This window comes from Macaca thibetana, chromosome 10 (genome assembly GCF_024542745.1).
Source record: "Macaca thibetana thibetana isolate TM-01 chromosome 10, ASM2454274v1, whole genome shotgun sequence".
In the NCBI taxonomy this organism is placed as follows: domain Eukaryota; kingdom Metazoa; phylum Chordata; class Mammalia; order Primates; family Cercopithecidae; genus Macaca; species Macaca thibetana.
Window position 1 is genome coordinate 79,045,013 of NC_065587.1, and position 288,358 is coordinate 79,333,370.

Sequence of the window (288,358 nt, forward strand, 5' to 3'; positions counted from 1 at the left end):
CATTGGGTTTAGGTGCATCTAAATTCAAAATCTGTAGATGATTGGCAAAAATTTCCATTATGGGATACCATAGTTACTAAATGGAAGCACTTAGCTACATGAAAAAAATTATAAAGATATCAGGTATTCAAAATTGACTTTTGCTTCAGATTAAGAGATAGCTTTATTTAGACAGCTGAAATGGGGCCTTGTAGGAGATGTTTAGTCTCTTTGACTATTCCCCAAAGATTATCAGGAAGGAATAACCTAACTAATCCTATGTTTTGTCAAGGCCTGCATTGATTTTTGTATATGATAATTTAAAATAACCTGCATAATGTATGTGACTGTAAACAACATTATTTTATTTTAAAGTTATCCAAAGAACTGCTCAACAATATGAACAACAATATGAAAATACGGAATGCAATGGCTGATTTATGGGTACTTAAAATCCCTCGTCTACCATGTAAATGCCTAAGTAGCTTTGATAATACAAACTAAATGAGTTCAAGGATACCTATGATAAAAGATATTAATGTGATATAGTTTAAATATCTTGTGTAAAATACTTCACTTATATAAAGTGCTTCAGTCTAACAGTTGATTTACAATGTCTAACATGTAAAAACTCTCTAATATTGTACAAATAAATGGAGGAATTAAAGAGTAGGATAGCTATAAGACCAAATAAGTATTTGATTAAAAATTTCCTTTAATTTGCTTTAGCTCTCCACTTTTTTCCTTGCTGCTAAAATCCTAACGTCTTTTGATTAATGAGATGACAATCCTGTTGGACTCCTATGGTTCAATAATGTTTAATGCTACATGTCCTGAGAGTCCCACGAAAGTATTGAGCAACTGTCACTGACTTCATTCTCTTCAGCATACTCTCCCTTTCCTTTTCCACAGCTATCAGGGTTTCCCATTCTCTCTCCTGAGGTACTTCATAATGCAATATTCAGACCTCAATCTTACTTCAAGTCACAAAACACTGCCTCAGGCTTACCTTAGTTGCTATTTTTACTTATCATTTATTTCTGCCAAAAGGAACTCCTCTGAAATTATTTTCATCAACAATTTTCATTTCACGTTTTATCATCTAAGTTTGAATGCTAATTTTCTTGAATTATAGAGGAAGTTTTTTTTTTTTTTTTTTTCTATTTTCGGTGTTTTCTGCTAAGGATTATTACAACTTTAGGAAACACAGAGGCATTTATAAATATATTTTAACTAATTTGTGATGTATTCAAAATAAGAGCATTAATGTTTCGCCAAGGAATGTAATCAAATTTTATGGTAAAGCTAAAAATGATAGAATTTAAAAAATGGCTATCATGGAAAGTGGAAACCCCTAATCTATAAGATCAATTGGAGAGGTTCACTGTGTCACCCCTTCTTGGAGGAACTTGAAAAAAATGCAGGATAAGGCCAAGGAGAATCAGGACAATTCCCAATTCCTATGTGACACACCTTCTTCAGTGACCATTGTAAACACATGTGATGAAGAACCCTTCTTTTAGGTTGGGATGATAATAAAAATGTAAAGGCATGGCATCAAGAATGCTTTTTTCCATTTATGTGACCAAGTTTTCAGTAAGTAATTTATTACAAATAAGCTTTCCTCCTGCCTTTATTAGATAGCTATTGCTGTATAAGAAAGTACACCCCAAATTTGACTTAAACAACATTTATTATCTCACAGATTTTGTGGGTCAGGAACCAACCTGGAAATAGCTTAGCTGGCTTTTTTTTGCTTCAGGGTCTCTCGTGTGGCAGGGCTATACTCATCTCAAGGTTCCATTGGGGAGAACCTGCTTCCAAATTCACTCTTGTGGTTTTTGGTACAATTCAGTTCCTTTTGAGGAGTTGGCTAGAAGCCTCCCTCAACCCTTGCTATGTGGGCCTCTCCAAGGGACAGTTCCCAACATGACAGCTGGCTTTCATTGAGAGAGAAGGCATCAAGAGATACACTCATCTTTTTACCACCAAATATCAGAAGTGACATCCTGTCCCTTCTGCTGTATTCTATTCATTAGAAGTTAGTCACTAGGTCCCACCTACACCCAGAGAGTGAACTGACAGGAAATGAGATTATTGGGAACCATCTTAGAGGCTGCCTACCACATATAAAATACATCCCCCCTACTCATCAGATCCTCAAAAGTTTCACTTTTGCATTACATCAGCTCAAAGTTCAGAATCTCATAATTGGAATCAAGTCAGGGTGATCTCATAATTGGAATCACCCCAGGTTTCCTCAGGGCGTAGTTCTTTAAGTACGGTTCCTGGAATATAGTTGCTTTCCATCTGTAGACCCATGAAACTAGAGAAAATTGATCTACCTTCTACTCACAGCATAAAATTATGCATAAGGCATAACCATGACCATCACTGTAACATTCTGTCCACAAAGCTGGGAAATGAGAGACATAAAGGAGTCACGAAGTCTAGCCTACACTCAAGGGGAGGAAATTATGCAAGGTCTGAAACCAGGAGGTGAGGATCACTGGGGGCCACCTTAGAGGCTGCCTATCACACTGCCCTTCTATTTGATTCTAATAATAAAAGAAGTAAAACTTATGATAAATATTTTATGAGACTTCAGGTGGGGCTGATATTTAATATATATGGATGGCATTGCTGTTTGTATTGCTAGCTTTTTCCTTTGGCTCAGAGGAAACATTCTTTTTGATTACAAGAATATTGGAGGAAATGGTTGAACAATTCTATTTCTCTTTATCATGGCTATAGATCTGATCATTGACTATTAGGTTGGTTCGTTTCCCCAAAATTTCCAAAATGTTTTCGTAAAGTTTCATATAACATTTGTTATAGCTCCATGCTTATTCATGTGGCTGCCTTCTATATTTCTGCTTCAATTTATCAATACATCTTATATTTGCATAAAATTCAAGTTCCATCCCTTGGGGAAACATAGTGTCTCTATTTTGAACACGGGAGCTTTTCTAGTTTCTTTTTCATACTATTGACTAGAGAAATAACGTCCCCTTCCTTCATGCTGCTTTCTGAAGTCCTGGTAGAATACTCCTCATTTTCCTTCCTTTTTCTATCAGTCTATAGTTCTCAACCAACAATTTTGCTCTCCTGGGAACATTTGGCAACATCTGGAGACGTTTTTGGTTGTCACAACAGGAGTGTGCTACTGGCATCTAGTGTGTAGAAGCCAGGGATGCTGCTAAATAAGCTGTAATGCACAGGGCAGCCTCCGCACAACAAAGAATTATGGGGTCCAGAACATCAATAATGTCAAGGTTGAGAAATCCCAGTGTAAAACAAACCAGTTCTTCCTCTCACTTTAAAAATGAAGACATTACAACGTTACTTTAGCCTTGGTTACTATATAAATCTTTTTTTTCCCCCAAAAGCAAAGATTTCCCCCAAATAACAAAAATGTGGAGTTGAGATATAAACTACAAATTGCAGCAAACCAGGTTCTACTCAATTATCTAACCACTGAAGAATATAGCCTGAGATAAAGGGCACGGAGAAAAGTGAAATTTTACTCAATGTGCAGTTTGAATAGTTCTTTTGATTGAGCAATATATGCTGAAAGTTTTGTGACACTGTGAGATCTAGTTTACTTTAAGCATATGTAATTACTACTAACTAGAAAATATCTAAAACATGTATATCCAAACTAGAGCATGGATTAGGAGTCTTTTTATTTGTTTGCTCTCAAAATGATGCCAAAATAACAATAAAAATTTAGAACAATGTACAGCAGTCACTATAGAATCCCTAAGATAACTATAATATTTTAAAATAAATAATGCTTCATATTTTTATTATTTCATGGCATTTCTATTCACGAATCACCTTTTTTCCTAAATAAGTGTATCTATAATTTTATGAGTCATTTGTCCAAATATGTAGAACAGGTCTTTGGGAGAGAACAAATACACTCACAATTTTTCTTAATTGCCACCAGACTAGTTTATTTGTTTCTTTCATAATACAAACATGCTATTCTCTTAGTTTTTATCTTCAATAACATATGAGAGATCCAAAATCAAATTGGCTGTCTCTACAGCCACCTGTAGGCCACTAAGCTTTGCAGTCAAACAGTCCAAGGTCAGGTTGCTGGCTGAGCCCACAGCTTCAAGTGGAAGGCAGGTTTGTGGCACAAAAGGATGACGTGTGCTTCTTAAGAAAGACCAGCTGAGTTCTTCCTGGCTATTGTATAATCCACAGCCACAATGTGAAAGCAAATCTGGCCAGTTAGCAACACAGGGAGAATCTGCCTGAACTGACCAAAGGTGTCCATACTTCATGTCAGTGAGAATTTCACCTCCATCATGTTCTAAAGAGCCAACAACAGATTCTAGGGCACTGCAAAATGCTTCAGCAATTAGTTGAAGTTCTGTTTGAGTACATTCATCATCTTTGAGAATGCTTTTGGGGTCGTTGTGAGTCTAAAGAGTAATAAAAACATTGAGAACACATACAAAGCAATTAATATAAACTGTTTAAGAAAAATAAGATACTGAATCAAAATCTTATTCCTAAAGTTACTACTTACTTTCATTTAATTTGGGGTTTGGTACAATGCTAATGGGCTTGTATGGGTCAGTCGGCCAGGCTGCAAACCCTTAACTAGGTTGGTTATAGTAAAAATGTATATACTACCAGTCATGTTACCAGAATGGGTGACTCAGGATGACCCCATCATCAGCTTATTCTGAATGAGGCGTGGTAGTGCCTCTTTAATACATGAAGAACAAGGCATAATGCATGTATTACAGGTTTCTCTGCACACAGGAGGAAGTTCCTGAAGACTGATGTCTCAAATGATGTACTTATTTATCTCTGCAAAATGTTTGAGATTTGTTTAAAATGAGAATGCACATATTTTTATTTGGAAATCATGATGTAAATTTTCACATCAATGTTTTAAAAAGGAATATTCTTCTCTTTAAATTAATGAAAAGGTAGTAAGACCATAAACTGTCTTCTGGTTTCACTATTTAAACAAGTTTATCCTAGAAATTCCAAGATAAAAAGAAAAATTAATATTTAGCCATGTACCACATACCAACGCTTCAGTCAATGACAGACTGCATATACAACAGTGGTCCCATAAGATTAGAAGGCCATATTTTTACTAACCTTTTCTATGTTTTGATATGTTTAGATACACAAATATCATTGTGCTACAATTACCTACAGTATTCAGCACAGTAACCTGCCGTAAGGGTTTGTAGCCTAGGAGCAATAGGCTAAACCACATAGCTTAGGAGTGTAGTAGGCTCTACCATGTAGGTTTGTGTAAGTACACTCTATACTGTTTGCACAACAATATTGCCTAATGATGCATTTCTCAGAATATATCCTTGTTGTTAAGCAACATGTCTGTATTAGCAAACTAACAACTGAATGATGGTTTAAAAAATCCATATCTTAACTGCTTAAAAACAGTGACTACTTTCCGACTCAAGACACCTTCTTCCTGCAAAAAACTTTCTCTAGTTTACTCAATTCCATTTCAGAACACATTATTGTCCATTCAGCACCAATAGATTGGCACGAATTTTGTTTTCCATAATGTATATTCTGATAACTTTTCATGAAAGTGCTTTATCTTCAAACAGATTCTAAGTTACTTGGGGAGGGACAGGGCATGTTTACCCAATGAATCGACTGCTAACATCTGGAAAACACCTATACCATTTTGTATCCATTTTCAAATAAAGTAGGCCAGTACTTATGACATAATCAGAACTACAATGCACTAAACTTATCTGAGAGCTGTCAGGAAATGGAGTTTCCCAGACTAATCAAAAAATTCTATTTAGTAGAATTAATAAATAACATACATAAATACCAATCTTAAAATTAGAATCTAATATGTGAACTGCTTAAATAAATGAAACTGTTTTCTTGACGCTCTAGAAGATACTTAAGTATTCTGTAGAAACTTGGCCCTTTTGTTTGTGAACATCAATTATTACTGTATTGCAGCAGTTGAGATCTCTAAGAGAACTCCCAATAACAGGATGCTAGCTTCAACATGCAGTACATGTAGACAATACTCAAAGAACGTGATCATTTGCTAAAATATTATTTTTATAATAAACCATTGTAATAAAGATATTACCTTATATTTACCTTGTTATTTCCCTCAAGTGTTTTGGATTATGTATTTTATTTAGACTACTGAAAAATTCAGTGTTAAAGGCTACAATTTTACCTATATAACAAACCTATACATGCACCCCTTAACCTAAAATAAAAGTTAAAACTAACAAACAAAAAGGCTACAGGATATTATGATTTTGGATTATTATCTCATAAAACAAAAGTTGCTGAGAATTCAGGTAATCCGAAGAGGATTATCTTATGTACCTTGTGTCTGATATATGCAGCCAGATGAGTTTCAGTACAGCCACCTCCCAACAAAGCCCACGGTTCCTTGAGTGTTAACTGCAGGACATGCAGTGCCGTCTGACACGTGAGCTAAGAAAAACCCCAAATCATCAGAATCAGACATTCACATCATATACATACACAAAAAGTCATGCTCTCAAAGCATCACAGTGAATACAAAGAGTATGATTTTAATTGCAAAAGAACAAAACTTGTGCTGTGCCAAGGTTGTCATGTGATTAAAACATTCTGAATAATAAGGTTTAGAGATTAAAGGAAGATACTTTAGTCAGAAGTTTGTTTCATGGAGCCAGATTAGTATTTTCTTTCGTATACACTTAGCTCTTCAAATTGAGACTGACAAATATATGGCCTCAAAATATCTGGGTCAACAAGGTTTGCTGGCACATCCACTAAAAAAAATTATTTCAGTCTAAATAATAAATTTATTTTGAATTGTTTTGGAAATAATACAGTTACATCCCAGCAATAATAAAAAAAAAACCACACAGACCTTTAACATTTACTAAGGATATATCCTTGAGCATACATGAATCTTTAAAACTTGTGACCAATCCCACAGATGTTCATTTCCCTTGTATAAAAGTTGAATGTATTATTGCTGGCAGAGAACAGGAAACTCTGCTAAGCAGTGGATGATGGGTATTGACTGCTGAACTCATTTTCCAAGTGAATTATTCATACACATTAGCATCAAAGACTACACAATTCAAGTTAATTTCTTAGAAAAGTTCACATGTCAACGGCCTTTTAGGTTTCTTGTCAATAGTAGAAATAATAAATGGCAACACATGCCAAAATTATTATAATGCCACAGGCATTTAAATTAGCTTACTTGTGACTCTGCATCAGTCATTTTAATTTTTGCTTTCTATACTACCTAGGGAAGCTACGAAAAAAAAATTCATAATAACTGTTGAGTGACTAATTCCTCCCTCAGCCCCTGCATATAGAATTCAAAATTCATTACCTACCTTCAGCTCATCCCAGGCAGTGTCATTTCTGTTGCAGAGAAGCAAGCTGCAGATTGTTGCTTCATTAGGGATAAGATGAAAAAAATGTTTGGAGCCAAATTTTGCAGTGCACACATCTTTCACACTTCCATAACTATTAGGAGATATTGAGCCTAGGGATCCAATAGGCTGTGTTCCTATTTTTTAAAGATTAGAAAATACAAGATGTATAAGCAAAAGTGGAGCAAACAACCATTTAAAAGTATACTTATTCCTAGCCAACATAAAAGCCCCATAAGCATATAATTTAAAATATGAAATATAGGATAAATAAGATGAATCTCCCTAAATTGCTAAGTTATATTCTGCTACTAAAATGATATACAAATAAAGTAAAGCAGAAGTTATTTTGGTTTACAGAGCTCTTTGAAAATCTGTTAGAAGTCATTTTGTACTCTCTTCCCAGAAAAGGGGGCATACCATTTTGCATACATTTTCAGGGAGTTCAGAAACCCTCAAAGCCCACTCAGGGATTAGAGACCCCAAATTAAGAACTTCACTAATTTGGATTAAGGGTGATGTGAGGTGAGAAGCTATTTTTAAAAGGAATTATTATTTTCAATTTAAAATAAATGCAGCTATTCAAATGCTTGTGTAGTTGAATTCCTTCGGGGCTCTACATAGTGAATACGTAAGAACTAGTTTTTTGTCTAGCAACGATTTATAAAATAGCTAACTGAATTATACCAAAATAAAGTGACATGCTTATTTCACTGTTATTATTTGAAATATTAAGTATTTTGTCCTCCTACCCGCACATGTAAAATAGTAAAGTTTTATAAGCCACAAGTAAAAATACGAATAAAGAAGTTAGGGTGACTTGAATTTTCCAAATCTCCAAATGTAATGGAAGTTATTTAAGAAAAGAAACCTACACCAAACTCCTACAAGACACAATACTAATTTAAAGTCTAAAGCTATAATTCTGAGCCATTCACCACTTTGAGCTAGTTTCCTTTTCTTTCAGACTCACCTATAAAAGATGGTTTCTTTCAAACTAATGGGGTTTAGTTTGAAAGTCTAAAATCTTGGCCGGGTGTAATTACATGCCTGTAATCCCAGCACTTTAGGAGGCTGAGGCGGGCATCACCTGAGGTCAGGAGTTCGAGACCAGCCTGGACAACATGGTGAAACCTGGCTAAAAATACAAAAAGTAGCCAGGCGTGGTGGCAGGTGCTTGTAATCCCAGCTGCTCGGGAGGTTGAGGCAGGAGAATCGCTTGAACTCCGGGGACGGAGGTTGCAGTGAGCAGTGAGCCGAGATCGTGCCACTGCACTCCAGCCTGGGCAACAGAGCGAGACTCCATCTTAAAAAAAAAAAAAAGTCTAAAATGCTATAAACACTTCCAGCTCAAAAAATTTATAGAATATAATCACTAAACAATTTCACTTATTTGAATATTGTTTACTTCTGAAGTCTTCAAAATAACGAATACTTTAAAAAAGTGATCTAAGTAAAAAAAGCCAAAATCTTAAATAGTGTAATTTCTTTCACATGGTGGGAACAACAGATTCTAGTGAGAAGACTGGCTCTACTGCTTGAGTCACTGGATGCTGTCACTCATGTCATTTAACTTTCTGCCTCTGTCACATGAGAGGCAAGTGGGGATAATAATGCATACTTCACAAATAAATCAAATGTTAAAAATGCTCCAGGCCGGGCACAGTGGCTCACGCCTATAATCCCAGTACTTTTGGAGGCCGAGGGGGTAGATCACCTGAGGTCAGGAGTTCAGGACCAGCCTGACCAATATGGTGAAACCCTGTCTCTACTAAAAATAGGAAAAATTAGCCGGGCGTGGTGGTGTGCACCTGTAGTCCCAGCTACTAGGGAGGCTGAGACAGAATTGCTTGAACCCGGGAGGTGGAGGTTGCAGTGAGCTAAGATTGCGCCACCCCACTCCAGCCTGGGCGACAGAGTGAGGCTCCATCTTAAACAAACAAACAAACAAACAAAAAAAACAAAAAAACCTCCGTAAGCTGCAATACGTTTCACATGTGGCACCCATCCACAGTATCACCCATTACGCAACCTATATCATTAATAAATAGGAATTTTGTTTGAAGGCCTGAAATGAGGTAATGTTAACTTAGATACACCAGGGGAGATAGGTAAGGCCAAAATCATACTTCATCTACCTAAAAGTTTACTTGTGCCACGTACCTGGTACAGTTTTCCGCCTCTTCTTTTTCTCAAAAGGTCTTTGCTCCCAAGACCCAGGACTAAAACTATGGCTGTTAATGCCATGTTTAGGTATATATTGTGGGCTAGTGTGGAAACCCAGCCTCCAGTTACAATATGGTTTCTATGGGAAAATGTTTTTTTTTTTTTTTTTTTTTGATAGGGAGTCTTGCTCTGTCACCAGGCTGGAGGGCAGTGGTGTAATCTCGGCTCACTGCAACCTCTACCTCCCGGGTTCAAGTAATTCTCCTGCCTCAGCCTCCCAAGTAACTGGGATTACAAGTGCGGCCACCACGCCCAGCTAATTTTTTTGTATTTTTAGTAGAGACGGGGTTTCATGATGTTGGCCAGGATGGTCTCGATCTCCTGACCTTGTGATCCACCCACCTTGGCCTCTCAAAGTGCTGGGATCACAGGTGTGAGCCACCGCCCGACCCTTTTTTTTTTTTTTTTTTTTTTAAGATGTGGTCCCGCTTTGTTGCCCAGGCTGGACTTGAACTCCTCGGCTCAAGCAATCCTCCTGCCTCAACTTCCCAAGTAGCTGGGACTACAGGCATGTACCACACCTGGCTAAAGTGTCCCATATTTTAAAAATCAATCTGGAAGACCCAGTATTTACAAGCTGGAAATTGCCAGATTCATGCAAAGCTAGTAGATATTTAAGGATATCAGTCTGACTTACCATACCAACAATGAGTTCTAAGGAATTATTTCCATTATTAAGAAACTTCTACTTTGACAGTCATTTGAGTCTTAACAAAGGTAGGACAGTAACCCAGAGATACTATGTATTCAACACTGGGCATACATAAGGCTCCTTTTTGATAATTTATACTAAGACTTTTATTAATGAACTTTAATAATGGTTTAAGTCTAATAACTTAAAAATTGGAAACAATGCAGACTAAATGATCATCTTTCTGAGAGATTGTCAAAGCAATTAAAGGAACACTGAAAAGTAGCTCAAATTAGGAACTCTTCAGCTTGTCATTTTTCTTTGGCTCTAACAGGTCTTATATTTGCTTTTAATTTGCTGTGTTTGTAAAATACAGTGAATTTTTTTGCCTATTGTAGTTCTGTATATTAACAACTATATTTCAGTCAATTCAACAAACACTTTAGAACACCTACTGTGGGTCAGGCCTGTAATAGGTGTTGAAAGTAAAAGATGATCTTGGTTCTCAAGGTCAGCTGGAAACAGTTTTGATATAGGTAAAACAGTGGTGCATGTACATCCCCCTCCCATTAGAAACAAGTACTTAAGCAGAAGTACAGAAGTTTGTTGCAATTATGATAAAGTGAAGAAAAAGGGGCATTCTAGTTACAAAATCATTTTCTAAATATAACATGATTTAAGAGTTTTGTGAATTGAGGCTGAAGAATTTTGTGCAAAGTATGAAAGACCTTACGATTATGAGGATGTTAGACTTTTCAATAACCTGTAAAATATTGGGGGGTCAGATTATGATATGAAAATGGCTATAATCAACTGCATTTTTAGTATGTGAACAATACAGGATCTTTTTCAGAAACCTCTGATGCCAGAAATGATACTGACACATGCTGTGTCAATTTTTCAAGATGTTAACAGTGACACAAACCAAAAATATCTCTGCTCAAAAAAGTGTGATTTATTAACTGTAAGGGGCAAAACCAAGAGTGAGTTTTACCTGTCATTTTAGTCAGGGGTTCCATCAGAGTCACTCCAATTCTGTCTACGGCAATAACACGATGCATATTGAGAAACTGCTTCAAAGATGGATGTATAACTTTTTGGCACAGGACAAGATCTACATGGTCACTGACTAGCTGCCTTCCTAGGTTAAGCAGCTGGTCCAGGACTGCATTTTCAAGAGAAACCCCATAACTGACCACCACAGTTCCTTCTCCAGTGTCAGAAATGTCTCCGGATAAAGTTGTACAAAAGAGTGCCACCTTGAGGGCAGTTGATTTTTTGATAGGTAATAGCCTCATTAATTGAACTTCTGACATTTCAATGAGTATCCCAGGTAATACAGTGGAATCTATAACTCTTTGATCTTTTAAAGGTACAATTAAACTCTTTCCTAAAATGATGTGGCCTTCAGCATTTTCTGGAATTGTTAGCAAAAAGGCTCTCAGAATCAAAGCACTGACATGCTCTGTTTCCTTTCTGGTGAGCATACAGGCAGGTTTACTTGTTAATATACTGCGAACCAAACAAAGGAGGATCTGAGTACTACTAAAGTCGACTGGGATTCGACAACCACAGGTCTCGGACTTGAGATAACTGATGCAAAGACTCAAAAGATGTTTATTTAATCTAATGACAGTGGTGGGTGTCAAGCCTAATCTCTGAACATTTTCAATCAGGTTGCAGCAAAGAATGGCTGTGAATAAGCCACAATCACTGAAGCTTGACACATGATTCTGCACGGAGGTTGTCAGGATCTTTAAAATGGGATGTGTGACCAAAAGGTGACTGAGCAGGGCTGAGGACTGTGAGGTTGTGCACACGTAACCTCCAAAGCCATTGTGCAGCTGCTTCAGCCTACCTGAAGGGCCATAGCATGATGTTACGATCCTTTTCAAGACAGAAAGTGTGGTCCTGACTCTCTCAGATGTCAGTGGTTCACTCTTACACAATGATGGCTTCTTAGCTTCCAAACGAGACATCTTACTTCAGGTGGTAACTAGTGAAGACCGTTTTTATTTTGTAAACCACATTTTTCTATTTATTCCAATATCACGTTTTAACATTAAAAATTATTCTTTAGGAATTAAAGTATGAATATGCAGCATTGTGGCTATAAAATCAAAGAGTTCAATGTTTATGAAGCTAATCAGCATATAATGGTTTCACGACAAATTAGTAATTCCAAATATTTATTTTACTTCACTCTTCAATACTCTTTTGTTTGCTTTGAGACTGAGATTTTACAGACTGCTTTGCAGACCTCTGTAAAAAGTATGTTCCAACATGGACACCTATGAAAGATATCCCAGCTACAAGAAGCCAGTTCTTTCTAATCCAACTGGTATTTTTCATCTCTTCTTTTGACATGAAGCTCAGATTCAAAGCCGCTTCTTTATCTAAGAAATAAAAATAAAACATTTTAGAGAAATACTTCCCAAGCATTTTGTAGACTGCAGTTTAATAATTTTTTCTAATGCTCTGCTGGCTTTTTAGAAAAAGAAACTACTAACTGGCATAAACCTCCCGAAAATGAGAAAAGTAAACCAACTTTGACTTAAAATTCCTTTATTCTTCAATAAGTCCTGCTACAAGAAAAAGTGCTTGTATTTCAGTGATTTTGTAAGGCACAACAACATGGCTAGAAAGCTTACAGCAGTTATTTGAATATGGCATGCTTCTAGGAGAGAAATGCTACAATATAAAACACAGAATTAGGTCTCTGAGCCTTTTTTTTTTTTTTTTTTTTTTTTGAGATGGAGTTTCGCTCTTGTTGCCCAGGCTGGAGTGCAATGGCGCAATCTCGGCTCACCACAACCTCCGCCACCTGGGTTCAAGCAATTCTCCTGCCTCAGCCTCCCCAGTGGCAGGGATCACAGGCATGTGCCACCATGCTCAGCTAATTTTGTATTTTTAGTAGAGACAGAGTTTCTCCATGTTTGTCAGGTTGGTCTCGAACTACCGACCTCAGGTGATCCGCCCGCCTCTGCCTCCCAAAGTGCTGGGATTACAGGCATGAGCCACTGCGCCCGGCAATCTCTGAGTCTTAAAAGAGGTCCCAAATATTTTTATTCTCCGACATCAAGATTTAATATTATGTTTTTATCTATAATTGTGGTTTGCTTGGAAACTTTAGGTTTGAACAGAAGTGCATTTACATCAAGTCCTGTTTATAAATAATTATAAAAACAAGATAGCTGTTGGCATGTCTATTGCAGAAACTCACTAATGTATAGTCTATATTTAGCTGAATAAATCTGCACAACACATTGTACCAGAAAACAAACCATGTTTTAAACACCTGGCTAATGTCAGAGCTAATTTTCTATCATTTTACTTTATTAATCAATGATTTTCAGTTTTGGAAGTCCTAGTCAACTAATCCTCCCCAAAGCACTGGTTAATGACAGGACCAAAATGCAAAAACCAAGGGATATGCTGGATAACACCAACAACAAAAACAGGATCTGAGTTGCAATTCAATTTCAAAGTCTAAATATCATAAAATGTTATCATCATATATCAAATGGACACATAGAAATACAATTCTAGTTTCCTTAACAAGGTAGTGTCCTTGTTAAAAAAAAAAGTGTGCCTTGAGGCATAAATTCTTGACACATTAATAATAATGTGTGAAAAGAACAAAAATGTTAGCTCACAGATCTTATCTGTTGAAGCCTGGTGTTTTAAAGGTACAATTATTAGTTAGTATTTCCAAGAATATGCTGAGTATGGTAGGGTCTGGGAGAGCATTTAGCATAAATGAAACAAATCTGTTTAGCCTAAGGTACTTCCTAAAAGTAGGCTACAGCATAGTATGGTGATCAGACCCAAATCCTGATTTGAAGATGTGCAAAGAGGTGGGCAGAACAAGGGAATGTTATGCAAAATGTTATTTTGGTTACTGCTCCCAATTTAAAGGGCTGTAACCATGGCAACTGGGCCCAAATAAAGTAAGGGCAATAATGGTCAGCTTTCTTCCTGTGGTGATAAAGCTATTGTCAACTTTTGTGTGGCATGAGGAGGGAAAGAAAAATCTGTTTATCTATGCCAGGAACAGCCAAGGTACTTAAATATTTCAATGGTTATTTCAGATTCAGCAAAATCTGAGAAATACATTTAAATGAAACCTCATAGTGACTTCTATATGGTAATTTGCATGTTAAAACTTACACACACACACACACACACACACCCACCCCCCACAATAAAAACTATGATTAAGAAAATGGTTTTTCTAGTTAGAACATTTTCAATACTTAATAGTGACATGTAACTTTTCAAAAACAGAATGCTATGTTGGCACCTCTGTCAGTCTTACAGTAGTGAGACCAGTATACACATCTTTTGGCTAGTATTTCATTAAAATGACAAAGAAATCACTGAAAGTGTTAACGACTCCCAAATCATTTTAAAGATGCCAAAACCTGTTGACCTGTGGTCACAGGTCTAGACTTGAACAAAAGAAGGTACAAAAAAGAGAAAAAAATCCAAACCACTGGAGCTAGTTTATAGAACATGTTTGGAAGTATCAGTTCAGCTCTATTAAAACTCTTTCTTCCTAAACAAGGAGCTCCATAATTCCAAGAGTTACCATCAGATGAATGGTCCTGACTATTCCTGAATGCATAGGCTTAGGAGATGGGTCTTCGTTGTTGTTGCAGTGATGGATAACTTAATTAAAATAACAGTAAAACTTGCATGACTGTCTTCTAAAGTAAGAGGTGCACTATAAAATATGATTTAAAGAAAATATAAACAGGTAAAAGTTTTTCCTAAAAGCAAATGGAGTTCTTTGGCAAAAAGACTGATTATAGGTATGAGGTAAGAAATACACAAGGTAAGCTGGGGTCCTTTTCTGCCAAAAAGTAAGCATATATTAAAGACTACCTGGGTCATATCACAAGGACAAAGGAAAAACAACAGGAGTCAACATGGAGAGGATCCAAAATGGGACAACTTTAGCATAAAAAAAAAAAAAGATGACTGCAATAGATTAAGATAACTGAAATATATGCAAACCCACAGGTTCATACTAACACCAAAAACAAAAACCCTAAGCGGTTTGAGCACTCATTATTATAAAAAGCAATAAAGGGAATTACAGAGATAAAACATTTATCTTGCTTTCCTTGTATAAATGCATTTTGGGGTAACTGAATGGTTGACGATGGAAAGTTGTTCCAGCTAATAAATGGAGAAGGAATGATAGAATTTGAGCAGCATCATTTGGCAGCCCCTAATGAAATAGTGTATTAGACCACATACAGTGGTTGGTAAATTAAGCCTAGGGACCACATCCAGCCTGCTGCCTGTTTTCGTAAACGAAGTTTTATTGGAAAGCAGCCATGCTCATTAATTTGTGTACTGTGTATGAGTGCTTTTACACTACAACAGAAAGCTGAAGGGTTGGTACAGACACTATGTGATCTGCAAAGCCTAAAATATTTACTATCTGGTCTTTTATAGAAAAAAGTTTGCCAATTTCTAGGTTACAGCAATGATAATGAATAGTCGCTGATAATTTATTAAGTAAAAGATCACCTGGCCAACATGGTGAAATCCTGTCTCTACTAAACAAATACAAAAATCTAGCCAGGTGTGGTGGCAGGTGCCTGTAATCCTAGCTACTCCGGAGGTTGAGGCAGGAGAATCACTTCAACCCAGGAGGCAGAGGTTGCAGTGAGCTGACATTGCCTTACTGCATCTTTAAAAAAAAAAAAAAGAAAAAAGGGGGGAACTTTACAATGGAAAGAAACACTGCTAACTTGCCTGTTAGTCTTAGCAACACTGGCTAGACGTAGTGGCTCTTGCCTGTAATCCCATCACTTTGGGAGGCCAAGGCAGGAGGGTTGCTTGAGGCCAGAAATTTGAGACCAGCCTGGGCAACACAGCAAGACCCTGGTTCTAAAAAAATTTTAGAACTTAGCCAGGTATGGTGGTGGATGCCTGTAGTCACAGCTACTTGGGATGCTAAGGTTGGAGGATGGCCTGTGCCCAAGAGTTTGAGGCTGCAGTGAGCTATGATACGCTACTATACTGTAGCCTGGGTGACAAATCAAGGCCCTTCTCTCTCTTAAAAAAAAAACTAACACCACCACCATCAAAAGTGGATCGGACATTATATGTGAAACAACATGATTACCTAGGATCTATTCCACAGTACCATCTATGAAGTATTCTTGTTCAAAAAATAAATTAAAAAAACAAATGAAAGTAGTCTCTTAACATAAGTACAAGATTACAGGAAATAGGGGAGAGAGGAAAATTGTTAAAAGACAAGATGAGGAAGCAATCAGCCAAACTGAGAATGTGGGAATTTTTTTTTAAAGGCAGATTTAGGAGGGGAATTGAAAAGAGACATTGTCTATCAAATGCAATATGTAGACCTTGTTTGGATCCTGATTCCAACAAACCACCTGTAACGATTTTTTAAGACAAATTCAGAAATATAAACATGGCCTTGGGTATCAAACTGTAGGTAAAGAGTCACTGTTAAGTTTTTCTGGGTGATAATGCAAATATGTTTGTGTATGTGTGTTTAGTCTTACTGTTAAAGACACGTACTAAAGGACTACATAGTTGAGCTTAAGATTTGATTTAAAATATTCTAGCAGTTCAAAAAACAGAGGAAAAGATGGATAAAAGAAGACTGGCAAAATGCTATCAACTATCAAAGCTAGTTGTGGCAAAATGCCGCTAACTATTAAAGCCAGCTGATGGATACTTGAGGGCTCAATACACCATCCTCTCTCTACTTTGTGGCACGTATGTAATTTTCCATAATGAAACTAAGAATAGAAAATAAGAGACAAATACAATGCATTTTTTGATGTACTTCAACTATTTGGAATTGGTGTTTAACTTACTCTAAATCCGGCTCTAACTTTTGCTTACTAAATGCCGGTTTAAATATCTGCTTCTGCTTGCTTGACAGGAAATGTTAGCCTCTAAAACTTTTTTTTTTTTTTTTTTTGAGACGGAGTCTCGCGCTGTCGCCCAGGCTGGAGTGCAGTGGCCGGATTTTCCTGCCTCAGCCTCCCGAGTAGCTGGGACTACAGGCGCCCTCCACCTCGCCCGGCTAGTTTTTTGTATTTTTTAGCAGAGACGGGGTTTCACCGTGTTAGCCAGGATGGTCTCGATCTCCTGACCTCGTGATCCGCCCGTCTCGGCCTCCCAAAGTGCTGGGATTACAGGCGTGAGCCACCGCGCCCGGCCCCTCTAAAACTTTTAACCATTGCTTCATTGGCATCTAAAACCTGTTACTACATTCACCTAATATTTTGGAGGAGATTCTTTTCTCAGCTCTATTTTCCCCCCAAGAGTATTTCTTTTTGCACGACAAGAAACTACTTAATATTCTTCCTCCAAAGTTTGGCCATACCTGGCCTGCAAACTGTTACGACATCTTTTTGTTCTTTACTTCTTGTCATAATTACAATATACATACATAATATAATGGTCTTACTACAGTCTGGAAGACTATATATATAAAAATCCAGCATCTAATAAATTCTGTGACTCCCTGCTCATATATATTAAAACTCTTCCTATAAATACAAATTTTATGTCCTAAAGTTACTCTTTTAAGTTGTTATGCTTCTATGTTACTATGTGGCTTTTTATATATAATAATTGTCTAATATATTAAGCCATGCTCTTCCACTTCTGCTTATGAACATTTAAAAATAAAATACTGATTTAAAATATTGCTGAAACCAGTAATTATATCATAAATCAAAATCTCAGACCAAGGCTTATAAATAAGGAAAATCTTACTGAGGTTCTTCTATAAAGAGCAGAACCTTACACTCATCTACCTTATGCCAAAACTTAGAGCATATTATTCACGTCAAGGTTAAAAAGTAAATTACAATAGAAAATGCTTTACAATTATAAGGCCACAGTTCTTTATCTGAAACTCCTTGGGCTAGATGAGTTTCATAATTCAGAATTTCTTAGATTTTATAAATACAATATAGTGTATATAACATTCATAATCAATATAATCATAATATAGTATAACGCCATATTATAGTAAATCAAATGCAACAAATGCCAATAAAATTTCTGCAGTGAAACTCAATTTTCATATTAAGTGGAATTAAAAACAGTAACCTCCCCCATTTATCTATGAGGCATATATTCCAAGACCACCTAGTGGATGCCTGAAACTGCATATAGCACTAAACCCTATATATACTATGTTTTCATCTTGTACATACATACCTATGATAAAGTTCAATTTATAAATTAGGCGCAATACTCTTGTGCTTTGGGTACATTGTGAAGTAAAGTAAGGGTTACCTGAATGTAAGCGCAGAGATACCACCACAGTTGATCTACCCCAGAGTGCTACTAAGTGACTAACGAGCAGGTAGACAGACAAGGGAATGACTCACATCCTGGGTGGATGAAGTAGAATAGCCCAGGATTTCATCATGCTATTCAGAAAGGTGCATAATTTAAACTTTATGAATTGCTTATTTCTGGAATTTTCTATTTAATATTTTCAGACTAGGGTTGACTGCAGGTAACTGAAACTGAAGAAAGCCAAACTACGGATAAAGGGAGACAACTGCACTGCAAATTGTCTCATGTCAGTTAAGATCAAGTTTTGCTGCCAAAGGAGTTAGGATAAAATGTTTTGGTTTTGAGAACTTTTTGAATTTTGGAATTATGGATAAGGGACTACAGACCTGAATTATATAACTCCATCCTCTTTATTTCAGTGACTGTCAAAAGTAACAAATTATGGTCAAGCTAAAATAGTTGATGTTAACACATGAATACAATTAGTTTCGTATTATAAAAAAAAAAAAGAACACTAATAGAAGAAAAGAATCTTGTACAAATTCAGACTTTTGTGGTATGTAATGGTAAGGAGTCAGGGGCTCCTTTGTACATGTTCATGATCCTGGTGATGCTGCTAGCAAAACTGCCCTTTCCCTTTGCATTCAATTGACTGCCAGGCAAGGGTCAAATGTCTCTGCACAACAAACTTTTCTAGAAACAACTGCAGGATAGTACAGTGGGTCATAATAAAAATAACAGGTAACTTGCCAATTTAGGCTTTTCCTTGCCAGAGATCTAACAGATCGAGTTTCCCATTGTTGGAATGCACCATATGATTAACCAACCAGATGAAATGGAACTTACCTAAAGATCGCAAGCCTGCTACTTCCCTTGGATTTGGCTCTTCTGAAGATTTGAAAGTTCCATACTATCTTCCTCAGGAATGTCGTTGTTTTTAGGTATTTGGAAAACAGGGCTGCTTTTGATTCTGTACCACCCCAAATGTATGAGCCCAACTAAAGGGACCATAACAATCAAAACTTTGTAGTCTCTCCACAAGTTCTGAAGGCTCATAGTACTTCAGTATCGGTGTACCTAAGAAAAGCTTACAGTTAGAGGAAAAAACCCACTAAAACCCATAACCTCCCTTTAATTACATTTCTAAATCACTACAGCCAGCATGCTGTACTCTAACAAACGCTGACTGTTAAAGATTTTTAATTATAATACATTGCAATGTTAATAAACAAAAAGAGACATGTCGTTGACCCAAAGGGAGCAGGCAGTCAGCCTTGGGGAACTTACAGAGCAATACTGACTTTTCGGCAACAATTGTAAAGGAGCAACATTACCTGCTGGAAAAGCTATATGAATCTTTGAAAACGCACATGCATGGAGCGTTCTTCAAATATATTAATGTTCTCTGAGCCACAATAGAGTAAGAGCCTTTTTTTTAAGTTATATTTTTAAAAAATTTTAATTACAGGCTAAGTGTGGTGGCTCACGCCTGTAATCCCAGCACTTTGGGAGGCTGAGACGGGCAGATCAACTGAGGTCAGGAGTTCAAGACCAGCCTGGGCAACATAGTGAAACATCATTTCTACTAAAAGTACAACTATTAGTTGGATATCGTGGTGAATGCCTGTAATCCTAGCTACTTGGGAGGCTGAGTCAGGAGACTCGCTTGAACCTGGGAGGTGGAGGTTGCAGTGAGCCAAGATCGTGCCACTGCACTGGGCAACAGAAGGAGACTCCATCACAAAAAAAAAAAAAAAAAAAAAATTACAATCACATTTAGTCACAATTTTAACAGAAGAATCAAATGGTAATCCACAAATATGCAGTAAGAATTTAGGTTCTGGCCAGGTGCGGTGGCTCACGCCTGTAATCCCAGCACTCTGGGAGGCCGAGGCAGGCGGACCATGAGGTCAGGAGATCGAGACCATCCTGGCTAACACTGTGAAACCCTGTCTCTACTAAAAATATAAAAAAATTAGGCGGGAGTGGTGGCGGGGGCCTGTAGTCCCAGCTACTTGGGAGAAAAAAGAATTTAGGTTCTATATTCTGACAGGATGCAGTGACAGTGTTTCAACTGCAATTACAACAGCTAAGCATGGATTCCAATTGCAGTAAAAAACTTCTGGCTCGGATGCTATGAATTAGAATGAATTTAATGCCATTTCCACATTTATGTGCAAAACTACTGCATTTTAGAGTGTTTGCCCTGAATCACTAGAAACCCTACTTTAGAGGGTTATTATCAACCTAGTTTAGATAAAGAAACTGGGACTAGACAGTTGTCTAGAGTTACAAAGCTAGTTAGCTTTTAAAATAGACTTTTAAAAAAATTTTTGGAAAGGATACAAGTAGGGCCCAGAAAGGCGCTATGTTTGATGATCTGTTGGGTTTGGGAACTTGAGTCTGGACAACCTCTAAAGACTCCTTATACTCTTCCTTATCCTCTTAATAAGGACTGCTCCACCATCTATGAGACATGCTATGAACCTGGCTCAATTGCATCTCTGAGTTTTAGTACCATGAAATCTCCTAAATTATTTTTGTCTAAATGCCATTAGAAAAAGGTCCGAAAAGAATTTCTACTTACTCCCCCTTTTAAGACTAAAATACAATAGTACTGAGTTAAATAGACTGAACCATCTCTGTGTTCTGTGTATACATATTAAAAATAATAAATAATAAAAGATGTTATCTTATAGCTATGAACATGTTATTCTTAGCATTATAAATAATTTCTCCCAGAGGTCTAAATTCATATTTTATAAGAACTTTGTTGCAAAATTACTAGAGAAAACATGACCTACTTTGTAAATGAAAGTATTTTATGGCCTTTTCCTTTTCTAACGTACTGTGGCATACTATATACTCTTTGTAACCTTTAGAGAATACACCTTTTATTGACATGCTTATGTTCCATTTTTAGAGGAAATCAATTACAAATAACTGTATCATAATTAAATTTCATTGTGAAGTCCGAAGGCAAAAGCCTTTGGGGATTTGAGGGCACAATAAAATAATTGGGGAGGAACTAGGTGATTTAGAGTAACGAGGGAAGAATTCTAGTAAGGGCTACTTTTTATAGGAGGGACAGAGGCTGCACCAAAGTCAACTGGCCTGTGTTGACTCACATATGGCATTTTTGTTTGCAAAACACCTTAAACTAAAGGTCTAGAAGATATTGCTATTCATATCCAGTCTCAATACGTAAGGTGACTTTGGCACCTCTGTTACTCTCAACATGAGGTTATCAAGTCACATTACTTTTAACAGCCATCTCTGTCATTCCCCATTTACTTCTCCATGATCATCAACATGTCACCCTTTTCCTGAACTATAAACTCAAGAAAAAAAAACCCTAGCTTATATAAAAAGAGATTAGGGCCAGGTGCAGGGGCTCACAAGTGTAATCCTAGCACTTTGGGAGCCTGAGGTGGGCAGATCACTTGAGCCTAGGCAGCGTGGCAAAACCCATTTCTACAAAAAAAACAAAAATTAGCCGGGCATGTTGGCGCATGCCTGTAGTTCCAGCTGTGTGGGGGGACTGAGGTAGGAGGATCACTTGGACCTTGGGAGGTTGAGGCTGCAGTAAGCTGAGATAACACCATTGCACTCCAGCAGAGGTGACGAAATGAGACTGTTTCAAAAAACCAAACAAACAGCAAAAGAGACTGAATAGGATAAAAAGATGTAATAATAAAATGGAGATTTGTAACTCAAGAGCTAAAATTAGAAACAAATTAAATGATAATCTGTAACATCAATGTTTGGGAAAGTGTTGTAATATTCTCTCCAGTACAGTGGTTAACAGCATGTAATGACACAGTTATGAACCCTCCTTGAGAAGAGTGAAAATTATATAGGGTTAGCTCCCTATAATACTTAGTGAATCTTTGGGTCATCTCCCAGTTAAAGATAAAAGAAATGCACAATTATATGTTTACTGTGCTTAACAGTCTATTATTCTTCCCATTAGGATAACTTAAGGATCGATGAATCTTTTTCTAGATTTAGGTTTAGTTAAACCTGGAAATTAGTATCTATTTTAACTGAAAACTCTTTATTTGCTAAACATCACTGAGACTCAGTACAGTATTTCCTGGTTAGTAATGACATAGACTGATTTAATGATTAATTGCTTTAATGTTTACTGAACATCTACATGTCCCCATTTCCTCAAATTCTCCATATCTCATATATTGATTTGGCTAATGGGGGTGAGAGAGAGCAAGTAACTATTTTCTGACAGATAATTCTGTCGTCCTTTGAAAGGCTTGGGAAATGATTAGGATCAGTATAAAAGGGCTTTTTACTTTACAAACTATTTTTAGAGTTTTCATTTAATTCACATAAAAACAGTAAGTATCACACTGTACATACAATAGTCTACTTTCACTGAGCAAGATGGAATTCAGCACTTTAAAATGACACTGGCATATAGTGAGACCTCATCTCTATTTTAAAAGAAAAAAAATACTAAATAAAAAGAAAAAAAAGGCCAGGCACAGTGGCTCACACCTGTTACCCCAGCACTCTAGGAGGCTGAGGCAGGGGGACTGCTTGAGCCCATGAGTTCGAGACTGCCTGGGCAATATAAGTGAGACTTCATCTCTATTTTAAAAGAAAAATCATATATTTAAAAAAAGTGACATTGGCATATAACTTTCAACTACTTCATTTCTTTCACTTAATAGTGAACAATTTCCAGTACACTGCATGTATTCTACTATCTGCATAACATCTTGTCAGGGCAAGACACATTAGACCTTACTAGACATTACTAGCAAAGTTCATTGCTAGTTTTACAAAAAAAAAATAGTTTTCAAATTTTATATTTGATATGGTAGTTAGCGAGGTAATGTGTTATTTACTTTGTTTATAAACTTTTGCAGAGCTTTTACTTACAATCAAACATATTTTGGGGATACAATTTTAATTTAGCACTTTTTTTCGTCTTAGTTTCTCTGTGGTTTTTTACAAAATGAAAATTAGGGCTGGGCACAGTGGCTCATGCCTGTAATCCCAGCACTTTGGGAGGCAGAGGCAGGTGGATCACCTGAGGTCAGGAGTTCAAGATTAGCCTGGCCAACATGGTGAAATTCTGTCTCTACTAAAAATACAAACAATTAGGCTGGTGTGGTGATAGGCGCCTGTAATCCCAGCTACTCAGGAGGCTGAGGCAGGAGAATCACTTGAACCTGGGAAGCGGAGGTTGCAGTGAGCTGAGATCACGCCATTGCACTCTAGCCTGGGCAACAAGAGCTAAACTCCTTCTCAAAAAAAATAGCATACTGTCCTTTTCTAATAAATATAGTATAACCTTACTTTTTAAAGTTAGCAAATATAGAAATAAGGAAAAGAGAGCTAAAATCTTTTGGGTGTAACAAAAATGTGATCATGATACACAAGCTGTTTTGTAATATCTCTTCCAAAGAATATAACATTATCATTTTTAAGAGCTATATAGCATTTGATTGTAAAGGAGATATCCTAATTTGACCAATCTGTGATTGAAAGAAATTTGAGATTTTTCAATGCTTTATTGCAAAATATGCTATGGCAATATTTATGTAAATACTCCAAAGTCCATGCTCAAAGCCTCTATGTGCTGCTTTTCAGAATTAACACATTTCTTAAAAATTAACTCATTTTTTAAAATGAACTTGACAACAAAGTTTGTAAAACCTTGAGTTTTAGAAAGGTTCATGATACTGAGAAGCAGGCAGACCGGGAGATCCAATTTGTCAAACAAACTTAAGCTGTTTACAGTTTGCCTTGAGATGGTCCTTCCCTCAAAACACTTGGCAAGTCATTCCAAGTGGCATGGAACTATCTTGTGGATACCAGAGATTCTGAGTCTAAAACAAAGATTTCTCAAGAATAAGCTCAAAATGATCAGATTCGATGAGCAGTAACTGGTTAATCCCTAAAATAAGTTAGTGTTTGATGTTCATTTATTGAACTTTTCAAGTTTGGAGCAAAGCAACAAGAGAAATGACACATCTTTTTTCCCTTCCTTACCCGCTAATGTACTTGCCACTGCCCTTTCTTATCTTTCTTTCCTGAATCTTCTTTAAACATATTTCTAAAAAAAAAAAACTCCTTTAGGATAGAGAAATCGAGACATGAAATGAGATTAGTAAAGTTTAGATCAAGTAAAATAGAGAGTTGATATTTATAGTTTCATTCACTAAAATGTCTTTTGTTAAGTTTAGAAAAAGTTTAGAGGCAATCTTAATGTGGATTATACTTTTTCATATTCTTCTCTCAAAAATACGATCTTAAATTACTCAAAAGTTTCATATTTTTCATTTTGTTTTGCTTTCATAGCAAGTATATGAGCACATTTCATAAATGAAGAAACACTAAATGTTTGATTCTAAGATTACTGTCAGTTAACCGTGGCAGTCAATTTACATTGGGAAGTCTTGGCTAGCATTCTACTAAGCAATTTTTCAAGTCAAGAATTAGTGCCCCAGCTTGGGCAGTACTGTCAATCAGAATTTCCAGTGTGTGATCATGGATGGGGGGAACATTTGGAGGGCGTGATGCACACTCTTGAGGATTACTGAGGTCAACTAGCTTGGGGCATCATGCCTGGCATGTTCGTTTTTTGAGACAGAGTCTCACTCTGTTGCCCAAGCTGGAGTGTAGTGGTGTGATCTTGGCTCACCTCCACATGCCAGATTTAAGGGATTCTCGTACCTCAGCCTCCCAAGTAGCTGAGATTACAGGAGCACACCACCATGACTGAATACTTTTTGTACTTTTAGTAGAGACAGGGTTTCACCATGTTGCCCAGGCTGGTCTCAACTCCTGGTCTCAAGTGATCTGCCTGCCTCAGTCTCCCAAAATCCTGGGATTACAGGCATGAGCCATGCGTGCCCCCTGGCATGTCCTTGGCTAATTTTCATGTCAGGTATATATAAAAGGTTAACAGCTGTCATTTCACATGTCCGAAATTAGAGGGCATCTTACAGTTCTGGAGGTAAGAAAAATAAAAAAAAATTAGAGGGCAAAAGAGTCTATACCCTCCAAAAACACATCCATGACCTACTAACAGTTGAGATTAGCTGGGCTAGTTAAGTTTTCTTTAATTTAGTTCTCAGTATAGAATGACAGCAAGAGATTAATGAACACAAGAGGGAGAAGCTTGCTATACTTCTACCTCATACAAATACTGTAATCTTTTAGAGTAGCTTAAAGGCCAAGTAAACACTGACACACACACACACACACACACACAACCACATAGTAAGGTTAAGGGCAAAAAGGCAAGCAAGCTTCCTAGAACTTCCCAAAGGCCAAGTAAACACTGACACACACACACACACACACACACACACACACACACACACACACACACACACACAGTAAGGTTAAGGGCAAAAAGGCAAGCAAGCTTCCTAGAACTTCCCAAAGGCCAAGTAAACACTGACACACACACACACACACACACACACACACACACACACACACACACAGAGTAAGGTTAAGGGCAAAAAGGAAAGCAAGCTTCCTAGAACTTCCCAAACAGCTGGATCTAGCTATCAGATTATTCTATCTAGCACAGTATTGGTTAAAGCCATCAAGTTTTTGTATTGCTTCCTGCAAAATGAGGCCTAAAACAACCTGGATGCTGGGAATGCTACATCAAAGGTTCTCATTTTGCCTATCGGGCTTGCTGGGCGCCATCTGCTGGTCTTCTGGACACAGTGTAAAATGTATTCTTTTTGGTCTTAATTGCTGTTCTGATTAAAGTATTTGAAAAAATTGTAATTTTTAAAAACTTCCACTGAATGTAACTGAATCATGAGGAGAACATTAGATAGAATATTAAAGACCAATTAACCCAGCTCTTGTGATTATGAAACTTTATGAAGTTTACTGGAATTGTACTATGCTTTTTCTTTTACAATGACAATGTTGGCTTTAGGTATTTGTGAATTCTTCATTTCTGAATTCTCATCACCAACATTAAAAAGTTATTTTTATCCTCAATTTTTAATACAGCAGTTTGAATTGTGGCATTTTTTGGGTGTACACAATACAAAAGACTGCACGTGGTCTTCAACTGTGCCTATGCAATGAACTGACATGGTAAACAGAACAATCGTTTTCGTTTTTCTTTTCCAACTATATCACCTAAAATAATACTCATTTTGCTGGACTTCTCCAGTCTTGTAAAAACACACACCCCAAAAACAATACTGTCAATTCTTAATGAACCCATGGATCATAACTGAATTCCAAAGTTTCCATTTTGCAAATCCTACCACCTTCCCCACCAAACCATTCAAGGTCAGCTTGACCTATATCCAAGAGCCAGGCACAGCCAGAATATGCAGTCAGAAGGCTGAAACAGGTATGCATAAGTATCTTATGTCTTTTGCTATTTCCCCCTGTCCATTGCTGTGAATTTAGTGTATTTGTAAATAAAAAATATACTGAAAGCATAAGTCTCATATGGGGGCTTCACTAATTGTAGGCAGCCTCAAATACTAAGGAAGTGATTAACAACTAATGAGAAGTGAAAACTAGCTTACCGGCAAGCTGTGGTTTATCAGAATGGTTGTAGTAGTTTATAAGAGTTGTCTGAGAATCCTATCCCCTTTCACTGTTTTTATACCCTGGCAGCCATTTGATGCTGGTGATTGACTGGTGGAGGAGAGGGGAGTAGGTATCATGCAGATAGCCAGATTGTTCCAGATCAAATACCTAGATGATCGGGCCCTTAGTGCTACAGCAAACACTTTATGTGTTCCTGGTATGTTCTGAATCCCTAAAGAGCCCATTTCTACCCTTCATCATTTTCAAGATTTTAATTGTATGCTCCACCTTCATTTCTGCAGATAATCTATTGGCCAGAGGACATTATGGCTATTTAGGTATGAACACCTCTAACTTGCTGTCCCCATATATAAAAACCTATGCACCTTAGCTCTCAAATAAATCTCTTTCCAGCTGGGCGCGGTGGCTCATGCCTCTAATTCCAGCACTTGGGGAGGCTGAGGAAGGTGGGTCACTTGAGGTCAGAATTTTGAGACCACTTTGGCCAAGACTGTGAAACCCCATTTCTACTAAAAATATGAAAAATTAGCTGGATGTGGTGGCGTGCACCTGTAATCCCAGTTACTTGGGAGGCTGACACAGGAGAATCGCTTGAACCCAGGAGGCAGAGGTTACAGTGAGTTGAGATCGTGCCATTACACTCCAGCCCAGGTGACAGAGCAAGACTCTGTCTGAATGAATAAATAAATAAATAAATCTTCTTGCCTGCTGTCAGAAGAACTGGTATTTCTACTATCTATCTTCCAGTCCCACTTTCTGCTGTGTCTTCAGGGTTCTAACTTCATTATCCCCTCTCGTCTACCTCCAACCTTCCACTCTTAAGGGCCTTTCTCCTTTGCATAACTATGACTATTTTTCTCCACTGAAAAGAGTCAAAAACAAATTCCCTAAGGCGACTGCCCTTTACCAGTTTTCCTTCCCAGTACTATACAATCTCTTTCCTTTCAAATAATGCATCTTTTCCTAGAGTCACTTCCCATTCCATCTTCAAACCCAAGCAATCTGCTTTTGTTTCATTCTCCACGGAAAGTGGTCTGACCATAAAGATCACCAATCCTTCCCCTTACATAATCTCTCTGTAGCCTTTTGATGTGTTGTTGAGACTCCTAAGTACTCAGGACTCTATACTGCTCCTTCTTAGTATCCTTTAATAGCCTGCTGGTTTCCATCCACCTATTCATCCTTATCAAAGATCTGTCTTTGGTAGTCTTTGTTTCCTGGGCGGTCTCATTCAATCCCCAAACTTCTGTGATCATGCATCCACTCTGGCTCTCACACGTTCATCTCCAGCTTAGACCCACATAATAAACTGCTACTGTTCACCTTTGAACTAACCGTCCCCACAAATAGTCTCAATTCATCTCATATAAAAACAAGTCCTCTTTCCCTCCCAAACCGCTGTTCCACCTGGATTTCCTGTTTCGTTAACAAAAAGCATTATCTACTAAGCCATTCAATTCAGAAATCTGGATATAGTGGACTCTGCCCTTTTCCTCATGCTCCTCCTCAACTCACTCAGCACATCCTGCCATTTGATATGAGTGTTTCTTTACATAATCTCTCCTCCCTAGGGTCACAGTCCAGACCCTTATGCCCTCTCACATGCCCTCCTTGCTTGGATTCCAGTGGTTCTCAAAGTGTGGTCCTCTCAACAGTGCCATTCGCATCACCTGGGAATGTATTAGAAATGCAAATTACCAAGCTGCCCGTGACCTACTGAGTCAGAAACTCTAGGGTGGGGTCCAGTAATCTGTGTTTTAATTAATTCTTTAGGTAATTCTGAAGCTAAAGTTTGAGACCCACTGTTCCAATCTACCTCCACTAATCCATTCTCTACACTTTTAATATAGCCATCTTGCAAAAAAAAAAAAAAAAAAACAAAAACCAAAAAAACCAAATCTGGTTGTATTCTTGCTTTGCTTAGAAGCCTTTAGTGACATTTTTGACTAGAGTGAAATCTAAATTTCTTAGTACAGCAGAAAGAAAAATCCACTAGGATCTAGATTCTGCCTACAAGTTTTCAGAAAGTCAAGCACTTTAAATCATTTTTAAGAATGCATTGTCATGTAGTGACTAAGGGATGAGCTGGGACTCATACTACCTGGCTTTCCTGGCTTTGAATCTTTACTTACCACTTTACAACTGGCTGTGTGGCCTTGGATGAGTCACTTAATCTCACTATGCTTCAGTTCCATCATGTGTACAATGTGAATAAAATCGTCCATATCACAAGCTTGCTGTGCAGTTATCACAATACTTGGCACTTAGTCTGGGCTCAGTAATTGTTAGATATTATTATTTTGATTATGTCAAAACGAAAAAAACATTACTGGAATTAACCTGTAGTATAGCAAGAACGGGAGAGGATTAGAATTAATGCCCAAACTAAGAGAAGCAGTCCCCATAAAGCAAGGCCTGCTTCTTTGGGCAGTTTCAGTTCATTAGTTATGAATAAAAATACCCAGAGTCTCAAGAGAGGTTCTGAGGTCTTTGGGGTTTGACTAGGGTAGAGTGAATCTGGTAATCAGATTCTAGCATATTACAGGACAGATAATAGTCAAGCTTCTAAAGTCAGAGCCAGGAAAGCTATGAAGAAAGTCAGAAAACTGATACAGAGCAAAGCAGCAAAGACAGGGTGAATAATTTCAGGTTTATTTCTCTAATAACAGTTAATAGGGCAGCTAAGTGATCAAATGTGAGAATCTTATGATGACTGAAACTTGGTCTACGTTTTCAGACATGTTGTTGGTCACTTAACAGCTAAAGCATTGAGTAATGGTGAGAATCAAATTCTAACTCCCATCACAAATTAGTTATGGTCTTGGACAAATTACTTCTCTCCTGCCTCAATATCATGATCTGAAACACGGGGCCACATTATGAAGACAACGAGATACATTCATAGCTTAGTGCAGTGCCTAGCATGTGGGAAGTGCTCAGTACACGGCAGCCATTACTTTTATCGGGAGTATATTATCTTATACAAATCATATATAAAAATAGGCACCCCTGGAGGTTCCTGCTTGATCGAAGCAATTACATATTATCATCGAATATTTTGACTAAAATTGGGTTCTAACTTATAAGGCGAGGAAATATTGTAAAGACAAATCCAAACACAGTCATGTATCCCACGTTCACATCATTTAGGGATTAGCAATTTTCACTTCAAATATGTATGAGATTAATTCTATCCAAATGCTCACGTAGTGTCTATTATGCTAGCAAGACTATTAGGCTCAGGGGGGAACTACCGAGAAGAGTAAGGCATGATTCTTGTCCTCAAGGAGAACACAGGTTTGAGAAGAAAATGGGACAATCTTAATAAAACATAGTTCAATGCTGTATAGGATCAAAAAACCAAACCAAACTCCCCCCCAAAAACTGTATAGATCAAGTCTTTACCAAGTTGACTCATTTTTCAAAATTGTAGTTCTCATTTTTTCCTCTATCCTCCTCTGAATTAGTCTCAATCCATTTTTACTTACTCCATCTTTAGTTACTGCAGGGAGTCAAGATCTAGAAAAACTAGTCACTGCCACCCACTATAACAGAAGGTAGCAGCCACTTGTCTTCTCTGCTATATTCCTAGTGCACAGCAGAAAAGTAGAGAATCTTGCTCCCTTTGTTCCACAGAGGATGGCTTATTCTGCTTCAGCTTAGTTCAGATGTCACCTACTCTGAGCACTCAACCTAAGTGTTTTCCCTCTCCCTCCCCATTATTCTCTAGCACATGTGTTTCCTTCGAAGCCCTACCTTTGTGGTGAATGCTGTGATGTGCCACCCTGACCCCTCTAAGGAATGAAAGGCTTATTTCCCCAGATTCTGGAAGTGCTGAGACAGACCTCAAGGGCCAGCCTCCGTCCATGATTGACTTGGCTGAAGAGAGTTGAAGTTAGGCCCTTTCCAGGGCAACAGACATCCAACGACAGATCAGTCAAGGGGTATAAAGGCCTGGCCCTTCCCTTTAACTGTGAAGGCCCAGCCCAGCACTAGAGTTCCTGTGGGATGGGTGGAGAACATCCTTGAGACTTCACTGCAGCCTAACTTTTTCTATCTGCCCAATCCTGCTTCCTTTCTTCCTTGGTAATCATCCAAAAAGTCTTCTCTAGTAAATGTCCTGCCTCCAAATCTCCTCAGAGTCTGATTCTCAGGAAACCCAACCTAGGACAATCTAGAAACATCTTGTTCAATATCAACGTACAATCACCTCTCAGCATCTGGGGGACTGCATCCAGGACCCATGATGGATACCCAAATCCAGATGCTTAGGTCCCTGATTTAAAAATTGTTTATTAGGCCAGATGTCATGGGTCACGCCTGTAATCCTAGCACTTTGGGAGGCCGAGGCAGGTGGATCACCTAGGGTCAGGAGTTCAAGACGAGTCTGGCCAACATGGCGAAACGCCATCTCTGCTAAAAAATACAAAAATTAGCCAGGTGCGGTGGCGGGTGCCTGTAATCCCAAACTACTCGGGAGGCTGAGGAAGGGAGAATTGCTTGAACTTGGTGGGGGGCAGAGGTTGCAGAGTGAGCGGAGATCGGAGATCGAGCCACCGCACTCCAGCCTGGGCAACAGGGCGAGACTCTTTGTCAAAAAAAAAAAAAAAAGTGTAGTATTTGTATACAACTTACCAAATCCTTCCATGTACCTTGAATCATCTCTAGAGTACTTAATAATACCTAATACAATGTTAAATGTTATTTATGTAGTTGTTACACTGCAGTGTTTAGGGAATGACAAGAAAAAAGTTCTGCACGTGTTCAGTACAGATGTAACCATCATTTTTTCCCACAGAATATTTTTATTTTTTAAAATAGTCTCTGTCGCCCAATCTGGAGTGCAGTGGCACGATCTTGGCTCACTGCAATCTCCGCCTCCAGGGCTCAAGCAATTCTCCTGCCTCAGCCTCCCAAGTAGCTGGGATTACAGGCACGCTCCTCTGCGCCCGGTTCATTTTTCTATACTTTTAGTAGAGACCGGGTTTCGCCCACGTTGGCCTGGCTGGCCTCAAACTCCTGACTCTAGTGATCCGCCCGCCTCGGGCTCCTAAAGTGCTGGGATTACAGGCGTGAGTCACCAAACCCCGCCGACCAGAATATTTTCTATCCGCAGTTCGTTGAATTCACAGATGGCGGAACTCATGGATAGGGAGAGTATTGTTTATCCCCCATAACTAGAACAAGGAGTCAGGACCCTGCACGTCCATCTTGGTCATTGCTGTATCTACTAACTCGGCAGTGCTGTAGACACGTGTATATCTGTTCATGGATAAATTGACGATGTTAATGAATGAATGAAACCGTGATATTGAGAGTCTCTGAAACAGGATTTGAGTATCATCTGGGAGGAAGATGAGCATGACCTTAGAGGGTCATCCCTACAAGATCCACAGCCCTGCAAGCCCCGCGGCTGCTTTCACGCAGCTGGCAGGGCCATGCTGCACAACGGCTCTGACGCCGTCGGAACGCCGCCCCCACCTCCCGACAGCCTGGGGTACACCGTGCACCCTCCAGACAGTCACGGGGGGGCACACGGGGCTCCTCCCAGCGAGAGACGGGACGGGAAGTCACAGGTCCGGTGTAGAAGACCTCCTCGCCGCCCGCATCCGTGCCTACCGCAACATTTACCATCGGCAGCTATTTCAGAGGTCGGTCTTTCGCCTTCTACAGAGAGCCAGCCTCCTCCTTGTCCCCGCCCTCAAATATCCTTCAGTGAGGACACCGGCGACCTTTGGGGGTGGAGAGGGAGGCGCCTACAAGCCCCTTCCCCTCTCTTCGGCCGGTCAGAAAGCGGGCTTTTCCACCTAAAGTTCCAGCGCTCTCACCTGCCCACCTGCCGCCGCGCCGCCCCAGGCCGCCGCCAGCAGGCCCCAGAGACAGATCTCAAGTCGCTGCTACTGCCCCGGATCCCGGCAACCTTCGCGTAGCGCGGGGGCACGGAGCACGCGCAGCTCTGCGGTCAGTGCCGGGCCGCCGGCACTCCGCTTCTCCGGGTTTTCCATGAAGCTCCAGTCAACTGCGGCCGTCACCGGAAAAAAACGGGGAGCGAAGTTTATTCAGTGTATTTTCGAGCAAATTGTTGAAAATGAAATTTTAAAAGAACGCATACAATTTAAATAACATATCAAAACGGTACAGCTTCTGCCTTCTGGTGAGCGCTTAGCAATGATTTACTGAATGAATGAAAGAAGTAGTCCACTGCCCTCTGCTCTCTGGCCTGACATGACCAATCACAAAATGCTTGAATTTTTGGCTCAGCGCCAGTTTCCCGCCTCTCTGTGCGGTTGTCTCGAAAATCAGGAGTTACCCTCCAGTAACTTCCGGGATCGGGTTTGGAGAATGGACATGCGCCGTGAGAGCTAGTTGCCTTCTACTAAAGCATCCGCCCTCAGTTCTTCTTGAGGGCTGACCCGGAAGCGAGGACTTTTACAGCTCGGTACTCTTCATAGATTAGATAATTCATGCGTTATTTCCCCATCCTGCTTCTGGGTTCCAGGACAAACCTTTTATTCTCTTTTAACATTAAAAAAAAAATCGAGGAAGTTATGTTCAAACATGGCTATTTTCATTAAAGTTTATCCGGCACTGTGAAAGCTATCTTTCTTTTCCCATAATCTTTCGCACCGAATATATGTTTCATTCTTGAACTAGTCATTTTCCAATGTTAAGAAGACATACCACAGAAAAGCGGTTTTTTTCTCTCGATCAGTTCAACTGCTAGCACTGTGAGTTACCGTGATTCGTTACTTGCTAATCATAGTCATTGGGTTCCCAGCCTTTAAATAGCCTGCGTCCGGCGCCATTTTTGTTTTGGGCCCAGTTTGAAAGCCGCGATATTCTGAACAGAGGCCATTTTTCTTTTGGGCAGATTCCGCGGGCCATCGAAGTGTTTCGCTGCCATCTTAAATCCTGGCGGTGGCCTCAATCCAACAGCGAAGCTGCCCAGATCATCTTGTGTTTGGGCGGCGGCTGAGTTCTCAAAAGCGCGCGGAGACCCTGGGAAGTAGGAAGTAGGCGCGAAAGTGCTTCCTCTAAGCTTCTGAAGGTTGGCTGCAGCGCCGGCTGCCTGTGTAGTCCGAGTTCCCACAGCCAGGTACTACTCCACCAGTGACCCTGGACAGTAACAAAACATATAAAAGCCCGAGCCCAAACCCCGCCACCATCATAGGTAAGCACATGGACCTCTGACAACCTCAGATGTTCCTTCAAGTGAACTGAACTGTTTGCCCATCTCTTCCCTTCTGGTTTTTTGCTTTGAGTTTTTGAGACTTTTCCGAATCCTTCTCCCTCTACTTCCACCTTTCTTCATTGTTTTCAAAAAGCCAAAAAGTTGCTAAACATCAGGGTGCCATGAGCATGGGCTTTAAGGTGGAAATACTATTCAGGAAAGTTAACTTTATCTTCGGAGAAAGAGAATGCAGTAGATGGGCCAGGTATTTGTATCAAATCATGGCTACCTGCATCCAGAAGTACAAATACCTCCCCCTTCCCAGACATTTTTGGGGATGTGACGTAAATACAGATTGCGTTTGTATATACTTCCCATTCATTCATTTATTCAGTGCATTTCTTGAGTACCTAGTTTGTGCTAGGCCATAAGGATTCAGCAGTTAACTAAAAAAATCCATTAACTCATGGAGCCTACACTTTATCACCTTGACATCTACTAGGTTGAGACAAATAACAGTATTTTATGGTTCTTAGCACTGCTAGACAAGTATTTGCTTTCTCCTTCCCCTGAACCCTGTTTTTTAGTTTTAGTTTTTAATTTTTTTTGGCCAGGAGTAGGAATTAATGGTATTGACACTTACTTCTTGGATCCTAGACATAACGATATTTGTAAGCCAGTTAGCTAGTGTTACAACCAATATTCCAGTTACTTAGGGCCTTGTTGTTTAAAGTTTGGTCCACCTACCAGCAGCATCAGCATCCTCTGGGAGCTTGTTAGAATTACACTTCATGCCTCACTCCAGAGCTGCTGAATCAGAATCTTCCTCAAGAAGGGCACCTTAAAGTTCAAGGAACATTGATTCAGGGCATGGGCTAAAGATACAGCCCTTTCTTTCTTTTTGTTTTCTTTTTGTTTGTTTGTTTGTTTCCCTTAGATGGAATCTCGTTCTGTTGCCCGGGTTGGAGTGCAGTGGCGCGATCTTGGCTCACTGCCATCTCTCCCCCTCCTCTGGCCAGGTTCAAGCAATTCTCCTGCCTCAGCATCCCCAGTAGCTGGGATTACAGGCGCGCGCCGCCATCACCCCCGGCTAATTTTTGTAATTTTAGTAGAGACGAAGTTTCGCTATGTTGGCCTGGCTGGTCTCGAACTCCTGACCTCAGGTGATCCACCCGCCTCGGCCTCCAAAGTCCTGGGATTACAGGCGTGAGATACTGCGCCCGGCCTGGCCCATGCTTTCTTCAACCCGTGCTTCTTAACTAGATTCATAGTGTATTATCAATTTATTCCATGTTCTAAATGCAGTGGATATTTGACAGGTTTTTCTGTGCTTTTACTTCATTGACTTGATGTTTGAGCATCAATTTAGCATTCCAAAAAGTTGAAAAGAGATTCTGTCATCCCAATATACTTTTATGTAACTTCTGTTATGACATAACATCCCAAATGTAGGGTTTTCTCTGTAAGTCTTAACATCCAATTTACCACTGGCTTGCGTTTTTTTAAAAAAGTTGTTTACTGTGCTTCTTGCTTTCTCATATCTTGTATACATATGTGCTTTTAATTTATTGAAAGTTGAACTCAAAGTTTGCATGTGGACAGCAGTTCAATACTGACTTGGAAAACACTGGGCCTTGGTTTACCAAAGCTTTTTGTGGCACCTTGCTTTCTTCTGTCTTCCCATTTTGTTTTATTTCATATATGTTTTTATTTTTTGAGACAGGGTATAACCCTGTTGCCCAGGCTGAAGTGCAGTGGCGGGATCATAGCTCACTGTAACCTCCAACTCCTGGGCTCAAGTGATCCTTCCGCCTCCGCCTGTCAAAGTGGAGGATAGCGGGTATTAGAGACCGCACCCAGCTGCCTTCTGGCTTTCTGTAATGAGAAATCTAAATCAAGAGTTCTCGACCTTGGCTGCACATAACATTCACCTGGGAGCTTTAAAAACAGACTTCAGACCTGTATCTGCAGAGACTGAGACCCTCTGGATGAAATTGAGTCAGTAAAGAGTATGAGAAAACAGAAACAACTTTTACGTTTTTTGTTGTTATGTTCGATTTTCTCTCCCTTCTGATGTTACTTAAAATAATCGGGATTTTGAAAACCATGAAAAGAATTGGATTAAGAATGTAAGGAACCAGCTTCCCAGTAACTGGTCAACCTGCCAATTATTTGCTTTGTGTCCTAAGAAAGTTGTCCAGCCTTTCTGCTTCTCCCTCCATCTATTAATTGGGAAAAGAAAATAAGGCCACTGTTGTTTTTTATTTAGTTTCATGTGGTGTTGCCAATTATAGTGAATATGTATATTCTGTGAGTGTGAGAAAGAAAAGTATTTTACAAGTGCAATATTCGTTGCTTCTAGTGTTAACATCCCTTATATTGTGTGTGGCAGTAGAGCGTGATGGGTTAGGAAATTAACTCTAGGGCTAGACTCCCTGGGTTCAAATTCTAGCTCCTCTGCTTATCAGCTTTGTGACCTTGATCAGATAACTTATCCCTTCATTACCTCAGTTTCCTCATCTGTAAAATAGGGTTGATGTGAGCGTTAGATAAATTAATATAAGAAAAATGCTTGTAACAGTGTCTAGCACATAGTTCAGCCATGTAAATATTAATTAACTATTGTTAAATTTTATTATAATTAAATTTCTGGGTTTTAAGGTTTTGTTTATGCATGCAAATCACCAGGGGAAAGGTATTACAGTTCTGTGACTTTTCAGGATATGAGCTTGTTTGGAAAAGAGGGTGATCTAAACACAATATACCAGGCCAGGAAGAGGATTTTTTTTTTCTGTATTTTTTAAACAGCTTTATTGAGGTATAATTGTTATACAGTTAATGCACATATTGAAGTGTACAATTTGATATGTTTATGCCAGTGAAACCATCACCTCAACAAGATAATGAAGGTATCCATCACCCCTAAAAGTTTCCTCTTGCCCCTTTGTCATCCCTCCAGCCACTCCTCTTCCAGGAAACCTCTGATCTATCACTGTAGATAAGTTTGCATTGCATTTCCTAGGTGCTTTTTTTTTTTTTTTTTTTTTTTGAGACGAAGTCTCCCTCTGTCACCCAGGCTAGAACGCAATGGTGCGATCTTGGCTCACTGCAACCTCCGCCTCCTGAGTTCAAGCTATTCTCCTGCCTCAGCCTCCCAAGTAACTGGGATTACAGGCACCCTCCACCACGCCCGGCTAATTTTTCTTTGTATTTTTAGTAGAGATGGGGTTTCACCATGTTGGTCAGGCTGGTCTCGAACTCCTGACCTCAAATGATCTGCCTACCTTGGCCTCCCAAAGTGCTGGGATTACAGGAGTGAGCCACCATGCCCGACCGCATTTCCTAGGTTTTTATCTAACTGCAGTCTTGGAGTGTGTGCTTTTTAGGGGGTAGGGGTTAGTCTGACTTTTTTCATCATCATCATCATCATCATTTTTTTTTTTTTTAATTTTTATTTTGTTTTAGAGAGGATCTTGCTGTGTTATACAGGCTGCTCTTGAACTCCTGGTCTCAAGCGATCCTCCTGTCTCAGCCTCCCAAAGCGCTGGTATTACAGGCATGAGCCACACCATGCCTGGCCATCATAATTATTTTGAGAATCATCTTTGTTGTTGGGAGTTTCGATAGTTTATTCCTTTTTAATTACTGAGCGGTATTCCATTGTGTAGATATATAATAATTTGTTTACACATTCACCAATTGATGGACATTTGGTTTGTTCTTATTTTTATAATACTCATTCTCACATTGCTTTGTTCTTCTCTAGCTTATTTTAATTAAAAAAATTTTTTTTCTTTTTTCACTTTTTTGAGACTGGGTCCCACTCTCAGGCTGGAGGGCAGTGGTGTGATCTCAGCTCTCTGCAGCCTCCACCTCCTAGGTTCAGCTGATTCTCGTGCCTCAGCCTCCTGAGTTCAGGTGATTCTCGTGCCTCGGCCTCCTGAGTAGCTGGGACTACAAGTGTGCCTCACTGTGCCTGGCTAATTTTTTGTATCTTTACTAGAGATGAGTTTTCGCCATGTTACCCAGACCTGCCTCAAACTCCTGGACTGAGGCAATCCTCCCACCTTGGCCTCTGAAAGTGCTGGGATTACAAGTATGAGCCAGGGGCCTGGCCTGACAATTTTTTTAGAAGTTTAATTATTTGGTAATGAAGCCTTCTGTGTACAGTGAAACCAAGAGGTGATAGTTGTAAAGCATGTTTGTATTAAAACTTCACTTTTGCTGTTATGTAGTTTATGAATTAATGTTTTGTGAATGAAACACGGCTTTTTAAAAATGCAAAATGTGGGCCGGGCGCGGTGGCAAGCCTGTTCCCAGACTTTTTAAGTGTAACACATAGTCTCTACTAAAAATACAAAAACTTAGTTCTTGACATCGGGAGGTGAGGCAGGAGAATGTCTGAAATCAGCTTTAAAGCTGTAGCCTGGGTTAAACCTCAAGTCTACTTTTTAGAGATTGAGGACAATAATTCATGCACATGAAGAAACCTACTTATTAGGTAGCAAAGTAGAGAGCTATAAAGCCAACCCTATAATGTTATAAAACTCTCCTTTGTCAGGGAAACGGGGAGTACCACTTACATTTTGAGTGATGTAAGTGTATTTCTAAAGTCTTTTTGCTTCTATTATGTAAAAGCGGTTACTTGTATTTATTTTAGTATTGACATTTTGTGCTTGAATTAATCAGAGGTGGTTTAAAATTGGATTTGACTGATGTTAACTATAGGATAATATATACAATATGGCTGTTACAATATCTTGGACATAGAAATTCATTTGTGTCACTGTTGATTTATTGTCTACTTAGAAAAGATTGGATTTTTTTTTTTTTGCATTTAAAAATTATTCTGGGCCCAGTGCGGTGGCTCACGCCTGTAATTCTAGCACTTTGGGAGGCTGAGGCGGGCAGATCACTTGCGGTCAGGAGTTTGAGACCAGCCTGGCCAGCATGGTGAAACCGTCTCTACTAAAAATACAAAAATTAGCTGGGCATGGTGGCGCACACCTGTAATCCCAGCTACTTGGGAGGCTGAGGTGGGAGAGTCGCTTGAACCCACGAGGCAGAGGTTGCAGTGAGCCAAGATAGTGCAACTGCACTTCAGCCTGGGCGACAGAGCAAGACTTTGTCTCAAGAAAAACCTAGAAACTAAAAAATAAATACAAATTATTTTTAATTTATGTAAAATAAAATTATTCTTGGGTATGTAGTTTTCAGAGTTTTAATCAGTGCATTGAGTTTTGTAACCACTATCGAAATCAGCACATGGGACAGTTCCATCGGCTCCTTCCTCCCCAACTTCCCTTCTGCCACCCCGTTGTAGTGCTCCTTACCCCTTCACCTTTGGCAACCAGTGATCTGTTCTCCATCATAACAGTTTTTGCTTTGAAGTGATTAGATTGTAAAACTATTTCATTAATGATTATCAGAACTTTTTTTTCTATGTAAAGGTGACTGGAAAACATTAGTTTTCAGAGTTCTTGGGTTACAAAGTGGATTGATCATGTGCTGTTTGCTTGTACTCTTGTTAAAATGATTCTGTTTAACAGACTGAGCACCCACTGTGTATCAGGCACTAGGCTCCATAATTATATATCTGATCTCATGTAATCCTTACAGGAGCCATGAAATAGAAACTGTTGTTATTATCCCATTTCAGAGGTAAGAAAACCAGAGAATTAAAGGAGTTGAATAGCCTGCTTCAGGTCATACAAAGTCAGAGTTTGAAGGGATGAGTTTTACAAGAACCTAAGGACATGTACCACGTGTGGGTGCCTATGTCTGTTTCTGACTAGGTATTAAATAAAAACTAGATTCAGGCTGGACACAGCGGGGTCACACCTGTAATCCTAGCACTTTGAGAGTCTGAGGCGAGTGGAGTGCTTGAGCTCAAGACTTAGAGAACAGCCTGGGCAATATGGCAAAACCTCATCTCTACAAAAAATACAAAAATTAACCGGGCATGGTGGCTTACACCTGTAGTCCCAGCTACTCGGGAGGCTGAGGCAGGAGGATGATTTGAGCCTGGGTAGGTTGAGGTTTCAGTGAACTGTGATCACGCCACTGCACTTCAGCCTGGGCGACAGACCAAGACCCTGTCTCAAAACAACACAACAACAACAACAATGAAAACCTACTAGATTTTGCCTATTAGTAAAGCATCCCATGTGGTGGCTCAGGTGGGTATTTTCTGTGGGCACAGCAGGAAGGGGAGGCTCAGGTCATGGGTCAGCTGACTAGGTTGAGAGTATAGAGTAACTAAAAGGACTCTTCCATGGAATTATTCTTGGTAGAGTATCAATGTTTGACTTACATTTAGTGACAAAGGATTTTTAAGTTCTAATTTTTTTGTTACTTGCATTATCCTCTTTCCATTGTTGAAGCTGAAGTGTTTTGTTTTTTTTTTTAAAATAAGTAAACTGGCATTCAGAATTACCATCTGAATAATAACAAAAGCTGATTCTTTTTGGCACTGAAGTTGCCTTTCAGACTTTATCTGAGTGGTCACCAGTGAAGCCTTCGCTCATTTGTTGTTTTTCCTCCGTCTTTTGTTAAGTTTGTGATTCATTCCTTGATACTGGTTGTTTTGGTGATAAGATTGGTGCATGTGTTGGGAGAGGACAACAGTGAAATGATTTCTCATTCTTGAATTATAGCTGCAACTTCAGAAGTTCTAGGGCCTTTGCTGTTTTCTGTTTCTGTTCCCATAACTAATGAAAGTTCTTTAAGATGATAGAAAGAAACATAGTAATTTCCTAGATAAAATTTGAAATCTGGAGATTAGAAGCCTAAAGTTAATTTCTGGTCTATTTAATGAGAGCAGTTGCTTGTGACATAGGCCAGCAATCACTAGAAAGAAGACAAATGTGAATTTCAGAGTGCCTTAGATTTTCCCACAGAATAATCTAGAAGGTCATTGACTTTCTTTATTAGAGTTTATCTCTGCTTTGTATTTAAATGACAGGACAATCTTGTGATACTGTTTAATCTACTTCCATTCCCTCCCCAAATTAATTTTTTAAGACTCTTAGGATCTTTCTCGCTCCACTAAAAACACACATGTAATCATATTTTTGGTGGGGTCATACCCTATCAAAGTCTCCTCATTGTGAAAGAATGCTTGTTTTCAGGCCTCAGAGGGTGGACTCAAGAATGCACAACAGAAGATGAGGCATCATTTTTAAGTTATCATATACTCTAACTTCTCAGCATACTTACGTAAATTATATACTTTCAGATATTTGGAAAATCGATCTTTTTGGGTTGTCCTACACTTCTTAAAAACAGGCAACAAAATAAAACTGCCACTGAATTTAGACTTGAATTTCCAGCTCTGGTAGCAAAGGCTTTTTAACATTTATTCTGTAAACCTGGGCACTGAGCTTGCTGCATCCTCCTGAAAACAACTTTGAGGGCCTAGGAAAATAATCATTTAAGATGCATTGTTGCTTTTTGTGTGTGTGTGCACATTTGCTTTTTAATGATCAGTTAAAAAAAATTTAGAAAAGCCTCAGGATGTTCCTTGATTTAAAACTTAATTAACATAGAAGCTAATAATATATTTTTCATTTAAATGAACGTTAAAATGCCAGTATTTTAAAGACAAAGAATTTTATGCACCGAAAACATCATCTTTGTGGTATAAACTTCAACCATACCTCTAATCTGTTGCCCATTATTTTCAGTATGAAACACTAAGATCTTCTGGGTATGTGTTTATATGAATTACAGCTCTCAGCTTTGGCTGTATGATATATATAACTGAAGTGTTATTTATTTGGTGAAATAGGTCCAGAGTGCTTGACCTCTTTTTTGGAATGCTTACTGTGGAATTTGGAATTTGGGGACAGTAAAGATACATTGGATAAATAGGTATAAATCTAAAACAAAAACAAAAAAACCCCACAGTCTGATTTAGTAACATCAGTGGACCCAAGTCAGCAAAGTTTTAATGTATAACTGTACCACACCCCAAGTATTAAAGAGGAGATGAATGGACCCTGTCCTTGGGAATCTTATAGTCAGGGAGAGGACCAGATTTAGGTGTAATTCAGTGGGCTAGGCATGAGAGTAGAGGTGGTTCAAATGTGTCCCAGAGAAGGAGCAATTCACTTGGCTCATAGAAGGCTCCAAGGTGGCATCCGAGTTGGGTCTCAGAGGATAACTCAACTTGCCTTAGGAGAGGACATTCCAAGTGCAGCATGCATGGGTGAAGGCAGAGAGAAATGGAGTTGCCTGTTCAAGGACACGTGCCAGGAGTTGGTTGTGTGGTGGCATTACAGGTGTGAAGTTGCCTGTGCCATAAGATGGAGGTTTGGACAGGGACACTGATATGGTTTGGATTTGTGTTCCTGACCAAATCTCATGTTGAACTGTAACCGCCAGTGTTGGAGGAGGGGCCTGGTTGAAGGTGATTGTATCATGGGGGCAGATTTCCCACTTGCTGTTCTCAGGATAGTGAGTTCTCTTGAGCTCTGGTTGTTTAAAAGTGTGTAGTACCTCTCTCTTTGCTCTCTTCATCCTGCTCCAGTCATGTAGGACATGCCTGCCTCCTTTTGCCTTCCACCATGATTGTAAGTCTCCTGAGGCCTTCCCAGCCATGCTTCCTGTAGGGTCTGCAGAACTGCAAGCCAATTAAACTTCTTTTCTTTATAAATTACCCAGTCTCAGGTAGTTCTTTATAGCATTGCAAGAACAGACTAACACAAGCACCGATAAAAGGACTTGTGATGCTGTGGGAAATCCCAGTGAAGAGTTTTGAATAGGGGACTCAGGCTCAGACAACTCTAATGTTGGGTTTGGGGTTGGGGAAGTACAAGGATAGAGATTAGAGGTACTTTAAGAGGCCATAGTTGTCGGGGGTGTCCTCAGGATAACCCTTTCTTTGGCGTCTGGACCTCCTGGCATCACCATGTGTTTTAGTCTGCCTGTGCTGCTGTGACAAAATACCTTAGACTGAGTAATGTATAAACAATAGGAATTTATTGCTCACAGTTCTGGAGAATGGGACGTTCAAGATCCCAGCAGATTCACTGTCTGGTGAGGGCTTTCTTTCTTTCTTTCTTTCTTTTTGAGATGGAGTCTCGCTCTGTCACCCATGCTGGATTGCAATGGCGTGATCTTGGCTCACTGCAACCTCCGCCTCCCAGGTTCAAGCGATTCTTCTGCCTCAGCCTCCTGAGTAGCTGGGATTACAGCTACTTTTTGTATTTTTAGTAGAGATGGGGTTTCACCATGTTGGTCAGGCTGGTCTCGAACCCTTGACTTCATGATCCGCCCACCTTGGCCTCCCGAAGTGTTGGGATTACAGGTGTGAGCCACCGCGCCCGGCCTGGGCTTGCTTTCTACTTCAAAGATGACACCTACTTGCTGTACACTCACATAAGGTAGGGAGGCTGGGGAGCTTGTTTGAGCCTTTTTTTAAATAAGGGCACTGGTCCCATTCGTGAGGATGGAGCCCTCATTACTTACCACTTTCCAAAGTCCCCACCGTTAATACTATTACATTGGGCACTGGGTTCCAACATGTGAATTTGGGGGGATACCAACATGTAGACCATAGCACCGTGTTGTGATTTGATTTTTCCTTCTCATGGGAGGCGGACGGGCCCATCCATGACTGTCATCTGTTCCATCCCAGGTAAGAGGCTGTGTGCATGTAGTAAGGGAAGAGAACGTGTGTTCGCCACAGATTCTCGGGCAATTGGTTCTTCTGTGATAAGATATCACAACTAATTGGGTTTTGTAAAAGAATAGTGAGGGACATGCCCCTCAGCTCCCAGAGGATATGAAAGTCTCATGGTTGGATGTTGCACAGTGGTTGTCAAGGCCTGAATAACGGAAGGGATGAGAAGATTTTCCTTCCACCCCCTACTGCCTTGCCAGACGTGCGGAGACTTCGTTGGGAGGCAGGGGCACCTTACTCTGGGCATCACCTCTGCCCATTTTTCTGTTGGATTGTTTTTTCTTTTTCCTTTTTTTTCTAAGATGGAGTTTCGTGCTTGTGGCCCAGGCTGGAGTACAATGGCGCGATCCTGGCTCACCTCAACCTCCACCTCCTGGGTTCAAGCGATTCTCCTGTCTCAGCCTCCCGAGTAGCTGGGATTACAGGCAAGTGCCACCACGCCCGGCTAATTTTTTTGTGTTTTTAGTAGAGACAGGGTTTCTCCATGTTAGTCAGGCTGGTCTCGAACTCCCGACCTCAGGTGATCCACCCACCTCAGCCTCCCAGAGTGTTGGGATTACAGGCGTGAGCCACTGCGCCCAACCTGGATTGCTTTTTCTTGCATACTTATGTTTTGCTGGTTACATGTCTTACAAATATTTTCTCCCAGTTTATGATGCCTCTCCCCCCATTTCTTTATGGTATGTTTTGATGAAGAGATGTTTTAATTTTTTTAAGCTTTTATTTTGAAATAATTATAGATTCATAGGCAGTTACAAAAAAAGGTCCAGGGAGGTCCTGAAAACTGTCATTCAGTTTCCCCCAGTGGTAACATATTGCATAACTGTAGTACAAATATGAAAACTAGAAAATTGACACTGGTTTAATCACTGTAATTTATTAGAGTTAAGCAGTTACACATGCATTTCTTTGGATTTGTACAATTTTATTACATGTGTATGTTCATGTCACCAATTTCACAATCGAGATAGAGAAATGTTCCATGGTTCCATTGCCACAGGTTCCCTCCTACTACCTCTTTGTAGCTACACACTCCTCTCCGATCCATAACCCTCTGGCAACCACTCATCTCTTCCCCACTTCTATAATTTTATCTCATAAATATTATGTAAATGGAATCATACAATATGCAACCTTTTGAGATTGCCTTTTTTTTTTTTTTCCAAGACAGAGTCTTGCTCTGTTGCCCAGGCTGGAGTGCAATGGCGCGATCTTGGCTGACTGCAAACTCTGCCTCCTGGGTTCAAGCAATTCTCCTGCCTCAGCCTCCCAAGTAGCTGGCATTATAAGTGTGCGCTAAGATGCCTGGCTAATTTTATTTTTAGTAGAGATGGGGTTTCACCATGTTGGCCATGCTGGTCTAAAACTCCTGACCTCGTGATCCACCCACCTCGGCTTCCCAAAGTGCTGGGATTACAGGTGTGAGCCACCATGCCTGGCCGACGAGACTGCCCTTTTTTTTTGAGACAGAGTCTTACTCTGTCACCCAGGCTGGAGTGCAGTGGCGTGATCTCAGCTCACTGCAACCTCTGCCTCCCGAGTTCAAGCAGTTCTCTTGCCTCAGCCTCTCGAGTAGCTGGGACTACAGGCATGTGCCACCACGCCCAGCTAATTTTTTGTATTTTTAGTAGAAACAGATTTCACTGTGTTAGCCAGGCTGGTCTTGAACTCCTGACCTCAGGTGATCTGCCCGCCTCGGCTTCCCAAAGTGCTGGGATTACAGGCATGAGCCACCAGGCCTGGCTGAGATTGCCTTTTTTTTTTTTTTTTTTTTTTTTTTTAACTCAGCCTGTTTCCTTAAAATCCATCCAAGTTGCATGTATCAGTAGTTTATTCCCTCTGCCTGAGTAATATGCCAGGGGATAAATGTACTGTAGTTTAACTGTTCACACATTGAAGGATGTCAGGGTTGTTTCCAGTTTGTGGCTGTTAAGAATAAAGTTACCATGATGGCTGGGTGTAGTGGCTCACGTCTGTAATCCCAACACTTTGGGAGGCCGAGGTGGGTGGATCGCGAGGTCAGGAGTTCAAGCCCAGCCTGGCCAAGATGGTGAAACTCTATGAAAAATACAAAAATTAGCCACGCGCAGTGGCAGGCGCCTGTAATCCCAGCTACTCGGGAGACTGAGGCAAGAGAATCGCTTGAACTTGGGAGGGCGGAGGTTGCAGTGAGCAGAGATCAGGCCACTGCACTCCAGCCTGGGCAGCAGAGTGAGACTCTGTCTCAAAAAATAAAAAAAATAAAAAATAAAGTTACTGTGAACATTTCTCTGCACCCTCACCAGCATTTGGTGTTATTATTTTTTATTTGCCTTTCTGGTAGGTGTGTAGTGATATCTTGTTGTGGTTTTATTTTGCATTTTCCCATGGCTAATGTTGTTGAATATATTTTCATATGCTTTTTTACCATCTGTATATCCTTCTTGGTGAGATATCTGTCATTTGCCCATTTTCTGATTGGACTGTTGCTTTTTACTATTGAATTTTGAGACTTCTTTACATATTCTAGATAGAAATCCTTTGTTGGATATGGATTGCAAATATTTTCTCCCAGTTTTAGAAAAGTTTTAATTTTAATATGGCCAAAGCTGTCATTCTTTTTCTTTATGGTTTATATTTTCTCTGTCTAGTTAAAAAACTCCTTTATGATTTTGAGTTCATAAAAATATCCTCTGAAAGGTTTTAGTTTCGCACATTAACCCATCTGTAATTGATTTTTGAGTCTTGTATGAGATAGGGTTCAATTTAATTTTTTCTCAAATAGATATGAGCAATTGTTTGACCACAGTTTATTGAATGAGTCATCTCTTCATTTCCCACTAATTCACAGTGCTGCTGCCAGCATGCATCAGTTTCATAAATGCATGCATTGGTTTCTGGTGTGTGGAGTCTGCCCCTTCTGCCTGTTTGTCTGCCCGTTTGCCAGTACATTAGTTTTTATACCTTGCATTGTAGTAGTTTTGGTAAGACAAACCCCATCTTTTGTTTTTGTTTTTATTTATTTTCTAGAAGTGCCTTGATCTTTTTTACTCTTTCTCAGTTTCCCCGTTCAAGTTTGTAGTTGGAGTTGCATTAAATTAGTAGATCAGTTTGAGGATGTCTTGAATATATATTTTCATTTTATTCCTAGATACTTTTTATTTGTGGATGCTAGTTTAAGTGATATTTTAAATTCTACATTTTTTACTTTTTTCAAAGAAGTTGTTTCTACTGATTCATCATTAAGCATTTTGTTACATTTTTGTAGGTGCTTTTTCTAGATTAAGAAAGTCCTTTGTATTCATAGATTTCTAATGTTATCTTTTTATTTTTTTTCTGCTTCTACTGAAATGATTATGTGCCTTTTTTCTTCTTCAGTTTTTGTTTTTTGAGACAGGGTCTCTCTCTGTCACCCAGGCTGGAGTGCAGTGGCATAAACATGGCTCACTGCAGCCTTGAACTCCTGGGCTTAAGTGATCCTCCTGCCTCAGTCTCCCATGTAGCTGGAACCACAGGCTAATTTTTTGATTTTTTTGTAGAGACAAGGTCTCGCTTTGTTGCCTAGGCTGGTCTCAAACTCCTGGGCTCAAGCAGTCCTCCTGCCTTGGCTTCCCAAAGTCCTGGGATTATAGGTGTGAGCCACTGAACCCGGCCTCTACTTCAGTTTTTTAATGTGATGATTTCTCTGGTGTTTAGCAAACCTTGCACTCCTCAGATATCTCACTTGGTTCTGATGTTTGTTTGTTTTCAAGTAGGTTTGCTAGATTAAAATTGCTTTTAGATTATTGCTTCTATGTTCACCCATAGAATTGTCTGATTTTTCATTCTTTTACTGCTCTTGTCTGGTTTTGCTATCAGCGCTCCATAAAATGAGTGGTGGGATGATTTCCTTCTTACTGTTTTCTCTGGAAGAGTTTGTATACTGGCATTATTTGTACCCTGAACTGTTGATTTTTGGATTCTAGAGGTTTAAAAATGGAATAGACTATAGAGGTCAACCTTTCCAACTCCACTGTTTTTTTCTGAGGTGGGAAGAATTAAATGCTGAGGCATAAATCCAAGGGACACTTTGCACTGTACCATGACCCAGTGAGTTCATCATTATAGAAACCCTAATCCTGAAGTAGAGGTAATAGTCATTTTATTATGTAAAACAGATGGCTCAAAGCCTTCGCACCAAAGTTCATGCAAATCCATGTAAGAGTGGCTTGAAAAACATCACATTAGCCTCAGTCTCATAGTTTTCTAGGCCCATCTGATTAAGATTAAGAATGGAGTTAAGAAGGTCGGGCGTGGTGGCTCAGGCCTGTAACCCCAGGACTTTGGGAGGCCGAGACGGGTGGATCACGAGGTCAGGAGATCGAGACCATGCCGGTTAACACGGTGAAACCCCGTCTCTACTAAAAATATAAAAAAATTAGCCAGGCATGGTGTTGGGCGCCTGTAGTCCCAGCTACTCGGGAGGCTGAGGCAGGAGAATGGCGTGAACCCGGGAGGCGGAGCTTGCAGTGAGCCGACATCCGGCCACTGCACTCCAGCCTGGGCGAAACAGCGAGACTCTGTCTGAAAAAAAAAAAAAAAAAAAAGAATGGAGTTAAGAAAGGGACTCAGGCCGGGTGCGGTGGCTCAAGCCTATAATCCCAGCACTTTGGGAGGCCGAGACGGGCGGATCAGGAGACGGGCGGATCACGAGGTCAGGAGATCGAGACCATCCTGGCTAACACGATGAAACCCCGTCTCTACTAACAAATACAAAAATCTAGCCGGGTGAGGTGGCGGGCGCCTGTAGTCCCAGCTACTCGGGAGGCTGAGGCAGGAGAATGGCGCAAACCCGGGAGGCGGAGCTTGCAGTGAGCCGACATCTGGCCACTGCACTCCAGCCTGGGCGACAGAGCGACATTCCGTCTCAAAAAAAAAAAAAAAGAAAGGGACTCAGGCACTCTTACAGCTTTGGGATCACCTGCGAGAGCAGGCAGACAACCCTGCTGGCCTACTATTGCTTTGTGTAGGAGCTGGCAGCTCACAGGGCAGTGATAGGTTTATTGCCCAGTGTGATTATAATTTTGATTGGAAATATCAAATATTCAATATATGGTATTTTTATGAACATTAATAAAGATTCAGTATATTTCTGGAAAATTTCCCTAAAAACAGAAAAAAAAAATAAAAAGGTAAAAAGGTTATATGTATAAGTGACTCAGCTCCAATTATCTGGAACATTTTTTTCACCCGGCAGGCTTTTCGTGAGTACCCTCTAGTGCTAGGCATTGCTCTGAGGGCTGCTCACATATGAGAGTGTACTCCTGCCACCATGGATAAGTATGATTTTACCATATTTGGGACTTTAGCAGATTGGCTTAGTTTGTTTCAGATTTCACCATTTAATTCATCCCCAGCACAAGCCTAGTGCTGTCATAAACCAAAGAAAAGAGGATTTCTTGATTTGAAATGACTTTAGCAAATATGCAAGCTCAAGGTCTATGCACCTGACTGTCCAGATGTGTTATGGGCTTTATCCTGGCAGAATTCATTTATTTATATTTTGTGTATGAAGGGTGCCATCTTATGTAGCATAGTGATAAACGAGTTCAAACTACATTTTCTTTAACAATAGAGTTTCTTTCTTTCTTTGGTTAACAAGAGAGAACCACTACACATGTAGGTTTATTTGAGGTCATACTCTGTGTTGGGAACTTGGACCTTGGTGTGAGGCAGAGGGAGGAAGGTCACACCTACCCTGACAGCCCAATGAGTCACTGACCTTGGCAATTCTACAGGTGACAGATGGTGCTAGTTTGCTCTCAGTGGACCTTACAAGACTCTATCTAGTGCCTGGTTAGGCCATCAGCTGTGAGATCCAGGCCTGGTCCCATAAGTTCTCATTAGGGGAATAGATGGTAAGGCTGGAAGTAGAGGGTCTGTAAGATCTGTTTTAGCCCTAAAATTGTGATTTTTTGAATTTCCAAACATTGTGGAAACAAGTGAAAAAGTCACATACCTTGAGGCAGAGTGTGTTATGATACTAAAAACAGACTAAAATATTCAGAATATAGATTTCATTTTCCCAGGTATCCTGTTTTATATTGTCAGACCATATTATTTTATATAAAAAAACATGCTTTTCAGTTCCAGATCCCTAGAGATCATTTTTTTGATATTGGACTTTGATGATACTCTTTGAAAAATTCAGCATCTATAACACAAATGTAGCTGTTCTTGTTTTATTGATAAATGTAAAAAAAAAAAAAACCCACAAAACAAAAACCTTATTGTGAGTTGCAAATGTGAAAATGTAACTGTATTAGTCATTTTAGCCATTACAGTAACCTCACTGTAATATGGCTCATTCATGATCTATCCAATAGCAGATATGATGTGAAAGCCTTGCCTTGGCCTTCCACTTGGTTTGTCTGTCCTTCAGGAAAAGAAGTATGTATGGGAAAATCAGTGTGTAAAAAATAATTGGATCACACATGTTTTACCTGTGGTGGTTACGTATTGACAAAACTGTCCCCCTTTTCCTGGTTCCATGTCTAGCTGATCCACTTGAGTATTCTTTTTAAGTACTCTCATCTAGGGACTTCCTTAATTCTTAGCAAGGTTATGCAAGCCTGATTTAATGTATTTAAGGTGACTGATTTTATGTTTATTAGACAAAAATAATATAATTTTAAAAATCCATGTAAAGTTTTCAGGATAACCTTTATATATATTGTTTTTAAACATGTGCCTGATTTCCCAGGAACTTACTTTTTTTCCACTTACACTGTGTCTAAATGGGCTTGCTAAGATAAACATCATTAAATATTTTTCTAAGTCATGTGCATTATGTTATTTAGAGAATGAAAATGAATACTTAAAATGACTTACGGTTTGGATAAAGATATTTTTTGTCCATTTAAAAAATTAGGATCTCATCACATAGGAGACAAAAATTAAAAAAATAAAAATTAAAATCAAAGGGTACCAAATTTTTTTAAAAAAATCACCATTGACTAAGTAATAATAATTATGAATACCCATCGAAGGAAGGCCTAGTGGTTTTTTTTTTGTTTTTTTTTGTTGTTGTTTTTTTTCCTGGGATTACAGGCATGAGCCATCACGCCCGGCCGGCCTAGTGTTTTTATGTGTCATTTTATTTAGTCTTTTCAATAATTTTGAGTTAGGTATTATTACTCTTATTTCAGAGATAAAAATCCCAACACTTTGGGAGGCCGAGACAGGCGGATCACGGGGTCAGCAGATCGGGACCATCCTGGCTAACACGGTGAAATCCCGTCTGTACTAAAAATACAAAAGAAATTAGCTGGGTGTGGTGGCGGGCGCCTGTAATCCCGGCTACTCGGGAGGCTGAGGCAGGAGAATGGGGTGAACCCGAGAGGCAGAGCTTGCAGTGAGCCGAGATCGCGCCGCTGCACTCCAGCCTGGCCAACAGAGCAATACTCCGTCTCAAATAAATAAATAAATAAATAAATAAATAAATAAATAAAGCCTGGGCGGCAGAGCAATACTCCGTCTCAAATAAATAAATAAATAGATAGATGAATAAAAAATTCAGGATACAGAAATAAGTGCCCTTCTTATTTATTTATTTATTTATTTATTTTTTGAGACGGAGTATTACTCTGTCACCCAGGCTGGAGTGCAGTGGCACAATCTTGGCTCACTGCAACTTCCGCCTCCCGGGTCCAAGCGATTCTCCTGCCTCAGCCTTCCGAGTAGCTGGGACTACAGGCGCACACCACCATGCCTGCCTAACTTTTGCATTTTTAGTAGAGACGGGGTTTCACCATTTTGGCCAGGCTGGTCTCCAACTCTGACCTCCAGTGATCCACCTGCCTTGGCCTCCCAAAGTGTTGGGATTACAGGTGTGAACCACACTGTGCCCGGCCGTGTTTTTCTTGTTTTAAAAAAGGCTCTCGAACTGTGCTGTCCATAATGGTGGCTCCCTACGAGTGTCTATTGAGCACCTGACACATGACCAGTCCAAATTGAGATGTCCTAGAAATATAACCAATTTCAAAGTCTTGGTTAAAACAACAAGCATGTAAACATTTTTGTATAGCTCACATGTTGAAATGCTAACATGTTGACTATATTGGGTTAAACAAAATAGATTGGCCGGGCACGGTGACTCACGACTGTAATCCCAGCACTTTGGGAGGCTGAGGTGGGCGAATCATGAGGTCAGGAGTTCGAGACCAGCCTGGCCAACATGGTGAAACCCCGTCTCTACTAAAAATACAAAAAATTAGTTGGGCTTAGTGACGGGCGCCTGTAATCCCAGCTACTCGGGAGGCTGAGGCAGGGGAATCGCTTGAACCCAGGAGGTGGAGGTTGCAGTGAGCCAAGATTGCACCTCTCACTCCATTCCTGGTGACAGAGTGAGATTCCGTCTCAAAAACATAAAATAAAATAAAATGAAATAGATTATTCAAATTAACTTCACCTGTTTCTGTTTACTTTTTAAAAATGCAACTAATAGAAAACTTAAGATTACATTTGTGGCTTGCATTATATTTCTATTGGAAGAGCTGCTGTAACAATTTCAACGGGCAAATAGTTCCATGCTCAAGGCTTGTGAATGATGGTGTCCTCCTCAACCCCTTTCCTCCATCCTTGTGGGCTCTCTTCACCTCGTTCTTCAGTTTGGGGCAGAGTTTAGTACTTAAGAATCGGATACAGGCAGGGCGTGGTGGCTCCCACGTATAATCCCAGCACTTTGGGAGGCTGAGGCTGTTGGATTGCTTGAGCTCAGGAGATGAAAACCAGCCTGGGCAAGATGGTGAAGCCCCATCTCTATAAAAAATATAAAAATAGGCCAGGTGCGGTGGCTCACGCCTGTAATCCCAGCACTGTGGGAGGCCAAAGTGGGCGGATCACCAGAGGTCAGGAATTCAAGACCAGCCTGACCAATATGATGAAACTCTGTCTCTACTAAAAATACAAAAATTAGCTGGGCGTGGTGGCATGCGCCTGTAATCCCAGCTACTGGGGAAGCTGAGACAGGAGAATTGCTTAACCCAGGAGACAGAGGTTGCAGTGAGCCGAGATCGCGCCATTGCACTCCAGCCTGGGCAACAAGAGCGAAACTCTGTCTCAAAACAAAAAAATAAATAAATATGTATGTATATGTAAATTAGCTGGGTTTGGTGGCATGAACCTGTGATCCCAGCTACTTAGGAGGCTGAGGCAGGAGGATCGCTTGAGTCCACCAGGCGGAGGTTGCTGTGAGCCTCGATTGAGCCACTGCACTTCAGCCTGGTTGACAAAGTGAGACTCTATCTCAGAAATAAAAAATAAATAAATAAACTTTAAAAAAGTTTATTAAAAAACAAAGAATTGGATCCAGATCACTAAATTACTGTCTGTATTTTTGCTTTAATATAGCCATTGTGGTTATTATTATTTTCACTGGTCTGCTTTGTTTCTGAAACACTCCATCACCATTAGAGATCTTTTGCTCTGTTTAACCTCTGTACCCTCACCATATTTATGCACACACATTCCCTATTTTTCTAATATCATCATAAGCATAACATTGTTTAGCTCAACATTCAATGTTTGCTATTATGACTATAAATGCTAGTCATAACTCAGCTGTGTATTAAACACTCTTTATTTACTGCAGTTTTTGTTTATGGTGGAATCAGTAATTGCCTTGTTATTCTTCTGCTGTTTAGCTTTCCATGTACCTGCCCTAATTCAATCTCATATTCTTCACCAGTTGTCTAAAACTCATCCGTGTGTGCGTGTGTCCGCAGATCTTCCTGGACGTGCCTCTCCCCTGCAGCCTGCTCTGGTCCGCACCTGCGCTTCCCCTGTGGTCTACCCACGGCTCTCATGGAGGCCTCCTTTCACCAGATCCTCAGCTTTCCTCTGCCTTTCTCCTGTCTCACCCTTCCTGTTTCCTCTTTCTTGCTTAATTTCCTCATTTTGGTGAAGCACATCTTTAGTAGCTTCCTGAGAAAAAATACATGAAACAGTTTTATAAGAACTTGCATATCTAATAATTTTTTTTCTCCCCTGAAGTTTAAATCCAGTTTGAGGTTGGAAACAATTTTCTTCAGAATTTTGAAGATATTTCTCTATATCTTTGGGCAGTTTGGAACCAATTCTGACTCCTGATCCTTTGTGTTCTCCACCTCCTACTACCCCCCACACACACTTAAAAGAAAATTTTTTTATTCCCAATACCTAAAATTTCGCTGTGATAGATGCTCTAATATGGGTCAGTCTCCATAATCATTTTCATGTGTTTGACCTCCTATATTGGTCTTTTAATTTTAATTTATTTTCTCTTTCCTTTTTTTTTTTTATTTTTGGCTGAAGTTTCTGAGAGATTTCATCATGTTATCTTTCAACCATTCTATTAAGTTTTAAAAATTCAACTATCATTGTTTTAGTTTGTTGTCTTCTGATAGTCTCTTTTTTTGTTGTTATTTTTTTTTTTTTTTTGCTTTATGGCTGCAGTATCTGCAACCTCCCTAATGATAATTTTTAAAAAATGTTTTCTTCTCTCTCCATACTTTGTTTCAGCCAAGTAGGTTTTTTTTCTCTGTTTGTTTTTCTTTCATAATATAATCTTGCTTTAGGTGGCAGGTGGTTCCTGCTTGTTGACTTATATTTGAGAGTGGGACATTAAAAGAGAACTAGAATCTCTGCATATGGGTGTGGGGCTTATGGATCTGGACTTCACTTAAGAGCCATCTGTTTAGGCTGTTTCCTTGGGGAACCCCTATGTCAGTATTTTTAGACGCTGTCTTTTAGGTTAGTCCAATTCTCTGAATAGGGAGGTTTTAGTCTGCCCTCTGGAGAGTGTGGGCAGGGTAGAGAGGCATGCAGGCAGAGGAAGGTCTCCATTTGTATTCCCTAATTTCTCTTTGTTCAGAAGATTCCACCTTCTACTGTGCCTAGTGTTTTCCAGACTAGAGATCCTCTGTCTTACCCTCTCCAGAAAATACTCCGGTTTTGTGCCAGGGTGAGAAAAAGTGGTTGCCTGGCTGAGCACAGTAAAGGGGAATATTTACCTTTTTATTGCCAAATAATATTCTATTGTATGATATATCACATTTTGTTTATCTGTTCATTAGTGGATGGACATTTGGGTTGTTTCCATTTTTCGACAATTATTAGTAGTGCTTCTGTGAGCATTCCTGTATAATTATTTTGTATGGAGTTGTTGTTTTTTTTCTTGGTTATATCCCTAGGAATGGAAATGCTGGGTCATGTGGCAACTCTTTAAATTTTGAAACGCTATCAAACTATTGTGCAAAGTGGCTACAGTTTACATTCCTATCATCAATGTGTGAGAGTTCCAGTTTATTCACATCCTTGCCAACATCTGTTATTATTTGTCATTTTGATTTTAGCTATTTATCTTAATGGGTATAAAGTAATATCTCATTGTGGTTTTGATTTGCATTTATTTGATGGCTAATGATGTTAAGCATCTTTTCATGTGCTTAATGGGTCATTTGTAGATCTTCTTTGAAGGAATTCAAATTCTTTGCTTATTTTTAAATTGAGTTATTTTTCCTCTTATTGAGTTGAGTTCTTTATATATTCTGGACATGAGTCCTTCATCAGATGTTTGCAGACTTTTTTTCTGTTCTGTGTATTATCTTTTTACTTTCTTGGTTTGAAGTATAAAAGTTTTTAATTTTGATAAAATCTAACTTACTAATTGCTTTTGTCACTTCTGTTTTGGTATCATATCTAAGAAACTGTTGCCCAATGAAAGGTCACCAAAATTTATGCCTATGTTTTTTTCCTAAGATTTTTATAGTTTTAGCTCTTATATTTAGGTCTTTGATCCATTTTGAATTAACTTTTTGTACATAGTGTGATGTAGCAGTTCAACTTTATTATTTGGCATATGGATACCCAGTTGTCCTGGAACCATTTGTTGAAACAAGTTATCTCATTACCCTTGTTGAAAATCAATTGAACATGAATTAAGGCTCTATTTCTATCAGTTTTATTCCAATTGACCTGTATGTCTTTTATTTATTTTTTTGAGACAGAGTCTCAATCTGTCCCCCAGGCTGGAGTGCAGTGGCATGATCTTGCCACACTGCAACCTCTGCCTCCTGCTTTCAACTGATTCTCGTGCTTCAGCCTCCCAAGTAGTTGGAATTACAGGTGTGCACCACCATGCCTGGCTGATTTTTTGTATTTTTAGTAGAGACAGGGTTTCACCATGTTGGTCAGGGTTGTCTCGAACTCCTGGCCTTGAATGATCTGCTCGCCTTAGCCTCCCAAAGTGCTGGGATTACAGGTGTGAGCCACCGTGCCTGGCCTATATGTCTGTTCTTGTGCTAGTGTAGGTTGAGCATCCCTAATATGAAAATCCAAAATATGAAATCCTGGAAAGTCTGAAACTCTCTGAATGCCAACATGATGCCACAAGTACAAAATTCCACACCTGACTTCACATGACAGTCTGTAGTCAAAATGCAGTCAAAACTTTGTTTCATGCACAAAATCATAAAAATATATAAAATTCAGGCTATCTGTATAAGGTATATATGAAACATAAGTGAATTTTGTATTTAGATTTGTATCTCATCCCCAGGATATCTCATCATGTATATGTAAATATTCCAAATCTAAAAAAAATCCTGTGTCTGAAACACTTCTGGTCCTAAGCATTTCTGTAAGGGATGTTCAGCCTGTACCATACTGTTCTGATTGTTGTGATGTTGTAGTAAGCTTTTATTTATTTATTTTTTCAGACGGAGTCTTGCTCTGTCACCCAACCTGGAGTGCAGTGGCATGATTTTGGCTCATTACAACCTTCACCTCTCGGGTTCAAGTGATTCTCCTGCCTCAGCCTCTCAAGTAACTGGGATTACAGGCACATGCCACCACACCCAGCTAATTTTTGTATTTTTAGTAGAGATGGGGTTTCCCCATGTTGGCTAGGCTGATCTCGAACTCCTGACCTCGTGATCTGCCTTCCTCGGCCTCCCAAAGTGCTGGGATTAACAGGCATGAGCCACTGCGTCCAACCATAGTAAGCTTTTAAATTGAGAAGCCTGAGTTCTCCAATTTCATTCTTCTTTTTCAGTATTGTTTTTGTTACTCCAGAGCTCTTGCAATTTTATATACATTTTGGAATAAACTTGTTAATTTCTGTAAAGAAGTCAGCTAGGATTTTGATAGGGATTGCATTGAATCTGAGAACATTTTGGGAATATTGCTATATTAACAGCATTAAGTCTTACAATTCATGAACATGGGTTATCTTTCCACTTAAGTCTTTAATTTCTTTCAATTATATTTTATTACTTCTGGTGTACAAATCTTGTACTTTTGTTATACTTATTCTTAAGTATTCTTTTTCATGTTATTATGAATGGAATTTTTCTTTAAATTTTATTTTAGGACTATCTATTGTTGGTATGTAGAAATATAGTAGATTTAAAATATTTATCATATATCCTACAACCTTGCTGAACTTATTAATTCTAGTAGTTTTTTGATGATTTCTTAGGGTTTTCTATATATGAGAACATGTTGTTCATGAATAGACAGTTTATCTCTTTCTTCCTAATCTGGATGCTTTTTATTTCTTTTTGTTGCCTAATTGCCTTAGTTAGAACCTTTAGTACAATGATGAAAAGAAGTGGCAAGAGCAGACATTTCTTGTAAAGATGTGTCTCTTATCTTAAGGGAGAAAACATTTAGTCTTCATCATTAAGTATGATTTTAGCACTTGGTTTTTCATAAATATCTTTTATCAGGTTGAGATAGTCCCTTCTATTCCTATTGTGTTGGCCTTTTTTTTTTTTTTTTTAAATTAAAAAAGCGTTTTGGATTTTTTGTTTTTTTGTTTTTTGTATTTGGGATGATTATGTGCATTTTTTTTCTGTTATTAATAGAGTGTCTTATATTGATTAATTTTCAGATCTTAAACTATCCTTGCATTCTTGGAATACATCCAACTTGATCATGGTGTATAATCTTTTTTACATGTTGCTGTGTTTGATTTTCTAGTATTTTGTTGAGAATTTTTGGGTCTTTCTTCATAAGGGACATTGATGTGTGGTTTTCTTGTGATGTCTCTCTCTGGTATTGGTATCAGGATGACACTGGCTTCAGAATTATTTGAGAAATTTTCTTATGCTACTGTGTTTTTAAAAAGAGTTTATGAGGGATTGGTTTAAATTATTCTTTACAGATTTGGTAGAATATAGCAGGGAAGCCATCTGAGCCTGTGCTTTTCTCCCTTTTTTTTTTTTTTTTTTTTAATTTTTGTAGAGATAAGGTCTTGCTGTGTTGCCTAGTTTGGTCTCCAACTCTTGAGCTCAAGTGATCCTCCCACTTTGGCCTCCTGAAATGCTGGGATTATAGGTGTGAGCCACCATGCCTGGCCAGGGCCTGTCCTTTTCTTTGCAAGCAGTGCTTAAATTACTAATTTAATATAGTATTTTGGTTAAGGGAATTATAAGTGAACATTCATCTCAAAATAACCCATTGATATTTTACTATTTAGCCAATCTTTTTCCTGTATAATATCCAAATAAAAAGAAATTTTAATATATCTAATTATAACTTTTTTTTTTTCTTAAAGGTTTGTAGTTACTGTGGAGTCAGTAAGCCATGGCATCTAAGAAATTTGCTGTTAAAGTAAGTAATGTTTAATAGCTTTTTAAAAAGTGTCTAATCACTGTCTAATATAACTGAGTTCTATGTTAATTGAAAATTGAAGTTCCTAACTTTCTACTTTTTACACTTGGGACTCTGCAAAAAAGTTTTTCAACTTTTAAGTTCTGGGGCACATGTGCAGGATGTGCAGGTTTGTTACATAGGTAAACATGTGCCACAGTGGTTTGTTGCACAGATCATCCCATGACTTAGGTATTAAACCCAGTGGCCATTAGCTATTCTTCCTGATGTTCTCCCTCCCCCTGCCCCACCAACAAGTCCCAGTGTGTACTATTTCCCCCCATGTGTCTATGTGTACTCATTCAGCTCCCACTTATAAGTGAGACTGTGAGGTATTTGGTTTTCTGTTCTTGCATTAGTTTGTTGAGGATAATGCCTTCCAGCTCCATTCACGTCCCTGCAAAGGACATCATTTTGTTCCTTTTTATGGCTGCATAGTATTCCATGGTGTATATGTACCACATTTTCTTTATCTGTTTTTTCACTGATGGGCATTTAGGTTGATTCCCTGTCTTTGCTATTGTGAATAGTGTTGCAATGAACATATGCATGCATGTTTCTTTATAATAGAATGATTTATATCTTGGGGGGTATATACCTGGCAATGGGATTGTTGGGTCAAATGGCATTTCTGCCTTTAGATATTTGGGGAATTGCCTCACTGTCTTCCATAATAGTTTAACTAATTTACACTCCCACCAACAGTGTAAAAATATTCCTTTTTCTCCACAGCCTCATCAGGATCTGTTGTTTCCTGACTTTTTAATAATCGCCATTCTGACTGGCGTGAGATGGTATTGTGTTGTTTTTGATTTGCATTTCTTTAATGATCAGTGATATTGAGCTTTTTTTTCATATATTTGCTGGCTACATGAATGTCCTCTTTTCAGAAGAGTCTGTTTACATCCTTTGCCCACTTTTTAATGGGGTCGTTTGTTTTTTTTCTTGTAAGTTTGTTTAAGTTCCTCTGGATATTAGACCTTTGTCAAATGGATAGCTTGCAAGTATTTTCTCCCATTCTGTAGGTTGTCTGTTCACTCTGATGATAGTTTATTTTGCTGTACAGAAGCTCTTTAGTTTAATTTGATCCTATTTGTCAATTTTTGCTTTTGTTGCAGTTGCTTTTGGTGTTTTGGGGACTCTAGGCAGATTGAAAATTTATATTTTGAGAACGAGATGGGGGAGAAAATGTTCATATGGTTATGAGGCGTTCCTTGCTTCGTCTTTTAAAGATGCTTTTTGGTCATCCCTTGGTCTTTACTGTTAAAAATTATTATTCATATTCCAGGTCCATGGCATGATTTCTCATTATGTCAAAGCAGATAAAAGGTAATCAAAAGAAGGAATCAGCAAATTCTCTACCTGGGTCAATGCCAGGAGAGTTCTCTTACTTGGTTGCCCTCTTTCATTTTCCTCTTATAAATGTCCCTTCTTTGTTCCTTGATGGCTGGGGTTGAGACCTTCTCAGGTGTGGATAGATGGGAGGCTGCTGTGTGAGGGATAGTGGGAAGGGAGAAGAGAAGAACTAATAGTGAGTACAAGATCTTGCAGATGCTTTCATATATGTTGTTGTTTCTTTAGGACATTTTCTGTATGCTAGTGTTACCATAAGTGCAAGTTCAAAACATCAGAATATAAATTACAATAGCTAGTTGGCCAGATTAGATACTATTTAATGTTATAGCTCTGTCTTATTTTTAACCAAGTCAGTGCTTATTTAGATTTGCTAACATATTTATAAATTTCATTGCTTTCAGTTATTTCTTGTATCCATATATATTCTTAGTATTTCTTCCTGTGAAGGCATGTAAGTGATGAACTTTAACTATTTGTGTGTCTAAAAATATATTTTGGTCTTACCTTAGAAAGATATTTAGTTGGTTTTAGTTGGGCGCGGTGGCTCAAGCCTGTAATCCCAGCACTTTGGGAGGCCGAGACGGGTGGATCGCGAGGTCAGGAGATCGAGACCGTCCTGGCTAACACGGTGAAACCCTGTCTCTACTAAAAAATACAAAAAAACTAGCCGGGCGTGGTGGCGGGTGCCTGTAGTCCCAGCTACTCGGGAGGCTTTGGCAGGAGAATGACGTAAACCCCGGAGGCGGAGCTTGCAGTGAGCTGAGATCAGGCCACTGCGCTCCAGCCTGGGCGCAGAGCGAGACTCCGTCTCAAAAAAAAAGAAGGAAAGGAAAGAAAGATATTTAGTTGGTTTTCGAATGCTAGGTTGAGCATTATTTTCCAACAACACTTTAAAGATACTTTTTAATTGTCTTCTGGCATCTTTTATTACTACTGAGAAATGTTTTCATTATCTATTGATGCTTAAAATCTACCTTAAAACTTATTGGCTTGAAACACCAACCATTTTATGATCTCTCCTGATTCTGTAGGTTGCTTAGCAACAATTGAGTAATTTTTCCTTTTGACGTTGGTTGGGGCTGCAGTTCTACTTAGGGCCTCACTTAGGTGGAACATGGAAGATGGCATACTCAGTGGCAGTTAATGCTGGCTTTGGTTGGAATCTCTGCTGGATCTATTAATTGTTGTTCTTCAGTTCTCATCCATGTGCCTATTCTGTGTGGCTTGGGCATCTAACCCGGTGACTGAGTTTTGAGGGGTGGCATCTTAGGACAAGACTTGCACAATGAAAGAAGTATGATTTGTCAGTGCTTTGAAGGCCTAGATGCAGACATCTCAGATGCCACTTCTGTGGCCTTCTGTTGATCAGAGCATTCACAGGGCCAGCCTAGAGTCAGGGGAACCTGCACTCTTAACTTGAGAAGCAGCATTTTCTCACAGGGATCAGGAGAATTGTTGGGGTGTGTCTATGGAGACTACTCACCTCAGAAGTTCACTGTTTGGCCTGATTTGATTCCTTTCTTGGTTATCTGTCATTCTTCTCTGGTTGCTCTTAAGATTTATTTTTGTCTTTGCTCTTCTATAGTTTCACTATGAAATCTCTAGTTATAGTTTTGCTTTTATTAATCTGGCTTGGGATGCAATGTATGTCTTCAATTTGAAGACTCAAGTCATCAGTTTTGGAAAATTCTTGACCATTTTCTCTGCCTCTCCTAATTCTCTCTGTTCTCTTCTTATAGAGAACTTTTATTTGAAGTTTGTTGGATAGTCTCATATGACTGTTCATTATATGCTGGAGGAGTGAGATTAATTTTATCCAGGACTGAGCCCCAGTAGTCTGTCTGCTCAGAAAAGGGCTGGGCCTCTTGCAAAGCTCTGTTGAAACTGGCTATGGCCAAGTAGGGCAGACCATCCTGGTCAACCATGAAGCTTGGACCTGAGGCGCCTAATTATGCCAGAGATGGGTCAGTTCCATACACATGGAAGTGGCATATTCTGCTACCATATTATCCCATCTTATAGTGATACCTGTAAGGCTTGGAACAAAGCTTCCAGATCATGGTAGGCAGAGGAGTTGCCTCAACAGTGAGTGTCAGGCTGGCAGAATAGGGATAGGGACAGGGTTCTGACACATCATATTGAGGGTTCTGTACATCACTTTGTAGTTGTATTTCTGCCTCTGACAGTCTAGGGACCGGTGCTTCTCCATGTACCTTACTTAAAAGCTCCATGACTCAAGCATGGGGATCCCTTTTTAAATATCTGACAGCGAGTTTTGCCAGATTTCTGTGCTCTGCTCCAGGGTATCATGGGCAGCAGGAGACCTGCACACCTGCTACTGATATTTTCAGACATGCTTTCTCCCCAGAGAACACTGCTCCTGAAGTCTTGTGTGAGTGCTGTGTGGCCAGTGGCCAATTGCCCTTCCCTGTTTTTCTTTTCCTTATTGCATTGAGAGTGCTTTTTTCCCCCCCTCTGAAACAGGATCTCACTCAGTTACCCAGGCTGGAGTGCAGTGGTGTGAATATGGCTCACTTCAGCCTTGACCTCCTGGGCTTAAGCAGTCCTCCTGCCTCAGCCTCCTGAGTCGCTGGGACCACAGGCATGTACTACCACTCCCAGCTAATTTTTTTTATTTTTAAGTTTTTGTAGAGATGGAGTCTTGCTATGTTGCCCAGCCTGATCTCAAACTCCTGGGCTCAAGTGATCCTTCTGCCTTGACCTCCCAAAATGTTGAGATTACAGGCATGAGCCGCTGTGCCTGGTCCAGAGTGCTTTTTGATCAGACCTCTTTCACTTCACTAAAATCTGCTTATCTGTATTTAATCTTCTCTTTAACTTGTTCACTTTTAGTGACTGTATTTTTTTATTTAAGAAGTTATATTTGTTTATATTTTAAAAATTCAAATTCTACCAGCACTTATTCTATATACTTTCCCTAGTTTTAAAAATTTATTTCAATTTTCTCCTTTTATCTTAATAATTTTAAAATAACTTATAGTCTCTTAGATTAGAACAATCTAATAAAATAAATAAAATCTAATAAATCTATTTCACTATTATTTATTAAGTGTGGAATAAATTGGTTGTTGAGATTGCTGGATTGTTAATGTGTGTAAGTTTTGATTGTGCTTCATTTTCAGTGACATCCTACACACACACACACACGTGGAAAGACTTATGAATCCTGCAGAGTACTTGAACAGTTTTAAGTTTACTTCTGCTAGAGCCATTAACATTTCAGTCATTTTGGACCAGATTTTATACTAATTTCATGGCTCGAGATTCTACCACCTTGTTGGTAGTATAACTTTAGAACTTACAACAGAGTCTGGCACAAGCTTGATGTTTTTTTGTAATTTGCAAACAGTTTCTCACTTCCTTGCTGTTCTCCATTCCCCTCCTGGCATTCCAAGGTCCTGAGTGAATAGCAAGTTTCCATGTTGCTTTCCTTGGTCAATAAGGAGAGATTTTTTTAGTTGAATTTTCATGAAAGTCATAATTTCTCAAGGGAATTAAGTAAAAACCTCTATTGAATAGCTCCTTCTCCAAAAATTTATAGTTTTAGTTATGGACAAACTAGCCCATATAAACCAGAAAGTATTATATGAGGATATATACATTGCATGTTTATATATGTGTCAAATATTGTATTATATGCTAATGGGATACAGAAGTATAAATTGAAATTCCTCACAACTTGTGGCTTAACTAACTGTAATGAGTTCATTCTCCACTCTCCTTTATCTTTTATACCTCTAGGGCATTATGATACCAGCAGCTCTCAGCCTTCCTGGCTCTTATATCCTGCTTCCAAATATTCTGACAGCCAGGCTTGAACCTTCCAAAGGGATGATTATTGATTAGTACTGTTAGGGGCTTACTAATTTTATTAGTCTTCTCAGAGAACCCAGTTCTGGCTTTGAATTCTTTTATCCTGTAGTATGTTTGGTATTTTATTTTATTATTTCCTTACTTCTTTCTTTATTATTTCCTTCTAATTTCTTTGGGTAAATTTACTCTTTTCTAGCTTCTTAAGGTGGAAGGTTAAATTTTTGGTGTAGAGCCTTCTTTTCTGATACATGTACTTAAAGTTATAAATTTCTCTTTAAGCATTTCCTACTTTAATTGTATCCTTCATGTTTTGATAGGGATGCAGTTAAAGTAGGGATTTTGTTATAACTCAAGTCAAATAATTTCCAGTGTTCATTGTGATTTTGTTTTTGATCCATTGGCTATTTAAATGCATATTGTTTAGTTTCTAAGTATTTGCAAATTTTCTAATAATCATTTTGTTATTAATGTTTAGCACAGCACCTCTGTCTGTTCTGGTAAATGTTACATAAGCACTTGGAAATGTGATGGTTGTCATGTGCAGTGAACTAAGTATAGTCACTTGGGTCTGGTTTGTTAATTGTATGTATTTACTAATATTTTTGTTAACTTGTTTTATCTGTTGAGAGAGGTGCATTAAAACCTTCAACTGTGATTTTAAATTTATATATTTCTCCTTTTAGTTTTGATTTTTGCTTTGTATATTTTGAGACTATGTTAGCAGGTGTGTGTGGATTTATAACTGTTATATCTATTGAAGTAAGTCCTTAATCACTGTGAAATGTCTCTTTTTATCTCTAGTCATACTTCTTAACCTAAAGCCTGCTTATGTGATGAATAGCATAGCCTATATTTGGTATCCCCCAACCAAACAGATGGGTTCCTACTGGATTCCCAAAGCCCATCAGTCAATAAGGGAAATAAAAATTTCCAATAACCATTCATTTTCTTTTTAAATTATGAATGGACAGAAGAGCATTCGTGCAGATTTAAGAAGAACACAGAGTATGAGAATTAGAAAATATAGTGAATGAACAAACTCTAAAGAGCAGAGAGGTGCTAGGGAGCCAGAGAAAACTTTAACTGCACTATAATTTGCTTCCTTAGAGCGAAGAAGGAAGCTATTACATATAACCACAAAACAAGGTTAGGATGTTACAAACTAGGGAAATTCCCAAGAACAAGAAACAGCTCTTATAAATTAAAAGCATAATATAAATAAAAATATGATAAAGTATGGGGCAAACACCAAGGAACACTGCCCAGAAAGTAGAACAAGAAAATAATAGATTAAAAAAAAAATTGAAGAGAAAACCACAAGAAAATTAGAGTTTCAGTCTTGATATGAAAAATTGGAATTCTAAAAGAAAAACAAATGGTTGAGAAAAAATTATGAAAGAAACAATACAATACAATTTACTGGAAGTGGAGGATACAAAGTTCCTGTTTGAAAGAGCTGTGAGCGAATACACAATAAAGTCAGTGAAAAAGAGTTGTGCTAAGGCATATCATCCTAAAATTTCAGAACACTGGGAATTTAGAGAAGAACTTAAGAAACAAACAGATCACATACAGAGGATCAAGAATCAGAGCACCCTTCTCAATAGCAATAACTAGGAGACAGTAGAACAATATGTTTAATATTTTAGGAAAAATGGTTTCCAACCAAGAATTCCCTTTACAGCCCAACGTTCAGTCACATGGTGGAATAGAGACATTTTTAGGATGCAGAGTATAGAAAACACTTCCCTTCTGATGTGCACACTGTTTTAGAAAGGATGTCATCTTCCAAAATAGGGGAATAAACAGAGAAAGAATCAGATATAGGATCCAGGAAATAGGGAACCAGACAGGTGAGGGCCTAACCAAATTCCTTGATGATTACTGTGTATTTTGCCTAGAAAATGTAAGGGTGGAAGGGGCGTGATCCTTTCCTCCCCATCATGAAGGGTCACAGCCAGCACTCCTGTAACAAAAGACTAAGTTAACTAAGGAAAGCATAACAAATTTATTATGTTCACGCAAGTGCATGGAAGTCATACAAAATATAAACACTCAAAAGCTGGACGTGATGGCATATGCCTGTAGTCCCAGCCATTTGGGGAGGCTGAGGCAGAAGATTTGCTTGAGCACAGGAGTTTGAGTTCAGCCTGGGCAACATAGAGAGACCCTGGCTTTAAAAACAACAACAGCAGCAAGAAACGAAAACCCAAAGGGCCAGATGGTTGACCTCTCACTGGGGAGAGGGAACTGGGAGATATAGGGGTAACTGATTTTTAGGGGAAATGAATGGACCTGAGAAACAGAAATTAACTTGTAGATGATTTTCTTTAGAATTTGAATGAGCCAAGAAGCAGATAATATCTAGTTGAAATGCCTGTCCACTGTGTGTTTGTATTCTTTAGTCTTCTTTTCTGCTATAGATAATTTCAGGGAAGATATGGAAGGCAATTGTGTTCCTCTTTGGGTATCCAGTTTCTAGGAAGATAATGGAGCTTCAGCGAACAGCCTCATCTTGTGCTTTGGGAGAGACAATGGATTGAGGGGAGGAGGGGAGGAGGTCAGAGAGACCTTGCTGCTACTTTTTTAGTTTAGCATGTCAAAGAGTTATATTTCTGAGTATTGGTTTCTGAACTGCAACCAGTCCTATTGGAAGAAGACAGAGGGTTCCATGAAAGATGTCTCCAATAAAAAATGAAATGAATAAAATACTTCATGTATTTAAATGCATTGAGAAGAAATTTTTTTAGGCCTATCAGGTAGCATGGGAATGATTTAGTCATAAGAATATAGAAAACTAAACAAAAGAAAAATGATGCAACCCTCAGCTCTCAGTAAACAAAAGATTGTGCAAGATAGGAAATTAAGCATAGTATACTACATGGCTCAGCTTTTTGTTCTTCTTGTTGTAGAGATGGGGTCTTGCCCTGTTGCTCAGGCTGGAATGCAGTGGCACAGTCATAACTCACTGCAGCGTTGAACTCCCAGGCTCAAGTGACCCTCCTGCATGGTTCAGCTTTGAACAGAGGTTACATTTCATAATATTGTGAACTCCAAGTTTTGGAAGGCCGGGGAAGGAAACATGTGGAAGGGCAGTTATAAGGATTAAGTCCTCATTTCACACATAAAGTATATAAAACTGAAGTAATAAGACATTCGTAGGATAAACATAGTGTTTAGAAATATGTTGGCAAATTACCAGATCAAAAAGCTAAGTTTCAGTGTGGTTGCCCTTGGTGAGCGAGAGTTGGAGTGAGAGAGGGAGCTGGATGAGGCAGAAGAGGCCATTTTGTTTGTTTGTTTGTTTGTTTGAAAGATGGGGTCTACTTATGCTGCCCAGTCTGATCTTGAACTACTGGGCTCAAGCAGTCCTCCTGCCTCAGCCTCCTGAGTAGCTGGGACTACAGATGTGCACCACAACACCCAGCTTGAGACCTCACTTTGATATATCATTTTAATATGTGTCTATGGATTAATATAAAAATTAAGTGCATAAATAAAATGTAGGCTGGGTACAGTGGTTCACATCTGTAATCCCTGCATTTTGGAAGGCCCAGGTGGGAGGATCACTTGAGGCCAGGAGTTAGAGACCAGCAGCCTGAGCAACATAGCAAGACCCCATCTCTAAGTTTGAAAAAAAAAATTAATAAAATTTAAAAGGAATTAAATAACTTATGCAAATTTTTCACATAGATGCAGTCACTTTTGACTGGGTTGAAAAGTACTTGCATAGAGCAGGGTTTCAAAGTAACAGAAAAACTGATGAACACCAAGTAGTTTGCCACTTGATCTCGGTTGTTTATTCTAAGACTGCCCTTGGAATGGCATTAATTATTCTTGCAAATGATTTACTCTTCTTCAAGCGAAGAAAGATCTTCTGACCTTCCTGCATATGAATACTTTTGTTTTTTCTTTTTAATTGCTGTGGTTCTGGTCTTGAATTCTTTTTTTTATCACTATTTTTTAGAGACAGGATCTCGTTATATTGCCCAGGCTGAACATGAACTACTGGGCTCAAGCTATCCTCCCGATCCAGCCTCCTAAGTAGCTGGGACTACAGGCGGCACTACCACTGCGCAGCTGGCTCTTGAATTCTTTCAAGAGTTGAAGACTTTTCTGAGGCCAGACTTCCAGGAAATGGCAGTAGTGCATGAGATGTGGGAATCCTTGGAAGTATAACTTTCAGGGTCTGTAGACTTCTGGGCTACTGCAGCTTGTAGCAGGGAGGTATGTCCTGTACTTCAGTGAGTGACTCTTATTTTAACTGAAAGAAGTGGTAACAGCAGGCACGTCTCCCCAAGGCTTCATAGCAATCTTACCCGAGCTTTGCACCCACCCCAGCATTTTAAAATTTCCAAAATAATAGACTCTTTAGGGTAGGGAAAAGATCTAGACCAGAGATCTGCAAATTACAGCCCACATGCCAGCTGCTTGTTTTTGTAAATAATGTTTTACGGGAATCCAGCCACTCCCACTTGTTTACATATCATCCCTGGCTGCTTTTATGCTACAGTAGAGTGGAGTGTTGAGTAGTTGAAATAAAGACCTTTTTGCCTGCAAAGTCTGGAATAAACACACTCACACACACTGATTTATATATGGAATATGTATACAGATATATCTTTTATTTATTTATTTTTTTTGAGACGGAGTCTCACTCTGTTGCTCTGTCATCCAGGTTGGAGTGCAGTGGCAAGATCTCGGCTCACTGCAACTTCTGCCTCCCAGGTTCAAGTGATTCTCTTGTCTCAACCTCCCAAGTAGCTGGGGTTACAGGTACACGCCATCATGCCCAGCTAATTTTTGTATTTTTAGTAGAGACGAGGTTTCGCCATGTTGGGCAGGCTGGTCTCCGATGCCTGACCTCAAGTGATCCGCCTGCCTCTGCCTTCCAAAGTGGTGGGATTACAGGCATGAGCCACTGCGTCCAGCCTACATCTCAATTCCTAGTAGCCGCATTTCAAATGCTCAGTAGGCACCAGTGGCTAGTATCAGCTGTATTGGCTAACACAGATCTAAATCGCTGTATCCTTGGTACTCCTACCTCCTTGTACCTTATCAGAATAAGCCTTCAATGAAGTTACCTTGGGTTAAACCGGCTGCAGGTGTGGGGTAAGTTAGCAAAGCCAAGGTAAAGCCATTTCCTTTGCAAGAAATAGACATGGACACATAATGTAATAATTATGAATGTTTATCCATTAAAACAAAACTTTAGCAAAATAAAAAAGAAATCCAAATATCAAATTATTGTTAAAAGGGTCAAGTGATACACATGGTATCTACCTTAGGAAAGTTTGTGTCCACCCCCTGCCTTAGAGGCATTTGAAAAAGTATAGGATGTTGCCAGACTCGCTTTCAATAATAATTATATCTTATGATTTTGAATTTAAATTCTGGGTCCCAGCGGAGCAGTGCTGTGAAAGTTTCCTAGCTCATTGTGTGTCTCTGTAGATCATTTCCTCTGCTTCCTGCATCTGTTTTCTTGGATTAGTTAGGTATTATACTAAAGTCTAGAATTCTTTTGGCTGCAGAGCTTTCTCTGCTGCTTCCCTTTCCCCCAACCTACTTTATTGTGGGTGGGAAAATTTTTGTTGGGAGGACTTGATTAATTAGAAGGGATTCCTGGCTTCCCTAGCGGTGGCAGCCTGGGAAGATTACAGAGCCTGGCTTAGTGACAGGCCAGTCTGTATTTAAGGAAAAACTCGGACCCGCCAGATTTCTCTGGAATGTGCATCTGGCTTTGTCTTCTACAGGGAATGTGTAATGATCCCCTCCTCTTTCTTCCCACCCATTCCTGGAGACTAAAAGCTTTTTTACTTTTGCTCGTGATGGGGTTGTCTACTTTTTATTCTGGGAGAGGGGAGGGCTGGAATTTAGGGGTAGGAAGCATGAGTCATTTTCTAAATCTAAAGTAAAAGATTTAAGGTTTTATTAATATTTAGGAGGAAAGGAGAGATTTTATTAAAAAAAAAAAAAAAAAGAACTCCTTGCATCTTTACTATCAATGTTTTTCTTTCCACTCTTTCAGAGCAATTATAGGTTTATGCTCTTCTGTGAATTTCAGTTAACCTTAGTCTTCACATTCCTTAGAACACCACAAAAAGAGAAACAAGCCTAAGATTTGACAATGGTTTCCCCTTATAGAGCAGCTCTTTAAACTTCCAGAGAAAGAGACAGTTGAATAGTAAATGGATAATCACTAGGCTTTTGTCTTGCTAGTTTGCTTCAAGGAATCACTTAAATCCTGTGTCCTAGGTTTTTTGTCTACTTAAATGGGAACGTGGTACTGACTTTATTATTAGTGCTCATTTGAAAATGGCTGCGTTGATTTTGTGTATCACATTGAAAAGATTTATGCAATTATTTTCATATCAATTGAGTTCTAGGTACTGATTTTTCTACACATTTTAAGAAAGAATAAAACTGAAGTGCCTAAACAGAATAAATCACAAACATTTTAAATGGTTATATTCTTCACTGGAAATAACTTTGGAGTGTGCAACCTTTGTCCCGAAGAATGTTTTTACAGAGATTTCTGTCTGTGAACCTTTTAAAGTGAAAGAAGTATCTCTGTATTTCTTCTCCTGATACTTAAAGTCTGGATCTTCCAGTTCCTCCCTAATTTCATGTATTCCTTGTAAGAGCTTTATGTTTTAAAGACATACAGGGTCAATGAGAGTTTGCAGAGTGGTTGATGATATGCCCAAACTAACATAGGACGCTGTTTTCCCATTCGGTATCATTGTTCTATTGCTTTGCTCATGCTGGAAGCTGTATTCAAGTAAGTATGTGCTGATTTCGTGAATGAATTGAAATAAAATTAGTAAAAGTTTTCACACGAGCAGTCACCCAGTGAGTTTTATCTCAGGCTTAAAGCTTTTAAGTATCTTCTCACTCTGTAGGGCATCTGCTCTGAGTGTTGATGACTTTGAAACAAAGTTCTTGGACTTGAAATTAATTTTTTTTTTTTCTAAGTGTTCTCTCTGCCTTTCTGGCCAGACACCCAGTTTTCTAGGCTTCATTTTCCCAGTCCTTTGCTCATGTGATAATAGATAAACTAGTCTGTTCTTTTTTTGGATGACTAAAAAATGTGTAAATACAACTCTGGCTTCTCATCCTCCTTTTTAGTCTCAACTTTCCACCTGCCTCCAAGAAGTTTCTGCCTACATTGATCACTAAAACTTCAAACAAACAACTGAGTTTATCATAGCTTTCATCTAAGCTGATTTTTGCTTTGAAAGCCTCTGATGCTACCTTCACACACCCTGGGCTTGCCAAATGATGTCTTCTTGTCCTTCATTCTTTAGTCACTTACTAAATGCATTCCTGCTCTGCAGAGCATCTTGAATTTAGTCCTTCTCTTACAAATTCAAGCCTTTATTGTCTTTGTTTTTATGTCCATTTAATCTCTGAGGACCTCTGTGCCTCTCTTCTCTTACCATTTCAGTTCATCTAGACAAGTGCCAGGGTAATGTTTTCTTAACATCATATTCATCATGTTACTTCCTTGCTTAGGTGATCAGGGTAATTCCTTTTGTTTAAACGGATCTAATCTCAACTCTCCAGCTAGACTTAAGGTATTCTGATAATTACTCTCCCCTTCCTTTTTGACTTGGACCCATGTTTGTTTTCATCTCGGAACTGGGGAAGGTGGCCCACCTATTCCTGTGAAACAAATGCATTTGCATTTCCTGCAGTCATTTGGCTTTTCTGTGGTTTTCTCTCTACTTGCTATCTCTCACCTTTTCTTCCTTGGTCCACACCCATCAGCTTTTTCCAAGTTTGACCAGTGAATGACTCTCTTTTTCTTTGTTACACCTCTAAACTTTTCCCATGTTGATTTCTCTATTGCTATGTGTTTCTTTGTTATGTGCAGTTTATGTTATGTTTCGTATATATTTCCAATTTCTTTTTTTTCCTAAGAACATCATCTTGCGGTGATATCCATATGCTTTTCTATACATTATGCCTAGCCACATTCCTGGGAAGGAAGACCTGTCCTATGCTTCTTTTGTATCTGCACAGGCCTTGAATAGTCTAAAGCAGGGGTGTCCAATCTTTTGGCTTCCCTGTGCCTCACTGGAAGAAGAATTGTCTTGGGCCACACATAAAATACACTTATACTAACAATAGCTGATGAGCTTTAAAAAAATCACAAAAGAAAAATCTCATAATGTTTTAAGAAAGTTTACACGTTTGTGTTGGGCTGCATTCAAAGCCATCCTGGGCAGCGAGTTGGACAAGTGTGGTCTAAAGCATTTCTGAAGTGCCCAGTACCCCCCACTTTCCTTGTCCCAAAGATGATAAGTTTCTTTCGTCTTGGTTCGTAGAGAACAGGGAAGTCACTCCAGCTTTGAATTATTTCTTACTGGTCTTTTTTTCAGTTCCAGTCAGGGAATGTTGTAATCTTCAATTTGTGGTATATTTGGTTTTTTTTAAAAAAAAATTCATCTCAACCTATTTCTCCTTTTAGGAGTCCACAGTTCCATTTTGAAAATATTTTTAATAATTCTTTTGAAAACAGTCTCTATTAATAATGAAGATGGCAATCGATAGAATTTGTTTCTGTATGCTTCAGAAAAGTAAAATGTTTCAGTATAATGGTTTTGATTATCTAGACATTATATTTTATTTTAATTAATTTCTTAGTGTTAGACCTTGATATTTTTCATTTTTTCCAACATGTGTACAAAGCATGTGCTTTTATTATTTATTCTAGTGTAAAAATTAATTCTTACCAGAGAAGTAAACTCAGGATCTCTGACCAAATAGATGAACTCAGTAAGCACCTTGTATTCCCTCTGAGGGCTGTAGGGGGCATCATTGTTCCACGTTTTATAAAGTATCTTCCTGCTGTGATCTAAAGAAACACAGCAACTAAAGCGCTTTTACAGTCGTTGTCTCGTGCCTAAATTACTATGACATCCTAAACGCCTGTTTGTTTGCCTGGTGGTTGTATGTGCACACTTGCATCCCTAGCCTTTTATGAATGTATATATTTAGATTGCTTCTGCCATAGAGCCCTCCTCACTAGGATGTACCACCACCAAACACCGAGGGAAAACAGTCCCAACAACGAAAACTATCTAAAGTGGCCCCAGGGAAAGCATTCTCAGAGTGACGCAAGACTGCCTTTTCAGTACTTCCTTTCCAGATTCAGGAACCTGGAGATGATGGTCAGAGAGTAAGGATCCTCTTTGTCCTTTGAAAACTTTGGGACCCCAGTTCAGCCCTGGTCCCAGCAGTAAAGGCTGGAGGGGGCCATTCAGGTCTGGGAAGAAATCCTTGAAGTTTTATTACCATTACTGCTCATCCGACTCACCTTTCCTTTTTCTTATTATTACTGTCAGTTTGAGGGTGGGGATTGAGAGTGTCCTTGCAGTTTACAGTCCCAGAGAATTCCATGGAAATTACATTCCATTGAAATGGCTAAAATGTACAGCAGTGTAGTCGTCATTAGCCAAATAGTGTTTGGCGAACGATGCACAGTGTTTGCTTATTGTCCTTTGAGATACTTCTCTAGTAGTAGACTCTTGGAATATCCATGATTAAGTAATACAGGAAGCTAGGCCTCTGTATGTGTCACTTTGTCCCATGTGAGTGTCATGTGACAAAAACACTGGTTTTCAGACTGTTGGAAATAATCAGGTTATGAATAGTTACCCTACACCCTCACATACACACATGCACACACTTGTGCTGTATTTTGCGAGTTTAATATGACGTGAAAAAAAGAATGTTATGCTGTTTGTTCCACAGTGGAATAGCATTATATAGATTCTGGTAAGGTATGTACCAGGTCTAGCATCCAGATCCTTATTACCTGAAAAATTCACCATATGTTACCGATTAGAATTGAGATCATGTCTGGTTCTAAATTTTTATGGTTCTCCATATTCATTTTACTCTAGGTTCTTTGATAGTACTTCTTGAAATTTAGATTATCAAGTCTTTGAGGAAAGGATTCTAGAAAATTAAAATATCAGACTTTTAATCAGGATTCCTGAATTCATGTTGTGGTTTCACTTATGAAAACTGGATGACTTTGGGTGGATTTTATTACCCCTCTGAGCATCTTATTTCTTCAGCTATAAGATAGGAGTAACAGCAGTGTCTGTTTTACAGGGTTTCTTTTGGATATCAAATTAATAACAAAAGACATAATGCTGTGAAAGTGGGAAAATAACATTTTATGCATGTCTTGGGCTGTCAGTAATTATTTTATTATCTTACAGTGACATGCTGTATAGTATTTGAGGGACTTGGCCTTGACTTATTTGTTCTTGGTCTCATAATTCTTGGGAGTGAGGAGTAGTCTAATTCTTTTCATATGTGAGGGCTCAATTAGCAATCTTTATTTATCCTCATCATGCAAGGCCCTGGGTTAGGCACTATAGACACAGATGAGGCTGATGATTGCCCATCCCTAACCTCAGGGAGTTTGCAGTGAGAAATTAATGTGTCAAACTAACATCATTAAATAAAGGTTAGTGAAACAGAGATACCAGAGCATCCAGCATAGCTGGGTTATGACCAGATGAGCCCGGTCATTTTTTTCAGACATGTTTCTGAATGGGATGTTATGGCAAAGCCATAGGGCAGCCAATCTGTTGGGTGCCCTATTTATTAATCAGTTTATACTTTGGGCTACAGTGGCAGGTGGTCAGGATTAGAAGTTAGGGTTGTTAGATTTTAGTCCTTGCTATTGATTCTTGTCTAGGGACAAGTCAGCTAACCTCTTTTGTTTCTGTTATCTGTATCTGTGTGACAAAGAAGCCCTACTATTCTCACATTTCAGTGGGTCAGAAAATCCACCTGGGCAGTTTTTCTGCTTTATTTGTCTTTGGCTGGGGTCAATTACTCAGATGCATTTGGTTACTGACCAGGCTACAAAGCTCTAGAAGACTTCACTCACATGTTTAGTTCTTCTCAATGATACCATCTCTCTTCACAAGGTGTCTCATCACTCAGTAATCTGGCTTGAGCTCCCTTACAACATGGCGTCTGGCTTCCCCAGAGCACATGAAAGTGGAAGCTGCCAGCTTCCTAAGGACTACCTCTGGAACTGGCATACTGTTATTTCCACTGTATTCTACTGGGCAGCAAATCACAAGGTCAAGAGGAGAAGAAACAGCTCTGCCTCTTGATGGAAGGAGCAGTGTACCTCCAGAGGAGGAAAGGGATTGTTGGTGGCCATCTTTGGGAATTGTTTATTATAGTTTTCTTACTTGTTTATTATAGTTTTCTTATCTATTAAATGAGATGTTGAATTAGGGAGTTTCTAGGGGCCTGTCAAGCTCTACATTTCCATAATACTATATGTTTTTATTTAAGGAATTTTTGTGTGCATGGCATAATGGAAATAATTTGGCCTTTGGAGGCAGAAAGGCCTCGGTTTGAAGCAGGGCCTTAAGATTGACCAACACCTTGGGAAGTGACTTGAGTCTTTCTGAGCTTTTGTACACATCTGTTAAATAATAGGGTTAATTAAATAGGATTAATGTTAACTCACTTCTATAATTATTATCCATCTTAGTACAGGGTCACGACCCAGAAGGTGTTAGCACCCATTCCTTTTCCCTTCTTTGTTACCTGATACAGGCCTTTTTAAAGCCAACAATAGTTAAAGACATTTATTGAGGTTTTGTTTTGTTTTATTTTGTTTCATTCAAATATAAAAATGTTTAGGTATTTAATTGTGTTTTGCAGATGCTGGCATATTTTTCTAAGACCAGGAGTTCAAACAAAACTGTTAAGTTTGTTTGTTTATCTGTTTTGGTATTATAAATTGTCCTTAGAACATTGTTGCTATTAAGAAAGCAGGCTTAAAAATAACTTAATTTGAAAAATGCATTTTGGTCTGTGAACAGCTGAGTTATTTGGCATTGCTAGTAACTTTTGTCTGGAAGAAAGAAATAGCTGTGGGGCATGGCCAGCATTCGGTCTGGCTGTTATACACTGTAGTGGTACTTTGCTTGTGAACTAGGCCTGATAGGTGAGACTGGGCATGCACTTCTACTCACAGGCTAAAGGTTGAAAGCTCAGCAACTAAGGGCACTAGGAGAAAAGAAAGGTTCTGTTGTCTCTGAAGCATTGGTTCTGCAAGCGTATTCCCTGGAGCAGCAGCATTAGTATCTCCCACAGTCATTGCAGTGATTTTATTATACTGGTTATTGAGAGGGTTAAATGAAATGATGCATATAAAGTGTTTAGCACAGTACCAGGTAACCATTTTAGTAGGTGTTAGGCATTATTAATAATATCCATCTTCATTGTCATAAATATTGCTAATCATTGTGGTTAATATTTTTCTGCCAGAGCGTGTCTTGAAGCAGCTTATTCTGCAATTCTTCTTAAAGCTGCCAGAGTTCTGTATCTTTCTTTCTTTTTCTTTTTCTTTTTTTTTTTCCTAGACAGAGTCTCGCTCTGTCGCCCAGGCTGGAATGCAGTGGTATAATCACGGCTCACTGCAACCTTCACCTCCCAGGTTCAAACAATTCTCCTGCCTCAGCCTCCCAAGTAGCTGGGATTACAGGCGCCTGCCACCACGCCTGACTAATTTTAAAGAAATGTTTAGTAGAGACGGAGTTTCACTATGTTGGCCAGCCTGGTTGGTCTTTTTTTTTTTTAAATGGAGTCTTGCTCTGTCACCCAGGGTAGAGTGCGGTGGCGTGATCTTGGCTCACTGCAACCTCCCACCTTGTGGGTTCAGGTGATTCTCCTGCTTCAGCCTCCCAAGTAGCTGGGATTACAGACACATGCCACCATGCCTGCCTAAGTTTTGTAATTTTAGTAAGAGATGGGATTTCACCACATTGGCCAGACTGGTCTCAATCTCCTGATCTCAGATGACCTACCTGCCTCAGCCTTCCAAAGTGCTGGGAGCCACCACATTCGGCCTCAGGCTGGTCTTGAACTCCTGACCTCAGGTGACCCATCCGCCTTGGCCTCCCAAAGTGCTGGGTTTACAGGTATGAACCACCATTCCTGGCCAAAGCTGCCTGAGTTCTGATTAGATCTTTTTAAAAGCTTATGAATGGTGTACTGGTCTAACAAAATTTCAAGTTGTCAAGTAAGAAGGAGCTTCTTCAAAAGCCCATCATTCTGAACAAGATATTCTTCAGTCCAAAATAATACTGAGAGATCACATAACATAGCTATGCAGATATATTCAAAGCTCTTACTTCGTGGGAGTCATTAATGCCATTTAATGAGTCCCCATACAATGAGCTCTGTAGTTTGCTTTGAAGAGCCTTTCTCTTCCTAGACCCCCTTCCCTTCTTTATTTTATGTATTGATGTCCTCTGTTTACGTCTCTGTGGAGTTTTTCCTTTTTCTTTCCCCCCCCCCCATTTGTGGTCAAATAAGGATCATGGTTAACCCCAGAAGGAAGGCCAGATGGGCCTTGGGGGCCTGGGCTGGGGCTGGAGCCTCTCCACCTCTGCCGGCTGCCTTGTTCACTTCCTTTTTTTCCCTCCCTTGCCACTATGTTGAAGCCAAACTTCCAAAGTGAAAAGCAGTTTATTCCATCTAATCGGGGCTGCTGAATCAGAGGTGGTGGGGGGGTGTTCCCTGGGATGACGCTGCCCTTTGGCCACTGATCTCTCTATCATAACTTACCTCGGCCTCCCTCTGGCGCCACCATCCAGGACTGGAAGCGTTTGCTTTCCCCCAGGGAGCCATCGGTTCAGGCCATGGGCAGTGAGAGTTTCATCTTCTCCAGCTTCCTGGTCCTCAGACTTCAGTAACACTCCTTATCCCCTATCTGTTGCCTTCTTTGGGCAAGCACGTGGAGCTACTCAAGTAAAGCTGCTCTTCAGTGGGAATATTATCTGCCAAGGCTAAGCCAGGGTCCCTAGAGAGCATCCAAGTCAGGGCTTTCAGCAGAGTTCCCTGGAAGCATTGCATTCTGTGGAGTGCCAGAGCCAGATCCCTGTCTCTGCTCCAGCCTCCAGCTCGGCCACCATCAGTTTGGTGTATTGAGGTAATGCATAGAATTTAACATTGAAAAGCATCGTTGTTAGTCCAGCTTCTTCAGTGATGAGATGAGAATCCCTGGGGAGAGGAAAGTGAGGATCTCAGAAGTTGCCCAAGGAAACTTAGTGTCTTATTTAGAGTCATAATAACTAGCTTAGACTAGTGTAACTGCTAGTCAAGGCTCTTTGGAAGGAAGTAACACCCACGCAAACTACTAGAACTTGAAATGGGCAGTTTGTGATAAGGGAGTGTGAGTGTCTCAGCATCCTGGCATCAGTGTGCTATTGAGCTGGTGAGAGCCTGGAGGTAGCTTCAGGTTGCCCATGGCCCTGAGGCAGCTCCACCGTGGGCCGCTCTTTGAGAAGTGGGATTCTGGTCTTTGCATCTTCCTTGTTATTCTCCCTCTGCTGGCCTCTCTGTGCTCCTTTGTTCATGTTGCAGAAGATAGAGGCTCCTCACCTCCCAAGTGATATATCCTACAAAACTGCTGCACTTTCTGCCCCAATACAAACTTCTGGAGGTGAGTATGTGCAGATGTCCACTTTTGCTTCATCGACTGTGGCACAGAGGCAGTGTCACGTAGTAAATACATGGCTGCCTATGCCCACCCTTGGACATGACAGCTGTCAGAAAAAGGGGCATAGAGTCCCCCAGAAGTTACACGATAGTACTTTGCAATTTAGAGACTTTGCTGGCAAGTTTCTTTTTAGCAATCTAATAGTCCTTTTTAGAGAACATAATAATGAGCACTTACAGTTTGTAGAGAGGCCTAGGGGGCATCCAAGAGGTCGCTGGAATAATCTGACCCTTGAGAGGCTTCTCTTGGTTCCTGGGGATGACGATCGTCATAATGACTGCTTCACTTACAATTGGCAATGTGTTTTATTATCGCTGTGCATTTTGAGGTGTTTTAAGGTTGTTCACATCCCTCACTGTGTGTGTATGTGTATATATGTTATGATAATTAAACCAAAATATTGTAAAAGTCAAGAAAAGTGTCAAAGAGGATGTCATTCTACTAAAATTTTTGAATGGCTACTCTTTGATGATCTTGTGAGTCGGGAGAGGACCCAACCTTCAGTAGCATGAATCTGGTCTTAAATCTTAAATTCTGAAGCACTGAATGCATTCCAAAGTGTCCCATAGTCATCTATGAGTGTGCATATTTACTTTTGACTCAGCATTCCATTTGTATTTCCTCCACAACAAAAAATGCACTGAAGCTTTAGTATTTTTAATTGTCACCAAGTAGTACTGCAAGCCATTGTGCAAAGTCTGCCAACAGCTGATGAAATGATTACTTTTTTAAAGATCGCTGGATGGAATCAGATGTTGCTGTATCAGTTCCTATGCCGCGTGCGTCTGTTTCACTTCCCATAATGACTGATTCTCCACCTGCCATGACAGTGCATTCTTGATCTGCTGCGCCCTCCTTGGATTGGTGACTGGAATGTTTATTTTTAGGAAAAGTTAAAATTATCCAGAGAAGGGTGCTTTCTGTAAAATTTACATGAATCAGCCTCTTATTGCAGAGATCATGGGAGATGTGTGTGTGTGTGTGTGTAGATTAAAAAAAAAAACTCAATGGAAAAATGTAAAACTATTAAAGGGAAGGAATATAATGAACATTGTTTTACCCATCACTCATCTTTAACATTGTGGGCAATTTTCAATTAACTGGTATTCAAACTAAATGTGGGTTTAATAAAAGTGAATGGTACCACATAACACTAATGCTTTTGCAGTTAAGCTAGATTTTCCAAATTTCAGCATTGTTAGTAATTTTCTGCAAAACCAAAAGAGTCTTAGCTCCTTCCTTGAGTCTTCAGTTTAAATTCTAAGAAATATTATTCGAAGTTTAAGAGGTCTTATTAGGGCATTAATGTGGGTTTTCCCATGTCAAGAGCAGACACAGATTTTGGGTGTCTCAGGTTCCAAAGATACCAGTGTTCCTTAGATTTCTGACCTGACTGTGAAGGGAATTCTTTTTTTTTTTTTTTGAGATGGAGTTTCGCTCTTGTTGCCCAAGCTGGAGTGCAATGGTGTGATTTCGGCTCACTGCAACCTCCGCCTCCCGGGTTAAAGCGATTCTCCTGCCTCAGCTTCCTGAGTAGCTGGATTACAAGCATGTACTACCATGCCTGGCTAATTTTTGTATTTTTAGTAGAGACGGGATTTCACCATGTTGGTGAGGCTGGTCTCAAACTCTTGATCTCGTGATCTGCCCGCCTCGGCCTCCCAAAGTGCTGGGATTACAGGCGTGAGCTAATTTTTTGTATTTTCAGTAGAAAGGGGTTTCACCATGTTAGCCAGGCTGGTCTTGAACTCCTGACCTCAGGTGATCTGCCTGCCTCGGCCTCGCAAAGTGTTGGGATTACAGGCATGAGCCACCGTGCCTGGCTGAAGGGAATTCTTGTTAGGCTATTGCACAGTTATCGGATGGACCTGACTGCTTCTCATCTCTAGGATCTTGGTTCCTTCTCTCCAATATGGGGATAATAAGTGTCAATCTTCATGGGGTTGTTACATAAAAGGTTTCTAACACAATGCCTGGCAATTAGTAAGCATTTACTAAATAAATAAGCCTTAACTTAATTAGTAATCAAAGAATACCAGCTGGGAAACAAATCTATTTTAAGATTATATAGGCTCCTTCTCATCCTCTTCGGGCATTTTATTTTAGCTGTTTAAGATGTGAAATCTGTGTATTGTGGTATTCCTTGTTACAAGCTCTCTGTCTTTTTTTTTTTTTTTTGAAACGGAGCCTTGCTCTATCACCCATGTTGGAGTGGAGTGGTGTGGTGCCATCTTGGCTCACTGCAGCCTCTGCTTCCCAGGTTCAAGCAATTCTCCTGCCTCAGCCTCCTGAGTAGCCCGGACTATGGGCGCATGCCACCACGCCTGGCTAATTTTTTGTATTTTAGTGGAGATGGGGTTTCACTGTGTTGCCCAGGCTAGTCTCGAACTCCTGAGCTCAGGCAATCCGCCCGCCTCGGCCTCCCAAAGTGCTAGGATTACAGGTGTGAGCCACTGTGCCTGGCCAAGCTCTCTTTTAAAAGTTTTTTTGTGACAGCAGAAGGAAGGGAGCTAAAACTGACTACCTAATAAAGTAGGTGTTTTTCACATTTTAGTGTGTTTCCTATTTAGTTCAGTAGGTGTTTTTCCTATTTAGTTCTCACAACACTGTAAAGTACATCTTACTGTTGACATGTCACAGATGTGACAGGCAGTGAGGTTGAGTAATTTGCTCAGTTGGGAGGTAAAGAATATGAAAAATGGGTTTCAAGCCTGGTGTCTGTGACTCAAAGGCATATGCTTTGATGAAGATTGAAACTCTAGCTACAAGCTTGTGAAGGTATTAATTTAGAATCATCCTTGTCCAGTAATGACACAACTACTTATACTGATTTGTAATTTTAAACATTTTATTAATATTAACTATATTACATTTACTAACCATATTAAAATATGTTCTCTTGGGAAGTAGGCAGCATAGGTATCATTGTTAAAGAAGGGACCCTAGAGCCCCTGATTCTTGTTCTTTATTGTCCTTGCCCCTGAGTAAAATATCCTTTAGGAAAGCAGATGCATTGATGACTGTGCTGGTCAAAGGTCAGTTTTGGACCCCAGACTCCTTTGTAAAAGCTTAATGAATCAGACCACCTCTTCCAAGCTCTTCTAGAGGTAGATGCCACTTCCAAGGGAGAGATTTCTTGAGCTCCTTTGGCGTACCAAGTGGGATGGGGTGAGACAGTGTGCAAAGAGGGAAGGTGAAAGAAAGAAGGGGATTAGGTCACTCTTGGAGAAAAAGGCATATTACCTCTATTCAGGTAGAAGCAAGGGAAAACTGCCTAAAGCTGGGATTCCAGGGATGAGCTTGCCAATCCTCCTCATCCTCAGGCCTCTGCCCAGATTCTAGACTAGCACTGGAGAAGAAGTTAGGGAGAGCTTGGGAAGTGGGTAGGACAGTGGACTCCACCTAGAGGCAAGTGGTGACTCTGATTCCCTCCCAAATGACAAACCAGCCTTCTAGGAAAGGTGAGGACAGTCTGGGTAAGTCATCTGCGGATGCAAAATGAAAATTCATATATAACTTCTATAGTCTTAGTATACTTCTTTTTTTGTTTGTTAAATTAAAAACTGAAATGCATAAAGAAGAAAAATTTCTATATTCTCATTGCTCAAATTCCATATTTCTTTTTTTTTTTTTTTTTTTTTTTTTGAGATGAAGTCTCACTCTGTCACCCAGGCTGGAGTACAATGGCACAATCTTGGCTCACTGCAACTTCCGCCTCCTGGGTTCAAGCCATTCTTCTGCCTCAGCCTCCTGAGTAACTGGGACTATAGGCATGCGCCACCACGCCCTGCTAATTTTTTGTATTTTTAGTAGAGATGGGATTTCACCATGTTGGCCAGGCTGGTCTTGAACTCCTGACCTCGTGATCTGCCTGCCTCGGCCTCCCAGAGTGCTGGGATTACAGGCGTGAGCCACCGTGCCCGGCCTCGAATTGCATATTTCTATTACTGTTAACATGTTACAGTATTATCATCCAGGCTCTTATTTAAAAACAGGCAAACAGAGGCCAGGTGCGGTGGCTCACACCTGTAATCCCAGCACTTTGGGAGGCTGAGGTGGGTGGATTACGAGGTCAGGAGATTGAGACCATCCTGGCCAATGCGGTGAAACCCCATCTGTACTAAAAATACAAAAATTAGCTGGACATGGTGGTGGGTGCCTGTAATCCCAGCCACTCAGGAGGCTGAGGCAGGAGAATCCCTTGAACCAGGGCGTCAGAGGTTGCAGTGAGCCAAGATGGTGCCATTGCACTCCAGCCTGGCGACAGAGCGAGACTCCATCTAAAACAAGCAAACAAAGCAGGCAAACAGATGAACAAAACTTGTTTTATAGAAAATGACCTACTTATTTTTATTATGAAGAATTCAAAGAAGAAAAACGGTCACTCGGTTGGGTGTGGTGGCTCATGCCTGTAATCCCAGTATTTGGGGGGCTGAGGTGGGCAGAATGCTTGAACCCAGGAGTTTGAGACCAGCCTGGGCAACATGGTGAAATCCTGTCTCTACAAAAAATATAAAATATTAGCCAGGCGTGGTGGCATGCGCCTGTGGTCCCAGCTACTGGTGGGTTGGGGCCGAGATGGGAGGATCACTTGAGCCTGGGAGGTTGAGGCTGCAGTGAGGTGTGATCGAGCCACTACACTCTAGCTTAGGTGACAGAGCAGGATCCTGTTTCGAAAAAAAAAAAAAGGAAAATCAGTTCAAATAACTTGATAGTGTTAAATGAACATCATTCCGGATGTATACTATAGATTATATCATATGTACAGATGGAATGATTACAATTAAAGATAGAAATACTTTTGTTAAATATGGCATATTATAGCTGTTGTTTTAATTAAAAACATAAAATGCGATTTTACTTTAATAATAGATAAAAGATGAATTGAAATATAAGGAATTGCTGAACCTCAAATTTCTTTTTCTCATGTAGATTTTCCTATAAGATTTCTTTGAAATTAAAATAGCTTATGAAATAAATAAAGTTGAAATCATTTTTAAAAAATTAAATTTCAGTTTTAGATACTAGTGATTGAGCTCTACATTGTAAGTATTGCATTTCCCGAATTGTTTCATGCTTGAGAATGTGTCCTCTTTATATTTGAATGACACTTTAGCTGGGTGTAGTAGTCTTGGCTCTTACTTTCTTTCTCTCAGAGCTTTGTAACAACATTTTTACCACTATTGTCTGATATTGAATATTGCTCTGGGGAAATGCAAAGCCAACTTAATATCTCCCTATTATATAGGTGACTTGTTTTTTTGTTTTGGATATCTGGAAGACTTTTTTTTTGTCCTTGAAGTATAAAAGCTTAACTATAACATCTCTCAGTGTGGAATATTCTTACAACTTTTTTTTTTAATTGTGATATCTGTACTTGTTTTGGTTCGTTCATTCTTCACTCCAGAGAGAGTCTTTTTTGAAAAAGGTTTGTATAAATTTAGGGGGTTCAAGTGCAGTCTTGTTACCTGGATATATTGTATAGTGGTGATGTCTAAGTTTTATTATAAAGGAAAATAAATCACCAAATTGAAAAGATGCCTGCACTTGTATGTTTATAGCATCACTGTTCACAGCAGGAAAGATATGGAGTCATCGTAAGTGTCCAGAGAGATTCTTACATTGTCTTATATCTTGGGATCCATTGTCTGTTCCATTTCTTAAGTTATCTTCTTCAGGGATCTGTTCTCCTGTTAGATTATTTTTATCTGCCTTTCATTTTTATTAGCTTTTCTCTAATTGCTTCAATTTCCTTATTTATTTTATTATTTTGAAATTTGAATTCGCCATGATTATGCAAACTTTTTCACTGTCAGTAAATTAGTTTTCGGGGATGGCAGCATCTTGTTTGTCTTTTTTTCACTTTTTTATTAATTCTGTAGTAATGCTGACTTTGATTCTCAATTTGTTTCTTTATTTTCCCTATGTTGGTTACCTATTTCTTGTCACCAAAGTATCCCAGAATTTAGCAGCTTCAAGCCATAAACTTTATTGACTCACAATTTTTATGGCTTAGGAATACAGGCATAGCTTAGCTGAGAGCCCCTTGCTCAGGGTTTCTCACAAGCCTTCAACCAGAACGTCAGCCAGGGCAGCATTGTTCTCAAGGCTCAGTTGTGGGGAGGATCTATTTCTAAGTTCACTCTTGGGTGCTCCCCAGCTGTTGACTGGAGACATCAGTTTCTCAACAAGTGGTCCTCTCCATAAGGCAGCTCACAACATGCAGCTGGCTTTCCTCAGAGCAATCAAGAGAGGGTTCCCAAGATGGAAGCCACAGTCTTTTTGAAATCGAATCCCAAAGTGATATCCCATAATCATCTCTGTCACATTCTGTTTGCTAGAAGCAAAACACTCAAGAGGAGCAGATTATATAAGGGTGTGAAAACCAGGATGCAGGGATCAGTGGGGGCCATCTGAGAAGCTGCCTTCCAAACTCCCTTTTTCATTTTACTTTGTTTGGTCATGAGACTTTGGGTTCTCGATTGATTGATTTTTTCCTGCTTTTCCTAAGATGCTGTAGTGCCTAAAGCAATTGGTTTCTCATATTATGTTTCCTTTTGGGTTGGACATGTGCCTTTTTACTGCTTTTGATAGAAACACAATGAAAACCATGCCATTTGATTTAATCGTGGTCTTATGTGGCTCTTTCATGCATTCTATTTGTTTTGGCATCATGTGGGTGACTTTACAGTCTTCCCTCTTTATCTGAGGCCAGTTTGATTTTTCTTCAAGCTAAGTTTGAGGGCTGGGTATTTTTGGCCTCAAGTAATCCACCTACCTAGGCCTCCGAAAGTGCTGGGATTACATGCATGAGGCACCGTGCCTGTCCAAGAAAGATAATTTTGTAATTAGTATGGAATGAGTTAGTTTGTTCTTTTTAGTTTTACTAGCAAACAAAACAAACTTTCCTGAGCCTGAAAAGAATGGTCCCTGGAGGAAGCAAACACAGTTGAGGTAAGGTGGTTATACCCTCGATGCCTGGATCCTACTCTCTTCTGAGGTTGCACTAGAGGTCCTGTGTCAGGGTTTGCTCCTTGTTGGGGACGGTGGGGCAGGGTGAGATCCTCTGCCATGGGAACATCCTCCCAGTTGTTAACTCTGCTTCCCAAATAGCCATTCCCTATACTTCATAGAAGGAAATCATATTTGCAGAAGTGGGCAAATGGGCTAAGAGACCTTTTAGAAGTGTTCTAAAACTAGATTATGGTGACAGTTGCACAACTGTATACATTTACTAAAACTCATCAGACTGGAAACTTAAAACAGGTGAATTTTATGACATACAAATTATACCTTAATAAACCTGTTTTTAGAAGCCACATCTGTTTAGTGTGCATTTTTCCTGAGTTAGAGGCATTAAGAATTTTCAGAATGGCGATGATGCACCAGTCCCAGCCATTAACTGTTCATGTTTATTCATTTTTTAGAACATACACTGTTCATGTTTATTCATTTATTGTCTATAGTGATACATTATCTATGTATCACCACTGGTAAAATTAACACCAGAAAGATAAGTTTTTTGTTTGTTTGTTTTGAGACAGTCTCGCTCTGTTGCCCAGGCTGGAGTAAAGTGGCATGATCTCAGCTAACTGCATCCTCAGCCCCCTGGGTTCAAACGATTCTCGTGCCTTAGCCTCACGAGTAGGTGGGATTACAGGAGAGTGCTGCCATGCCTGGCTAGTTCTTTAGTATTTTTAGTAGATGTGGGGTTTCGCTATGTTGGCCATGCTGGTTTTGAATGCCTGGCCTAAGTAATCCGCCCACCTAGGCCTCCCAAAGTGCTGGGATTACATGCATGAGCTACTGCGCCTGTCCAAGAAAGATAATTTTGTAATTAGTATGGAATGAGTTACTTTGTTCTCTTTAGTTTTACTAGTAAACAAAATGATTATTAAGAAAGTTCTATAGTATTGATTGGGTAATACATAAATGAAGAATTCCTCATGAGTGTTGCAAAAATGCAAATTAATTTTAATTACATATTACAATTTAATTTTAAATTTTTAAATGTTTAATTATGTATTAAAATCCTGACTATAAAGAAACTAGTAGCAAAAAGGGAACCATTTTAAAATAATGCTTTCCCAAAAGGAATCTGTGATAATGATGGAGTACAGTCCATGCGTCCCCAAAGTATGGCACATGTGAAAACAGCAGAAGCATTAGTTCATTTTCCCCTCCCCTCACCCTTCTCTTCTAAAGGAGGTCATAAAACCTAGGAGGGAGTTTCTGACCTTCCTCTAAAGCAAACTGTAAGACCTTATTTGAGAAGTGACCTCTCTATACCCAGAGGAAAGGAACATCCTTATCTCTGAATACAAAGGGTCACAGAGAAAAGTCTGAACAAACATACTTTGCTATGTTTCCTCCAGTTTATTACCATTAGATCATACTTTTAAATCTAATCTTACTTATCCACAGCTATCCACTTATTCATCAAACCTAGCATAAAAATATACACATTTACTCATATGTTCAGGTCTTCATTTCCTTAGGAAGGCTCCCATGTCATACTTATATTAAGTAAATTTATGTGCTTTTCTCTCGTTAATTTGTCTTTTGTTTTAGGGGCCTCAGTCATGAACCTAGGATAAGTGAGGGGAAGATATTTTTCCTTCTCTACAATGAGATAGCCTTTTATTTATTCATTCTGAGAGCAAAATATAGCATCTAGTAGAGTCAAATCTTGATGGTCTTTAGGTTATAGATACAGTGTCACGAAAGAATTCGTGTATAGTGTCACTGAAGAAATAGCCTTCACTTCTTCCTTTAGCTAGGAGCTTCATTCACTTATCTAAGAAGTATCTTGAGGGGAGCTCATTGCTCTGGTGATCAATTAGTAGTATGCAAAGAAGAAATATGGCCACCTTCTCAATGGTCAGCTTTTCAGTAAATAGATGGGTGAAGACTTCTGTCTGCTTGTCACTGTGTGAGGCACTGCTGGAGATACCAAAATTGTGAGGCTGTTGAGGGAAAGTCTGTGTCTGATGAATTCATTTCACACCTCCATTTTTAATATAGGTGCTCCATAAATATTTAATGCCTAAGTGAATGAAAGAATAAGTAAGACATAATCCTCGCCCTCGAGAAAAGATAGAGTATGCTTTTATAATCCTCAAGAACAGTATATGCTAGTTAGACAACTAAGTCATACGCATATGAAAAAGATAGTAACACAGGGCCTCATATAACCCCAAGTGTTCAAATTGTCCATATAGTGCCTGAAGAAGATGACAGTGGCTTGGACTGCTCAAAAAAGCCTGTGGAGTTGGTGGTACCCATGTGGGTATACCTGAATTCCTAAGAACAGAGAATGCACCCAGGGAGAGTGCACTCAGAAATGAAGGTAGAAATGAAGATGGCTTGAATGAGGGACCTCGAAGAGATAGGGCTCACTGAAGCCAAGGGGAGAACTGGGAAACAGAGTTGGATGGAAAGAGTGGCTGAAGATTGTAGGGGGGCTTTAAAGCCCAACATATGAGATTGGCCTTATATTTTTAGGCATTGGGAATCAGTGGGTTCTTGAGCCAAGAAAGGATTAGATTAAAATTTACAAACTTGTTGAAGTTATTGACTGACCACATGGATAATTTGGCTGTTTTTTTGTTATCTCTTATGTGCAAGATGCTTATACAGTTGACCCTTGAATAATGTGGGGATTAGGGCTACTGACTCTCTCTATGCAGTTCAAAATCCACATACAACTTTTGGTTGGGCATGATGGCTCATGCCTGTAAACCCAGCACTTTGGGAGGCTGAGGCTGGCAGATCACTTGAGGTGAGGAGTTCACGACCAGCTGGCCGAGGTGGTGAAACCCTTTCTCTAGTACCCTGTCTCTACTAAAACAAAACATTAGCTGGGCATGGTAGTGCACATCTGTAATCCCAGCTACTCAGAAGGCTGAGGCAGGAGAATCACTTGAACCCAGGAGGTGGAGTTTGCATTGAGTTTGCATCGTACCACTACACTTAATTCAGCCTGGGTGACAGAGGAGACTGTCTAAAAAAAAAAAATCACTTAAAATTTTTGACTCCCCCAAAACTTAACTATTAATAGCTTAGTGTTGACCAGAAGCCTTACTGATAACCTAAATAGTCCATTAACACATATTTTTATGTTATATGTACTATATACTGTATGCTTCTTATATAGTAAGCTAGAGAACATATACTGTACGCTTATGATATAGTAAGCTAGAGAAAAAAGGTTTAGAAAATCATAAGGAAGAGATAATATAGTTGCTGTTTGTTAAGTGGAAGTAGATCGTCATGAAGATCTTCATCCTTGTTACCTTTGTGTTGAGTCGGTGGAAGAAGAGGAGGGGTTGGTCTTGCTGTCTCAGGGGTGGTGGAGGCAGAAGAAGTAGAGGAGGTAGAAGGATAGGCAGGAGAGGCAGACACCCTTGATATAATATTATTGGAAAAATCCAGGTACAAGTGGACCCATGAAGTTCAAACTCATGTTGTTCAAGGGTTAACTGTATATTCAAGAGGGTTTGTATATTTAGTTCTTAGTTTTCTTTTTGTTTGGCATCTTAACTAAAATAATTATCAACTCCTTGTTTAATTTTTTTTTTAACTACATAGGAATTCTAACACAGTCTTGCAAAAAATTGTTTTATTTGAAACATTCAGGCTGAAATTAATTGAGGGCATGTTATATGCAGGACATCACATGACGTGCTGTGAAGGAGTTTAGAGATGAAGACATTACCATGTACAGAGTGGTTAGACTATTAGAATGGTAGTGATGAAATGCTGCTGGAGTTGAGAGGAAGAGAAGGAGCTCTTTCTACCTGAAGAATCAAGAACTGAAAGAGATGGAACTGGTGTGCTAGGCTCTTTCCTATATATTTTCCTTAAGCCATCACAACACCCTGGTAAAATTTTTAATTCCTGCATACATACAGAGGAGAAATGAGGTTTAGGGGGCTCATAGGTTTAGACAAATTTGCAAATAGAGGAAATATAGACAGCAAAGGCCATCAGTTCATATAAAATAGCTTGTTATTGCTTATATCTTCTCTGGGATAAATGATCATGCAGAGTATATAGCCAGGATAGCCCAATGTCCCTGTTTACAAAATTTTAAATTCTAAGATAGTTAATAGCCGTTCAAATATTACTTGAAATCAACTTACACTAAGCGTTTAACCCTAGCAAAGTTTTCTTAGAACATTTAAAAATTGCTCTTTTGAAAGGATTGTAGCCCAAAAGAAAATTCTGTTAGAACAAAGTAATTCCTGAATCTCTACATTCAAACTTGCTCTGTTTTTTTTTTTTTTTTTTTTTTTTTTTTGAATAGTCACATGAGGGTACAGTTAAGTGTTGATTGTTCATTTGATCAATTGATTCTGATTCACTTCAGTTTTTTGGGCCTTCACATCTCACTCAGTAGACAGAGGTTTGAATTAGAGCAGCCTGCACGCTTTTCTAACTCTGAGTGCCTCTGTTCTCTGTAGAAAACTATTCCTTAAAGCAGTAGCTCTTTAAGAGTTAAAAACAAAAACAACAACAGAATCAACATCCAGTCTAATCCTGCTCAGCTCTTATTTATTCACTTTTAGAACTGTGATACTTGTTAGATCTTGTGCAGTAAAACATAACTCCCAATTTTCCAAGGCCAGCTGTAGATCAGGATTCTAAAGACCTTAATGGAAAAGGGTGGGTCATGTGTTTGTCAAGAGGCCACTTAGAGAAATCATTTCCATGTAATTTTTAATATAGTTGTATTTGAATAGACTTTTTAACGACTCAATATTATAGATGTCATTAATTTATAATGGAAAATAGTGAGACAGTGTGACAATTATCTTCAGACTCAGGCATACTTAGGCAGCAGGGTGAGTGATGATTGAACTGTTGTTCTAACAGTTAGGCTGCTGCAAATTGCCACTGCTGGGATGAAGCACTAAGCCGAAGCACTGATGTCGCAGACCAGCCATGGGCCTGGGTGCCTTGATTAGTCAGCCACTTGATGTGTAACTTGGGCAGCAGAAGGAAACTGAGACCTGTTGGGAATCTGAGGCCCTCGAGGTTTTTTCTTGCACACATGTGTTTCCTTTTCCAGGCATGCTGAGATGCTTGAGAGGGCGGTCTTGGGCAAAATAGAAGAGTAGATTTAAGTTGTTTTTCTTCCAGTCGTATTTCTTGCATGTTCGCTGAACAGTAGGTATTTTAGACATGAGGGCAAGCGTATTGCAGAAATATTTCAGGCATTTTTGTGAGGGAGGAAGTTAGGATACATTGGTGAACATTAGTGACCAAATGGAATGATGATTTCCTTTTCCTGGCATTTGAATGTTTCATTGTCCTTTGTGAGATACCAGTTTTTTGTGGGCAGAAGTCATGTCTGACTTTGTAAGTAGGACCTGTCAGCTGTGGACCCCACAATAGGTGCCAGTAGCAGAGAAATCTTATGAATAAGAAAGGCCACTGTCATGCATTGGGAGACCTGGGTTCTGCCCACATCCCAACAGAGTTCTGCTCATAGTCCTTATTATGGGTTGAAATATGTCTTCCCAAAAATGTATGTTGACATTCTAACCCTCAGGACCTCAGAATGTGACCTTATTTGGAAACAGAGTCTGTAAAGAGGTAAATGAGGTCACTAGGGTGAACCCTAAACCAGTATGACTGGTGTCCCTATAGAAAGGGCACATTTGGGCACAGAGGCAGCACACACAGAGGGAAGATGATATGAAGACACAAGGATAATGCCACCACCAAGCCGAGGAACACCTGAGGCTACCAGGAGCCAGGAGAAGAGGCATGGAACAGATTCTCCCTCATATCCGTATGCAGAAGGAACCAACCCTGCCGACACCTTAATTTCGATTTCTGGCCTCCAGAACTGTGAGAGAGTACATTTCTCTTAGTTTAAGCCATCCAGTTTTTTGGTACTTTATATGGTAGCCTTAGGAAGCAAATACAGCCCCGATTCCTTCAAAGTTATAAAATGTTGAGCAAGCCTCTCAGTCTCCTGGTCTTCTGCTTCCTTAATTTGTAAAATAACAGTATTGGGGTAGATGACCTTCCTGCTCTGACAGCTGATGATTAACTCTTCAAAGAAGGCATTTCACTTCCAGAGAAGTAATTGTTACATTTCTTAATATAGCTAAAATAAGCAAAGAATATGTTTTTTTCAGTTCCCAATTTTTTTCTTTTCATTCAAGAGTCATTGGTGATAGATACTTCCCTTAAGATGAAATATTGGGCAAGGCTGTCCATTTCAAGTTGACACACTAAACAGATGACAGCATGTCTAGTCTGTACATGAGTATAATATATAACGAAAGAACATACCACTTAAAAGCATATAGCTGTTTTCTCTTGCTTTGGGGTTAGCATAGTTTGGATGTCATTTCATGACCTTTCCTTCCCTAGATTTGTAGAATGATTTCTTTTAGATGTTCACAGGCTTGTTCTAGTTTTCCCAAGGGAAGCTGCCCATAGAAACAAGCCACTCAGGTATTTGCTAGATGCCTTGCCTCCCTAAACAGTAGTGCAGCAGCAGCCTGGAATCGTGAAGTGTAGTTCATGCCACACTTTCACCTAAGTCGAAGAGTTCTGTCTGGGGTCGGTCTTCTTACTTGACTTGTCAGTAGGTTATAGTTGGGTCCACTAATGCAGCCAAATCAAGACATTGTACTTGGTGCTGTCCCAGAGGAATGCAGTGAGGGAACCACCACCCCACTCTTCACCAGTTATCTTTCCCTACAAAATGGGCAGCCAAAACCCGCAAGATAACGTTGTAAATAATACCACCTAAGGCCTTCTGTTTACATTTTATTTTTCTCTTTTTTCCTTTAGTTCCTAAGTTATAGTGGATATTTTTTTTTTTTTTTTTAATGGGCCTTAAACTTGCCATTTGACTGAAAGTACAGAGAGGAAATCTTTAAAACAAGATATGTGAAATGTTTGATACCATTTGCCCTTCTGTCTGAGGCTCTCTTCCTAATTTCCCCAGAACCCTTTTATACCTTCTTGCTCTATAAAAATATTCCCTCTCCTCAACGTGCTAGCACAAGACTAAGGGGTCAGGTTAGGCTTAGGGATAGAATTTAAAAGGGGAGTGGGATTACCCATGGTGACGTGTGTCTGGATGGGCCTCAATGGCTTCTGTTTCCTTTGTACTCTTTAGTGAGAGGGAAAAGGAAATGGTTAACATGAGGACAGTTTCACTGAATTCAGCTAAGTTAAAGATAGTGGTATTATTCACATGTTTAATGAAGCTTACTTGGTTCTTTAAGAATTACTGTGTTATCTTCTGAAGGTGTTTTAACACATGCAACTGTTTAAATCTGGCCTCTGATTTAAATTTTCTTCTGCACTTAACTCTACCCCACCCATCCATCTTTCATAGGTAAAAACAGGGAAGGGCCAAAAAAGCCCTTAGTGCTAATATCTAATTCTAAGGAGGCCGCGATGAATCACCTGTATGGATTATGAATGACACACCTTGGAAAAACACTATCACCATGAAAGGCTTAAAAAAGAATCCCTGTCATGCAAACCTAAAGAACATGTTTCGAAAGGAGATATTTTTAGTATTTAAAGTAGTGGAAATTTCTTTTTTTTTTTTTTAGACTAAAACTTTCTTTGGATAAGTCCATGTATAAAATTCTTTATTAGTATTTATAATATTTTGTTCCTGAATAAAATGTAACAATTAAAATATTCCATTTCTGGGTCTGTCCCAGAATCCTCCTTCATGCTGGTTCTGTCTCCTCGGTGGCTTAGAGCAGTGGTAACAAAGATGTTCAGCTTAATTTGGGTCCGTGTGTCTTCCTGTAACATCTTTTTATAGTGTGAAATATGGATTAAAAATAAATCATCCCCTCCCACCCCCTGCTTTACATTGAGATTCACAGTCTCATAGAATCTTCTGACCTCACGTTGGGACTGGTCACTCAGTTGGTTTGTGAGTTTTCCCGACTCTACTTCCTGCTCCTTTTTTGGGTAACTTATTGTTATGGCATTTTATTTCTTTGTGCCTTTTCCAGAGGATCCAGAAAGAATGGAGAGACTTGAAACCCAACCCATCTGTGTTGCTGTTAGTTAATAGAGATTGAAAAGATTTGGTAGGTCTGCAATTTGAAATTATTGGCCATGTAGTGACTTACAGTGTTTTTTTCATCATTGTTTGGTGGTTTATTTGAGAGTCTCTGTCCGTTCTCCTTCTCCCTGTGAACATGGCTTCTGGTGGTGAGAGCCAGTTTGCATTCATTCTTTGATGTGAATGCTCTGATTCAGTGGCTCTCAACTTGTTTTCTGCTACAACACAGATGGCTTTCACATGCCTTACACCCTCACAGGGGGGTGTCCAGGGTTATGGAAAATTGAAGCAAGCTACTTGTAATTCCACCCCTCTCTTCCCCATTCAGGATAGTCCAGTAGAAAGCAAACAAGAGAGTGGTTTTGTCACGTTGCTGTCAGTAGGCTCCACTTTAAAAAAAGACACAGGTTGTTACACACTTTAGTGCTTGCCTCTTGTCTGTCTTTGTCACTTGTAGATGTAATTCTTTAATATAATTTGTGTTTTAAATACTTAATAAAATGGCTAATCATGTAAGGAACACCCTTGTACTTATTTCGCAGTTTAAACATTTCATGACATTTTGCCAAACATAATACCAATCAACTCTTCTTTTTTTTTTTTTTTGGAGAGGGAGTCTTGCTCCGTGGCCCAGGCTGGAGTTCTATTGCGCCATCTCGGCTCACTGCAAGCTCAGCCTCTCGAGTAGCTGGGACTACAGGCACCGCCACCACGCCCGGCTAATTTTCTTGTATTTTTAATAGAGACTGGGTTTCGCCGTGTTAGCCAGGATCATCTCGATCTCCTGACTTCGTGATCTGCCTGCCTCAGCCTCCCAAAGTGCTGGGATTACAGGTGTGAGCCACTGTGCCTGGCCCCATCAACTCTTCTTAAAGGAAATGAAGAAATTAATGCCTTTCTATTTTTTCCTGTTTCTCCCTCAACTCCCCTGTTTTTTCCTCATATTCTTACTTTGTGCAGCCAAGTAATCATATTCATGATTCTCAGCTCTAACGTTCTTTACCTCAGAGCTTTCGGACCTTGCTCCTTTGTCTTCTCCAGGAACCAGTGTGGAGAAGCATTAAAGTCATCTCAGGTTTTCCCCATTTCAACTCAATTTTGCTGTCTGCACAACTAGAGAATGTTCGAGTTCTAGAACCTAACCCTCTTTTTAGCAATTACGCTTATCACTTTTCCCCAAAACATGATGCATCTTTACATCTGAAGATTTCTTTCTTTTTTAATTCCAAAAGTGATTCTCTTATTAAATCTTTAAACTTATGTGTTATGTAATAATTTGATACATACTAAATAATATGTGTCATGTTTATGGAAACTATGAGTGATAATTATTTCAAAAGAATTCAAGAACTCATTGTTCAACGTAATAGTATGTACTGGTATCATTGGGTTAAAAAATTGTAAATATGTTTTAATACCCGTGTATGTCTCCTCAACCTATAAACTCTTCACTTACCCCAGAAGTAACAGTTTTCCTGAATTTGGTATGTTTTATTTCTATATACGTTTTCATGCCTTTTCTACAAGCAAATGTGCTCATAAACAACATTTGGTATTGATTTGCACATTTTCAAACTTGGTATAAATGGTACATGCTGTGCATAGTATTAGGCAGTTTGCTTTTACTACTCATTGTTATGTTGGTAGTGGATACATGTAGCTGTAGTGAAGGATCTGCTACATAGTTTTCCTTTCTGTAACTCTATGCCATTTATTTACCTGTTTCTGCTGAATGTTTAAGTTTTTCCTAATTTTGTGCTATTCCCAACAGTTTGTGATGAATGTTCCTGGGTGTGTGAATAGGGAGAATGTGCACAGAAGTACTGGCTGCTCTAGGGGATGTGCCCTGGAGTGGGATTGCAGAACTGCAGAACATAACTCAGCCTCAGCCTCAGCCTCACTAGACAGTGTAAATTACTCTCCACAGTAGTTGCGTCAGTTTCCCCTCCCACCAGCCATATGTGAGAATTTCCTTTCTTCATATCTTTGGGAATTCTTGGTATTGCTAGAATTTTTACTTTTTCCAATCTTATGGGTGTGAAGTGATATCTTACTGTTTGTTTTTATTTCTTTTGTTGATAGCTGGTTCATATCCTTTACTCATTTTTCTGCAGGACTGTTTGTCATTATCTTTTGATATAACTGCTATCCTATATAGTGATCTTTTGTCATTTACATTTGTTATAAATACTAATCTGTGACTTGTCTTTTTACTTTGTCTCCAGTGTCTTTGTGGAAAAGAAGTTTTAAATTCTTTTTTTTTTTTTTTTTTTTGAGACGGAGTCTAGCTCTGTTGCCCAGGCTGGAGTGCAGTGGCCGGATCTCAGCTCACTGCAAGCCCCGCCTCCCGGGTTCACGCCATTCTCCTGCCTCAGCCTCCCGAGTAGCTGGGAGTACAGGCGCCCGCCACCTCGCCCGGCTAATTTTTTTTTGTATTTTAGTAGAGACGGGGTTTCACCGTGTTAGCCAGGATGGTCTCGATCTCCTGAACTCGTGATCCGCCCGTCTCGGCCTCCCAAAGTGCTGGGATTACAGGCTTGAGCCACCGCGCCTGGCCTGAAGTTTTAAATTCTAATGTCAACTGATACATCAGTTTTTTATGGTTTGTACTTGTTAGGTCTTCTTGAAAGTATAATTCCAACCAAAATGTATCTAATATATTCTTCAAAAATTTTAGGTTTTTGAAAATATTTAGTTCTTTAATTCATCTGGTATAGTTTTTAATTCCCAGTGGATAATTAGATGTCTTAGAACAGCTTATCCTTTCCCCATTGAAGTGTAATGTTCCTGTCATATAGTATGATTCTAAATAGACATATTTTTTTATGTATACATTATCATTTGTCTCTTTCTATGCTAATACTAACTGTTGATTACTGTAACATTATCATAAGTCTTTTTTTTTTAAAAAGAGATGGGGTCTTGCTATGTTGGCCAGGCTGGTCTCAAACTCCTGTCCTCAAGCAATCCTCCCACAGTGCTGTGATTACGAGTGTGAGCCACTGCACCTGGCGGTAGGTCTTTAATCTAGCAGAACAAGTCCTTCTACTTTTTTCTTTTTCAACATTGTCTTGGCTACTCTGTGACCTTTGATTTTCCTTAAACATTTGGGATTTTGATTTAATTAACATTGAGTTTGTAGACTAATTGGGGAGCATTGCAGTCTTATGATTCTGAGACTTATCTTTGAACAAGGTCCATAGAGGCCTTAAATAAGATTTTTTTATTAGGTCTATTTCTAGGCATTTTTTTGTTGTTGCTACTATAAATTGGATATTTTGTTCTGTTGTGTTTTATAATAGATTATCACAGGATTTAGGACAATTATTCAGTTTTTAGATTGATGTTGAAACCACCAACCTTATTGAACTCCCTTATTTTAATAGTTTCTCCAAGATTCTTTTGAATATTTTATGTATACAGTCAACATCTACAGATAAGGTAACTTTTGTCTCTTTCCTTAAGTTCTTTTTTTTCAGCCCTTTTAAATGCATGAACATTCAATTCTTATATAACCATTTTCTATTTCTTGAATTATTGCATTGCCTAGGACCAATGCAATGTGAATAGAAGATGTAGTGGTTATGCCTGTCTTATGCCTTACTTTAATGGAAAGAATTTTAAAGTCTTACTATTAAGAGCAATGTTTGTGTCAGGCTTTGATACATAACACATTTTAGATAAAAAATGTTTCCTACTGGTCTACTTTGCAACTATGTTGTCTTATAAATGAGTGTTAAATTTTACTGAAGTGTTTTTTTGTGGTTGCTTTTTTTTGAGACAGGGTCTCACTGTGTTACCCAGGCTGGTCTCAAACCTTTGGCCTCAAGTGATCCTCTTGCTTTGGCCTCCCAAAGTTCTGGGATTATAGGAACGAGCCACCACACCTGGCCTTGAAGACTTTTTAAGCGCATTTATTGAGATGATCATATTTTATCCTTTAATATCTCAATATGGCATTTAGTAGATGTTCTGATTGTGTTGATCTTACTATTCCTGGATTAACCTCTGCTTTGCTTTGACAGTATAATTTAGCATTATTGAAACTTTTTATGAATGAGCTTTCTTTTTTTTTTTTTTTTTTAACTTTGTTACTAATCTCGTTAAATGATGGATCACCCCTTTAAAAATATTCTGTGATGGTTTGTAATTATCCATTTTTTGAAGACTTTGTAAAACTCTCTCGTGAAACTGCCTGGGCCTGGGGTTTTAGGGTGGAGGATGGAAATAAAGCTTTCTTATTATTTAAGTTTATTGTTATTTATATTATTTTTATATCATTATTATATTTATATTATTATAAGGTTCTTTAATGCTTATTGGTTTGTATAAAATATAATTCTTTTGAGTCTGTTAATATTTTTCTAGAAAAAGTTATTTCATCTATGTTTTTAAATATATTGACATAGAATTGAGTTATAGTTATCTCTTTTAATTAAGTAAAACCCTGTATTTAAGATTATCCTCCTTTTTATCCAGTATTGTTTATTTGTGCTAGAGGTTTTCCTGCTTAGTTTTTCTGGTGAGCCAGAATTTGGTTTTATTAATATTTGCTGTTTTTCTTATTTTCTGCTTAATTTCTACTTTCTTCCTTTTCCCCTCTTGCTTTTTCCCTTCTTCCTCCTATCTCCCCCAGCCCCACCCTGACTTTGTCTTTCTGTCTCCTCTTTCTTTAGTTTTCTCTATTGTAAGCTGAATTGATTTTGATTCCTTCTTCTGTCTTAGAAAGTACATATAATAGAGTTTGGGGGTGAAATGGAGAGATGGTGGTCAAAGGGTACAAAGTTTCAGTTAGGAGGAATAAGTTCTTGATCTGTTGTACTGCATGGTGACTACAGTTATTAATAATGTATATTTCAATATTGTTAAGACTAAATTTTAAATGTCTCACCACAAAAAAAGACAAGTGAAATGATAGATATGTTAATTAGTTTGTTTAATCATTTCACATATTTCCCACTTATCAAAGCATCACGTTGTACTGAATAAATATATACAATTTTTATTCATCAATTAAAAATAATAAAAATACATATATGACTGTAAAATACATCTAAGTATTTTCTGCATGTTACTTTAACTGCATGTTACAGGTTTTGAGATATAGTACTCTCAACATTATTAATTTCTAAGTATTTTGTGATTGTCATTGTCATTTTCTCCTTACTTTCTGATTTTTTTAAGATTGCATCTTAAATTTCTCAAATACCTTTTGAGAATATTTTCTATTGTCAATTTCTAATTTAACTGCCCACATCATGGCTAAAGGATGTAGTCTGTGTGATAACAATTGTTGGAAATTTATTGAGACTTCCTTTCTGATCTGGTACATGGTCGGGTTTTGTAAATGTTTAAAGTATAATTAAAAAGAATTGGTAGTCTGCATTTATTAAATGTAAGATTCTATTAAATAATCAGTAAGTTATTTTCACTATTTATTAATGTTTTTGCTTAAATATTTTGCCTGGTTGTTCAGCTTCTCACTATGGTAATTCGTCACATTTTCCTTATATTTTGTCAGTTTTTGCTTTATGTTTATTGAACCTGTGCTGCTAAATATAAACAAGTTCATGATTATTCTATCATCCTCATAGATTTTTCTATGTATATTATTAGGTATCCATTTTTAGTAATATTGATGGTTTTCCTGTAAGATTCTATTTTGTCTGCTATTAATATTTTAGTATTAATATTTCTTCACCTGTTTTTCTTTTGGCTAAAATTTATAAAACATTTGCTTTTCAAGCCCTTTCTTTCTTTCTCTCTGATAAGTGGCAAATAGCTGGGTTTTTTTTGTTGTTGTTATTATTTGGTTGATTTTTAATTTTGTTTCATTTTTGGTTAAATTTTTAAAGACATTTGCTTTTTCAGCCTTTTTTGTGCATCTTCTCTGGTAAGTGGCAAATAGCTGGGTTGTCGTTTGGTTGTTTTTTTTTTTCTGTACTTATTAATGGGTTCCATTAATTGCAAATTTTAATGTATTTGGACTTATTTCTACTACATTATATTTTTTGCTTGCCATTTCTTTTCTTTTTAAATTATTTTATCTTATTTTTGTAATTGATGCATAGTGCTTATATGTATGTTTGGGATACATGTGATGTTTATTACGTGCATAGAACGTGTAATGATCAAGTCAGGTTATCCATCATCTGGAGCACTGATCATTTCTACGTGTTGGGAACATTTAAGGTCTCCTAGCTAGCCCTTTATTTTGTGTCTTATTTTTCCTATTCCTGTCTTCTGCCTAATTCATCATACATAGCAATTCTCTCCTTTTAGAGTTTGCTCTTAATTCTTTTTACTATATAAAGTTATATTCAACTGCAAGTAGCAGAAAACCCAATTAGGGAATCACAAACAAATAGGTGTTATTTTTCTTGCATGAAACAAAACCTGGAGGTGGACCTACCATCAGGGACCCAGGTTTTCCTACCTTTTGATTTATCATCCCGTAACTTGGGGGCTTTTCCGCATTCTTGTAGCTTTATGGCTGCAGACTGGCAGCTGCACTTCCTCACACCCATGCACTACTAGGCAGGAGGGAATTGGGAAAGGCCAAATGGAAAAAAAAAAAAAAAAAAAAAAAGGTGTGCTCACTGAGGAGTTTTCTTTTTGTCAGAAAAGCAAAGACTTCTGGGAGTAGCATCTAAGGGGCTTTTGTTATTGGCTAGAACTGCGCTCCTATAGCTGGAAGAAAGCAAGGGAGAAATTAAGAATGGGGTTTGGGGCCGGGTACGGTGGCTCAAGCCTGTAATCCCAGCACTTTGGGAGGCCAAGGCGGGCGGATCATGAGGTTGGGAGATCGAGACCATCCTGGCCAACACGGTGAAACCCCGTTTCTACTAAAAATACAAAAAAAAAAGAAAAAATTAGCCGGGCGTGGTGGCGGGTGCCTGTAGTCCCAACTACTTGGGAGGCTGAGGCAGGAGAATGGCGTGAACCCGGAAGGCAGAGGTTGCAGTGTGCGGAGATCGCACCTCCAGCCTGGGTGACAGAGCGAGACTCCATCAAAAAAAAAAAAAGAATGGGGCTTGGAGTCGTTATCACCTACAGTATCTCTCATGTAATTCATTCTGAAATTTTTCACCAAACTCTAAAGTCATTCAGTATTTCTATCCTTTTTCCATATATGACCCAGACTTAGCACATTTTATTTAAACATTGAACAACTTTCACAGTGTTTTCTTAATATAAAATGGTTATTAATATTTATTTTTTCAATCAGAAGTTAAGTGTATGTATGTGTCTGTGTGTGTCTTTTTTTTTTAAAAATAAATCAGTATCTGGGGTCACTATTGTTTCAGGTATCCCATGCCTTTTCTCCCAGTGATAAACATTTAATAGTTCTTTTAATGAGGGACTGTGGGTGTCTGTGAGTGATACTTAGTTTTTCAATGTCAGAAATTACTTTGCATTGAATCTTGGATGGCAGTTTATTTTACATGAGTATGAAATTTTAGGTCAACAGGTATTTTCTGTGAATATTTTGAAAGGCACTCTTCCGTTTTCTGTAGATGAGACATCTGCCATTAGATTTTGTGATAACTTTTAAATTTTACAACTTTTAAAAAATCCCTGATATTTTGTGCTTGCACCATGGTGTCTAGATGTGAATTTATCGTTTGCTTTTTACCAAAGGTGTTTTCATCTGAGGAATCATTTCCTTAATTTTGGCATTTGCTAGTGTACCCTCTTCAAATATGGTTTTCTACCATTCTCTTCACTTTCTTTTTTTGGAAACTTTATTTCTGCCCTGTTACTTGTGTTTATGATGTTTTTCATATCTGTTTCCTATCAGCATTATCTCTTTCTGTATTATAATTTTTTACTCATTTTAATGAAAATGATGCTTTTATTTCTTTAAACTTCTTAAACGTACTTATTTCTAAGTCAAATAGACTGTTCCAGAAATTATTTTTCTGGTTATTGACTTTGTAGGTCACTTTTCTTAATGTTAAAATTCTTCATATATTTTGGAATTTTAGAGCCTCAAATGGAGGCTCATTTTGAGTAGGCTTCTACTTCTTCCTTTAAAAAATTTCTTTTTGGTGTTAATTTTTCCTCTGTTGCCCTTTGTATGCAATCCTTCCACCAATCTTTCTTTTTCTAAAAAATGGCCTCTTCTCACTGAGAGCCAGCTTTCTCTTCTCTCTGCTCCTTCACCATGGAGTCTAGAGCTAAGTCATAGAGCGTATTCTATCAGTTCCATGACTCACATTTTTTTTCATGTTTTAAAATCTTTCAGATTGGGATACATCTATAATTCATGGATATATCATGTTTTAATTGGCAATATTTTTTCTTAGTGGTACATAGCAATAATATTCTTCCTTAACAATTATTGGCATCCTAGATTTGATGACATAGGTAATACAATTTCAGATCATCTGTCTTGCCGTGAATTAGATATTGTTAATCTATTCGGTGAGCCAGTGGGCAGCTCTTTTCAGTTCCTGAGGCTGTGTTTGTGTTTTCCTGCCTCCCCATGTTTACGGCTTCCTATCATGCCAGTGCCCTAGGTCAGTCTGTTAGCAGAAGTTTTCCTCTGGGGAATCCTTCTCCATCCCACCCAGTGTGGCCTCAGGGGTTATCTCTCTCATTACTCTGCAGGATGAAACTTCCCACTGCCCCTGCCACGTCTGTGGTATCTACCCTGCCCCCTGCTTATTTCAGGTCCATTTCTGTCTCATGAAATGGTTATCTCAGTTTTGAAGTGTCTAACACTGTAATATTTTGTGGATGGTTTTAAGGAAATTGATCATTGCCATGGGGATGCTTCCAAATAAGCACTTACTGTATCATCTTGATAGGAGGTTCTTTGGTGCTTGTAGCAATTTCCTTTTTCTTTTCTTTTTTTTTTTTTGTGATGGAGTTTACAGCTGGTGATTATACCTGACACTCTATTGTAATTGAGTCTATTGTCCCTTATTCTTAGGATTTTAATATCCATATTAAAATTCCTTTTGAAAATCATCTAATTTTTAAAAATTTCTTGCTTTAGACAAATTTACTTTGTTATCATATCATTCTACCCTGTATGGATTAGAACAATAGCAATTCTTATTGGCCTCTTCTAGTTAGGAAAAAGAACATAAAGCATTTGGACAATAATTCCCACTGAGGATGATCACAGCTAAAATATGTATATTTGCATATGCTTTGGATGTTAAAATATCTCTACTCCCCATTTTGTATGTTTTACAGCAATCATTATTATCTTAACTATGTGAACAAATTTTTGTTTATTTTAAACTTAGTGATCTTATTAACTTCTTTAATGACAAAAAATGTGGGTCTAATACAAATTTTCAACTTTAATTCTTTATAGTATATGTGGCTTGGATTTTTATGGCTTACTCTCTTTAATTAAATGACAGACACTTGTCTATCTTTGAACTTTAACTCTACTTACAATAAGAAATACATTTTACATGATTTGAAGAAACAACATACATACACAACATGTATATGCACACAACATACATGCACACATGCATTTACACAAATAATTGAAACCAAAGTATCACAAAATAATATGTAGCTTTGTAACATGTAATATACTTTGTTTTATTCAATTCTAGACAATTCATTATATTCACTTAAACATATTTGATTGTAAATCAGTAAGCTGATTTCAAGATCCAGTAATGGGTTATTGCTTGAAAAACAGTGTCTGTTGTATGTATGATAATTTTCATGAATGTCAATGTGCTTCATCTTCCCATTTGTATTCCTGGCACAGAAAATATTTAAATATATTAATAGTATTACCTACAGACAAGACAAATTTTTTGATGTCCCTGAAAATGCTGAAAGGTGTGACTATACATGAGAACAAAGTCATTATTTACCCTCCTTTCACAGAGGATAGCATAGTATCCCTTTGATTGGAGATAAAAGATATTTTAAAAATTTAGTCCTTTAAAAGTCAAAATGATAAAAGGCAGTTAAATATTCTAGGTCTATTGTAATCTATAACCTGGGTTTAACTGAATCTAGAAGAGTAAATCTATATATAGCGAATCATGATAATGACTGCTGTCAAACATACGAATAAACCCAATAACTGAATTCAAGGAAATGGTACATTTCCTTGAATGGTCAAAGTTGGAAAAAGAAAAGCTGTGGTTAAAACATGGTTATTGTACAATTATTAGATGACTTATTTAAGAAACACCTCTTTTGTCAGGAGACCAGAAGATTATGTAAAACCCTGCCCCTTTATTAGACATTGTGATCTGAGTTCTGGGTTAGTTAGATAGGGAAAACTTTGAATTTATGATGTTATGTTTCAGAAATCTTTTTTTTTTTTTTTTGAGACTGAGTCTCACTCTCTTGCCCACGCTGGAGTGCAATGGCGCAATCTTCGCTCACTGCAACCTCTGAATTGTTCAAGCAATTCTCCTGCCTCAGCCTCCTGAGTAGATGGGATTACAGGTGCCCGCCACCACGCCTGACTAATTTTTTGTATTTTTAGTAAAGATGAAGTTTCACCATGTTTGCCAGGCTAGTCTTGAACTCGTGACCTCAAGTGACCCACCCGCCTTGGCCTCCCAAAATGCTTGGATTACAGGCGTGAGCCACTGATGTGTTAAAGTTCTATGTGTGCTTCTCTTTGTGTGTGGAAAAAGATGGGGCCAGGCATGGTGGCTCACACCTGTAATTCTAGCACTTTGGGAGGCTGAGGCAGGTGGATCCTTTGAGTCCAGGAATTTAAGAGCAACCTGGGCAACACAGCAATACCTTGTCTCTACAAAAAAATTAAAAAAGTAGCCATGAGTGGTGGTGCATGCCTGTAGTCCCAGCTACTCAGAAAGCCGAGGTGGGAGGATTCCTTGAGCCCAGGAGGTCGAGACTGCATGACCTATGATTGCACCTCTGCACTCTAGCCTGGATGACAGAGCAAGACCCTGTCTCAAAAAATAAATAAAATAAGTAAATAAAAAATGCGCATTTGTAAGGGTCTACCATCGCATGCTTTGCCCCTTCTCATGTCTCAGGTACTCATTTTAGGATTCTAATTGGCAACCAGTTTTGTTTTATGGATAATGTTCTTGGTGGAAATGCTTCCAAACTCAGGCTGAATGAAGAGTGTTTTACGTAAGCACAGATTAAGGTCATGTCTGCAGGGAGATAATGCATTAGAGTTCTGTAGAACCAGTGTTTTCATGTGTTCATTTGGTGTAGGCTTCCTCCCCCACTCCCATGGTGATACTTGATGAAACTAGTTGGTACCTTAGTTACATGAATTACACCTGAAAATGAATCGTGAAAGTTCCCATATGAAGCACAAGTTTAGCCATATGTACTTACATTGATGATGGCAAAAATAGGTGAACAATATTGTAGTTACATAATATTACCATATTTAGAAATGCTAATGATGGTGGAGGGAGTAATAATGACATTATGTAATAATGTATGTATAATTAGTGCAGAAAAATTTCCACTATACTCCAAAAGAAACTAATGCTTTAATTTACATTTGGTTCTTATTTGTTCTCCCCTCCTCCCACAGTCTATCCTTTCAAAAAAGATGTTAATAAGTAGTAAAGGGACCAGAGCTAAAAAAGGAGCTGTCCTCATCTGTAAATTCACCTTCTCCATAGAGCTACAAGTTGACTGTTTGCAGTTGCCAAAAAGCTGGGGCCCAGCAATGAAGTGCTCAGCCCCCACAGCAATCTCCTTCCTTCAGAGGCGGAACTGCTCATGATAAATACTTCTGCCTCCACAGAAGCCTCCTTGTTCTACCTCCTCTCCACTGTTGCCACCCCACTTGGTTCTCGAGGGCAGTAGGCAGGGTTGCCCAAGACTTATTGTGTGACCACAAAGAGATGGCAGTCATGCCAGATGGCAGGTTTTCCTGGCTTCTACTTACCCAGACAAACAGACTTAAAACAGTCTGGTGGTGAAACAAGAATTGTTGTGGCCATGAAGAAAAGTTTGTGTCAAAATGTATTCATTTCTTTTCATTTTCTTCTGAGATGCAGACACCTTATTTAAAAAATCTAATATTTTGTTATAAGACTTTTAAGAAAATGTACTACTTTTATAAGCAGGTTTTGAATGCCTGTGTAAAAATGTAATGGGCACAGTGCTCACAGAACCCTGATGAGAGAGCACACCATTTCTCTTTACATAAACCTAGTTGGGGTCTTTGGTTTGCATCTAGTTCCACTAAGCCAAGAATCGGCAGATTTTTCATGGGGTGGGGCCGAAATGGCAGCTTATTCATTTTTTGTTGAACATACTCACAAGGGAGTTAAGTAACTGCACACCATTGGCAAAGATTTGTAATCCTCAGTGCTAGTAAAGGTGAGGCACTTATCCCTTTAAGTGAGGAGAGATGGCTTCCATTTAATTATTGCTCTGTGGCATTTCTGTGTAGGAAGTGGGAGGCACTGCAGATGCTCGGAGGAGTTGGGAGGCCCATACGTTTCTGCACTACCTGTTCTTTGTGCCCTCGCCTCCCTTCAGCCTGCCCTCTACATAGCAGCAGAGGATCCTGCGAAACACCAGTCAGATCCCATCACTCCTCTGCTCCAATGCTGGGGTATTGATCCAGGCCATCTTATTTGGAGGCAAAGCCCATGCCCTCAGGCCTTCTGATCTGACTGTTCTCTGTGCCTGTGCGTGCACCCACTCACTTTCAACCTCACAGGCCTTCAAAGACGCCAGCCTCCGTTTCATAGCCTTTGTGTTTGCTACTCCTGCTGCCTACAATGCTCTTCCCCCAGATATTTGCAGCGTGTACTCCCTCTCTTTGGGCATCATTTTCTCTTTGAGGCTTTTCTTAACCACCCCATTTACTCTGTTAACTGCCCCCTCCCCCAAATTTTTTGTCTTGTTCTCTGCCTTATTTTTTTTTTCGTCGTACTCAAGTCATCATCTAATGGGCTAAATAGTGTACTTTTTTGTTTTACTTTTTGGTCTGTCTCTATTCCAATGCAAGCTTCATGAAGACAGGGATTTTTACCTGGTTTATTCACTGTTGTCCTCCATGCCTAAAATAATGTCTGGCACATAATAGGTGCTCAGTAAATATTTAGTGAATTTGCCAGTAGTATATACTAGTAGCCCTTCACAATGGGCATCGGGCTCTTTAGATTTGATGACTCGTGTTATCTTTCTTGATATTAGTGACTGTAAGTCTGATTCCTCCTAGAATTATAGTGCCTTGTGCTGCCTTAGACACACGTGTAACATTGATACAACTGTTGGCCACCTATGGCCCCAAATTTATGGCCACATAAATTTTCACTATGGCCTACCTTGCCATCTGTCCTCCCTCATCCCCTTGTATCAGCAGGGTTCACTCTGGGTATGAATGGGACTCTTCTGTATGCCAAGGTTAGGGTAGGACCCAAGGGTATATATGATGCATTCCTTCTGAGTCTCCAGGCCTGCTGTCCGCCAGAGGTCTACAGGGTTAAACTAGTCTCTGAGTCTCCCTAACAGCTGGCGGGTGACTGACTGGCAGAGTTTAGTAGAGGTGACTGGGTTGGATGGACCATTGAAGCAACCTAGAAAGTGTGAGCCAAACATTGCCAGGCACCCTCACAAGTAGCCACACGTGCTGTTTTCTGTGGACCTGCTCTTTGGGCCAGCTTGCTGCCATCTTGCCATGGGAGGATTTGATGTGTGTGCCCTATGCTTTTGCAAGCAGCTTCGCTTTTCTCTGAAAGGCATCCTCTCTGTTCACAAATGACATGACTTCGTTTTTAGCTCAAGACAACATTTGCTCTTTGTGTTTGTTTCCTGGGGCTGTTGTAACAAACGACCACAAACTGGGTGGCTTTAAACAATAGAAATTTATTGTCTCATGGGTCTGTATGCTAGAAGTCTGATATCAAGGTGTTGGCAGGGCCATGCTTTCTCTCTGAGGGTTCTAGGGGAGATCCTTCCTTGCGTCTTCTAGTTTTGGCGTTTATTGGCAATCCTAGGCATTCTCGGGTTTGTAAATGCATTGCAATCTTTGCCTCTGTCATTACACAGCTCTTCTCTCTGTCTCTGTCTTCTTCTCTTAGAAGAACAACAGTCATATTGGATTAAAGATCCACCCTAATGAGCTCATCCTACCTTGATTACAACTGCAAAGACTCTACTTCCAAATAAAGTCACATTCACAGGTATTGGGAGTTAGGACTTATCCTAATATCTTTGGATATTATAATATCCAATTCAACCCACAATTAAACCTACAATGCTCTTCGTGAAAAGAAGCAGCAGCCATGAAGAAAGCCTAGATATTTTTAAGGGTGGAGAGCGCACATGACCTTTCCATGACAGCCTTGAGCTTCCCTAAATACTGTTGTCCTCACTAACTGGCTTGTCCTAGGAGTAGGGTTTTTTTGTTTGTTTGTTTTTTGAGATGGAGTCTCGCTCTGTTGCGCAGGCTGGAGCGCAGTGGCCCCATCTCGACTCACTGCAAGCTCCACCTCCCAGGTTCATGCCATTCTCCTGCCTCAGCCTCCCAAGTAGCTGGGACTACAGGCACCCACCACCATGCCTGGCTAATTTTTTTGTATTTTTAATAGAGACGGGATTTCACCATGTTAGCCAGGATGGTCTCGATCTCCTGACCTCGTGATCCTCCCGCCTCGGCCTCCCAAAGTGCTGGGATTATAGGCGCGAGCCACCATGCCCGGTCCAGGAGTAGGGTTTTTGATCTTCAAACTTTGGAATGCAGTTCAGTAAAGTGAGACAAGCATACCTTCTGTCTCTGATGTCCAGGAGCACTGGAAGAATGGACAGATTAATTGCGAATAGAGAATGCCCTGAAAATACAGGGAGAACTACCTTCCTGCAGGTGTAGCTCTGGTCCCTTGTGGGAGTCCCTGGACCTTTGGTGAAGCAGATCTGGACGGCTACAATAGGGGATGTAAAGACCCCCTTCCCAGACCCCCTTCCTGGCCCATTATTCTGCCCTTCCAAATGTATTCTGAGGGCTCCTCATTTTGATCATTGCTCAGTGGCATTGTTGTAGAGGAAGTAGGAGGGTCCTTGGTGGAGTTTGAGAGGCCCATGCATTTCTGCACTTGGAGAAATGTTAATGTTGAGCTTATATTCCTTTCCTTGCAGCACAGAAGACCATCACTAGGTCTGTGTGTAGAAGCCCAAGCAGTTAGAGGGGCCTCTGTGAGGCTTGTGGGATTTTTCTGGCCAGAAGATGGGCCATGGAGGGAGGCCATGTTAAATGGCTGTGATCCACTGCCTATAGGGAAGAGTACGCAACACACACCCAGCAGGGCTTACTTAGGTAGCCGGAACTGTGGCGGCTCCATACCCCCAAAGTGAATTTTAAACTCGACTTATTTACGCCGTTCTCATAGCAACAGGAAAACTGTTCTGACCTATAGCCACAGAAGACTCTGTAAAAGAAACTGTAGGAGGGGAAAAAAAATAATGCCAGGAAAAAAAAGAATTTAATGAAGTACCATTCTTTCACTTATTCAGTCAACTGAGAATAACAGTTTGTGCATTTGGCAATCAAATGGGAAATGGCATTTCGTGTTGCAACATGAACCTGCTTACATTAAGTGATTTATTTTTTTGTTTAGACACACTGTACTGAGAACTTTCTTCAAGTACAAAGCTATTAAAAATGTGAGAACCAGCAGTCCTCACTAACCTGAAGCATTTGGGGACTTAGAGGAATGATAAATGCAAACAGCCCAGAATCCAGAAACTGTCTTGAACATTTAAACTCTAGACTCTGGGAATGTGTGCACGTCTTCAGTTAGTCAGATGTAGATAATTTTTCTTTCTGTGAGGTCTCTTTTCACTTATATCTTGTCTGGACAGGGTGGAGCCCCTGCTTAAATTCTATTTCTAGCTTGAAGAAAGACTAAATTATTGTAGACCAAAGCCAGTACTACTCAGAATATGGAAAAGACATAGGAGACAGGGCATATCTTCTTTGGCCTGACTGTGAACTTAGGGCCCCACCTCTGGAGAGTGCTCCTGGGAGGTTGCACAAGGCTTACGTTCAGCTCCTGGGCCAAGCTGAAGGAACGCCTCTCCTCTCTCTCATGTTTGTACTGAAGATCTGTGTTTGGTAACCATTTCATAGATCTTTTCTACCACTCGACTCTGGGCTTGTAGTTAATGCTGTGCTCAGCATATTTCTGTGTGATCTTGATAAGAAATCTATAGGCCAAAGACCTTGTGAGCTATTTCTGTCCTCTGTCTCTCTCATCTTCTATTTCATATGTTTGTCTGTATTATGTATGTATAAATATAACCCAGTTGTATTACATTAATTCTTTTTTTTTTTTTCAAAAATATATTAAAATTAGGTTTTATTCTCCTTTTCTAACCTACCCATTTATGAGCTCTTGCACGGTAACATCTTGATTCCCATTTTGGCTGAGAAACTACATAAACTAGTTTGTTGCATGCTGCTCCATTTTGTATTCATGGTTATGATATTGAAACTTCAGGACCACACACAGATAGCAAAGTCTCTGGCCACTTAAGCATGTAAACAGTCTGGCTTTTTATAAAGTGGAAAAATATTTCTTGTGCACTATTTTAACATGATCAGCATGTTGAAACTTGGTGTGCAACTGTGTCAACATTTCTTTGGCTCTGAGGAGCAAACCTGGAGAACCTCATGGTAACATATAAAATGCAAAGTTGGTTTGTTTACTACTGGGATTTAGGCAGCAATTAGAGTCTGTAGTTGACTTCCAAACTCAGGATACAGAATAAATGAAATAATTATTTTTGTATCGTGATTATGCTAGCTAAAATAGTGACTCCTTTTCAGATGGCTAAGATTCTTTCAGGGAATCAGAGGAAAATGGGTGGCTGGATTACCATGCAGTTTCTTTATTGAAAAACCCGTATCGGACCCAGCTTGACAGTGTTTTCTTTTGTTTCATAAATTTACTGAAAACCTCAAATGTGTCAGGTTCTTTTCTACATGCCGGGCATGTGAATTTAACAAGACAGACGGGCCTCGTGTTGTTTGCTCAAATTCTCTGGCTCTCTTGAAGAGAAACAAAACAGTAAATAAGTAATCAGGTAAACAAGAAGATGTTTGTGATTGCTATGAAATTCAACATGAGCTGTTTACCAAGGGCACTGTTGAGACTCTCAGGATGTGTCAGTGAACAAAACAAATGCACATTTTCTTCTCTTAAGGGTCTCACATTCTAGTACAGGAAACAGACCATAAGCAGTAACTGGAATAAAGACATAAATTGCAGAGCATGTTGGTAAGCAGTCAGTACTATCCAACAGGAAAAAGCAGAACCAGGTGAAAGGTGTCAGGAGGAGTGAGGCAGCAGGGGGTGTGGGAACGGACAGGCTGCAATTTTATTTTTATTTATTTATTTTCCCAACTTTATTGGGATATAATTGACAAATAAAAATTGCATACATTTAAGGTATACAATGTGATGATTTGATGAACGTATACATTGTGAAATGATGACTGCAATCTGGCTAATTAACACCTTCATCACCTCACATTTTGTGTGTGGTGGGGTGGTGAGAACCCTGAAATTCTACTCTCTGGGCAAATCTCAAGTGAAGCTGCAATTTTAAATCAGGTGGCTGGGAAAGGCCTGCTTGAGAAGACTTGAAGAGGTGAGGGAGTTAGCTCAGATGTGTCTTAGGGACAGTGTTCTAGTGTCCTATGGGAGGCCAATGCCTTTGACAAGCAAGGAGGCAAGTGCCTTTTAATGAGGATATGCGATTTGAACTAAAACCCGGAAGAGGTGAAGAACCTGTCATGTGTAGAGTTAGGTGGGAGTGCCGCAGGCAGAGGAACAGCAGGGCCAAAGACAAAGACAGGAGAGGAAGAGGCCACTATGACTGCCCCTTTAAAGTGGAGAGATGAGGTGGAAGAGGTGGAAAGAGAGTGCTCAGGTAAGGTTGTATAGTCCACGCCAGAGGTTTGGGTTTTACTTTGTGTGAAACAAGTTGTGGAAGGAGATGAGACACCCTCTTCTGATTGCCCGTCTGATAAGAGTTCAGAGAGGAGAGGAAGAATGAACCCAGCATAAACTTACCCCGAGGACCAAAAACCTTATGAGGGTTGGGATTTGATCTGCTGGTTCACCACTGCATCCTAGCAGCGCAACAAATACTAGGCCTGGGAAAGCAGTCAGTATTTGAAGGGATAGACACATGGACGAATGATTTAGTGACATACCTCCTGGGACAGAAGCCTATTATCTTTTATTTTTTGAGATATTTGGAAAATGCAAAGAAAAAAGAAGTCTCAAGAATAATATAACAGCACTTTATGCCAACCACCCAGAATTTACAGCAGTTAACATTTTGGCATGTTTGCTTCCAGCCTTTTTTATTATTTCTTTGTGAATACTTAAAAAGCATACAAGGAGCAGAGGGATACATTCTTCTTTATATATATACATATGTGTATATTTTATATACATATGTGTGTGTATGTATATTTATATATACACATATGTATATATTTTATATACACATATGTGTGTGTGTACATAGATATACACACACACACATTTGTGTGTGTACGTAAACATTAAACTTCTTTTTAATTACCATTCTTAGTTGCTTTGCCCATGCTAGAGGCAATCATGCCTAATAATTTGTTAGCAGATCCTGTTTCTGGTTTGCATCTGGGGGAAGGGAAGGGGAGGTAGAGAAAAGAGCCAGCCTTGTATGAGAGGACACTTGGCAGGTTGTGGCCCAGTGCTCACCTGGCTGGAGTCAGCCAGTGTGTGTGCACACAGCCCTGCCCTTGGAGCATCAGTCTGCTTGGCGAGCACCTGGTTTGGGCTTAACACAGTGCTAGGCACAATGCCAATGTGAGCAGAGCCTAAGAGAGCCCAGCCCTGAAAATCCTTCTCTTTATAGCACTCCTGTAGCGTGATTTGTCCTGTGTCAGTTTGTCCTTGCCCCTGTGATATCTTCAGCAAATGAGTTGCTCAACAGGGGTGACCCTTCCAGATAACTGAAGCTTATTCCTTTATCCGATGAGATACTTTTGATGGAAATGATCCTAAAATATCTCACAGATTTACATTTCCCTATCTTCTTAAATGAGGTCCATTAGCCTTTGATGTGGGTTGATCAGGATCGTTCTTTTCAACAACAGTTGCTATATCCGTTTATGCTCCCAGGGGCTGCTAGCAACTTGCTCCTACAGTACATGGCCCCAGACTGCTTTGCAGAGTATGTTGCTTTAGAAACTCTTCTGCTTGCTTTTGCTAGCTTTACTGGTTCTCCTTCTCCGTGGGCTGGCAGCTCTCCCTTCTTGCTGTTGTCAGTGAGCCTGCTTCTAACTCTGCTTCAGTTGCACTTCTCACTCTTTGTTTATGAGTTCCATCCACTGGGGCCTGGGAAAGGAGATAGTCAAATTAAGTAAATTCTGGGTATGGCCAAAGATGACTCCCAGTGAGTAGCTCTCCACTGAGGATTCCCTGCAGGCCCTGGGGCCTAACTTGGGGTCTCTGTTAGACATCCCAGCCTGACATTTTGATACTGGCTGGCAGACATATTTGGATTTATGGGCTTCCCAAGAGAACCATGCTGAGGTCAGTGCTGCTATGTGAGGCTCTGTAAGCATTCCTTAGTAGCTCTGTGATGGGTTAATCTCCCTCCCACTCCGAGTCAGGGTGTCACTCCCTTTCCCCTGTGATTCTACCCACAATGTCTGACCTAGTGCCAGGGGCACAGGGTCTCTTTTAACTGCCATGATAGTTGGCATTAGGTTGTAATTCAGCACTGGGGAAATCTGACTGTGAAATTGTTGTTCCCGGGTCTTTCAATTATTTCAGTCATTTGATTATAAAGATAGTAGGGAACATGGAGATAATCTCATTCCAGCTCATAGTTTTGCAGTTGAAGAAACTAAAGCCCTGAATGGAAAATGACTGAGATCACCGAGTTGATAGTCACCAACAGAGCACTGTCCCCACTGTGGAACAGTGGCCACCATGGATGAAATTGCTGTGATTTGGGGCTGTAATTTATCTGAACCAGTAAGTTGGACAGCCTTGGCAACACTATAAAGTAGAGGATCACTCTCCTGTACCTCATTTCCCAAGTGTGGTAGGATATCACCTTGATACAGACCAGATTTTCTTCCTGTTAAAGAAAAGTAGTTTGCAGCTTATTCTCTACGTGGACAAAGATCCATCTAGAAAGATGTTCATTGCAGCATTGTTTACAGTGGTGAAAAAGTGGAGACAGTTGGTCCAGCATTGGGATGATATATATATATATATATATATATATATATATTTTTTTTTTTTTTTAGTGACAGAGTCTCACTTTCTTGCCCAGGCTGGAATGCAGTGGTGCAATCATAGCTCACTACAAACTCCTGGCTCAAGCAGTCCTCCCCCTCAGCTTTCCCAGTATCCAGGACTACAGGTGTGCACCGCTACGCCTATTTTTTAATTAAAAAAAAAAGTTTTTTAGAGATGGGGCCTTGCTCTGCTGCCCAGGCCAGCTTCAAACTTCTGCCTCAGCCTCCCAAATTGCTGGGATTACAGGTGTGAGCCACTGCACCAGCCTGATGAATAAATTTTGACACAGCAATATAATAGAATATTATGCAGCTATTAACAGTCTGTGTACAAAATTTTAAATAACAAGGTCATTGAAAAAGTCACTGGTCATTTTTGAGCCTAATGTTATAATATTAAGTCAAACAGGCAGAATTAAAAAGGAAGAATAACAATATAATTTTAAATTTTTAAAATTTCCTTTTCAAAAGAAGAAAATGGTCAGAGCATTTACTAGTCACTCTTCTAGATTGGTAAAGGGAAAGAGGCTGTGTGCCATCCATGCACTGGATACTACATCTGTCATGTCTGTGACACTGCCTTGTGGTTTTTACCCTTGATTTGTATTCAGACTGAACAAATGATCCCCAAGCCTTTAGGGTGCTAAAGAGTGCACGAGCCATACTCGTTGTGGCCACACGTACCTTTTATCCTGGATAATGGGCAGCTGGGGCCACAGGCCCATTGTGCAGTCAGGTATCTTGGTTTCCTGCCAGGACAAGTGGGGAGCACAGAGCCCAGGTGATGGAGCCTGTCCAGGTCTACTAAAGACAGAGCAGGCTGCAGTGAAAGAGAGCCTGGCCATGGCCTTAGGTGCCTGACAAATTATTTATTTATTTATTTATTTATTTATTTATTTATTTATTTTGAGATGCAGTCTTGCTGTCACCAGACCGGACTGCAGTGGCACAATCTCAACTCACTGCAACCTCCACCTCCCGGGTTCAAGTGATTCTCCTGCCTCAGCCTCCCGAGTAGCTGGGACTACAGGTACCCACCACCATGCATGGCTAATTTTTTGTATTTTTAGTAGAGATGGAGTTTCACCACGTTGGCCAGAATGGTCTTGATCTCTTGACCTCATGATCCTCCTGCCTCGGCCTCCCAAAGTGCTGGGATTACAGGCGTGAGCCACCGTGCCCGGCCAGTGCCTGGCAAATTATTAATGGGCCCAGGGTGAATGGACCCAGCATGAATTGGGCACACTGTTCCTTTGAAGGACCCTGCCAACCAAAACCACTGGGCCTGTTGTTGGAGACAGGGCCACTTCCTGGGTGACTTTATCAGAGAACCTGGCTTTGGTGCTGTGTTCTTGTCCCTCCGTTTACCTTTTTGGCAGAATGGAACCAGGTTGTGTCCTTATTCTGAGTTGCTGGTGGTCCTTTAAAACATAAAAAGTTTGCAATATGTTGTTCTCATAATCTGCTGACACCTATTTACTCTCTGGTGTATCCTATTTCCCCATTCTTAAGATGAGGCTGATGGTGTGTGTTCCTAAAGCTTTCTTCATCATAGTATCAGATAAAAACACACTGTACTGGCAGTCATTTAGCCAGATCCTCACTCTCTTGCAGTCCCTTCTGCATCCTCCCTGCCATGGGGCTCACACTGCCCTGGGGAAACTGTCAGGGATGTTGAACTCCATGAGACTGTCTGTTCACCTGACTCCCAGGCAGACAGTAAGGCGATCAGGCTTTTCCTTAAGTTGAGCTGAAAGCTGAAATCTGCCTTGTTGAAATCTACCTCCAGCAGACTATGTCCAGGTCTTCAACAGTAACAACAAGCACAAATGCCTAATTTAAGAAAAGCAGTACAGCAGCTGGACGTGTTCCATCTTCTTTGATGCTCACCACCTCCCTATGAGGAAAGTACTCTTACTACCCCAGCTTCGCAGATGACGCTTGGAGCACGTAAGGACCCACAGTTAGGTGGCCAGACTGAGAGCAGAGCGCTGAGTCACCACAGGGTGCTGACTCACCCTCTTCACGTGACAGAGCTTCCTGTGTATGGAGACCACAGTGGTTTTCTTCTTCTCTATATATGAGTTCCTTTGACCATTCCATGTATAATAATGTTCATTAAGTATGAAACTAAAATTTATTGAAATTTAACATGAAATTGTCACATAGTAAAAACTCATGCCTATCATAAGAGAAGTGATTTGGTATTTTTTTCTTGTCAGATAATAGCATACAAATGTGAGATTATGGAATTGGAAGGCAATATCTCTGAGTTACTTGAGTCTAGAACAGGGATTGGCAAAATTTTTCTGTAAATAGCCAAATAATATATCCCTTAGACTTTGTGGGTGATAGAGTCTCTGTTGCATTAACTCATCTCCGCCATTATTGCACAAAAGCAGACATAGACAATATGTAAACAAATGAGCACGGCTGTGTTCTAATAAAATGTTACTTACAAAAACAGGCAACAGCTGGGTTTTGACCTTGGCTTATAATTTTCACTTAATGGGGTTTTTCTTGATAATGAAAAAGAATTTACAAGTGGGTGCTAAGTAGGAGAATCCTAGATGTTTTATTATAATTATTAATAGCACCCCTTTTTAGTTTCAAAAGTGTCTTGGTCAATATATTAGCATATTGTCATCCTGGTATTATGTCACTTTAATTTTTTTTTTTTTTTTTTTTTTTTTTTTTTTAAGGAGATGGGTCTTGCTCTGTCAACCAGGCTGGAGTTCAGTGGTACAGTCATACTTCTTCTAGGCTCAAATGATCTCCTGTCTCAGCCTTCCAAGTAGCTAGGACTGCAGGTGTGCCCCACCATCCCTGTCTAATTATATATATATGTGTGTGTGTGTGTGTGTGTGTGTGTGTGTGTAGTTGTTGTTGTTACTGCCTAGGCTGGTCTTGAACTCCTGGCTTCAAGCAGTTCTCCCTCCTGTCTTAGCTTCCCAAAGTGCTGAGATTTCAGATGTGAGTCACCACACCCAGCCACTTTAAATTTCTTAATGAGACTAAGGTGAAGTAGAAACTTTGGTTTATGTTCTTACCATAGTCAGTCATTTTTTGTTACAACAGAACTTTTCTGCCCAGGTGACTTTTCCATAGATTTCTATCCTATCCTAGTCCAGGAAGAGGTCCTGGCAGTAAAGGAAAACTCAAGGAGGGAAAACGAAGACTTCCTAGAGGAGCATGCCTAGCTCACTTTTTGGGAGTAGTGCCTGTGTGCTGGGCACAGTACCAAAGGCTTTATATATGGCCTATCATAGGAAACATCTGCTAACCCCAGGAGTTAAGTATGATTATTATTTCAATTTTACGGATGAGGAAACTGAAGCACAGTAGGTTAAGAAATTTGCCTAGGGTCACAGAGCTGGAAATTTGATTTGGATTCAGACCTACACTGTCTGGCTCCAGAACCCAAGCTTGGAGGTTGAACAGGTGTGAAATAATTAAATCTAATAAATCAGTCAAATTAAAGCAGGAGAAGATTGGATGAGGTGTAAGAGGTTGCAGACATACCTCTCATCTTATCCATCTTAGGTACAAACATCATGGAAGTCGGGGGTATTAGCTGCACCTTTTCATTACAAAATCCTTAAGACTGCTGGTTAAGAGAAATCTTAGGGCACTAGAGAGACTTGAGGGGCAGAAGATGCCAGGTGGGCAAGAGCATCCTTGGATTTAGGGGATACAGAGCTTGAGGAAGAGTAGGAGGCTGCCTTTTGCATTAGAGCTGCCTCTGGCATTCCCAAGGTTTTGTCTGGCTGGGCCCAAGGGCTAGAAGGACAGGAGGAGTCCTAGCTGTGCCTCTCACTGGCCATTGCTTCTCTGCAGCAGAGTAGTCAGTATTCAGCACAGCATCTGCCTGGCACTTAAGATGTGCATCTCCGTGGACACCTGTGGCTTCTAGCGAGGACAGTGGAAGGGAGAGTGGTCCACACTAGTCTCTGGACTCTTATACTTTAGGCCCTATACTTCTAGCTCAGCGATTTAAGGAGAACACCAAGTTGTATATAATTTTCAAAGGGAGTTGCCTTCTTTAGATAAACCTATGCCAAAAAGAAATCTTTAAAAATAATTCCCATCAGCTCTTATTATTTCTGGGTGGTATTTTTTTGTACACTTTCCAAAGCAGTGACCCTAACCACAATGAGGACAGTCATTTGGAGCTTTTGCAAACTACTCAGAGAAAAGTGCAAAGAAGGGTGCCTCTAGGTTTGGTTACAAAACTCTGCCTGGGAGTGGGAGGTGAGAGTGGGAAACCGGTGAATATGCCTCCTGGCCCCAACTTTTTAAAATGTATCCTTTGAGGTGTATTCTATTTGGTGCATTTTCCCAGATTTTGAATGTTGCCCCAGGACACTGTCTTAAGTTCATTTTGGCATCAGGACAAATGAGAAAATGTTTCCTGTTTGCCTGACTCTTGCCCCAACTTCTTTCTCTGTTCTGTTAAGCTCTTGGCTAAATTCTTTCCTCTTGTATTCCACATTTTAACTGACATTAGGGCACCAAGTGCAAAAATCTGCAAACAGTTAGCTTTCCTGTTTGAGCATTCTGGTCTGAGTATGCTGAAGTTAAAATTCTCGTAGCACGGAAAGATCACCCTCTGTACAATGCATTAAGTATTTAATAACTGTACTAATAATTACAAACACTTTTAATGGGCCACATGGGAGCCTTAATGTGGTTAAAAAATGTATTTCTTCTCTGTCAAGTTAACTTGTGTCAAATTGAGAGAAATTCTTTGAAGCAACTTGCAAGGTTTGAGCTTCATAAGCCTAGGAGCAAGTAGCATATTGTGAAAGTAGTTTTTATGTAAGAAGAGACAACAGAAATAGGGTGAGTATTAACGTAGTGCCTTGTACATTTCCTGTATAGTTTTGTGCTTCTTAGGTGGAGAAGTGTCCCACCACCCTGTTGCATCCGCTGTATGTCAGGTTAAGCAATTTTTAGTAGGATTGGCAGCAAAACCAACTTTGGAACACAGGACTCCCTGGCTTCAAGATCCCTTCTTTGGGAATGTGGACAATTTGGATTTGGCCATTTTTGAAGTATTTTAGAATATAGGACACTCTTGAGGGGCAAAATTGAAGGTCGATGCATCTTTTATCTTTTGTTAAATTCACATTTATTTCTAAGTTGAAGCAATTTTTTTTTTTTTTTTTTTTTTTTTTTTTTTTTTTTTTTTTTTTTTTTTGAGACGGAGTCTCATTCTTGTCACCCAGGCTGGAATGCAGTGGCACAATCTCAACTCACTGCAGCCTCCACCTCCTGGGCTCAAGCAGTTCTCCTGCCTCAGCCTCCCAAGTTGCTGGGATTACAGGCACCTGCCACCATGCCCGGCTAATTTTTGTGTTTTTAGTAGTGACGGGGTTTCACCACATTGGCCAGGCTGGTCTCGAACTCCTGACCTCAGATGATCTGCCAACCTCAGCCTCCCAAAGTGCTGGGATTACAGGCATGAGCCACCGTGCCGGGCCTAGTTGAAGCATTTTTTAAGAAATTATTTTCTGGTGAAACAGGTGTGCCTTTGAAGTGATACAGTTGCTTTCCAAAACTGAGAAAGAAAGTATTAAAACAAGGATAAAGTCCAATAATGTAATTACCAGTTTTACTTTGTTTTGGCTTATTTAAAAGTGTTGGCTCCTTACTCCAAATGAGATCCAGTCAAAACACTTACAATTATAATGTGCGTACATTAAGGACTTAAGAAACTGTTATTTCTCAGGTATTTGGGAGGAATTGATATCTTCTGGATGAAATTCATGACATAAGCATAGCTCATTTAGTTCACTAGCCTGAATATTCTATCTGAATGGTACCTTTTTTAAATTTAAAAACTTTGCTTTTAGGTGTATTTGTATGGTTGGCATCAGATTATTATTTCTTTCTAAAAGCTGATATTTTAAGAGAGATAAAGTCTTTACACCTGATTTTGCTGTGTGAGATCAGCTCTCTCACATGTTACTTGAGGCTATTTTGTTGTTGTTGTTGTTTTGAGACTTGGTCTTGCTCTGTTACCTGGGTTGGAGTGCACTGGCCTCTGCCTCCGGGGCTCAAGTGATCCTCCCACCTCAGCGTCTGGAGAAGCTGGGAATACAGGCATGTGCCACCACACCTGGCTAATGTTTGTGTTTTTATAGAGACGGGGTTTCACCATGTTGTCTGGACTGGTTTCTAATTTCTGAGCTCAAGGGATCTGCCTACCTCAGCCTCCCAAAGTGCTAGGACTACAGGTGTGAGTCTCCATACCTGGCCTCGTGAGGCTATTTTTATCTGCACCTTAGTATCTGGGATAGTGGTGCCTTCCTAGGCATGGGTAGGTACCCACATACACAAAATATCAATGCTAGCAAGTTTTTATTCTTTGAGGAAAGGTTTAGTTTTTTTTTTAGCTCAGAGAAAGTAAGTTTAGTTTTTTAGCTCAGAGAAAATCACCTTATTAATCTATTGTAGATGAATAAAGTGATTAATGTTATTGAGCAAAGCTGAGGTATGATTCTAAGATAATGAGGTTTGTCTTCTACTGAGGCTTATAAACTGAATCTGAGGCTGTTACAGAAAAGAAATTGCCGTGCGTTGGCAGCACTGAGGAATGAGCATTCTGCCTTCTAAGATGTGTGCTTGTAAGTGTCCGTTCTGAGATGTTTTGTAACAAATCAGATTCATTGCATTATAGCCCTTCTTCATTAAGATGGGTCTAACAAGGAAAACCTCAGAAGCTCATCCCATCAAAGACAGCTGTGATAGAAATATCAAGTAATATTAAGTTTGCTGCTGTGATTTTTTCGGAAGGAATTTGCTGGCATCAGCAAAGAAAATTTCAAAGTGGCTTAGGTTGTCTCCATTGGCTTTTATTCATCTTTGCCTTTAACAGAATGAAAAAATGTCTGGGCTGTTATAGCTTTGTTCTAATGTGGCCCATAATTTTGTCTATGTTTTACATCCCAGTGGATTCTTAAGTCCAAATATGGTATTGCTTCTCAGAGAGGTCTTCTTTTCTTTCCCTTCAATCTATACAATATTTAGTAGATTTATTTTGAGGTCAAGATTATCTTTTAGGTCAACCTGCAACTTAAAACCTGCTAGGCTAATGTATTTGAATGAGCATGGGAGGAACTATATGTGAACATTCTGATCATTTTACATTGTCAAGCCTTTGCATATAAGAAAGCATTCCTAAGAATTTATGAAATTGCTTTAAACTGATCATTTCTCTAAACCCCATCTCTTACTGGTTCTTTGTTTCCATAGGTACCATACCAGAAAGACTGTCATCGAACCCTCACAGGGTCAGTGTCAATGTCATGCTTGTATAACACTGTCAGAAACCAGGGGTACTGCTCTGCCCCTCAGTCTGGCTTGACAAGGTGAAAATTCAGGGACAGATGAGAGGAGGGACCAAATTCAAGACAAAGGACAGACATAGGCCAGAACTTGATGTAAGGTGTGGATAAACAGCGTGTTCTAACAGAAGTGATGTATCAGAATCTTCCCACATATTAGAAATGAAAAATGCCAATGTTTATTAAAAGAAATGAAAATCTGAAGCATTGGTTTTAGGGAGATGGACATATGTTATGAGTTAGAAGGCCAGGCTCTGGAGACAGCCCAAGTTGCACTCCTAGCTCCTTGCCTGTAGGCTGCTTGCTAACGTCTCAGTACCTACATTTCTCATCAGTAAATTGGAACAGGGGCTGATTGTCCTGCTGCACAGGGTTGATGTGAGGAATAAGTGAGGAGAGCATCTTGGGTATTTAGGAAGCCCTCCATCTGATGATGGGGCCAGTGTCCCCGGAGGTGTGGAGAAGCGACCTGGGCTGATGCTCAGCAGCTTTGTCAACTTGTCATCCATTCATTCCCCAGCAAGTCTTCTAACTTCTCTAGGCCTTCATCAGTTTCAGCCTTTGTCAAATAAGGGATTTGCTATATACAAGTTCCTTCCAGAAGGAAAATTTTATGTTTTTAAGGTGAAATTTTATTTCTCCCAAACAGCAAACCGAGAATAAATAGTAGTTTACAAATTAAGAGATCTGTTTATAATACACACTGGGGCCTATTGGGGGTGGGGAGGGGTAGGGGAGGGAGAGCATCAGGTAGAATAGCTAATGGAGGCTGGGCCTAATACCTAGGTGATGGGTTGATCTATGCAGCAAACCACCATGGCACACACTTACCTATGTAACAAACCTGCACATCCTGCACATGTATCCCAGAACTTAAAAACTGAAGGAAAAAAAAAGAGTTCTGTTTAGAAAAGTTAATGTTCTGTTAGGAAGACATACTTGCTAACTTCAGGAACACATTGATTAAACGGACATTGTTGCTTTCCTGCTGGAAATTGAGAGTCTTGCCGTTCTGAATGACCATTCTCCACCCAGCACTAGACACTAGAGACTAGTCTTTTCTTTCTGTCTTTCTTTCTTTTTCTTTTTTTTTTTTTTGTTTTTGGAGACAGGGTCTCTCTATCACTCAGGCTGGTGCAATGGTGCGATCTCAGCTCACTGTGACCTCCACCTCCCAGGCTCAAGTGATCCTCAAGTGATCCTCCCACCTCAACCTCCTGTGTAGCTGGGACCACGGGTGCAAGCCACCATACCTGGCTAATATTCTTGTATTTTTTGTAGAGACAGGGTTTTGCTTTGTAACCCAGGCTGGTCTCGAACTCCTGAGTTCAAGTGATACACCCACTTTGGCCTCCCAAAGTGCTGGGATTACAGGTGTGAGCCACCATACCCGACCTAGAGGCTTTTCTAAGGAAGGCAGAAAATGTTTGCCTAACACAGGTGAGTAATGCCAGCCATAGAAAGATAGTCATGAGTTTGATATTCTTTCCTGCCTGGTGTTCTGAAAGTAACATTTTAATAAATTAACTGTAGTAAAATTATTGCATTGGAGATGCTTTATAAAAAATATGCTTTATTGAGGTGTGATTTACATACAATAAAATGTAACCATGTAAGTGTACAGTTGAATGTTTTTCTTTTCACTGTCGTAGTCTTTGCAGAAGTTGGATACTTTTTGACAAATGTTTACATCTGTGTAATAATCATTGCCTTATCGACTTTTATTTTTTGGTTTATTTTATTTTATTTTTTGAGACGGAGTCTCGCTCTGTTGCCCAGGCTGGAGTGCAGTGGCGCCATCTCGGCTCACTGCAAGCTCCGCCTCCCGGGTTCAGGCCATTCTCCTGCCTCAGCCTCCCCAGTAGCTGGGACTACAGGCACCCGCCACCACGCCCAGCTAATTTTTTTTTTTGTATTTTTAGTAGAGACGGGGTTTCACCATGTTAGCCAGGATGGTCTCAATCTCCTGACCTCGTGATCCGCCCGTCTCAGCCTCCCAAAGTGCTGGGATTACAGGCGTGAGCCACCGCGCCTGGCCTGCCTTATCGACTTTTAAAAACAGCTTTATTGAGGTATAATTCATACAAGATTCCTCCATGTAGAGAGTATAATTCAGTAGTTTTTAGTATCTTCACAGAGTTGTGCAGCCATTACTTCAACCTAATTTTATACCATTTCGTCACCCCCCCAAAAAGAAACACCATATTCATCAGCAGTCATTCTCCTCATCTCAGTTCCCACTCCTAGCCCTTGGCAACCGTTGATTTACTTTTTGTCTTTATAAAAATTTGCCTGTTATGGACATATCATATAAATGGAGTTACACAATATGTGGTGTTTTGAGACTGGCTTCCTTTACTTAGCAAAGTGTTTTCAAGGTTCAACCATGTTGTAGTATGTGTCAGTACTTTATTTCTTTCTATGATTGAATAATATTCCATTGTATGGATACATCACCTTTTACTCATCCATTTATCAGTTGAGGGACATTTGGATTGTTTCTACTTTTGGACTGTTATGACTAATGTTTCTATGAATGTTTGTGTAAAAGTTTTTGTATATTCTTACATGTTTTCATTTATCTTGGGCATATACCTGGAAATGGAATTGCTAAGTCACATGGTGACTCTGCGTTTAACTTTTTGGGGAACTGCCAAACTGTTTTCAAAGTGACTATACCATTTTACTTTCCTACCATCCACGTATGATGGTTCCACATCCTGGCCAACACTTGCTATTGTCTTCTTGTTTACAGCTATCCTAGTGGTATGAAGTTGTGTCTCAGTTGTGGTTTTAATTTGCATTTCCTTGATGGCTAATGATGTTGAACATCTTTTCATGTGCTTATTGACTATTTTCTAGAGAAATGTCTATTGAAATATTTTGCCCATTTTTCTTTTTTCTTTTCTTTTTTTATTTTTGGTATAGAGTCTCACCATTGGCCATGCTGAAGTGCAGTGGTGCATCTCGGCTCACAGCCACCTCCGCCTCTTGGGTTCAAGCGATTCCCCTGCCTCAGCTTCCCAAGTAGCTGGGACTACAGGCATGTGCCACCATGCCCAGCTAATTTTTTGTATTTTTAGTAGAGACAGGGTTTCACCGTGTAGCCAGGATGGTCTCGATCTCCTGACCTCATGATCCACCTGCCTCAGCCTCCCAAAGTGCTGAGATTACAGGCCTGAGCCACTGCGCCTGGCCCTTGTGCCCATTTTTCAACTGAGTTATTTGTCTTCTTATTGTTGAGTTGTCTAAGTGTTCATTATATATTCTGATCAGATATATGATTTGAAAGCATTTTCTCCCATTCTGTGAATTATCTCTTTACTTTCTTGCTGGTGTGCTTTGAAGCACAAGTGTTTTTAATTTTGTAAGCCCAATTTATCTAGTTTTTTCTTTTTGTCACTTGTTTTTGGTATCATATCTAGGAAATCATTGCCTTACCAAGATTATGAAAGTTTGCTCTTATGTTTTCTTCTAAGAGTTTTAGAGTTTTCGTTCTTAAATTTAGGTCTGTGATTCATTTTGAGTTAATTTCTGTGTATGGTTTGAGGAATGAGCCCAGCTTTAATTCTTTTGCATGTGGTTATTCAGTTGTCCCAACACCATCTGTACGAACATATGTTTTCTTTTCTTTCCTCTTAAAATTCTTTCTCCCTTTGATTCTTGGAATCACATTATAGACGCTGAAAGAAAAATAATAGTTCCCTCTTCCACTCCTCTCTATCCTCTGTTCCTACTCCCCAGAAGTGATCACTCTATAGACTCTCTTGGCTGTTTCTTCTGGTTTTTACCTCCAGTTTCTGGAGGATTATTTAAAACAGTATATTTAATTTTGACACATTTTTATAGAAATTCCTATTGTGTTTTCATTATTATGATGATATATTATTATGACAGTATTTACTGCTGAGCCAGGCAGTGTACTCTGATTACCTTTCCTTTCTCTTTAATTCCCACTCCTCTTTTGTTTTCATTTGCTTGCTCTCTTCAGCAGCCTTGCTGATCTGTCTTACTCTCCGTCAGCTCTTTAAAGTGCTTGCCAGTCCACTTCTCTCCATGGCAGATCATCTTTCTCTTCTGTCTTTTCTCATTGTGTGTCTGTGTTTTTGTTCTGTGAGTCATCCTTCCTGGACTCCTCTCTCTTGTTCCATTCATTCTAGGCTGGTCGCTCTCCATGATTGCTGTCTTCCTGAGGCTTCATATTGCTCTTCTTTTAGGAGCTCCCATCACCTCTCTTCTCTCTACGTGGGTTCCTGCACCTCCTAGCTTAGTGTGGATTTTTCTGTAGGAGATCCTTTACATACAGTCAAGGAACCTGATGCCCAGACTAGTGAGGTCCCTTAGCTAATATCCTCGAGCTAATTAGTATTTTCTTTTCCAGCTCAAGGCTACTGAAAGTGAATTAAATTCAATTAAAATGCTGAGTCAAAAGCAGCTGTCTTACTCTGAGTGGCAGTATTATTGATGAGGACTAAAATGCTAGGAACCAAGTCACCAGGAAACCAAGAAGGCCAGAAGTGGCGCTACATCCCCAAATACAGCCATAGAGGCCCCAGCTCCTTCCTCACCACATCTCTGTTCCTTCAGAGGCTGCTTCTCTTTTACATACAATTCTGAAGTGCTTGGCTATGTGGCTTTCTAAGGCACAACAGATAATCTGAAAATGTTTAAATTTAGGAGCAGGGGGAGTACAGAGATGGGCACACTGTGAGCCATAAGAAGTACTAGTTAGCTAAGGGGACAGGTGGGGAAATGATTTTTTAAAAATCAATCCATAATTAGTAGAGATCTGAAGTATGCATCATTTAATTTGATTACAGAAGACCGTACATGAGTCAGGATCACAGAGACATCACTTTATTGTGGCATTCTGGAGGGATTGGCCTCTCTTCCTCCCTGCCTTTCACGCTCCTTCAAGAGATTTGAAGAGATTTGCATGTGTTGTGACATGCAGGCATTAGAGATAATTATTAGTAAGGTAAAACTGGAAAGTGTTTTGATCTTCTGCTCTCAACAGAAAATGCAGGTTGTGTTGCAGTTAATACAATGACATTATTAGTTTTCTCTTAATGTTACTTTTTGGGGGGGGATCTTAGCTCTTTAAAGACTTATTAAAGCCCTCCTAACACTCTCAGTGACAGAAATCAGTGTTTTCAGACCTCTTCCCCTCCCCCCTTTTAAAGCTATGCAACGTTTTCTTAAAGTACAATGATACGTGGAAAAAGTATACAAACCCATAGAGTGGAGGCGCTATGTTGGTGAGAGCTGGCTGACCCTTTTTCTTTCCTGCCAAGCAGCCCAGCAGGGAGCAAAGAGAAGCATGTAGGAAGGAGGGAGACACATGGCTCCCGGTCTCCTGGGCCTGCGGGTACCAGTGACAGTGCATGCAACTAAAACCTGGATTTTGTTGACCTGTTGCATTCTTAGCCAAGTGCCTTACGCTCATTAAAATGCCCTTCCCTCACTCAGTCCTAGGGAGGGAGGTCATCTCATGTGCTCATGTATCAGCCCAGCTGGCTGCTACTGGTCCTGTTTCTCACAGAGAACCCTCCTTGTTCTTCCCAGCCATTGAATCTTTTCATCCACCGAATCCACAAGAGCCCAGCTGCAAAAACCATAGAGACCATCTCTCCTACCCCATGGCACAGCCTGTTGGTGGGAAGGGGGTCCCACCACAGGGTTGCTTGGGCCTTCTGTGAATAAGAATTTGGTAAGACAGAGAGCATATCACATCCACCTCACTGGGTGCACAACCCTCTTCCCTACTGTGTTAAGTTCTCTCTGAGCCCTGATCATCCTGCAGTTTCTGCTTGCCATTTAGCCTCTAAGTCTCCTGGCCCACTATTCTTCCCCGCCTTTGCTTGACCTGCCTGCATGCATATCTGAACCCTGAATGCAAACAGAGATTGAATTTTGTCTCTGTAGCAGATCTCTTGGCATGGGATGGGCCAGTGAGTAAGTTTATAGAGCAGGTGGGGACTTTCTCTCTGGCCAGAAGGATCTCAAGCTGGTTTCCACCTGGAAGGGACGCTGTACCGCAAGATACTGCGATAGTCAGAGAGACAGGCTCATAGCTTTCTCCTCCTTGTGGAAGTTTATATGAAATTCGTTTCTAATGCTAAAAGGACATATAAGCCAGTTCACAGGGGAGGAGGAGTTGAATTCATCCAAATCACACTTAACTAGTTTTCATGGTAATTATTAAATTGCCTAAATTTTCTTCCTTCTTTTAATTGACCTCTGTATATAGACATACTCAAATGCCTTTGTGTTTATTTCTTCCTATCTACAGACATATGATTATCTGGAAAAAGATTAATTATAGGATAAATAAAGTAACAGATCCTTCGCCTTTGTAAATGTTGCATTAACGCTAATGACTTTCTAAAATGAGACTGTAAGCACCAAAGAAGACAGGTACCAGGACTGCTTATTCACACCATCCTTCACGGGGCCTGGCATGGTGCCTGGCACCAAGCACCCAGTGCTGATTTAATGAATGAATGATTTATTGCAAGAGGTGATACATCAGAACTGTCTGCTGGAGGAGGTATTAGGTGAGAAGCTCATATTAAGCTTTAAAATTATGAGCAGACTAAAAAATATTTGTTAAGAGTTGTCTCACTATATAAACAAAAAGTCACATTATCACTTAGCTACAACCAAATTCTTATTTGAGTCTATTAAATCCATTTTTTTTAAGGATATGAGACAGTAGGTGAAGTATCATTTTTAAAAATTGAATTGGTAGGAGGAGGCAGTAATGTTTGGCCATTTTGTTGTTGTTGTTCCTGTCTGACATGGACCTGCAAGGGCAGGGCTGGCTGGTCGAACATAAGAGCCTTCCTGGCTAGCTGGGGGACCAGCAGGCTCTTGACCCTAAGACTCTGCATTGGGAGGTGTAGAGAAAGTGGAAAGGCCTGGTGACAGCAGCAGGCCTGGGCCAGGCCCAGGGCTTTGTGAGGGAAGAGAGCTACAGTCCTCATGGGGTCGGTAAAGTGGGCTGGCTGTGTCCATTTGGAATTGATTACAGTTACAGGGATGGCTTGCAGAACTCCAGGGAAGGAGGACCGTTGGCAGAGTTCCTCTCGGCTGCTGCTCTTTGGGAATCAGCTGGACTCTTCTCAGGCTCTGTTTTGATTCCACAGTGCCCAGATTTGCACGGAACAGGCATAGCCATGCAGGGAGACACTCTTGACCGCCCGCCCTGCCTTAGTTCCACGTTGCCGAGAAACGTGAAATGATTGTTCCGTCAGCTATGGCCAGGCCTGGGATGAAGTCAGAAACACACAGGATTCCCAGGAGCCCACTCAGCGGTGATGAGAAAACAGTCATAAAGAAGAGGTTTAATTGGAAATTCAGTTTGCTATATGCGTAAAGATGTCTTTGATGTTTAAAATAATTAATATTTTTGTGAGTTGCTTTCAAGTTTCTATTTGACCTGTGGGGATACAGGATGGTAGTGGAGCTACAAAAGTATTAGCCAAATGATGTATGTACAGAAGTCAGCACAGTGTCAAGGAGGAGGACTGGGCTCTGCCAGTTACCTGCCATTTGATCTTATCTTTTCAAAGCCTCATTTTACAGGTCTCGAAAATGAGATAATGATTGGTGCTTGCTCACATCTGAAGCTCAGTACATCCAGAATTCTGATCTCCTGCTCAGTCATACTTGCTTGGTCCTCAGACATTTCTCCTCGTCATTTCTGCTGCCATTGTCTGGGTTCAGGTTGTCATCTCCTGTTTCTAAGATTACATAGCAGCCACTTAACTAGTATTGTCTTCAGCTTCTCCCCTCTGCACCCATCCACCCCTTTGGAGCCAGTGGTCCTGTGTGTGCTTATCCTGTTTGACAGAGAAAAAAGTTCCTAGCACATTATTCAAAATAGAAAGATAGAAATAAAATAAATCTTTACAATCTGCTCCAGTTTATCTTTTTCTTTTATTTTAAATGTGGTTTCTTTATAATTAGTATTTTCATCATTTTTATGTGTATATCATTTAAAATATGAAATAGCAGCACCACAAGGATTTTAAGAAAAAGTAGTAGACCCCTGCCTTCAGTTCTTCCTATTCCCAAATCCTGTACTGCAGAAAATACCTCTTTTTACCTGCTTATATGGTAATTTGATTTGCCAGTTTTGATGTTATCTATTGACTTTTCTCTACACAGAAAGTTAGCACTCATACCTCTCGCTTTCCATCTGCTCACATAGAAGTTTCCCCTCTTTCCCTTCCATAGTTGCATTACAATGTTGAGTTAAATCTGTATGTAATGCTTATATTATTATAATTTTGTAAGTATTTTTACTGCCTAGCCAAACATATACCATGAATACATTTTCTCATTGTTACAATGGTTTGTTTTTCCTGGAATTTGGAGTTGCCTCTTTTTTGGCAGAGTAGGGGGTAGTCATAGTTTTCTTTGTTTCTATCACTATTTTCCTCCAGAATTATCCAAATGAATTATAAAGTCCTTCCAAAAAATATTTTCCCACAATCAAACCCGTCAGGTAACGGACCAGCACATTTCTTCGTGTCTTCCTGGAGATGTCATCCTGCTGCTTTCTGAAACAACGGCATTCAAGGCTCAGCGCACAGACGTCATTTTCTGTTTACCTCCACCTCTCTTCTGTGTTAGATTCTCCTTTTCTCACTCCTTCCACTGTCTCGATTTATTCCTTTTTTGGTGGAACACAATTCTAGTAACTTTCTGAGAAGGAATGTGGATATGGGGTAAGGACTTGGGGGTCTCCTGATAAATGCCTTGCTGCCGGCATTCTTGGAGCTGAGCAGCAGAAGGGCCCCGCTTCTCCATGAAGTCCTCTCCCTGCTCATCACTGGCCTGTCAGCTGATCTCTTTGTTCTAGCCTGCATTTCCGGTCTCACCTTCCCCCATCATACCCTCCTTCCTTCATGCGCACATCACATTGCACTTTCAGCCCTCTGCGTTAGTTCACACTCTTCCCTTAGACTTCAGGGTTCTTCCCCAATATTCTACTTGGTAAAAGCCTAGTCATCAATCTAGATGTCTATTGAGGTGATAAAATTATAGTTAAGAAACAGCATGGTTCCCTCTCTGGAAATCATGCTCTTTCTCAATTATGATTTAGCTCTTGCTCAACTTTGGTTTAGCACAGCATGAAAGGTCAGTTTTTAGGCAGGTATGTGAGAATCATTGGGTTTGGGTTGTCAGCTCTCGTGATCCTTTTTGGGATGAGCTAGGATATAATTTGTTAACAAATAAAAATTAGTAGTGTTTCTGACACGTGGTGGTGTTTGTCTGAAATATGTCCTTAACATTGCCACTCAGATGTTGTCTCCATCAAATTGTTTTTGAACTGCTGTGTTTTTAGTAGGCTTCTGTATTTGTTTCCTATGGATGATATAACAAATTACCACAAACCAGGTGGTTTAAAACAACAGAAATCTATTCTCCTCTCTCTCTCTTTCTCTCTTTAAGAGACAGGGTCTCAGGCTGGGCATGGTGGCTCATGCCTGTAATCCCAGCACTTTGGGAGGCTGAGGTGGGTGGATCACTTGAACTCAGGAATTTGAGACCAGCCTGGGCAATATGGTAAAATCTTGTCTCTACCAAAAATACAGAAAATTAGCCGGGTGTTGTGGTGGTGTGGTGTGTGTCTGTGGTCCCATCTACTTGGGAGACTGAGGTGGGAGGATTGCTTGAGCCTGAGAGGGAGAGGTTGTAGTGAGCCAAGATCACACCAGTGCACTCCAGCCTGAGTGACAGAGTGAGACCCCATCCCAAAACAGAGAGACAGAGAGAGACAGGATCTTGTTCTGTGACCTGGATGGGAACGCATTGACTATTCACAGGTGCAGCCAAAGCAAGGTACCCATTGAGATATATGTTGTATGTTGATAATCAAAAGATATTTCGTCTTCTGGCCATGATGATCACATACCATCAGTATTTTGCTGGTTCATTTGTTCACTTAACAGATAAACATGCCATAAACTAGGCCCTGTGCTAGGCACTGGCTCTATAAAAGCTATAAAAACAAAATACTGCCCCTCAAAGAGCTCACAGTTCTGCCAGAAAAGCCATCTTGCCCATGAGGGTCCTAACGTATTATTTAAATACATCCTTGAGTAGCCATAGAAATAAAGAGTTAAAAATACAAAGAGCAACTCTGGCAGGAATGTTAGACACATGTGGAAGGTGCGGAGGGGACTAGTCAGAAGGCATGTTTCATGATTTACCAACCAGAGGTGTTTCGAGCAGGCTTTTGGATGCAAAGTGGCTTTATGATACAAAGATTAAACTCTCTACAGAATCCTCTCCGTGTATTCAATATGAGCCCCTTTACTTCTTGCTGTAAAAATTTACTCCATCCTATCCCCAAGGAAGATGTTTTTATAAGGTACAAAGGAAATGGAAGGTAGTCTTCAGCCTTTAGAGATGTTTTATTGCTTTCATTTGTTTCAGGGTACTTGACTACACTCAAAATTATTTCTCTGGGGTATTCTTACAAAGCTCTCTTGGATTCATCTAATAAGGAAGAATAATTTGGAATCCCAAATTATCATCTGTGTTAGAGGTTCTAATCCGTGGTTTCTTTACAGTGCAGTATGTTTTGGATAAATTGTGATCCCTAATATAGTATCTAAGTTTGTCAGTGATTTCTTTCCAAAAAAAGATTGACACACATTTAAGATTATTCATTAATATAATTACGCCTTTTCATTTGCATTCCATCCTGCTTTTTCATTTGGGAAAGAAATGTGCAGAGGGACAGCTGGTGCCTCTGTAATTACACATAACCCCCAGCCTGCCTTATCTGTGCACTCCTGGGAGCGGGTCACAAATGTCATTCTCTGTCTGGCGTGTTTCAATTTTTAAAAAAATGTTGACAGGCCTGGTGGTTCCATTGTGTAACCATTTGTCAGGTAAGAGTAGTTTGTTTTATTTTTAACTTTTGCAGTTAATTTAAAAATGGTTTTAAGCTCTTAGAATTTAATTCAAGTTTTCTAACTTTGTGCTATTCTCGCAACTTTTCTGAAATTTGAAATTATATCAAAACAAGAAAGCATCAAAGCAATAGGGAAAAACAATGCTTAAATGGACCTTCTGTGGGTCCACTTGTCAAACATTAGTTTGATAAGCATCATCATTTTTGAAATGTAATTAATTTTCACGGCGAGCCTGAATCATTCAAATGAGATTTGCACCTTTCACAGTCTTTCATCCTCCTGCCCATTTTCCCTTTCCTTTATCTGATACTCATGAATAATAACAAAAGCAAGAACTAACACTTATGAAGTAGAAAATAATTTTACTTAGGAGTAAAAAGGCTTGTGGAAGTTAAGCTTCACTGGCCTTGCCATATTCTTGGAATTTTCTTTTCTTTTTTTAAAAAAATCCCCAGGAATGTGTTGTCATTATAACAGACTAGCTCTTTGGAGTAAGCCCCAGACCTGTCTCCTTACGTACCAGGCCAACGGAGGAGGGCCTAGACTTGTCAGCCCCAGCCTGAAGACTCAGAAGAGAAAATCTTTGATATCCACATGAAGATCCACACCCAATCAGAGTGGCTGGCCAGTGTTTGCCCCACTGGTCATGTTGCCCTGGGCTCAACATATCTGTGTTATCACATTAGATGTTTTTGTAATTTGGGATTTCTCTTCTAAGCATAGATGTGGACATTTCAGGCACCCACAAACTATATAACCAAATGCAACCCAGCTCAAAGTTGATATTCCCTGAGCTTTCCTTTATGCACATGACTTAAACACATGACATATTTGTCTATTATTTTATTTTAATCTGTACAAGGAAAGAAAGGTAGTGATACAACAGTGAATTGTTCAGATAGATTTCTGTTTCTGTTTGCTTTCCATATTCTCTATTTTTTATAATAATAAATTTGGGATGATGTCTAAAGACTAAAAAGTAGATTCAGATTTTGCTTACTGCTTTAACTTATTTAAAAGTCCAGTTTTAGGAGGAGTAAGTAGATTGATTTTCCTGTCATGCTAACATGAGACATTTAATTTTTATAATGTAATCTTAACGTTCATTAGCCTTGTGGTAGAGCAAGATAAAATAAATAGCATTTTAAAAAGCGATTCTGGGCCAGGCACGGTGGCTCACCCCTGTAGTCCTAGTACTTTGGGAGGCCAAGGCAGGTGGATCACTTGAGGTCAGGAGTTCAAAATCAGCCTGGCCAACAGGGTGAAACCCCATCTCTACTAAAAATACAAAAAAATTAGCCGAGCGTGGTGGCAGTTGCCTGTAATCTCAGCTACTTGGGAGACTGAGGCAGGAGAATTGCTTGAACCCAGGAGGTGGAGGTCGTAGTGAGTCAAGATTGTGCCACTGCACTCTAGTCTGGGCGACCGAGTGAGACTCCATCTCAGAAAAAAAAAAAAAAAAAAAAAAAAAAAGTGATTCTGATTACTCACATTCTTCTTTTTTTTTTCTAATCCTACTTTTGTTAGAATTCCATATCTCTAAGAAAGGAGGAACACCAAAATCATCGAAGGTTCAAGGACCCTCTCCCATAATTGCCGTCACAGAAAATGTTCTTTTCAATTCTAGTCCACCTGAATATAAACCACCTATGAACAGAGTTCTCAGTGCCAGGAGAATTTCATGAGTTTGGGAAGCATTTTTAATCTCTGCCGTCAGTTTGGGAATTGTTTCATTTCTCTGCTAATGAAGAAGTCCAAGACCATATGCAGTCTACAGAGGTTCTACCTACGGATCAAAAGTTGGGAGCAGACCAGCAGGGTTGGCACCATGAAGATTCTAGTTCTCTCTATTGGAGTCTCAACTGCCGAGCCAGCACTCAGACACAGAGCATGGTGGTTCCCAAAAGTTTTGGGAATCCATATTGTGAACAGGCTGACACTCTGCCTACCTACTGTTTAAGGGAATTTAGACTGTTTGGGAAACAATCATTTAAGAAGGCGTGCCTGTGCTGCCTACCCCAGAGTAAGGCGGCGCAGTCTCAGACGTACTGGTTGGAGGTTTGAAGCACAGTAATACACTGGCTGGTCCTTTCATTTGTTGGTTAGTCTTTGTGTTTCTGGTATGAGTTTGTACGTTTAGATAATCCAGTGAATCTTTGAGCTTTTTCTTTGTGAGGTCTGTTTACGCATTTGAAAATATCAGCGAATATAGTTCCATTGGTGTTTTGCGGCTTTTAGCTTTTGATTTCCCTCCGAAGCTACTGCCATGACATTAACCTTTGATGAAGTTAAGAGCATCAGAGGGTAGAAGAAAATGATTACCAGTGGTTAACGATGTCCCGATGTGTTAGGAGTTTGGGAAAAGTGCACATTTCCATGGAGTCTGCCTGCTCACTTGGTGAGAAGCTCCCTGACCACACGTAAATTGAGAAATAGATTGCAAAATCAGTTTTGATTAAAATGGGAATTTGAGCCTGCCACTGAGAAGCAACCATCTTGCTATAAATTATTTATGGCATGAGCATAGGCTTTAGTATAGAGGCTGTAAGCCTTTTTCCATCTTGCTTTAAAAATTGATTTGATTATAAAAAGAAAATTAATTTTGCTATTGAAACAAATCTTTAAAAAGGGATTTTAAAGTGACCCTAAGGTAGAAAATACAAAAAAAAAAAAAAAAAAAACTACCAAGACTCTTCCAAAGAACCAACTTTGTAGCTGGATTCTACAAAAAAGCATAAATGCTGAACCCTGCTTAACACACTTTATCATATTATATACATGAGATGTTTCTTACAGAGAGTACATCAGTGATGTAAGGAGCCTATTTTTGTGGAGTCCTCAGCTTTACAAACATATTTAGGTTTATTCCTGTGCTAACTAGGTTATATCATTATCTCCCAGTTGAGACTGCACATGGATAGTCCACTGAGCAATGTGACATGAAGATGGATGGGCCTAGTAGACAGATATCAGGCTGCTGCCAAGCTTGCGGCGTTGACTCCTCTTCTGGGATCATCACATGCCCACTTCTCCCCACCCATCTCAGCTGTTATGTCTTGCTGTGGGATCAGACCCTCAACCCTATCTCCTGCCTGCCATGACTTGACAGGGAAGTTCATTTGGGAGATTAAAAATGTAGCTGGACAGATACAGTTTTGTGAATGATTGGAAACATGATGTATTCTCTGCTTCCATTGCATAGGGTTTGAGGTATATCTTATGGACCAACATTATCTATTATATGTCCCCTCTGGTCCTATTTGTCTTTGCCTACTTGATCTGACATGGGCTGAAAGAAGTGGGTTCAGTCTTCTATGACTCTTGTGTTTCTCTTTGCTGTTTTCTAAAATTGTACCTGTTCAATAAATGTTCATTGCTTGTTTTCTATGTGCCAGGAATGGTTCCCAGCTGTGGGGACCCAGTTTTGAATGAGACCGACAAAGTCCTTGTTCTCATGGAGATGACATTTCAGGCAGGGTTAGACAGACACTGCACAAAGAAAAAAACAAGATAATTTCAGATGCTGAGAGGTGTGACAAAGAAAATAAAAGATGGTAACTTGGTGGCTAGTGACTGGAGGTGGTTCCTGCTTAAATAGGATGGTCAGACAGCCTTGAACTTTCAAGTTGAACTCTGAGTGAAAAGAGAGAGGCACCTCCTAGGGTCTGGAGGAAGTGGTTCTAGCAGAGAGAACAGCAGGTACCAAGCCTTTGAGATAGAAGCAAACGTGAAGTATCAGAGGAGCGAGTTTTACAATCTTTTCCTTGCACATGTATGCTGTTGGATTCTCAGGATAGTTTTCATTTCTTTATAGCTTTTATTCTCCATCACTGCACATGCCCTGCTTCATCTCCTGTAACTCCAGTGTAAGTTTCTGACATCACATCCCTGACATTGGTTTGCAACTGCCAGCAGGAATTTGCCTTTTTCACTGTGGGCCTCATCTGAGTCATGAGCTATCTCGTCATTGACTGGAGTGGTCTCCATGGTTGTGTGCATGTGCCAAGGTGGGGGCAAAGGTTAAATGATCCATGGTGGTATGGGAAAATATAAGAACTTTTATCTATATTTAGTTTATTGAATTCAAAAGAACTAATCAAAAGATTGATGTCACCACCAATAAATCATAAGTATGAGAGGGGGTGGTTATGTTTACTGGCTTGGAATCATTCCACAGTGTATACCTACAAAATCACATTGTGCCCCATAAATATACACAATTATTTGTCAATTGAAAAAATTGGTATCTGCACCCTCACTAGGTTGGTGCATCGAAGGGCCCTCTGTCTGGGAAGGTGACATGAAGGAGGGAAGGGTCCCTCCTGATGGGAAGGACCTGACTGTGGTACCCTTTCCTGTTGGCTTACCCTTGATTGGGACATCATGCAGCCACATGCAGCAGGGTGTTGTCATGTGGATGATTTCATAAAAACACAACCCATCTCTAGTCCTCACTTCACCCCAGGCCCCCAGTGACATATTGTAATGAAAATAACCAGTGTCTTAAATGGGGGTTCATACTCTTTTAGTGCCCCTCTCCAAGATGGGTGCATGTCCCCAAGCTGAAATTTGGACTATGAGATTTTAATTCGCACTGAATAGAAGCTGAAGAAAAAGAAAATGGACTTTTATAAGCCACAAGCAATTTTTTTTTTTTTTTTTTAAGATGGAGTCTCACTCTGTTGCCTGGGCTGGAGTGCAGTAGCATGATCTCGGCTCATTGCAACCTCCGCCTCCCGGGTTCAAGCAATTCTCCTGCCTCAGCCTCCCGAGTAACTGAGATTACAGGCATCCGCCAGTATGCCCAGCTAATTATTTTTATTTTTAGTAGAGATGGGGTTTCACCATGTTGGCCAAGGTGGTCTCAAACTCCTGACCTTGTGATTTGCCTGCCTTGGCCTCCCAGAGTGCTGGGATTACAGGTGTGAGCCACCACGCCTGGTCTGCAAGCAATATTTTTGTGTCAAGAATGAGAAACTTCAGTATTTCAAAACCTCTTGGGAAAACTCTCATATGAATGAGCTTATATTTGTGCAGATAAAACAGAGATCCACTTTGAAATGGAGAGAAGTTTAAGGTCAATCACTGGTGGGAAGAAGGTTGTTCAGTGCATGAAACTTTGCAATTCATGTCTTCTTGATGGTCTGATCATCTTATATGAAACATCTCTTTTTGTTGTTGTTGTTGTTGAGACAGAGTCTTGCTCTGTCACCCAGGCTGCAGTGCAGTGGCATGATCTTGGCTCACTGCAACCTCTGCCTCTGGGGCTCAAGTGATTCTCCTGTATCAGCCTCTCGAGTAGCTGGGATTACAGGCGTGCACCACCATGCCTAGCTAATTTTTGTATTTTCGTAGAGAGGGAGTTTTACCATGTTGGCCAGGCTCAAACTCCTAACCGCAGGTGATCTCAAACTCCTAACCGCAGGTGATCTGCCTGCCTCAGCCTCCCAGAGTGCTGGGATTACAGGTGTGAGCCACCATTCCCGGCCTTTTTTTTTTTTTTTTTTTTTTTCCTTTGAGGCAGGGTCTGGCTCTGTCATCCAGGCTGGAGTGCAATGGCATGATTTTAACTCACTGCAACCTCCACCTCTTGGGCTCAAGCCATCCTCCCACCTCAGCTTCCAGACTAGCTGGGACTATAGGCACATTCCACCCTGCCTGGCTAATTTTTGTATTTTTGGTGGAGATGGGGTTTTGCCGTTTTACCCAGGCTGGTCTCGAACTCCTGGCCTCAAGTGGTCCTCCTGCCTCGGCCTCCCAAAGTGCTAGGATTATAGGTATGAGCCACTGCATCTAGCCATCTCTTATTTTTAAAAAAATTTTCACCATTAATTTTGTGTTGTCTGATTTTCACATTGCCCTCCCTTTTTCCTTTGGTTATGGGTTCCCAGATCTTCCTCCAGCCTTTTGTTGGGAGAGAGAGTCTGCATGTGGAACACAGAGTTTTGTCTCAGCTGAGCAGGGTGAGGGTGGTGGGTCACTTCTGCCAGAGCCCCCTTGAACCAACTTTGTGCCTTGGGGGTAGGGGTTAACAGGGCAGAAGCCAAGGTTATGAGAGGATTTGTGAGGCCCTGGGCACCATTGGAACGACACTGGGACCCAGGAAGGAGTGTCGGCCCTGAGTTGGGGAGTGAGCATGTACTCCCTGCCTCCTTCCTTTCTTTCTGCAATATGCTTATTGGGCACCTTCTGTGGGCTAGGCATTGGTAAGCATTAGGGTGTCAATCATCAATAACTAACAAAAATAGATGCAGACCTTATTGTCTCTTGGAGGAAGCTGGCAGTCACATCAATCACACAGAAGCAGGAAAAATTGCAATCTTGAATCATTGTTTCAAAAAGAGGTACATGATGCTGCCTGTAAGATAAAGGGTGGGTTGCCCTGGTCTGGAGCCTTAGAAGGTTTCCATAAAGAAGGAGCCTCGAGTCAAGCCTGAGCCTAGGGAAGGTGGGATAGAAGAAGGAATGGGGAGCTCCTTCCAGCAGTGCCAAGGTCCTTTCTGCTTTGCCCTGCTCTGTGTTCAGCTCCTGGCACAGGGCTGGCGTCTGGTGTATGCTCAATAAATTAAAAACGAGTGCATGAACAGAGGCCAGCAGGGCTGGAGCAGAGCACAGGGGACAGTGGGTTGGCATGGTGCTGGAGAAGCTGGCAGGGGCCAGACCTCACAGAGGCTTGTAGGTTATCATATACTTGTAGGAGACCACATAGGTTATCATGAAAGGAGACCACATAGGTTGTTATGAAAATCAAGATAGTTTTTAGAGCAAAAGGGGGAGCTATTAATAATTACGCCTGGATAGAGAAGTGTAAAATGCAACTGACTTGGGCGTACTGGGATATGGTCAACCTCTTACCAGCTTCCTAGAATTTTGGTCTTTATTCTGAGAGGAGTGGAAGGCCCCTCCAAAGGTTTTCAGCTGGGATGAGGTTTGGGGTGTGGAGGCAGGGCATGACATGATCACTCTGGCAACAGCCTGGTAATAGATTGAAAGTGAGTTGTTGCAGGAGAGAGACCATGGAAGACGGTTACAGAAGGCCCAGCCAGGCTGCAGCAGGTGGTGGCTTGGCCTGGAGGCATGAAAGGGGTTAGAAGTGATGAATTGCAAATGGCTGCTGAGGAAGTGTGGAGGTCTCAGAACTGGATAAGTCGTAACGCCACTGACTGAGTCAAAACAGGAGGAGGGAGCAGGTTTGGAAAGAACGTGCAGGTTTTGTTTGTTTTTTTGAGACGGAGTCTTGCTCTGTCACCCAAGCTGGAGTGTAGTGGCGCGATCTTGGCTCACTGAAACCACTACCCTCCTGGGTTCAAGCAGTTCTCCTGCCTCAGCCTCCCAAGTAGCTGGGATTACAGGTGTGTGCCAACATGCCCGGCTAATTTTTGTACTTTTAGTAGAGATAGGGTTTCACCATGTTGGCCAGGCTAATCGCAAACTCCTGACCTCAGGTGATCCACCGTCCTCAACCTCCCAATGTACTGGGATTACAGGCATGAGCCACCATGCCTGGCCCAAGAACATGTAGTTTTGTCTAGGGTAAGAGTCAAGGTATGAACTTAAGAGGTTTCATCCTTAGTCTTATGAATTCCTAAACCAGGAGAGAATAATGTAACTACCTGTGTTGCTTGCACGTTCATGCTCCATCGTCACCCCTCCACCCAGGTGTTCACTACTCACATATGCCTGAATTTTATTAGCTAAAAACAAGTTCTTTCCTTCACTAGAGATTAATGTATTTAAAAAGCAAATATTGAGTAAATTTGCATAGAAGATCAAATGGTTTCAGAGGGGCAAGGGTTTTGGAGAATGCTTTGTTTTGAGAAAGCCTGAAGACCCTGAGCTGGAGGCACACTGTTTAGAAAGATGAGCCTGGAAACACTAGTGAGGGAGAAAAGTAAGCAGAAATGGACTCCGGAGACTCCACCAGGGAAGTCTGAAAAGTCAGGGCACTGTGGGTGAACTTGAATCTGAATTTAGAATGGCTCTCACGGTATCTATAATTTGCAAACTTCTTATATACTATTTACATAATAATTCTCCACTCAGAGATCTTTAACACACCTTCTTGTTTTTTGGAATGTGAAGAGTTTTATAGCTAGTATGGACAGAGGAGAGGGTAACTTTAAAATGTGGTGAGTAGGGCTGGGCGCTGATGGCATACGCCTGTAATCACAGCATTTTGGGAGACTGAGGCAGGAGGATCGCTTGAGCCCAGAAATTTGTGGACAGCCTGGACAACATAACAAGACCTTGTCTCTTAAAAAAAAAAAAAAAAAAAAAAGATTAAATAAATGTGGTGAGTCGGTTGCAGTGAGCAGTGCCTCTGTGTCATCACTTAGAAATATTGGAACGGTTTAATCTTTCAGTCGCCTGCTAGTTCATGCAAGGAAAAGGAAAGGCAGAGAGCCTTGTTTCTTTGCATGTGTGACACTCAGAAGCCAGCAGTTCTGCAGGCTGTTTCCTAAGGTCTGGCCCCCTTGGCAAACGTTACCTTGGCTGCAGGTAACTTTGTTCTTTGTGAATAATGCCAGCCTGGCCACCGTTGCCCTCTTCTGGTAAGGGGCTAATGCTACAAATGTACTGAGTTTTACAAGGAAGGAAAACTCAAGCTCGTTTTTCACTTTGGTCAACTACGCTATGCCAGCTGGCATAAATCCCTACAATGAAATGAATGTTTGGTTTAAAATGTTGTAATGTATACTCAGACCATGGAACCATGTGAGGGTCTAACCTTATTTACAGTTTTGGCTTTGAGGACTACCTTGGGTATCCATATCATTTCCCACAGTTGGGCCACTTTCTGTTTGGCAAAAAAGATTTCTTTCAGCCTTTTCTCTGCCTATGAAACCCTGTCTGGCTGCTTCATTAGCTAACACATGTGTGAATTTGCATCATTGATAATGGCAGCAAATGCAAGGAATATGGTTTTAATCAAATTTTAGTATCTAATATCTCTGAAGCTTAGGGCACAGAACATTAGAGGCCTGGGATAAACAATTCATATTCAATAGGATTTTAGCGTTTCTTGGTAACATATTTACACAATTTATAATTTAGAGATGAGTTTATGTTACATGGTAAAACGTGAGAATATGTTTTACTACATTGGGAAGGGGCAATGAAGATATGGGGCTACTATGGCAGTTTATGCAGGAACTACTTTAAGGGCAGTCCTTGTTGCCCTACCCAGTGCTTAATTTTTTGTGACCAATCTTTGGTTGGCACTTCCCTTTCCCTTCCCAACTGGGAAGAAGTTAAATACTCCAGTCAACTAAGTGGGCTTTGTGTTTAATGGAACCCACAGTGAATACTTACAAAGAAAACACTATTTCGTGAGGCATGTACTTCCTTACTGTAACCCTTTTTAAAATTTAGATTCCTAAGTAATTCATTAGGTTGCAGTTTGGCCCGAAGAGTATCACAGATAAAAGCTAGCTACGATACTCGTTTGGATATTAGGATCTAAAGACATAATGTTAATCTTTTTAAGCTGGATCAATTTGATATTTACCATTCAGTTGATTCATGTAATTTTTCTAGGAATTGAATAGCAACAGGAAATACATCTAATATCATGACCTCCTTATGACATTAATAATACATGAGAAGAATCTTAACGTTTTACCCCTATGCGAATACCCCATACAAATTACCCAAAATAAAAATGGTTAGGTAACAAGGTCTCTCAAGAGAAGGGACAACATGATCATTTAGATTTTGACAAAAGTAATGAGATAGCCTATTTTTAAAATGTTATCTGTTCACAATTCCTGAATTTATTTTTTAATTCCTTTCTCCTTGCCTTCATCTCTTCCTTCATTGGTTTAGGCCCTGTTAAAAGCTAACAGTGATGTAAGAATGCTTTATAGAGCTGGGGTAGTTTGTCAGCTGGCCAGGTGATGAATCATGGAATAGAATTCTTTCTATGACCAAATTAAACCCTAATCCCATGAAGAAAGCCCTCATTGACAACTTCTGGCAAGGTAAAGACTAAGAGGACCCTTTCTTTGTTGTTCCGGGCAGCTGGGAGGATGAGCAGCATCCACACTCTTTGGCTGAGTGTTTTGTAGTACCTCTTTGACCCAGGGCCATTTGTCCCTCTTTTTCTTCCTCCTCTTGGCCTTCGATCCCTGCAAATTCTCCAGGGCTAAGTCAGCTGGCTCCGTGCAGAAGCTTTTAGACCAGGGTTTCTCTACTTTGGCACTAATGACAATATAGACCAGATGATGCCTTGTGGTGGGAGCTGGCCTGTGCAGTATAGGATGTTTAGCAATATTCCTGGAGTCTACCTATTAGATGCCAGCTGTGACAGTCCTAAATGTTTCCAGACATTGTACACAGGGAGGAGGGGAACAAAATCACCTCCTGATTAAGAATCTAAAATTACAGTTCTAGATTCTTATTGATATGGCCCTTCATCTTTTTTTTTTTTTTTTTTTTTTTTTTTTGAGACAGAATCTCGCTGTCGCCCAGGCTGGAGTGCAGTATTGCCATCTTGGCTCACTGCAACCTCCGCCTCCTAGGTTCAAGCAGTTCTCCTGCCTCGGGCTCCCGAGTAGCTGGGACTACATGTGCATGTTACCATGCCCTGCTAATTTTTTGAATTTTTTGGTAGAGATGTGGTTTCACCATGTTGGCCAGGCTGGTCTCGAACTCCTGACCTCAAGTGATCCACCTGCCATGGCCTCCCAAAGTGTTGGAATTACAGGTGTGAGCCACCGCACCAGACCTTCTTCTTTGGCTGTATTATTTTGAGGCAAACTGTATTGTCACATTTCACCAATAGGTGCTGATTTATGGCACACAATGGATTGTGGCCTGAAGGTTTCTTAATTTAAGGAATTAAGGGTGGGGAATAAGTTTCCTGTTGAGGACTAATGCCCAAGGCAGAGTTAATCAGGAGGCACATACCAAAAATAATTTAGTGTCTTTTTATCTCACCAAATAAAAATACTCAGTTCCTTGTTTGTTAAATTAGGAACAGGCACCATAAAACTTTATTTCATAAGAATAATTGTAAAGTTTACACTTGTCACATTAAGGCAGAGGTGATGAAGGAAGGGTACAGGCAGGCAGATGATAGATGAAGGAAAAGTAGAATCTGATTTAGAAAGAAAAAAAGGCATTCAAGGAGGATAGAAAAGAGACTGAAGGAAGAAACATTAGAAGAATTTGAGTGTTTTGGAAATATTGTCTGCTCCTCAAATAGTTGTAGGATTGGCATGAAAATGTATCACTTGCTACCTACCACGTTTTAAAGGGGCTAGAAGATTTATCAGTATTCACAAAGCATGAGTTGCTCTAATTAGTAAATCTGCAGGGAATCCTGTCTAAATAGCAGAATTGGAGTGGAGGGTGACATCTGCAGGTGCAAAGAGGCTCATTATATTTTGGTTTGTTAAAAAAAAAAAAAAAAAAAAAAAAAAAAAAAAGAAGAAAGTGATCATCACCAGCAAGGGCAGGTGGGAATCAAGCAGACACCAGAATCTGCCTCCCTATCTCTAATGTGTAAGGAAAAACAAGGTAGTTTTCCGCCTCTCTTTTTCATTTTATGAGTGTGGAAGGTATGGAATTTACTTAAAACAAGGAATAATTATTAAACTGTTCAGAGTATATGTAGTCTCTAGATTTAAGTAGTTGAAGGTAACCATCTCAGCAGTGGGTCTCAGCGCAGCCAGCACATTAGAATTGGGTAGGGAGCTTTTAAAATATACTGATACCCAGGCCCCACCCCGAGAGTCTGATTTGATTTCATTGGCGTAGAATTTGGACACAGTTATTTTAAAAGCTCCCCAAGTGATTCTGAGGTGCTGCCAGGGTTGCAAACCACTCTTCTAGGCCAGTGAATCTCGAAGTGTGGTCTGTAGACCAGCAGCATCAGCATCACCTGGAAGTCTGTTAGTAATGCACATTCTCAGTCTCACCCCAGGTTTAAGCCTCACCGTGGGGCTGAGCTTTAGCAATTTGTGCTTCTTTTTCTTTTCTTTTCTTTTCTTTTTGCTTCTTTTCTTTCTTTACTTCCTTCCTTCCTTCTCTCTTTCTTTCTCTCTCTCTCTTTCTTTCTTTTCTTTCTTTTCTTTTTTTTTTTTAACCTAGCCGAGCACAAAGCTAATCAATGTGTGTTTTTAACAAGCCCTCCTGGTGAATCTGATGCTTGCCCAAGTTTGAGAAACACTATGTCAGGCAATGGGTAGTGGTGTTTTGAAGACACCAAATCCTGAGAATCAAGGGTATGTAATAGTGGATGCTGGCAATATTGCTCTGAAGACAGTGCTATGGCTCTGAGAGTTCATGTGGCTCAGGAGGCTCTTCACTTATCCCAGGAGGATGCCTGGGAGATGTAACTTTCCACTGAGAGCCTTTATAAGGTTTAATTGCTAATGTGTAGGTAGCAGCTGATACTGACTTGTCCCTCCCACTCGTTTCAGCCAAGCTTTCAGCCTCACTCTAAATATTCTTAATTAATGATCTTCGGCTTCTGAAGCCATTTCATCAGTGGTCTCCTGTCCCAGCACGTTTCCCCTTTGAGCATTCCTTGAAGAGGGTGTTATTCCCAGCAGTCAATTAGAAAAGGAAAGTAGAGGTGGCTCTAAACAAGTCCTGTGACCAATTAACGACCTCCCTTTATTCCTCTTTGTAGTTCTCTAAAAATGGGTCAGAGGAAGAAAAACTCAGCTCTCACCAGCAGACCTCGCCTGTGTTTGTCTAACATGCTTCTGTCCCATTTCAATTTCCTGCCTTAGGCATGAATTGGTTGAAGATTCCCTTTGAACTCTTACTCATTCTATAGAAATTCTCTGTGATGAAAGTAGTCATAGGATTGTTTCCTGAGTTCTAGAAGCAGAGCAGAATAGTGAGGGAAATTCAGTGCCAAACTTTAAGGTTCATTCTCAGCAAAACTAAGGGATTATTTTGCATTGGATGAATTTTGAATTTTGTTTTCTGATTTGATAAAGCTGAGTGAGGGTGAAAGGTGAAGGGAAACAAACTTCTTAGTCCTTTACTTGTCAGTAAGTTTTTATTGCTTCATTTTCTATTTTCAAGGAAAACACCTTTAAAATAAAACAATTCTATTGGATCAGCACCTTCTTTGCTAAAGTTCAAAGAAATTTCCCAGGTTAGTCCCTATCATTCCCTTACATGTAGTCCTTAGGAGCCTTCTGGAATTCCCTGCAGGATGGGATTCCCCTTACATCACTGGGCACTTCCTATTATGAGGTTCCCGATGTTGCTTGCCCTTTGTGGTTTTAGTCTCTCACTAAAATAATAGAACCAGGATTTCTGAACCAGGAGTCACTTTAGGGAAGTGTCTAGGCTGTCCAGTGTGGCAGTGACTAGTTTACATGTAGCAGTTTAAGTTAATAAATTAACTGCTTATTAACCAATTTAATTAGAAACAAAATTTAAAATTCACACCAGCCTCATTTCAGATACTCAATAGCCACATGTAGCTTGAGGCTAAGGTACTGGACATTGTAGATACAGAACATGTGCATCTTCACAGAATGTTATTGGACAGCAGTGGTCAATTTTGTCACCCTTGTTAAACAAGATACTGAGACTGAGAATGATGTTTGTTAACTACTCCCAATTAGTTAATTCCTATTTGTGGACACCGCACACTATGTTTTCTTTTTAAATTTAATCATAACATCTCTGGGAGGGCAGGGATTACTGTCCCCATTGTACAGATAAAGGGATTAAGATTCAGAGAGACTGAGAAACTTGGCTCTGGCTCTGTGGCCAGTGAAGGGGGCAGCCGGTGTTTGCACACATATGTATCTGTATGACTCTGAAGCCATGCTTTGTATGTTAAAGTGTCACTAAAAAGTCAACTTCTCAGATTTTGGAGGTCTATAACCCCACATTTTTAGGTGTAAACTAAACAAAAAACCAGGAAACCAGTGGTGCATTGGATGGTTGAAGTAACTAAATCAGTCCAACGCAGCAAGCCAGCAGCAGATCCTTTTCTGTGTAGTTTTCGTTACTCCTCACAGGGAGACCAGTGGCCTATGGTAACAGTGCAATATTGATTCAGTTGCCCATTTTAATGGGCTTTGTGTCAATAGAGTTTTCTGCCCCGGGTTGAGTGGCCAGCACACACCCCCTGCAGCAGATCACTTCCTGTTTGAAAAGCCCTGCTGGTCTGATCGTCTTCCTTAGGTGGAGCCAGTACCTGTCTCCTTATGGTTTCTCTGCTTCATCTGGTTCTGTATCCCTTAAGGCCCTAGAGAACTAAGAAGGATTATTCTTCCACCTTTGAAAGCCCTGTTAATACTATATTATCCTGGCTATTCTTTTTTAGGTTATCATTTTACTTTCTTCAGCTGATGCTCATGACATTTTAAGTGTTGCTGTTATCCTGATTACTCTCATTTGGGTACGTGACAGTTTGTCTCAATTTGAATATTGAGAGTAATTGAGCACTAAATGTATAAAGCCTCATCCTGTCACTTTTCCCGGCCACTGCTGTTAAGGCAGCCTAAGATGAAATTAACATCATTTACAGCCACGACACTGCTGCCTGCTCACAGCACTTACTCTTGACTAAGAATGCCTCCACTTGGGCTGTTAGTTTTTTGGAGCCAAATGTTATATGACCCTTACATATATCCTAGTTACATTCTCTCTAGTTAGTTCCCTCCGAAGCACAGAGGTCCGGTTTTAGGGTTTTGTTTTGTTTGCCAGTCCAGTTTTTGCTACCCCAGATATTCACTATCCTCTTCTGTGCAGTGTCATCCACCTGTTTTATGGGTATGTCCCCTTTATATTTATCCATGCCAGTGCTGGAAATGCAGACCAAGACCAGGGTGGAGGAAAAAGTTGTTCACCATCCCCATCCAGGTTGCTGTTTGGCAATTAGTGGGTCCTGTGGTTATGGCTGTTTAACTGGTTATGAACCCACCTGTCATTTCATCCACTTCTATTTTTCTGTTGTTTTATTCAGGACTCACTTGTTCATTCATAGATTCATTTCTTTAATATTTATTGAGCTCCTACCATGTGCCAGACCCTTTTGAAGGTAGAACTCTTAGGGTTTGTTAATAGATTGGATGTGCAATATGGGAGAAAGAGAGGCATCAAAAATGACTCCAACGTTTTTGACCTGAACAACTGAAGAATGGAGTTACCATTAGTTACCATGTTTGAGGGTAAACATTAATAGTTTGGTTTTGAACCTGTTAAGTTGTAGGTGTCTATTTGATACCCAAGTGGAGATGCACAGTAGGCAATTGGATATATGCATCTGCAGGCGAGAGGGAGGTCCAGGCTACAGCAAAAAGACTAGGAGCTCTCAGCATGTAAACTGCCCAGTGTCTGAAACCTTGAGACTGATGAGAGTGCAGATGGAGGCAAGGAGAGGTCTAAGGACTGAGCCCTGGACTCTCCAGTGTTTAGAGGCCAAAGTGATGGGACAAGCCAGCAGAGACTGAGAAAGTATGGCCAATGAGGAGGGAGGAGAACCAGGAAAGCTGACTTGTGGTGTCCCAAGAAATCAAGGAAAGCAGGAAGTGAAAGATCCACTTTGTTAGATGATGCTGAGAGGTAGAGTAGCATGAGGATCATGAACTGGCCATTGGGCTTGGCGACATGCAGATCATTGATAACCGTGACAAAAGGTGTTTTAGTGGAGTAACGTGAATAAAAGGATGTCATGAGGAACTTCATTTGATTCCTGGCTGAGGGTCACGTGTGCTTTGTCAACTGCCTTCACCAGTCATGGCAGCTAAGAATATTGTCAAAGAAGAAAATGAGGTTAGTTTTTCATAACTGGGATTTTCTTCAGGCTCTCCCCTAATAGTCTGTTATGGATTAAATGTATAGCTGTAAAATCCATCTTTGTCTCTTTTTTCAAAAGTGCAGCATCATTTGTGTCTCTCTAGGTTCTCCGTGTAACTCTTGTGCTCCTCCTCATCCCGGTGGTCGTGCCAGGCTCTGGTGCCCTGGGATGGATTCCTCTGAGCCCAGTCATCTGAACTCATTAAAGGATTTAAATGCAGTTGTATCTGCTCCTTTATTGTTTGGAGTTCACAGCTCCCTTTCTTTTTCATTTCTGGCCTTTCCTTTCTGTTTCTTCCTAAGGCTCTCCCTTCATCCAGCAGGTAGATTTCTTTTTCCCTTTGGATTTTCATCATCTTTATCATCCTAATTCAGAGGTGAATTTTGAAGATGCTCAGCAAGGCATTATTTTATCTGTGGCTCTCACGCTGGCTACACATCACATTCACCTCTGGAGAATGTTTTTTTGTGACAGGATGTCACTCTAGTTGCCAAGGCTGGAGTGCAGCGGCACAATCTTGGCTCACTGCAGTCTCGACTTCCCAGGCTCAGATGATTCTCCCACCTCAGCCTCCTGAGTAGCTGGGACTACAGGCGCGCACCACCATTCCTGGCTAATTTTTTTATTTTTAGTTGAGATGGGGTTCTGGCATGTTGCCCAGGCTACAGTCGAACTCTTGAACTCAAGCAATCTGTCCACCTTGGCCTTCCAAGGTGCTGCGATTATAGACATGAGCCACCATGCTCAGCCTTGTTTTTTGTTTTTAAATAAACTCATAATTTACACTAAAGGAACTATTTTCTTGTAATTATGATAAAACAGTGATTTTTTTACTTGTGAGTTTTACAGTTAAAATATATTCTGGTGAATATATTTCCTGTTGTATAACAGGGTGAAACTTCATCAGAGTTTTTTTTCTTCCTTTCTATTGTAACCTCAAAAGAAGTTACTGTATTCTACAGAGAATGCTATTAGTATTCTTCCAGGATACAAGGGGGCCTGTAGCAGTGGCTCTTAAACTTCAGCATGTGCCAGAATCACCTGGAGGGCTTGTTAAAACACCAGATCCTGGGCTCCCTCTCTGTAATTGCTGATTGGGTAGGTCTGAGTAAGATCCAAGAATTTGCACATCAAATCAGCTTCAGGAGATGCCTCGGCTGCTGGTACTCTGAGAACCAGTAGTCTAGGCTCGAGGCTCTAGTGGGTAAATATCCCTAAGGCCATACACACAGAGAGCTTTCCTGAACTAGCAGAGCCAGGATGATCAGTGTGACCAAGGGCACAAACAGGCCTAGGATTTGACTTTGTTGGGGCTCTCCAAGGTTCTGGTAACCCTGAGCCCTGAAATAGTAGAAACTTCTCATTCTGAGGTTGTGTTTTAGTTTACAGCCACATACTTCAATGCTGTTTGTCTCCTGTAAAGATCACACTTAGCCCCATCTTTGGCCTGTCAAAGTTGACACCCACTTTGAAAGAGTAAATGTATGACCCCCTTGATACACAGTACTCATTCTGTGACACAGCTGTACATTAAAAAACAAAAAACAAAACAGTACTCATACAATACTAATACCCCAGTAAAAATTAAATGACAGCTGGATTGAGCAGAGAGTACCTGTCATAGCTTTATCTGGCAAGTCTTTTGTTATATTAGAAAGTAGATGAGGGCTGGGCGCGGTGGCTCACGCCTGTAATCCCAGCACTTTGGGAGGCCGAGGCGAGCGGATCACGAGGTCAGGAGATCGAGACCATCCTGGCTAACACGGTGAAACCCCGTCTCTGCTAAAAATACAAAAAATTAGCTGGACGTGGTGGCGGGCGCCTGTAGTCCCAGCTACTCTGGAGGTTGAGACAGGAGAATGGTGTGAACCTGGGAGGCGGAGCTTGCAGTGAGCCAAGATTGTGCCACTGCACTCCAGCCTGGGCGACGAGCAAGACTCCATCTCAAAAAAAAAAAAAGAAAGAAAGTAGATGAGAAGATTCCAGGGTAAAAATACCACTACGGGGGGATTCCTTAAATTATTTTACCTATAAACAAATAAACAATTCCTCTAAGTCATCCAGAATCCCCAAAGTATTTATCAAAGAAGCTTTGGTTTCACCCACAGAGGTAGGAAAATTATGCTACCTGTCTCTCCTCTTCCTTCCTGCTTCAAGAAATCTCCCTCCAAGACTGGCCACCCTTTAGAACAATCTGCCAACCTAGATGTTGATCACTAGGGGAATATTTACAGGGGTTTTCTTTGACTCATATGTAGTTTGTCATAAATTCCTCTAACTCATAAACTGAAAAGTTTTTCTTTCATGTCAAGATTCTTCACAAATATTAAAGAATATTTTCTAACATGTTAATTCTTAGTTTAAAATCAAAGCCACATTCCAAAGCCTCATGATCACACATGTTAGATCAAGTTGTGGACAAAATTTGTGGGCGCTGATATTCCTGTTGTTTCCCATACTCCACTTTCAGATTATAGATGCCATAATTGATCCAGAACATGCTCCTGACCAGCATAAATGTCACTAAATATAAGTGATGCTTGCGTCCCAGCCACTTCGTACCCTCTGAAGTCAGGGGCCTTCCGGACGAGTACATTACAGTTTCTGTCAGGTTATCTTTTCATTTCATGTGCTTTCTTGCAGAAATATGTAAGAGGAGAGTTCATATTTTTACTTGTAATGTGGTATGATTACAAGCCATCTGCTCTTTTTCATAGAAGCAGTGTGTGGCCAGAGTAAAACCGTGCAGAAGAATTATGAGGCATTTATTGACTCTTAATAGAAATAGGTGGAAACCTCTGCCCTACGTATTTGTAAATCTTGTGGAACTGACAGTTCAGAATTCATTTAAAATTCTTTGGAATTTGAGACAAATTCTACCTTTGGAGGAAAAAAATGAGAAAAGCAGCCAGTATTTCTTCCTTGAGCCTTTTGTGTGGCTGGCATGGTGCGGAAGCCTTATGCCCACATTGTGTCATGTCATGCTCAAAATAACCACATCAGGTAGTTTTCATTGCTGTCTCCATTTTTACATTGGAGGAACTTACCCTGCGTCTCAGAGCCACTGAAGCTCAGGGCTAGGATTTGAAGTCAGGTCTGTGCTGAACCAAGCCACTGTTTTACTCATTGCCACACCTGCTGTGTCTGTGCCACTGACCAGTCGACTAAGGGAAGATACCTGCAGGTTATACTTGAAAGAATCATGTCCTGAAAACCATTAGGGAGGGTGTCTAAAGAAATGAAGTCAGTTCTCATCTGAAAACCTATTCCCAAATGTATTCTTCATGCAGTGATGGCTTTGAGAGTTTGTGATTCAGCCTGGATTTCTACCACAGGGTCCCAGGGGCATATGTTAAATTTAAGCAGCCCTTCATAATAACGTGGTTGACCATTGCTTTATTCCAAGCAGTACTTTGCTTCCCATCTCAAATCTTACCCAGGGAGAGTGTGAGCCACCCTGTAGCACTCTGGGTCAAAACACAAAACTCTTTCTTAATAGGATACCAGAGGTGGTTTACTGAAGGACATCACAGCCTCTTACTTGATTTTCTCCTCCTTTTAGAAGCTGCTAAGTCATTTGTTCTGCTTTTCCCTCATCTTTCTCTTTCCTTTGTGTTTTACTCTTTATCTTTGTAGAATCCTTCCTAACCATAGTCATAAATCTGTTGTGGAAAACAAGTGATTGGGAAGTTACACATCCTTGACCTATAGTCAGAGGTTCCACAACAGACACTAAACAGGAGACAGGAGCTCCCTCCCCTCCTGAGTCCTTTTCTCCTCAGACAAGTCACACCTTCCCAAGCAGCCCTTTAACCCAAAAAACTCAAGCTTAAAGAACTAGTCATCCATGTGCAACCAAGGAAGTTCCCTTTAATGGGTCTGGATTCACATTGTCAACCAGGGCTTTGTGCTTGCATCTTGTTCTGCCTGATTGACTGGAAAGTGGAGAAATAGCCATTCCGATTCATGAGTGACAGTAATCTGTGCATACCTGGGGCAACCTTAGTTGTAAACCATGAGCTTGATTCTGTAGTGTTTTTTGTTCTGAGTTCAGGGTGCAGGTGAGAGGGAGGTAATCCCTCCTAGAGAGAGAATAAGCCAGCCACTTAATTTTCATCACTGATGTATGTTTTCATTTAACAAACACTCTTCACAACCATCTGTGTGCCAGACCCAGTACTAGACATTGACAACCCAAAGGTAACAGAAAGCAGCTCCTCCACAAAGGCCACCTGGTAGGTGGCCCATAATGGACTGACAGAGGACAGCATGAGGTGCTAGTCTCAGTTTGGCTCTTTTATAACCTCCACAGGAGGACAGACACTATGTGTGCAAGTAGAATCCAAGTAAATGGTTGCAAACCAAAATGACCAGGAGATGAGATCTTAAAGGGAAGGCATCTTAAAGGCAATTTGGTTCGGTCCACTCATTTTGTATATACAGAAACTGACAGTAGAGAAAGGAGGGTGGTACCACCCCCCCTAAACTGGGGCATCATTAGAAGAGATTCATGGTCTTTGGACTTCCTGTGCTAGGCCATTCTCCCATTAGTCATCAAAGGACTTTCTCCAGGCCTTCTTTGTGTGTTATGATCTCAAATTCAGGCTGTGTCTAATTCTGTCACTGAGATTATGGAGTGTTCCTTGTACCCGATCTCACAAGTATTGCCAGGTTGGCAAGGCACTGCACCAAACAAAACCCAGTCATGATCACCAGTGATCTCCTAAAAGAGAAAGAGTGCTTTTAAATTTCTCAGTGTTTCCAGAACACCAAGGGGTAATAGTGTCTGCCTTTTGGGTTGCTATGAGAATTAAATGCAATAATGTACAGAAAGGGCTTGACACAGTGTCTGGCACACAAGTGCTCCATGAATCTTAACTATTGTTATTGCTCACTTGTTCACCATTAGTAAATTTTTGCAATTGGACTAAATATATAGTGTATTCCAACAGAATGACTCTTTATTCTCCCATCTCCTGACCTGTCTGTGAGTTTACGGAGTATGCCATCCAACAGGTATGCTGGTTCCCTTTCTTAAATGTAAACTACAAGCTTGGATTTCCTGGGCCAGTATTTCACATGAATAACAGGCCAAGGGAATTCAATTGACAGAACACTTGCATTGACTTTTCTTCAGCTTTTAACTATCTGGATAGGGATTCTTAATGTCAGGAGACTTCTCTTCCTACCCTCACAGCTCTACCCCACCTCTCACAGGGTTTATTGCTGTCATCCTCTCCTGCATTCTTTTCTTTCCCCTCCTCACCCTTTCTTCTCCCTAACCACCCCTCCCACCTCGTTCTTTCTAAGGTGGGACTTTCACTGCTTCACTGCACTTGGGTTTCAGCATGGTGCTCTACAGTGGCAACTTGAGTGTCTGAGCTCTCTGTACCTGTGTTGGAATGGAGTTAGACAGGGAATCAGGCTGCCCAGGGAAGGGAGCTGCGGGACTCTGTTGAGAATCCCTGGTGCAGTCACCAGGCACTAAGGCATAGGGTGTTTTAGGGCACATGGGGCTGCCATCGCTCACCTAGAGGGGATAGGAGCCAGCTCCCAAATAAAGGGGAGTGGGTTCCAGGCTAGAGAGCCTAAACGTGCTCCCACATGAGGCTGGAAGCGTGTCCTGAGTAGCCTTCCACAGGCGTTAAATTTCCTCAGAATAATGTCTGGCAATGTGGAGTCTCTCAGATCTGGATTTGATTCCTGGGTCTGGCACTCACTGCCTGTGTAATCTTGGACTAGACCTTCCCGAATTCAACTTCCTTATCTATGAAATGCAAATAATCATTGTGCTCCTTCACCAGAGTGGCAAAGATTTAATTGAATGCTCTGAGTAAAACTTAGCACAGTGCATGGAACATAGGTGCTCTGTAAATGACAATCCATATTTTAAACTGTGATTGTTTAAAAATCACATCACTATAAAATTTTATGCTGTAAGATATATGCAGTTTGTGCTAATATGAAAATATGTAATATGTTTTCTAAAACTTTTTTGTAAAATTTGTACTTCCAGGAAGAAAATTTCCATGTTTTCTGAGGAGGCCTTTAGGAGAAACTCCTTCTAGCTGTAGTATCAGAAATGATTGAGTTATCATCAGCGTGGATTCCTTCTCATCTTCTTGACTCTGATTGGTGCTGTAATTTTCACATTTGTACCCTAGGAATCTGAGAGCCAGATGTTGCAAAGACTTGGGACTGTGGTGGGAAGTTCGTGCAGGCCTATCATTGGTTTCATCTTATGTTTTTACCCTTGTTTGCCTTTACTTATTCTCTCCATTTTTAATGTTTGCCTTGTTACTTGAAGCTGCCTTACACCCTCAATGCCAGGTGGGTGTAAAATGCCAATGATGATTTTTATGGCTTCTCAGCAACAGACGCATGTATGTAAGCTGCCTCTGGAAGCCCCGTGGGTGTGGTAGAAACTGCCCACATGCCTTGGGCCTCACCCTTGTCCTTCCTCTCCCTCTCATCCAACCACATCCTCTTACTTCTGTCTTCTGAGTATCCCTCAAATGTGCCCCTTCCCCTTCACCTTGAGATCACCTTGCTTGGGCTCTTATTTGGGTTCCTGCAGTGACTTTGAATCTGTCTGGTTCCAGTGATTTCCCCTTCCCCGCCCATGCTCCACACTCCTACCCAAGTGAGCCCTCCAGCCCACCAGCCACCTCGGTCTGTCCAAGGTCCCTCTGTGGCCTGAGCCTTCCTGCCCCGTTGGCCCCATCTGCCAACAATGCCCTGTTTTTCTGCATTTAGACTCTTTTCCATCTCCAAAGCATGCGAGCTAGTCAGACTGTTTCTCTGCATGGGGCGTTGTTCATTTTTCCTTCTGCACTGCTTGCCCTGTTTGTCAGTACTTGACTGCGACACCACCTTCCCTTCCCTCACCTTCCTCGGGCAGAGCTGTCACTCCACTCCCTCTGGTCCTTGGGTATGTGCCGTGGTCACACATGCCACAGTGCCCAGCTGCTGCCCCTCCCTCTCTGAGGGCCTGGCTAGTGCGCCTGTGAAACTCAGCAGGTGTTTCAGATGATCAATGAGTGCGTGAGAGAATGTGGGGACCTTTCTACATCTCTTAAGAGTTCTGAGGATGCTCCAGAGATGGCTTTGTGGGTGAGAAATGTTAATATTTTCACCCTTATTCTTATATTTAATATAAACACAGAAGACAAGACCTCCCACCTCTGAGGACTTAGAAATAGTGTGAGTTGCACCTCTGGAATTCTTAGGAAAGAGATAGGAAAAATAACCAACACGCTCAGTTGGCAGTGAGTTTCCAGTGAAGTAATCCTAAGATTCTTGTATTCCCATTTCACAAAATATGAAAAATGACTGGTTGTTGTAGGTGATGGAAGAGTTGTTGCTACTTCAGAATAGGGAGAGAGGAAGTTTTCTATGATGTATCAGTGCACTGGGCCGAATAGGAATGGCTTTGTCCCTGGAAAGGGCTTAGAGCTCTCCCTTTGCGGACAAGGCTGTGATTTGCCCAATACTTGGGGCTAACTTGTTCTGTCATTTGTTTTTTCGTTTGTTCTTCCTTTCATTAAATATTAAGCATTCACCGAGGGCTGGTACTGTGTTGATCACTGGGGATACAGGGTTGGCAGAGGTATAGACCTGTCTCCATGGAGCCTATAGCCTAGGATGGGGGCCTTACCTGGGCCAGTCATTTAATGTAGAAATAAATAATCACATGAAGAATGGGCTGGTCCAGAGCAGGGAAAGAGAAACTTCAGAACACCTTCACAGAGTTGGCCACACTCCTACTAGGGTTCGAGGATGCATAGGAGCTCAACAAGAATGGAAGCAATGAGGCAAGTTGTAATGTAAGCCAAGGATGAAAAAGTCAGGCGCAGAAGACAAAGACGTGGACCTCATTAGAGGCCTGTGACTTGCTGCTCTGAGCTGCAGCAGGAGTGGACTGATCCGATTTGTAGGTTAGAGATTGCCCGGATATGCATTGAGGGTTCATCCAGGACACCGATAGATGTGACTGTAATCTTCCAAGTGGGAGAAGATACGAGCAACAGAGCAAGAGAGAAGTGTGTTTGAGAACTCTCTAAAAAATTAAAATGGACAAGATGCGTGACTGATTCCGGACAGTTAGAGAAAGGGAGGAGTTGGGGGTGACTCCCTGGTTGTTGGCTGCATCCTCTGGGTGGAGGGGATAGAAGCCAGACCAGATCCTGGCTGGGGGACTCGCAGCCCAGTGCATGCGATGTGAAGCTATTCCTAGAAGCCTGTTGATTGCTCAAGAGGTGGCTTGGCCTCTGCAGAGTGACCAGTTCTGGGCGGAGAAAGAAGTGATGGTTACCATGTTGCTCCTCTCAGAAGAAAGCTGGAGAGCTGATCTTCTGAGACTAGAAATAACAGTCTCCTAATTAAGGAGGAGGAGAAAGGGAGGCTGTGCTGCTGGTAGTGTAAGAAGCCTTTTTTTTTTTTTTTTTTCACTTCTGTTTTCTCATGAGAGACAAGAAGAAAAGCTTTGAGAGCAGGGAACTTTGGAAAGGCGGAATACCTCTGCCTAGTGTGGGAGGGAGTTCAGAGAGCTCAGAACTGCAGGCTGCGGAGGGAGAGCCCCCTGCGGGGGAGGGGACTGCCTACCAAACAGTGGATGGAGGTTTCCAGAAACCCCAGGGAAGTCTGATCACCACAGTAAGATTTAACAATTTATTTTTCTAAAAAGAGACATTCTACTCAATCTGTTTATTTTGAAACTTAGATTAGGTTATTTGTGATCAGGATCACAAAATGGTGAGAAACATACCAAATTGGACCTTACTATTAGGTTAATTCTTCAGAAAGCTGCTGTTACAGTATCAATTTAAGTGTCTTAAGCTTAAGATTCCCACCCCTCCCCCCCTTTTTTTTAAAGAATTAGTTTTGCGGTGGTGAGAGGGTTACAAGAAAAAAAAAAACAGAATTAGTTTTGCTAATGAAAAGGTAGCAGTGAACTTGGTTTAGATTTAAAAATCAGGAAAGAACAACTGTAGGAACCTGCAATAAAATGTGTTGAGACATATTTTACCACTTTGGAAGGGCTTTTATTCCAGAATCTCTGGAACTTCAATGGGCTTGTGATTGAATTCAGAGGCCAGTGAACTTGCATGGGAAAAAGTTACATCTTTATTGTGACCAAGTTCTAGTAAATTTAGTTTTCCTTTTTATTATGAATGTAGGATTCATAATAAAAATATGAATAATATTAGCAGTATTTGTCACCATTAGAAATTATAGCTCTTTTCATATTGCGTTATGGTTGTTTCAGATAATAAAGATACCATTTATGCTTATCACTACTTCAGATTTGTACTAGTGCTAGCTCCATCACTATGTGACAAGACCCAATACCTTAATAAACAAGTGCATACATTCCTATGCCTCAAATTTTTCTTTTGTTAAGACAACTGTACTTCAGTGTAATTGGTTTTCTTGTTAATCCTATGTGTTGTATTTCATGCATTTAAAAATATTATTCCGAGCAAGTTTCATCAGCTTCACAGTTGACTAAATAAGTCCATGGCACATGAAAGGTTAATATTCCGTGGCTAAGATCCTGTAGTTGTGGCATGCGACCTCCACCTGGTGGCAGCATACTCCTTAAAGGTTAAATTCTATAACCAACAGTTGAGAAGAACTTTAAATACTTGAGCGGTTTTCAAACATTTTTTATTACAGCCCACAATAAGAAATAGGCTTTCCATCATAACTGAGTACACATTTACTTACATTTCACAAAACAATTCTTGTTCTTACCATGACACATTGATATTTTGTATTACATTCTAATATTCTCTTCAGTTCTCTTTCATTAAAATAAAATGCTGATTGCAACACACTGAGCTGTAACACACTAAAGTGCACTCTTTTACATCCTAGGAAACCATCTTTCAACATGCTTCACAGTTTATTATCCAGTAAACTTCATTTTGGTCTCCCACACATTTTCAGGGACGTAATACCTGCATTTTAAATAACTGCCAGTAAGTATGAGTGCATTTTACACAGTGTTTAAAAATTGTTTATTATTGATGTATAATTTAAATATAGTGAAAGGAGCTGATTACAGTGTATACATAACATACCCCGTCAAGATACAGAGTATTCTTATCACATACAAACTTCCTTTGTGACAGTTCTCACCCAGTTTTTTACCCCCCTGAGAAATTACTGTTTTGATTCCTTTCATCACACATTGATTTTGCTGTTTTAGAATTATATATAGGTGGAACCATACAGTATGTGCTCTTTTGGACTGGCTTCTTTTGCTCAACCTAATGTTTTTGAGATAAATACATGTTGAGTCTGTCGGTAGTGTGGTGAGTAGTGCTCCATTGCATGAATATGGCACAATTTGTTCTCCTGTTGTAGACTTTTGGGTTGTCTTCACTTTGGGTTATTATAAATAAAACTTCCATGAATATTTGCATACAAATCTTTGTGTGCACATATACTTCGTCTCTCTTGGGTAAATACCTGGGGAGGAATCATTGGCTCAATTGATAAGTAAATGTACGTTTAACTACAGGAACTGAGAAACCCATTTGCCAAAGTGGTTAGACCATCTTACATTTCCACTGGGAAAGTATGAGAGTTTGGGTTGCTCCATATCCTTACCAACATTTCATGTTATGTCAGTCTTTTTAATTGTAGTCATTCTGGTGGGTATTGTAGTTGTATCTCTTGGTCATTTTAATTTTAATTTGCCTGATGACTAATGATATTGAACACTTTTTTCATTTTCTTATTAGCCATTCATTGATCCTGTTTGTGAAGTGTCTGTTCAAACTCGGGTTTTTTGGTTTTTGTTTTTTTTGTTTAAATATCAGTTTGTAGGAGTTCTTTACATATTTTGGATACCAGTCCTTTTTGCCAGATACATGTATTTATGAATACATAGATACATTTCTCCCAGTCTGTAACATACCTATTTATTTTATTAATGGTGCTTTTTTGGTTAACAGGAAGTTTTGAAAATTTAACAATTTTACAACAATTTTTCTCAATATTTGGTGCTTTCTGGATCCTAAGAAATCTTTTCCTGTTCCAAAGATCAGGAAGATAGTTTTGGCTTTTTTTGTTTAGGTATGTGATCCATCTCAAATTAAATTTTGTGTATAGCGTGAGGTAGGTGTCAAGTTTCACTTTATATTTACATCTGATGGTCTAACCATTTGTTGAAACTACTTTCCTTTCCCTGTTGATACATAGGACAGAATTAAAAAAACAAAAAAACAAAAAAACTGTCCAGCCAAGGAAGTGAAAAAACTGAACCTCTGAGTCTCATAAACCAAACCTCTGGGTCTCTCAGACCATCCCCAACCTTGGTGTCCCATTCCTTACCAAATTAGTTTGTTCACAGTTATCTTGTGATTCTCAGAAATTAGTTCACTCATATGTGAAGATTTATAAGGTAACAACTTTTCACAGGGCCTGTAACTGTGCTATCCAGTATGGAACCACTAGCTACATGTAGCTATTTAAATTTAATTTAAATTGTATTAAAAATTTAGCTTATCAGTTACAATAGCCACATTTTGAGTGCTCAGCAGCCACATATGGACACATATGGCTCTCTTACTGAACAGCATATATATAGAATATTTCCATTTTTTTCTACAGTGCTGGACAGCGCTAGCCTATAGAATAAGAACAGAGTCAGGCTTTGTACAGTTTTGTAGCATACTTTAATGAATTTTTGGTTTTGTTTTGTTAACTAGCATTCAGTGTCTATTTTTCTCTTCTTGCTTATTTCTCATTCTTCCATGTTCCTATTTCAATTCTAAAGTGTACAGTCCTAGCCAATCCTTTTGTCCGTCTAAAAATGCAGTATCTTATATCTGTTCTTTGCTGCTTAGCAGAAAGAATTCCCCTGGCTGTGCATGGAATCATTCTTTTGTGGAGCCTACCTAGTACTGACCTGTTTAACTTCTCTCAATGCTTGACGTCTTCCAACTGCTGCCGGGATGCCTGGACATCCCCTTTCAAGGTGCAGCCCAGAGACAGATTATTTTGTCTTTCCTGTCTTGATTAACATTGCATCTCTCCTTAGCATTTCTACTGTAAATGTTAAACTTAGGAAAAGTAGTAGATTATGACCTGTAGCCATGTTCTTTATTAAGAATTCTGTCTAGTAGCAAACTTTGTTGCTATTTCATCATGAGCAACCACATAGGAATTTGTGAGATTTTCTCTCATTGTTTGCTGGGCATGAGCTGCACAGACACTGACTCTGCCATTAATGTCTTTCAGTGTGGGAATTTTGCTGTCCTCGTGGATCTTCATATCTTGCCGCAAGGTTCAAACAAAGATACAAGCTGGTTTTCTGAACAGAAGAAAGAGGTACAACAAAACTTTCTGCTGTTTAATTGCAAGTAGCTGCTGCTGCTGCTGCTACAAGAAATATTATCTTTTTCCAGCTTTCATTTCTATTGGTGGGGGAAAATGTTGGGTATTTAATTCTTGAAAAACAATTGTATTCCCAATGACAGACACATATGCACCCACTTTTTTTTTTCCTTCAGAAACTGACACATTCATACACTTCATATGATACTCTATTATTTAAGCCAGACATTTTATACCTCTTTGTTTTGGGGGAAGGAGTTCTATATATTAAAAAAGAGAAGAAGAAGAAGTTAAAGTGACTATTTCAGGTAATCAGGGATTTTAACCTGACTGGTTGTGAAGGATAGCCTGAGCACTTGAAGCAGGTGTGGCGTTTAACACAAGGCTGAACCTTCACACCCATGTTAAAGCCTCAGCTTTTATTTTCTATCATCCTTGTATTATCATGAGCCTTTGACAAGTGAGGAGATACTTGACCACTTCTCACAGTGGTCAGTCAGGAAAGCCAGCAGTGGGGGGCTTAGCAGAGCGTGATGTTGGACTTCCCTGAGCCTCAGCCTCCTCATCTGAAAGTGAAGGGGTTTGCCTAGATGCCAGACCCACTCCTGGTTCTAAGTTTTAACAATCCCACCCAAGTGCTGCTTGTGGTGGAGGCTTACAAGCTGCACTGAGCTCTCACCATTACTTTGCTTCCTTCTCTGATCCCTGCTCTCCAGAGAGCAAGAGTAACCAGCTTGTGGCTTTTACATACCTTTAAAAATATCATTATCCATGATGTCCATTTATCACAGTTGCTTTTTTAGAGTGAGAAATAAAAATAAAATGTGTTAAAATATAGTATATGCAGAAGAAACTATTGACAGTGGTGGGGGGAAAAAAAAAGCCACCCTTTTCTGTGATAATTGCTTTTAATCAGCTTTTGGAGATCACCAGAAAAGAGATCCCCACCTCCCAAGAAAGTTTTTATAGGATAATACATTTTCATTCAAAGGATAATATTATCAAGACTTTGCTGTCATTATTTTGCAAAGAATACCTGGTGACCTAAAGTTGAGGAAAGGAAGGCACAAGGTTCTGTATGACGGGATTTATCATTCAGGTAAATAACTGTAGACTCTCCTCTTCATGACTTTTAAGTATTTAGCAAGTCAATCAACATCTCCTACTGCCACTTACCTTCATATAATTCCACTCTTTAGCTTACTAACACATGTTGCTGTGATTCAAAACTGTTCGCTCGTTTCCCCAAAGTGACCAATAGTCACCCAAGGGGACCTCACCCCGAAATCTTCTGACTTGGCTTAAATTAACAATGTTATAAATCCACCATTCCAGGCCCGTTCTCCATTCCCTTTCAGCTTTGTCACCTTAGACCTTTATCAGCCTTAGACCTTTCTTGTTGAGTCCGTTTTGCCCAAGATTCAGTTAATTTGGAACGCTTTAAAATAAAGCCCTGGGTGTGTGAATCATCTCATAGCCAAAGCGTGAGGCTAGGTTTTTTTTTTTTAGGAGCCACATGCAGCTGCATGGATGCTCATAGTACCTACTTGAGGGCAGCAGGGCATGACTTAGCAAAGCTGCACAGTGCATGACAGGACCTGCAGAGCAGTGCTGCGCTGGCAGCTGCAAGGGGCAGGTCGCTGTAGCAAGCTGAGCTTGCCACTCAAAACCAAATAGTCAATTTGCTGCTGCTTCTCTAATTTGTCCTTTTAAAATGTGTATTGGCTAGGCACAGTGACACACACTGTAATCCCAGCACTTTGGGAGGCTAAGGCGGGCGGATTGCCTGAGCCCAGGAGTTCAAACCAGCCTGGGCAACATGGTGAAACCCCATCTATATAAAAAATAAAAAATTAGCCAGATGTGGTGGCTTGTGTCTGGAATCCCAGCTACTCTGCAGGCTGAGGTAGGAGGGTCACTTGAGCCCAGGAGGTTGAGGCTGCAGTCAGAGCTGTGATCATGCCACTGAACTCCACCGTGGGCAGCAGTGTGAGACCCTGTCTCAAAACAAAAACAAAAACAAAAAAATTCACTGACGTTAAAACTCCTCTGGGATCATTTGTGTGTGTGTAAGAAAGGAGAAAAGCTAGTTGAGGAAAGGCTATGACTTTAGCTTACGTTCAGTGTCCCCAGGCTTTCATCTCTTTTTTCATTAGATCCTCTCATGATTGGGATTTCATAAGCAACCAATTTGATTGCATTTTAACAGTCATTTTATATCGTGAAACCCTGAGAATATCCAGTTCCTTTTTAGAAAAAAGAACTAATTACATGTATTAACCATATGTTTATTTTGAGTGCAGCACGAGTAGTCTTTGTACCCAAACAGTTGAACTCAAACTGTTCCATTTGTAAACTCGAGGAAGCGAGCACAGCCCGTTAGCCTAGAGATGCCCTCTGTATCTCTCTCTTACGCACTGATTTTAACTTGTTCTTCTTGTCTGCCCCTCAAAGGTAGCTGAGAAGTTTTCTTTTCTTGCATTGTTGTGGTTCTGAAGAGAAAGCTTCGCTAAGTGTGGTGTGGTCAGTTACTGGTGTCTATCACACTGCACTTGGTCTACCTTCCATTTGTCAAACTGACTCACGGAAGGAAAGCCCCAGAGCTAGAGGGAGAAAATTTGTGCGTATGAGCCTTTGCTTTATTTTTGTCATACTATTTTTAGTTTTAGCCTTATAGGGCATTTATGGCCAAATTTTAGCAATCCTTGTTTCCATGTATGTCTTTCACATATTTTCTAGCGCAGTCATAGTTGAACTCTGCATGTGAAGCAAAATTCTTTAATTGTTTAAAAAAAAAAAAAACCTATGAGGCGGCAAGGCTGCCTTTTTGTTGTGTGAACAATGCCGAAACACTCAACTGTAAAGGGATATCTCTGTATTCCATGAGGCACTGCATCTTTGGACTGCAACATGAAAAGCAGGAGAGAGGAAACCAGTGTTTGTATTTTATCTAGAAATTCACACTCATGAGTTAAATCAAGGGTTTTCTGTACTGTTTGAGGGATATAAGTGTTAGTAATAAAGGAAAAGTTTTGCTATCATTGCTCCTCAGAACAGCTAAAAATTTTGTTGTTTTAATTTGTGAAGATTCTAGGAGCTGAGATGACATTGCAAGAAACCAGCAAAACAGGTTTGAGGTGACCTGGGCAACTCACCTCAAGTTTGCTGCAGTCTTTGGGAATTAAACAGGAATCATCAGTCCTTATACATCAGCTCTTAATTTAAATTAAGAAATTTAGATTTGTGTGTTATTTTACTCTCTTTTTCTACATTAGGTTACAATTTCCTGTTAGTGCAGGAAACAGCTTCAAAGAGTATCTTCCCATTGTGTGGTTGGGCTTAAATTTTTGTTTACCTTTGCCATAAATAACACCAAAACAATAAAACAATTATATTTATAAGTCATAAAACAATTGACATATCCAGAAACTGACTAGTGATAAGGAATACTGAAATTGAATTAAAACCACGTGTTTCTGTTGCCTAATAAATGTTCATCTACTTTAGAGAAATTACATTATTTTCACGGTTAATACATGAGTGTAGTGCATTTTTACAAAAACAAACTGGCATATACAGTATCATCAGGAGCATAGAAGAAAATAGGATTAGTGATTTCCAGTTCTCTGCTTAACTCACTGCTCAACAGTTTCCTTTTTCAGTAGATTTGTAAACCCAAGAGCAGAAACTAATGAATGATGGTGTTTAGATTGTAAAAAATTTTTAGACCAAGTTTGAAAAATGGGATAGTTTATATAAAAATTACTGTTTCTGACTCCTTTTGAACAAAGATCTAGCAACATTGTGCATGTAAACATGAAACAGTCCCCTGAAACCATGGGGGGCTGCTTGCTGTTGACTGGGCTGTGGTGTGGGTTCCCCATGCCGTTGCACCAGCAGTGGATGAATATGCCCTTACTCCTGGCCCCGTCCCCGTCTACAGTCCCCTGGCTGGCCACACTGGGTGTTTCCCTGGGGCCCTGATGCCAGCCAGTATTGGCTCTTCTTGACTTATTTCTTCTATTTGTCACAGTAGAACTGATTGATACTTATATGAAAGCATTCTTTACCACACTTACTACCTCCTCACCCTGATGTTTACATTGAAGTGTTTTTATCTTTCTTTTAGAAATATGAAACTGAGGCAGAAAGAAATGAAATGACTTTCCCAGATCACACAATGAGCCAACATCATGGTTTCGAGCAAACTTCAGTAGCAAATTTAAATTTGTGGTGTTATTCATGAGCACACATGACATTCCTTTCAACATTCATAGCTAAATTAAAAAGCAAACAAAATGAAATGTTCATTGTTGACTTTTTAATAGGTATCATGTTAACTTTTTTGCATTAGATTCTAAGGTTATATCTAATTTTTTATTTGCTTTAGGAAGTCTGTTTACTGTTAAAAGAAACCATTGATTCAAGAGTTCAGGAGTACTTGGAAGTTCGCAAACAGCACAGGCCATCAAATGCAGAATTCACAAGATCCAGTCCCTTGTCCTTAAAAGGTAGGCACAGAGCACTTTGATTTTGGACAAAAAATAAATAGAATTTCTGCTCTGTAGAGATGGCAATTATGTTTGACTCTGACTGTCATGTTAGTATAGTGATACATTTTAAAAATATATCCTAATGAAGATACTTTGTTTGGGTAAAGAAAATTAACCAAAGAGTCCTCAGGACTTTTAATGGTAGCAAAATGCATAAAAATAGCAAATAAAACATTCCTAAGGAAACTGTAAATTCTTTAAAGGATTGTTTTTTATTTTTAAGGTTTTTTTTTTTATTTTTAGTAGACATGTAATAATTATGCATATTTATAGGATACAGAATGATAGTTTGATACAGGTATACAACGTGTAATTTTCAAATTAAAGTAATTAGCATATCTATCACCTGAACATTTATCATTTCTTTGTTGCAAGCATTTAAAATCCTCACTTGTTTTTTTTTTTAAATATACAATAAATTAATGTTAACCATATTTACCCTATAGTGCTATAGAACACTAGAACTTACTCTAGTAGTAATCTTATATCCATTAACTAACCTCTTCCTATCCTTCCCTTCCCCATCCTTCCTACTCTTCTAATACCCACAACTCTCTCCAATTGTATGAGCTCAATTTTTTTTTTAATAAATAGCTTCTACATATAAGTGAGAATATGTGATATCTATTTTCTTATTTTCTGATTACATCATCAAATTTTAGTATGTCTATATATCTCCTTTTTTTTCTTTTTCTTTCTTTTTTTTTTTTTTTTTTTTTGGTTACAGTAGTAAGTTCTTAAGTGGTGATTTGTGAGATTTTGGTGCACCCATCACTCAAGCAGTGTACACTAAACCTGATTTGTAGTCTTTTATTCCTCACTCCCTTCCCACCCTTTCCCTCCAAGTCCCCAGTCTATTGTGCCATTCTTATGCCTTTGTATCCTCATAGTTTAGCTCCCACTTATGAGTTTGGCTTTCCATTCCTGAGTTACTTCACTTAGAATAATAGTCTCCAGTCGCATCCAGGTTGCTGAGAATGCCATTAATTCATTCCTTTTTATGGCTGAATGGTATTCCATTGTGTGTGTGCCTGACTTACTTCACTTAATTTCCTTTGGGCTCATCCATGTTGCTATTGAAACAGGAACAGGTATCTTATCCCCCACACAGGGTGTGTGATGGGGGTGTGGCTTGCTTCATCGCTGCCCTGCAGCTCAAACTCTTAGGGGAATATACAGAACGGGCAGTTCATAGGGAGCATGGACTCCAACCCTACAGCAGCAGCAGTGTCTAGGGTTGTGTGTGTTTACATTTCCTGAAGCCCCAGTGGGCGTGTGTTACAATGTGCTTTTTCAGTTTAGCCGTCTTAATCAGCTCAGTTAGGCCCTCTGCCTTATCTCAAGGACAGAGGGCTTTCTGTATCCCAGGTTCTTGCCTTGGTGTACCGGAAATATTGGATCACACGTGGGCTTGGAGAATGGGTGCAAGGTTTTATTGAGTGGAGGTAGCTCTCAGCCAGGTGAATGGAGAGGCCAGAAGGAGGATCGAGTGGGAAGGTGGTCTTCCCCTGGAGCTGGGCCGCCCAGCTGCCGGACTTTCTGACTGCCCCTGGCAAAATTTCTCCTTATCCCGCTGTCAATGGCCTGCCAGAGTCTGCTGGTGCCTGTCGGAACAACTTCTTCCGTTCCTCTGCTCCTGTTGACGTCCAGCCGCCTGTGTGTGTGCCTGCTAGGGTCTGGGGGGTTTTATAGGCACAAGATGGGGGGTGTGGCTGGCCAGGGTGGTCTGGGAAAATGCAACATTTGGGCGTGAAAACAGGAGTGCCTGTCCTCACCTAGGTCTGTGGGCACAGGCCCAAGGGTGGAGCCCTCACCAGGGACCCTTCCCTTCTCTACCCAGCACTTCCTTGCCCCCCTCCCATATCACCATGAATGACAGATTTTATTCTTTTTTTTTTTTGTACATATTGCTGAATAGTATTCCATTGTGTATACATACAGCACATTTTCTTTATCCATTCATCTGGTGATGAACATTTAGACTGATTCCATATCTTAGCTATTGTGAGTAGCACTGCAGTAAACAAAGGGGTACAGATCTCTTCAATATACTGATTTTCTTCTTTTGTTAAAATACCTAGTAGGGAGATTGGTGGGATCATATGGTAATTCTATTTGTAGGTTTTTGAGGAACCTCCAAATTGTTCTCCATAATGGTTGTACTAATTTAAATTCCCATGAACCATGTATGTGAGTTCCTTTGTCTTCACATCCTTGCCAGCACTTGTTAGTTTTTGTCTTTTTGATAATAGCCATCCTAACTGTGGTGAGATATCTCATTGTGGTTTTGATTTGCATTTCCCTGATGATTAATAATGTTAAGCAGTGTTTCATATACTTGTTGGCCATGTATATGTCTTCTTTTGAGAAATATTCAAATCCTTTGCACATTTTAAAATCAGATTCACTTTTTTGCTATTGAGTTATTTGAGTTCTTTGTATATTATGGACATTAGTCCTTTGTCAGGTTAATAGTTTGCAAATTTTGTCTCCCATTCTACAGGTTGTCTCTTCACTCTGTTGATTGTTTCCTTTGCTGTATGGAAGATTTTTAGTTTGATATAGTCCCATTTTTCTATTTTTGTTTTTATTGCTTGTGCTTTTGAAGTCTTACTCATAAAATCCTTGCCTAGACCAATGTCTTGAAGAGTTTTCCTTGGGTTTTCTTCCAGTAGTTTTTTAGTTTTCGGTCTTACGTTCAAGTGTTTAATTCATTTTGAGTTGATTTTTGTATCCAGTGAGAGATAGGGGCCGAGTTTCATTCTTCTGCATATGGATATCCAGTTTTCCCAGCAGCATTTATTAAAGAAAGTGTCCTTTCCCCTAATATGGTTCTTGGCTTTGTTAAAAATCAGTTGGCTCTAAATAAGTGAACTTATTTCTGGGTTCTCTATTCCGTTCCATTGGTCTATGTGTCTGTTTTTATAACCATACCATGCTATTGTGGTTACTATAGCTTTGTAGTATATTTTGAAATCAGGTAATATGATGCTTCCGGCTTTGTTCTTTTGCTCACAATTGCTTTGGCTATTTGGGTCTTTTGTGGTTCCATACAAATTTTAGTGTTATTTTCTTCTATTTCTGTGAAGAATGTCATTGGTATTTTGGTAGGGATTGGTTAATACATGCTTAGACTCTTACTAAACTGTCAGTTTCTAAAAGGTATAAGCATTGTTGACCCAACTTGACCACAAGATTGCTTTTCACAGATGACAGAGGTTCATCGTGTTCTAGGCTGCGTAGATCTAGACACCTGCAGGGACAAGAGGGACACACCATGGTACACCACCATCTTACATTGTTTATTAACAGCATCACTAAAAACGGAAATTGATTCATGCTTTTACTTTGTCATCAGTGCCAAAAACATCTCTCTATACATTTACCTAACTGCCTATTTTCAGCTGATCCTATAGTCTTCTAAGCCTGTTTCAAAACCAAGTTCAAAACCACTAACCAAAAAGCCATGCCTATTTCCTCCTCAGACTTCAGTTCTATGTCTCACGTTCCCTGAAAATAGAGTTGTTGTTTCTGTGTAGGTAGTTTGGATGAATGTGGATTGTTTATGCTTTTGTGTATATTGGATATCTTCTCTCATTTGTGTGAGTTCCTTAGCTTTTTTTCCATTTCCAGATCCGTGTAATGGAATATGCCTCAGCATGGGTATATATACTTAATATACAACCCTGGATAAGCTGAAGTCTCTAGGCTGGTGACTTTGCTCGTTGCTATAATAATAGTAATATTTTTTATGCTTTGAGATTTCTTTATAAACAATTTGCATAAATGACTTGGAGGCTGTTTTTCCAATTATATGATACAGAGGCGTATGAAAATTATTCACAAACTTGGTCAAAGAACAGCATAGTACAGATATTGCCAATAGCCTCATTGTTTATAAGAGTTACCTGAAAATTTATTTCAGTAGATTCAGTAAAAAATTACTGAGATAAGGCTTTTTAAAGACTTGACTATCAATTCCCATAAATCCTACCTCACTAATATTTTTCCTCTTAACCTTGCCCATATTGAGTATTACCAATGATTTTAATTTTTGCCAGACTGACAGGCCAAAAGTCAAAAAACGAGATATTGTGCTTTTCGATTTTTATTTATCTGTGTTATAGTTTAGATTTGTGGTTTTTGCCTTTTCCCTCTTAATTTTTTTTTTCCTTTTGTCACTCCCTTGGTCAAGGCCCATCTTGATCAGCTCTTAAATTAATGCCACAGCCTGTGATTTTCATCTTAATTCATCCACACCTCTGCTGCCAGGGTGGCCTTTTGAAGGCAAAAATGTGATAGCTCCTAGCTTGAAACCCTTTGTGGTCAGGAACCTTAGTTGCCTGACATTCTTTATTTCACTTTTTCTCTGCTTGAGACTAGCCAGAGTGGGTCTGGCTCTTAAGCAGAGAAGAAGTTGATTAAAGATACTAGATAGCTCACAGGATCTCGGGGAGTGCCAGAGAGCCCTGTTGTGAAGCTACACAAAACAGCCTCAGCCATGAGTCAGGGACAGCTTTGAGACATGCTCCCTGTGATGCTTATGACCATATATCAGAAGCTTTGCTGAGCATCATCCTCTGCCCCATCCTGCAGAGACCGACTGCCCAGCCTGTGGCCACAGCCTTGTGCTGTTTTTTCCCTTCTGAGTCCTCCACAAGGCAAAACTAGATTTAATGGCTGTCTCCTAGTTACAAGTGAGTCAGGGGAGGCAAAATGTTTGGCTTTTACCTTGGGAAATTGACACTTACAAGATGTGGAAAGTCATCAAAACATAGGATGATGGTCAACAATTTTGAGTGGGTAGACACAAGTTACAAATATCCACTAATAACTTTCCTCTTGGCTTCCTTCTTCCATGAGCTGCTATTCAGTAACAAGAAGCTATTGCCTAACAGCCTGACTTTCCCAACTACAAAGGAAATGTGCTCACCAAATATCCTCCAAAAGAGATGACCCCCCAGAGTCTCAAGTCCCAGCTCCAAGTCCAGGATTTCTAAGTGGTTTACTCCCCTTCTAGTTCATTCCCAGCGCATATTTGTTAACTTTTCAACTAAGTAATGAAGTGAACTACTGCCAACAAACCTTAAATAAAATAGTAGGGAAACAGAAAGCCAAAAAAGTAACTGATATATAAATAAATACATGATGCAGCAAAGAAGACAATGAGGTAGGTAGATGCTACCATTCTAACTTCTGTAACCATGAAATAAGTAGCTGATGTTTGTATCTTACCTCCTCTATTTATTTTGTATTCTCTGTGTTCTTTGCCTGTAATTCATCTGATTAGCTTTCTTTACCTTCATTCCCCCAGGATTTGAGCTGCCAGTGGTCCTGCCTTGATGAGATTGCCATTGTTTTAATTAACTTTTAGCACTGGGTATGTTTCACCAGGTAGAACTCATTACATTCTTTTTTTTTTTGGTCTATATACTTCTCTCCCCACATTCATCTCATCATGAGCCGGCATTTCAACTCCCGTTTGGCCTGTCTGTATAGTGCCATAAAGAGCCTGAAACAGTCACATGGTACTTTGAACTTTCAGCCCGATTCATTGTTATCATCTGTGTTACAATCATCCTTTCAGTGCTAAGGAAGCAGAGTCGTGGAGATGGAAAGTAAATGTTTGCTGAGGTGGTCATCTCCCTTTCCCAGTCCTTCATTCCAGGAACCATGTATCTGGCCAAGGTAGCACATATTGTTCTGCTGGTCGGAGCCTATATTGCATCCCTTAGGACCTTACTCCAGTTCTACAAGGCCCTGCCTCATAATTGGCATCACAACTGAGTTTTCAGTAGACCTTTCTACCACTGAGTAAGGCCAGCTGCAGTTGAGCTGTGCTTGATTGTTTGTAAGACCATTGAATTTTACAAGCCCACTGTCTTATTTTGTTTCCTGTAAAATGAGCTGCTTTGTCAGAATCGCAGTGCTGGTGATGGCAAATGAGGCCTTCCTGAAGTCTATGGATGATGTGGCTGGCAGAAACATGGCAGGCATACAGGGCACATCCAAATCCAGAAGAAAGCTCCATTTTAGTGAAGATAAGGCATTGGCTTCTCTGTGATGAAAGAGGTCAAATGTCATCTACCCACCATCACTGGCCTATCTCCCTATGAAATGAGAGTTGGTGGGAAGGCTCAGATTAATTGCTATTGCTGGCAAATTGGGCATTTGGCAGAGCTCAGTCTTGGTTAGGTTAAGTCTGTGTTGAGCCCTAGCAGAACATTCATCCATGCCTCCATGGCCACATTGCTTATGAGACCTTTGAGCAGGTACTTTGGCAGCTAGGGAAAGAGGCCAGCCAGCATCCACGGGGTAGGTCACCTTGTCTAACTCATTATAAAAACCTCTTCTGAATGGGGCTTGCTGTGGTATGAAGTATCCCCCAAAATTCACATATTGGAAATGGTCCCCACTGTAACAGTGTTGGAAGGTGGGGAGAGCATTTGCATTATGAAGGCAGAGCCTTCATAAATAGGTTAATGTTGTTTTAAAGGGCTTGATGGAGAGAGTTTGTCCCCTTTTGCCTTTCCTCCTGCCATGTGAGGATACAGCATTCCTTCCCTCTGGAGGACTCCGTGTTCAAGGCACCATCTTGGAAACAGAGATCAGACTCTCACCAAACCTGCTGGTGCCTTGATCTTGGACTTCCCATCCTCCACAACTGTGAGAACGTAAATTTCTATTCTTTATTCTAGTTTGCAGTATTTTGTTTTAGCAACACAATAGACTAAGACAGGGCCCTTTGGAGAACTTTCACAAAATGCATAAATATTCTCACACTCTAACTTTTTCCCAAATGTTTATGTCACCAGTTCTTGATGACCCTCTCTTTAAACTATTAACTACTGCCAGTGAATCAGTATGTATTTGTTTCTCAGGCCATCTCTCCTTACAGACCACATAGACCCAAAATATACCACTCAGCAGTCTGCTCACTGGACAGATTTTTCTTTTCTACCCTGAGTGAGGTTATGTCATTATATTCATTCACTTCTGGCTAATACCATCCCATTGGGCAGTGACACTGATTAGGCACAAATTTTTATCTAATAACTGGTGAGTGAAGCTATTACCTTTTCAAGTCTCTCATATTGGTCAGAGAAACACGCAGACATACTCATTGATGTTTGTGCTTATTTCTTAGTAGTAAGGGGTACAAGGTGTAAAAACCTTGATTTTCCTTTTAGATGAACTTTTTCCTGTGCACCAGGCCGTTCGGAAATGTATTTTGAAAGGCTTTATCTGTCACCATCTGACATGCCTATGTCTTAGAATGACAGCCAGAATACATGCCACCTTGTGCTGTGTAAGTCCTGTCATAAATCCTTTGGTGTAGTAGACCAGAACAATGTCCTGCAAGATACTGAGATAATGAAGGTCCCCGTAGACTCAGTAGTATCACTGAAGCAGAATGTCAACAGAGCAATGAGGCAAAACAGTGAAGCTGTGTGACTTTCTCTGCCAGTAGACAGAAACCTGCTTCTGTGTTCGCTGTTCACTGGGATAGAAAAAAACAGATTTTGCCACCTCTGTAGTACTGATGCTAGGTGCTGTGGTGCTCCAGCTGAGAGACTGACTCTGGAAGAATCCCTGGCTATTTAAACTTATATTAACCTTCCATCATTCTTTAAGACTCCTCTGCATTCTGCTTAACCGAAGAGGAAAGTGAGATAAGACTGTATGAAAGATACTCATGAATGTTTCAGGTTTTTCATGGCAGCAGATCTCTTTGATCTTCTAGGGATTAATACTGATTTTAGTTTACAATTTTGGTGGGGTGGGAGAAATTCCAGAAACTTTCACCTAGCCCATAATTACCATAATAGTTCTCACTCTCTGAGACATGAATTCCAACTGTGGATTCTGTCAGTTGCAGAATAAACCTATCCCAAGGATACACTCAGCAACTGGGATGACAACTGCAGATTTTTACAGACATGGTGTGCCCTTCATGAGATGAATTTAAGCCACATTTCTAGATGCCACCCTCTGGTGGATCACAGCAGTAATCAGGAACCCAAGAATTATCTCAGAGCCAATGCCTAATCCTCCTCAAAAGTTCAGATATTTCCCTTTTTTCCTTGTGCAAATACCCTGGTAATCTCTGTTGATCCCACGTGAAAGATTTAAAGGATGCGCTTGTAACTTTATTGAAGGGTCCTTACTTGAGGACTTCCTGGCTCTCCTTTCGAGGAGAAAATAAGTCCATGAACTGACTCAGATCTGGAGACTGGCCAGGTGGCTATGGCTCTCCTTTAAGGTGGCTCAAGTCAATTCAGGTCCCTGTGCACCAAATCTAGATTTTTTTTTTTCTTTTTTTTTTTTTTTGAGACTTGAGTTTCACTCTTGTCGCCCAGGCTGGAGTACAGTGGTGCAATCTCAGCTCACTGCAACCTCTGCCTCCCAGGTTCAAGCGATTCTCCTGCCTCAGCCTCCCAAGTAGCTGTAGTAGGTGCGTGCCATCACACCCAGCTAATTTTTATATTTTTAGTAGAGACGGGGTTTCGCCATGTTGGCCAGGCTGGTGATCCACCCCTCTCGGCCTCCCAAAGTGCTGGGATTACAGGCGTGAGCCACTATGCACAGCCTAGATCTAGATTTTTTTTTTTTTTTTCCTGTTCTACAGTGTATTGGTTTGCTAGGGTTGCCATAACATACCACAGGCCAAGTGGCTTAACTAACAGAAATGTATTTGTTCTCAAAGTCTAAAGACTAGAAGTCTAAGATCAAGGTTAGTTTCTTCTGAGGCCTCTCTCCTTGGCTTATTAATGGCTGTCTCCTCCCTGTGTCTTCACGTGAGTTTTCCTCTATAAATGCCTGTGTCTTGTCTTATCTAGAAGTCTGAGATCAAAGTATTGGCAAGTTAGTCTCTTCTGAGGTCTCTCTCCTTGGCTTGTCGATGGCTGTCTTCTCCCTTTGTCTTCACATGATTTTCCACTATAAATGTCTTTGTCTCTTCTTATGAGGATGCCAGTTAGATTGGATTAGGGCCCACTCTAATGACCTCATTTTAATTTAGTTAACCCCTTTAAAGACCTAATCTCCAAATATAGTCACATCCTGAGTTACTGGGATTTAGGACTTCAACATATGAATTTGGGCAGGGGTGTGCACAGCTCACCCCGTAACATACAGTTTAAGTAGAGTCTAAGTATGTTCTCCATCTTATTTGGAGTTATGGACATAATCAATTAACCAGTAAGCCAGAAACATCTCTGGGTAGAACCACTCTGAAAGGGTTCCGACCAGGGTCACCACTGGATCATGGCCCTCCAGTAGACCAAGTGACTTGCCCAACCATGTGCTTAAATTGACTATAAATTTCTAGTCTCCCAGTTACCAAGTGCCCCACCTTTACTTTTGAGCGTTGGTACTGTGCAGACATCATATCTGTTCTGGCTGTTAACTCTCTCTGCAAGTAACAAGTAACTCTCACTCCCTGGGGGACACCCCTGACCCACAAGGTGGCTACCCACTCAGGAGTAGCCTTGGTAGCATATCTTTCTCATGTTGAGCCACACACCATTTTGCAAATAGTTCTGGGGAATGCAGGGGGATCACCTGGCACAGGCTGGTATTGTCACACAGATCGGCATGCAGACAGATCATGTACTCTCTAGGCATCATGTACCAAGGTGTGCTCCCATGTATCACACACACACACACACACACACACACACTTTTTTTTTTTTTTTTTTTTGAGGCAGAGTCTTGCTTCATTGTCCAAGCTGGAGTGCAGTGGTACAATCTCAGCTCACTGCAACCACCGCTTCCCAGGTTCAAGTGATTCTCCTGCCTCAGCCTCCCGAGTAGCTGGGATTACAGCTGCCCACCGCCACACTGGACTAACTTTTGTCTTTTTAGTAGAAGCGGGTTTTCACCATGTTGGTCAGGCTTGTCTCGAACTCCTGAACTCAAGTGACTCACCCGCCTTGGCGTTCCAAAGTGCTGGGATTACAGACATGAACCACCGTGCCCAGCCCCATGCACACTGTTTTTTTTTTTTTGAGACAAGGTCTTGCTCTGTTGCCCAGGCCAGAGTGCAGAGGAACGATCATGGCTCACAGCAGCCTCAACCACCGGGGATCAAGTGATTCTCCCACCTCAGCCTCCCTAATAGCTGGGACCACAAGTGCATATCACCATACCTGGCTATTTAAAAAAATTTTTTTTGCAGAGATGGGGTCTCACTCTGTTGCCCAGGCTGGTCTGGAACTCCTGGGCTCAAGTGATCCTCCTGCCTCAGTCTCCCAAAGTGTTGGGATTACAGGCATGAGCCTCCACGCCTGTCCTGCATCAGCCTTTTTTATTGGGCAAGCATAAAAGTGACCTTGTCGAGTTGTGGGTGGCAAACATTTGAGTCCCAGATTCAAGCACCGAGCAGTCTGGCTGCTTAGGAGTATGCTCAGCAAGTCAGCTACCCAGGACCTGGAGGCTTTGGCAGTCTTCCAGCTAGACCTGCGGTCGGCTGAATTCAGGAGGAGCCTCTCTCCCCAGGGACTAGGAGTCATTATTCCCGGATGGCCTTGGCCAGCAAATCCAGGGAGTGCCCATGATCATTGATCAGCTTGTCACTCTCCCCTAACGCCATCCCCAGAGTGTGGTGCTCTCTCACTCTGGGCCTCTGCACACGTTGCTTCTGCTCCCCTGCTTGTGCCCTCCTCATCCTCCAGCCTGTGCTCAGGTATCACTTCCTCCAAGGAGCCTTATCTGATTCTGTGTAGCTTCTCTCTCAGGAGCACTTCCCTTCCTCTCTCCCTGCTCACCCTCTGGAGTAGTGGCACTCATTGTTCCCGCTGCTTTCCTGCCTCACAGATAGACTTCAGTTTCATTAAGGACAGGAGTCTTGTCCTGTTCAGCAACCACCGCAGAGCGTGTCAGAGCACAAGTGTTGGGAGAAATAAAGGAATTGTGACAACTCCCAGGTTCCATTTTCTTTGCCAAGACTTTACAGCATGTTTCCATTGCAGCATCTCTTGCCCCTTGCACAAAACGCAGGATGAAAGTGGCCTATGAGTTACAAATTATTAAGTAGCTTTTCTCATCTGGTTTTCAGAAAGTCAAAACCACAGCTTACCCCAGTGTAAGATTAGGCTGCAATATCTTCTGACTCCTGGGACAGGAAACACCTTCCCTTCTAGTCCCACCCCACCCCGGGTCTTCATTAGTATTACTACCCTGCCCAGGTACACGTTACCGAGTGTCCACCCCTCGGATGCTGACTCTGGGTTAGATCTTCCACCTACCTATGGCAGATCCCTGAGACAGTCCTTTCTAGCCAGCCTTCTTAGCCCTTGTTTTAACCGTTCCTAAGCTTTAGAACCCTTTCTCTACAGATGAGAGCCAGATTTGTAGTTCAAGTAACTTGCCCAAAGATCAGATAGTAGCTAGGAAGTGTCAGAGGCCACATGAAAACTCCACTGTCTGATACCGGGTTTGTCCTCATTGCTTTGGTATCCCTATTAAGGAGAGTATTGTATGTTTATGTGTTTGTTTTAATACAATTTTCCTCTAATCATAAAAACACATCTGTCTTTAAATTAACTAGGAGCAGTATTCTGCTTGAATTACCACGTGGGTATCTTGGTTTAAAGTTTATATTCTCTATCCTCTGATCACGAGATGGAAAGGGAGACATAGACCCCCAAACACAGCTCATCTTCCAGCTGTAAGCACTTGCCTCAATGCATTTTGTCTAAATAGGGTTCAGGACATTTTTCTGTTTGTGGAACAGTAACAGTAAATTTTTTTACTGCCTATTATTCTATTCTGTATAACCTTTTCTTGTAGTTAACATCTAAGAAACCCAGTCCTTTGGAAAATGCCATAAAATAAATTTTCCTGGGTACTGTGGTTTCTGTCTGCAGTGGCCTGCTTTTTGGCATTTCTTCTAAGCTGAATGCTCCTCTAAAATCTTAGCTTACATCTGCAGACAAAGTACCTAGCCCTCTGCTCACCCTTCTGTGGCATCTGAGGTGTCTTTGGTGAACATTCAAGGCCGAATTACCAAGGTGTTCTCTCTCTTCGTCAACACTCACTTCCCAAGCAGCATTCTGTGGTGGGGCACGTTACCACCACGTTAGGGAATCAGTGTATGTTCACACGACAAGAGGCGAAAAAGAAAAAGACAAGTATTGCCAAAACAAGCAAGTTTTTCCTATTCTTTCCTCTGTCTGAGAAAAGTTCCTCAACTTTCCCCAACACCCGATGCATGATACCTGCCAAAAAAAGCTTTCTCCTTGCTCTTCAGACACAAGCTCATTGTGAGCCATTCTCCCCGGCGTCCCCGCGAGTGTAAATTTGTGTATGTGGTGTTTTGTTTTGTATTTATTTTCCCAGCCCTTTGAAAACAGGGCCTTTTCCTATTTAAAATAAATTTCAGAAGTGAAATACTTTTTCCCTTTTGAGAGCCCAGCCCTTCCTCCATACAAACCTTCATGCATTTTCAGAGGACAATGAAAACTTGCTCTAAAACACCATCCATAGACTTCCCTTTGGTCAGTGTTTTTCTCACGCATTAACAACAAAATAACAAGTACTGTACATCCAATCACTGTGATCCCTAAATAAACATAGGCCCTTGACAAGTAATTCTATTTTTAAGAGTCATTTTTTATGCGAGTCAGTTATTACAATGGGCAGTTAGAATGTGCTCCTATTGTACACACCCGTGCACAATAGGAATGGAACCGTACCGCAGTCACAGAGCAAGCTAGGTAGTTCTCTGACTTCCACAGCAGACGTGGAGGAGGACTAAAAGGGGAAGAAATACTCACTCATGTGGTTTTAGAAACAGCAAAACTGCACAGCACATTTTCAGTTATCTGCTGTTCTATTAAATATTTTTACTGTTTAGACATTGTTTTTTTTCTATTCACAGCCCTTTACAAATAGAAGTGGATTTCCCTAGTTCTCTCATAAAGCACTGTGGAAACGTGTTTTCTTTTTACACATGTTTAAATAGCTTTGGTTATTATTTACATTTCTTCCCATAATGTACTCAATCAAAACATTTTATAGGCTTTTATCCACACATGTAAAGCTTAAAAGGGCAATAATGAGAAAGCAAATGCCTATAAGTTGTCTGGTGAATGTGCTACAATTTCAACAAAGATTATTTTTTCAGGAATGGGTAATTTGTAAAACTTGAAGTTTTATGCTTTTTACGAAAAGTGTGCTAAAGCACCAGTGACAACACACAATTCTTTGCTTTCTCAAAAACTGGGGAAACTTCTCTAACCACTTATTACAGTAAATGGAAAGTAAACAAAATTTCTAAACTTTTAAGGGTAATGTTTCCACTTGCTATCATCACCTGTTATGGACATTGCCAGAGTTGCAATGACTGATCCTTTGTCTACTTTTAAATTTTACAAGACATTAAAATTCAAAAAAACTTGATGTACAAGTCTTCCAGAAAGGTTAGAATTCTTTTGACCAGAGGTTGTCAAACTTCAATTTGAACCATTACAAGACTTTTCCCATGTAAGTATAAACCTTATTAGAATGATCCTGTTGGCCTGCTGTGAACATACTGCTTCTTTCTCTCCCACTTCACCCATCTGAACCCACTACCCCACAGATCAGAAAGACAATTTTTCCATCATAAAACAAAGTTCATATTGCCTTTGTTCTGCTTCAAATTACAATGCCAGTTCTGATGGAGCTTTTATGGTGACACAACCCCAGTATTACTTTTTATCTGCTTGGGCTTGTTCACATTTACAACCAGACTTTCTGCATATCTGGGAACTGGAAAGCTCACAACTGCTCTACCAAATACCCCAGGACTCTTGGATTCTAGAAAGATCTCTGTTATCAAATGCTGCTTTGCAAGACTTTTTTTTTTTTTTTTAATCTGAGACAGAGTTTCACTCTTGTTGCCCAGGCTAGAGTGGTGCAATCTCAGCTTACTGCAACCACCGCCTCCTGGGTTCAAGTGATTCTCCCGCCTCACCCTCTCAGGTAGCTGGGATTACATGCGCGTGCCACCACGCCCAGCTAATTTTTGTATTTTCAGTAGAGACGGGGTTTTGCCGTGTTGGCCAGGCTGGTCTCGAACTCCTGACCTCAGGTGATCCACCCACCTTGGCCTCCAGAAGTGCTAGGATTACAGGCATGAGCCACCATGCGCAACCGCAAGACTTTTTTTTTAACAAGTTGTCCCAGTTAGCTGAGAGCCCTGCCTTCTCATTAGCTCCATGAAGACTGATGACTTATTACTACATATTCCAACGACAGGTCCCCATTGGGGTCAGGTAGAACTGGTTGGCACTCTGCCCTGCTAGGAGCAGGAGGAAAGTAATAGGAAGGAAAATCACTTGCCCTTAAATTGATGTTGGGTGAGATTGAAAACCTTTCTTTGATGATCTGTTTGGTCACAGTATTGCTGACGATGACAACTGGATGGGAGGTCTACAGTTCCGTTTTACCCAGCAGGGGAGAACAGTCTGACCCAGTGAAAGTCATTTTTACCAATATGTTGGGAACATAGTACCTGGGGCACTGGTTTTATATTGTCTGAACGGCTTAGTTGCCACATAGCATTGGGTATGTATGTATTGGGGTGAGGGCTGGGGCATATAGGGAGACAGTGAGACCCCTACAAGGCTATACTTTCCTTTGACACGTTCCAGGTGAAGTCTTAGAAGGCAGCAACTCCTCCTGTGTTTGACAGACACTAATAATAAGGAAAGCTCTCGCTACCCCCCACCCCCCAATATAATAGCGGCTGTTTCTCATAGGAGTAACATACACATTTTTAGTATGTTGGATGACAAGGTATCGTGAGAACTGTTTACCTTAGCATCTACTGTTTGTTTCTCAAGAATTTCTCAAGAATTTCAGGTCCATTACACCTTAGCAATAAAAAGCCTTCTCTTATCTAGAAAGTACTTGTAGCATTCACCAGCTTGTCTGTTCCTTTTAATTTTTTTTTTTTTCCTTTGGCCAGGACCTCCCATCATAATGTCCACATTTTCAAATTTCTAGTAATTGAGTTTCACATTCCTGATCTTAATACCCATAAGGAAGCTTGAAAGAGAAAATAGATACTAGTTATCTTACAGACTAGATATCAGTAAGAGCTCTTTGATTTTGAAGTGTATGAAGGATGAGTGAAGAGGCCTTGTTTGGGATAGTACACTGTGGTCTAACACATTGGGACTGTGATTTGCTACCTGAATATCTTGGAAATTTGAGGGATTCTAACCCAAGTGATGATGAAAAACGAGAGAGCTTTCATTTTCAAATTCCCTAACTTGACACCCTAATTATTCTAATTATTTAGAATAAAAGTGGATAACCTAAAACTGTGAAGTTTTATGGTTACTAAATATTTTAGTTAACCTCTTCAGTTGTTCATAATCAAAAGAATTTTATATTCATTATAATAACTTCTATAAACTGGGCAGGGGCATTGACTCCCTTTCGTACAATAGACATTTATACTGTCTGTAAGTGAACTTGCCACAGATTCAGAGTGAGGTGCTTCCTTGTGAAGCATTAAGATTCCCTGGGCTGTTCCCAGGGAGTTGAGTAGAGGCATGGTGAATAACTGTTCAGGTACACCTAATTGTATAGCTTGTTTATATTTGTTGTTCTACCACAATGCTCTTATTACGTAGAGCATAAACTCCCATCAGATTCGCATTTATTTTAATTATTTGATCATGAACCACGTAACCTAATGGGAAACTTGGCCCGTTCTATTTTGTGAAATGTCTTGAGAAAATTATCCATGCCTACATTAAGCAAAAACAAAACTAACTCCACATGATCTCACGCATAAAAAATGAATGCCTGGAAAAGATGCTAGTTTTAAGTTTTAGACCAAGATTGAATTTCAGTTCTGGGTCATAGATTAATGTATGTGTCCAAGTAAATGTGTATATTTGTGTGTTTGTGTGTGTGTATTTAATGAATGGATAAGTATATACCCACAAATATAAGGTGCTGCTAAAGAAAATAAAAGTTACAAGGCCTGAAAGGGGACACCAAAAATATGATTTCCTTACAAATATTTTCAGGAATTTTACTTAATTGCAACCAGAAGTCTGACCTGGAAGTATAGTGTTTTGACCCCCCTAGCTGTCTGGTTTCCTATTTGTGGTGTTTTTTTTCTCCCTCAACTGTGAGAAAATATATTTTACATGGTTTTAACCCTGTGTATTCTTATAAACACTGAAGTAGAAAGTATTCCCCTCAGGGAAAGAAATTCTCATTATTTACAAGAATGATTTGCAAAAGCTTCACTTAAATAGAAACTATTTTTTAAAAACTTAACAAATCCTTATTAGATATATTTGAAAATAAAACAACTTCTTGGTTGCCCTTCAAGGAAGTGTGAACTTCTAGAAGACTGAAATTTTTGTATTGTTTAAGTTTACCCTTATTTTAGTAAAATACTGGTGTTTTCATAACAAAAGTGTACGGGCTTTATAAATAATGCCCTTGTGGTGAGGCTTTTTCATGCTTTCCCCCCTTCATTTTTAGCATGTTCAATCTTTTTTTCCTCTAGCTTTTTATAACAGGGAAAATTAGGCTAAGTAAACTTAGGCTGGCTGTGGTAGTATACAGTATTCTAATCAACTAAAAAATAACAATAAGGCCTGGCACGATGGCTCACCCCTTTAATCCCAACACTTTGGAGACCAAGGCAGGAGGACTGCTTGAGACCAGGAGTTCAAGATCCACGTGGGCAACATAGCAAGGTTCTGTCTCTACAAAAAAACATAAAAATAAATTAGTCAGGTGTGGCAGCACATGCCTCTAGTCCCAGCTGCTCAGGAGACTGAGGCAGGAGAATGGCTTGAGTCCAGTAATTTGAGGCTGCCGTAATTTATGATCATATCACTGTACTCCAGCCGAGGCAACAGAGAAAGACCCTGTCTCTTTAATGATAATAATAAATGAATGAATGACAACAATGAAACTTAATTAGGATGACTGTAGGGCCAGGAAGCCTACTATTGGAAAATTATAGAATTCACCATCAAATACTCATAGATTCATTTGCTGAATCAGTCAAATGATGAGAAAGATTGTTTCTGTATTTCCATTGTAGCCTCTTGTTGTTTACCAGTGTGGCGGAATAATGACATATCTCATTTTTAAAATCTCAGACGTTTTCACTTACAGGAAAGCCTCATTCTTCCTATTTAGTTGAGAGATTTAAAAATGAGGAACATAGTTGTCAACAATCCATTTAGCTGAAGAATACTTCTCATTTTTTAAATAACAGCTTTATTGAGATATAACTCATATACAATTCACCTGTTTATACTGTTCAATGGTTTTTATGTATTCAGAGTTGTGTAACCATCACCAGAATCAATTTGAGAACACTTTCATCACTCCAAAAGAAACCCTTTACCCATTAGCAGTTACTCTCCATTTTCCCCAAGACCCCAGCCACAGACAACCAACCACCAGCTTACTTTCTGTCTCTATGGATTTGCCTGTTCTGGACATTTCATACAAATAGAATCATCCACTGTGTGGTTCTCTATAACTGGCTTCTTTCACGCAGCATAATGTTTTCAAGGTTCATTCATTTTATAGCACATACCGGTAGTACTTTATTTCATTTTATTACAAATAATGTTCCGTGGTATGGATATACCACATTTTGTCCATTCATCAATTGATGGACATTTGGGTTGTTAACTACATTTGGCTATGATGAATAATGCTACTGTGGGTATTCGTGTACAGGTTTTTGAGTAGACATATGTTTTTATTTCTCATGGATATATACCTACGAATGGCATTTCTGGGTCATTTTGTACCTGTATGTTTAACATATCGACGAACTTCCAGACTGTTTTCCAAGTAGCTGCAGCATTTTCTGTTCTTGCTAGCAGTGTATGAGGATTCCGTTTTCTCCACATCCTTAGCTACACCTGTTTGTCTTTTTGACTATAGCTCTCCTGTGTGTATGAAGTATTAATCTCATTGTGGTTTTGATTTCCATTTCCCTGATGGCTAATGATGTTATCATCTATTCAAGTACTTATTAGTCATTTGTATATCTTCTGTGGATAAATGTTTGTTCAGGATTTGAACCCATTTTTTGATTAGGTTATTAGTCTTTTTATTGAGTTATGGGAGTACTTTTAAACATTCTAGATATAAGTCCCTTATCAGTTATATGATTTATAACATTTTCCTTCCCTTCTGTGGATTTTCTTTTTCATTTTCTTGATGATGGCCTTTGAAACATAAAAGTTTTAAATTTTAATGATGTCCAATTCATCTATTTTGTTGTTGTTGTGCTTTTGATATCGTATCTAAGAAACCATTGCCCTATCTGAGGTAATAAAAATGTACATCTATTTTTTAAGGAATTTTATAGTTTTAGCTCTTACATTCAGGTCTTTGATCCACTTTGAGTTAATTTCATATATGACATGAGTTATGGGTCCAACTTTATTCTTTTCCATGTGGATATCCAGTTGTCCAAGTACCTTTTGTTGAAAAGACTATTCTATCCTCATTTAATTTTCTTGGCACCTTTGCTGAAAATCAGTTGACAGTAAATGTGAGTGTTTATTTCTGGACTCTCAATTCTGTTTCTCTTTTTTCTTTTCTTTTCTTTTCTTTTTTTTCTTTTTTGAGACAGAGTCTCGCTCTGTAGCCCAGACTGAAGTGCAATGGTGTGATCTCGGCTCACTGCAACCTCAGCCTCCCAGGTTCAAGCGATTCTCCCACCTCAGCCTCCTGAGTAGCTGGGATTCCAGGCATCCGCCACCATGCCCGGCTAATTTTTGTATTTTTAGTGGAGATGGGGTTTCACCATGATGGCCATGGTGTCGAACTCCTGACCTCATGTGATCTGCCCGCCTCGACCTCCCAAAGTGTTGGAATTACAGACATGAGCCACCATGCCCAGCCTCAAGTCTGTTTCTACATGTTTTTCCATATGCCAATACTGCACTGTCTTGATTACTGTAGCTTTGTAGTAAATTTAAAATTGTCTTCCCATTCTTTTAATGGAACTATTTTTTTTTTTCCTTTCTTCCCAGCAGAGTCAAAACTGGCATTTACTGGTTAGGATCAATAATCTGTTTTAACCTAGCCAGTGCAAACATGATTTTAAATTATTATAAATATCTGAATTTTAATGAATTAATAAAGTACTATTGATTTTGCCAGTGGTCTTCTCTAGAGATTTAGATTAAATTAAATCTTTCACAAATTTCTTGACTTTAATTGTTCCATTTTAACCAAATCAATGAAGACAAAAATGATCCTCATTATAGTCCAGGTCTTCATAGGCAGAAAAACCACAGTGAGTTACCAGTATTCTCAGGGTATGACTGAAGGCACTCATGGGTCTTTAATTCTCATTCAGAATCCTTTCCCTCAGGTTTTAAAGTTGAGGCCAGGTTAAAATCTAACCTCCTTTGCTCACCCTTCCAGGCTTGTCCCCCATCTCTCTCTATTATTCTGAACTCTAGGCCTCAGCCTACCCTACCAGGGTTCCCAGGAGCCAACAGAACTTGTCTGTGTTTTTGCACAGATATGAATGCAGTGCCCTCTGCTTCTCAGTCCCAGCAGAATGCTCCTCATGCTTTAATCCTCTGCTTGAATGTTTCCCATCCTTGGGGATCTCCCTCCTCCCAATTTGATTTGTTACTCCTCTTTGTTTAGTTAGACTTGTCCTTTTCTGTTTGTTTGTTTGTTTTTTACATTGCAGTTGCCTATGCATACCTTTGTTGTAGTAGCATTTACAATGTAACCATCCTACCTTTAACTCCTCTGTCTCTCCCTCTGCCCTCAGTTGAGTCCCTCAGGAGCAGAGCATTTTTGTTGGCACCCCTAGGACCTCACATAGTCCTTATATGTGGTAGGTGTGCAAGTGGCATGAGTTGGATGGTTCTGGTTTGATTATTACTATTTGAGAGGCACCTGGTTTTTGACAGAATGAAAAAAGCATGACCATTTCCTGTTCATACTGGCTCCTAGAACTCCTCTACTGAAATCATTTTCAAGATTAAGAAAGAGTAAAATCCCTTCTTAGTGGAATGCCTCACATATACAGAAATGTATACTCCAATTTGCTGCCAAACTGCTAACTCAGTAATAGCTTACCATGAATGTGATATTTGATAGAAATGATTGACATATAATTCCAGACAAATGTGTGCAGCCCAGATTTGTTTAACAACGTTGGCCTTAATGCCATTTCTAAGGAAACTTTTTTTTCTGAGCCCCAAAAAAGTATTTTTCCAGAAAAGCTGTTTTGAGGAGACTGCTGAGAAACAGTGAGACTTGCTCTAATGCATGGAGAAGGGGTTTGAATGATGCAAACAAGCAGAGTAGCAGTGTGTCCAGAAGTGGTGGAAAGCTGCTGGTGGTAGAAAGCTGAAGTGGTAGAAAGCTGCTGGTGGTAGAAAGCTGAAGTGGTAGAAAGCTGCTGGTGGTAGAAAGCAGCAGCAGCCTGGGGAGACCATGGGGCAAGATGGAGGGACAGGGAGCTGATGGCAGGGGGTGTGGGCAAGGCTGGTATTGAGAAAACCCTGAAAAGTAGTGATATTTGACTTCATGCAGAACCTTAGAGATGAGTTGGTGGGAGACGTCTGCCACTGAGAAAAGATGAAGACAAACCTAGCAAACCAGTGAAACGCACAAGTCCAGGAAGAAAAGAGAGAGACAGAACGTGCCTGAGTTTGAACAAGATGTAGTGTATTCTTACCCTTGATTGTGTGGATATTGTTTTATAACTCAGAGCTTTCTCCAGGATCCTCTTTCAGAGACCCCAAAGCACTGTAAAGTATCAAGTATTTGCAAATGCCAGGTGGAAAAGTCTCACACCATGTGGACTTTCTAGTAAAACAAAGGGAGAGGCCAGGTGCGATGGCTCACACCTGTAATCCTAACACTTTGTGAGGCCAAGGCAGGAAGATCATTTGAGAGCAGGAGTTCAAGACCAGCCTGGGCAACATAGTGATACCCCATCTCTACAAAATAATTTTTGTTTTAATTAGCTGAGTGTGGTGGTGTGCAAACTGGAGTCCTAGTTGCTTGGGAGACTGAGGCAGGAGGATTGCTTGAGCCCAGAAGTTTGAGGCTGCAGTGAGCTATGATCACGCCACTGCCCACCATCAAAGCTGCCTGTAACTGGAAACATCTTCACCTGAAGTGGGGTGACTGAGCTGAGTAATGCCTTGAAAATATTTGCATTTGTACCAGTGGAAGGACAGTGATGGAAAGTGATTCTGTGGGGTGGATCTCCAGGAAGCTGGGAAATGTGGCATAATAAAATGCTATGGGCTTTTGTGAGGCCCCAGGGAATGGTGAATTCTTAGTGTGCCACAAAAGGAAAAATATATAAATAAAAGGAAAGTGAAGTTTTCGTGGAATGACAGGGCTGTGTGTACTCCTGTCAGTGAGTGGGGACCAGGATCTTGGAGAGGTGGCAGGATACAGGCAGGATGCAGCTTTAGACCTTCCCAGACACCTGATCTGACACTTCTCCATAGGCCATTAGAGTGTCAGTCTATTGGCTTCCTACTCTTATTTTAAATTCCCTCTGTTCCTGGTATTTCCTTGATATTTCCATTTTGCTTGGGTTACATATTTAAACCGTTTTTTTAAACCTGCATTCTATGTTTTTAGCAGTAAGGTTTCCTTTATCTTACTCTTTCAGATTTCCCCAATTCAGCTTTTAGAGATGAGCCCTTTTTACTACCAGGCGATATTTTTATAGAATGATGCGCTTTCTATTCCATGCTTAACAGGTTGGTAATGTGGGTTGACTCTGCAAAATATGCATGTATGTGTCTATAACTATGTATCTATAAATCTGTATTTTCATCTTGGGCCACTAGTTGAAAAATCTCAAGGTGAAGTTATTGTTCTTATTTTACAATGGTATGATAATTTAAGCTTAAGGAAGGTAAGAGCTTTACAATCACCTGTTAGATCATTTTTGTTTAGATTTCCTTTAAATTGTTATCTACTTAGAAAAATTATTCTAAACATTATAGTTATAGTTCACAACATAATAAAAGATGCTTTTGCCTTCCTTGTAAAATGTTATTTTCATGTTTAGGAAATTATGTATAAAAGCAAGCTTTAATATGATTTATGTTCTGAGACTTTGGAGGAAGGTCTATATTAATATAAATATTTAGAAGAAAAAAATGTATCATCTTTAAAGGCCTTCAATATTTTCATGATGGTATTTCTTTTTTACAAAGAAATCTTTAAAAGAATACTTTCAGTTTTTAAAACATCAGAAATTTCAAATACAAAAATAGAATCATGTAATGAACCCCCACTTATCTGTCGTCAGCATCCCAGTTTTAAACAGCATATAGAGAATGTTATTTCATTTATATGCTCATCTATTCCCTCCTCCCCCAACTATTTTAAAGTAGATCCTGGATGTCATTTAATTTTATATATAAATGATTCAATATACATAACTCTAAAAGAGAAGTGATTTTTAAAATGTTAAAAGCGCCGTTAAAGACAATAAAGTAATGTCATCAAGTATCTAGTCCATCTTCAGATTTATCTGAATGTCTCTTCAGTTCTTTTGTAGTTGAATTGTTCTATTCAGGGTCCGAACAAGGTTGGTGTGCACATTCATTGCACTCGGTTGATTCTCTTTATCATAGAAGAACACCTCCTTTAACCTATAGGAACCCCCCCTCCCCAGTTTTTTTTCTATCTGTTTATTTAAGAAAGTGGGTCAAATGTCCTCTGGAATTTCCCACATTTGGATTTGGCTGGCCGCATCTGGATGGTGGCATTAGCCTGCCTCTTCCAGCCCCTTATATTTTCTGTAGATTGGTGGTTAGAATCACAGGCCTGATGAGGCTTGGGTCCCTTGTGTGAGAATACTTTGTGGGAGGTGGGTGTTTTTTCTATTGCATCTCATCTGGCAGCACATGATTTCTGGTTGTATCCCTTCTAATTTCATGCTAACAATGTATATACAATGAAAATGGAGCTTTTTATGATTTTTAAAATTAATCAGTATTTTAGATTTGTTCATTAGGTATTTATATTACTAGTAAATACTGTTTAAGCAAAACAAAATTTAAAAGACTTGTGGCCGGGCACGGTGGCTCATGCCTGTAATCCCAGCACATTGGGAGGCTGAGGCGGGCGGATTACCTGAGGTCGGGAGTTCAAGACCAGCCTGACCAACATGGAGAAACCCTGTCTCTACTAAAAATACAAAAATTATCCAGGCATGGTGGTGCATGCCTGTAATCCCAGCTACTTGGGAGACTGAGGCAGGAGAATCGCTTGAACCCAGGAGGCGGAGGTTGCAGTGAGCTGAGATCGCGCCATTGTACTCCAGCCTGGGCAAAAAGAGCGAAACTGTGTCTCAAAAATAAATAAATAAATAAATTAATTAATTAATTAATTAATTTAATTAAAAATAAAATAAAAGACTCCTTTATGTAATCTTCTGAAACTTTGCCTAATTCAGGCAATTAAGGTAAATATATTGAGGTAATGTTTCAGAATAAAACCTGGGTGTTAGTATACATAGTTCCTTTTTAAATCTGAGTCTATGTAAGATCTAATTGAGGACCTTAATTAAAATGATTGTAAGTTATTGCATACCTATCATCATAAGGCTTACATATCTGCCCAATATACATCTTATGTGAACTCTTAAGGACTTGTATAATAGGAGATAAAAATAAAAAGCATATATATGGTGGGGGTTTTTTCCTATGAAAACGCAAATCAGCAGGTAGTTAAAACAAAAATAAAGAAAGAAAAGAAAACAAAAAAAGGCATGAGATCTGTTCATTTATATTCTCAGGAGGAGTGATAATAGTTGAGCTAATATGCATTGGCTTCTCATAAATTGCTTCAGTAGTTTAGGCCTTGAGTGCCTTAGAAATTAGCTCTCTCCCCTTGCCTCTTCATTGTTGCTATAGAGTCCAGCTAAAGGCCTGTTTGTGTTTAAAGAACTAGGTTAATCTCTTATATTCACTGACAGAACTTACATTTTGTTTTTGTCTTCTAAGAACTCTGCAGAGCACTACCATTACTCTAATAAGACTCTCACTACTAATTTCATTATAACATACCAGTAAATCAACAAAATAAGATTTAGAGCAGTAACTTCCAGACCTGTCTGAGCATCAGAATTCCCTGGAGCTCTTTAAAAAGAATGTAGTTCTCTGGCTCTCACCCCAGGTTCTCTGGGCATGGGGATCCAGGAATCTGTATGGTTGGAAAAGACCTCAGCCTTGGAGATTCAAATTTCCCGAGTGATTTAGATATGGGCAGTGGACTCATGACTGGGAATCGGAAAGACCCTAGACTAGTACATAGATGCTTATTTGAGCTTGATAGTGGATTACTTAATAACTGGAAGAAGTTTAAGAGATGATAAGTTTTAGGAATATTTAGTGTTTTCATCCATAACTTGAGCGAATGCATCAAAAATGGGTAAAAGACCTAGTACCTTGTAAAATGGGGTAGAAATTCCAAATGACTGTGACAAAATTAAGAGGAATGTTTGTTACAGACAAATGCTGAATAGAAAATGTAGAATAGAAAACAGACTACTTAAAAAGAAAAGGCAGAAAGCAAGCAAGCATGGAACTGGGAAACAAAAACAGGAGTGTGACATGAAAGAAGAAACACAGTGATCTTTCTTTAGTTTAATGTTTCCCCCTGAAGCTCCTGTGTTTTCTGCTTCTCATCTTTGCAGAGTTCCCAGAACAGATGTGTGTGTTTTGTGTCTTCTTTCATACTCTCATTTATTCTTCCACCCTGCAGCTACCTCCGAAATGCTGCCAATCACCTCTCAGTTGCCAGCTGAGTATTTTGTTCTATTTCTGCTGTCACTAATGTTCTCTGGCATTTGATCTTTCAACTCTCTTTTCCAAGACTTGACTGTGGTGGCTGGCCTTCTTCTGGTCTAACTACTCCATGTGGGCTCCTCTTTCTCTGCTGACTCTTGAGCAGTGGTCCTGCCCTTGCCCTTGCCCTTTGATCTCTCACTTGACATGCTCTGCCATGGGCTTTTCTTCCCTTTAGCCAGAGTTGCTTCAGTAGATCTGCAGCCGTGACTTTTCCACTGAACTCCACCCTTTTCCTTTTCCTTTCCCCTTTCCCGTTATTCCTTCCCCCTTTCCCCTTTTCCATTATTCCTTTCCCCTTTCCCCTTTTCTTTCCTTTCCTTCTTTCTTTTTTTGAGACAGAGTCTCACTCTGTCACCCAGGCTGGATGGAGCGCAGTGGCGCAATCTCGGCTCACTGCAACCTCTGTCACCGGGGTTCAAGCAATTCTCCTGCCTCAGCCTCCCTCCTGAGTAGCTGGGACTACAGTTGCACACCACCACACCTGGCTAATTTTTATATTTTTAGTAGAGACAGGGTTTCACCATATTGGTCAGGCTGGTCTCGAACTCCTAACCTCAGGTGATCCATCTGCCTCGGCCTCCAAAAATACTGGAATTACAGTCATGAGCCACCACACCCAGCCACTGCACACCTTATTTCTATTGGCTTTCCAAACAGCTTCACCTAGAAATCTCACTGATTCTCATCTCCAAAACTTGGTTTATTATCTTACCAAGTCTACCTATCCTCTCTGTTCCTTAGGAAGCTACCACTCATGTAGTCAACAAAGTTAAAAAATATTGTCATTGTCATCACTCTTCTCTGAACACGTTTCATTAACAACTAAGCCTGTCTCTGATTTTTATCTCTAAAGTGTCCCTTGACTGTGTCTCTCTCTCATTAGTCCTATGGCTACTGATGATCCTTGCCTTCTCCCACTTGACTTTGTTAAAAGAAAAACTTTAGACAAAATAAATATAACAGTTTATTTGAGCAAATAACAATTCATGAATCAGGCAACACTCAAATCCGCAAGAGATTCTGAGAGCTCCGTTCCAGCAGTATGGGCAGTGGGCTTTCATAGGCTGAATGTGGAGGCAAAATAAAGAAATTACTTGATTGGTTGTATCTAGGCATTTGCCTTATTTGGATATGGTTCAATAGGAAGTCCCTAGTTAATGTAACGAATTTGCTAGTTGGTTATCTGCGATTGGCTGAAGCTCCATTCAAAATTAATCAGTCACAAGGAATGCCTCTAAGTTAAGTTTTGGTTTGTTCATTTATGTAAGGGTTCCTGGTACAGAAACAACCCTAGACTAATGGTTTCTTGCTTATTTTGGCTTAACAGCTTGTTAATGATAGGTATGCAGTAATTTATGATAAAGAGGGAAAAAACGTGAAAAGAAATATTAGGAATAGAAGTATTAGTAATGAAAAAAAGACATAATTAGGTTAGGAATAGAAATATTAGTAATGAAAAAAAGACAGTTAAATTAGGTGGAAATTAAAATAATGAAAGACTATTAAGAACAACTTCATGCTAATAAATTTGAAAACTAAGGTGAAATAGAAAAATTCATAGAAAAATATAAATTGTTAATCTGAGCTGAGAATAAATATAAACCCTGAATAGACTCTATTAAAGAATTTAAACCACTGATTAAAAAAGAAAGCACCAAGTCTAGATATTTTACCAGAATGGTTCTCCCCAAAATTTAAGAACTAGGTAACTCCAGTTTTATGTACTTGAATAAACATTAACATTTCCTATTCATTTTATGAGGTTAGTATAACTTGACACTAAAAACTAGGATCAGAAAAGAAAAGAAAAAACCAGGATAATAAAAGAGAAGAAAATTACAGGTCAATCTCACTCAAATATAAAAGCAGAAATCCTAAACTAAATATTAGCAAGCCAAATTTGGCAATGTAGAAAACAAAATCATGGTATCATACAAAGTTGGCTCAGCATTAAAAGTCAATTTGTAATATTTACAACATTAATAAATTAAAGAAGAGCAATGCATATAACAATTGTACAAGGTACAGAAAAAGCAACCACTATTTATAATAAAAATTCTTAGAAAATTAGGAATATGTCTACAAAAAGGCTATGACAAATGTTCTCAGTAGTGAGTGAAACATTAACAGTGTTAGCTTTATAATAAGGAGCACCAAAAGATGCCTACCAGCAGCAGTATTCAACACTCTAATGGAGGAGTTCCAGCCCAAAGAATAAAAGAGGAAAAAAATATACAGGTGAAAAAATTGGAGATGAAGAAAAGTCCCTTTTTTAGTACATGGTATGATTGTATATGCAGAAAAGTCTAAAATAGATATACATACAAATTACTCAAATTTAAAACAAAGCTATAGCAAGCAAAACAGAATAGCACTGGCATAAAAATGGACCCTAGATCAACAGAACAAAATAGAGAGCCTAGAAATAAACTCGTGTATATGGCCAACTATTCTTTGACAGGGGCACCAAAAATGCAAAATGGGGAAAGAGTAGTCTCTTCAGTAAATGGTTCTGGGTAAACTGGATATCCATATGCAAAAGAATGAACTTGTATCTTTATCGTATACCATACACAAAAATTAAAATATATTAAAGTCTTAAATGTGAGACATGAAACCATAAAACTCCTAGTAGAAGACGTTGGGAAATGGCTCCTTGACGTTGGTCCTGACAATGATTTTTTTGGATATGACCCCAAAAGACAGGTAACAAAAGCAACTATATCAAACTAAAAATTTCTGTGCAGCAAAGGAAACAATCAACAAAATGAAAAGGTAACCTATAGAATGGCATAAATATTTGCAAGCCCATATAGCTGATAAGGGACTAATATCCAAATATTAAGGAACTCATACAACTCAATAGCAAAAAAAAAAAAAAAAAAAAAAAAAAGGAAAAGGAAGAAAGAAAACAACTAAATTAAAAACCCAATCGAAAATGGGAGGAGGACCTAAATAGATATTTTCCCAAAGAAAACATACAATTGTAAACAGGTATATGGAAAGGTACTTAACGTAATTTTTCATCAGGAAATGCACATTATGATCACAGTGAGATATCATCGCACACCTGTTAGAATGGCTATTATAAAAAGAGATAACAAGTATTGGTGAAGGTGTGGAGAAAAGGGAACCCTTGTGTAATTTTGATGGGAGTGTAAATTACTATAGCCATTAAGGAAAACAGTATGGAGACTCTTCAGAAAAGTAAAAACAGAATTACCATATGATCCAGCAGTCTCACTTCTGGGTATACATACAAAGGAAATGAAATTAGCATCTTTAAAAATGTGCTGTATATATACAATGGAACATTATTCAGCCATAAAAAAAGAAGCAAATCCTACTATTTGTGTCAACACTGATGAACCTGGAGTACATTATGCTACGTGAAGTAAGTCAAACATAGAAAGACAAATACTGTGTGATCTCACTTGTATGTAGAATCTAAAAAAGCCTAATTCATAAAAGCAGAGAGTAGGATGATGGTTGCCAGAGGCAGGGGTGGGGACAGAGTCTGGCTGGGGGAAAGGGTCAATGAGGGAAGGAAGGGGAGATGTTGGGCAAAGGACACAAACTATCAGTTATAAGGTGAAGAAGTTCTGGGGAATCTAATGTACCCTGTGATGCCTATCATTGTATACTTGAAATTTGGTTGGAGAGATCTTTAAATGTTCTCACTGCAAGAAAAAGAGAGAAAACTATATGAGGTGATAGTTGTGTTAATTAGCCTGATTGTGGTAATCATTTCACAATGGATACATTTATCAAATCATCATATTCTACACCTTACAGGTATACAACTTTTATTTGTCAATTATACCCCAATAAAGGTGGGGAAAAAAGATTTAATAGGCATTTCAGCTGACAACATATAGAAGTCAGTTACAACAGCAGGCAGTTTAAAAATGTAGTTTTTGGGCGGATCACGAGGTCAGGAGATCGAGACCATCCTGGCTAACATGGTGAAACCCTGTCTCTACTAAAAAAAATACAAAAAAAACTAGCTGGGCCGTGGCGGGCACCTGTAGTCCCAGCTACTCGGGAGGCTGAGGCAGGAGAATGGCATAAACCCGGGAGGCGGAGCTTGCAGTGAGCTGAGATCCGGCCACTGCACTCCAGCCTGGGCGACAGAGCAAGACTCTGTCTCAAAAAAAAAAAAAAAAAAAAAAAATGTAGTTTTTAATAAATAAAAAATGTAGTTTTTAGGAGATAACATTTACATGACAACACTAAAAAAACTTTATTCAAAGATATTAAATAAGTTCTTAAAAATAATTAGATTTACCATGTCAAATGTATGGGAAGTCTCATTATCATAAAGATGTTCATTTTCTCCAAATTGATCTATACGTTCAAGGTCTTTCTAATCCAACCCCGAAAGGACTTTTCATGCAACTGGACAGGCTAATAAAAAGATAAAAGGCCAGGAATAACTTCAAGTACTCCTGATGGAGAAGAAAAATAATGTTGGGAGTCAGGAGAGGAAATTGCCCTACTAGATTAAGATTTTTTATAAATAAAACTCAAGTAATTAACATAGTGTTAACTGACTGATGATAAGCCAATGGAATAAAGGGAGTCAGAAAGAGAGGTCTGTGTATGACAGAACTGGCAACCAGGGATCAGTGGGAATCTTCTGTTGAATATTCAATTTATTATTCATTTGGGAAATAATAAAAATGGATTTCTAAATGATATCATACACAAAGTAAATGTTCATAGCACTGAGGTTTTTAAAATCAGTTTATAAAACAACATTAATCATATGATTTCTTTTTTGTAGAAAGAAGTAAAAGTATATGTGATTATATATTTTGAGAACAGACCTAGAAGATAGCAAAAATCGAAGTGACAGAGGTCTCTGGGTGGTCGGATTGTTGAAGATTCATTTCTTTTTACACTTTTTTTGGTCTAGATTTTTAAAAATACATTGAGTCTATGTTACTTTTAATTAGAAACAAACATTTTTTTACTTTGAATTTTTTTAACTATTCTTGTCTTTTAGATTAAATTTAGCATTATTTTTTGCAACTTCTAAACTGCCTCCTCCCCTTACACATGTACAAAATAACAGTTTCATTGTGATATTTGACTGGAATTGTCTGGTACATAATAGGTATTCGGTACATATTTGTTAAATAAATATGGGAACAATTCACATCTTTATGATGGTTAGCCCTTCCAGTTGAGAACATGTCATATTAATCTTTTCAAGACCTTTTCCTAATTAATTAATGAAAGCTTTGTAATTTTTAATGCAGATCCCATACATTTATACAATTATTTCTAAAATTATATAATCTTTTAATTTTCCCCCATATTGAGTCAAACCCTTAACTGAGTATCATGTCATGTTATGTTATGTTATGTTATGTTATGTTATGTTATGTTATGTTGTTATGTTATTTTTAGGGACAGAGTCTTGCTCTGTCGCCCAGGCTGGAGTGCAGTGGCGCAATCTCGGCTGACTGCAATCTCTGCCTCCCGGGTTCTAGCAATTCTTCTGCCTCAGCCTTCTGAGTAGCTGGGATTATAGGAGCATGCCGCCACACCCGGCTAATTTTTTGTATTTTAGTAGAGATGGGGTTTCGCTGTGTGGCTCAGGCTGGTCTCAAACTCCTGAGCTCAGGCAATCCACTCGCCTCGGCCTCTCAAAGTGCTAGAATTACAGGTGTGAGCTACCACGCCCGGCTGAGTATCTTTAATGTCAGACTTAAGAGTCAGAAAGATGATTTTAATGTAGAAAAACATGCCCTGTTTAGTAAGGTTAAGGACCTGGGTTTATTTAGCTTAGAATAAATAACTAAATTGAAACTGAATACCTATCTTCAAGCATTCGGTAGTGGCCAGCTTTCCTTTAGTTCTGCCGAAAACACACAAAAAAGAATTTCAACTGAAGTGTGAGGAATTTAGGTTAGAGATTGCAAACTGACAATAGAAAGCTACATTGGCTCTCAGAGACATATTATTTGGACCACACAATATATTTTAAAAGTTTGAATTGTTTGCAGAGTTAAAATTTGAAGAGATTCCACATAAAAACTTGGATTTCCAGCTTTTCTGGTATCCCTGTGCCCTAGTTTCTGATGGCAGCTGATGGTTGGTTTTGAAAATCACTGCTGTCCCCTTTAAGTAAGTCCTGAGCTCTCTCCAGTTTTCCAGTCAGAACCCAGCCCTTTTCCTGTTACCTGTCTTACCCCTTAGGCATTAAGTTTGCAACCTCAGTTCATATAAAGGACAGATAAAGTGGCACATAGGTAGGTATAGCATGTTCTCGCTCTGCATTTTGGTGTTGTTTTTAAAAGATGGTTTTAATGTGGTCCTAGCTGACAAACAGGAAATGAACTAGGAGACTTCCCAAGGTTGTTTCTTGTCTTTTAGGTCCATGATCCTGTTAGAATAGTCCAGTGGTTCGTGAACTCTTTTTCTCGTTGCACGTGATCTAGAATCTCAGAGTTGAAATGGACCCCCTGCAAGACAGGGAGACCCCAGAGGGTATGCTTCATCTGGTGTTCCTCTGTAGGCACAGGAAATTTGAAATCTATTGCAGAGGGGCTTGCTTAAAAAGCGAACAGTTCAAACAACCAGCTACCTCATTTAGAAGGCTTATTAAAATCTCTGTTTCTTTTATGTATAGTTATTTAAAGACGAGTGAAGGGTTTTAAAGAGAACTTTGAGTTTTATAACTACACAGTATTATATTATTCTTATCATTATGCATGGCCTGGCAGAGTTATGATTGTGGGAACCAGAGTTTTGAATATCATTTCATCTATGCTCATTTCATCTATGTTTGTGTGTTATCCGAACATGGTTTTCATATTTAATGTTAAGGGCATTTTTGTAATAAACAAAAAAGTGGAAAAGCAATATGGGGAAGAAATCTGAAGTGATAATTTCTCAATTTGTTGTATTGTAAATTTTTGTCTCCTCTGAAAAGCTTTCTTATTCCATGTTAACAATCTCTGATGGATCCCATAGAAAATGAAATTTGTAGCACATGTGTCCTCTGGCATTACCTACAAAGTCAAAAGGGTGACAGGTAGAAAATGTGTGTTTTTCTCTAAATAAATTCAGCTCCAAAGAATTATTTTATAAATAATTATTTTTTCACAGTTTTATTTTTTTTCATGAAACATTTCATGCCCCGTTTGTTTTGGCATTAAATAGACATAGCTTTTTTGTGACTCAGAGTCTAGTACTGTCCTTATTTAGGGACATGAAATGTTATCTCAAGGGAACCTTTTTGGAATCTCTAAATGTCTTGGATAATAAGTGAAATTTTTAGCCTAGGATCAAATATTCCACTTACCCACCCAAATTGTTTCCCAGTTGTGGTCTTAGACTAGGATCCTGTATGTATATTCCTAAACTTGTGACAGAACCCTTGGTTTTCACCTCCTACAGAATAACCCCTTCCTCCAACCCCATCCATCACCAGCAATAGAGGAGGTCACACTTGGACCTATAACATGTTTCCAAAGGCCCCATCAAGGCTTTTTCACAGGCCACATCTCATACTTAGTCTGTCTTCATGTTTGAAGTGACAGCATCAAACTCATGGTTTCCCTACCCTTTCTACCCTAGGCCTTTTGATAAGGACAAAGTGCAACTTTCTGAGTGACACAGTTTGGAATGTAAAGAGTTACAACTTCATTTTTCCTTAATGAGATAGCTTGAAAGCACACATTTTTTTTTTTTTTTGAGATGGAGTCTTGCTCTGTTGCCCAGGCTGGAGTGCAGGGGTGTGATCTCGGCTCACTGCAACCTCTGCCTTCTGGGTTCAAGCGATTCTCCTGCCTCAGCCTCCCAACGAGCTGGAACTACACTACAGGCGCATGCCACCATGCCCGGCTATTTTTTTGTATTTTTAGTAGAGACAGGGTTTCACCATGTGAGCCAGGATGGTCTCAATCTTCTGACGTCGTCATCTGCCCACTTTGGCCTCCCAAAGTGCTGGGATTACAGGTGAGGGCCACCGCGCCTGGCCTCTTCATCTTTTAAATATGTTGTATGTTCCTAGTCTAGTCTAATACTCAAGATACTGTCAGTACTCAGTTGGTATCAGCCTCTTTCTTCCTGTCCTCTTATTAAATCACAACCGAACTTGAGAACTGACTCATGACTTCAGACTGGAAACAGTCACATGTCTGAACTGGCGTGCAATGCAGAGCTGCTTCCAGGTTAGCATATAGTAATCTGATTGTGACAAAGTGCCCTTTCTTAAAGCAAATATCAGACCACTATCCAACCTACCTAAGTAAGCTTATCTTCACCAAAATTTCAAGTGTCTACAAATTCATAATTTGATTTCTTTGAAATTATCATTAGGACCAAATTTTCAAGTCATCTGTATGCCAGTCTTTGCATTGCCATTATAACTTTAGTTTGAACCTGTAATTTCCTAAAGCAGTTAAAGGAGAAGTCAAAATTAATAAATGACTGGCATTTTAAAAGAGCTTACAGGTTGACATTTTGTGTTTAGGCAACTTAGGTTAAAAAAAAAAAAAAATTAGCTGGGTTCAGTGGCTCACACCTGTAATCTCAGCATTTTGGGAGGCTCAGGCAGCAGGATCACTTGAGCCCAGGAGTTCAAGACTAACCTTGGCAACATAGAGGGACCCTGTCTCTAAAAATAATTTTAAAACTGAGATGGGTATGGTAGCATGCACCTGTGGTCCTAGCTACTCAGGAGGTTGAAGTGAGAGAACCACCTGAGCCTGGGAGGTTGAGGCTGCAATGAGTCATGATTGTACCACTGCACTCCAGCCTGGGCAACAGAGCAAGACCCTGTCTCAAAAAAAAAAAATTCAAATGTACAGTGGGTTTGTTCTATAACACAACTAGCCTGATCCTCTTCCAAAGTTCAGAGTTCTTTTTTTAAAAGGTAAAGGGAGATTATTTTAGATTAAAGAAGATGTAAGCAAATACATCTCTTAAAATCCATGATCTTTGGTTGGATCCGATTCAAAGGAAAATCAGATCAGTGATACACATTTTGGGACAATGGAGAAATTTGAATATAGATGGTTATTTGATCGATAATGTCATACTCAGTTGTAATAATAGTGTCGTGGTGATGAAGGAAGATTTCCTTGTTGCTCAAGAGCTATGCTCACATGTTTAGGAGTAAGGTTTCATGATGTCTACTTTGAAAGAGTTTATGAAATATGTATATGAAATAAGGCAAAATATTAACTATTATTGAATCTAGATGGTGGGTTTTGGGATGTTCCTGACCTTTTTCTAATTTCCTGAATGTTTGAAATGTTTCAGATTATCTAAGTGGTGATAATAATGAAGGAGTCATCTCAGGGAGAGAAGTACTGAGGGGCATCGTAGGTCTTCCTGAACCTGCTTTGTAGTTTGGGAGGAGGCTTTGCTGGAAGAGAGCCACACAGGTGGTGGGTGGGGTCCACAGTGAAGTGGAGTTCACCTGCCCAGAGGTCCTGATGGCTCACCAAGCCACCTAGAGGCATTTTCCCAGGCTCCTCCATGAATGGTCTCGTAATAGCTGTGGGAGAGGGCTTCCCACTGTTACGCACCAGACCACAGACTCCCCTTGGCAGCTGTGGGGAAGCTCAAGTCGCCTTGGCTATGAATCCCCTGGAAAACAAGTGAGGCTGGATAGTTTTACAGTAAAAATCTCTCATTGAATATTTGCTCTCAGTGTCTTGGGACTGTGAACTGTAACAACCCAAATAAATGACCCCTCCCTTAAAACCATTACTCATTGGAGCACGGTACTACTTGAAACTAATCTACTGCCTTGCTAAGCCAGGATGGAATTTGTTCAACTCATATTTGAGTTTTTTTGTCGTAATTTTTGCCTTTCTGTTTATGAAGACTGCAAATTTCTAGTACAGCCATTTTGGAGCAGCTTATTTTAGACAGAATATGAAATAAAATAGTAGCAGGACTCATTTGTCCTTTCTTTCTTTCATAAGCATTACTGATCACCTCCCCATTTTTTTTTTTTAAGAGACTTAATAGTTTTTGATGAACAACTTAGGTAAGCCAGAAGAAAGTTAGTGTGGTAAAAAGTAATGATTTGAGGCTTCATTGCCGCTTTGGAGGTTGTTTGTAGAAGGATAGGGAGAAGTACAACAGCTTTTTACGACATACAGAGAGCAAATGGTGGCACAAGAACTGGAGACTTTTGGGGCTGCTTGGGGGCCAGGGGAGAAGATGGGATCTTGCTGAAACTAGATGATTGTGTTACATTAAGCAATTCAAAAATAAAAATAACAATTGTTTCTGGAAATGCACATATCCACAGACGCCTGGTGGTAAGATGTTTCTATTGCAAAGCTTTCTCTCCCTCTAACCCAGGTCTCTTCCTGTGTCTAAAGACAGCCTTCTCAGATTTAGGAGGACCACAATCGCCAGCAAGAAAACAGGCATACTGAAATGTGATTTGCAAGTGCCTTATACCCTTAATACGGTCATCCAGTAGTTTTCAAAGGAGAAGATGATCACTTTATGATTTTCATTTGCTCTACTGACAAGTTTTCTGCATTTAAAATGCCGGCATAACAAGCTGGGAGCTAGTGCCCCAAGTAGGAAAAGCAAAAGGCCTCTTGGATTCTTTGCCAAATTGCTGTTTAGCTTTAGAGAGTAGTGGAGCTTTGCTTTAGCCCTGGGTAAGTACAAAATCTCAGTGGCTTCCTGAACTCTGTGAAGGCGATTTCATTAAGAGCAAAGATAAGAATGTAGTCTTTATCATTGCCTGTTATCTATAAATAAATGGAATACATCTTCCTGAGCATTTCAGTTCAGTATGTTTCAAGCACCAATACTTTTCTCTGTTTGTATATCAAATTTAGTTTGCCATAAGAACTGACATAGTACCTTTTGTGTTTAATCTCTCCTTAAGTTTCTCATTAAACAATAAAGTTTCATATGACCAGTGGAATTTGGACTAAGCAGGTGCAAATCTTTTTTACATGTTAAACTTGCCATTTCTCTTGTAGGTGCCATTTGAGCAGGTTTTCCACTGAAAGCACTAATAACAATATGCCATTTAGAAATGATTCCTTTTAACCTAGTTCTGTCCTAGGGGTGTGAGGTGTAGGGGTCAAGGTTTCAATAAACTAATTTCTCCTACTAATTTCCATAACAAATCACTTGAAATCTGCCTTTTACTGCTTTCTTTTTCTATAGGGGAAAGTGTCATACTGAGACTAGACTTGATTGTTCAGCAGTCCAAATAGGATTTAGTTATCACTCAAATAGTATCTTCAGATACCAGGCTTCCTGGACTCAAAACTGTAGCTTTCATGGTCAACTTCAGATGTAGCCCCTTCCTGATAATTTTTTTTTTTTTTTTTAAGATAGGATCTTGCTTTGTCGCCCAGGCTGCAGTACAGTGGTGATCATAGTTCACTGCAGCCTTGAAGTTCTAAACTCAAGCAATCCTCCTGCCTCAGCCCCCTGAGTAGCTGGGACTACAGACATGTACCACCATGCCCAGCTAATGTTTTTTTTGTATTTTTTGAATGGAGGTGGGGTCTCAGTATGTTTCGAAGGCTGATCTCGAGCTCATGGCCTCAAGCAATCCTCCCACTGTGGGCCCTCAAAGTACTGAGATTACAGGCATAAGCACCACACTGGGACCGATAATAACATTTTATTGCTAAAGATTTTGTATAGGAAGAATATTTTTGAAATTTTGAACATGCCTCCTGAATCTTAATCGCTTAGACCTATAGGTCAGCAAAGGTAGAATAACTTAGATATTATATATTTTTTTCTCAGTTCTTTGGAAGACTTGCATTATAAATTAATACTTGAAAAACACTTTTAAATTTTGCTATATGTGTTTGTGAGTCGCAGATTGTTAAGGATTCCACTTCTTCCCTCAGCAGTTGGACAAATAAACAGATGTAGGAATGACTTCCATTCTCTCAGTGACCTAAGAAATAACATATTTGTTTTAAAGCACTCAGAGTAATGTCAGTGGTGTGTATATTTTGTTTGACATTTTAAGCAGAAGAAAGCCACATGACTGAAATGCAATCTATTTTCAAGTGTGTTAGGAAAAAATATATTTTATCTCAGTAAATCCGGAGATTATCCTTTCATAGATGTCACTGTTATTGCACAATCTGCATGACTAAAGCAATTGTTCTGTCAGAACCATCGCTTGTTTAGACAGCATCAAATCTGGGGTCACTGATGTCCTGGGTCTTTCTACAGGAGTGTCAGAAGGATACTGAATATGAAAGGGGAAACTTCTTTAATTGTATTCTTTACCTAAGGTATTGCAGAACAACCATAGTCATGGACTTTGGAGAATCTGACAGTCCTAGAGATTACTTCCTGCAACTCTTGGCCGCTCCAGTTTGACACAGGGGTACCCTCACCCTGCTCTGGTGGACCTTTTGCTTCTGATTCTTCTACCAAATAACTTGACTGCTGACTGCGATAACCAGGAACAGTTTTACTATGATTTTAGGAAAATCATCAATAAAGTAGTTTATACCTGGAGGGAAGCCAGAAGAGAGGAGGAAGGGAGGGAGGAAGGAATTAAGCTGGCACTTTCTGTGACCCATCTGAAAATCTGTTGCCACCCTGTAAGATGAATGATAATGTCTCCATTTTCACACATGGCATTTACTCTTGGGGGTCAGGCTTCTTTCATGTAACATTATGTTTGTGAGATGTATTTCTGTTATTACCTGTAACTGTAGCTCATTCATTTTTAGAGGCAATATAGTATTTCAGTGTGTGACTGTATCCCCATTAAAAAATTTACTGTTGATGGATATTTGCATTGGTTCCAGGTTGAGACTGTTGTGAAGAGTGCTATTGTGAACACTATATCTTCATACCTAAGTTCAGCTTTAGATACTCAAGCATTTTTTTCAAAGTGGCTGTACCAATTTGCATTCCTGCCAGCAGCCTATGAGAATTCCAGTTGTCCTACATTCTTGCCAACACTTAATGCTCTGTCTCTTTCACTTAGGCCACTCTGGTGAGTTGGAGAAATTAGTTTTTTACTCATGTCACATTTCTTTTCATCTCATTCTATATAAAGATTTTGACATACTTGAATTAATTTATTTATAGGCAAAATACATCCATGCTCAAATAGGTATGAACTGCTACTTTTTATGAGCTAATAAGCAGTGAGTATCAGAAGGTGGCTAAGATCTATTTGCAAGCTCCAATTGAATTATCCCATCTGAAAGTTCTAATTTTCAGGCACATTAGACCTCTTCATTTATTTCATTTTACAGTTGAAGTAGCTGAGACACTTCAGGGAGTAGGGACTATGCCAGGCGTCATAGTCAGGCCTCCTGGAAGAGGCAAGATAGTAATGTTCACCCTTACCTCTCAAGAGAAGCCCTCTGTTAATTCCTTTATTCTTTTGTTTACTAATTATTATTATTTTAGATAGAGTCTCACTCTGTCACGCAGGCTACAGTGCAGTGATCTTAGCTCACTACAACCTCCACTTCCCAGGTTCAAACAATTCTTCTGCCTTAGCCTCCTGAGTAGCTGGGATTACAGGTGCCCGCCACCTCACCCGGCTAGTTTTTGTATTTTTAATAGAGACAGGGTTTCACCGTGGTGGCCAGGCTGGTCTCGAACATCTGACCTCAAGTGATCCGCCTGCCTTGGCCTTCCAAAGTGTCGAGATTACAGGCGTGAGTCACCGTGCGCAGCCTCATTTACTAAATAATTACTGAATGCATCTTATATGGCAGGCACCGGGCCGAACCTGAGATTTAGTGGCAAACAAACTTTTAACTTAGTGTGATATTCCCTTTCACTTTACAGGTTATGGCTTTCAAATCACAGCCTATTTTCTCAAGAGAGGGATACGTCTTCGCTGCATCAGGAGCTCACAGAATGCTGGTAAGAAGCCGATTTCTTGGTTTATCAGACATTTCACACAATCTGCTTGCCCTAAGATAGAGAAGGGATGAAAATTAAGGAATGGAGAGTCCTACTTGCTTCATTGCCTTCATGTCCTTGAGTGTGTCCGAAAGTTTGTGATTTCTTTCCTCCCAGCTTGTACTGTGTTTACTGCCTCTCTGAGAACACTGAGCCGGGCCACATCATGCTTTCCTTTCCTGATGCATCTCAGCACTTTCTTTGAGTTTTCAGAGTGACTCAACACAGTTGAACTATGAATCACTTCAATATTGTCTGTGCACACCAAGGCCCTGGCACATGGAGCAGGTGTGTACACAAGAAAGCTCTTTCCCAGCCCAGAGCTCTCAGAGCTTTCCCTAGGTGTGTGATGAGGCCACTTTCCCACGTCACTTCCCCAAGTCTAGATGTCCCCTAAGGATATGATTTCAAACTTGTCCAGCCAGCAACAGTAAAATCAGAAGCTAATGATCTTTCTCCAGGTTGATCTGAGCACTGGAAAGAAAATGTAGGTCACCTTCCATGGACGATTTCAGTATATATATATGTAAGACATGAAATAGGAACTTTAAAAAATTAACTGTGTAGAGGCTTGCTGTGGAATCTTCATGATTATCTGCATTTTCTTAACTATAAACTCTGCTCGAATATATTACTCTCTTTTTTGCTATTGTTTGTTTTTGAGACAAGGTCTCACTCTGCCACTCAGGCTGGAGTGCCGTGGTGCAGTCATGGCTCACTGCAGCCTCAGCCTCCTAGGCTCAAGTGATCCTTCCACCTCAGCCTCCTAAGTAGCTGGGACCACAAGTGTGTGCCACCATGCCTGGCTAATTTTTTTCTCTCTCTTTTTTTTTTTTTTTTTAAATTTTTGGTAGAGAAGGGGTCTCACTATGTTGAAGCTGATCTCAAATTCCTGGGGTCAAGCTGTATTCCCGCCTTGGCCTCCCAAAGTGCTGGGATTACAGGCATGAGCCAACATACCCAGCCTCAGATATATTGCTTTCTTAACAGGCCTTCCACTTTGTTCAACTCTCTCATAAAATAAGTCAGCTAACCTTGTATCTGTACAAAGGACTATCATTGCCTAAATATTTAATTAAATATTAAAATAATGCAACTCTCAATAATGACCTAAACAGAACAAAAGGGTGCAGAAGTTGCTTTCTGTTCATACCTGGCACCAAAATGTTTAAAATCTGCCATTCTAACATTGTTACTTTTCAGAGGAAGAAATGCAAATACAGAGGAATTATTTGATAGAACTGATAATTTTGAATTCCAGTTCTGATCCACTAATAAACTGTTGTATTTCAATTTTATGATTTTTTTTTTGTGGGGGGAAGGTGGACAAATAATGAATTCTGTGGCTCATTTTCCCCTCTCATAAAATGATAAAACGGCTATTTACCATTTATCTCAATAAGATCTTTTAAGAACTAATGAATAAATATTAATTGCTTTGCTAATTTTGTTCCGGCTTTTCAAAGTCCATCTCTAGTCACCTAGCCAGATATCATACCCACATGGGATTAAAGTTTAAAAACACCCAGGCCGCCACCTGAAATGGGGGCTTTCCTCATGAGGAGGACTAATTGGGAGTGAGACCAGAACAACAGGTTAATCCCTAATCATGGAGGGCTTTGAATGTTGGGCACTGAGGAGCCATGGTAGGTTTTGGAGCAGGATGAGTGGAGCTCTTTTTTTAGAACTGTTAACCTGCTGTTCTGAATAGGATAACTTGGAATAAGGCGGGTGACTGCCAAGGAGACAGCAGTGGTTGACAGGATAAGGAGAGAGCTGTTATTGGAACAACAACTCCTTAGGCCTTTTGGGATCATTTAAGCTAGTCTAGTAGTATAAGGTGTAACTTGTTTAAATTCTGTGTCCATGCAATTGACACCTTCTTGCTTGGCTTCTAAGCAGTATATCAAATTGAGATACGTTATTACCTCAAACAGTCATTGCCATCATGTGCAATGTACCTAAAAGGCTTTACTCACCTGATTCATAATATCCATCTTTAAAAAAAATTGGTCTCATGTAAGAGGGAAGCTTTCTTTGTTAGAAAAATGACTTGATTTCTATCACAAGTATCAGACATGTGTATCATAAAAATATTCAAGCAGTACAACCAAGTATGAAAAAGGGAGAAGAGCCCCTCCCCACCCACCTGAAACATACACTGTTGGCATCAGCTCAGCATCACTCCAGACATCACGCCTGGGTAGCTGGAGGCTGGCGAACAAATGGATGGATGGACAGACAGATGAGAGAAGGAAAGATCCGGATGTCATTACTACCTTGCGTTCCTTTCATTGTATGCCGAGGAGTCCAGTTCAGTGATTCATTCAGTCTTTCCCAATGGGAAGTTGTGGTTTTGTTTTAAGAAGCAGCAATAATAGATTACTATGAGTATGGTGTAATTTTACCATCTTTATTGTATATTTATCCATTTTCTTAATAGTTGGTTCATTAATTCCTAAGAGAAGCTGCTGTTTTCCCAGCCTGATTCAGATTAGTAGTTTGCCCTCCAGGGTCGGGGACCTCTCTAAGACTAGCTGACCAAGGAGATGATAAGTAAAGTAACTAGGAAAAACATTGATAGGTCACATTTTTAGATTTTATCTAATATTCCTCTTCCTCTATAAGTCTTACATGCTCATTTTGAAAACATTGATCCTATTTTCCAAATAGGAGTTGTAATCAGCAAACAGCCAACTGACACAGAGGGGAGGCTGCAGAGGTTCTGCCTGGGGGTTTCCTGCAATGTAATGGTCCCGGGGCGCAGGTGGACCCATTTGCAGCCTGGTCAGCTCTCCCTAGAGCTTTGCGCTCACCCTGCCCTATTGCTGGCAAATGCTGAAAGGATGGGAGGAGAGGGGAGATGCGTGTTTTCTATTGTTACTGCATATTGCAGTAACTTAAAATGAACAAAAATCTGGGACAACCATTCTGTGTTTAGAGTTTTTTGACGCCTTTAAACTCGTTTTTCTTCATTTTATACAGAACTCCATGTATTCCCTGACAGATTTGTGGTTTGTGTCAGTCAGCTTGCATTCAGTCGTGATCTTTTAGCAAATCAGAATGAAGGTTTGGTGAGTATGAAAAATTCTACAAATAAGTCTGCTTAAATGCTGAGTTACTGCAAAAAATAGAAAAAAAGAATTGTCTGCTGTTGTCGTTCAGCTGATGAGCACCCAACGCATGTTTTAAGGGAACAAGAAGAGCGCTACCTGTTTTACATGGTTATATCAACTAATTTGTGCATTGTTCTTCTTTTCCTGAAGACCATTTTAATCAGCAGTACCTTTTCCATATCAATTGTAAATGAGAAAGCAGCACATCACAAAAGCTGTGATGGTGCTTATGATAGTGTTTAAATGAAATAAAGAAAAGTCTTTACGTGAAATGAAGCAAAATCCACATGTTTCCACTGGAGGCTTTCATTGGGGTCAGTGGCTTTTAATTTTATTCCATGGTGATTCACCGACATTTTCATGAGAACCAGTACTTTCCCCAGTGTATTATTTCACAGCTGATAGGGTTCATTTTCTCTTTCTCTCTCTCTCTCTCTCTCTCTCTCTGTCTCTCTCTCTCTCTCTCTCTCTCTGTCTGTCTCCTTCTCTGTCTCCTTTTTCTCATGCTAAGTCTTGAGCTCCAACAGGGCCTGTTTCTGTTTTATTGGAGTTGTCTCTTCAAATAGATAAAGAAAACTGACTCAGAATTGCAGCTGACTGCTTTGTCTTTTAAACTGAACATGTACACTTGAGAATCTCCTCGTTGCATGTGTGTGTGTTTGCTGCAGCCACGGTCCAGTCTGCCTGACTTCTACACAGAGTTTTTTTTCCGTATTTTTGAACGTATGACTTGAATCTTTAACGAACAGGGACATATGACTTGAATCTTTAACAAACAGAAAAAAAAAAACCAGCAGACATTAACCGGGCCATGAAGAATGACATGATTATTATGCTTCTAAAATAATTTATGGGAATATTAGATTACCCTTGATGTTTATTATTTTTTAATCCATATGAAATCTGAAATTTGGCCCACATCATCTAAAACCAGCTTCTTATCTCATCTTAAATAAATACGTAAGAAGAGTGTTTCAGAGGCTACAAGGGTGAGTAGAGACCCAGGAAAAGTAAAGAGCAGAGAACTTGTATTTAAATTTAGATGTCTGTGTTTGGTGCAGAGGAACGCTTTGCAACAGCCAGTGTGGTTCATATCTCCTCTTCTTCATCCATCAGTTAAACTCTTAAGAATACACATTAAATGAATGAGGCAAATTTGGTGAAAAGCATTAAGTTTGTCCTTTGAAATATGTCCAGGATGTTGAGTTATCTTCGTAAACTAATAAATACTAAAGTGGCAGTGCCATGGGCATACATCTAAACTATAATATAGCTTAACTGATTCAGAACAAGGAAGAAATTGATCTATGGTTTAAGAAAACAACAATTAACTGTTCCAGAAAGTATTATTACTTTCAAGTGAAATACAGGAGAAATTAGATCTTCTATCTGATATGCAATATTAATACTTAGTATCTTAAATTATTAAGGAGGGATTAAAACATCTCAATACAAATGAAATATTATCCCCCTTAGGGGCCTTGGTATTTATACAGATGTAAGTTTTCTATAGCGGCTGTCATATAAATCCTGTAATCTGGAGGACTTCCTAAACATTGAGAATTTTCATTCTGAAAATCTCACCAGTCTGAGCCTTTTACATGACTGAGTTCAGTTTCTTTATCTTTAAAATGTTCTGATAACCAGCGATAACATGACCAGAGTTAACCATATTAACTTATGAGGAAAATGCCATTTCCATCACGAGGTTCGTTCCTTGTTTTGAGTGATTGTCTTTAGCTGTGGTCAGTTTCTGTCTCTTCAGTTGCTCATTTACTCCACCTCTGTCTCTTCACATACGCATTTTCCCAGCCACATATGTCAGCTACAGCCTGGTACTACTCAACAGCTTCATCTCCGGGCACAAGCTCTGTGTGTCCCTCTGCCTAGCCTGCTCACCTCTGCCACCTCCCCTCCTCACAGGCCTCCAGCCCACCACTTCCTCAGGCCTGTTGTTACTAGAAGCAATAAAAGACCCAGGTCAAGTAAAGGTCCCTCTCCCACAAATGGCCCATCAAGCCAACTACACCATCCTTCCACCAGAAGTGTCTTGTAGTTTAATTCTCATTGATATTTGACCTCTACAGAGTCTGCCTGTCTCAGCTATTTAAGGATCAATAAACAGCCCTTCCCTTCCAGAACTGCCTTCTGCCTGAGAGAAGGCATTCTTATCACTTGTTCTATACTTCAAATGCCCAAAGCCAGTGATGTCAGGCTCCTGTGAGTGTTCCCTGGACTTCCTTCAAGCTTTGAATTCTTGTATCACTTTACATGGATATTCACCAAAGGGCAGGAGCCGTGTCATTTTCTCTTGATAGCGATTCTCAAGAACATCTGACTGGGCAAGGCTGGGAAAATTGGTGCCCGCAGTAGCTATATTGGAGAGATTTCTTGGCAGTAAACTTCAGTTGTTTTTGTATAACTGTTGACTTAACTCACCCTTCTGCAGCCACAGAAGTGACAGGGGAGTGAACTAGTACTTGAGCAACAGCCTGGGTGCCTTACTCATGCTGTAGCCTTGAGAGCACACTTTCCCTTTCCTTCATCTTTTTTTTTTTTTTTTTGGATTCTCAATGTCTAAGTGACAATTGGTTAGGAAATCTGGGAGCGTCTATTCAAAACTACTCTGTCAAGGGATTCTTTCAACCTGTAGACAAGGAAGCCAGCTGCACTTAGCTCCCCAGTTCTTAAAGGTAGTTGCACAAAAGAACTGCTGTTCCAGATCAGGCAGTACAAAGGGAGTAATCCCCCTCCTTTACGGAGCAGAGCGAATGCAGCCACGCTGCCCCTAAGCACCGCAGCACCAGGGAGGTCTGTCCCTGCTGTCACTGTTAGCGTTTCTCTTGTCCACTCAGGGACTTTGGTGCAGGGAGATCCTCTGTGTTGCAATAGCTCTGCACAGAGTGCCCATGTGCTAGGGATGTGGGAACTGTGATGTGTACTTTGGGAAGAAAGGGCATTATTATGAAATGAGTCATTGTATTTTTCTTACTAGAGTTTCTCATAAGAAATCTAAAAACTCTTGTAGCCTCCGTTTTTGACCTATTGCTAGATATAGAACTGGGGAGTCTTTTTGAGAGTTTTTACCTTTATTTGGTTTGTTTTTTCCTCACCTTTTTTTCCTTAGAAATATGAAGAACAAAAAGTGAATTTTGATTGCGCTCAACTACATTCCATTCCAACAATATTTTCTTATTTACAAACCCAAGAGCCTATGTGGAAACTGTTTTCTTTCTCAGATGTAAAGTCCTGGAGCCTTTGGGAAATTTAATATTATTTATTATTTCTATTATTTCTTTGTTAAAGTTGTGTAAATAAGCATAGAACTCTGTATATATCTGGGACATTTCTGGGTCAGGACAAAGCTACTATTTCACTGTGTGTTAGTTACAGCCACTCCTTCTAGTCTCTGGAGATCAGCCTTCCCATCTGTTTTTACCATCACATTTTAACATAATTTGCTAAGTCCCAGCTCTATACTGGGAACTCTGGTAGGCACCAGGGAAACAAAGAAAAGTAAGAAAGTGCATTGGCCCTCAAGGAGCTTACAGTTTGGCAGATCAAGGCTGCTGAAGGAGATCCTGGTGACCTAAAAATGTCATTCAAATACGGCCTCCATTTTTCCTAAATATTTTTCCACTCTGCACCTGTATCTTTAAGGGTTCCATTGGATCTCTTCTACTCTTCCTCAGAAGGAAAGTCCAAAATCCCCAGACCTACTTTTTTTACGTTTAAACCGAAGCTCTCAAAGTCTGTGATCCTTTTGGAAATTAAAAATGATCTGTAGTGCTATTACTGCCTACAAGTGGATATCTACATTAAGATATTTGAGTTCTCTACCTTATACTCTTTGAGTTGTGGTCAAGTTGTGAAAATAGCTGTTAAGACTCTGCAGATGTAGGCCAGCCACAAAAGGCTGGGTCCTCACTGTAGCATCATCTAAGGATTACTGGGGCATCCTGTCAAGAAACAATACTGAAGCACTAACTCAGCTACTTCTCTTAAGACACACTACTGTTTAGTGGTAAAGAAGTCTTCTTCTGGTTTTTGAATACAAAATAATAAACTACTGAAGGCTGAGTTGTTTTTAGCTTGGCTGTTATAGTCCTCAGCTGTGCATAACCCAGCCCTTTGTGGGCCATAGCCCTCCTGTCATTCAAGGGGGAGGGTATCAGATTATCTCAAAAATCTTTTCTCACCTGGGATTTCTATTGGAGGAAGCAAATAAAACTGTAGCTAAATAAAAACTACAAAATAATTTTGCACAAAGAAGAAATTTTCTTGCAGATTTAAAAATTGTGATTAGCAAAACTTCCCAGGTAGTTATATTTGATCTTAAGAAAGATGTAAGTAGAAATTATAAGCTAACATTATAGGCCTTATGTTTTTAGAACAGAAGAAATAAACTACTTAACATTTGACTGTGCACTGACGTTTGTACCCTCATGACAGAATCCTTTAACTTTCCTAAGAGAGCTTTTTCTTAAGTATAAATCAGATCATTTAAGAAAATAATTCTCTATTTTTGTGTTTAGAAAATGAAATAAGTAGTGGATGACTTTTCCAGGTTTTGCATGATCTATCATAGAGTTAAAAAAATTATTTTTCTTATTTCTGTTTTTTTTTTTTTTTTTTTTTTTTTTTTTTGAGACAGAGTTTCTCTCTGTCGCCCAGGCTGGAGTGCAGTGGCGCGATCTTGGCCCACTGCAAGCTCCGCCTCCTGGGTTCACATCATTCTCCTGCCTCAGCCTCCTGAGTAGCTGGGACTACAGGCGCCCACGACCATGCCCGGCTAATTTTTTGTGTTTTTAGTAAAGACGGGGTTTCACTGTGTTAGCCAGGATGGTCTCGATCTCCTGACCTTGTGATCTGCCCGCCTCGGCCTCTAAAAGTGCTGGGATTACAGGCGTGAGCCACTGGGCCCAGCCTTTGTTTTTCTTATTTCTAAACAACGCTAGTGGTGAATTGCATGGAAGACATTAACAAGAGATTCCTGTAGCACTGGGGAAATTTCCCTGAGTAGAGAGAGGCTGTTTTCATATTTCACATTTTCTACAATGTTATGAACTTAGATTTTACCTAATAATTGATGACCAATATTGTACATATTCATTGTACAAAAGTTTTTAATCCAAATATATATAAAGAAAATAAAAATTAGCCACAACTGTGAATGCAAAGTCTCTGCTAATGATCTGGATGGTATCTCTTCATACATCATACTTAATAAACTGAGGTCCGTGTGTATGTGTTTCAACTAGGACCCTATTTGTCAATTATGTGTTTCTGTCCATTTTTTTTACTGATGATTTTGTATTTGACAAACTCTGCTACATGAAGGCTTCTTATCTAGTAAGGAAAGTAACTCTCAGTGAGTTTATCATTTTCCTTTCACTTGTATGTCAGTGCTATATGGTAGGATACATTGTTTATCCTGAGAATTGTGTTTTCTGTAATGATCTCTGCTTTTGATGATGTTGGTGTTATGTTTTTCAAACTTAGATAAATATTTACTTATATTTTCTTCTGATACTTTTATGGAATGTATTTTAGTTTATGATATGAGGTCCTTTTTATTCTGTGTAGTGACCAATATTATCCTAATTATGGTCTTTTGGTTTAAGGGACAGCCAAGCTCTGTCTGCCTCTGCCACACCGTCGGTGCACACCTGACAATGAGGCATCTGTAGGAAGTAGGCTTTCCTTTGCCCCTTAGCAGCTGGATTTCGCTGATGCCGCTAAGATATTTGGGTTCTCTGCCTTATGCTTCATTTGAGTTGGGGCCAAAATAGCCGTCAAGGTTCTGCTGACCTGCATCAGCCACACAAGGCTAGTCCTCACTAGCATCATCTAAGTAGAAAGATTAGTGGGACGTACTGCCGAGAGACAATATTTAAGCACTAAATAGAACACTTTTCTTAAGTCACACTATTGTTCAGTGTGAAAGAACTCTCATGGTGCTTGCCCTCTCCCAAGGCTGACTGCCCTGTCCCCTTCCAGTCAGTTAAGGCAAAGGCTCAGGGTCAGAACATGTTCAACAGATAGCTAGGGAATAGATTAGGGCCACACCCCCAGCAAGTGGCCTACGATGGGCTGTTGTCCTTGGATAGCCGCCATCCCCACCTGCCCTTATAGGGACTGGCAGAGGGATGACCCTCTGAAAATGCTGGTAGTGGGGGTGAAGATGTCCTCTGTTGGTTAGTTTTTCTAGACTAAGATGGAGAAAATAAGAAAAAAATATTTCTCAGGTGAGATCATTTTTTAAAAGATTGTCTTTTGCTTGTATATTACAGTAACCTGAGTTCTCGTTTGTTAATAATGAAATTATTTTTGTTCTCTTTTCTTAATAATGAAATCTTCCCAAATGTTTAGCCAGCAGTATTTGTGAAAAAGATGGTTTGTGCCTCCTCCCACCACTGCCATCCCTGAAAGGGAACCTGCCCTTTGCTGAAGTAGAATAGGATAGGTTAAATGAATGAGGATCGTTAGATAGGATAAGTTGGAATAGGATGTATCTTAGTCCCCAATCCTTTGTGTTTTTTTGCTCATAGAGCATCTTTGCGTGTGCAGAGACCCATGATCTCCATTGATGATCCCTTTACATGATACATTTGATTAGGAAAAATGTGGTGGGGAATAGAACAACTGGAAAAGGGATTTGAGTTAAAATGTAAAGAGCTGGCTTTGACCACTGCCTCTCCCCTTACTCACTGATGACCTTAGACAAGTAATCTGGCTTCGCGGGAGCACTAATCACCTAACTGGTTAAGCAAAGGTAAACATGATACCTTCTGTACAGTGTTCTCAAGTTTTCCTAAAGAGCAAGTGAAATAATGAATATTAAAATGTCATAGAAAGTCTAAGGCACTATACAGTGTTAATTTTTATCAGCATCATTTCCTTTCTTCTCTGAAGAAGTCTTCATTTAAATGCAATTAACACCTCATTAACAGACTGCTATACAATCTTCTCCTTCCTACTTGAAAGGAGAAAAATACCTGACACTGTCCATGTGCTTATATTATTAATATTTTCCCAAGAAACTCGGCTCCCTAATTATTTTCTCCACTTGCCAGCTCAACTTTATTTTGCAGCTATAAAAACTGAAGTACCAAAGAGTTAAGTGATAAACCCCCATTTAGCCAGCCAGTCAGTGGTGGGGAAAGAGACACACTAAAGGCAAAAACTTATGACCTTCAGTGGGAGCTCTGTTAACCAACATCCAGAGGAGGAAGAATAGGAGGAGGCGGAGCAGCAGCGACCACCCAGCTAAACACCTTCAATTTCCATTAGCTGCAGACTCACATTGAGATACGGCTTTGGAGGAAGGACCCAGTCACCTCTCTGAAGTACATAGGAATCAAGAGACAGCAGACTTCTCAGACTTGAATTCCTAAAAGCACATCTTCATCAGAACACCCACAGTGATAGCACAGAGAGTTCATTAGTAAGCAGATGATTTAGAATTCAGTACTCATTTTCCCAAGGAAACAGTGTCATAACTGGGGATGAGGTTCCCAGACTAGTTCACAAAAGCTGTTACTATCATGAGCTCTGAGTCTTGGAAAGAGGAGGCCTTAGTATCTGTGTCCCAGGGAAATGGCAAGAGCTATTCCTTCCACATCCCTGGGCAGAAGGCCAGCTCAGAGCAGGATTTTGAAATGAGACAATCATCTGTGGTGTGTTCTCTCTAGCTCTTAAGCCCTTTTCCCATCAGTGCCCAGGACTACTGTGGGCTCCCTTTTGGTTAGCCCTACTCCCTATGCAGCTGGACTTCACATTTACCCACCTCTCTCCACCACATCCCTGTTCAGGCCCATGTGCTCAGTCAGGTGAGATGTTAGGAAAGACATTATCCTTCTTTCATCATCCCGAAAGAGGGCTGTCTGCCTTCCCTCAGGTGTTGGCACTTTTCAACCGCAGGCCTTTGTCAGAGAAGGCATTTTTTTTTAACAAGAAGACCTCCTAAAGTGGCCCAACTCTGCCTGGGGTAATTCCTATTATGTTTTCTCTATTTTTTACAGATGTTTCCCTTCTGCTTTTAAACTGGGGTTACTAGCCTATGATTCATGAATTCCTTAAAATTAAAAAAAAAAGTGTATTTTTATTTTTTCTTCTGGTCAAAGTTAAATAGCTTCCATCCAATTCTCAGAACAGTTGATAAGCCTCACAATGTCAAGTGTTGGCCCAAAACCATAAATTCTTCAAAATGTCCAAGTTTGTCACCAAGTTTGTCACTTGTTTGGCACCAGAGACTCGAGTATAGAGTCTAAGGTTGGTCAGGATATATTTTTAGGTTCTTGAGGGCAGGTGAATGTAAACTGGAAAATCCCTGTGAAATGTATACTTCCTGCAAAATAACTTCCTTGATTATTTTTACCGATTTCATGTTTAGGGTGATACTGTTTGCAACCACTTATGGGTGCTTCCCCAAGTCTACCCAAGAGCTTCATTGGCATCAATTCAGAAGAAAAGAAAACTTTTAAAAAATGATTTTAAAGAGAAAATGAGAGTATTCACTACTAACCCAAGTGGCAGCATTATCAGCAGCCCTGGCTCTACTTCCCCTTAGAGACCCGCCCTTTTCATGGGAAGGCAGAGAAGTGAAGTCCTCAGAGGACAGACTCAGGGCCAGACACGTGTGGAATGAAGTCTTGCCCCTCACTGTGGGAACTGGGTAGATGGCTTGGCCACCCAGAGCATCAATTTCCTCAAGTCTGAAATGGGGAAGGTCATGTCTGCTTCGTGCACATCTCATGCGGACTCACGTACCAGGTGCCAGCCCCTGTGCCAAGTGTTTTGCCTTTGGTCTCAGAACAAATGTCCATCATCATTGTCATATTTAGAGAAAAACAACTTCAGTCCCAGTGGAATTCATACAATGCCATTTTTCATTTCACCTCCTGTTTGCTTCAGTTCCCTTGAGTCAATACACACATACTTGTGTGTTTCCATCCTTTCTTTTAATTGTTCATTGTGACTGTCCCACCTGTTTTGCCCTTTTTATTTCGTTATTATCAAAAAATTTTAAAAGTATTATAAGTGAAATTTAGGAAAGAGAGACTTCTCCCTCATTTTAAAGACAGGTGGCTTCTGTGTGGCCATGTTGCCTCATGGTCTGAGATTGTGGTCATTGTCATTCATGCTCTGTTTGAGCTGCTTTTCTATAACTAACTGAGCCTTTCGTATGTGTCACATTTCACATTGCCGATGCTCCTGAAAATCATGTGGTGTCCACTAAAGTATGGTTGTAACGTTTCTTTTTGCCTCGTTATAAATTAAAATAGTTCCAGTTTCAAACTTTGACACTGTTATATGCCCCCCAAATAAGCTGATAATATATTATACTTTTAATTTGCTTTTATTGTTGGCAAAAGGTTTTAATTATTTGCAGAGGGCTGACACATACAATAACCTATTCAGTGCAACAAACCTGAGAAGAGATTGTATCAGTCTTGAACCTTTTCATTTTCAAGAGACCGAAAGGCCAACTCAAAGCGGCTTAGCAAAAAAAGGGAAGGTTTTTGTCTCATGCCCCTGAGAAGTCCAGACTTTAGGTACAACTTGATCAGAGACACAAAGAATATCATTAAGTCTCCATTTCTCACCATCTTTGGCTCCAGATTCCACTGTGTTGGCTTCACTCTCCGCTGATGGGTGGTGGTTGATCCCGCAGTCTCAGGTCTGTTTCCTTCCAGTGGGAGGAGGTGAGGCCTCTTGCCAGGACAGCTGTGGCTGATGCATCTGTTTGAGGCTTGTGAATTCAGTATTTGATTGGCCTGAGCCATAGGCTCATTTCTGGAGTCAGGTATGGAAACAAGATCTCTCGAAATGCATGAATATGTATGGAGGTTGAAGATGTGATTTTCCAGAACAAAATCTGAGCGTTGCTTCCAGGAACTGAATGAGTATCCACTATAGAGGCATTATTATCATCTCTCTTTTTATAGATGAAGAAACTGGTGCTCAGAGAATATGTCAGCTGTCCAAATATCACAGTCAGGTAGTGACCAAGAGGTGACTAGAGCCAAAGTCCTCTTCTCTTTCTGTAAGTCCATATCTAACTATGATGGCAAATGATACTGCAGCCATTGGGCAAAGTGAAGACAGTACTACTGCACAGAGAGCAGGCTTCCTAGACTCATTTCTGCCCCTGATTATATGCATGGCCTCAGTTTTTGTGGGTCTCATTCTTCTCATCCATCACATAGTGACAATACCTGCCCTGATGAATACTCCTTGGGGCCCAGATGAGATGTTGGAGAAAGGACTTTGAGAATCACATGATTTCTTCACAAATACAAGGCACTCTTGCCTTCTCTCCAGCCCCATATGGTTTGTGAAGGCATCAGCTTTGAAAATGCGTTCAGCACTCTCCAGTTTCCAGAGTTACTTCATACACCTCACAGCATTTAAATTTCCCAAACAATCCTGAAAGGTAGATGAGAAACCAACCATCAAGGGGTTGAGAAGCTGGCTCTGGGACAAGTCAACAATGAACATGAGACCTTAGACTCCACTCCCTCTCACCTCTGTGCTGGGACTCGTGTGCCTGGAGCCTCTGCCTGATTCGATCAACTCTGAGTGTATCATTCTCAGCAGATGTGATTAGGAGGAATGGAAAAGCAGTAACATTTTGAATATGCCCTAAGAGTATGTTTTCTAATCTTCTACTGTGAATTGCCTACTTTTAAAATCTTTTGGTTGGGTTATTAATTATTATTATTGAGATGGCGTTTCGCTCTTGTTGCCCATGCTGGAGTGCAGTGGTGTGATCTCGGCTCACCACAACCTCCGTCTCCCAGGTTCAAGCGATTCTCCTGCCTCCCGAGTAGCTGGGATCATAGGCATGCCCCTCCACTCCCAGCTAATTTTCGTGTTTTTAGTAGTGACAGGATTTCACCGTGTTAGTCAGGCTGGTCTCGAACTCCTGACCTCAGGTGATCCACCTTCATCGGCCTCCCAAAGTGCTGGGATTACTGGCATGAGCCACCACCCCTGGCTAATTTTCGTGTTTTTAGTAGCGGCGGAGTTTCACCATGTTAGTCAGGATGGTCTCGAACTCCTACCTCAGGTGATCCACCCACATTGGCCTCCCAAAGTGCTGGGATTACAGGTGTGAGCCACCGCACCCGGCCATTAATTATTTTCATTTGGGGTTAAATGTAACAGAATCAGAAGAAACTCCTGTACATAACCATGGGAAAAACAGATCCAACTCTCAAAAGATGAAGACTGAGAATTCATGAAGTCCTACCTTGAGAACAATTTTAATGACATTGAATAGCTTTTTTTCATCCCGTTATTGCCTCCACATGATGTTTTACAATCCTAAAAACAAGAGTTTGGTGGGATGGCTTCTGCCATATGCTTCCAGTACGGCTATGAAAGGTACCAGGAGGATCATACGGGGTGGGCCATGTGGTCAGGATGAGCCAGGATTGGCTGGTGCACCCCAAGAACTCTTGGAGTGACAGTAGCCTAATGCCATGGCCCTGAAGATCTGCCCCCATAAACTCCAACCTCAACTAATATTATTGTCTTAGAGCCTTCAGCCAGTTGCTGGAGAGCTGGCTGCAAGTCATTCCCAACATAGGTCATGTTTGTCAGATGGGTAGTGGTGTTACCATCCCATGCTGTGTGTCCATGTCACACCAGTTTCTAGCCAGCAGCATCTGACCCTGGGGCGTGGTATTAATATCTGCCTCACCAAGCTGTATTGAGGATGACAGTGGTGGGTGCCCCCTTTTCTCTGCTCCCCCTTACTGCAAAATTCTTCCAAAGTGGTGGTGTCTAGACCTGTGCTGGCCAGTACTTGTAGCCACTGGCTACATTTGACTATGGAGTATTTAAAATATGACAAGTCAGAAATAATGTAATCTAAGTATAACGTGCACACCAGACTTCACACACTTAGTATATAAAACATGTGAATATTTTTTTACATTGATTACTTATTATAATATTTTATATTATGTTAAATATATATTATTGAAATGTAATTTCACCTTTAAAAGTGTCCTTTTACTTTTTTAATGGGTCTGTAGAAAATTTCAAGTTGCTTGTACAGTTCACATTCTGTTTCTCCTCGGGAGTTCTGGTCTCCAGTCTGTCTCCATACTGGAGAAGTGCCAATGCAGCCACTTGCACTTCTCCCTTGACCCCATCTCAGGTAGGCTTGGATCCCAGCACTTCACCAAAAACAGCTTATGTCAAAGTCACCTTCCTTCCAGTGATTAGTTTTCACTCATAACCAGTCGGCAGTGTTCCAAACAGTTGTCACTTTCATTGGCATTTTGTTCTTCACTTCCGTGTCACTCTCTCTTGCCTCCATGTCACTCTCTCTTGCCTCCAGGAGCATTATGCTGTCTTGATTTTTCTCCTCCTCACTGGTGCTTCCCTCATAGTCTATTTTCCTGAATCCTCCTCATGTTCTCAACTTCTTTTACTCATCCAAAATCATGTCCAAAATCCGACTGACTCTGAGGACTTTGTGTCTGCAGCTCAGACCTCCCTCTGCCAGAAACCTGTATCTTACCTGCCTGCTCAGCACCTCCATTTAGATATCCAGGAGGACTCTTACACTATCTTAGTCCATCAGTGTTGCTGTAACACAATGCCCGAGACTGGTAACTTATAAAGAACAGAAATTTATTATTATTCTCAAGGCTGGGAAGTCTAGGATCAAGTCACCAGCAGGTTGGGGTCTGGTGAGGGGCTAGTCTCTGCCTCCAAGATGATGTCTCATTGCTGTATGCTCCGGAAAGGAGGAGCAGTGTCCCCACAAGGTAGAAGGACAATAGGTCCAGCTCCTTCCTTCAAGCCCTTTTATAAAGACACCTAATCCCATTCATGAGGGTGGAGCCCTCATGGCCTAATTACATCTTCAAGGCCCCACCTCTTAATACCATCACATTGGCAGCACCTGAATTTTGAAGGGGACAGAGTCATACCATAGCAACGCCTAAAACTGATTTCTTGGTCTTATTCCCCAAGCCTGACCCTAAATTTACTATGTTTTCCGCATTGGTAAAGGCCAACTTCCTTCATCCAGTTATTTAAACCAAAGATTGTGGAGTCACCAATGACTTTTCTTTCTCCCACTCTATATCCAGTCCATCAGCACATTTTGTTGGGTCTCCCATCAAATTATATTTCCAGTCTAACCACTGCTCCCCAAGAAGCAGGCTCTTCTCCAGGACCCATCACCTCTGAATGAATCAGTCATTGCCGAGGCCTCATCACTAGTCTTCCTCCTCGTAACCATGTACCTCTACAACGCCCAAGGTATTCCTTTTAAAATGTCAAGCCCCTTTTCTTCTAGGAAGCTTCCATGGGCATATCATCTTCCTCACAATAAAACATGCCATCCTTACAAAAGTCACACAAGATCTGCCTTTTCACCACCAGTACACACACACACCCCTCTTTCCAGCTTCCTGACCTCTTCCCCTGATTTACTCTCCAGTTTCTGTACCATCCAGGCATACTCTGTCCTCAGAGCCTTGGTGTTCCCTCTTCCCCCTGCCCAAAATGCTCTTTCCTGTGGCTTGTCCTTCACTCAGGTCTCAGTGTAAAGCCCACCTTGTTACCTACCACGGCCTTCCCTGACTGCCATATCTAAAATAGCACCCCATGGCCCTTTGGATGTTTATTTCTCCTCATAACATCATCACCACCTGACACATGTTTGTTTGTTTGTTTGTTGTCTTCTCCATTGAGATAGGGGCTCTGTGAAAGCAAGGTCCTTTCCCTCAAGGGCTTCAAGCATTGCCAGGTACAGAGTTCAGTATTGCCTGATTGGATTATTCTGTGGGATTCTGCTCAGTTATCAATTCTGTGTGCCCTTAGGGCAGAAGTTCAGTAATTCTGCTGAGTATCAGAATCACCGAGGAGCTTGCCCAAAATATACATGCCCTGACGCTGCTTCCTAGAGATCCAAATTCTGGGGTGGAACTTAGAACATTTTTTAACACACTCCCCACATGATTTTGATGCATGGGATAAACAGACCACACTTTGCCAAAGACTGTCTCATTGTACCAGTTTGTATTTATCTGTTGCTCTGCCTTGCTGAGTGTTGTGTTATGTATATCGGCAGTTTTTGAATCACCTTGGAACCTAAATGTAGATGCCCTTGCCGCACCCCAGATCTCGTGAATCAGAGCTTCCAGGGAGGGGTCTTGGGAATCTCCATTTTCAAAAGACTCGTTCTATGCCTCTGATGCAGCCAGTCTTCCCACTGGCCTGCGGGAGCCCCTCCTATGCTTTATAGACTGCATGAGGAGGTTGGAAGTTCAAGAGCAGGTGTTTTCTCTGCCATTTTAGGCCAACTTCTCTCCCTATCTCCCATTAATCCAACAGTGTTCTGTTCAAAACCAGTTTTCAGTGAGTCACTGTGGGGTGGCTCCTTGGTTTATCCACAGTTTCAATGTGCTTTTGGGACTTAAACATTGCCCAGTATTTCTTTTTTCTTTTTCCTTTTTTTTTTTTTTTTTTTTAAGACAAAGTCTTACTCTGTCACCTAGGCTGGAATGCAGTGCCACAGTCATGGCTTACTGCAGCCTTGACCTCCTGGGCTCAAGTGATCGTCCCACCTCAGCCTGCTGAGTAGCTGGGACTCTAAGTGCGCACCACCACGCCTGGCTAATTTTTTGTAGAGATGAGGTCTCACTATGTTGCCTAGGCTTGAACTCCTGAGCTCAAGCTATCCTCCCACCTTGGCCTTCCAAAGTGCTGGGATTACAAGCGTGAACCACTGCACCCAGCCCAGTATTTCTAACTGCATCTCAAATCAGCCTGTTCTTTGATTAGAGGCAAGAAGGATATCTTAGTCACCTAGCTCATCCTGGTGAGGACTCTCTTTGCAGTCCTTTCTATCCTGGAATTTAAAATGTGTTTCCCAGGTCAGCCCATACAGGAATAAGGTAATATCACCCATCATCATACTCAAACATTCATCTGTTCAGCCTTCCCCTTGGTTCTGTACTGGGACATGAGTGTTGACTGTCTTCATCCTTGGGGTGGTGGTCTCCAGAATACCCCCAAAGATGGAGAAAAGTCCTGATCCCTTGCCCTGTGGCCTGCGTAGGCTGCTTAGGTTGTTTGAAGGAGGGTATCTCCCTAGAGGCCAGGGCTTTGCCCTATTTCTGTTTGGTTTTGCCCTGGAACTATGTACTGACATTCTTTATAGAGAGAAACTTTTGAATCAAAACTCTTCAAAGTGTAACCTAAAAGTAAAACAAAATAGGAGGTAGAGTGGGGATGAGGCAGATGGCTGGGAAGGAGTATACCAAGGAATGATATTTGTGGAATATCTGAGTCCATGGGGACTCAGAATGTCCTCATTCTGGACTTTGGATGGCCAACTCTTTGGTAGCCTCTTTGAGTATGTTGGGTTTATCTTCATTCTTTACAAGAGCTGATGGGATCATTATTCATGGCAGAATCTGAAAAGTAGTAGGGTCGTCCCGTAAGCCCAGAAGGCACTTGCAACCCCTCTTAGCACACATTATATATCTGTATCTTGGCGTTGTGCCTCCGGATAAGCCTCAGATTGCATTTTGATGCCAGATGTGAGAAGCCATTAGTAATCAGGACGACTCCCTTTAGGAAATCCTGTTCCCAGGTGATAGCTGCTTCCTAAGGAATACTTGTTTGGGGGCAGGGGAGAGTGGCACTGGAGGCTTTGATTTAGAGACAAAGGGGAGTGAATTGACCCTAGAAATGTTAGAGTAAGAGATTTCTAATGAGACCTGACAGCTCAGGGGCTGAAGAGGGAGTCTAATCTTTTTTTTCCTGCCCACCCAGTCTTCATACAAATGTAAATATGCCTCCTTCAACAAATTGCCAAATGTGGTTTTAATTTGTAAGCAGGAGACCCCGCCTTGCCTTTCTCTTTCTTTTTCTTTTCTTTTCTTCTCTTTTTTCTTTCTTTCTTTTTTTTTTTTTTTTAATGAAAACTAAGTCACAGATTTTACACTTTTTGAACAGGACATTTCCTCCTGTCACTCTGTCACCTTTTCTGTTGTCCCGTTTCTTCCAAGGACATTTTCCCTCATTGTTGTCAGAGGAATTTGGGATGAGAGCCGACTGCTCTGCTTCTTAAAGGAGTTTTTGAAGTTCCCAAAGGAAATGCATAGTGCTCTTTAAACTGAATTTTTAAAATAAATAAATAAAGGCAGTGATTGAATTTAATACGAGATTTGAAGAGAGTGTCACTATCGCAGCATAATACTTTATGTGGCATATGCAGTATTCATTGTTGTTATTTATGACCCTGTCTGCCTTGCATTGTGGATTTCTTCCAGCCTTGGGGAATTTACATCATTCCTAATAGCAAAAGGCTCTCTGGTTCCCACAGAGTTGTTCAAAGCCTGACTCATGCTCCTTATGTTAATTGTTCAGCTCTGAAAATACAGCACTTACAGGGTGTGGTTGTAAGGGGAGATTCTACTGTACTTATAGGGCATGTTTAGAAGTGTTTCACACATAAATCTCGATTCCTCTCTCTCTCTCTCTCTCATTTGAATTTTAAGATGTCACTCATTTTGGCCAACTAGTAAGTCTTAGAAAACAAACCAAAAAAAAGGGAGTATAATCCAATAAAACATAGAATATTCTGTTCACTAGCTTAAAACTCACTTGGGTTATAACCAGATATGACTTTGAATGACACTGGCCCAGGTCTGAGATGGATAGGCACAACTGAAGAGCATGGAGAGCCCATCCTCAGTGGTGCAGGGCAGTGATTAGGCAAAGCACATCCCCTCAGCCTGTAGGGTAACCAGGCGTGGTACTCATGGCTGCCACCCACCAGGTGCTCTGGGGCTGTCACTGCTAATTCCAGTGTCGTTCTAAAGCAAGGACCTAATGACAGTTTACTAAAGCTGTTTCTGGTGGTAGCAACATTTTATTGGAATTTGATGGGGAAGAATACTTAGTGTCTCAGAAAATGAGAGGAGTTAATACTCGTCTGGATTATGTACTCGATAACCAAAAGGAGAAGAGATTCCAAAACTATGAAATGGGTTAATGTTGGCAAGGTAGGTAGGCTTTTACATTTTATAATTACTTCCTTATGATGCTTCCATGGGAACACAAAAGGCTAGATAGGCAGATAATCTATGAATTATATAAAACCAGAGTGGTGGTTAGTATAAGGAAAAAAGTCCCGAATTTTTTAGTAGCCAAGAATCACAAACTCCAGTTTTCAAAATACCAATATTAAAATATTTGACTATTGCTACGGTCTTGGGTGTTACAACTTTTTTTTTTTTTTTTTTTTTTTTTAGACGGAGTCTCACCCTGTCACCCAGGCTGGAGTTCAGTGGCGCCATCTCAGCTCACTGCAAGCTCCGCCTCCTGGGTTCATGCCATTCTCCTGCCTCAGCCTCCTGAGTAGCTGGGAGTACAGGTGCCCACCATCACGCCTGGATAATTTTTTTTTTTGTATTTTTAGTAGAGACGGGGTTTCACCATGTTAGCCAGGATGGTCTCGATCTCCTGACCTCGTGATCCGCCCACCTCAGCCTCCCAAAGTGCTGGGATAACAGGCGTGAGCCACCGCGCCCGGCCACAAAATATTCTTTATTTTTGCAGATAGAGAAAATATGGGGAATTCTTAGGATGGTAAGGGTGTAGACCACTGTGTCACCAGGTCTTGCTGGAAGAACGGAGCTCACAGGCACGCTGCCCCACACAGTAGGATTCTGGGGCTTTTGTCACAGCCTGGGCCTCACAGTTACCAGATATTGGCCAAGACTTCCCAGATGGTTTGGAATTAGCATTCTTTGCCTTACAGTTTTGTATGTTTATGGCACATATTAATGTTTGAAATGTAGACTGGGAGTCCAAAAGAAGTTACAATTAACCATAAAGTTCTAGGTAAAAAAGGTTAAAATAGCTTACCACTGAGCAGTTTCATTCAGTCTTTACAAAAATAAATGTGTTCATTGGGCATTCAGAGTGTAACTGTTTTCTCTCATGTTCAGCTAATAGATTTCTGGTTGAACCTTTGTTATCTTTTGGAGTAGACAGAAAGAGTTCTCCATGGAGTGTCTGATTACTTTGCTGAGTGTGCAGAGAGTTCACTTCCTCCCAGTGCAAAGCTCCGGAGAAATGCTCTGAAAGAAATGTAGGTGCAATGTGTTTCCTTTTTCTCATTTGTGACTGCCTCTATGTATGGATAGATAACATGAAGTCCAGAATTAAACAGAGTGCCTGGAACTGAAGCACAAACTCCCCTCCATCATGTACTTGCTCTCCCCTCCCTCCTGACTCTCTTGCTTTCTGGACAATAGGGATAGAGTCCTTGCTTCACAGGTGTGTTGCAAGGAGTAATTAATGACACGTTCTTTGAAGATGAAAAGCACCTGTTGGTGGTGTGTTTCATACCACTTTCAGAGGGACTACAGACAGATCTAAAAAATACATTCCTTTCCTAAGATCCTTGTTCCGACTTTAATATAATTACAATAATCCTCATACTCCTGGTGTCAACAGTAAGAACATGAGTATTATATGTATTTGTTTTCACACTGAAGCTAGCCAAAATAAATATTTCAGCTTTCAATGTTTTGGTGGTTGAGGAAATTTCTTGCCATTCACAGACCTGTAAATATATGCTGAAGTTAAGATCTGTAGTCTCTAATTCTCCCTGTGCAACTTCTATCCCGCCCCTCAAAGTTCATTTTATCATCAGAGTGAAGTTACATTGTCTGTTGTGCATGCCGTTAGAAGCAAGGGGCTTATATACAGCTATATCGACACTCTTTTGTCTTCCACGATTGCATTTTATTGCCTTTCATGCTGGCTATCTGGAATTTCTTCCAGGACATTTCAAATTATATTAACTAAGTCCTACTCCCATTTGTTGATCAAGTTTGATCAACAAACATGACACCAGCTAAGTGGTGGTTGTATTTGGGTAATACCTTGAAATAGCCTGAGAGAAATTCCAGGAGATTATTCTTTACTCACAAGTAGAAATTGTGTGTATGTGTACATTTGTGTTCACAGAACCTGAGTCTACTCCTGGAAAAAAAAAAAAAAAAAAAAAGTCAGCATATAAGCAGTACTGACCCTTAACATCGGAAATGAATACCTGTTTGCCTTAGTTAAAATGGGAACACCATCATAAATCCATTTTTAACCCAATGATCGATAAGCAGGTATATCCTAGTATAATGGAAAATGTGAAGGTTTTTGCTTGATTCCATCTGCATTTAAACATACACTTGTTGTGGGGGGTGTTTCCAGATTTGCTGGGGAGGCAAGAAGGCAGGTAGTGCCTGCCTTCTTTTCCAGGTGTAGGAAATGTGGTAGAGGGAATTTGGAGGAAACTGTGCCGTGACAGCTTCACAAACCATAAAATCATTTTTGTTTGTTTCAGTGTGAAAAGAACTGAAACAAAAAGCAGCATCACGAGCAAATCACAGACCAGAAGAGACACTGTGGAAACATCTAGTAACTCAGTGATTGCAGAGATAGCAAGGAGGAGGAATGATGGTCAGGCTTCCTCCAGTCCCGCATCAGAATCCACGGGACTAGCAAAGGATTACATAAAGGCAGCTGAGAGCCACTGGGGGCTTCCTGTTCAAAAGCTGGAAAAAGTTAATCAGACCCAGCCAGAAGTCACTAGTGGCCAGCAAAAACCTCATCCTGGGGAGCGGTTAAAGACAGGGCTTCTAAGTGGGAGCCCTGTCTGTAGCTGTGAGTCAGCATCACCAGGTCCAAAACAAAGTCCACGAGTGGCCAAAACCCAACAGAAACGCAGGAACTGCAGCTCTGCGGAAGACTTCGACCACCGCAAGAGAGTTTCTCTTGGAAGTGATCGATTAGTCCCAAGAGAAATAATAGTGGAAAAAAGCAAAGCTGTCAGGGTTTTGCCAGCTTCAGAGTTGTCAGATCCAGGGTTACTTTTGAAACAAAATTTGGCAAACACCACGTCTAAGGAAGAGTTGCATGTTTTGGAAAGTCTCTCCTCCAGACATCTTATGAAAAATAACCCAGGGCAGGCACAGCAAACCGGCTCAGCCACAAACACTGAAAGATTATCTACAATTCAGAACAGCCCAACCAAGAAAAGAAAGAAATACGAAAGAGTCCATTAACACCAAAAAGGATTGTACCGTTGGAGTTGAGGACATAGTGGCCAGACCTGTGACAAGAGAGCTGCGTGTATAGATGCCGGGATTTTAGAGGAATTAATTAGAATGATTACATAGGAAGTGTGTTATCTGTGTTATGGCTATGGTTTGTTTTCAAAGCATTTCAAACCAGGAGGCTATATGCTTGTTCTAACAGCGTTGCTTCTTTATCATTATATTTTATGACTGTCTTCAGAGAATTAGTATAATGACAAAGAGCCATCCCCCTTGTCAGGGAGGAGACTGTGCAAGGACTGTATGAAGAAACTGATCATGAGCCCCTTCTTGGCACATCACTGTGCAGAGCACACAATGGACCATGCAAAGACAGTGCCACTCACCTCCAGGGATACAATCCATCCTTCTGCTCCTCAGCCTGAGTAGGAGGGCAGTGGAGCAACAGGCTGGTGGTTCTTAGCGTGTGGTCCTGGACCAGCTTGGCTGTCTGGAAATGTGCTAGAAATGTGGTTATTGGGCCCTGCCCCATGCTGAGTAACTACCTTTGGGTGATTCTGAAACATGCTTGAGTTTGAGAACCACTGGACTAATAGAACGCTCCCTGGTGCTTCGTCCAACCTGGCTGCCATGGCCTCCAGCTCACCAGTTGGGGCCAGATGTGCACATGCATCCCCTTGGACTCCCTCAAACTTGTAAAACGCTTGGGTTTGGTGTATGGGCCACTCTCTTCCCGAGTTCTACTGTATGGTAGCCATGGCATCCACGAAGGTGTTACCCTGATAATTGTTGAAGCTGATGGGCGATTCTGCCCAACTTTAGGGAAGACATCAGAGAGGCTCGTTGTTGCCTGTAGCTCAAGCATGGCCCAGTCCCTGCTCTTGCGCCCACCTCCAGGATTTTGGTTTGGGGCAGACTAGAACCTAATGGGAACTCAGTGACCAGTTTCCAGTTTCCCAGTTGGAAGGCTTCACAGGCAGTTCAAATTTCAAGACAGAGCCTTCCCTTTACAATGTCACCCACTGTCTCCAGTGGGCTTGCTGAAATGTCACATAGTGAATTATAGCAATGACTTATTTTGGATGGACACCTGCTAAAAATTTCCAATAACCGAATTTCATTCTAAAATAGGAAAGAAACAATATTCAAGGTCTATTCATTCAATACATCTTTTTTTTTCTGTTCAACATGGGGTGGTCCTTTGAAATAGCACCTCCCCTAAGTAATAAGGAAAACCAAGTATATTCCCTAAAGTGTTGAAGTTAGCAGAAAAATCACCTAGAAAAGCCCAACAAAATGAAGAGAATACAGAAACAGGCATAGTATAGGTTCATGCTTGAGATGGATTAGTAGTTTATTCCATCTCGTTCTGTCCTTCCCCACACCTCCTGTCCCCACTTGTTGAGACTCCGTAAGACTCATGAAGCAGCAGCCATATTTCATGGCAACATTTTGGATCAGGAAATTCCATCTTGGTCACCAAGTTTGACTGTGGTGGTAGATACTGTTACTCTGATATTCCAAACCCTGCCTAAAAACCTGTTCCTATCCCATGATCCCAGCCTAACCAACACTACTTGAAATGGCCCTGCCTACTGGTGTCCTGTCTTCTTCCCTCTTGGCTTTTTTCCTACTCCCAGCAGAACCCAGTCAAGGGATTCTGTAGAAGAGGGAGCCCAACAGAATACTAGCTTCAATGGAGCTGACTCTGCTTATGCAATAGGGTTGGGCTGCACAGAGTTGAAACCCCCTGAGTACTGGGTAGAATGTGCATTTCTATGGCCCACCGTAGGCCTCTCTCTTAGAGCAAACAGTATTCTAGGTGTGCTCTTTATTGAACACAGGACCACAGTGTATCATTGAATCTTCTTAAACAGAAGCAATTAGAATGATTTATATATAGGGAGGGCACAAGTAATAAATAACCCAGGGGATAGACCAAGAAGCAGCTCTCTGGAAAAGAGTCTGGAATTAAAAAGACAGCTGTACTAGAACAATACCCACTGCCTGCTCCAGAACTAGGGGGGAGATATTTGAGCTGGAGCCGCCAGAGAAAATTTCTATTGAGAAGTTTTTATTTGTTTGTTTTGTTGGGTTTTTTTGTTGTTTTTGTTTTATTCTAATCTTTCCCTGAAGTATCACTCTGGTATTGAGAAATTTTTATTTCATTAGCTAACCTGGGCTTGGTGGTTAAGGCTAATACTTGTACTTAGAATGATTCTCTGTCAAGAAAAGTCTTGACTTTAGAGTTTGTTATATTTGGGGATATAACAATTACTGTGATCTAAGAGAGAAAATAGCACCTCCGGTTGTAGATAGCTGTGGTTTTCCTCACAGCCCTCACATCCCTTCATGTAAAAGGGATTTTAACAGGATTTACAGAGGGAATGGCTCTCAGTTCCCACACTGTGACATGTGCTTGAGGAATTTTGCCTTTAAGCATTTTTCTTGCCCGTGGTTGAAACACCCCTGGATCTCTTGTTATTTGAGTGGTTGCGTGATTCTTTGGATATTTGGAAGTACAAAGGGGTAAATGGATGCCAGGGGATTTTTGTTGTTGTGGCTTATTAGGTAGGATATGAAGAGTTCTCACTGTTGGGAATGGTATGTGTTTTGACATTCTTAATCATCTTCATAATTTGGCATCTGAAAGTCTGAAACAGTGTCAGTATTCTTCATCAAAAAGAACAAGTTCTTCAACCACTTACCTAGTACCCCAAATTATATTCAAGTCCCTGTGACTCCAGTGCTTGGAGAAGTCATTCATCTGATTCAATTAATGTTACACTTTGAATTTCCTAACTTTCTCAGCGGCATGGATTCTAAGCCACTTCCATGTGCTTTCTTTTTTTTTTTTTTTTTTTTTTTTTTTTTTTTTTTGAGACGGAGTCTCGCTCTGTCATCCAGGCTGCAGTGCAGTGGCCGGATCTCAGCTCACTGCAAGCTCCGCCTCCTGGGTTCACGCCATTCTCCTGCCTCAGCCTCCCGAGTAGCTGGGACTACAGGCGCCCGCCACCTCGCCCGGCTAGTTTTTGTATTTTTTAGTAGAGACGGGGTTTCACCGTGTTAGCCAGGATGGTCTCGATCTCCTGACGTCGTGATCCACCCGTCTCGGCCTCCCAAAGTGCTGGGATTACAGGCTTGAGCCACCGCGCCCGGCAAACAGAAGGTAATACCCCTTGGTTCCACTGGGGCTCGAACCCAGGACCTTCTGCGTGTAAAGCAGACGTGATAACCACTACACTATGGAACCTCACCCATGTGCTTTCAGGTGGCATCTTAATAGATTGGTGTTGAGGTTATTTTAATGTCCATAAACAAGAAAGGTCTGGAAACAATCTGTATTATTTTTCTTTCACATTTTCTTATCTTTGCCACTGGAGGTTAACTGTCATCCAGATATGAATATGAATTGTGAAATGCAAAGGAGCAAACATTTGGGGGTATGGGAGTAAGTGCTGCAGTTCTTTTTTTCACTGATTTTAATACTATAGAAGTGTATTTCATTTTATAAAAAGCAAGAATCATAAAAACCCTCTGTAAATTGATTTATGGAGAATATAGCTTATCTCCGAAGTATCTCAAGATATATCTTGGGGACCACAATGCGATCACAGTGTTAATTGTTTGCTGTTGGTGTCATGTTTGGATTTTAGCATGGATTGTTATGCATATCAGTGGCCTTTGATTTCAGAAAGAGCTTAGCGAGGGCAGAACACATAAGGAAAGGAAACCTCTGCTCAAGGGAATGACCTGGGATCACAATGTCGCCATTCCCAATTTCCTTGAATTCCTTCTTGGCAGGCCCTACTGTAATATTTCCACAAAACTGTAATGAGTGGCCCTTCTTTGGAGGTAACAGATGCCTTTCCTAAGAACTCAAAATTCTCTTCAGCGTGCTGTGACTTGAATATGGAAATCATTTTAATTTCTTCTTTTCTCTTATGAGGAAATTTCCATGCTTGGTTTGTCAAGAGAGTTCATTCTTTATTATTGAAACATTAATGAATTGAAACACGTTGAAGCAAGTAAAAAATCAAAATTAGGTTGGTTTATTTTAAATAGTTAAAAGTCTTCCTTAGTACAAAATAAATTAAGCATTGTAAAATGAAGTTAATTCAGGTAATTACTCAGTACAGAAATCTAATCATATATATCATTGGTATTGCAATTTAAGGGTATAATTAAATTCTCAGAAATCTGCAGGACTTCCTCTAATTTGGTTTCTCTATTTATTTAACAAGACAGGGAACAAATATGTGTCAATGTGCAGCTTAACAGAGGGGACTTGAATGGATAAAATTATCTTTAATAATCTAGAGCTACCCAGTACTGGGCTTGAATTTAATCATATTCACATGTTTCCTTTGGCAGCATAATATTACCATACACCATATTACCTTATAATTGCCATTACAATTCCTTATCAAAGATGTTAATTCTTTGCTTGAGCAAAAAATCAGTAAACCATATGTCTGACCCTAAAGTATTTGATCAGGGAACAGAAGGTGTGAATTGGACAGATTCCCCTAATAACTTTCTTCAATCAAGTTAGAAAACCAAAAGCTATGTAAGTCACCAGGAGAGCTCTTTTTCCCTTATCTTCTCATTTGTTTTGTTTTAAACTGTTTAAATAGTTCAAGTGGTTGTGCATGCCTAGGGGATGAAACTTACGTAGTAGAAACGTACTGTTTTATGAATAAAGAGTAAAATTGTTTTTAAAAATTAGTATCACTTCTGTTCTTCAAAAATAAGTGAATTAACCCCAAGAAATACATATTCAAAAATGCCCTTTTCTAGACAGCTATTTTAAATTATGCTCTATTTATAAGAAGTGTTTGTGTTTTATTTGTTGAAATAATTCTGCAGTTTTGAATACTATGTAAAATAATCAGAGGAGCTTTCCATTTAACCATTGGCCTTCAGGATGTAAGTATTGAAAACTCAGCATGAAGCCTTTGGATTAAATTGACCCATCAGTTATTGGGGTGCTCCTTACAGTGTGGACTTGCTCCCAATTCTGCTCCCAGCTATGAGCTAAGATAGACGTCTTTGGCAGGATTAAACTATGGCACTTTGATTCCTTTCCAAGGATCTTGACATTCCCCAAGTAGATTCATTTGTATTTTCCAAGTGAATCTACTCTTTACTCAGAACTGATGAAGTCCTGGGCTGACTGTCTACACTGCCTTTTATTTCAGTACTGCAGGTTTCTCTAGTTTTGTACATAACTTTTCAGAAGGAGTTCAGTCAGGTTGGAATAATACATTTGAATAGCTGTGCGTGCAATGCCGAGAACCTCTGCAGTCGATGAGGCGTAGCTCATTTCTTCTTAGTGTTTTGGTCATGGTGGTCCGCCATCTGGCCGAACCCACAGGAAAGACGCCCTGCCCTGGACATTGGGGCTGGGCCTGGGATCTGGGGACTGCCCAACAGCATGGGGCTGCAAGCTGCAATCCGTGGGTCCAGGCTGCTGCTTTGCCACTAGTTGGTTTTACATGTTTTGGTACAAGTCATGTAACCACCCAGGCCTCAGTTTCTTCATCTGTCAAATAAAATTATCTCTAATATTTTAAGTGCCAAACATAGCTTTTAGTGCATCGGGATGAACATTCCCATCCCATGTATTAATGTCTCCATCTGTTTGAAAATGGTTCCCTACACTGGCCACCTACTGGGGTCACCTGGATAGCTCCTAGTTCAGTCAGAATCCCTGAGGTTTGGCCTGGGCGTTGGTATTTTTAAAGCTCGTCAAATGATGATTCTCAGGAGACACCATAGTTAAGAACTATTGTTTAAAAATGTGGTGTGTGCGTGTAAATAGCAGATGTTAAAAGAGGGTCCGCTGAGTATTCTTTAGAAGAGGGGCTTTCTGCAAATCAGGAGTGTACCTACTTCCAAGTAAATGAGTAGGAATGGCTTCGGGGACAAGGTGTCAGTCGACAGTCATACATTTTAATCTTACAAAGAGATGTGTTTTGTTTTCTTCTGAAGGCCCCTCTGCATTGGTTCTGCTGCTTTAGAACCTACACATCCCAACACACCCCTCATCTTTGCCAACATTGAGAAATTGTTACCCTCGTTCAGAAGATGGGTCTTTAAAGCACCTAAATAATTGTCTGAAATTTTTACATAAACCTCTGGGGTTTGCCTTTGATCATGATCATTAATATCATTAATAGGCTCTCTAAAAGTGCGTGTGAATCTCAAGTTAGCATTTGGCAGGGCAGTGGAAGAATGAACGCTTTTAAAATAGTTTGGCTCAGAAAGTGCATCTGAAATAACCCTGTGGGAAAATCAGGAGAATTTCTCATCCTCCAAAGGATTACCTAGGATGAGATACTGACCTTGTATTTTAAGTTCAGTTGCATTTCTTAAAACCTCATTCATTACCCAGCCTGACTTATTTTAGGAGTGAAGTAGGCTGTGGGAGGGGGCTATATAATGATGTATGGTTTTTATGTTTGCTTTTTGTTTTCTGCACAGTTCCCAAAAGATTTTTATCATAACGTGTATATATATGTCTTAAAAAAAAAAACAAAAAACAGCTTCTTCACAAGATTTACTATGGCTTTTCTCTCAGAAATTAGAGCTGAAGAATTCTCTCCTCTTCAGGCTCTAAGGCGATCAAACCCCAGAAGGCTGAGTGTGTGCGGGGTGAGCAGAGCGCTGACCTCTGCCAGGGGAGAGGTCAGTTCAGCACACAAGACTCAAAAGGGAGGAAGAAAAAGCAACTCCTCAGCAGGGAGTTTGACTTGCTTTAGGGCAGAAGAGCTTTTATAAATGAGTTCCCAGTCTCCCACGCCCTCTCGCTTGCACTTCTGTTACCAGTCCTGTTCTGCGCTTAGACACACACACACACACACACACAGACACATGCACACTCCCACCTCATTTCCACTCGTTGCTTCACATCCCTCTCTCCACCTGCCCCAGGAACAGTGGAGAGACTGACAGACCCTGCTCCAGAGGAGGCAGGTGATGGATTGACTGGGAATTTTTCTAGGCCCAGCAGCTCCCAAGGCCTTTTCAGTTCCTCCTTCACACGCTTGACTGGTGAGAAGAACGCAAAAGGCTCTTTCCCAAACCCAGGGTGGGTGCCTGGGAAGATGAATACCAGCGCATCCATTCCTGTTGTCAGAGGGAGAGGTGGAATGGTAAATCAGGGCAGCCCTCAGCCAGGAGGTGGGAGACTGGGCTGGGTGTTTGGGATGTGTCCCAGGAGGAGGAGCCTAGAGGGACCTTCCTGTCACAGCACTGGAGAAGGACCTTGTGAAGCAGCAACACTGCTGTATTCATATATTCTCCTTAAAATGCTGCCCCAGTGAGCCTTGTCCCAGTGCCCTACTGCTTAGCACGTGGACTGTCTGCCTGTGGCAGAGCCTGGGGCATCTAGAAAAGACTATTCTCAGGTGGCTCTCCCATGAAAATGCCCCATCAATCTGAAGGCACTTGTAGGCGGCAGAGTTTTCTACCCCAGAGGTGTTGGGGATCTGGGTTGCTTTGGGGTTCTTGTTTTGATACCAACAAGCATCTTCACCAGGAATAACCTTCTAGATTTCAATAAAATCACAAGCTCAAAGACAAGGAGTCTCTGCGTCCATCTGTGAATTTTATACAGCAAATTGTCCTTGTTTTCCCTTGAAGATAGCATTTCCTGGTGCCGGTTTAACCAAATCTCATGTTCTTCTGGGCTCCAGTTGTAGAAACAACTTTGGCTCTTGTTTTGCATGTCTGTCAAGTCTAATTCCAGGTCCTGATAATGTTTTAGAAAAGCTCACTGAACTTAAGAGAAACCTTCATTTTCTGCTACCAGCTGTGCATGTCTGCCTAAGCCACCTGCCTTGCCCTCCATGCAAGGGCAAGCCTAGCAGAGAGATGGTGGGAGAGAAACTTTGGCTTCACATTTAGCCCCTTCTCAGTGCCAAAGAAATGGCCACTGTGCAGTGACGACAGCCAAAAAGGGAACTTCCTTGTAGGGGAAGCCTCTGAAGAAGCCGGGGGTGGGAATACAAAGTATTTCCGAAATGCCCAACCCACTGAAAACCTCCAGAAAATGGAAGTCCAACATTATCTCGTTTCATAAGGAGAGAAGACTATTTCAAGACTTGAGTGTCCTGGAGTCCTCCAAGGCCAGGTATCTAAGCTTACCTCATTTGGCATGAATTTTATAAAATAGGGGTTTCGAGGGATATAGAGGAAAAAACTGTGTTCTATTCTCATTATTCGCAGGCTGTAGACAGCTGTCGACACTCAGACCACACACTGTTGTAGACTTCAATTAGGCACCACGTTTTGTGCAGTCCTATAGTTCATTCTTGTCTTGAATGAGCTTTTCTTTCTCCTACACTGGAAGCCGGCTCTGAATTGATCAGGGAAAAAGCTAACAACGATTTGTATAGTCACAACCAAATATAACACCTACAAGTGACAGAGCCTGGTACGATCCTTTTTAGAAGAAGCCTATGTTCATTTTCTATCCCTGTGTAACAAATTACCGTAAATCGAGAGACTTAAGACAACATAAGTTTATTATCTCACAGTTTTCGACACTTCTTAGCTGGGTCCTCTGCTCAGGGTCTCATAGGCTGAAATCAGGGCTTCAGCCAGGCTGCATCCTCATCCGGATGCTCAACCAGGGAAAGGTCCGCTGCCAAGCTCCCTTGTTGGCAGAATTCAGTTCCTTACATTTGTAGGACTAAGATCCGCATTGTCCCGCTGGCTGTTGGCAGGGGACCTCCTAGAAGCCATTTCGCGGGTCCTTGCCACGTGACCCCATCCATTTCGTTAATGGAGAAGCCTTGGCATCGAATCACTTTCGTGCTTTGAATCTCTGACTTCTTCTGTGACCAGCCAGAGAAACCTCTCTGCTTTTAAAAACCTCCTGTAATTAGGCCAGCCCCACCTGGATAATCTGTATTTGAAGGCTAACAGATTTGAGACTCTAATGACATCTGCAAAATCCCTTCACAGCAGTACCAGGATTAGTGTTTGATTGAATAACCAGGGGCCAGGGACCTTTGGGAGCCATCATGGAGTCCTGCCTACGACCACATCCAACAGCACTTAGCTCTTCTCTGACGGGCCCAGTTTAATGGAGCAATGGTGAGAAAGTAGAGTGTCAGTTGGAATCTAGCTGAATTCCTTAATCTTTTAATGGTTGCTTAGAGCAAATACTGAAAGCAGTGTTCTTTCCTTTTCCTGTAGCCCTTTTCATGAATACTGCAGTGGCACACATTTATTGTCACCATGACAGATGAGGAAACTGAGGCACAAAGAACTTTGGAAACTTTCCCAAGTTAGTAAATGGCAGTGCCTAGAATCCAGATCTGGCAAACCTCAAAGCCCAGAAACTGTGTTGTTAGTACACACAGGTGGAAAATTTCAAACCGGGAGCTGGGAGGAAGAGCTGCGATTGGAACCAAAGAAGTCTTACTCCAGAATGCATGCTCTTGACCACTAAGCACACAGCCCGGCTTTGCACACCAAGAAGGTGAAAGTCACAGTCTAGTGAAGGAAGGATCAGGCCCACGTGGAGGCTGAACGCTCTGCAGGAGATGTTCACGACCTCTTTTGTAACTGCACTGCAGCCAACACTGTCCCACTGAGAGCTCACAGGAAGCGCGGAAATGACGGGGCTTGGAGATGGAGAAAGCCAGAGGTTGTGGTCCCTCCCGGCCCCTTCCCACTCCCTTTTCTTTACTAGAGGCACTTTTTTCCTTAGTCTGTTGCAAACCTGTATGGCGTGTCACATTTGCGCTCTTCCTTTCTGCTTTATGCCTTGAATTATTTAAAAATTCTTCCAAAATAACATCACTGCAAAGCCAGAGAGAGCCCCAGAGGGCATCTGATTGTTCATGTCCTGAACTTGGGGGGTTTATGTTTCTGTCTTGGGGATGGGGTTTTTCCAAGTCACTCAGTGTGGGTGCCTGGGCGCAGAGGAAACTTCTACACAGAATGTACTTCTGGCCTACCCTGACACGACAAACAGGTTAAGGATGACTTGTGGGAGATTTTGCTAATCCATCAGTGCCGGGTGGGGCAGTGTGTGGAGGTGTAGCCTTTTGGGGATGTCAGGTGGAGGAAGCAGAGCTGCCCACAGGCAGTTCCAGGAACTGTCAGGTGTGTCTGAACTGGCCCAACCGCACACTAGACGTGGCGAACTTCATCACATTCAAGCGATCTGGATTTTAGTCCTGTTAAAAATGCTCAGGTGTTTTTGTGGTGATAACCAGGAAGGAAGCTGCCAGGGGGAGTGGGAGTGGTTAGGGAACATGGGATGAGGCCTAATGGTAATTGCAATCACTTAACACTGGCCAAGACCCTGGCACCTGCATCTCAGACCCGGTGAGCCAGCAGCGCTGTTCTGAAAACGCCTGTAAAATGCACATGTGTGCACATGTGTGCACACACACAGGGAGCAGTAGGACCTAGTGAGCCTGTTGATTTCCTTTCTGAACCTCTTTTCCTGCGACTCGTTTTAATTCTATGAAGCAAAAACTAAAAGGGAAATCGGAAACTTCCCAAGAACAAAAGAACAACCTACAAAGGAGCAGAGCTGAATGTGCCTGTGATGCAGAAAACACCTACTGCTCCCGGATTTATACAGATGTCACTTTCTAGGCGGAACCAGCTCAGATTGGCGACACTGTCTTAGCAGCCGCCTCCTGTGACCTCCCTTGAGCCTTTGCATCCATTTTTGTGAGGTCCTGATCTCCCAAGGCTCTACCCTTGAAAATCACACTAAGGGCAGGATCCCAGGCATAAACCTAGCAAATTCCCAGAAGAGGCAGAAAACACAGCAGCCCAGGAAGCAGGAGCCCCAAGTTCTAGTTCTGGCTATTGCTAACTCTCTGTATAACCTCGGACGAGACCTTGAACCTCTCTGGGCCTCAGTTTCCTCTTCTGGGAAAGAAGTAGGGGTTGGATCCTTTGATGGGTAAGGTCCTTGACTGCATTAACATCCTGTGATAAAGGTATTTCACATGTAACATCTACGATAAAGGTATTTCAACTGCACATATCTCAGCCAGGATGAATTAAAACAGCTTTTCACTCTTCAGGTACAGAACAGAGGGGGCCAACCTGTTTGGTTGCCTGAGTAGTGATTAGGAAGCCAGCTGCAAACTTGTATTTCCCTCCGGGATCACCGATGAGCACCACCAGCCCTGCCAAGAGAGCTTCTCTTTAAAACAAAGCTGTTACTTTCATGTTGCTGGCATCTGCATTTGCTTTCTGGATAACTCAACCCTTGGGTGCCCTGGTGTGGATATTTGCAGTGCGGGTGGGTTGGAGAAGGCAGCAGGCAGGCCTCAATTCAAGGTTCTTACTGGATTTAAGAGCCTTTATTCTCCAGGTTAATTTTCCTGACTTGCATATCACAGGTTAATACTGGACCCAGGCATAATGATACATAATTTGAGACTTGTAAAAGCTGCCTTGGACTTGAAAGAACACACTCTAAGCCAGGAAGGTTGTGCCCAGCATGCAAGAGCAAGTAATACAGGTAGAATATATGTCCAAAGCAAGAGAGCCGCACCCTTTTGACATGATCTCAGAGGGTGCCGTGCAGGATTTAGGCTCCTCGGCTGCCAGGCAGCGATGCCACGGCAGCCCTACAAGCATCACTCCCCCCAACGTGCTCTTAGTTTTATTTTAACAGCCATTGGAAGGCAATGGTTCGCAAACGGAAATTCATTATTTTTAATAGACCCCGAAATACCTCGTGGATTTGAAGTGATGCAACAAGATTGCCCTAATGGTTTCTAAACTTTGTTTTTAAGACTTCAGGGGCCAGAACCGTAGAGAACTGCCTTAGGGCACCCTTCTAGCTCAGATAACCAAGCTGTTTGTTGGCATTGCTGGAGATTGACATACCCTGAGCTGGGTTGTTTAGCTGCTTGTGGGGTGGAAAAAAAATGTTAAGAAAAATAATTGTTGTTTTTGCAAACTATCTATTTAAAAACAGAACCTCAGGAAGCAGATTTCTGTTCCAATGCTTGGATGAATCAGAGCTTACAAAGTATAAATACACATTAGCAGGAGGAGGCTTCCCATAACCCATGTGCTTGTATGTCTTCCCAGACCAGGAACCTCTGAACTCCTGTTTCTCATTCCCAGTAGAGGCAAGAAAGAGACCCACAGTCGAAACGGAAATGGAGCATCGCTCAGCCCAAGTTTCAAAGCCCGATAGGCCTGTAGAACTTTTTTTTTTCCTTTAAAGGCAACTGGTTTTTTGCTGCACATTTGCTCACTTTGGAGCACGAGCACACAGGTGTAAGCCATTTGGAAAGGTGGGAAACCCACGCTCTGGCCCATCTGGCTCCTTGCTACCTAAGAAATATTACAGAATAAGTTAATTTTGACTCACTGACCCCTCAGATCAGCTAATAGGCGTGAAGCACTTAGACCACAACTTGCTCAAGGGGCAGTGTAATTATTTTACTTAAAAATGATGTCAGGTGGCAATTTAGCAACAAACTGGCTTCCAGGCTATTTAATTCAGTTTAACAAGGAGGAAAAACATTATAATTAGTGAAGAGCTGGTACTGTAGCACTTTAGCAGAGTCGCTCCCAATTTTTAGAGTGCATGAGTCGGGGAAGAAGAGTGAGCTTGTCAAAAATTCAAATTCCCAGGCTCCACTTCTGGTGCATCTGGTCTAACAGGGTCATGGACCGGGCCTGGGAATCTGCATCTTAAAATTGTAAACCCTCTCACAAATCATCAGTCTCATTTGGCTTGTAGTCAATTAAGATATATCGTCCCCCTCCACTTTCTATTCAAATTCTACATCAGGTAAGTATAGAATCTCAGGACAGAGCTTCCCATCCTAAGAACACCAGCTTTAAGTGTTCTTTCCTAGAGTTGCGTGGGATAGTCTAATGCTAGAGTTCTAGTTGGCCAAGTTTCTGGACTGAAAATTTCAGGGGCCTTCCAGGGCCCCTTTAAAGAGAGCCCAGAGTGTTCCTGGGGAATGAATGGTAAAGGCACTGAGTCCCTTCCTCTCTACTTCCCTAACCCCCAAGGACAACCAGAGCACCATTGCCTGCTTCCTTTTTCCTGAAGGGGAAAATTCACCCTTCACAATTAAAGTCCTGGCACTGAGGCATGTCTAGAGGAGCCTGATCTATGCCCTCCCAATACCACGGGTGTCCCTGACAGAAGGTGAGATAAGACACCACCCATGAATCCCAAGATCCCTTCCCTCCTGGAATATGGAATTGCAGAGGCTCATTCAACTTTTTTTTTTCTCGGCACAAAAGCATCTGGCAGCTACCCAAGGAATTCTGGGGTCCTACAGAATCCAAGTTTACAAACCACCAGAACAAGGTTTTGCTTCAGGATAGTGTTTGACTCCACTCTGCGAAATGACTGTCCCCTGTCCAGTAGAATCTACACTTCTCCCTCCCTTTGACCCCACCTTACAGAAACCCAGCAGACATTAGTGACAAAGCAGAGCTACGCTAGGGTAGAGCGAGATGTCATGGGAACCTCAACTCTTCACTGTCCGGGTCCTTCAGGCTACCTCCCCAATAAGCCAAAATGGTGTTGGCCACTCTTTGGGTTGTCACAACCCCGAATCCCTTGATGGTCTCTGCTCATGCACAGGGAGCCCGGGACACTTAAAGCCCATCTTTCATTCTTAATCAAGATGTTCCTTAGCACAACTCCAAGCCTAGAAGAAAAAATAAAAGCTTTCCCGAGAACAAAGAAAAATATTCCCATCAGCTTTTCCTCCAAAGTTTGCTGTGCCAGTTGTATGAAAACCGGACATGTGTGGACAGGCCTGAATGTTGAAGCGCTGGGGGATGGCTCTGAGAAGGGTGAGCTTTGGCTTTCCTAACCAGAAGCAGGGAACTCCTGGTGACTCTGCACGGCTGCTGGAAGCTGTCCATGTGCTTGTTACCACAGCTCTTTCCTTCCGCAGAGGTACCAGAGGCAAAGCTTCTCCCACACCCCACCACGCGATGCGGGGGCAGGGCCTCCACCAGCCACAAGTGAGAGAACCAGAGCTCTCCTGCCCATGACAGGTGGGGACAGCCCCAACTCTGGAACCTCACAGAAGACCAGAACACTAGCACCCCAAGGCTGCATGGTGAGGCCAGAACACTTATTCCCTGGGAACAAGGTGATGAGTGATGAGCCCGAACGCCAGAAGCTTGCAACTACCACCTCCTGTGCCGTGAGGAAACCACCCCATGGGTAAATGTGCACAAGAGTCATTTCAGACCACACCCTTACAACAGGATGTTAATATGAATCTGAGTAGCCAGGGAAAAAAAAAAAGGCAGACATTAAATCTCCCTGCTCATTTCCCAACACCAATTCCAAACCCTTTAAAACCCTTTCAGTGCGGTGGCCAGTTCCCCTGATTGCTCACAAACAATTCACCTCCACACTACAGGCCATTAATCCAGTGGTGTTTATTCAAGCAGTATTCACACTTGCTGTTGAATAACAAGGGAATCAAGGCTCCCCTAGATGGGGCTCCCGCAGCTCCAGCTTCACAGCAGCCCCAGGTCTTTGAGAACTTCAGATGAGCTTTGTGGTTGAAAAGCCTTTCAGTTCTTCCTCCATGCCTGTTAGGCAGAGCCTATTATACCCCCGATTACCAGAACAGACTCAGCGGGGTGGCAGATGCACAAGGCAAAGCCGGGTAGAACTACGTAAGCTCAGAAGAGGCCACACTGTTCCATGTTTTCATACAAAAAAATTTAATAAATATTACTTTTCAAAATTTATTGCCAAGAACAACACATCAAAGATGCATTTTTATGTTCATATAACACTAATAGGACAACACAAAGTATCTTCACGGTCTCAATGGTGAACCAACAAGATTACTCTGTTTTATAAGCCTTTTTGATCTTGAACTTCGTAATAGCACTTTGATTTCCTCACTTAAGGCAGGCAGTGTACTCTATGGCAAATCTAAACAGTGATCTTACTGGACATTTTATGGTTCAAGTATTCAACTAGCTTATTAGAATACTCCCTAAATGCAGAAGATTAAAAAAAAAATTCAAATCTACAAGTGGTTCAGTATTACGTACGAATGGTGAAAAGAAATCAGAATTTACAAAGTAAGATTGGTGTGCTTCCAACTTCACACAATTAATTTGATGTTTTTAATCATATTCAACCACTCACATTTTGGCTACCTTAAGTCATAGCTCAACTTGTTCCCTTGCTGCTCTGCAGCAGATCACCTGCCTGTCTCTTTTCAAGTCTAAAGCAGAAAAACAAAAAAACAAAAAACCTGTTCTAGACTAATCCTCACACTGCCTCAGTCAGTCCTTAAAACGTGTTTTAAGTGATGCTATAGAAGGTGTTTTAAACATCTGACGTCATACAAAAAAATTCCATCAGTATTCTGGGCACGGAAGCCCATCCTATTGTTTTAAAATAAACTATTTTCAAACACCTTAATTTTGGCTTATAGGCAACAAGTAATGAGAAGAATTCAAAAAAAAAAAAAAAAGCCATACACTTACAATGCTATCAAAAACCTTCAATTCTAAACACATACATATAAATAAAAAGGAATGATGTTTTAAGGCTCTTGATTATTAAGTTAATAAATCAAATATACACAGTGATTAATAAAAAAGAATTATTTACATAACTATACAAAGTTCTACTTTTGACATTTTTTTCTTCTTTAAATTCTTCATTTTACCAGCAACTGCTGACATCAAAGTCTCCCCTCCCCCAACAACAAAAATACAATAAAAAAAATAAATAATAAAGTCATTTGTGATCGTTGCTGTGGTTCTGAGCTGCAAAGGCACTTTCAAATACAGAACTACTTGTACGTCATCATAAAACCAATATACAAAAACAACTCAAGAGTCAATAAATATAAATAAAACTATGATCTAAGACTGCATCACCATTAGGACATCTGGCAGAAGTGGGAGCTCAAAGACCAGGGGGCTGGGCAGGCTCCTGGGAGCCCGATCCGAGACGTGTTGGCTGCAGGGGGACAGACAACCAGGGTACTGTCGACTAGCTTTTTGCATAGCTGTGAGATGCGGCACTCGATTTCCCAGCCAACCACAGAAACTACCATTGCCAGTGTAAGCCAGCTTGTCAAAACTTAAATTAACACAGGGATTCTAAGTCAACAACAGCCTCAGACTCGAGTATGACACGACAGTTTAAAGAACTACAAGCCCTCAGACTCTACCTAGCGGCAGCAGTGCCCGCGGTCTGCTATACGATGTACTCCATCCGGTTTAAGCTCTGGGCACTTTCCAAGTCTCTGTTGTCCTGTTTGTTTGTCCAGTTTGGGTGTTTTGTCGGCGTGCCGTTGGGGGGCTTCTCTTCTCTGTCTACCAGCGTGTACGCCGGCTGCTTGGCAAACCGGGCTTTCTGCTGGTGTTTGTCCATGTCGTCCTCTTCTACTTCGGAGTTGTGTGTCCTTATTTTAGACATTTTGGAGTTCTTGTTCTCGTAATCCTTGATGGGGACGGTGTTGGCCCCATGTTTCTCAATGGGGTTTTTGATCTGGTTCAGCTGCTCCCGCACGTTGTTGGTGGTGTTGTCCTCGGAGGCCGAGTGTGTGTGGCTGCCCGGCTTCCGCCGCTTCCGCAAGCACCAGTAGAAGGCCGTCACCAAGCAACAGATCCAAGCCACGGTTAAGACAGAGCTCAGCAAGGGAACCAGGAAATCTGTAAGGCAGGCACAAAACCAATTAACTCTCCAAGAAAGAAAGAAAAAAGCCTCACCGCAGGAACAAAAGAATACCAACAGTGGTTCTCCTGCCCTTTGTCCCTCAGAGGGGGGCCACAGGGACAAGTCCCTTTTCATCATTGCATATGGTCACTTCACAACTTGATAAGCAAATGCTGGGATCAGGCCCCTGTAGACCTTGATACTCTTATCCCTGGAGAGACTGGGTGGAGCAGCAGCTCCTACAGGCTCTTTGACTTCACATGGGGAGAGCAGTGTCTTGTTAAGTCTGGCCACTGAGGCAGCTCAGTACAGGAGTCAGTTTTCAGAACTAGAAACCCGATTCAAATTAGCACAGACAGCTCAAACGTGCCATGGCTCCATGCCCAATCTCTCTCTTGGCTGAAACGGTGCTCGAGATCCTCAGGAGGGAAGCCTGGACATCCTGCAGGGCCATCGAGCCTCACAGCCCTCAGCAGTGGCTGGGCTGTCCCAGGACACCTAAATGCCAAGTCAGGCTTTATACAGCTTCAAACTCAAGGACAAAGGACAAGCGGTGTCCTAGGGCTTTGTCATGGATCTAGACACAATACCTGTTCTGCAGGGAACATTGCATAGTGTGTTGGGAAGGAAAATATGAGGCAGATCTCTATTGTCATAGGCCATGTGACCTTAGTCAAGTAGGCTGCCCTCAGTTCTCAGTTAAATTGGGAGCTCCTGCAAGGGTAGGACACTGCCAAGTAATCCCCCGACCTGATGGCTTTATTGAAGTGTAATGAGATCGTCTGCCATCACACAAATAAACTAGTCCCACTTGACACCTACCTGTTCTGTTCTTCAGAGGCCGCCTCTGAACTCTTACTTCTGCAACAGCAGCAATGAGTGAGCTGTTTCCATCACGTTTACTAACAAGATCGATTATTTTGTCAGTGATTTCCTTGATCGGGTTTCCATCATCCCGTATATCTTCAGCAGACTGGAAAAAGAATGATCAGACTTGAGAGTCAGGGGAATATTCAAAGCAGCCTTTCTTCAAAACTACTTGACAATCTGTGTCTGCAAAGCTTTTTGTCAGTGAATTTGCTCCATTCAGACACTGGTTAACCCAAGTTTGTTAACTGCCTTGCAGTCGAATAGTGAGGTGTGAATGGGTCTTATACTTACAATGGCCACATGTATTTCATTGTTCGCTGAAGGGGAAGGCTCACAAGCAATGTAGATTGAATATTCAGCAGAAACATTCTTCAAAATATTCAAATTCCGCAATTCACTGCAAATGTGTTCTGTCGTAAGACCCTACAACGATTTTAAAAACCCACACACGTAAGATTGAGAGGAAGAACAAAAGGCTGAGATGTTCTCTTTGAGGCTGGGCTAAGTTCAAGCTCACTTTACTATAAGACAGGAATTGAGGCTAGGGAGAACTAGATCCTAGCTCATGACATTCCTCCTTTAAAGCAAGCAAGCAGACATCCACCATTCCAAAATAAAAACAAAAAGTTGTTACGTACTGGTGACATCATCTCCTTGTTAAAGGTAAATGTGATGTTCGCACAGTTATCCTGGTAATAGGAGTCAGAGGTGCACTTCGTCTTCACTGGCTGGAGACTGGAAGACCGACACTCGCCCACACCAGTGCAGGGGTGGACGAAGCACTGGTCGTCCAGGATGGGGATGCAGCTCTGCCCGCTGGGGCACTCGCTGTGCCCTTTGTGGAGCAGGCATGGTCGAGGGCCACACCAGACCTGGAGAAAAACAGAAGCTGGCAGCTTAGCAGGCATGCTCACCCCTGATTCCAGAACACAGGTGAACTGCGGCAGCCATCATGTCCTACCTTTGAGCAGGCGATCCGTCCATTCAGGCATTGGCAGGTATTACAGTCATCATCCCATTTGGCCCCATCTGGTATCACACTCCCCATGGTGATGCAAGGTCTCCCTGAAACTGACAGGTGGAGACTGGTGAGCAGTTTATTTTTCTGTGAACCGGATCAGGGTTCAATTCTTTGGTCCCTGTTATGAAATGGTTACACCTGTGCCCTTTGCTATGTTAAGATCATTCTTCCCACAGTAACAGCATGTATACTTCCTACCTCTGCTGGCTCTGCGCTTGGCCACAAGACCTGCTCTGGCCAATATAACATTGGCAGATGTGATGTAAGCAGAGCCTGTGACCAGCCTCTTGCACGCCTACCATTGGCAACGAAGGGAATGTGCCCCAGACACAGCCACTGGCCGAACTGAACCCAACCCACAGCACAATCTTTCTGCCCATGCTGCATATCGTAAGCGGTAAAAATAATGCTTGCTGCAAGCCACAGCAGTTTGGGATGGTTTGGTACCCAGTATTGTGGCAACAGCTGACCAAAAACAGCTACCTGTTTTGGGGAAGACTCCTCACGTTTCCTTTTCCTTGCAGCCCCCCACTGCGTGTTCCCTCCCTGAGCACAGTGGCTTATTTGTGAAAAGTCAAAATGGTGACTGCAAAGGTCGCTCACCCCAGAAGACCCATGGGCAGCTGGAGCCTGGCACACATACCTTCCTGGCACTTGGCACCACTGTGCCCTGGAGGGCAGACACACCGGTAGCCATTGATCTCATCCACACAGGTGGCTCCAAAGGCACAAGGTGAAGACTGGCATTCATTGATGTCTAGGAGAAATGGAGTTCAAGTTTAGGGACTGATGGTTTGTAGCAATGTTTTGAGATTTTTATTGACATAATGTACTAGAAAAGCATATTATCATAAGCTTGATGAATTTTCACTCAGGGAAGCAGCATCCAAAAGAAGAAACAGATCATCTATTGCAAAAATCTCCAATCACTGGCCCCCAAAGACCACCACCATCCTGCGTTCTAACAGCGGAGAACCATTTTGGGAGGCAGCAATTTTTAATTTGATTCCTTTCTCTGACAGTGCAATTTACAGCAAGCCTGGCCAAGTTTCCTGGAAAGGGTCAGACGGTAAACACGCCGGGCTTTGTGGAGTATATAGTCTCTGTCACAACTATTCAACTCTTGTGGTATCATGAAAGTAGCCATAGACAATACGTAAATGAATGTGTGGCTCTATGCCAAGAAAACTGTATGTATAAAAACAGACAGTGGGCTGGATACAGCCCCTAGGCCACAGTTTGCCAACTGTTTATTTAGAAACATGAAACAGATACAACCTGCCCCCATCTAGTGCTGAAGACTAGTTAATCCCAGACTTGGATTTCAAGCACCAGTAAAATTTCAGACAATTTGGGTACAGGAATCAAACCATAACTACTCTAGCACCTTTTTTTGTTCTGTAAGAGAAAGGGCTTGTAAAAAAAAAAAATTAGAGAAAAGGCTCGAAATAATACGTTTTAAACTTCTTGAAAAACTGCATTGCCTGCCCGTATTTTCCTATTTTAGTCATTTCTCCAGGGCCTGATCAGACCCAGCAGAGACAAGCCTCTGGAAGCCACAGTCGTCCTCCCTTCCATTTGTATTAGCTCTATCCTATACCAGTGTAGCTGCGGTTAATGTCTGCTTGCCCATAATTTCATGTTAGTCACGGGGAAATGCACACACTTTCTTCAGGACCCCAGTGTAATCATCAGATTCTGTGGCTGGCACTCTCTCCCCAAGAACAAGGAGGGCGACACCACCCAGGGAACCACCAGCAGGTACCTGGGAGGATCCAGCCTGGGATATCTTAATCCCAGCTGGAAGAGGGAGATCCTTGCTCTCTGAGAGCTACTTAAACGGAATGGTGGCTTTGTTTTTAAAGATGAAAGTCTCGGGCTGAGGTATGGAATGAAGGGGTAAAGCCATTGGGAAAATCAGACAGGGACAGTCCTTACTTATTCTGCAGTCAGGTCCGGCAAAACCCGGGGCACATTCGCACCGGTACCAGTTGTCTCCATCCACACAGGTGCCGCTGTTGTAACTGAGAAAGCAAAGACCGCCTTGGTTACCAACCTCCCAGTCCATGACTCTGGCTGCCAGTCACTCGCATGTCACCACACCAGTTACAGTCAGTGGCTCTCACCCCATGGCTATTGCCTGGGGAGCTTTAAAGAATACTGATGCCTGGGTCCCACCCCCAGAAAGTCTAATTTCGTAGGTCTTGGTTGCAGCCCAGGCAATGGGATTTTTAAAAGCTCCCAGGTGATTCTGGTGTGCAGCCAAGGTTGAAAAATCACTGCTCTAAATGAGGACACAAGCTGGCTAATTAAAGTGTGGTCCGTGGAGCAGCAGGATCGCTTCACCTGGGAGCTTGTTAGAAAAGCAGTCTGAAGCCCCACCCCAGACCTCCTGACTCAGAACTTGCATTTTACACACGATCCCTGGGTGATTCACACACACACGCACACACACACACACGATACTGGATGAGTGCTGGCTTAAAAGGATGTCACACTTACCAGGGATGAGGGCTGCAGTCATTGGTATCTGCAAAGAAAAGACAACTTAATAGTGAGGCCTTCAAAAGGGAAAGCGGTCTTAGCCCTAAGTAAAACCACCACTTATTTCCTTAATACCCAAATGATAAAGTCGTAGTTAACACCAGCAAAATACCTTCGCTAAATTGGAACCAGGCCCGCACCACACTTAGTTTTGCTGTGGGACACATGTACGCAGGAAGAGGCCCTGGTAGGGGATAGGGGTGGGGGTGAGAATGGAAGGAGACAGGCTGCTGGTCAGACCCAGAGCTGGGAACTGAGACGCCATCTGTCTCCACTTATCTCATTGGCGACTTTCTCATGCCCAGGTCAGGGCTGTATCCCATCAAGTCATTAATGCAGACCCAGGTGATACAAAAGCAGACATCAAACAGCTCTGCTTCTGGTTTCCATTGCAAGTCCCCAAGGGTGTCAGGATCTGCTCCGACAGCCCTGGGAGAGTTCAAGGGGGAGGACACTCACTCTGAGCACAGATGGGCCCCTCCCAGCCTTCCTTGCAGACGCACGTAAAGGACTCGCCGTTGACCACACATGTGCCCCCATTATGGCAGGGGTTGGGCAGGCAGCTACTGTTTCGGGCTATAAAGAAGAGCAGACACGACCACCCTTCCCTGAGTATCCAGAAACAGTCTGGAGGGGCAAGAACCAGGCCCAGAGAAATATCATAGGCTCCAGGGGCCAACCAGCAGACACGCCCAGGTGGCCATGCCCACTGCAGATCCCACGTGGGGCAGAAAGTTACCTATGTTGCAGGTGGTTCCTTCCCAGCCGCCAGGACACATGCACTTAAAAGCATCCCCCTCATCATAGCAGGTGCCACCGTTGTTGCACGTGGCCTCATCACACTGACTGTCACCTGGAGGAAAATATCTCAGTGTGAGTCCCAGTGGCCCCCTCCCACAGGAGACAGAGGGAAGGGTCTCAGAGATAGCATCCAAGGCCAACTACCACTTACGTGAGTGGCAGGTCTTTCCTTTCCACCCGTTTTTACAGTCACAGTAGAAGTCGTTGACCAGGTCACGACACGTGCCCCCATTGTGGCAGGGGTTCTGGCTGCAGTCATTAATATCTAGAATCAAAGAGGAGACAATCGGCTGAAGACCAAGTCCAGGACCACTCACGACAGGCGAGAGCCAAGCCTTTCCTACTGCTACATCCAACACCCTATTCTGAGAACAGCCGTAGTACTTTAACACAATCAGGCTTTTCCAGGAATAAAGGAGCTCCCAACCAGGTTACTTTGAATGCCACAAGTTAGGCAAGATGTGGGGTGGGCCTCTGGAAGTCCCATGGAAATTAAAGTAGAAATATGACTTTCCTTGCAAGCAGGAATATTTGTTACACAGTCTAATTCTATAGCTCCTCAGCAGAAATTCCTCCCCATAAGCTGTCATCAGTACTCAAACGCAAATGAGACACAAGTGATACTGTCCTATTGCAGAAATCACTGGGGTCTTGCTTCCAGAGATTTCCAGGACAAAGAAAGATTTCCCACGTTGAAGTGGGATCCCTCCAACATGACCCATACATCCCAGAGCTCCCCAAACAGTGGCAGACTCACTGGTTTCACAGTAGGCCCCCTCCCAGCCGTCACTACAGATGCACTTGTAGGAGTTGACACCATCGATGCAAGTACCACCGTTTCTACAGGGGTTGCTCTCACAGTCATTAATATCTACCAAACAAAGCAAAAAAAAAAAGAGCTGAAGGACAAGTGAAGCCATAGACAAGCACTGTTCGGCAGTTTTCATGGCTCCCTCCTGACACAATGTACCTGGCACCTCCACCTGCCACCCTCCATCAGGGCTGTTTCTCAAATTAGGCGGCTTATCAAGCAGAAACTTCCAGAGTGCCTTACCCACTTAATGCCCTCACATGGGCATTCAGTCACCTGTACTTGGTGAAAGTGGGGAAGAAACTCCTAAAGAGGAACCACCCAACCTAGCAACATTCCAGAATGTTCCAACATAGATATGGAGGCTCCGAGGCAGAGTGATCTGGTAAATTGAACACGACCTCAGTCTTAGATCCAGATGTAAAGATAAGCCTCAACCGGTCTTCCCCAGCCTTGCTGTTTCTGATTAAAACAATTTCAACACTGCAGGGTGCAGTGGCTCACACCTGTAATCCCAGCACTTTGGGAGGCTGAGTGGGCGGGGCGGATCATCTGAGGTTGGGAGTTCAAGACCAGCCTGACCAATATGGGGAAACCCCATCTCTACTAAAAATACAAAATTAGCTGGGCATGGTGGCACATGCCTGTAATCCCAGCAACTGAGGAAGGCTGAGGCAGGCAGGAGAATCACTTGAACCTGGGAGGCCAAGGTTGCAGTGAGCCAAGATGGCGCCACTGCACTCTAGCCTGGGCAAGAGCAGCGAAATTTGGTCTCAAAAAAAAAAAGAAAAAAGAAAAAACTTTCAACACCAATGATCCCAAGGCGGGGCAGGGGCAGGGGCAGACCGGGGAGCACTGGTCCCTTCCCGGATGAGGGAGTCTTACTTTCATGGCAGTATGTTCCCGTGAAGCCTTTGTTACAGTCACAGGTGAATTTGCCTCCCGACTGACTCTTGCACTTCCCGTGGGGACCACAGACATTCGAGGAAATATACCGCACCCCTTCAGGTGTGTCGTTGGAAGCCATGGCCACTGTGCAACTGTCAATCACTAGAAGATAGGCTTGGGATCAGATCATAGTCATGCACCCACAGACGCAGCATTCCTACGCCAAGGGCCTGGGCCAAGCCCACTTTCCTGGACACAGGGACCCTCTGGCTAATGAGACACACCCCAGGGAAGCCAAGATACTGGCAACATGCCACATCACATTATGATGTGGCAAAGTCGAGACTCCAGGCAAAGAGTTTTAAAGCATTTTCTCCCTCCACAACCAGGAAAACCCACATGTTTGCAGGTCCCCTTCATGCTACTTTTGACATCTACCCAATTTGGTAAACACTTGCTAAGGAAAAAGGACCTGCTTTATTCACTTCCTTTTTGACCTTAAGCAAGGCTCAAGGACAATCTTATAGAAGCTTTAAATGTTGTGCTACCTAATACAGCAGCCACCAGCCACATGTGGCTATTTACATTTAAATGAACTAAAATGAAATAAAATCAGTTTCTAGTTGCGCTAGTCACAGTCTACATTGCCTGGGGCTCCCACACCTGACCGTGCAGATACAGAACATTCCCCCAGTCTGCCGTTGCAGGAAGTTCTGTTGACAGTGTTGTTCTCAGGCATTTGCCTCAGCGTTGCACATCAGCCCACCCCAGAACAGGAATGCTAAATGGATTTCACATTCTCTCCCCTGGGCTACTTGTAGACATGGCTCTCCCACTGGCAGGCCTGAATAGATTGTTTCCACGTGTTGCGGCCCGCTACACAGACAGGATCATTTCACTGTAGCGGTCCTCCTCACCAATACATTACTTCTCAAGTGTAGCAAGGGGCAGTGGTAGTAAGTGGGGACAGAAGGAGAAAGTGGAGACAGCCAGGTCCCAGGAGAAGGGAGGTACCTTCACAGGGGGTCGTGCGGCAGTGGTCTTTCAGGTGTGAGCAGTTCTTGCCCTCATAGTCCTCGGGGCACTTGCAGAAATAGTCGCTGGCACGGTTGTAGCACTGGGCACCGTTCTGGCAGGGATTAGGCTCACAATAATCGATGTCCAGCTGCAAATATCAGGAACAGGGAAAAGGGGGAGGGATCAGGGTAAAACAAAGGTGTCATGATAACTTCTCTGGGGCAGCAGGCACTGGAATCTGACAGTTCCTTCTGTTTCTATTAGAAGTCACCCTGTAAGATACATGTCCATGCCCTAGGGACTGCCAATGTCCATATTTGAAACAATGGAGCAGAGTGGGAGAGGGAGCCCAAGAGGGGGTGGAGGGAACCAAATAGAACACAAAGACGAAGACACTAAGAAGAAAATAATTCGTCAATATCTCCTTCCACCAGCATTTGTCTAGCAGAGACTCATCAATAGGATGTTAATAGATGTCAGGAAATTCCAGACATAAGAGCTGAGGGAGGAGTAAAGGGGAAGCGGAGGCGGCAGCGGCTCTGCTGTAAAAACTTGGCCATCTGAGGTTTTGCCACCACTCACCTGACAGAGGTTTCCAGAGAAACCAGTGGGACACAGACACTGGAATCTGTTGATTTCATTCTGACAGTGACCCCCATTCAAACAGGGGTTGCTGGCACATTCATCGATGTCTCTCTCACAATGATCGCCTGCATAGCCAGGTGGACAGATACAGCGATAACCATTAACCAAATCCTGGAAGAGGAGAAGGGGAGAGAGAGACACGTGCTTTTTTTTCTATGTATTCCACAAACACAGGGCTTCAGTGGTTTAGCATGACTGTTGCGGTTTAGCTGGTTCACTGAAATAGCCAAATGCCAAACCTCTGAAAACGGTTAGAGGAATTTCTACGTGCATGCCTTCAAAATGACTCCCACGAGGCTGGGGTAATATAAGCCCTAGTGAAACTTCCGAGAGGCTCGTTTTTCACCCAAGTTTTTAAATCTCACAGGGACAGAGCTCTCCCAGTGTCACACAAATCTAAAGATTTGTTGTCAATTGTCAAAGTTTTGATTTAAGCAAAGATTTACATACCCGACAGGAGGCGTCATTCTGACACTGGCCAAGGCAGTCATTAATATCTAAAAAATAAATAAGTCATCATTTTAAAGAGGTAATTTACAGTGAAATTGGGCTTAATTGAAAAGCCTTCTCAGCTCAGGATAGATAAGTTTCAAATCAGATTTCCTGTGTGCTTCCCGTGAGATAAGGTTATTACGCTGGGTGGGGACCCTCCCTAATTCTTCCAGAATGAGGGAGTGAAACTTCACATCATTGTTTCAGCCACATTATCAGAATATGGCTGGTTTTAGCAGCTAAATGAGCCTGATAAAGTATGTGTTTTCACTGCTGCACTGACCACTCCCTCTCAAAAAAACATTCCCACTCTAAGGTTTTCCTTCTACTGCTCGAGGCGTAGGACTGGCGCCTCAACACAGACCAGCAAGTCGGCTACCCAAGTTCCATGAAAATCAAAATGGAAACAAAGTCACTCACTTATGTCACAATTCTGACCCATCCAGCCAGGAAGACAGTCGCAGTAGTAGCTGGCAATGAGATTCTTACAGGATTTGGCGTTTACACAAGGTTTGGCCTCACATTCATTTGCATCTGAAAGGAGATGGGGATGAGCATGAGAAATGAAGTTCAACCCGCATCTCCCCCACTTTGTAAAAAAGAAAAGAACAGGCCAGAGTTTGTCGGAGACATGAGACCTTTTAATAAGCTAGCTAAATAAAAGATACTAGAGGTTCCCTCTATTTTAAGCATCTGATCCCTCTCCCTAGCCATTATCCAATAAGAACGCTAATTGATAACTTTCCAGCTGCTAGTTAACCAGCCCCCAACAGAAGAGCAGAAAGCCACCAGGCATTTCTGTGCAAAACCCAGCGCAGCCTAGTTGCTGGGATTTAAATGTGGCAAAAAGAATGCAGACAGCTCATTCCTCATGAGATCATCCCCGTTTGGAACCCAGCTGAACACTCCTCGGACAGACGATTGACATGGTTCAAGGAATCCCACGACTTTCCCACAGGGCCTAAAAGAGCTAGTCCATTTGCATTCAAGTTATTTCTCCCAAGCCCGCTAGACTCTTGATAATAAATCACTTCTTAGCATGATGGAGTGTGAACTCACACTGCTGGCCACACGCTCGTCTTCTGTAATGGCTTTGACAAAGCCAACCTTGACATAAAAATTACAGTCGCAGGGATTTTCTTACCTAACTGGCACGTTTTGCCAGTCCACTGTGGAGGGCACACACACTTAAATCCGTTAACCAGGTCCTGGCAGGTGCCCCCGTGGGAACAGTTATTAGGAGAACAGTCATCAATGTCTGGTCAACAAGAAAAGGAGGGGGTTGACAATTTAATTCAATCCATCTGACAATTAGATCCTTTAACATCACCTCTCACATGAGGGGCTGTCATTGAAGAGCCAGACACCTGCTACAAGGAAAGCTACAGCAGGACAAGTGGGACAGTGACGATAAGGCCGAAGCCTTGATTTTAGCTTTAAATCCCCCACTGCCCCAGTTCATGTAATCCCCAACCTAAGCAGTGGGGGAGAAAGACAGCTGGATCCTGACAGAGCATCCGCCCAGGAGGAACACAGGACATCTCTATCTGCCTAATCTTTATTTTTAAAGAAAAGTTTCATCATGGCTCAGAAGTAGCTAAGGAGTAAGGAAAAACAGTTCTTTACAGGTGGAAAACCTTATTCCTCTTATTTGCTTAGAGTCTGCCCAAAATAGCACACCTAGAGGCTGCATTCTCCACTTCTGCTCTGACCAGAGAGAACTCCTGACAATTTATCAAGTATTCACTTTTGTGTCTTTATGACAACCCTCGGAGACGGCAATTGCTACTGTGCCATTTAAAGAGGGCCCAGGGAGCTTCTGTGGCCTGCTGGAGTTCCGCAAGTGACGGGTGGGGGCCCGGGACCAGCACAGGCAAGCTGACCCCAGAAATCCACATCCATAACCACACCTGGGGTGCTGATGACAGCGGTTCTCAGGCCTGGCTGCACTGCAGAATTTCAGAAGTTTATCAGAGACCATGGACTCCCGGATTCTGGAGGGAATCTGGGGGACCCAGAGATTTACACTGTAAGGTACCCCAGGTGATTCTGACATACAGCCCTGTCTCACAGCCAAAGGAACTCTGCAGGCCACGTTCTTCTTTTGGGGCCCCCTGGCCCTATGACAAAATCCAGTAGTGAGTGACAACCTCCCCTGAAGGCAGGCTCTCCATGGCTGCAAGGAGAATAACCACAACTGGAAGGTGGCCAGCTCCAGGAAGCAGATGCAAAGGAACAAGCGATTCCACGAGGACGTTCCTTCCAAGAACAGATACATGCACTACCTTAGTGGGACAGGATAGGGGTGCTGGGAGACTTCCAAACACACAAGCCGCCAGACTGCTTACCAGACTTATGCCTGCACCCGCCCCTCTCCCGCTGAGACGTGCACACTGGACAAGCCTAGGTACCTCTCCCCAGCGTGGTATCTTGGCACAAGGATCCTTAGAATGGACACAGGCTGAAAATTGGACTTACTTGTAGAGCACGTGGGGCCGGTCCAGCCTGGGGAACACTCACACTCAAAGCCCAGGGAGGTCTCCTTACAGCTGCCTCTGTTGTGGCAGGGATCAGAGAGGCAGGCGTGCTCAGCTGCAAAAACCAGGATGGCAGTCAGCGAGGGATGCCTGCGCACCGCTGCCTCCCCACGCCCCGCCCTCCAACCGAATCCCACACCACAGCCACTAGTGCAAGCATATTTCAAAAACCAAAAGCAAGCGTGTGATAGAAGCCTGCTGTGTCTAGGAAAGAAAGGAAGTCATCTTTCTCACTGAGCTGTCTCTAACCACATTCCGAGACATCGTAGAGCTGGGGTCATTTCATCTCCTGCTGCCTCCTATATGAATCAACATCATCCAAAAAACCTTCGGGACTTGAAAGTTACAAAGGCCTATAGAATGGCTGGGATAAGGCCTATCTTTGGAGGCTATTTGCACTTTTTTTTCCTTACACAAGTCCTTAAGTATATTTTTTAAAGGCTGAGTACAGAAAAATTAGACAAAGGACTCTCATTCAGCTTGGACCACTTACCAATTTCACAGTTGGGTCCTGAATACCCCTCAGGGCAGGAACACTGATATTTGTCAGGGCCTGTGTTGCTACAAGTTCCCCCGTTGAGACACGGCTGATGGGTCCCACAGTAATTGAGATCTGCCAAAAAGATCCTGGAGTCACTAAGAGACGCCTGTGAAGGTGGCGAACCTGCCATGTTTCTAGCCCCAATCGTCTTTTAAAAAGAAAACCAGAAAACCCACACAGCATTCAAGGAGAATTCAGAATAAAAGCCCCTGCCAATAAAATTAAAAACCAAATTACTGCCATCCCACCCCCAGATCCCACACTCCTTCCGAGGCCCGCATCCCACCCTGGGTCTCATCCCTAGGGGCTATACCTTTGTCACAGAGCTGGCCGCCCCAGTTGGTCTCACAGAGGCACTGCCAGGGCTCGTTACAGATGCCGTGGACGCACCCCGGGTGCGGGATGCACTTATCACAGTACAGGCCTTGCCAGCCGTACTGGCACCTGGAGACACACAGCACACCTGCAGGTTAGCTTTTTGAACATTAAGAGAGACCTGCGCAATCCAAACGGAAGACTGCAAAGTCCAGGCTTTTTCTGTTTTGTGTCTGGGGACAGGGTGGTAGACTCCCAAGGCTCATCAGGGGCTCCGTAGAAACAAACATTTTCACAGTTGGGCTGAGGTCCCCTCCCAGCCGACTCCTGACAAAAGGAGGGCTGTTTGGGAAGAGACCAGCATGGGGATGCCCTTCACAAAGCCACTCTCTTCTCAGGCTCACACGAGTGAGCCAAAGGTGAAGGCGTGGAATAAATCAACCTGCGCACCTAGTTGCGACAGACTGTAGAGAAAGGACTCTCCTGGTGACAAGAGGGCTATGCCAAAGTCTCTGCAGACGCCGCACTTGCCGCTCTGCTCTTTGTCTGCACAGAAAGTCACGACCCCAGCTCACAGAAAGGCAACAAGTCACCAAGTGCAGCAGGAAACCGCGTCACGATGACGCTTTATTCAAAAAAAAAAAAAAAAAAACAAGGAGAGAAAGGGGCACCCTCCTCCCTTGGCCAAGGCCAGAGTAGGCACTCTAAACCCACTTCTATAGGGAAGGAGAAGGAAATGACAACACTTGGAACCAACTCCATAATTTGTGTCCCATTACTGTGTGCTAATTTATAGTGATTTCTTGCTTTGCCAAGAAAAGAAAAAAAAAGAAAGCAGTCTGCTTAATTTATCTAGTATTGGGGGAGTTGAGGTTCTTTTATATAAGCACCTTGATTAATCGTACTCTTTTGGGGCCAAATAGTGCCTTTGATCCCCAAATAAAAACAAAAACAAAACAACTTTCACCTGGGGTGGGAGCGGGCAGCATCTCAAACCACTCTCCCTTCAAGTTTCAAGCCCTCTGAAACTGTAATTGCCTTCTCAAGAGCCAAGTTTTAACAAGGGTGGGGGAAGGCAGGGAGAAACATCAACTAGCCTGCCGGTGGAGGGCGGAGGGTGGAGGGTGGGGTGCGGGTGGGATGGGCAACATGTTTCCAGAATGGGACCCGGGAAAAGCCCCGATCAGCGCCAACCCCCTAAGCTGCTCAGCTGTAACTCTGGAAAACAAACCTCCCCCTCCAACTCCCCAGAAGGAAAGGCTTTCGGTTTCCCAAGAGCGGGAGGCAGGCTAGCAAATCCTTGTCATGGGAAAATTATAGGGAGCTAGCTAATAGCTAATCACCCACGGCTGAGAGTCAACTTAACCCCTGAGAATACTGACTAACCACTTCCTAACTTCTAAAACCCAGCCGTGCACACCCACATGCAAAGAATCACTAGAATGTGTGGTTTAAAGTTAGACACTGGATTCTGGTTTCTGTAAAGTGGAATGTCAACGTGACAAGTGACTAGAGGAGTAAGATAAGAACAAAATTACAATCTAAATAAGTTCTCAAAAGCGCACACCCACGTTAGTGGGAGGTAGGGGGGTAGCCATTCTGTCAAGGCTGATATTCTTAGCCTGAAAGATAGTGAGAGGGAACTGATTACGAAATGGCAATATTCTCACCATCTTCCCTTATTCTCTTCCAAATTCAGGATCACTAGGCCTCTTCGAGCTGCCTCATAAAGGCAAGGAGAGGCAGCTGAGGACCCAACCTCACCTAATTAAAGAGACCTCAATCCCCAAGCATAAAAAAGCAACCACAAGAGGCCATGGATGACTTCAAAAGAAAACAAATAAAAATACTGACCCTAAAAGAGGTACCAACCAAGTTATCCCAGTTTAATAATATATGATTAAGATTCTCATGAGAAATTGAAGTGACTTTCCTCAGATGATGATTCATAATTAAGTTTGATATTATTGGCAGCCTTGCAATAAGCAAGCATGTATACCCAGGGAAAGGGACTCAGTCTACTTGGGAACAACAAAAACCAGTAAATTCTCATGTGGGGGTGAAAAAAAAAATAACCTGTGTAATACATAATCCAAAAGACAAGTTGCAGGTAACTTGCCATTCAACTATTTCGGTGGCAGGACACAACCTGAACTTCCTCAGTGTGAAGGTTCTGTTTTGACTTTCTTTCAAGGTAGGGAGAAAACTGGGCTGGGAGACTATGCAAATGATGTGTGGGAAAGTCGCACCTTAAGTAAATAAGGCCATCAGTGCGTGTCTGGGCAGGGAGAGGGAGGTGGGACTTCGAAAGAGAAAGGGCTAAATTCTGGAAACAAAGCCTGTTGTTCTGGCTGGGAGGGCCCTCCCCTGTATAGCTGTATGTGTGTTCTGATGACAGCAGCACAAATCACAGTCGGCCTCCGCTGATATCCATCTGAGCAGGGAGCAGGCTTGGAATCACTAATAGCACTGCCATTGGGACTTTCTCCAGAATACCCTTAATTAGGAAGAGTTAAGGTAGGTGGATTCCTGCTCCACCTTTGACAGCAGTGCTGTTAAACACTACAGTTCACCGCCACCAATGGGAGACAGCAGGAGAAGCCCCTCAGCCTTCCAGGAAATAAACTATCTTTTTGAAATGTAGGAAGAGACAATTCAGGACAACCAGTTCTTAATGTAGGGTTCCCTGTTCCCCCTTGTGTGGGAGGGGAGCAGACGGAGTGGTGGAATCACAAAGGTAAAGGCCACAGTTAGTTCTCTTCAAAGCAGCAGCCTCAACATTTACCAAGCAGCAAAGTCATGTGGCAAGCTTGTCAAATGCAGACTCCTAGGCCAAACCAAGGACTGGGATTCTACAGATGTGGGATGGAGCCCACGAACCTGCATTTTAACAGCTCCCTTGTTAATTCTGGAAGTTACACTTTCAGTACTGAGGTTTTGGGGCAGTGATCGCTGATGGTTCCATCAGCAGGATCGCTTGGGGGCTTGTTAGAAATGCAGAAACCTGGGCCCAGCCCAGACCTATAGAATCAAGACCTGCGTTTTAATAAGAGCCCCCAATAACGTTAGTTTGGCACATACTGGTTTAGACTATGTTTCGTAAGAGTCTCTTCACTCATGTCAGAGTAGCTTTTGGGGCAAAAGTGACAGGTTCAAAGGATCCATTTCGTGTTACTCCATAAAATTTGGGAAGAGGGAGAGTAAAGCATAGGACTGCCAAAAACACTGCAGACACCAACAATATTTCCCTAAATAAGCCTTTTCCAAATTGGCATAATATAAATTTCAAGAAGTTCCAAAATCCGCCATCGTGAAGTGGTCAGGGCAGGCCTCCCTTTGGCTTCTGCATTGTTCCTGGACCATAAAGGAACAGACTTCAAAGGACTGCAGCAAAAGTCTACATTCATCAGGCTCAACTGACAAGATTCCGGGGCAGCCATTAACCTCTCAGCACCAACCCAGCTCCCGCCTGCAAAGGGGCCAGGAGATTGGACTAATCCCATTCTAAAGAATGCTGGACTTTCGCCTATTGATGGGAAAAGTGGGGGAGGGGGCTGGGAGAAGAAAACCTTGGTGGAAGAGGAGGAGAGAGATGCAAAGACACAAGCCCACATCCCTCCACCTAGCCCATTAGCACTGTAAGGGAAGATTATAAAAATGTGTTATCAATTTACAGAACAGTTAATACATGAAGTCACTGGCTATGCCCAAAGAGTTTCTTTTTATTCCAAGAGAGAAGTGGTGTGTGCATTCCACCAGACAGCTGGTATAATTTAATAAGCTTCGGATATGTCTATCTGAATTTTTTTAAAAAGCTTTCTTGTTATCCAAGGAAAAAGAGGCATAGTCGCAATAAAATCAGTCCCTCTCTTACATAAAGGAAAATTAAAAGAAATCTCACAAAAGACCAGTTTATTTACCTGCAGTCACCCGGGAGTTTGCAAGACCCATGCTTGGGACTGCAGCCTTGTCGGCAAATAGCTGTAAAAAACAGAGAAGGGCGTGTCAGCACACTGCCTGCTCCTTGCATCACCACAGTCATGAGAATGGCCCATTGCATTAAAGTCTGCAAATTCCACAATTTTAATAGATCTCATATCAAGTCCCTTGTAAGGAGAGGAAGATGGGAGAGGCCCAAATAACAAAACCAGCTTTAAACTTCAAGGCCTTGTTAGCAGATCCTGAAAACATGATATTGTTTGGGGACAAAATGCAGACAAGTTGATGAGGGAACAGGGACCTTCGTCCAGCCTCTCTAAACCATAGCTACCCTGGCTCCTTGAGCAGAGCTTGGTCAGCTTCCATTCTGCCCACACCCTTTTCATTAGAAGAAAAAAAGGTATAGATAATCCTTCCCCATCCCACCAGGACACGTTCAGATGAGCCTCAGGCTTAAAAAAAAAGAAAAAAAAATCCATACCAAATGCCTGGTTTCAAAATTCCACAGGACTAACAGAGCCAACCAGGCTGGATTCATTGGGCAGGCTAATCTGGTGGCCAGATCTGGTGAGATTTTTGTAAAGTACCCTTGCAGAGCGATTCTCTACTTCATTTAAAAAAAAAAAAAAAAAAGTGACTTTTTAAAAAATGTCAGTTTATAAGACCAGGCACAGTGGCTCATGCCTATAATCCCAACACTTTGGGAGGTTGAGGCAGAAGGATAGCCTGAGGCCAGGAGTTTGAGACCAGCCTCAACAACACAGCAAGACTCTGTCTACACAAAATAAAAAAGCTGGGAAAGCTGGGTGTGGTGGCATGTGCCTATAGTCCCAGCTACTTGGGAGGCTGAGGCAGGAGGATCACTTGAGCCCAGGAGTTCAAGGCTCCAGTGAGCCCTGATTGTGCCATCATGGGTGACAAAGTGAGCACTTTATCTTAAAAAAAAAAAAAACACCAAACAAAAAACCCACACTAAGTGTTAGGTCATTTAATTTTTCAAACACACTAAAATATGTTAATCAATTTCCCTTTTCATTTGAATTCCAGAAATGCCATCCTTTTTAAACTCTTGTCTCCAATTATTTAAGAAAGCATTAGTACTACCCGGGAGATCTGCAAATTCCTTCCCCCATGCCCCATCCCTCTGTCATGGTTATAAAACTCACTTCGAAATTGAGTTTATCAAAAGAATGTACCTAATTATCATGTAAAATAAGCAGAGTACATTATTGCTCATGAGGGGATATTATACAGTCAACAGAATTACCCATCAAGTTGCTATGAACTGGAATCACTGAATTCTATAAAGGGACTGGGACAGTAGACAGTACAGAGGCTAAAAGTGGGCTCAGTCCTCCATCAGTAGGAAAGCTTGAGCTAACCACAGACCTCTCCCCCTCAATGCCATGACCCCAAAGACGCCCAGTGAAAACTTGCTGCAAGGCTACCCCGAATGCAGGGGCTATCATTTCCTACAGGATTGCCTGTTCAGACATCAACTGGGCTAACCTAGTCCTGTCTGGCATCTATTTTGGGTCAAGTTCCTTAGAAGCAGAGTCTGAGAAGGGGATCTGGACATAGGTAGAAGGAATTGAGGGAAGCAGAAAGGGGTAGGGGAAGGAGCTGAGCAAGAACATGGTCTCAACTGGAGTCTGATTTCAGCCTACTCCCAGGGTAAGCTCTAGAGTGCGCACTGTACTACTGTTTTAAGGCAAAGGAAGCTGGCCTTTGTAGCCCAGTCTGTCAATCACTGACTCTGAGCTGGAGGAATGGGGCATGCACTGGTTTGGCCAAGGACGAGTCTCCTGAGAAGGAGCAGCTGTGAGCTGTTGGCAGCCAACACAGCACCTGGGGGATGGCGATGTCAGTAAAGGGGATCTGGATGGGGCACCGACAGCATCTTCTACACTCAGCATCTTCATGCTGCAGGCCCTGAATAACAGCCAAAATCCCACCCCACCTGAGATAGCCACATGCCACCTGCCTGCTGGTGGGGGGATAAATGGACACTAAAAGCCACAGTCATATGTGCACATGCACACACACACATACCTCTGTTACATTCGGGGCCCATCCAGCCTTCCATGCAAGTTTTGTTGCCATTCTGGTCACAGGCATAGTGTCCAAAGAAGTCATCTCTGGGGCGGCAGAACTTATTGCAGCCAAAGCCATAGTAGTAGTCATCACAGGTCACGCGGATCTGATACTCAAAGTGGGCAACGCCCGTGTTTTGCTTCAGCGTCTGCCACTGCCGGCTGGGGTTGATCATGCCCGAGTGAGAAGCCTTTTCAATAATACTGTCAGGTTCTAAAGACAAAATGATGAATCGTGTTAAATATTCACATTGGAGCCTTCTTCCCTGACCGTTTTGGCTTTTTAAAATAAAAACATACGCACATGCTACGAAATTATATCCGTTGTACAAAAAGGCAAAGAAATGAAAAAGGTTATGCCCTTACCTAGAGACAACCTGTTACCACTTATTTACCTTCTTTCATGGGTACACAGTATTTCATTGTCTGGAAACACCAATAAATAATTTACCTAGTCCCTGACATGTGGGCATGTGAGTCGTCTGGGCTTCCTACTATTAAACAAAGCCACAGTGCGCATTCCTGGAACGTATCTGCCTGTGTACGGTTCCCACAATCAGACACTCTAGAAATGGAAGTGCCGAATCAGAGTATGTGCACAACCAATCGGCATCTGTCCACAATCTCAAACTACCCAGTCTGTCCTCCCACCACCCAGGAAGCTGTGCTTCCCAATAACACTGCCAACGTTGTACATTATCAAACCTTCTCATCTATGCCTGATAGGTAAAGAGGTATCTCGTTTAATTAGCATTTAATAAGTGATGGTGACAGTCCTTTCTGGTAGTTACAAAACCATTTATATTTGTTCCTGTGACCAGCAACAGCCTCTCTCCTCTGCCAACTTTTCTATTACATTGCCATACTGACTTGCAAGAGCTCTTTACATATGAGAGAAAGTAGCTTCCTATGGAAATGTTGCTCTTGAAGAAATTTCATTATTCCAGATAAAGGTCAGCAATCATTTCTGGTTTTAGAGTTTCGTGTCTTGCTCAGAAAAGCTTTTTGTCCATTCCGAAACTCTTAACTGGAAGCCCAGGAGAGGACTGAGTTACATTTTTTTAAAAAGTGTTAACATGGCAACCTTTAAAGCCAGCCCTTAAATACCAACACTTTGAATTTGATGCATTCCACCTTTCTCCCCTGCCCAGAAGGCAGATGGAAGAATAACTCACCAAAGTTTAGACACAGGTAAATCGAGGGGATGGTTTTTTTTTTTTTTTTTTTTTTTTTTTTTTTTTTTTTGAGTCAAGTCATGCTCCCGGAAAAAAAAGCTTACTGAGGAAAAGAAACACCTCCAGCTCAAGCAGCTCTCAGGAGTAAGTAGTCCCTGCCCTGAGGCCATTTATGATCTAGTTTGAGAAGAGACAGGTACAAAAATAGCTCAAACATCAGGTGCCAGGAGTTCAGGTGAGGGATCTGAAAAGGCAGCGAGGCACTAAGTCAGCACCCCAGCCTGGTTTTGTGTTTGTTTTCTTAAACCTGTTAGCACCAACTCTCCATCACCTTGTCAAATCCAAGGCCATCTTGGAGAGACAGAGACTTGCAATGTCTGTGTGATTCTTAACCACCCACATGGCTGTTTTTCTAGGCCTCGGGCCCGTGCTCCTTTACAAACTGATGCAAGCCCTGTAGGTGACCAGGAGAGAAGGGACTCCTGGGTGGCTTCATCCACACATCCCACTTCCAACAGGGCCCCAGTATTCACCCTCTGGGGCTCTCAAACTGCTGCGTGGGCAAGACAAGCCTTGAACAAGCCCACATACCTGCGGCCTGACACCCCGGCAGCACTGAACCACTTGCAGGTAACACTTTCCTCATTTTTGCAAATAAACAGAGGCCAAGGAATGACAAAAATGTCTCTCCATTAACTATGTTTGCTCTGCTGGTTCAGTTAAAAAGCATAGTGGGCTATTACCACACGCTTACAAGATCTTCATAAAAGGGATCGGTGAAACACACTAGCCATGGCTCAAAGGCATCTAGGTTCTGAGGCTCGTATCAACAACAAACAGTTCAGACAAAAGTTCAGGGCAATCCTAGGGGTACAAGACTGATATGTACTTTTCAGTCACTCAGTAAGCTTTCCACTTATTTCCGGGAAGTGCCGTGTAGAGGATCACTTCAGAATCTTCAGTGGAGCTAATAGAGCTGCATACATAACTTCACACCTGCTCAGGGAGGGGGTCAAGCATGTCTGGGTTCGAACACCTCTGCTGCCTGCTTCCTGATCACGCTTCCCTTCAGCTTGGGGCACCGGAAAGGTTATCTGTGGCAGTTCACTTGGCAGTCCAGCCTTGTGATTGGAAAAGGACGTCACCATGCCTCTCTGCAATCCCTAGTGCCATGAAGATGAATCACGAAGAATCTATGACCACCTCGCAGGCCACGGAGGAGGTGATGAAGGGCGAGTCTCAGCATAACCTGGGACCACACCAACCCGAAAACCTAGAAGGGGGCCTCAGAGAAAACCTGGTCTGAAGTGTGCCTATGTATGCTTACATGTCTACTGTGCATTACAGTAAACTGAAACCATTTGCTCTGGGGGAGAAAGAAATTTGGAACTCTATATACCACAATCCCAAAATGTAATAAAAGACTTTGAAGGACCGATGACAGAAGGACCAGCCTTAAATACTTTCGAATACATAAACAGAACCTAGGCTATATTTGGGCCCGAGTCTGCCTGTGAGGGCTCACTGCAGAGCTGATAGAAGGAATTCTCTGCCCTAAAACTCAGGGCTCTGCCTTTGATTTACCATCTGAAGCCAGAATGTTTACAACTCGCTTGGGTCCCACAGGGCAGCCAACTCCATTTGGGCTTCTGAACATCCTCAGCTTCTGCCCTGTGGAGTGCAGTCCAGAGGGAGTGGCTCAGGGTGAAGAAAGGAACAAAACACTCCAGGTAGCATAAACAGCATGTGCAAAGGTCCTGAGGCAGGAGAGCACGCGATATAGTTGAGGATAGAAAAGCAACTGCTAGGGTATGGCCAGGCTATAGACACGATGGACATGGTGTGTAAGACAAGGCTGGCAGGGAGACAAGGCTGGGCTGCACAGAGCCTCGTGGGCCACATGAAGATCTGTCCCAAGAGCAACAGAAGGCCACCGAGTGGTTGGTTTTTCATAATAAGGGTGACAAGCCAAGGTTATGCTCTGAAAAGACCAGGATGGCAGAAGAATGGAGAAAGCACTAGAGGTGGGTCAGAGCAGATCAAGGTGGACCAGACGGAGGCTACTCTAAGTTCGGTCATGAGCAGATGGTGACTTGGACCAGGGCAGTGGCAGAAGGCAGGCAGATTCAAGTGAAGCGCTGGAGAGATTTTTCAGAACTTGGAGGTGGACTAGGTATGGATGCTAACAGAGACGAGGTACACAGAGCGCCTTCCATATTTCTGACTTATGGCAGTGAGCGTTCAAATATCAGTGCCAGACACCCAGAAAGGGCGCTAGGGAAGGGACTGCTTTTGTCAAGAGAAGATCCTGACTTTGGTTTTGGCTGTGCTGAATTCAAGATTCCTTGGAAGCATCATAGAAGAGGTCAAATAGGCAAGTGGAAACCATTCCCACCAAACTCATCTCCTCTTCGGGGTTCACCAAGTGAGTTTTGATAACCCGCAATGGGCACCCGTGACTTTGTATCAACCCCTCTCTCTCTAAAAACAGAGGTTTAAAAGACCTTTATTCCTACCCCAGTCTTCCTTGTCCTCTTCCAGGGATTTGGTTACCCCCCAAGCAGGAGATGAAACATCCCAGAACCCCAAAATGGGGCTACCTGGAAATGCAGACAACTGTGGGTAGTTCTGGACAAGCCCTGGGTTCCCAGGGGCATAACTCCCTGACCAGTGAGGCAACAGTAGGCCCAGGAAAGGTTCTGCGAATGCTGGAGTGTGGCAGGGAGGTCTCTCACATGTCCCTAACAAGTATACTGACCCAGCTCTTATCACAGGCCAGTGTCAAACTCAAGTTGTTCACTCTACCGGTGGATTGTTTTAATAGCTAAAAGGGAGGGGAAAGAACACCATGCCGACACCATAATATTACGGAAGAGCCTATGCCTCCCCCTCTCCTCGACCCCTTCTGCTTAACGCTTAGTTACCATTGTAAGCAGGTCACAGTGACATAATGTTCACAGTCCTCAACGTTTGTGGCAGGGAAGGGAGGGGAGAACAAACAGGTGTCTGTGACCCTGACTGGCATCAGCCATAGCCAAGGCTGACACAGCTTCCCTGCCACCCCCACACGCGCTCCCCATGGCATTATGGGGTAGTCCTCTGGGGAGGAAGACTTGGACCTTGGACTTTCACAAGCTCCCCTCCAGGGAGGATGACACCCAAAGAGTTGGAGTTAAGATTCCCAAGCTAGAAGAGTGACCCAAATGGCCTGGGACTCTCTGGCACATCTGGGCTCAGCAATGATTCTGCAGCCCCAAGTGGCCCAATAAGCCAGCCACAGGTGGAAGCTGCCCACGCAGCAGGCACCGAGCCCTCACTGCACCCACGGTGGGCATTCACCATTCTCTGTCAGCAAAAAAGCAAGGCAAGGAAAGAGGAAAAGATGTTATTCACAGTGACAACAAAAAATTGGTAAGATAGAAAAGCAAAAAGAACAAGGCATTCAGAGAACGGAGAGCCAAGACAAGAAGCTGGATCCACTCTTCCTCATGCACACACCAAGAGATTTCAGTGCACATCAAGTTTTCCAGCAACAGCAACCCAAACTCTGCTGGCAAAAAGGGAACTGAAGTTTCGGCTCGTGAGCAAAAACACTGTAAAGTTACAATTAAAGAGCAAGACTACTTTGTAAGCCAGACTATGTCATTTCCATCACATCCTCCATGGCGTATCCACCAAAACCGACCCCTCACCGTCCTGAAAGGCAACCTGCACTGAAAACAGAGCCATCTTTCAGGAGGGGACAAGGCAGGTAATGGCTGTGAAGCTCTGTAATTCTGCTTCAGTGAAAGGTCTGTGGCGCAGTGTGGGAAACCTGGACGGGCTAGAAGCTCACCTGCCCACCAAGTGAAATTCAAGGTCGGTCTCTAGAGCCCAGCACCACCTTTATGGCTTTATCTTTCTGATGAGAGATTAAACGCTCACTTAAAGTTTAAATGGACTTTTAAAAAGTCACTACTTTGATCCTTTAGCAGCCTACAAGGTTTTAAAGTTGTAAAACCATTAAGATCTCTATCCTGAAGATAATCTAGGTTTCATAATCAGGGAATGAGTTAACTGGAAGTCTGTTCTGGCCACTTAATATTCCAAGCTAAAATTCTAGAAAAGTTAAGGAATAGATTCCACTGACAGGTTCACCCTAGGGTGCGGGAGAGAACAGAAGGCAAGGGGTGGCAGAAATCCTAAGTACTAAGGAGACAGATCCAGCTCCAACTGGTTGGCCAAGCCCCACACTTCCACATGTGTTTAGAGAAAAGTCCACAGAAGCGATACTTACGAACGGTGTCATTACTGGAATCCCACGCCTCCACAAGCAACGTATAGGACCTCTGCAAGACAGATAAACAACAATTTAGCAATTCAGAAACAGGGTCGACTCTCCAAAACCTCGTACATTCTTGGCCTCCTCCCAGAAGACCCCACCAAACAAAACCATAATGCCAAAATAAAAATTCTATTGGTCATTGCTCTGAGTTCCTGGATGTTTAAATCCAAACCAACTCCCCTTCCTTTGTCAGTACTCTTCCCAGGTTGACAAATGACTCCTTTCACCTGGCAGGGACCCACTGGGGTCAACATGCATGCAGGCAGCTCAAAGTTGAGATCAGGAAATGCCACCTCCCTATATGATATGAGAGTACTTAGCATATAGTTTCCCAAAACTTTCCAGACCCTGACCCTAGTGCACAAGGGGGGGGAAAAAACACAAAGAATTTATTCTAAGTTAACCTAACCAGGTATTTGTACCGAGGGGGTATTGCTAAGGTTACACTTTGGGCCCTGGTGAGGCAGTCTCTAGGGAGGCCCCCTTTTCCTTTTTAGAACCCCTTTGAAAGCTCTGTCTGTGTGAGACCATCCTGGCTCCCACAAGTATCGGGTAACTCTAGGAAACAGGAGGGGGTAGATGCAAAGCGACTCTGCAAGACAAAGAAGTGAACCTCACTTGGGCGGTGGAGTTGGGGGCAGATCCCAGGGAAGAAAGTACAAAGGGAGAAACAACCACACACCCATGGGTTATATTTATTGATGAACTTATCTGTTAATAAGATCTAACATTCCAAGAATAATCAGAGTCTACTAACTAAACAAATTCCCTGGATACTGGCAAGATGCCAGCTGTTAAACTGAAGGCACCTTTTATCTTCCAAGCTTATCTCAGAATTCCACCTCCCCAACCCTCCGCCAAACCTAAGCTATTAGCAAATTCCCTCCTTTTCTAAAAATTTCCTTCGTAATTTACAGTAAGGTCAGTCTCGCAAAACACCAGCGTTTAAATGAAGCTTCTGCTATCTTGGCGCTGAAGAAATGTACTCAGGGCAGGTGGGGTAGACAAGGAACATGAACTGGGTCATGAATCCCCGCTTTGCTGTGTCAGAAACCAAGCCATCGGAAATAGAAGCGTGTACATTAAATAATACCGTGCTTTGCCACCAGAAGCACACTGCTGCCAAGAGAAGAGAAAGCACCTATGAGACAAAGGCAAAAGAGAAAAAGGGTAAAAGGGAGTTTCATTCATAACTCCAGGCCAGCTTAGTGCTCTCACAGTGACACAGCAGGTCATCTCTGAATATACAAATATCTTGTGATAGACCCTGCCTTGGAATTCAGCCGAAATATGTTTCATACTCAAAGCAGAGTAGGATTCCATTTCGTTCACTGATAACTGTGGGAAAATGCTCAGAAAAGCAAGCAAAACCGGGCAAGCCGGGGCACATACCCAGCCCTCTCCTGTTAGTGGCCACAGGTCCAAGTTCATTGTTGTTGTTACTATTTTATTAGCGAAAGTTATACCTTATTTACAGCCTCTTGAAGTTTCTTAGGACTTCCTGCAAATTACAGGACTCTTCCCTAAGAGCAGCAAGAAATTATATTTCTCTGCTGATTTGAGGTAACAGCACAGTCAGAATGAGGCCAAATGTGTGGCTGATTCTGTATAATTAAGCCCTTCATTTGCTGGTCACGTTGGGGCCCACGTCCTCCACTTCAACAATATTGTTGTAATTAATCCTCTGATTAAATGCATTGACACCAGGAGTTTTGACAGACTTGCACAAGCGCTAAACACATAGTACCCACAAATCCCACTGCAAGGGAAGGTGCCGGGACTGAGCTAGCATGGCAGTACTAACTCGGTTTAATACTCAAGGAGGAAGGCATCCTTAGGGCTTGCACAAGAACTTGGAAGACCAAGCGGTCTACCAGGCTAATCCTCGCCAGAACTGGGAAAACCTCAGAAGTTGCTGACCAACATCACCCCACCTGGAGAGAAAAGAATTGCACACGGCCCTACATGCCTGGCTCTGTGATTTTCCATGAACTGCCTTCTTTCTCAGAGGCAGAGACAGGGTGAAGGCAGGGAGCTACAGTGACGGCAACGAAGGCTGGACTTTTTTTCCTGCCTGTTTCAGGGAAGGGATTAGGATCTCCTGGGGCAGGAGGATTCCTCCTACCCAGCCCTACAGAGAAAAAGGATTCCCTCCAAGGCTCCTATTAGCAGGCACTCAACCTCCCACTCCATCCCCACACTATAGATCGATCAGCAATCAAGATAATTTAACAATGATTATTAGTTGCTAGAGAACTTTACTTTTTCCCAGGCCCACACTTGACCTCTGTACATCCCTGAACATACACCCAGGCACTGAGATCCCAGACCACGCACACACACCTCATGCCGTCAAAGCAGGGACGAGGCCACAGAGCAGCAAATCCACTATGCCAAAGTCACATACAAGCAGCCACTGCAACTCTGACCCCCACTAGAGGCTGAGTCCTCCATCCCAGGAGGGCTTGGAAAGGCAAGTGTTCAAACTTGTTTATACAGCAAAACAGCAACAAAAAAAGCAAATACCTGGGTTTTTTCTTGGTTTCAGACTACAGAACTAAGATTCTGCTGAGGAGTCACCTGGCTTTCATCTTTTTTCCTTATGTTTTCCAGGACAATACTGTGGGGGCCACACAGGAGGGAGGGGTAGCAAACAGATCTTCAGTCTGGATTTGCAACTGAGTCACCTCAGCCCCTTCCCAGCTCCAAGCCCAAGGAAATGTGGCAAACTGGCAGCTGGTTCCCATTCTGGTATGGCATCAAAGAGGAACGGTCAGCCTTCAGAATTGCTTTTTGGAAGATTTCCGTGGAATTCTACCTAGAGGAGAGTCCTGGCATCAAAGTCCCAGGGCATCCAAGGGCCACCAGGCTCCCCTTCCGCCAAGGCTGGGGCCCCTGCACCTCCTCCCGCCCTCCACACTTAGGCTGCTGTGCCAAGGTTGTGTTCTCTGCCCTGTCCCACTCCATGGCGGTTACCTTGGCACTGGGCAGAGCGGTAAGCACTTAATTGCCACATTAAGAAGGGGGGATGTAAGAAACAAAGGTAATTGTGTTGGCAGCTGGGAGCTTCCTTTTCCTGGCAACAGTGACAGCCAAACCAAGCCCTGAGAAGCGGCTGCCTCCCCTCCTGCCAAGCTGACGGACACAAATAAACCGCCATCCAAACGGCACGCGTGCGGCGTCCAAAACCCCAGGCTGCAGCGACAGGCAGGCCCGCCGGCGGCACGCACATCCTGGGAATGCCCGACGTGCCAACGCGGCCATTGTGCACAGTCAGTCGGCTCCCGGGGATCGTCAGGGGCCCTGCGCTCTGCTGACTCAACTGTTGCTTCCTGTCGCTTGTCCTGTATTAGCATTATTTTTGGAGAGGCCCCATTATTCTCCATAATCCTCATTTCAGTCAATTCGGCCAACTCTATTGTCCTGCCTGTGTCTGGGTGGCCAGAGTATAAAATATTCCAATCACAAAACATATTAAGCAGAAAAGGTTGCAGGGAGTCCATGTGTGGGCACACTCACACGTACTCATGCACACCATGCCAGTGGGTTTCGGGAAGGTGAGATAAGAAAGGACAACTATCCTATAGCATCTAGGCTAAGACTTCAGACACAGAAAGCAATCAAGTCTGTAGGGCTTGACATGTCAATAGAGTCCGATCTGGTTACAAAGGGTGATTTTCTCATCAAAGCCCACCTCAAAGGCTCACCAAGGGGCCCCAAAGCTCATATCCAGATTTGAGACTCTCAATGAGACATCCCCACCCCCTTTCCCATCATTACCCTTACCTGTTTGAAAAGCATCCCACTGATAATTAAATGCACCAGTTACAAAAGGGTGGTGAGGTTAATAGATAGAATACCGAGAAGCCAGCCAAGCACAACGGTCTGGTTCACACAGAGCAAGCCTGAACAAGAAGCCTTTCTATTTATTTACCAAAAGCGCATAAAAACTGGGTTGAGCTGGTAGAGGACTCTGCATGTTTGACTATTTACGTACTCCTTTAACTACTGGGAGCCACCTTGCGGAATTTCTTCCCAGCACACGCACTGCACCAATGATAGATGTCACTGGCACCATAAAAAAAAAAAAAAAAAAAAAAAAAATACCAGCAGCCATGGGGCTGCTGTGGTCCACGCGGTAATCGGAAATCAGCATAGAAGTCATAACACAGCCAGCCAGTGCCATGCACCAAAGTAAAGTTGGGATTTTTCTGAACCCAGGACCTTCCTCCATTTCCACCACAATTCTAGAATCACCACTTTCCATTCATCCCAATGTATCCTCCAACAGTTGGAAGAAAAGACTAAGTTTTTATATATTATATATATGTATGTATTTAAAAGCTGAAGCCAAGAGTCACTTCTCTCAGCAGCCTAGATCCTAAGCTTAAAGGATGGGGGTAGGTGGAAGAGCAACATGCCTCCAGAAGTTTGCCATGGAAGAATTTGCAGGAACATTTGCATTTGTGGATTACAATGCTAATTGTATGCACATCCAGAGATCATGCATTCTTACACTGTCACTAACCTTGAAAGCCGGACATTGGGACCAACTTCTGGCCCATCTACAATAGGGCCAGTGGATGATATGAATCCAGCCAAGGCCTCTGTTCACATTCCTGTTTTCAGATCAGGAACTCTGAAGGCTCCTTGTTGCCTTGACACTGTTTTTTTTTTTTTTAAGTAAATTTTTTTTCCATGTTAAACTTCCCACATGCCTTCTATCTAAAAGGTCCCCAAAGGCACCACTATTTGGTGTGAAGATTTTGAGCAGCATTTAGATTGCTGATTTTCTGGGAGCTTGCATGCCTGTAAGTTGCTGCTGACTCTCCTTTTTACCCACTCAACTCCCCCAAAAGCCTCCATGCCAAAAGTTGCACTGTTTTCTAAAAACATCTTAAGTCCCTATAGAATGATGGGTGTGGAACTGGTGGGTTGCAAATTCATGTAAGTACAGGAGGTTTGAATAAGTTGCTAAGAAACAAGACAACAAGGAGGAAGAAAACACAGAAGGTTACACCTGCAAGAGAAAAAAGAAATATTAGAAACCAAGTACCTGGAATAAAGATTCCATTTTTGGAGCAGCTATTCTGCAGATACTTAGCACAGCTCTTTCCAAGCAAGCACAATTTCACTTTTCCCCAAGCCCAGTGTTGCAACACAGACACATCACTTCATCCCTTTGGTTTGAGGTAGACTTCTTACGGCAAAAGGCATTTCTCCACATGCAGAAAGTCCCTTGCTCTGAGCACATACATACACACATGCTCTTTCTTTGTATACATGCTGACCACATGGGCGGGATGTAAATCCTGGCTGCAGAAAGGAGGCTGGTCAAATCAGAACCCCATCGTTGCGCCCTCCATGTGCCCACACCATATCTAGAAAAGCTCAGGGACTGGGAAAGACAGCAAAAGGCATAAAAGTAAGGGCCTGTCGATTACATTCTGTGATTAGCATCATGGCAACTGGTCATTCAGGCCTGAAGTATGAAGGGGGCCAAAGCTGGCATCCCTCACACAGAAGAATGTTTCATTGGATTTTCCTAAAAAACAATTAAGTTGATCTCAGCAAGTCTTTTAATAGGATCAATGGAATTTAAATGTGAGGCTAATAAGCCAGATACCCCAATTGCTTCCCCTAACATTTCTCTAGATTCATTTCACTCTGGGGCCAATGTAGCAATACAGCTAACTGGGGTTCTGAAGTTCCCAAAAAGGTTTTGGGGGTGAGTAGTGGTAATTACACTAATGCATTTTTAATAAGCAGGCACTACTGGGATTTAGCACGAATTTTGGGAGGTACAAATTAATCGTTTCAGTGATTTATAAGTGGTCATTCCTAAATTATTTCCTGTTAAGCCCAATTACTTCCCACAATAATGTTCTTATCACTTGGTCCCCCAACTTGAGAATCATTAATCCAGATAGTTGCTGCAAGTTAAGCCCCTTGGAGCAGCAACAGTATGAGAATTAGAAGCCAGTGGTGAAAAGCTACGCCAAGACCAGAGCTGGGGCAGTGGACACCAAGTGGGACATACTTAGATATGATATATGGCAGGAAGGGCCGCCTCTACAAAGCCTTTCACATGCACATCAGAACGTGGACTGTATATCATATCTGACCAAATCGTTTCCTCCTCGTCCTCTCTAGAACATGAACAGTTGCTTGGATGGGGTCATAATTCCAAACAAAGGGCATGAATTACATGATCTTCTACACTGACCTACCCCTGCACCCTTTGCTGACACTCAGCGTCAGCAAATTTGGGAGGACTCATGCAAATGGTAATTGTGCCTGCTAGGGGTTGGGAGACGAAAGTGGTTTGGAGTTTTGCTTTGTTTTTAACCATATATCCTTTTCTTGTTATCTCTTGAATTCTGTACTGAGTTCATTTATTTCCTATTCAAGGAAATCAGTTTTAAAAGACATAGTTAATTGCCAAACTGAATGAAGCTGTGCTCTCTACTTAAATACTTGCTCAGCTACTTAAGTGTTTCAGTTACGTTTATACTCAGCCTGGAATCATTCTTGAAAGTTATGGACTGTGCCGTTTCTCCAACCACATACAGAAAAACAAACACACCTAAACTCCAATTTCTCTTGAGAAGTAAAGCTTATGTTTCACAGGCCTTTTTGGGGCATGAGGGTGGAGACTTGTGATACATGTGTTTGTCCCAACTTCAAAAGAACCACATTCTCAGTGTTGCCCCATCGGTCTTCCCCCATTCGAGAAAAGCGGAGAGTCTATTTCATGGTTGGTGACCCGTGGGGCCTGAAACCACAGAAGAGCACCAGCAAATGCAAATCAATCGCTTCTCCTGCCCTCCCACACTATTTCCGCTCCTTTTCCATTGAGCACTCGCTGACCAAGTGTCAAAAGGGGACAGACGCACCTTCTAGGTCACTTTTCCTTGGCCAGCCTAGAGAGCAAGCCTCCTTGTTTTCATGCTAGCCATCCCTCTGACCCTACTCTCCAAAATGAGCCTCAGCCAGGCTGCTGCTTTTCCACATCACTAATAAGATTCCTTTTATGGTCTTGTGAAAAGCGAGGGGCTCCAGACAGATCCTCCGGCAGGAGGGTGGAACCACCTGCAGGCCCCTTCCCCCTAAACTTCAAACACACGTTCAAGGGCACTGAGTATTCACAGTCAGCTTGGGCCCAGCCAGATTTAAAGGTAGCCAGGCTCTTTAGCTTAAAGTTCTCCCTAATAGGGGATTAACAAACAAGATAAATACTCTTGGTAAAAATGAAATCCCACAACAGAAGCAGTCCTTGGACCTCAAGAGAGCTTCACATACAGTAGTGTTGGTTTTAATTTTTTTTTTATAAACCCTTTTTCATGGCAGTTTTTGATAAGTGTCTTATCTCACCCACAGCGGAGGGCACCTTATAATGCCAGCTCCTGTAAACGTGGATTTTAAGAGCCACCCCAAGCTTCATACACAGTCACAGCCTGATACTCTCCCCTCTCTCGTCTCCTCCCAGAATCACAGCCAAAGCTGGCGGACAGGAGGCAGCAGAGTGCACCCCATTAGAGCACGTGGTGGTAAGCAATCCTCTGGGGCACGGAGCTCCCCCTCTCACCACCCACCCTCCCAGCACAGGCTAGGCCAAACCCCAGTCTTGGCAATGAGTCATGCCTCCTGGACAGCGGGAGCCAGGCAGAGGGCACACCCCCAACATTTCCCTTTCCTCCCCTTCTGCAATCGCACCCATCTTCCTTCCACCCATTTTGGGATGTTGCAAGGGCCTCGTTGCAGGATCTGCCAGCTGGGCCCGGGGCCTCGAGCTGCTTTGGGGGCGGAATGGGGTGGAGGATGAGGGTCTATCACTTGCACCCGCAGGCACTACCTCCAGAAGACCACCCCTTCCAGGCCTTGGCACGGCCCCCGAAGGCTTGCGGGGGCCGTGCACCCGCCCTTCCCGGGGAAGTCTGCAAACACAGCTGTTCCAGAGCCCGGGAACCGCTGGAAGTGAGGCCACAAGAGCTACACCACTCGGGGGCGGGGGCAGGAAGGGGCCGGCAGCGGGCGGGGGTTCCCGGGTCTACAGCTCCTGTGAGGGCCCCAAGAACCTCCTCCTGCGGCGGCCGCCCCCGGCCCCTGAGCCGAGCCCGGAGAGCGCCCCCGCACACACTAAAATCTCCCGGGGAGCAGCGGGAAACGGACTCCCCCACACCCTCCAGGAAGGACACACCCGCCCTCCCGGCCGTTCACGGGAAAGGGGAGGTTGCCAATTTGGACGGCGTTCGCAGGCCAGAACTGCGCCGAGTCGCCTTCCACGGCGCACCAGGTTTAATTAGTTAAGAAAAGAGATCAGCTACAACGACCTCTTGGCTTGGGGCCGGGAGGGTTACTCCGGGAACTTCAAGTTGCAAGTTTACACCGGCCTTCCTAGGAGCCTGGTCCCATAACCCCTCTGGGATCCCCACTTTTGTGCACTAAGCAAACAGCAGCAGGAATGGGACCCATCTCGACTACCCCGGTCGAGATCTAACTATAGTGTCCCGGCTCCCCCAACCGCCACCCCTAGAGATTTCCCCCGTTAGCGCCGAGTTTCAAGCCAAAGCCCTTTAAATCCCTCTAGCAGGGGATAGCAGAGCTCGGCCAGGCGCGGGTGTGAGTCTCCGCCTGGCCTCCTTCCCGAGTCGTCACTCACCGGCCAGGCGAAACTGAAAGGCAGCACGATGCGGTTGCGGTCGTTGCCGCGGCTGGCCTTGAGGTTGAAGGTGTTGCCCCCGATGACAGGCGTGGACCCTGAGCCGAAGCTGCAGGGTCCCCCGGCCGTGACGCGGGACTGATACTCCTTGAGGCACACTTTGAAGTATGTGTCACACTCGTCGCGGGTGCACTTGCGGTCTCCCGGGTTCCGGGCGCCGCCGCAGCAGTTCCCGTTCTGCAGCTCCCCGTTCACGTTCTGCATGGACAGGATCTCCAACTCGAACTGACCCGAGGCCCCACACACCTGCCGGCGAGGGAAGGAGGAAGGTCAGCGCCGGAGAAAGCTGTTTTCTTCGAGTATAGAGGTGGCGACTCCCTCCCACTCCCCGCCCCGACAAGCCCTCCGCGCCGAGTGAAAATAATTTTGCAAAACTAGGTTCAAGGACTCAACATGATTCCGGGGCAAAAAAAAAAAAAAAATGCACGAGTGCGGAAGAAATCCGACGACGACGACTGCCCAGGGGGCAAGAGCGGAGCGAACGCGCCCCTGCCCGGCCTGGAGGGGTCACCCTCAGGAGGCCGGGGCTCCCGGGAGTTGGCGCGCTCAGCCCAGGTGCAGCCGCTCCGGCGCAGGGGCGAGGAGTCGGGCGCTCGAGGGCTGCCGAGCCTGCTCGCGGGGCTCAACCGCCCAGGGCGCCGCGAGGGGAGGGAAAGGATGGCTGGGAGCAAGGCCCGGAGAGGGGCTCCTACCTTGGCTCGCAGGGCACAGAGCAGGGCGAGCAGGAGGCTTAGGGGGCGCCCGGGCCGGCCGCGCGTCCGTGGGGACCGCATCGCTGCGCCGCGCGCCGCGGGCACTCGGGACGCCGCCGCTGCTGTTCGCGCTGGTGCTGCCGCCGGTGCTGCAGTCGCCGCTGCCCCTGCGGCCGCCGCGTCCCGGCTCTAATATACTCCGCCGATTGGAGCATGCACGACTGGAAAACAACACCACTTTTCAAAAGCCCTTTCAAGAGCGGCCCTTTCCAGAAGGCAAAGAGCCCGGCCTCCTTTTATTATTCTGATCGCTTCTTTGAGACGCTCCCCCTCCTCTTCCACCTCCCGGCTTTCTTTCCTTCTCTCGCGCTCCCCTTCTTTTATTATTATGATTATGCGCAGCCTTTTATTCCCTTTCAGATCAGCTGCATGGAAAAAGGGGGAGGGAGGGTAGAAAAAAAAAAACCCAGCCTAGCTCGCGGGCCGGCCGCAGGTAACACAATGACGCGTGCCCGCCCGGCTCTCGGAGAGGGACCCGGAGAGCCCGTCTGGCAGCCGCGGCCCGGGCTGGCCACCTCTACCCAGCACGCCGGGCAGGGCGCATGCGCTCTTATTAATATTCATGAGAGGGCGTGCTCACCCAGGACACGCCCCTCCCCTTCACGTTGCTGGGGAGGGGGTAGTGCCGGGAGGAACTTGGAAGGGGTTGGGGGCTCGGGGATGCTTAGGGCGGCAAAGAAATACCGGGGCCCCACAGCAACCCATGTTCTCGGGAGCTTCGGGCCAGGAGGGAAGGGAGAGTGCGGGGAGGTACTTGGAAGGGATGGTTGCTTAGGGACGCGTGGAGGCCCCCAGCGGGGACCGCCCCCTCGGGCGCCCGGGACCGGGAGCCTTTGCCCGCGCGTCGGGGCCCCAGGTGTAGGCGCCGCGGCGCTGGCGGAGCGGTCGGAGCGGGGCAGCTTCCGCCTTCCGAGCCGCCTGCGTCAGCTGCGGCTTTTGCTCCGGGAGGAGGGCCTGCCTGCCCGCCGGGAGTTCGGCCCGCTTCCCGCGAGCGAGCCGCCCAGAGCGCTCTGCTGGCGGCAGAGGCGGCGGCGAGGCTGGCGCGCTTGCCGCCGTCTGCTCGCCCCGCGGAGGCGACCTGGGCAGACGCTGCTGGGAACTTTGAAAAACTTTCCTGGAGCCAGGCTTGCCGCAGATTCGAGGGGAAGCCTCGGCCGCGCCCCACTCCCTCCCAAATCCGAGTCTGCGGAGCCTGGGAGGGCTCCCAGCTTCCTTTCCAAACCGCGCCGGGGCAGAGGCGCAGGGAAACCGGGGGTAGAAGGCGGTGGGCACGCCGGGGCCGTGTTCAGGCTTTGGGAAGGGCCTGCGGAGATGCTGGTGGGCTTGGAAGCCCTCCCCGGCCCGCCGCCCCGGCCGCAGTGCCGGTATTGCACCTGTAGGCGGCCTCCGAGCTGCTCTCTGGGTGGCAAGGGGCCTGGAAGGGACCGTGTCCCCACCACCGCCAGCCGCGGAACTTGCCTTCTCTGGGGTGGCAGTGGAAACCGATACTGTTTTCCACCTTGAGGCAAGCCTGGCAATTAACATCTACACTCCCGGTCATAATCAAGGTCGAAGAAAGCCCATGGGCTGGCCGTAGCCTCTGCCAACCCCTCTCCCAACGGGCTTGCTGTTGCATTTGAGGGGGCCTTTATATGGAAACATCGACTTCCTTTGAAGGGTGGACAAAGTTTTGGCCCTAACATTGGGTATGTCCTGCAGAAAAGCGTGACTGTTCAGCGGCCGGTTTGGGACTTGAGTTCTGAGTATGGGGCGTGATGGGCTGGCAATAGGTCAAGGGAAAATAGTTTCCAACATGCTGAGTTATGAGCATAAAAGGGTGGGTGTTTGTGGTTATCTACTTACTGCATTTGATGGGAGGCTCAGTATGAACAACATTTTCAGTGCCAGATCTCATCATTCTGAGGAATAAACTAGGGCAGCTAACTGACCTCTTTACATAGGTTCAAAGCTACCAAGGATGGTTAGGAGTCTTGGCATTTTAACAGCCTAAGAAATGCTCCTAAGAAAAGTGCTTACTTAGTGTTAATGTGTCCCATCTTGAGCACTGGCGAGAGAATCCACGTTTTGGAAGGGAGGTTTCTAAGAACAGAGCAGGTTTAAGACTGGTCATGTTAGCAAGTGGGGTAGGCAGCAACAACCTGGGTGTTTCAATGTGTCCCAGCCTCCCTTCTCCCAGTTATCCTAAATGCAAGGCATCCAGTTGTCAACTGTAATCCTATCTACACTTTTCTCACTGAAGTTTCCATCAACATCAGTCTCCCCACTTATCTGTCCTGTTATAATTTATACTTCCATGTATCCCTGAGTTTGGGTGCTAAATAACGGTTTAAAAGTAAAATGGGCCTTGCGCTGTGGGTCGCGCCTGTAATCCCAGCACTTTGGGAGGCCGAGGCGAGTGGATCACGAGGTCAAGAGATTGAGACCATCCTGGACAACATGGTGAAACCCCATCTCTACTACAAATGCAAAAGTTAGCTGGGCGTGGTGGCGCATACCTGTAGTCCCAGCTACTCGGGAGGCTGAGGCAGGAGAATCGCTTCAACCTGGGAGGAGGAGGTTGCAGGGAGCTGAGATCATGCCACTGCACTCTAGCCTGGCGACAGAGCGAGACTCCATCTAAAAAAAAAAAAAAAAAAAGCAAAATGGTGCTGAAAAAGGATGGTGTGATCTCAAAGTGCACCCTCCTTAGAGTTCCCTGTGTCTGACCCTGTTTTAATTCTGTGCCTTGTGCCCCACACAGCTCTCAGGAAACAGGCTGCAGAGCCAGACCTTTAGTTGAAGTGTTTAGATCTCCACCTGGCTTCACCTAGAAGGGCTACCTGAGGTTGCAAGTGCCACCAGTTGCAGTCTGGGCCACGTGCAAGCTGGTGTCACCTCGAGTCCACCAGTGAATTTAGCCCATTTGAATGATAGGAAAGAAAATATAGATTCTGAGAGGTGAAAACTACCTGATTAAACCTAACGTGAATGTCAAATCACTAATAAACAAAATTTTCATGTCAAACAGCACAGAGTCCCACACCTTCCTGAGCCTGGGAACCCACTTTTAGAGAAGGCAGTTGTGGGTTTAGAGAATTCTTTTGAAAATTTTCAGTTGGGGCTCTTCCAAATAATTGGGACTCCCCCAAAAAGCCAGTCACGTTTACCACAACAGACACTGAGTGGAAGTTCTATACTCTGCTTCCTTGAAGCCAGTTGTCAGCCCCCCTCCTTAGAGAATGAGGAACTGCTGCTGAAAGAACTGAAATACAGAGATTCCCCCTTGGTCGAGCCTTAGATCCTGCTTTGGGGTATAGCCTCCAAGTGTAAATGAATATTCCAGAAAAACATTCCTGTGGAAAATGCCATGTTTAGCTATCATACCTACACCTGAGAGAAGGGGAGAGGCTTGTGGTCAGTTACTATCTCACCCGTCTTGTGTGCTCAAAACATCATCCTTGCATATCTTTTCCTCTAATACTAAAAAGATGATGGATGCCTCATTTTTTCTTTACCCAGAAAACTTGCCCCACCTTTATCTAGTCAACAACATATTGCTATATTCTGAACCCGCAGAGGCTTTATAAGAGATATTCTAGCTATATTAGCTGTATTTAAATACATCTAATCAACTTAATCCTTGGTTAATCAACACTGCGGTTAAAATAAGCTAATCAATATTTATTGTGAACTGCTATTATAAGCAGTAACATCGATGATCTAAAAAATATTATGTTAAGTGAAATAAGCTAGACACAAAAGACTACATCCTGTATGAATTTATTTAAATGGAGTTCCAGAACAGGCAAAACTGGTGAAAAAAAGATCACAAGAGTGATTTTGAGGGTGGATGGATGGGAGTAGAGACTCACTGGGATGAGCTTGAGGCTCTTCTGGGGGCATTATGGGGTAATGTTTCATATTTTTGATAGGTGTTTGGGCTACACAGGTGTATGCATTTGTCAAAATTTATTAAATAGTACATTTAAGATTGTCGTATTTCATTAGGTGTTCAAAAGAGAAAGAAAGAATTGTGAACAGATATTCAACTCCAGTTATGTGAGTGTTGAAGCATTTAACAGGGAAGTGGAATGATATCTGCAACTTATACTGAAATGCATACAAAATTAGAGGGATCAGAGAGGATGGCTGGGTGGGTAGATACATGCTGAAGCAACATAGTAAAGTCTTTTTTTTTTTTTTTGAGACAGATTCTCACTCTGTTGCCCAGGCTGGAGTGCAGTGGTACCATCTCAGCTCACTGCAATCTCCACCTCCCAGATTTAGGTGATTCTCCTGTTTCAGCCTCCCCAGCAGCTGGGATTAGGCACACGCCAACATACGTGTCCAATTTTTGTATTTTTAGTAGAGATGGAGTTTCACCATGTTGGCCATGCCTGCTCTCAAACTCCTGACCTCAGGTGATCCTCCTGCCTTGGCCCCCCAGAGTGCTGGGATTACAGGCATGAGCCACCGTACCCAGTCAGTAAAGTCTTAATGGTAGAATTTAGGTGTTACAGTGGTGCTCACTGCAAAATTCTTCGACATTTTTCTATGTTTGAAAATTGTCCTTCTTAAATCTTGGGGAAGATAGTTATTGAGTTGCCAGGTATTTTGTATGGTGCCAAGAATATGGTGGGTAACACGGCAATATTGGTCTTCAGCACTGCTGGGTGGAGAGTGTGTTTGGAAGGAATGGTGATGGTGTAGATGTTAAGAGTGAATGAAAGGAAAGTAGTTCTTTCCTCCCATTCTTCATTCCAGTTAGGTTCAAATTGTAGAGAAGGCACATACAAAATATCCGTTAAGATCTTCCTTATTCCTTGTTTGAACATTGCAGAGACGTTAACAAAGGTTCACAAATCCTGTTCCACGGATATGATATTTTTTTGCCGCTTTCCAGTAGAGCCCAATGAAACTCACGTGTCCCACAAGGTTAGTGCCTCCCATGAACTCTGTCCAGCCAGCTCTCTAAGGAAGCACAGCATCATTCTCCCACATCACATCACAAGATATTCTACAAGGAAAAAAAAAAAACCACCAACCTATACGTAACAGACACTGAAAAATCAGGGTATAGTTACAGCAACCACAACCAGGCCACAAGTTTGCTCATTCAAGCATAAATTGAGTAGATCCAGCTTTTTTTTTTTTTTTTTTCCCAAAGCTTCATCCTATGTACACAAGAGATCTGGATTAATTTTTTGAAACCAGAACTATGAATTTTTTGTATTATCAACAGTGATTTTGTATGAGCACGTGTTAAACATTGTCTTGGTTTTATCTTGAGCCCAAGTAGTTATGATTTTGCCCTTCCTACCCCAGTCCTGTTTTATAGTCATTATGTGGAAAACCATCAGGATGAATAGAATTATGTGTCCACATGCCCTTTACCAAACCAATCACAGAAAGTCGCCTAAACACTTAGATGCAAAATCTAGGAACTACAGGACTAATATTTACATTTTACTCCTTAGTTAAAATCAAATGTTCTTTGTGAAGCTAGAGTGTGGGAGAAGTCCTACGTACAAAATGTACTTTTTTCTTAGAGTTCAGTCTTTTCAGGGAAAAAAAAAAAGCTGGGTGTAAGTTGCTATTAAATTGGCATTCTCAAAACAACTGTAAATGATTCACTAATCCTCCTTTTTTGTGGCGCTGATACAGTGAGTCGTCTGTTCTTGTGAATGGCACTTGAATGACTTAACCTATAGATATTCTGGGATAGAATTTTTTTTTAACCAAATTGGTCCATTTGTACAGTCGACTGATTTAAATGCAACTAACAATTTTCTATAATTGCAAAATATGACTGAGCACTTACAAGCCTTTTCATCTCCTGAAAGGTTCTGGAAATTACACTTCCAGAAGCAGGTAGTATTTGGAAACCACCACAATACAGTTTTCTCTGTGAGTACCTTTCATCTCATTTGCACTCAGCTTTTCCAAACGCATGCCTCCAGATCTCAAATAAATAAATAAGATAAAGTAGTCGCTGGAACTTGAGAAAGGAGAGCTAAATGTATTTAGTTATCTGAGAAAATTTCAAATTTTCACATACATAAATGTGAGAGTCAAAGAAAGGTGATTGCACCTGCCAATGACATGAAAGTAATAGAGCTTTGAATTACATATTTCATGTTCAGGTTAATGGTCCCAAATAAATTATAAGACTGTGTCTGTATTTGACACTTTTGTTCTCAAGCCAGTGGTTTCTGTACTGATGGCTTCCTCTAAATTAGAAGTTATTAAGAACATCAAAAGTGAATCATTGCAATGCTTATGTTTGATTTCCCATTGGGAAGATAAATAGTTGTTTTTATTATTGCTTTATGCTAAGAGCACTTAAGGATGACTAAATGAAGAAATATTAGCTTCAGCACAGAAATATTGGTACAAGTACCAACTATACATTTCTAGATCCTTAGATATTAGTCATAACACAGGTTTACTGATACATAGATTTTCAAAAGCATCATTCAGAAATTATTTCAGAGCAATATCAGAGGTTCTTTTTGCTTTTGGAAGGAAGGCTAAGACATAGAAAACTTAGAATGACTATAAAGAAGAAAGTTTAATTTCCAAAAGATGGTTATTTCCTCCACTGAAGTGATAATATTTCTTAAAAGCCAGATGAAAACTAGAGAAGTGAATTATTCTATTTGAGGATAGTTTGGCAGAAATTCATGTGAAGAGAAGTTGCAGTTGGGGGCTTGGTTTTCAATAGACCACACAGGTAATGTAATGCGGCTACTAGGAAGGGCAGGGCTCACAGTCTGAGGAATGTAGGGGTTGGCAGTCAAGGAAAAATAATAGCCCCAGCATATTCTGCATTAGACTTAACACATCTAGAGGGGTCTGGCCAGCTCTGGGCTGGAGATTTTTTGGAATTGTGGTAAAATATACATAAATATCACCATGTGAACCAATTTTTAATTCTGTTGTGTTCAATAGATTCACATTTTTGTGCAAAAATTTACAGAACGTTTTCATCTTGTAAAACTGAAACTCTATGCCCATTAAATAACAACACCCATTTACCTTCCTCACCCACCCCCAGCCCCTGGTAATCGCCATTCTACTTTCTGTCTCTATGAATTTGACTACCCTAGGTACCTCATAAGTGGAATCATATGGTATTTGTCCATTTATGCCTAGCTTATTTCACTTAGCACAGTGTCGTCAAGGTTCATCCATGTTGTAGCATATGTCAGAATTCCTTGTTGAGGCTAAATAACATTCTAGTGTATTTTTAGACCACATTTTGCTTATTCATTCATTCATCCATTGATGGACACCAGAGTTGCTTCTACCTTTTGGCTATTGTGAATAATGCTGTTCTGACCATGGGTATGGGTGTACAAGTATCTATTCAAGACCCTGCTTTCAATTTTAGGGGGTATGTACTAGGCACCAGTTTTTTTTTTGTTTGTTTTTTTTTTTTTTTTTTGAGACCGAGTCTCACTCTGTCACCCAGGCTGGAGTGCAGTGGCACGATTTCGGCTCACTGCAACCTCCGCCTCCCTGGGTTTAGCGATTCTCCCACTTCAGCCTCCCAAGTGGCTGGGATTACAGGCACATGTCGCCACACCCAGCTAATTTTTGTACTTTTAGTAGAAACGGGGTTTCACCATATTGGCCAGGCTGGTCTCGAACTCCTGACCTTGTGATCCACCTGCCTCGGCCTCCCAAAGTGCTGGGATTACAGGCTTGAGCCACCACGCCCGGCCCTTTAACCCACATTTTTGATTAACCAACCAATTACTAGTGATGGTTGCATCACTTAAGAAGGTTTTATTCTATTAGTAGAGCCTGGACCAATGCCTGACACATAACAGGAGCACTATTACTAACTGCTGAATGAATTCGTTTGGATGAATTAGGGGCAAATTGCTGGCCATGCACATTACAACCAAACCAGGCATGTTTTCACACACCAATGTGTTTTAATACTGAGTTTTTTAAAAAACCTGACTTTTTACTTTAACCACACTTTCTTTAACCTTACTTGTAGAAGATGGAGGAACAGCTTAGCTTTCCAATATTTCTCTAAATATTGCTTGTTTATACCAGGTCTTCAACAAAGGCTGATAATGCAGGTTTTTGTTGTTATTGGCAGTGTCCCACTAGCATGTATCAGAATCACCTGGAGGCCTTGTTCAACTCTAAATTGCTAGGCTCTATCATGGAGTTTCCATTTAGTAAGTCTGAGGTAGGACTCCAGAGTTTACATTTCTGACAAGTTGCCAAGTGACGCTATTCCAAGGAACAAACTTTGAGAGTCACTGACCTGGTATACCTCCAAAACAGGCGATTACCAAAGTCATCTGCCTCTTCCTCTGGCCATTTACCCCAGTCCATTTAATTCCTTCAAACGTCTCACCTGATACTGGATTTGACTTCAATGTTCTGGCAACAAGTATTGAATTGGTTAGGTAAATTGATGGGATGAATATTGAATTGGCTGGGTAAGTTAACTGGCTGGGATGAGGCAACAGATATATAAAACCTAGGTTATGGGCCAGGTACAGTGTTGTTTTATTATATTTTATAATTTAACCCCCACAGCAACACTATAAAGTTGATATTAATATCTCCATTTTATAGATGAGAAAAACTGAGGGTCAGAAAGGTGGTACACTTCTATAACTAGCATCACTTTTTCACTTAGTATCATCTAGATGGAGGACACACAGCTAGTAATCAGTGGAGTAAGGGTCAGGATCAACTGAGACCGAAGGCCCTGTTCTTTCCACAACATCTAGTGGGAACATAAATTATCAGGTCACTAAGATGAACACTTAAATCTAAAACAGGACTTCTTGGACTTTAATGTGCATGTGAATCTCCTGGACCTCTTGTTAAAAAATAGATTCCTATTCTACAGTTCTAGGACAGGCCTGAGATTTTGCATTTATCACAAGTTCCTAGGTGATGGTGATGCTGCTGGTCCAGGACTACACTTAGAAAAGCAATGCTCTCAACCCTATTTGCTTGGGTGCAGAGTCTGGGATGTCCCTTGGCAGGAAGTGGAGGTCCTGAATGGCCCTTCAGTCATGTTATACACACAATACAATTTGCCTTTCATTTTCTCAGTGAAGAATTAGAAGAGGGAACCAAAGGGAAATTTATATTAAATGAATAAGCACAAGAAAGAATGCCAAGGCTGTATATTCTTCTTGAGAAAAGGGAGAATGAGCTGAAGAAAAAGGAATTGGGACTGCCTGAGAACCAACTAGGGAATATGGTCACCTGTTCACCAACTGCAGCAGCATGTGATGGGAATCTAGAACAATCCACTCTGCCCTCTCAGTTACCACCTACCGGAAAAGGGAGTGTGGAATTATAGTGAAAGCAGCTAGGAGGGCCAGGAGCTTTAAAATCCGTCTTCATACCTTTCATGGCGTACCTGTTGCTGTTTTATTTTCCTTATTTGCATATGGTAACATTTGCTGCTTTTGGTATACAGCTCTATGAATTTTGACAAACGCATGCAGTCATGTAATCACCCCCGTGATCAAGACACAGAACATATCCACACTCCGCCAGTCCAATCATGTTGCCCTTTGGTCCTCATTCCCTCCTCCTGTGCCTATAGTTTTGCCTTTTCTAGAATGTTCCATGGATGGCACCAAACAGTATGCAGCCTTTTGAGTGTGACTTCTTTCACTTAGCATTGTGTATTTGTGATTCATTCACGTTGTAGTGTGTCTTCAAAGTTGGATCCTTTTTTATTGCTGAGTGATAGTCCATACAGCGATGTTTGTTTATCCATCCCCAGTCCAGAGATCTTTCCGTTGTTTCACTTCTTATTGGCGGTGAATAGAGCTGCTGTACATTTGAGTGCAGGTTTTTGTGTAAACACACCTTTAAATTTTTCTTAGGTAAATATCCAGGATTGGGATTGCTGCCTCATATGGGAAGTGTACATTTCACTTTTTTGGGAAACTTGCTAAACTGTTTTCCAGAGTGGCTGCAGCATTTTGCACTCTCCCCAGCAATGGATGAATGCTCTTTCTGAGCCGCATGACCCACACACTCCTCCCAGTACCCAGACACACATGGGAGGACACCCTTCACTGCAGGGATTTCAGTGAGGTCGCTGTCAGAGCACGAGCCACCTGGGAGAAGACTGAGGTCAGAGGTTTTGGGAAAGCCAGCCAGCCTGGGCTTACCTCCCCTGGTCTGTCCAAGCCTTCAGGCCCATCTGTTAGGGCCCTTGCGCCTCCTCCTTGAAGAAGCCTTTGAGCCCACCTCTCTTCCCAGCAAGTGTGCAAGCCCCAAAACACCACCCTCCTGGTTTAGGCTTTGTTGTCAGATAATGTGACTTTGAAAGGAAGCCCCTCCCCTCGCACCAAAAGGAGGATAAGAAAGGCGCTCAGATCAATCCTCAGCAGATACACGGAGTCGCAAAGCTCCAGAAAATCCTTTATTCTCTTTTCTGAGCAGCTGCTGCGGCAGCACCCCGCCCCCAGCTCTGCCCCCGGTGGAAACCTGAAAGCTATTCATATCATTTAATCCTGTTGAAAATCCTCTTCGCTCTCTCTCGCTGAGGTGTGGTCGGCTGAGGTAAACCTGGGCTTAATTCATATGTTGGAAAGCAGATGAAAGGTGTCACATGATTTTACATTCTATTTAGGAAACTGACTCTTCCCTAATCTAGAAGCTTCCACTCATAACCCGTTTGAAAGCGGTCAAAATAAAATCTTCAAGGAAAAGTCACAATTGGGTTTTTTTGAAGGTGCATTCACTTCAGAAAACAGAGCAAAAGAGCAGAGGTAAAGTATAGATGGTTCAAGGGGGTTGGAGTGGATTTTTACCTATGTATCACTCAGCTTAAACATCTACCAGATTGTTTACATTTTATCCTACACATGGCAATAGAAAACGCTACAACCATTTTACCCCGTTGCTAATCATGGCCACATATTTTAGTTCTCTCTCTTGCCACCAAGAAGTATGAGATCTTATAGCTAAGTTCTTTAATTTTAAGAAATTTAGACATAAGATACTGTAAAGCTATATCCAGAATGAGTGTCCAGTCTACTCTCTTTTACTACAGAGCTCATTGATATGCATCACTGGAAACATGCTCTCTGACTTTCTCAGGTGTTTTTAGGCTGGGAGAAGACTCCCCATAAGAGGAGTTTCATAGTTCCACCAGTTACAGAGAAAGCAAAAGAGCACGGGCAATTTCATCCACATTCAGAGAATAAATTTCTTCTGGCTTGTTTCAAGACCCAAACAGTATTTGGAGAATAAATGATCCCAGATGGCTAATTAAGGGCGACTTCCTTATACAAAAAAATTATTTTAAGAACCCCCATGAAAATTGCAATTCCCTGGCAGGTAATATTTATTAAACTTCTCCTAAACATAGGCTGGTCCATGAGGCATACTGGAGAAACACAAATGTAAAGTCTATCCCAAAGGGCTTTGTAATCACAGAGTACATGAAAAAATATCAGAGCAGTAGCAGGGATATTAAACCCATAGTCAACATGCACAACCTTAGCTGTACACTGGAATCACCCAGGGAACTTTAAAAATTATTGATGCCTGGGCCCCACCCCCAG

The 288,358-nt window shown here is 41.4% G+C and overlaps 3 protein-coding genes, 2 long non-coding RNA genes and 1 other non-coding gene across 8 annotated transcripts; 1 reads left to right on the forward strand and 5 right to left on the reverse strand.

Annotated features, from left to right (window-relative positions):
- Positions 1-3,919: 3,919 nt before the first annotated feature.
- LOC126929040 (molecular chaperone MKKS) lies at positions 3,920-12,236 on the reverse strand. The gene is made up of 4 exons (XM_050745058.1): positions 11,252-12,236; positions 7,362-7,537; positions 6,346-6,456; positions 3,920-4,415 (listed from the first exon to the last, which is right to left on the reverse strand). The coding sequence occupies exons 1-4, from the start codon at positions 12,234-12,236 to the stop codon at positions 3,975-3,977; spliced, it is 1,713 nt and encodes a 570-aa protein (XP_050601015.1). The 3' UTR covers positions 3,920-3,974.
- A 193-nt stretch (positions 12,237-12,429) lies between these two features.
- On the reverse strand, positions 12,430-12,624 carry LOC126929051 (uncharacterized). The gene has a single exon (XR_007717045.1). It is a non-coding gene; the product is annotated as an uncharacterized LOC126929051 (long non-coding RNA).
- LOC126929050 (uncharacterized) lies at positions 12,430-19,623 on the reverse strand. Its single transcript, XR_007717044.1, has 2 exons — positions 19,414-19,623; positions 12,430-12,653 (listed from the first exon to the last, which is right to left on the reverse strand). It is a non-coding gene; the product is annotated as an uncharacterized LOC126929050 (long non-coding RNA).
- A 14,260-nt stretch (positions 19,624-33,883) lies between these two features.
- SLX4IP (SLX4 interacting protein) lies at positions 33,884-229,480 on the forward strand. 2 transcript variants are annotated; one of them, XM_050745059.1, is made up of 8 exons: positions 33,884-34,306; positions 58,549-58,604; positions 160,016-160,105; positions 164,502-164,622; positions 203,304-203,381; positions 206,406-206,494; positions 224,572-224,672; positions 225,930-229,480. In XM_050745059.1, exons 2-8 carry the CDS (start codon positions 58,578-58,580, stop codon positions 226,648-226,650), a joined length of 1,227 nt encoding a protein of 408 aa, XP_050601016.1. In that variant the 5' UTR covers positions 33,884-34,306; positions 58,549-58,577; the 3' UTR covers positions 226,651-229,480. The 2 variants fall into 2 exon arrangements, with proteins under 2 accessions (XP_050601016.1, XP_050601017.1); XM_050745060.1 differs by lacking the exons at positions 33,884-34,306; positions 58,549-58,604; positions 160,016-160,105 and adding an exon at positions 160,942-161,210.
- Positions 229,481-229,821: 341 nt separating this feature from the next.
- On the reverse strand, positions 229,822-229,894 carry TRNAV-UAC (transfer RNA valine (anticodon UAC)). Its single transcript has one exon. It is a non-coding gene; the product is annotated as a tRNA-Val (tRNA).
- Positions 229,895-241,045: 11,151 nt separating this feature from the next.
- Positions 241,046-277,398, reverse strand: JAG1 (jagged canonical Notch ligand 1). Of its 2 annotated transcripts, XM_050807498.1 has the most exons (26): positions 276,747-277,398; positions 275,995-276,300; positions 267,285-267,336; positions 261,793-262,047; positions 259,722-259,782; positions 255,800-255,930; positions 255,439-255,558; positions 254,887-255,000; positions 253,553-253,666; positions 252,829-252,942; positions 252,367-252,413; positions 251,854-252,027; positions 251,269-251,419; positions 250,252-250,416; positions 249,313-249,426; positions 248,707-248,820; positions 248,494-248,607; positions 248,214-248,330; positions 247,713-247,740; positions 247,149-247,234; positions 245,854-245,967; positions 245,151-245,260; positions 244,828-245,061; positions 244,481-244,612; positions 244,142-244,292; positions 241,046-243,315 (listed from the first exon to the last, which is right to left on the reverse strand). In XM_050807498.1, the coding sequence occupies exons 1-26, from the start codon at positions 276,825-276,827 to the stop codon at positions 242,858-242,860; spliced, it is 3,657 nt and encodes a 1,218-aa protein (XP_050663455.1). In that variant the 5' UTR covers positions 276,828-277,398; the 3' UTR covers positions 241,046-242,857. The 2 variants fall into 2 exon arrangements, with proteins under 2 accessions (XP_050663455.1, XP_050663456.1); XM_050807499.1 differs by lacking the exons at positions 249,313-249,426; positions 250,252-250,416; positions 251,269-251,419; positions 251,854-252,027; positions 252,367-252,413.
- Positions 277,399-288,358: the final 10,960 nt, after the last annotated feature.

Bases quoted from the DNA above. Each gene is read 5' to 3' on its own strand.
- JAG1 (XM_050807498.1), bottom strand. From the start codon at position 276,827: ATGCGGTCCCCACGGACGCGCGGCCGGCCCGGGCGCCCCCTAAGCCTC. The intron at 255,001-255,438 runs GTAAGTGGTCCA...TGGTTTTTGCAG, and splicing joins AGGACCCAACTGTGAAATTG to CTGAGCACGCCTGCCTCTCT. The intron at 248,821-249,312 runs GTGAGTCTGCCA...CTTTGATTCTAG, and splicing joins GGGGGCCTACTGTGAAACCA to ATATTAATGACTGCAGCCAG.
- SLX4IP (XM_050745059.1), top strand. From the start codon at position 58,578: ATGGCATCTAAGAAATTTGCTGTTAAA. The intron at 160,106-164,501 runs GTACAACAAAAC...TATTTGCTTTAG, and splicing joins TTTCTGAACAGAAGAAAGAG to GAAGTCTGTTTACTGTTAAA. The intron at 206,495-224,571 runs GTGAGTATGAAA...CTTTTGGAGTAG, and splicing joins CAAATCAGAATGAAGGTTTG to ACAGAAAGAGTTCTCCATGG.
- LOC126929040 (XM_050745058.1), bottom strand. From the start codon at position 12,236: ATGTCTCGTTTGGAAGCTAAGAAGCCATCATTGTGTAAGAGTGAACCA. The intron at 6,457-7,361 runs GTAGGTAATGAA...GGTTTTTCTTAG, and splicing joins CTGCCTGGGATGAGCTGAAG to CTCACGTGTCAGACGGCACT. The intron at 4,416-6,345 runs GTACATAAGATA...ATTACTCTTTAG, and splicing joins CTGCATATATCAGACACAAG to ACTCACAACGACCCCAAAAG.